Source organism: Stegostoma tigrinum, chromosome 7 (genome assembly GCF_030684315.1).
Source record: "Stegostoma tigrinum isolate sSteTig4 chromosome 7, sSteTig4.hap1, whole genome shotgun sequence".
Lineage (NCBI taxonomy): Eukaryota > Metazoa > Chordata > Chondrichthyes > Orectolobiformes > Stegostomatidae > Stegostoma > Stegostoma tigrinum.
In genome coordinates this window covers 98,181,921-98,419,793 of record NC_081360.1, presented here as the reverse complement: position 1 = coordinate 98,419,793, position 237,873 = coordinate 98,181,921, and the positions used below count along the sequence as shown (strand labels likewise).

General features: G+C 45.5%; 4 protein-coding genes across 10 annotated transcripts; 2 read left to right on the top strand and 2 right to left on the bottom strand.

The window, feature by feature from the left end:
- Positions 1-25,502: 25,502 nt before the first annotated feature.
- LOC125454253 (cytochrome P450 27C1) lies at positions 25,503-63,361 on the top strand. Of its 3 annotated transcripts, none has more exons than XR_009445995.1 (9): positions 25,503-25,888; positions 28,784-28,974; positions 36,287-36,486; positions 42,689-42,898; positions 46,230-46,393; positions 50,277-50,443; positions 53,108-53,186; positions 57,012-57,120; positions 61,005-61,115. XR_009445995.1 is itself a non-coding variant. In XM_048534839.2 (9 exons), exons 1-9 carry the CDS (start codon positions 25,607-25,609, stop codon positions 62,376-62,378), a joined length of 1,614 nt encoding a protein of 537 aa, XP_048390796.2. In that variant the 5' UTR covers positions 25,503-25,606; the 3' UTR covers positions 62,379-63,361. The 3 variants fall into 3 exon arrangements, 2 of the variants coding, with proteins under 2 accessions (XP_048390796.2, XP_048390798.2); XM_048534839.2 differs by lacking the exon at positions 57,012-57,120 and adding an exon at positions 62,262-63,361 and having other exon boundaries at positions 61,005-61,208; XM_048534841.2 differs by lacking the exons at positions 28,784-28,974; positions 57,012-57,120 and adding an exon at positions 62,262-63,361 and having other exon boundaries at positions 25,832-25,888; positions 61,005-61,208.
- A 7,304-nt stretch (positions 63,362-70,665) lies between these two features.
- LOC125454291 (sterol 26-hydroxylase, mitochondrial) lies at positions 70,666-127,945 on the bottom strand. Its single transcript, XM_059647548.1, has 9 exons — positions 127,067-127,945; positions 114,433-114,623; positions 109,556-109,755; positions 87,940-88,137; positions 85,714-85,877; positions 83,519-83,685; positions 76,486-76,567; positions 72,145-72,354; positions 70,666-71,394 (listed from the first exon to the last, which is right to left on the bottom strand). The coding sequence occupies exons 1-9, from the start codon at positions 127,271-127,273 to the stop codon at positions 71,266-71,268; spliced, it is 1,548 nt and encodes a 515-aa protein (XP_059503531.1). The 5' UTR covers positions 127,274-127,945; the 3' UTR covers positions 70,666-71,265.
- Positions 127,946-145,827: 17,882 nt separating this feature from the next.
- Positions 145,828-166,326, bottom strand: eaf2 (ELL associated factor 2). Its single transcript, XM_048533658.2, has 6 exons — positions 166,132-166,326; positions 163,070-163,164; positions 152,941-153,077; positions 151,948-152,105; positions 148,265-148,525; positions 145,828-146,639 (listed from the first exon to the last, which is right to left on the bottom strand). Exons 1-6 carry the CDS (start codon positions 166,232-166,234, stop codon positions 146,593-146,595), a joined length of 801 nt encoding a protein of 266 aa, XP_048389615.1. The 5' UTR covers positions 166,235-166,326; the 3' UTR covers positions 145,828-146,592.
- Positions 166,327-172,463: 6,137 nt separating this feature from the next.
- Positions 172,464-237,513, top strand: LOC125454377 (IQ calmodulin-binding motif-containing protein 1-like). 5 transcript variants are annotated; one of them, XM_059647546.1, is made up of 15 exons: positions 172,464-172,558; positions 172,740-172,891; positions 175,379-175,494; positions 183,146-183,308; positions 192,047-192,176; positions 196,209-196,302; positions 203,076-203,175; positions 205,117-205,289; positions 215,063-215,169; positions 219,399-219,508; positions 220,074-220,216; positions 221,522-221,670; positions 225,953-226,084; positions 230,661-230,817; positions 236,191-237,513. In XM_059647546.1, exons 2-15 carry the CDS (start codon positions 172,848-172,850, stop codon positions 236,391-236,393), a joined length of 1,821 nt encoding a protein of 606 aa, XP_059503529.1. In that variant the 5' UTR covers positions 172,464-172,558; positions 172,740-172,847; the 3' UTR covers positions 236,394-237,513. The 5 variants fall into 5 exon arrangements, with proteins under 5 accessions (XP_059503529.1, XP_048391022.1, XP_048391021.1 ...); XM_048535064.2 differs by adding an exon at positions 173,012-174,005 and having other exon boundaries at positions 172,471-172,891; XM_059647547.1 differs by having other exon boundaries at positions 172,471-174,005.
- The last annotated feature ends 360 nt before the right edge of the window (positions 237,514-237,873 follow it).

Here is a 237,873-nt window from a genome sequence, read left to right as displayed (position 1 = left end):
TGTGACTTCTGACCTTTCCACCCCAGTCCAATGCTGGCATCTCCACACCTCCTTATTATTTTGGGCCCGGGTTTCTTTCCTTGTTTTGATTTGATTTGATGTATTATTGTCACATGTACCGATGTACAGTTAGAAATTCTGTTTTGCCTGCAGTACAGGCAGATCATACTTTAGGGTAATAGAACAGAGTGAGGAATACAATGTTACGGCAGGAGAGAAGGTGCAGAGAGAGCGAGATCAACATTAAATTTGAAATTTGAGAAGCCCATTCAGAAGTCGAAGAACAGTTGGGAAGAAGCTGATTTTGAATCTATTCATACGTGTAAACAAACCTGTCCTTTTTTGTGGATTTCCTTGTATTTTGACAGTACAGTGTGTTCTCTCCATTTTCATATTCTATTAATACGTGACAGGTAGGTATCAATGAGTTACAGAACAAAATATATTCTAAACAGTTTTGTCACTGTTCACCTCAATGGAGTATGATGCCTAACAATTTGTGACGATGCTTACTTTACCCAAACCAATGCTAGGCTTTGCAGAAAGGTTGTATTGTGACATTAATCCTTCATACGTTGAGGTTCAAGTGAAAATGAACTTCTGTTATTGCATTTCAATTACACTGATTGGGAGAGTTGTTCAGAAGCTATGGGGGTGGCTGATACCACTTAACAAACACCTGTCACATTGCCTGTGAAAAGACAAGTAGGCACGGGGTCTAACTGCGATAACTAACAGTGTGCAAGGTTACTGTGGCAAGAAGAGTCTGTAACCTATTCACTCCTAACATCGAAGCTGCTTGTTGACATGGACAACATTCTTTGAGCCACAGGGTTGTAGGTTAGAGACCCACCCCAGCAAACCTGAGTGTAACATCAGATCAAGTCACTGAAGGAGTGCAGCACTGCTAGAGGTGCAGTCAATCACATGTGGGTGGCTGTGACTGTCCCTTTCACCACCTCGAGGAAGACTAGGTGAGGCTCCCCGGGATTCGCTCACAATGCCCAAATAAAGCCTGCAGATTAACTCGTCATGATGGCACTGCTATGTGGGAGCGAAATTGAGTGCCTTATTTTTTACAGTGTGTCAATGCCTACATGTCTAACGAGAACACAAGAACTAGGAGCAGGAGTGGGCATTTCAGCCTCTTGAACCTACTCCACCATTGAATACACTCATGGCTGATCTCATCTCAGCCTCAACTCCACTCTTCTGCTCGTTCCCCATTGCCCTTCAACCATTACTAATTAAAAATCTGTCTATCTCCTCCTTAAATTTATTCGGTGTCTCCAAGTCCACTGCACTGTGGGAATGAATTCCACAGATGCATGATCCTTTCAGAGAATTATTTCCTTGTCATCTCAAATTAATTTACCAGCCCTTATTCTAAAACAATGATCTCTCATCCTAGAAAGTCCCACAAGGGCTAAATCATCATCATTGGTGGTCAGCCACAAACAAGAATGACTCTCTTCCCCTCTCAGTGTGAGTCCATAGATAACTGTACAGACCAATGCGGCTTTTTCTCCCCGTTATTCATTCACGGGATGAGGATGTCACTGACCAGGCAGTATTTACTGCCCATCCCTAACTGCCCAGAGGGCAGGTAAGAGTCAACCACATTGCTGTGGGTCTGGAGTCACATGTAGGCCAGAAGAGGTAAGGAGACCACAGAAGGCAGTTTCCTTCTCTAAAGGGCATCAGTGAACCAGATGGGTTTTGCTGACAATTGACAATGGATTCATGGTCATCGTTAGACCCTTAATTATAGATATAATTCCACCATCTGCCATGGTGGGATTTGAACCCAGGTCCCCAGAATACTATCTGGGTCTCTGGATTTACAGTCCAGTGATAAAACCATGAGGCCATTGTCCCCCCGCAGACCCTGTTACACCTGGGGCAGAAGGTGGTTGTGGGAAGGGGTGGGTGGGGCAATGATGTCGCGGCGTGATCCTTTTGCTGTTTTCACCAGGATTCTGCTTTTTCCCAACGGTAAGCTTCGAGGTGCGCAGAGCCTTCCCAGATGCTCCTCCTCCACTTTCAACTGTGGTGGGGCCAGTGATTCCCAGGTGTCTGTGGGAATGCCGCGCTTCACCGATAAAACCTTGAGGGTATCGCTGAAGCGTTTCCTCTGCCCACTTGGGGTCCACCTGCCATTTCGAAGCTGGGAGTAGAACACCAGCTCAGGGAGTCTCATGTCGGTCATGCCCAGCCCATTGCAGCCAATCAAGTTTGGCCAATGTCTCAATACCGGTGAAGTCGGCCTGGCCGCGGATGCTGGTGTTGGTGTGTGATTTTTCCCAGCGCATTTGCAGCGTCTTGCACAGACAGCATTGGTGTTACTGCTCTCTGCTCCATTTTGATTTGCTTTATTGTTGTCTCGTGAACCTGAGTACAGTGAAAAGTGTTGTTCTGCGAGTAGTACAGACAGATCGTAACATATATGGGCATGCAAATCGTAGGAAGACTCGGAGGAAGGGCCACCTGGACCCGAAATGTTAACTCTGATTTTTTTCCTTCCCAGATGCTGCCAGACCTGCTGAGCTTTTCTAGCAACTTCTCTTTTTGTTCCTGACTTACAGCATCCGCAGCTCTTTCTGTTTTCATACCGATTACAGGGCGCTTAGACGGAGCGAGGTATACAAAGTGATATCTCCACTGGAGGTGCGCAAAAGCAAGATCAACGTTAGATTTGAAATTTGAGAGACCCATTCAGAAGCCCAATCACAGCAGTGAAGAAATCTGCTTGAATCTGTTGGGAGGTGTAATTGACTTCTGAATCTTCTGCCCTTAGGAAGAGTTTGGTGGAGAATCTAACTGGGGTGCTGTCGATTACTTACCCTCCAGTCCCATGATTTTATACAACCAAGTTTAATGTTTTTTTATATAAACTCAGCTCATACCCAGCCCAGTGAATGTCCAACAAAGGTAAACACCTGCTCAATATCTGCTTTGTCAGTGTCCTTTTAGCATCTTATAGACCTCAGTGAGATCTCTTTTGATTCTTCCAAGTGCTAGTGAGCATCTTTCTGTCTGTCCTTCTGTGGGGTTTTTTTGCTGTGACCAATGGCATAACTGAGGTCAGTTGCTAAACCATTCATTATGCCACAGATAGACTTCGGCACATCTCTTCCCATCTTTGTAGACTGCAGATGTTTGAAGTTGATCCATTTTCCGCTTCAGCCGTCTAACTCCGATCCCTCCGATCTCGCCTTGGACCTAGTGCTTGGATATTCAGGATTTGTCATCGCAGTAAACCCTGTAGAGACAATAGAAGCAAAGCACTTGGGCAGCACGATGCCTCAGTGGTTAACGCCGGTGCCTCACAGTGTCAGGGACCCGGGTTCAATTCCACCCTTGGGTGACAGTCTGTGTGGAGTTTGCACATCCTCCCTGTTTCTGTGTGGGTTTCCTCCGGGTGCTTTGGTTTCCTCCCACAGTCCAAAGATGTGCAGGTTAAGTGGATTGGCCATGCTAAATTGCCCGTAGTGTTCAGGGACGTGTAGATGAGGTGGGTTATAGGGATGTGGATCTGGGTGGGATGCTCTGAGGGTCGGTGTGGACTTGTGGGGCCGAAGGGCCTGTTTCCACATGGTAGGGGATCTACGATCTAGTCTGGATGCTGGAGATCTGAAATAAACACAAAATGCTGGAGAAATCTGGCAACTGGATAGAGAAACAGAGTTAACATTTCTAAGTCCGCTCTGGTTCTTCCTCAGTGTTCCTCCTCCAGTGGTTTCCAGATGACCTCAGAGATAATAAGAGCTGCTGATGCTGCAGTCAGAGGTAACAGTGTGGAGCTGGATGAACACAGCAGGCCAAGCAGCATCTTAGGAACACAAGTTGCTGTTGGCCTGCTGTGTTCATCCAGCTCCACACTTTGTTATCTCAGATTCTCCAGCATCTGCAGTTCCCATTATCTCTCCCGACCTGAAATGTCAGCTTTTCTGCTACACTGATGCTGCCTGGCCTGCTGTATTCCTCCATCTGCACACTGTGTTACCTCCGAATGACCTTGTTGCATTCATCTACCGAATCTTGCTGGGTATGAGAAGTTGGGCCCAGGTATCTAAACGGGTAGGATGTCCTACTCGACAATTGCTCAGCCATTCTGTAGGCTGTGAGTGCCCATTCTCACTGTAAACAGGTGTCTGTCAAATTGCTTAATTCCTTCATGTCTGTCCATTCGAGCCTTAAGATATTGAGATAATTCTGATATTTCATAACCCTGTGATATCCAGGCATTATTGATGTTTAGTCTCAAAAATAGAAACACAAGAAGTAGGAGCAGGAGTAGGCTATTCAGTCCTTCAAAATATTTAGAATGATCATGGCTGGTCATCCAACTCCATACCTCGGTCCTGCTTTCTTCCAATACCCTTTAGCCCTATGAACTACAGCAAACAGTTAAATACATAAAAAATTCAATAAAAGTAATAGAAATAAAAATTAAATAAACATTCTATTTAAATTTTATTAATCGGCACCTATGGGACCAGGAGGTTGACCAAATATTCCGGATAATCAAGAAGGCCACATTACCAATGTAAATTACACACTTTATTTACAGCATAAATCATTTAAATAATGATGCAACTTTGCCTCAAATAAAATTTACTGGCAGAGAGCCTTCTTGTTCGCACCCTCAACTGTTACTCCGACATCACAGTAGGTCACAACATTTGAGAAGAAATTGACTCAGAATTGAATATAAACTGTTGGTATTTCATGTGGCCATTCAATTGAAGAACAAGTATATTTACACTGAGTTAAAAAAATTAAAAACTACAATGATTAGAGAGGATAATACAGTGGACTATGCTGTATTTGAGGTATATAATTTTGCTGACATCAAGAGTGCTGACTTATAAGGTGCCAGTTAAAACTCTGTATTTAACTTTTTCTTGGAAACATTTAATGTTTTTGCCTCAGCTGCTTTCTGTGGCAGTGAATTCCACAGACTCCCCACTCTCTGGGTGAAGAATTCTCTCCTGATCTTGGCCCTAAATGGCCTACCCCACATCCTTAGACTGTGAACCGTGGGTGTGGAATGCGAACATGGTGGGCAGTCTAGCAGGCATTTGTAGGAAAGGCTTTTATTGCAAGCACACCCTGTCTGCCGTCCGTTTGTTAGAGATGACAAAGTTAATTTGATACCAATACAAAGATCAGGCTGCATCCAAGATATCTCATTTTGATGAGAGAGATTGAGATGGTGATTAAAGGCTTGTACTCGCTGTAAATCTTCAGCAACTGAAGACCTTTGCTGTTGCTGTTGACATCCCTATTGTTTCCAAAGACTTCATCCCACTCTCGGTGATCACCAACACTTGCGCTGAAGTCACAATAGATCACTGTCTAGTTTGGCTGCAATACATAGCAAGCAAGGATTGGTGGTCATCGTAGAATTCATGCTTGACTTCATCAGAGTGCACTCGTGGAGGATTATCAGATCAATCATGATCTCATTGAATAGCAAGGCCTACTTAGTGAGCCAAATGGCCTAGTTCTGCTCCTGAGTCTCATGGTCTGTGGTCACCTTTCGGTTGTACACACTTAACGACAGCCTGTTACATTAGGATTAATGTTAGCATTGATGTTAAGCTTAGGTTTAGGGTTGGGTTAGTGTTAGTGTTAGGTTTAGGGTCTGCGTTAGGGTTTGTTCAGGTTAAAGGTAGCATTTGGGTTGGAGTTAGTGTTAAGGTTTGAGTGGAGTTAAGGTTAGCGTTAGGGTTCGCGTTTGGGTTGGGGTTAGAATTGGGATTAGTTTATGGTTTAAACAGAGACCTAACGTCCAACAGTTTTGAAGGTGTGTCAAGTTCAGTACCGTCCAACAATCATTAACAGCTTCGGGGATGCAAGCCAGGTTACTTATGAGACAGTAGAGGACGCGAAATCCAACCCCTGCTTCACTCCATCCTGTTTTTAGAACATAGAACATAGAAAAGTACAGCACAGTACAGGCCCTTCGGCCCACGATGTTGTGCCGTGGAATAATCCTAATCCAAAATAAAATAACCTAACCTACATGTCCCTCAATTCACTGCTGTCCATGTGCATGTCCAGCAGTCGCTTAAATGTCACTAATGACTCCGCTTCCACGACTACCACTGGCAAACTATTCCATGCGCTCACAACTCTCTGGGTGAAGAACCTCCCTCTGACGTCTCCTCTATACCTTCCTCCTAACACCTTAAAACTATGACCCCTTGTGGCAGTCAATCCTGCCCTGGGGAAAAGTTTCCACAGCTACTCCAAACAAATGTGTGACCAGCACCAATTGCCCTTCAGTGAACCTTTGGCCGAGGTGGGTCTTGGGGTGGGATGGAAGGACAATGATTCAGGGGCACCTTTGCCAGCTTGATGCTAGTGAGGTGAGCAGCGTGAACATGGAAAGGAGTCACACAGGGTGCTGACAAGACCCACTTTTCGCCCCTCTGCAATGAAAGAACACTCAGTGGGCACAGGATCTGAGGCACTGCTGTCAGTGAATGTGTATCTGTTGCTATGTTGCTTACCCATCAGCATTGGACTGGTGACAAATGGATGATGGTACCAATGAAAACAGGTGATGAATGTGTCTTGCACGTGAATTGGATCAAACTGAGGCAGAGTTAGACATGGGCAGCCTTAATCTCTCATTCTCACCTCTCTCGGTCCAGGGGTAAGGTGATTCTGGGCCATTGGAAGGAGAACTGGATGGAGTATGTGACCAGGAGCCTGTCAAATTCTATGCCTTCCAGTCACAGCATGGACCAGCCTTCACGGTAGTCAGGCCTCAGATCAGGGTCATTGGCACAATCCACAAGATTCACTCCCTGCACACTGGGGGAGAAAATTTCTACATTAGAGACCCTTCAACTGCCCTCCCCAGATTTGGACGAATCGGAGTGAGGTTGTTGGGGTGGGGCTCACTGTAACATGTTCACAATTCATTGGAGCCACAGTGAATGACAGGATAGTTTTTCTCAGGTTTCGCCTCCACACTGAGACTGCTAAAAGCAATCCCAGACATCACCGCCACTGAAGCCAAGCTCCAGCACGTAAGAAAGCTCGCTGGATCTTAGCCAAAAGGCTGAGAATGACAGGAAGAACAGATACAAGATGAGCACAAAAGTACTAAAGTACCTGGGAAGGTGATTTGGTGGCATGCTTAGGTGATGCAGGCCACACTTTGTTGGAGGTGTGTGGTAATGCCCCTGGGCTTGTAATCTGGTTAGGCCCAGGCTAATACTGTAGGGACATTTGTTCAAATCCTACCAGGACAAGAGCTGAGAATGAGTGAGTAGCAGAAGAGCACATACCAAGAGCAGTGAAGTGAAAGAGGCTGAGTAAGAAAGATAACAGAATTAAATCAAAAAATGTTTTTATTTCAGAAAAACATTTGTGCTTGCTGACATTCAGGAGTATGCACAGCGGCAGTGAAATCTCTCATAAATATATCTAAATAAATAACTCAAAATGAAAAATATTTAAAGAGAGTACTTCAGGTAACACAGGAAGGTGATGGCCGAGTGATATTGCTGGACTGTTAATCCAGAGACGCAGATAACATTCTGGGGACTGGGGTTCGAATCCCGCCACAGCAGATGGTGGAATTTGAATTCAATAAATATCTGGAAGTAAGAGTCTAATGATGACGGTGAATCCATTGTCAATTGCTGGAAAAATCCCATCTGGTTCACTAATATTCTTCGGGGAAGGAAACTGCCATCCTTACCTGGTCTGACCTACATGTGACTCCAGACCCACAGTAATGTGGTTGACTCTTAACTGCCCTCTGGGCAACTAGGGATGGGCAATAAATGCTGCCTGACCTGCAATGCCCTCATCCCGTAGATGAAATAATGAATAAAAGGTGTGAATTCGATAAGGAGTTTTGTTATGTAGTTCTATTTCATTTTTTTTTAAATCACTTCAATGTGGTGCCTGAGTGTGAGTCTGTACAATTGGCAAACATCCTCAGATCATTGGGTACCAGTAGATGTATCATTAAAAATTGAGGGAAGAAAGCACACTGTAAACTCTGCAATAGAGCAGCCATAGAGAGGAGATATATCTATTTTTAGGTTTGAACCAGACAGGGTTGGCCATTAAAAGGAATGTGAACAGAACAAAAGAATGGAAATAGACTGAGCTACCTATGAAGAGGTAATGGGATCAGCAGGAGAACAATGAAAGTACAAGTTGCGAAAAGAGTAAGCCATTCCACCCTTCCAGTTTCCTCTGCTGTTCAACTAGATCAGGCCTGAACTAATTACTCCACATTCCTGCGTGCCCACAAAATCAATTAGACTGGCAATAATTTGTGAGACTGGGGTGGGATTTGACTAGGTGGGATCCGAGTCTGTGAGAGAGGGGTGGGAGTTGACTGAGTGGGATATTCAATTGTGAGAGTGGTGTGGACAAAGCTGGAGGAGGGCTAAGCCAGTTGAGCTGTGAAGTGAATAGAATGGAGTGAAAAGTTAAAATGTATCTTGTGATGCTAGAATGTTCGACGATTCAGGGTGTGTGCTGATTCACTGAATGTGCTTTATTCTCCTTAAATTATACTGCATATTTGGAACTAATTTTCCTACATTGAAAATCAGTCAGTTATCTGTGTATGTTCAGGTTAGCTTTCAGCGCTATAATGCTTTCAGAATAATAGCCTGCAATTCAGTTTAAACATCACTTTTTAAAAAGAAACAGAACAGTCATGAAGAAACACAAACACTGCTAATACATGATGACAGATTTGGGTAAACCCAAAAGGGAATGTTAAAATCCGAAAATTATAATCAAGACTCAAGTCACCTTCTACAAGCCCTATTTGCCCAGGACCCTAAAACTGTTGAATTGCTCACAGGATGTGCCAATTGCTACTTTCTAAAGGCTTTTAAAATTCAAACGTGACAGTGGAGCAGTCTAGCATCTGAGGAATGAGGTGCTGGATTATGATCCTTCTGCACATACAACAACCATAAAACCCAGGCTGATATTTCCAATATAGTCGTCAATACAGCCTCCCAGTCTAATGTATTGTGGTATTTACAAACGTACAAACAAGAAAGCCAGTCACCCCTGCTACCCCATTTAATTTCACGTGTATCCCAGAACTTTGTGGGAAGCTAGAAAAGATGTTACTGGGCCCCTTGATGACATAAATGCATCAATGACAGTCACAGGTGAGGGGCTGGAAGACTGGAGGTTGGCCAACGCGGTGCCGCTATTTAAGAAAGGCTGTAAGGAAAAGTCAGGGAACTATCGACCAGTGAGCCTGACATCGGTGGTGAGTAGGTTGGAGGAGAATCCAAAGGCCAGGATCTACGTGCATTTGGAAAGACAAGAACTGATTAGGGATAGTCAGCATGTGGGAAATTGTGTCTCACTAATTGGATTGAGTTTTTGAAGATGTGACAAAGAAGATTGATGAAGGCAGAGTGGTAGACGGCACGGACCTCCGCAAAGTGTTTGCCAGGGTTCCATATGGTGGACTCATTAGATGACATGGAATACAGGGAGAAGAAGCCATCTGGATACAAAATTGGCTCAAAGGTAGGAGACATGGTGGTGGTGGAGTGTTGCTTTTCAGACTTGAGGCCTGTGACCAGCGGTGTGCCACAAGGACAGTGCTGGGTCCACTGTTTTTCATTATTTCCTGAACACAGGAGGTATGGTTGGTAAGTTTGCAGATGACACCAAAATTGGAGGTATAGTGGATAGTGAAGGTTACCTCAGAGTACAGAGATCATATGGGCCAATGGGCCATGGGTCAAGGAGTGGCAGATGGGGTTTAATTTAGATTAATCTGCATTTTGGAAAGGCAGATCAGAGCAGGACTTACACACCTAACGTTAAGGACCTGGGGAGTGTTGCTGAACAAAGAGACCTTTGAGTGCAGGTTCATAGTTCCTTGAAAGTGGAGTCGCAGATAGACAGGATAGTGAAGTCTGCATTTGAAACATGTGTCTTCACTAGTCAGTGCATTGAGTATAGGAGTTGGGAAATCATATTACAACTGTGCAGGACATTGGCAGGGCCACTTTTAGAATACTGCATACAATTCTAGTCTCCCTTATCTAGGAAAGATGTTGTTAAACTTTAAAGTGTTCAGGAAAGATTTACAAGGATGTTGCCAGAGTTGGAGTGTTAGAGCTATAGGGAGAGGCTGAATAGGCTGGGGCTATTTTTCCTGGAGACTGGGAGACAGAGGGGTCACCTTATAGGAGTTTATAGAATCATGACAGGCATGGATAGAGTGAATAGCCAATGTCTTTTTCCCAGGATAGGGGAGTCCAAAAACTAGAGGGCGTAGGTTTAATGTGAGAGGGGAAAGATTTAAGAGGGATCTGAGGGGTAGATTTTTCACAGAGAGGGTGGTGTGTGTATGGGATGAGCTGCCAGGGTAAGTGGTGGAGGCTGGTACAGTTACAACATTTAAATGCATCTGGATGGGTATATGAATAGGAAGGGTTTAGACGGATATGGGCCAAACACTGGCAAAAGGGAGGAGATTTATTTAGGATATTTGATCAGCACAAACGAGTTGGACCGAAGGGTCTGTTTCTATGCTGTGCAACTCTATGGCTGATCTAATTTTTAACCTCAACTCTTCATTTCTGCATATCCCTGATATTCTTTTATCCTTTTGGCAGTGAGGAATCTATCTGGATGTAAGTTTGCTCGTTGAGCTGGAAGGTTCATTTTCAGACGTTTTGTCACCAGATTACTCAGACCTCTTGGCATCATGGTAGCCCACAAACCCACAACACACTAAAACAGCAGCTAATGAACTTAAAAGACCCTGTACAGACAACAAACAAAATGAACGTCATTTACAAAATACCTTGCAAGAACTGTGACAAACACTACATTGGACAAACAGGCAGAAAGCTAGCCACCAGGATACATGAACATCAACTAGCCACAAAACGACATGACCCACTATCACTCGTATCCTTACACACAGATGAGAGAGGACACCACTTTGATTGGGACAACACATCCATCCTAGGACAAGCCAAACAGAGACACGCACGAGAATTCCTAGAAGCATGGCATTCCAACCAGAACTCCATCAACAAACACATTGATTTGGAGCCAATCTACCATCCCCTGAGAAAAAGAACAGGAAATGACATCACCAACCCACGGAAACCTAACCAGATAAATAGAAAGCGGGACATAACACCAGAGCTTCGTCGGAGGTTCACTGATGATGTTACCTAGAATGGTGACGAAACGTCTGAAAACGAACCTTCCAGCTTAGCGAGCAAACTCACATCCAGAACCTCAACCTGAGCTACAAATCTTCTCAAAACTCGCTAATCTATCTGTCTCTGCCGTAAAAACATTTAAAGGTTCTGCATCCTCTGCCTTTGGAGGAAGGGAATTTCAATCCTCTCAGAAAAAGTGGTTCCTCACCTTTGTTCTAAATGGGTGAACCATATCTTTTAAACTGAAACCCTGAATTCTAAAGGAGAGTCACTGGCGCGGAAACGTTAACTCTGCTTTCTCCCCACTGATGCTGCCAGACTTGCTGGGTTTTGCAGGCAATTTCTGTTTGCGTTACCCCTAGCTTTATATTCTCCTACAAGAGGAATCTTTCCCTTCAAATTCCACCCAGTCAAGGCCCCTCATGTTTCAGTTAAATCGCCTCTGACTCTTCGAAGGTGCAGAGGATAGAAGCCTGGCCTGTCTACGCTTGCCTCATAAAGCAATCTGTTCATTCCGGGCATCAGTCTAGTAAACCTTCCCCGAGCTGCATCCAACACATTAACATCTTTCCATCAATACGATGACCAGAAGTCACACGACCCCAGGTTATAGTCCAACAGGTTTATTTGAAATCACAAGCTTTCGGAGCGATTTCACATCAGCCTGTTGGACCATAACAAGGTGTCGCAAGACCTCTTTGTCCACCCTAGTCCAACATCAGCACCTCCACATTACAATAACCGGTATTGTTCACAGTACTCCAGATGCAGTTCCTGTCGAGCTATATTTCCCACACGACTACATTGAAAAGCACTCAATTGACTGTCAAGTGTTTTGAGACAGTCTCAAATTCAGCATGGCACTATATAAATGCAGGTCCATCTTATTTACTCTCAGCTTCTGCTCCATCTTTATAACCCATAGCGCTTCACCACCCCCCACGACTCACAAAAGCTGTAGCTGTCCTCGCTTTAGAAGGGGCATGATGCCACCTGGTGTCTGCTGCTCAGAAATACAAGCGAGGCCGCAAAGCAAAATAATGTCGAAATTATACAAGCTAAATTTACAAAAAGCAACGGGCTTTGAGAAAGGGTCACCTGAGATTTACCAGCAATTTCTGTTTTTGTTTGTGATAAGTTGTATTTGTTTGGCACCTTTACTCAGCAAAATCTCCAAAGGCATTTCACAGGAGCAATTAGCAAGCAAAAACTCGACAGCGAGCTTGATGAAGAAGTATTACGTCGGGTCAGGAGGCTGAGTGAAGGAATTCTAGACCTACGGCACAGCCACCAAGGTGATGCAATTAAAAGCAGGAATGTTTACAAGACCAGATGCTGCTTGACCTGCTGTGTTCATCCATCTCTACACCTTGTTATCCATGTTCACAAGGCCCTTGTTGGAGGAACACAGAAATTCCAGACGTTGGGAAGGGCTGATGGAGCTTTTTAACAATAGTTGGGAATTATTAAACGTTTGTGACAAGTTTTGACTCTCCCCCGCTTTCTCCTCTCTTTACCGTCTAGGTAGATGTTTAATGAGCCTCAAATGTTCTCGCTGGTAGCTCACCCTCGAACCTGAGGGGCTGCAGGCAGAGTATCCATGGGAGGCATCACAAGTCGCCCCCCAGGTCCACAGAGGTGCATCTGGATAATGGGCTGCTCAGGCATCCCACTCTGTCCTGCACCCACACCTTGGCCGCACCCCGGGTCCCAGAAAATCCCTCCTCTTCCCTGGCACATGATACATCATTGTACGAGTAATTGAGAGCCCTACGCTAATGCTCTTGCAACAGTTCAAATCCCACCAAAGCTGATGCCTAATTAATCAGGAATTCAATTTAAAAAGTTCCTGGATTTTAAAAAATGTTGGTGATGATGTAACCGCTGTCAATTGTCGTTTAAAAAAAACGATCTGGATCAGTAATGCCCTTTATAGAAGGAAATCTACCCTCTGTACCCGGTCTACCCTACACGTGACTCCAGACCAACAGCAATGTGGGTGAATCTTAACCGCTGTCAGAGTCAATAATAATTAGAGTACTGAGTACTGGCCTATGTCCCATGACCCCTGACCCAGATTTTAAAAAACTGTCCTTAACCCTTCTCCTCACAAACTCCTCAGCGCCCATCCCAACCCCCAAGCTTATACAGAACAGATTTGGTTACCTTCCCTGTGTTGTATATAGAAACTGTGAGCAAGAGTAGGCCATTCGGCCCCTCAGCTTTCTCCACCATTCAATATGATCATGGCTGGTTGTCCAACACATAAGCCCATTCCCACTTCTTTTTTATTCAATCATCTACGGGATGAGGGGGTCACTGACTAGACAGCATTTATTGCCCATCCTAATTGCCCACAGGGTTGCTAAGAGTCAATATCATCGTTGTGGGTCTGGAGTCACATGTAGGCCAGACCAGGTAAGGATGGCAGTTTCCTTCCCTAAGGGACATTAGTGAACCAGATGGGATTTTCCAACAATCGATAATGAATTCACAGCCATCATTATACACCTAATTCCAGATTTTTATTGAATTCACATTCCACCATCTGCCCTGGTGGTATTTAAAGCCAGCTTCCCAGAACATTATCTGAGTCTCTGGGTTAACAGTCCAGCAATAATACCACTGCCTCCCCACACCCTTTGATCCCTTTAGCCCTAAGAACTATATCTAACTCCTTCTTGAATTTAAGTCCCAGTTTGAATTAAAACATCGCAGTACCAGTGGTTTTAATCACACATATTCTGTACATCAGCCAGCCTTTAGAATTGATCAGAAAAGCTGACGTTTCGGGCCTAGAAGGGTCTAGGCCCGAAACGTCAGGCTTCCCGCTTGGCCTGCTCTGTTCATCCAGCTCTACACCTTCTTATCTGGGATTCTCCAGGATCTGCAGTTCCTGCTATCTCTTTAGAATTGATCGCCTGGACTAGGCATCAGCCAGAAAGATGGGAGTGTGGCGCCACCAGCTGGCTGAGTGTGTCTGAACAGCTGATAGCCTCTTAATTAAAATGTTTACGTATTCTGTATATTGTACCATCGTATTGGGAGCCAGTCAGCTCAGTTGGCTGGATAGGGTGGTTTGCAATGCGGAGTCGATATGAAGAACATGAGGTGTGGTGTACCTCTGGCTAAATCACCATTAACTAATCATTGGGGTCATTGGGGTCATTTAAGAGACTGCTGGACATGTATATGGTCACAGAAATTTGAGGGTGCATCCATGAGGATCAATGGTCGGCACAACATTGTGGGCTGAAGGGCCTGTTCTGTGCTGTACTGTTCTATGTTCTATGTCTATGTTCTATTTCCCATGAGTGAGAGGGCCGGAACTGTGTTGGGGACTTTATCCCTAGGGGAGGGCTCTTGTGGCTCTCTAGTAGTGTCCCTACCTCAAGCCCAGGAGACTTGGGTTCACGTCCTTCCTGCTCCAACTGTCTCTCATAGCATGCATGAATAGGTTGATTAAAAATAATTAAAATGCAACTCTAGCATAGCAGAACATCAACTCCAGTCACCCCATCCCACAAGCATTAAATAGAACTTGTACCGAAATAGCCCAACTCACAGCACAATTACAGTGAAAATTGCTACCATCACCACACATTTCACTGTCTAATTTTTTTTAAAAAGCATGCATTAAGGTAGCGTCTTTACAAGGCACACTCTCAGGCAAAAATTTCACCTCAAGACACTCTTGGATTTTTTTTGATAAATGCATTCCTTCACCAAATGTCAGTGCCATGGCTGGCCCAGTATGTGTTTCCCCAGCCCTAAATGCACTTGGACTGACGCTCTGGGTCTGGAGTCAAATGTAGGTCAGGCTAGGTAAAAGACAGCAGATTTTCTTCTGGTGAACAATCACTGCAGAGGATACGCGGTGCAGTGCCGTGTGGTATGCTGCGGTATGGTAAGGTGTGGTGTGGTATGGGTCAGTACGGTGTGGTAAGGTGTGGAGTGGTATGGTTCAGTGCAGTGTGGTGTGGTAAGGTGTGGTGTGGTATGGTTCAGTACGGTGTGGTAAGGTGTGGTGTGGTATGGTTCAGTACGGTGTGGTAAGGTGTGGTGTGGTATGGTTCAGTGCAGTACGGTGTGGTATGGTGCGGTGTGGTAAGGTATGGTGTTGTATGCTGCAGTGTGGTATGGTGAGGTATGGTAAAGTGAGGTGTGGTATGGTGCGGTGTGGTAAGATGTGGTGTGGTATGGTTCAGTATGGTGCGGTGTAGTATTGTGCGGTGTGGTAAGGTGTGGTATGGTTCAGTGCGGTGCGGTGTGGTATGGTGCGGTGTGGTAAGATGTGTGGTATGGTTCAGTACGGTGCGGTGTGGTATGGTGCGGTGTGGTAAGATGTGTGGTATGGTTCAGTACGGTGCGGTGTGGTATGTTTCAGTACGGTGCGGTGTGGTATAGTGCGGTGTGGTAAGGCGAGGTGTGGTAAGGCAAGGTGTGGTATGGTGTGGTGTGGTAAGGTGAGGTGTGGTAAGGTGCAGTGTGGTAAGGTGTGGTGTGATACATTGCAGTACAGTGTAGTGTGGTACAGTACAGTCTGGTGCGGTGTGGTACAGTGCGGTGTGGTGCAGTGTGGTGCGGTACAGTGCGGTGTGGTGCAGTGTGGTGTGGTACAGTGCGGTGTGGTACAGTGCGGTGTGGTGCAGTGTGGTGTGGTACAGTGCGGTGTGGTACAGTGCGGTGTGGTACAGTGCGGTGTGGTGCAGTGTGGTGCGGTACAGTGCGGTGTGGTACAGTGTGGTGCGGTACAGTGCGGTGTGGTACAGTGCGGTGCGGTACGGTGCGGTGTGGTACAGTGCAGTGTGGTACAGTGCAGTGTGGTACAGTGCGGTGTGGTACAGTGCGGTGCGGTACAGTGCGGTGCGGTACAGTGCAGTGTGGTACAGTGCGGTGCAGTACAGTGCGGTGTGGTACAGTGTGGTGTAGTGTGTGTGGTACAGTGCAGTGTGGTATGGTGCGGTGTGGAACAGTGCGGCGTGGTACAGTGCGGTGTGGAACAGTGCGGCGTGGTACAGTGTGGTGTGGTACAGTGCGGTGTGGTACAGTGTGGTGTGGTACAGTGCGGTGTGGTACAGTGCTGTGTGGTACAGTGTGGTGTGGTACAGTGTGGTGTGGTACAGTGCGGTGTGGTACAGTGCTGTGTGGTACAGTGCGGTGTGGTACAGTGCGGTGTGGTACAGTGCTGTGTGGTACAGTGTGGTGTGGTACAGTGTGGTGTGGTACAGTGCGGTGTGGTACAGTGCTGTGTGGTACAGTGTGGTGTGGTACAGTGCGGTGTGGTACAGTGTGGTGTGGTACAGTGCGGTGTGGTACAGTGCTGTGTGGTACAGTGTGGTGCGGTACAGTGCGGTGTGGTACAGTGTGGTGTGGTACAGTGCGGTGTGGTACAGTGCTGTGTGGTACAGTGCGGTGCAGTACAGTGCGGTGTGGTACAGTGTGGTGTAGTGTGTGTGGTACAGTGCAGTGTGGTATGGTGCGGTGTGGAACAGTGCGGCGTGGTACAGTGCGGTGTGGAACAGTGCGGCGTGGTACAGTGTGGTGTGGTACAGTGTGGTGTGGTACAGTGCGGTGTGGTACAGTGCTGTGTGGTACAGTGTGGTGTGGTACAGTGTGGTGTGGTACAGTGCGGTGTGGTACAGTGCTGTGTGGTACAGTGTGGTGTGGTACAGTGCGGTGTGGTACAGTGCTGTGTGGTACAGTGTGGTGTGGTACAGTGTGGTGTGGTACAGTGCGGTGTGGTACAGTGCTGTGTGGTACAGTGCGGTGTGGTACAGTGCTGTGTGGTACAGTGCGGTGTGGTACAGTGCGGTGTGGTACAGTGCTGTGTGGTACAGTGTGGTGTGGTACAGTGTGGTGTGGTACAGTGCGGTGTGGTACAGTGCTGTGTGGTACAGTGCTGTGTGGTACAGTGCGGTGTGGTACGGTGCGGTGTGGTACGGTGCGGTGTGGTACAGTGCAGTGTGGTACGGTGCAGTGCAGAGTGTGTGTGTGTGTGTGTGTGTGTGTGTGTGTGTGTGTGTGTGTGTGTGTGTGTAGAGTGATGGTAACAACAGTAGAATAGTAACTTAGAGTTCCTAAAGTTTTGCAGAAATATATTCATAATCCAACCCCAGTCGATGGTGAAATTTGAATTCAGTAAAAAGAATTAAGTCTGATCATAACCGCAGTCAGTTAGTGTTTTGATGTCCTTCAGGGAAGGACATGTGCTGTCATCACTTGGTCTGTCCCATGGCCACATCCCATGAATTAATAAAGAAAGTGAAGTGGGTGAATGCTTTGACAATGAATGACGCTTTTGTGCTGACCATCAGGCTCTTACTGAGTCTGTTTAAATCTCACTTGAACCTGTATCATAGAATAGAATCACTATTGGGTGGAAGCAGGCCATTCAGTCCACACCAATCCTTTGCAGAGCCTCCCACCCAGACCCAGCCTCTATTTCCCACAGTTTATCCACCTCACTACACAAAACCCACAGAGAGAATGTACAAACTCCACACAGACTGTCACCCAGGGGGGAAACTGAACCCCAGTCCCTGGGGCTCTGAGGCGGCAGTGCTAACCACTGAGCCACTGCGCCATTCCCTCCTGGTATTTGGCTGGAAATCTGGATAACTGGTCTAGTGCTGTTATCACGATGAAACCATCTCTCCCAAACGGGGGTGGGGTGGGGGGGTTACAATAAACAAAGCTGAGGCAATTATGGTAATCTTACTGGCTCCCTCGCTTTCAGACGCACACAGTGCCAAGCTGCTCTTTTGTGGTAGACTTACATGGATAGTGCGGTGAGGGAGGGATTTCCAGAATTTTGACCCGCTGGCAGTGAAGAAATGACGACAGAATTCCACATCTGGCAGGCTGGTTAACACACGCCTGAGACCTTTCTTCTACGCAGGAGGTCCAGGGCTTGGGATCCAGGCAGCTGAAGGCAGGAGCGCCAATAGCAGGGAGCCTGGGGAAAGCCGGAGGCAGGCAAGGGGCTGGTCCTCGAAGGGTCTTGTTACAGGCACAGGGAGGGCCTGGGGAGGCAGCTTTCCTTAATTTCCCTTTCCTTTGCCCCCTGCTGTGTGCCGGTGCTGTTTTGGGATGGATGGGAGACAGGGGGTTGGGGGTGGCTGGGGAGGGTGAGCTGTGAGGTCGATCATGACCGCAAGCCTGTGGGCCAGGAAGCAATGCAAAGGACCCCCAACAGCACCCCCGTCTGTGACATTACAGTTAGCAGGCTGGCATGTTCCAGCAGAATGCCAGTTTAAACATGTGAGCTGGTATCCACAGAGATTCTGGAACTGTGCCAAAGATTGCTGTCTGGAGCCAGGAGACAGCTTGAGATTTCCATTCAGATGTTCTTGTCCTTGGCATCAACTGCAAACTTATTTATCATTCCCACCAACCCCCACCCCAAAGGCCTTGCTGAAAACAAAGGGGAAAATTTGTTCAGGTGTTGTATTCAGATCCAGATGTTTCACCCTGTGTTGCCCTGAATAAGTGTTAATGTCTGCTTCACTCTGTCTATGCCTCAATGTGAAACATATAAACTAATCAGAGGGTTAGATAGGGTGGATAGGGAGAGCCTTTTTCCTAGGATGGTGACGGCGAGCATGAGGGGGCAAAGCTTTAAATTGAGGGGTGAAAGATATAGGACAGATGTCAGAGGTAGTTTCTTTACTCAGAGAGTAGTAAGGGAATGGAACGCTTTGCCTGCAACGGTAGTATATTCGCCAACTTTAGGTACATTTAAGGCGACATTGGACAAGCATATGGACGTACATGGAATAGTGTAGGTTAGATGGGCTTCAGATCGGTATGACAGGTTGGCACATCGAGGGCCAAAGGGCCTGTACCGTGCTGTAATGTTCTATGTTCTATGTGATTTTCTCTCTGTATTTCTCCCTCACAACATATATCTGTGCAAAGCTGCAGCTTGATGAGTACAGCTTTGAGGCAGACTTTGCAATTCTGAGGCTAGCCCTCCAAAGCCCTATCCCTCTGTAACACCCTCCAGCCCTACAACCCTTCAATATTTCTGCGTTCCTGAAATTCCAGCCTCCGGTTCAATCCCAGTTTTAATTGCTTCACAATTGGCCGCAGTGCTTCCAGCTGCCTAGGGCCTGGAATTCCTTTGCGAAACCTCTCCATCTCCATCTCTCTCTTTCTCTCAGCTCCTTAAAAACCTATCAGCTCTGTCAAGATTTTGGTGAAGACTATAAGATATAAGAGAAGAATTAGGCTATTCAACCCATTGCATCTGCTCTGCCATTTGATCATGGCTGAAATGTTTCTCTAACCCATTCTCCTGCCTTTTCCTTCTAAACCTTGATTCCTTTACTGAACAAGAGCCAAACAATTTTTGTCTTAAATGCTATCAATGACTCAATTCCTCCTCATGTACATGAGGTCAGCTTTTGTTTGATAATGCTCCTGTGAACTGCTTTGGGCAATTTCCCTACTTTAAGGCACTATATGAAGTAAAAGACATAGGAGCAGAAGGAGGCTATTCAGCCCGTCGAATCTGTCATTCAATGGGATCACGGCTAATCTGATAATCCCCAACTTCACTTTCCTGCCTTATCCACATAGCCTATAGGTATGAGACTAGAAAAGCACAGCAGGTCAGAAAGCACCTGAGGAGCAGAAAAGTCAGCGTTTCAGGCCAAAGTCCTTCATTTTGGCCCAAAACATTGACATACCTGCTCCTCGGATGCTGTCTGGCCTGCTGTGCTTTTCCAGCCTCGCACCTGTAGACTCAGGCTTCCAGCATCTGCAGTTCTTATTGTCTCCATTATCCTCGTAGCCCTTGAGTCATTTGCTGATGATAAATCTGTGAGATCTGATGAAGGGTCACTGAACCTGAAACATTGACTCTGCTTTCTGCCCACAGGTCCTACTGGACCTATTGAGTTTCTCCTGCAATTTCTGCTTTTGGTTCAGTTTTCCAACATCCTCAGTTCTCTGTTTTAATGGTTAAAAAATATATTCACTTCAACCTTGTCTGCAAGCCATAATATTCCAAGGTCATGACGATGTAAAACACAAATGCAAGTTCTTTATGGCCTTCGTCTTCTATCTGTCCGTCCTTCCTTCCCTCTTGTCTTCTGTTGTGTAAGTCCATTGATATGCAAGGGTTAGTTAATGAGCCAAACTGAAGCTCTGCCCACTCTAATATATAACACAAGCACTGGATGTAACATCAGGAAAGTTTGAGTTAGTTGGACTCAGGCACAATCTCCTAATGGAAACACAGACATCTTATTACAAATTGTCATCACAGTTAATATCGAGCCGTAGAGTCATTCGGCACAGAAACAGACCCTTCTGTCCCACTCGCCCAATCCAATTAGGTTTTCCAAACTAAAACCAAACTAAGGACCCTCACCAACTTTGCCAGATGCACCACAGAAAGCATTCTATCTGGATGCAACATGGCGTGGTACGGCGACAGGACCACAGGAAACTACACAAAATTGTGAACACAGCCCAGACCATCACGCAAACCCATCTCCCATCCATTGACGCCATCTATATTTCTTGTTGCCATGGAAAGGCAGCCCACATCGTCTAAAACCCCTCCCACCCCAGTTATAATCTCTTCCAACCCCTTCCGTCAGGTAGAAGGTACAAAAGCTTAAACACCTTATGATCTGTAAATCCACGTGTATTATAATCTGCCTGTACTGCATGCAAAACAAAACTTTTCACTGCACTTCGGTACATGTGACAATAATAAATCAAATCAAATAAGACTAGTCCCATTTGCCTGCATTATGTCCGTGTCCCTCTAAACCGTTCCCATTCGTGCACCTGTCCAAATGTCCTTCAAATGTTGGAACTGGACCTGCATCTATCACTTCCTCTGGCAGCTCATTCCATATACACATCACTCTCTATATGATAAAGTTGCCCTATATGTCCCTTTTGAATCTTTCCCCTCTCACCTTAAACCTATGATGTCTAGTTTTGGACTCCCCCACCCTGGGGGAAGACCTTTGCTGCTCATCTTATTCATGCCTGTCAAGATTTTATAAACCTCAATAAGGTCACCCCTCAGCTTTCGGTGGTCTGGGAGGAAACGCCCCGGCCTGTCAACCTTATAACTCAAACCCTCCAGTCCTGGTAACATCTTTGCAAATCTTTTCTGACTTAATAATATCCTTCTGAGTTTCCACAGCCTGTCTACAGTTGCCAAGGTGTAAGAAAATGCATCTTTATCGCCGAACCACCAAGACAAGGTTGGCTGGATTAGGCATTCAAACTGGGGTAACGAGTGTAGAGCTGGATGAACACAGCAGGCCACAAGGCATCAGAGGAGCAGGAAAGCTGACGTTTCAGGTCTGGACCCTCCTTCAGACGCGTCTTCTTTTCTAAAGAAGGGTGCAGACACAAATCGTCAGCTTTCCTGCTCCACACCCTGTTATCTCAGATTCTCCAGCAACTATCTTTCGAACTGGCGCATCATTTTGAAAGATGAAGCTATAATTCGAAGAGATGTGTGGGAACATGTGAGAACTCTGTAAGGCTGGGCTCAATGGGGTCTGCAAGGAGAAAGGGATGCAACAGTTCAGGGAGGGGGCCATGATTACTGGGCTGAACCCAAGAAACCTGCACCAAGAGCTCTATCTGGGAGTGATGTAAGGCTCTTCAAGGGGCTTCACATTAATTGCGCCCTTCCTCAGTGCAAGCTGATGCCATCTGTAATCGTAGAAGCCTGCTTATGAAACGCACACAGCATTCAGCTACAGGGGCTAAAACTCCTGGTCACATTCATGCCATTACAGTTTGATCGTGGTCATCTCTGTGCGAAGCAAAAATTAAAGCCACTGTGGGCCACAACTCACAAATACTTTCCACCAGCTCATAGACGGCACAAGGGTGTGCAACTGTATTCCTCTCATCTTGAACTGCAGGTATTCGCCCAATGTTCTCACACTCAGCGCAGTATTTCTCGGCTGATGTGGAGGTGGAGGACCAGGTATCAGTAATCATGGAGCACTAACAAGCTCCTATAGCATGTGTGCTGCCAGAAAGGAAGTGATGCCTTTGTGCGAGGCCACAGTAATGACCTGGGGTCCAATCCTACTGTGCTGGATTTATTGCTTATTCTTCATTGCCCTGGAAGGTGGGAGAGAACTCCCTTACAAGATGGCAGCAGCAAAGAATGCACATCTGGGCACCTGTGCCCAGGGCTCCACCACTCCATCTGCTCTTCTTTTTGCTTTATTTTCTTCTCTCCTTCTTTTTATTCTTCCTTTCTCATGTTTTAGAGGAAGGCCGCAGAAAGAAACAGATAACTTCTTCAGGGACCAGGGAGTGGCAGCAGCTGATAAAACCAGAGCTGGGACCCAATGTACAGCGGTAAGGTAGCTGGTGGGATCGGAGCTGAATCCTGGTGAACAGCGGTAAGGTAGCTGGTGGGATCGGAGCTGGATCCTGGTGAACAGCGGTAAGGTAGCTGGTGGGATCGGAGCTGGATCCTGGTGAACAGCGGTAAGGTAGCTGGTGGGATCGGAGCTGGATCCTGGTGAACAGCGGTAAGGTAGCTGGTGGAATCGGAGCTGGATGATGGATCGATGGACAGCAAAGTATCTGGTGTGCCTGCATCAGGTCTTTGGCAGCAGCATCCAGACACGAATATATGTGTCCGGAAGTGACATTGTCTTGAACCATTTGATATGGGCTAGACCAAACTCCCTCTGGCCACATCAAGGAGATAGTCTGGACCCTAATTTCTATCTTATTGAAAGGCAAGTGTAAGACGCTCTGGTCCAGATGTGATTTGATTTGATTCAATTAAGCTTTAAATAAAACATATTTTATTCTTGCATCACAGTTAAAATACGAATAAAAATAGAAGAATTAGCATAACTTTAAACAGTATTGAAACACTTAACAAAATAGTATTTATTTTAATTACTTCACATCAACTGTTCCAATGTATCAGCATCCCATAAATGCTCCTTTGGCAAAGGCAAATTTAGCAATTGATCAGATTTCCCTAACTTGGTCTCTCCTCCAGCCCAGTAGAAGGGACACCAACAGAATGAATCTAGCAGCAGAGAGAGAGAACCGTTTGAAGCAGCTTTAATCCCAACTTCAGCAATTATAGGAAAGATGTGGATGCTTTGGAGAGGGTTCAGAGGAGGTTTACCAGGATGCTGCCTGGACTGGAGGGCTTATCTTATGAAGAGAGGTTGACTGAGCTCGGTCTCTTTTCATTGGAGAAATGGAGGAGGAAAGGGGACCTAATTGAGGTATACAAGATAATGAGAGGCATAGATAGAGTTGATAGCCAGAGACTATTTCCCAGGGCAGAAATGGCTAGCACGAGGGGTCATAGTTTTAAGCTGGTTGGTGGAAAGTATAGAGAGGATGTCAGAGGCGGGTTCTTTACGCAGAGAGTTGTGAGAGCATGGAATGCGTTGCCAGCAGCAATTGTGGAAGCAAGGTCATTGGGGTCATTTAAGAGACTGCTGGACATGCATATGGTCACAGAAATTTGAGGGTGCATACATGAGGATCAATGGTCGGCACAACATTGTGGGCTGAAGGGCCTGTTCTGTGCTGTACTGTTCTATGTTCTATGAAAGCAAAACTAAAACCGGGATCTGTGTGAGCCTGACTCCATCTACTCATGCTTCTTTTCTCTACTTTTTGAAAATCCCAAAGCTTTCTATGGAGCAGACACCTCAACACCAGGTTCATAACGCATCTTTTCAAGAGAAACAGGCCAGGTCCCTTTTAAAGACATATATCATCACACGTTGCAGTCTGTGGAGTGCACTGTTCTGTTCAGGAGAGTGTTCCAGGATTTTGACCCATGTGTTCCCATGTATCTGCTGCCCTTGTCCATCTAGTTGGTGAAGGTCATGGGTTGGAAGGTTCTGTCTGTGGAGCTTTGGAGTCTTCCAGCCAAAGAGTGTGCTATCTCCCTACGTACTTTCTCCAGCCCCCTCATTATTTTGGAAGCCACAGTAAAAATTCCTGAACATTCTCTGAAGAGACTAAGACATCGGAGATTGGGGGAGGGGTCATCTGTTATGAAGAAGGGTTGGATAAGGCTGGCCTTGTGTAGAATTAGAGATTAGTAGAATGCGAGGTGTTCTTACTGAAACATGGTGGTGAGATATGGATGGAAATTGGAAGCAGAACTGAGGAAGTTTTCCAATTTCAGACAGGATGAGGAAGCAGCACCGATGACATCATCGCTGTATCAGGAAGGTTTTGGGTGGGGATCCTAGGAGGACTGGAACAAGGATTGTTCCACATGCCCCACACAAAGGGACAGGCATAACCAAGATAACAAGGTGTAGAGCTGGATGAACACAGCAGGCCAAGCAGCATCAGAGGACCAGGAAGGCTGACGTTTTGGGCCTAGACCCTGCATCAGAAAAGGGGGAGGGGGAGAGGGTTCTCCTATTTATTTCAGAACCATCTCCCCTTCCGCCTTTTCTGATGTAGGCCCAAACCATCAGCTTTTGTGCCCCTAAGATGTTGCTTGGCCTGCTGTGTCCATCCAGCTCTACACTTTGGTGTCTCGGATTCTTCAGCATCTGCAGTTCCCATTATCTCAGGCGTAACCAAGACCCACCTTAGACCTGAAGGAAGTGGGAGGAGTTAAAGGAGAAATTGTTCAACGTGAGGCCAAGCTGTTCAGGTGCAGGAGGGTGGCAGCAGATGGGGATGGTTCAGGCGCCATCTCAAGGAAGAGGCAGAGCGCCTTCAGACTGTCCTGTCAAGGAACGGGGCCTGAAAACTGGAAACTGTGGAATCAACATTAATCAACGTAAATCACAAACATAAGTGGGAAGGGACTGAATATGGTGCTGGAGTCGAGATGGAATAAGTTGAGTGGTGTGGTCACAAGCTGGGACGCTGAGTCTGCCAGTGAATTTCTGTGGATTTTTGGGAAGAAGGTGGAAGCGGGCTGCGTGGAGGTAGGGATAATGGGGACTGCCGATGCTGGAGAATCCGGGATAACAAAGCGTGGAGCTGGATGAACACAGCAGGCCAAGCAGCATCTTGGGAGCAGACATATTTCCAGCGTCTGTAGTATGTTGTTTGTGACTTTCAAAACTGAAGCAGACGAGAAAAGGAGACAATGAGAGTTGTCACTTCAATCTCCGTGTGTTTCGGTGAAGTCAGGGAGGTTGGGGGTTGGTGCTGGATGCGTGTGTTTTTAAAGAGCTGGGAGGAGTTAGGATGATGAGGAACATTGTTTTTCTGAAACGTGAGTCTAACAGAGTTGGTGGGGGGTGGGTGCGGAATGAGAGAGTTCGGAAATCTGAGCAGTTGATGGTTAAGTTGAATGTGCAAGTCTGTGTCCAATCTCTCAGTGAGTGAGAGCAGGGCTGCTGGAGTGATATAGAGAGGGTCCACACACAGAGAGACAAAAATTCAAGGGGGAGATGTCTCATTTCGGTGTTTGGCTGAGTTTAAGCAGAGGGAAGGCAGGTCTCGCTGCTGTCCTGCAGGCTTCCACGTTCCCCCAGGCGGCAAAGCACACTGCAGCCAAACTCCAGGAGACCAAAGACGCCGGAGATGTTGGAATCCGCCTGAACAAATCCTCGCCGTCCGGGGCTAAACCCCAGGGAGTGAAAAGCTTGTCCGAAATGCCCGGACCCAGCACTTGGAGCAACTTGGTGCAGTTTTTCTTGCGAGACGGATTCAGCAGAATACATGATATACAAGTAAGAACGGAGCAAAATGCAAATGTGATTCAGAATTTTAAAAATGCAATATAAATTAAAGCAATTTAGCGAGTAAGGCTAATAAAGACAAATGCATTTGCATTAGTAGGCTGGATTGCATGTATTTCTATAAATTCTCCATTTAACTTGGTTTTGTTTGTTAAGGTAGGATTCAACCCGTAGGGATTTCGTTGCAAAGTTTCTTTAGGATGGAGAGTGTAACAAAGAAATGCTTGCAGAGGCGCCAATTCAACTGCTTCGAGCACTCCTGGGTGCTTTTTTCTGGTGAATTTTGTTGGGATTTCTCATCAGAGAAGTTGTCCTGACCAGGGGAGCAGGAGGGGGAAGTTTAAAAAAGTTTTGTCTTTGAAAGCCCTGTGAGATTTGCTGTACTTTGTCTCTACAGCTTGTTAGGTAGCATCCCACAGATGGTTGCCATTCGGCCCTCAACACTAGCTACTAGCATTGAGCCCCAGAGTAGCTCAGTCAGAAGCTTTTCAATTTATCTTCCGCTTCTTTGAAATTTTGTCCCACCTTATGTAGACAGAGACAGGTCATTTGCCTTGCCAGTAATCCACTTCGCTTTATTTTGAAAGGTACTGCCAAGGCTCAGAGCTCTGGAGTTCCCTCCAGAAACCGCTCCTACTTGTTTTGAGATACTCCTGAAAACCTCACCCACTTTGACCCAGCTTTGATCACACCTGGAATCCTCGCTGTTTGGATTGATGTTAATTTGTATTTGGGTAGAGGTATTAGAGTTGATCGGTATGTTCAAAATCAGGGGTTTGGACAGAGTGGAAAGGGAGAAGCTGTTCCCATTCGTGACAAGATCAAGAATACAAGGGCATGGACTTAAGGTGATTGGCAAATGAAGTAATGGAGGGATAAGGAAAAATGTTTTCATGTGAGTGGTTAGAATCTGGAAGTGCTGCTTTCCAGCGTCTTGGAAGCAGATTCAATTGAAGCCTTCCAAAGGGATCCAATGACCATTATTTGGAAAGGAGGAATGGGCAGGACATTGGTGGGAAGGTGAGAGAATGGCACTAACGATGTGGCTCATTCAGAGAGCATGGTTATGATGGGCTGAATGGACTCCATCTGCACTATAACAAAGATAATGGGAACTGCAGATGCTGGAGAGTCCAAGATAACAAAGTGTGGAGCTGGATGAACAGGCAGGCCAAGCAGCATCTCAGGAGCACCAAAGCTGACGCTTCAGGCCTGGACCCTTCATCAGAGCTCCATCAGCTCTGATGAAGGGTCTAGGCCCGAAACATCAGCTTTTGTGCTCCTCAGATGCTGCTTGGCCTGCTGTGTTCATCCAGCTCCACACTTTGTTATCTTACACTATAACAAACCTGTGATTCCTTGAGGACACGACTGTGAAGTGCCTTGAAATGTATTGGGCTGGAATGGGCAGGTGATGGCCTACTGATGTTTTCAGGAGACTTATTAATCAAGAAGCTCAACTAATGTTCTGGGAATGTGGGAATTCCACGCAAGATGGTAGAAATTGAATTTTGTAAAGAAACTGGAATGAAAGGACTAATGATGAACATGAATGTCAATTGTTGGGGGGGAAACCCATCTCAATTCAGTAATTCCCTTTCAGGGAATGAAGCCTTCTGTATCCTCCTGGTCTGGCCTATATGTGACTCCAGACTCTTAACTGCCGTTGTGGCAATTATGGATGGGGGAATAAATGCTGGCCTAACCAGAAATGTCTATGTCCTGGAAGTAAATGAAAAAATTTACCAAGTCAAAGGTGCTGAGTCAGCGCAAGTCACTGTTTGTTTCTGGACGAAGTCAGGATCACATGACACCAGGTTATAGTCGGATAGGTTTGTTTGAAATCACAAGCTTTCGGAGAACTGCTCCTTTGTCAGGGTGAAGTGTTGGACTGTAAACTGGTGTCGTTTGACTTCTGACATGGTCCACCCGAGTTCAACACTAGCGCCTCCACATTTTTGTTTCTGGGAGCAAGGAATGAAGTTAGCTAACCAGTTTTGTGCCAGCATTTAGCCTGGAACTTACATTGCAACTCTGTGTTGATTTTCTTGAGAGTCTCCCCTGGTGACAGTTTTGAGTAGAACCAGAATTTTTACATTAAAAATGAAACTGGCCCAAGGTGCAACTTACCTGGAAACCAAAGGTGCACTATATCCAACTAGTCAGCAACAAAGGAAATCCAGGCAGAATATAACAACAACTTGTATTGATGTGACATAGGAGAAACTTAATAAGAAGGCCTCATTTGACACAAAGTGACACAGAGATAGGACATAGAACAATACAGCGCAGAACAGGCCCTTCGGCCCTCGATGTTGTGCCGACCTGTGAACTAATCTAAGCCCCTCCCCCTACACTATCCCGTCGTCATCCATATGCTTCTCCAAGGACTGTTTAAATGCCTCTAATGTGGCTGAGTTAACTACGTTGACAGGCAGAGCATTCCACGCCCTTACCACTCTAGATATTTGAAGAGATGGCCAGAATCAATGAGGCAACTTTTAGGTCACTTCTTAAAGGAGTTGAGAGGTTTACAAAGGGAATTCCAAAACCTAGGACTGAAGTGGCTAAAAGCCAATAGTGGGACAATGAAACTTGGGTGCATGCAAGAGGGATAGAATAGGAGGAGCACCAAGAACTTGAATGACAGAGCTGGAGGAGGTCACAGAAAAACAGAGGGGTGAGACCACGAAGAGATTTGAAAATGAGAATGTTACAGTTCTGGTTTTAGATTTGAATAACCAACGTAGCTAAACAAGTTCATGGACGATATACTAATGGAACCTGGTGCAGAAATACAGCATGGAATCAGCTTGAGTTTACAGATTGGCACAGTTGTGTGTTTTTACTAACATTCCAATGAACAGATCCTGTCTTCAATTATAGCTCCAACACACAAAGCAATATGGCAAGATCTTCAAGTCGCACTTTGGACCTCAGTTTGTCGTCTCTATCGCTGACCGGAACATGGTGGCTCAGGTGTTGAGGGCAGAGAGCAGAGCCCCTCAAAGGGCTAATATGGAATCATGGCAGGAGTACAGACAGTTACGGGGAAGGGCAACAGGATTGATATCTGCGTAAGTAAAACCTGGTAGGTGCCAGCTGCTGGCTCGGTCCATGTAGAGTCACAAAGGATGATGGAGGATTGAGGGAGAATGCATTCAAGTTAAGCAGCTCGGGGAAGGACAGCACTGTGGTAATGCAGTGCTCAGGACTAACATCTTGCTTTTATCTGCAAGTTTCTCTCCTTGCTCCTTCTCAGACAGAGGTTCCATTATTGGACATTCATCAAAGGGCAAGTCTTTGTTTCAATGGGCTACTTGTCTGAGAGCTGGAAGCATGACTGAAGTCCCAGTGTTGACCAACGCCTGGATGCTTCCAGGACGAATCATTAGTTCAGAATGAAGCCTTTTACTTAGACACCTCGAATCCCTCACTGATCAAAAACCGTCACTCAACTTTGAATAAAGTTAATGACCGAAGTCTTCTAAGGTAAACAATTCCACAGGGTCATCACTCTCAGAGAAGAAATTCCTTCTCATTTCTGTCTTATTCTCAGATGATGCCCTTTGGTCCTAGACTCCCCCACAAGGAGAAACGGCCTCTCCACACCTACCCTGTCAAGTCCACCAAAAATCTTGAAGCAGAAACAGTAATTGCTAGAGAAGCTCAGCAGGTCAGCATCCACCGAGAGAAAACAGAGTTAATGTTTTGAGTCCAATTACCCTTATTCAGAACAAAATCTGAGAACATTGTATGTCTCGATCAGGTCACTTCTTATTCTTCTAAATTCCATGAATACAGGCCAATCTACACAGCCTCTCCTCATAAGATAGTCCTTCCATACCTGGAATCAGCCTAGTGAACCATCTCTGGACTGCCTCCATTACTCCAATTCCTTAGATGAGGGCCCCCAAACTATTCACAGTTGTGGTCTGAATAGTGCTTGTATAGTTTTAGGAAAACCTCCCTACTTTCTTACCCCATCCCATTTGAAATAAAAGCCAACACTCCACTAGCCTTGATAATAAAATGTGAGGCTGGATGAACACAGCAGGCCCAGCAGCATCTCAGGAGCACAAAAGCTGATGTTTCGGGCCTAGACCCTTCATCAGAGAGGGGGATAGGGTGAGGGTTCTGGAAAAAATAGGGAGTTACACACAACTGTGCCAATCTGTAAACTCTCCCTATTTCTTCCAGAACCGTCACCCCATCCCCCTCTCTGATGAAGGGTCTCGGCCCGAAACGTCAGCTTTTGTGCTCCTGAGATGCTGCTGGGCCTGCTGTGTTCATCCAGCCTCGCATCTTATTATCTTGGATTCTCCAGCATCTGCAGTTCCCATTATCACTCCACTAGCCTTCCCTGGCACCCACTAAACCTGGATGCTAGCTTCTTGTTATTCATGGACAAGGACTCCCAGATTTCTCTGCCCTGAAGCATTCTGCACTTGAAGTTAAACAGTCGTCTCTTTCTTGTCCCAGACCTTCCTCCATTACATCAATCAGCCCATTACAAATCTCAAAAAAAAATTTCAGCCACATGCAGCATTACCCATGAAAAGGAGGCCCATTTAACCCATTCAGTAAGATCCAGGTTGATCTGTGATTTAGAGATAGTAGGAACTGCAGATGCTGGAGAATCCGAGATAACAAGGTGTAGAGCTGGATGAACACAGCAGGCCAAGCAGCATCTTAGGAGCAGAATCTGTGATTTAACTTTTCTTCACTTGTTTCTTTTAAGGGATACTTTGCCTGTCCAAAATTACCCTTCAGCTGAGTGGCTTGCTGGTCTCTTTTAGAGTCAGCCATATTGCTGTGGGGCAGGCAATATCCTAGGGGTATTATTGCTGGGCTGTTAATCTAGTGACCCAGGTAACGCTCTGGCAGCCCAGGTTCAAGTCCCCCATGACAGATGGTTGGAATTTGAATTAAAAAACAACATCTGATTAAGTGTCTAATAATGTTTGGGGGCAAAATCCTATCTGGTTCTCTAATGCCCTTTAGGAAAGAGAATCTGCCATCCTTACCTGGTCTGGCCTATAACATAGAGCAGTACAGGCCCTTCAGCCCACAATGTTGTGCTGACCTATTATCCTATTAAGATCAATCTACCCAGCATACCCTACATTTTACTATCCTCCATGTGCCTCCCCAAGAGTTGCTTAAAAATCTATATTGTCTGACTCCACTACCACTGCGGGCAGCACATTCCACGCACCCACCACTCTCTATATGTGACTCCAGACTCATAGCAGTGTGCTTTGCTCTTAACTAGCCTCTAGGCAATTAGAGATGGGTGATAAATACTGCAATACCCCTATCCCATGAATGAATTTTTTTTTAAATGCCAGGCCAGGTAATATTGGAAGAATAATGCTTGTGAGATGAGTTTCTAATTCCACCAATGAGATTCAAATCGCCAAAGCTGCAGGGATGTAATTTGACCGCACATTCCTGGAGGGGTAAATCTGATTTACTAGTACAGTGACAGTACCATTATACTACCATCTCACTCACACAGAGATGTTTACACCATATCTCTGAACACACTTTGGTTAATCACAGAAAATAAATAACAAAACAGAAATTGCTAGAAAAGCTCAGCTGATCTGACAGCATCTGTGGAGAGAAAACATAGTTAACATTTCAGGTCCAGTGACCGTTCTTCTGAATGTTCTGCTCGAAGGAAGGGTCACTGGACTGAAAATGTTAACCAGAGCTTTTAGATGTAGGAGTCCACCTGATTTCAATCCCTATAATTGCAGCACCATATAAAGCATGCTCCAGCCGCAGCCTCAATGCACACCCTCCATCCATAAGCCACCATTCAGCCTGTGCAAGCTGCTCCTGTGGTGAAGATAGGGCACATTCACTTTCCTTGAGAATGCTGGGTGCAGGCAGCATGGGGAATGGGCCATCCTTTTTGGAACCTGGTTGATGTGAAATAAAGGTGGGGGTGGTCTGCACATTGCAGTGGAGCTAACATCACTGCACAGGGAAGGTGCTGATGTCAGCAGCAAATGCGTGGTTGCATCCTGAAAACTGTCAAAGCCTAATGATGTCACCAGCCCTAGATGTGCATGTACCTGTGGTTATTTCATTGTTCAGTGACAACTCCATCTTTTAAAGGCACACACATTTTCACCTTCCTTCGGTTCTGACGAAAGCCAGATAATGTTAACCCTGTTCCTCTGTCCACACATGCTACCTGACCTGTTGAGTCTCTCCAGGAGGCTGTACAGTTCTCAAGCGGAAAATGAAGAGCTGAGCTTCACTGGAGCACTGTAGCAAGCCTGAGACAGAGATGTTGGTCATGGAACAAAGCAGTGTATTGAAGTGACAGGCAACCAGAAGCTAGAAGCTCGGGGTGTTTTTTTTGCGGACAGAATTAAGGTGTTCTGTGAAGGCTTCTGGACTCAGTAAAGAGTTCAACAATATTAGGGCATGAGCTTTCCCATGTCCTTACCCCATACTCCAGGCCTTGTTATCACATCATCTGCTATTACACGCAGCCCATCATTAGTCACTAACAGTCCCCATTAATAGCTATTCACCTTCCTCGCCTGACCATTGTCCACTCCTTTGTCTAGTTGTTCTTCCTTCTCTTTGGGCTCAATCCCCACCCATCATTTATTTCCTTACAATATCTCCCACCCTATCTTCTGCCAACAAAAACACATTTTCCCTGACCTGCTGAGCTTTTCCAGCAATTTCTGTTTTCGTTTCTGATTTCCAGCATCCATGTTTCTTTTAGTTTTTATTCCCTGTTCCAGTCCTACTGTGGTTCGCACCCAGAGCTCTTTCTCCAGTACATCGATGATATCGTCAGTGCTGTTCCCTCTCTGGTTGGGAATTGAAAAAAATTCATTAATTTTGTTTCCACTTTCCAGCCAGCACTATCCTTCATCTGGTTCATCCCTGATTCTTCACTTCGCTTCCTCAACATCGGTTTGACGAATATCCACCACAAAGCCACCAACTTCCACAGTTACATCTTCACACCCTGCTTCCTGTAAGGACTCAGTTCCTTTCTCCCAGTTTCCCTGTCTCCGTCACATCTGTTCTTATGATACCTGTTTCAGTAAGGTGACCTCTGAATTGTCCGCTTTATTCCTTGACCAACAATTCCCCACCGCCATGGTTGAGAGTCCTTAACCATGTCTGACTCATCGACCACACTGACCCCCTCTTATCCCTCCCGCCACAGCGATAGGGTTCCCCCTTGCCCAGACCTACCATCCACATCCACAGGATCATTAGCCACCATTTCCACCGCCTCTGGCGGGATGCCACCACTAGACACATCTTCCACCCACCCCCCACTGTCAGCCTTCTGCAGGGATCATTCCCTTTGCAACACTGAGGTCCGCTCCTCCTTCACTCCCAACACCCCCCACAGCCCCGTAGAACCTTCCACTGCAATTGCAGAAGGTATAACGCCTACCCATTTACTTCCTCCTTCATCTGTATCCAAGGGCTCAAGCACACCTTCCAGGTGAAGCAACACTTCTGCTGCTGTCAATGTGGCCTCCTGTACATTGGGGGAAAAAAAGTGTAGAGTGGGTGACCGCAGAGGAGAACACCTATGTTCAGCCTGCAAAAAAGACCCTGTGCTTCTTATTGCCTTCTACTTTAACAAACCACCCTGTTCCCTGGCCAACATCTATGTCTTAGGCTTGCTGCAGTGAAGCTCAGTGCACGCTGGAACAGCAGCACCTTCACTTGGGAACCCAACAGCCTTCTGCATCAATATCACATGCAATAATTTTGGGATCTAAGTGCCTTCTCCAATGTACTTTACACACCCCTATACCTTGTTATTACATGGGTTGCTAACATAAACAACCCATTGTCTGTCACTAATGGTCCCTTTTAGCAGCTATTCATTCTCCCAGGCTGACCTTTACCCACTCCTTTGTCTGCCCAGCTGCTTTTCTATTGCCCTGGACTCCGCCTCCACCTATTATTTACTCCACTCCACAACCACATCTTCAATGTATATACCAATCTTTTTCTAGCCACAGTCAGCTCTGAAGAAGGGTCACTGGACCTGAAATGTTAACTCTGCTTTGTCTCCACAGATAATGAGATTTTCCAGCAGTATCTGATTTTGGTTCTGATTTTCAGCATTTGTAGTTCTTTGGTTTTCTGTTCTCAATCATGTCTAGAGAATGCACATATTATGATAAAAAGTTTCTGTGTATGTAGTAAACTAATTTTGAGAGATTGGGTTTTAAAATAGTGGCATAAGGTTTGGAAAGGTTTACCTTTCTGAATTTTTAGAACAAAATCTAGGTCAGACAGTCATTCTGGAACAATAATCCCATCCAGAATGTTACAGAGCAGGGACTCCATGGAATGTTGGTGGAAAATTGTTTTCTGATGTGGTTTATGGCATATGGATTTACAATGAGGGCCGCTGGCTTGATTATAGTTTGGAATAATCATGGGATCATTTTGGCTTAGAAACCTGAGAGATTAAAAGTTTTTGGACAGGTTGGGGAATCCTGACAGAGGTTAGAAATAAGACAGTTTTCATATGGAAATGCAAAATGTGTCAGTGCAGGATTCGAGGGCCGAAGGATCTGTTCCTGTGCTGCATCGTTCCTTGTTCTTTAAATATAGTTTAATTTCTAGAAGACAGGTACATAGAATGGTTTAGGGGAAACACAGTTACCTCAGTAGAAAAGATTAGTTTGTGCATCTTCCAAACCAGAAGTGTTTGGTTAGAAATTCACAGGTTGTAGTGAGCTGACCGACTCTTAAGCTCTCAGCTGTGAGAGTATTCATGTGAGAAGACTTCACAGTTTTGGGAAAGATCTGTGGGGAGTTGGTTACATTGAGGAATAATTGTTCAGGCTTGTATCGCTGTAAAATAACAGTGTTGGAGATTAGGTGAGACTATGTTTTGCTGTATGTTTTAAGATCTTTCAAACTTCATTTTATACACAGATAACTTTTGTATCATAAACTTTTGTTGTCTTGTTCAAAAACCACTGCAAGTGACCAGGCCAGCAACTAAAATAAAGAAAAATATCAATCAAGCCAGAAATAAAAACTGAAACATAGAACAATACAGCACAGAACAGGCCCTTCGGCCCTCGATGTTGCGCTGACCTGTGAACTAATCTAAGTCCCTCCCCGTACACTATCCCATCATCATCCATATGCTTATCCAAGGACTGTTTAAATGCCCCTAATGTGGCTGAGTTAACTACATTGGCAGGCAGGGCGTTCCACAACCTTACCACTCTCAGAGTAAAGAACCTGCCTCTGACATCTGTCTTAAATCTATCACCCCTCAATTTGCAGCTATGCCCCCTCATACAAGCCGACGTCATCATCCTCGGAAAAAGACTCCCTGTCCACCCTATCTAATCCTCTGATTATCTTGTATGTCTCTGTTAAAGCCCCTCTTAGCCTTCTTCTCTCCAATGAGAACAGACCCAAGTCCCTCAGCCTTTCCTGATAAGACCTTTGCTCCAGACCAGGGAACGTCCTGGTAAATCTCCTCTGCACCTTTTTGAATGCTTCCACATCCTTCCTGTAATGGGGTGACCAGAACTGCACGCAATATTCCAAGTGAGGCCGCACTAGTATTTTGTACAGTTGCAGCATGACATCACGGCTCTAGAACTCAATCCCTCTATTAATAAAACCTAACACACCAAAGAACTGTGGATGCTCGAAATCAGGATCAAAAACAAAAGTTGCTGGAAAAGCTCAGCAGGTCTGGCAGCACCCTTCTTCAATAAAACCGTATTTAGTTCTGGGATCTGACTGGTCCTGTAGTACCACCAGGTGGGATCATAGCAACGTCCACATCAATCAGCTCAGCATTTAGACTCTTAAACGACTTGCCAGGGTAGATGTGGAGAAGTTGTCTCCCCTTGCAGGAGAGTCTAGGACAGGAGAGCATTTTCTCAAAGTCGGCAATCACACATTTAAGGCAGTGTTGAGGACGCATTTCTTCTCTGAAGGTGAGTGAGTCTGTGGAATTCTTATCGCAGAGGGCTGTTGAGGGTGGGTCATTCAGTGTATTTGAGGCTGAGATAGAGAGATTTTTAGTCAGTAAGGAAAAGACAGGAAAATAGAGTTGAGGGTTATCAAGTCAATCATAGTTTCATTGAATGGCTCAACAGACTTGGTGGGCTGAATGGCGTCCTTCTGCTCTTACATCTTATGTTCCTATGATTATTAAGAGATGGAGTGAGATGCCATTGTTGGAATCGGAAAGGGAAGGGTTTGATAGGCCTCGCTGAGTCTGAGAAATCTACAGCACAAACAAGTCTCTTTGGCCGATCACATCCGCGTCACTCAGAAACAAACACCGAACAGTTGTAGTTCTAGTGTTAATTTCCTGCTGTTACATGCTGGTTATGGTTTCAGAGAAGGAGAGCAGTGGCTCAGGATGAGGAACGTGCTGAAACAGCGCATCATGAAGCCCAAGGACGTAGCCATGTTTTCAGAAGGAGTGACTGATGTAATCGCAGATTTGATCAAAAGGATGAAGCACATGAAGGCTCAGGAACGTGCCTCAGAGACTATAGCCGATGTGAACGACTTGTTCTTTAAGTTCGCAATGGAAAGTAAGAGCCTATTCCTTACGCCTTTGGAAAGAGTTGCCAGGTTTGGATGATATTATGCTTTAAGAGGTGTATTTTATCCTGTTTTTTTTGATGAGAGGTTTTAACACAGAGCTGTCTGTTGAAAGCCAATAAAGTGCGTTTTGCTTAGCGTCGTGTAATTTGACCAATCGAATTGTATCAGGAACGCAACACCTCACGCTTGCCTTTAAATTAAGAAAAAGTTAGGGTCTAGACTATCTTCTGAACATAATTTGAAGGGGTTTTGGTCTGGTCCATAACAGATCGAGAACAAAACATGGAAGATGCTGAAGATTTGAAACAACAACAAAGCGCTGGAGAATCTCAGCAGGTCTGGTAGCATCTGTGGAGAGAGAGAAACAGAGTTAATGTTTGAAGTCTGGAATGACTCTTCTTCAGACAGAAACATAGAGACTAAGAGCAGGTTTAGGCCATTCGGCCCTTCAGGCATGCTCTTCCATTCAGTATGATCATGTCTGATCCTCTATCTCAATGCTGCATTGCTCTTTTCGTCTCATACCCCTTGCTGCCTTTACGATATAAAAAAATGTATGTGTACCTTTCTTGAGTTTATTCAGTGACTTATCCTCCACAGCCTTTAGTGGCAGAGAATTCCACAGGACCACTACCTTCTGAGTGAAGATCAGGTCTACCCCATATCCTGAGGGGGTCTCCTGGTTCCAGACTCCCCAACCAGGAGAACCATCCTCCCTGCGTCTACTCTGTCCAGCTTCATTAGAATTTTACACATTTCAGACAGATCCTGTCTCGTAGTTCTAAACTGTAATGAATACCGGCCTAGCTGAACCCGTCTCTCCTCATAGGACTGTCCTGCAATCCCCGTTATCATCCTAATGAACTGCCTCTGCAACCCGTCTATCATAAATGTATCCTTTATTAAGTACGGAAACTAAAACCGCGCACAATACTCCGGATGTGATCTCACCAGGGCCCTTGTATAACAGCAATATGACATTGCTATTTCTGAACTCAAATCCTCTTGCAACGAAAGTCGATATGCCATTTGTCTTCCTAATTAATCACTGTTCATACCTGTTTGCTTTCGTTGATTGGCGTACAGAGAAGACCCAGATCCCTTTGTACATTCACACTTCCCAGAATATCTCCATTTAAATAACCCGCTTTTCTATTTTGTGCGTTAAGTGTATAACTCCATATTTAACCACATTGTACTGCATCTGCCATGAGTTTGAACATATATTCAACCTGTCTAACTCACCTTGTAGCCTCCTTGCATCCTCTTCACAACTCACAATATTGTATTGGAAATAGAAACCAAAAGAACTGCGGATGCTGTAAATCAGGAACAAAAACAAAGTTGCTGGAAAAGCTCATCAGGTCTGGCAGCATCTGTGGAGGAGAAAACAGAGTTAATGTTCCGGGTCCAGTGACCCTTCCTCAGAACACAACATTGTATTGGAAATATTACGTTTGCTTCTCTCATCCAGGCCATATATATAAATATCTGAATAGCTGGGGCCCAAGCACCTGTCTTTGTGATACCCCACTAGACACTGCCTGCCAGTGGGAGAAAAAAAATTATTCCTAATTTCTGTTTCCTGTCAGTCAAATGATTCTCTGTCCATGTTAATATATTACCCCCAACCTATGTATTTTAACTGATCAAAATCTTCTGAAAATCCAAAAGCACCACATCCACTAGTTCTCCCTTATCTGCTCTACCAATTACATCCTCAAAAATCTCCAGTAGACTTCGTAAGCATGAATTGTTTTCATAAACCTTCACTGGTTTTGCCCAGCCCCATTAGTGCTTTCCAAATATTCTGTTAATACATCATATATATTACCTACTATTGATGTTAGACGAACTGATCTGATTTTCTTTCCCTCACATTTTAGACAGTGTGGTTACATTTGTCACCCTCCAATCTGTAGGAATTGTTCCAGAGTGTATGGTGTTTGGAATTTGGCCACCAATGTATCTAATATTTCCAGGGCTACTTCCTTTACTACTTTGAGATCTGGATTACTAGTCCCTGGGGATTTGTCAGCCTTCAACCACATTAATTGTCCCCATCTCATTTTCTAACTAACACTGATTTCCTTCAATTCTGCCCTTTTTAGGTCCCTCACATTTCAGGGAGATTATTTGTGTCCTGTTTTGCGATGACAGGACCAAAATATGTTTTCAATTATTTACCATTTCTTTGTTCACCATTATATTTTTACCGGCTTCTGACTGTAAGGGACCTATCTTTGCGTTTAATAATCGTTTTCACTTCACATATTCATAGAAGCTTTTGTGATGAGTTTCTGTATCCCCTGCAATTTTACTTGCATACTCCTCTTGATCAGACTTTTGGCCTTGTTTGCTGAATATTAAAATACTCTCAATCCTCAGGCTTGTTGCTTTTACTGGCAATTTTATAAGACTGCTCCTGGGATCTAAAACTATCCCTAATTTATTTTGTAAGCCATGGTTGAACCACCTTTTCTCCTATATTTTTCTGCTAGATAGGATTAATTTTCTTTTTATAATTCATGCACATATCTCTGATATATGACCCACGGCCAGCTCATTTAGTAAGGTTCCCCAATCCATCCTTGCTAATTCATAGCTCGTAGTTCACTTTATTTAGGTTCAGAACCCTAGTTTCAGATTCAACACCTTTCCTAGAATTCTAACATATTATGGTCACTGTTCCCCACGGAACAAGATTCTTAATTAATTCTTTCCTCTTGTATGGTACCTTATGTAGCTAATCTGTTCTTTGCTTTGTTCCTTAATATATTGGTCGAAAACAAACAATCACATACACACTCCCGGAAATTGTTCCCCAAAGTTGTACCATTTTGTATTCTTGGATTTCTCATGTAATGCCTTCCGTTATGCCTCCACTACAATTTGGGATGCTAAGACAATCCCCAATAACATTTTCTGTCCCTCGGTGTTTTTTATCCTTACCCACACAGTTCTCTTTAATGATTTTTTCCGAGCCAATAAATTTCCTCTCAGTTGCACTATTTAATCCTTTACTAACGTTGCTACCCTACCCCCTCTTCTGTTTCCATCCATCCTTCCGAAATGTCAGTTCTGCACTGTCGCACAGCAGCCATGTCTCTGTAATCACAGCTAAATCATAACCGTTTATATCTGTTTACATCACTCAATAACCATCTTATTTGTGAATGCGCCACGCATTAAGACAGTTCTGAGGAAGGGTTACCAGACCCGAAACATTAACTCTGATTCTTTCCTTCACAGATTGCTGCCAGACCTGCAGAGCTTTTCCAGCAACTTCTGTTCTTGTTCCTGATTTGCAGCACCTGCGGTTCTTTCAGTTTTTTATTTAGTATTTAACTCACTGCCACATCTCTTCCAGACATGCCCACCTTGAAGACGTTCTCCTCCTCTCTCCAATGGGATTGCCATTCCCATTTCTCCTTGCCCACCGACATTAATTTCTCTGTTGCTCCTGGTGTTTGACCAGGTGTTTGCTACAACTCATTTCCACAGCCATATCACAAGTTCTGGGGAAGGGTCACCGGACCCAAAACATTAACTCTGTTTTTTGCCTTCACAGATGCTGCCAGATCTGCTGAGCTTTTCCAGAAATTTCTGTTTTTGTTCCAGACCCTTTAGACTTGTCTTTTTAACCTTGCTAGTAGGGAGGCAATGGCCTAGTGATGTTATCGCTGGACTGTTAATCCAGAAACCCAGGTAATGTTCTGGGGACTTGGGTTTGAATCCCACCATGGCAGATGGTGGAATTTGTATTCAGTAAATATCTGGGGTAAAGAATCTAATGACGACCATGAAAGACGGAGATTGAAGGGGGACTTGATTGAGGTCTACAAAATCATGAGGGGTATAGACAGGGTGGATAGCAAGAAGCTTTCTTCCCAGAGTGGGGGACTCAATTACTAGGGGTCATGAGTTCAAAGTGAGAGGAGGAAAGTTTAAGGGAGATGTGTGTGAAAAGTTCTTTACACAGAGGGTGGTGGGTGCCTGGAACGCGTTGCCAGCGGAGGTGGTAGACGCAGACACATTAGCGTCTTTTAAGATATATTTGGACAGGTACATGGATGGGCAGGGAGCAAATGGACACAGACCGTTAGAAAATAGATGACAGGTTAGACAGAGGATCTTGATCGGCGCAGGCTTGGAGGGCCGTAGGGCCTGTTCCTGTGCTGTAGGTTTTTTTGTTCTTTGAATCTTCAGGGAAACCCATCTGATTCACTAATGTCCCTTAGGGAAGGAAACTGCCATCCTTACCCGGTTTGGCCTACATGTGACTCCAGACCCACAACAATGTGGTCGACTCTTAACTACCCTCTGGGCCATTAGAGATGGGCTATAAATTGCACCCTCATCGTGTGAATGAATAAAGGAAAACAACAGTCATATTAGCTTTGTTCTACAGTATTGGTGCCACTTGTTTTTCGCTCTTGTTTCTCTGCGCTGCTTCTTACACTTTTGTCTGTTGTTCCTATCTGTATTGCTCCCCGCTCTGTCTCCCTGCTCAGGTTCCCCATCCTTCTACCATTCCCCCTTCCAGACAGCATTAGCAAACAGGTAAGAGTTAAGCTGATTATACATTCTGGATTAGATTGTAGCGAAGTCTGTCAGTGAAAGATCGGGGGAAAACAAATGTACTTTATTCTACATATTACAAGTGAATTCTTAGAAAGTTGCAGTGCAATAGCAGGCCATTTAGCCCATTGTGACTGTGCTAACTCCACGGAGGAGCTATTCCCACACGCTAGGGTCAATTCGAATTCCAATAGCTAATTCTGGACTCATCCAGGCATTTTCTTTACGGGGATAGTAGGAACTGCAGATGCTGGAGAATCAGAGATAACATAGTGTGGAGCTGGATGAACACAGCAGGCCCAGCAGCATCTCAGGAGCACAAAAGCTGACGTTTCAGGCCTAGGCCCTTCATCAGAAAAGGGGGATGGGGTGAGGGTTCTGGAATAAATAGGGAGAGAGGGGGAGGTGGACCGAAGATGGAGAGAAAAGAAGATAGGTGGAGAGGAGAGTATAGGTGGGGAGGTGGGGAGGGGATAGGTCAGTCCAGGGAAGACGGACAGGTCAAGGAGGTGGGATGAGGTTAGTAGGTAGGAAATGGAGGTGCGGCTTGGGGTGGGAGGAAGGGATGGGTGAGAGGAAGAACAGGTTAGGGAGGCAGAGACAGGTTGGACTGGTTTTGGGGTGCAGTGGGTGGAGGGGAAGAGCTGGGCTGGTTGTGTGGTGCAGTGGGGGGAGGGGACGCCACACCGGGTACAATGGATACAGTACACCACATTGGCAGATGTGCAGGTGAACCTCTGCTTAATATGGAAAGTCATCTTGGGGCCTGGGATAGGGGTGAGGGAGGAGGTGTGGGGGCAAGTGTAGCACTTCCTGCGGTTGCAGGGGAAGGTGTCGGGTGTGGTGGGTTTGGAGGGCAGTGTGGAGCGGACAAGGGAGTCACGGAGAGAGTGGTCTCTCCAGAGAGCAGACAAGGTGGGGATAGAAAAATGTCTTGGGTGGTGGGGTCAGACTGTAAATGGCGGAAGTGTCAGAAGATGATGCATTGTATTCGGAGGTTGATGGAGTGGTGTGTGAGAACGACGGGGATCCTCTTTGGGCGGTTTTGGCGGGGGCGGGGTGTGCGGGATGTGTTGCGGGAAATGCAGGCGACGTGCTCAAGGGCGTTCTCGACCACAGTGGGGGGAAAGTTGCAGTCCTTGAAGAACTTGGACATCTGGGATGTGCGGGAGTGGAATGCCTCATCGTGGGAGCAGATGCAGCGGAGGCGGAGGAATTGGGAATAGGGGATGGAAGGGCCACCCACCCTCCTGCAAAAATTCCATGTCAGCTTTCCTGCTCCTCTGCTGCCACTTGGCTTGCTGTGTTCATCCAGCTCTACACCTTATTTTCTTTCCAGGGTTTGATCTTATCGCGAGCTTCGGGTATATTCAGATCAAGGTCGCATTTACCCAGAAGTCAGAACAGAGATCTGATAGGATCCAATGAATGAAACAAGTCATGATTCTATCTTGATCTTGTAGATAGCTGAAGTGGAAGCTTTAATCTACAATAGACACTCCAGTCCAGGAATCTCTAGCGTGACTCTGCACAGAAGCAATTGCCTCTGTCTTGATACTGTCCGCACTTGCGAGGACTCAAGATTCTCGATCTCCTTTCCACCCTCAGGTGTTGCCACTATCCTTTTCGAAACTCGGCTTGGCTGCTTGGAAAACCAGGTCCACCAAGAAACCAGGGACTGTATGGAAGCTCTGGATCTCATGTTCCGCACCTTCAAGGCCACCATGTATGCAGGTGCCATTCCCAAGTGGCTCCGTCCTTTCATCCCCAAACCTTGGAATGAGTTCTGCCGGTCTTGGGATGGGCTTTTCCGATTCAGTAAGTATCATCACTCCACTCGCGATGACACTACCGTTTCATGATTTATCGCCCTGTTCCTTCGGGTGTGAAGGTGGACAATACCAAGAACTGATTTCACCCTTCGCTGGAAAGGAACAGACTTTGAGACTATTTATGGGCAACGTCAGGGCTGAGACAGACAGATTTTTTAATCAGTGAGGGAATCGAGGGCTATAGGGAAAAGGCAGGAAATTGGGGTTGAGGATTATCAAATCAGCCATGATTTCACTGAATGGCAGAACAGACTTGATAGGCAGAATGGTCTGCTTTTGCTCCTATGGCTTAGAGTCTTAACTTCACTGTTCACAACAGGAATGAGAACAGCAGTTGCCATTCAGTCCTTTCTGCTGTTACCTAACACCTGAAGAAGGAGTAATGCTTCGAAAACTGGTGTTTTCAAATAAACCTGTTGGACTATAACCTGGTTAATAAAATGTGAGGCTGGATGAACACAGCAGGCCAAGCAGCATCTCAGGAGCACAAAAGCTGACGTTTCGGGCCTAGACCCTTCATCAGAGCTTCTGCAGTTCCCATTATCACTGGGACTATAACCTGGTGTCGAGTAATTTCTGACCTTGTCCATCCCAGCCCAACACCGTCACCTCCACTCTGTAGCAAGTCTTCAATAATGTTCTGGTTTGGGGTGACAAGTGACAAGTACCATTTGCACCAAAATTACCAGGCAATAAACCTCTCCAACAATCTGACCATTGCCCCTTCATGTTCAATTGAATTGTCATTATTGGACCCTCCACTAGCAATATCCCAACTATTGACTGGAAATTAAACTGAACTCACTACATAAACACAGTGGCTACAGGAACAGTTTAGACGCTAGGAACACTGCAATGAGAAACTCACCTCCTGACTCCCCAAAGCCTGCCCATCATCTACGAGGCACAAGTCAGGAGTGTGATGGAACACTCCCCACTTCTGGGTGAATCTCCAACAGTACTCAAGAAACTTGACAACATCCCAGGACAAAGCAGCCCGCTTGATTCGTACCACATTGGCAAATATCCACTCCCTCTACCACTAATGCTCAGTTGTAGCAGTGTGTACCGCTTACAAGACACTGCTTTTCAGAGGGTTGGTGTGGATTCGATGGGCAGAATGGCCTGATAGCGGCTCACCAGCATAGTCTCCATGGAAATTAGGATTAGGAAGTAAATGCTGTGACCCAGCCAACAATGCCCACATCCCATGAATAATAATATATATTTTTTTATTTTTTAAGCTTGCTCTCAGGATCTCTGAATGTACTAGCAGCCATAAACAAGTTATCTTTATGCAACTGGTGAGCTGTTCGGTCACTTCTAAGACTGAATATTTTGATGTTGATGGTTATTTTGGCCAGGTCCACAAAGAAGTCCACTGAAGCTGCCCACATTCCCGCCCCCCCCCCCCCCCCCCCCCCCCCCCCCCCCCCCCCGCCAAAAAAAATGATCAGGGCTGACATGGAACCAAAAGAACAATTTTTCGAATAACCAAGCAGGGACAGCGGTCAACATGCACACGGTTCACGGATTAAAGCAATTGGGCTGGGAGTCTGAACCACAAGATCTCAGCTGGTTGCTTGCTCAGATATTGTACACCTCTGGAGTAGGTGGGACTTGAACTGGGGTCATCTGGCTCAGAGACAAGATCTCTACTATTGTACCACAAGAACCTTCACCATGCTGCCTATGCCCCTAGTAAAAGAGCGTCACCTATTCCCGATCAACTCTGGAGCCTGTGGTACAGTGGCAGTGACCCACAGGAGGTTTACTGGGCTGACTCTGGAATTGAGAGGGTTGCCTTATGAGGAGAGATTGACTAGACTGGGACTATACTCATTGGAATTTAGACGAATGGGGTTGGGGGGTGATCCAACAGAAACATATAAAATTATGAAGGGAATAGATAAGACAGAAGCAAGGGAGGGTGTTTCTGCCAGCAGGTGAAACTTGAACGGTGGAGCAGGCTGGAAAGCCTACTCCTGCTCCCAGTAATTGTGTTGTTACCGCAGGGCCTGGAGGCTCGGGCTTGATTCCCACCTGTTCCAGAGGCATGTTATGAATAAGTTGATTAGGAATATCTCAGCAATATTGTGGTTACGACTGGGACTTTCCTCACTTTAAAAAACTCTGTTTGAACCTTAAACTAACAAAGATCTGTGGCTCAAGTCGTGGCAGGAGTTGTCGGTTGGTTCGCCGAGCTGACTGGTTTTGGTGCAAACGTTCGTCCCCTCCTAGGTGACATCTTCAGCACTGTTTAGCCTCTGTTGAAGCACTGAGCTTTTCCAGCAATTTCTGTTCTGTTGAAGCGCTGTTGTTTTGATCCGTTCTGAATTTGCATGGTCCAGCCTGGCGCGGGTGGCTGTCTGTTTCCGATTTTGCACTGTAGTTGAATAACAATCGCACACAAACCAACAGCCACACTTCGCTAGTTACGCTCAAAGACAGAAGACCCCAGACACACAATGAGCAGGACAAACGCGATATACGCAATACCATGCAGAGACGCTACATGAACACCAACTCACAGCATAACAGCATGACCAACTGTCCCTCATTTCGGTTCGCTCCAGCAGAGAAGGACATCAGTTTAACTGGGACAAAGTAATAGTACTAGGACATAATGGACAAAGACAAGCACAAAAATTCTTGGAAGCCTGGTTTCCAACCACTGGTACGATAAACAAACATGTTGAAATGGACCCATCTACATACCACAATGGCACAAAACCAGAAACAAGACTGCCCACCATGACAAACCGGACCACAGAGTGGCACAGAACAACACTTCACTAGAGGCCATACAGCACTGACGGCGTCCCCTAGAAGGGAGACAGAACGTTTGCATGGAAACCAGTCAGCTCGGTGAAGACACACCTCCATTTCCTACCTACTAACCTCATCCCACCCCCTTGACCTGTCCATCCTCCCCTCCCTACTTCCCCACCTATACTCTCCTCTCCACCTATCTTGTCCTCTATCCATTTTCTATCTGCCTCCCCCTCTCTCCCTATTTATTCCAGTTCCCTCTCCCCATCCCCCTCTCTGATGAAGGGTCTAGGCCCGAAACGTCAGCTTCTGTGCTCCTAAGATGCTGCTTGGCCTGCTGTGTTCATCCAGCTCCACACTTTGTTATCTTGGATTCTCCAGCATCTGCAGTTCCCATTATCACTGAACAACTCGGACCAATCATTTTTAACTCTGCCAGTGTTGACTGAAAATTAATTGCTGTTAGTTTATTTTACTTGCTACGTTCCCTTCACTCACTTCCTCGTTTTTATTTCTCCGCTCCCACCCCACATATATATATCCAGGTCAGATGCATGTTGACCGGAAGATGGTTCAGATCAAGCAGCAGTTGGAGCAGGGGCAGGCTGTCCAGGGCGGGTTACTGACCTGCTTGTTGGCCAAAGAGGAGATGACCCTGGAGGAGATTTACGCAAATACATCGGAGATGCTGCTAGCAGGCGTTGATACGGTAAATCTAACACAGCAGTCGTCGTCACCTCTCTCTGAGGTTAGGGACCCTCAGGGAGAAACCAGACGTGTGACCCGCTCCCTCTCTCTCTAAATCTGGAGACACAAGTAGGATTCGTAAATCAAAGTCATTCCTTGACAAATTGTTTCTCTGATCTAGCCCCTGGTACAACGCCCCATTTTGAAGACTGCACATCAGTTGAGTGAATCATATTAAGGAATTAGTGATCAGTAAACAAGTATTATAGAACATAGAACATTACAGTACAGGCCCTTTGGCCTTCGATGTTGTGCCGACCTGTCATACCGATCTGAAGCCCATCTAACCTACACTATTCCATGTATGTCCATGTGCTTATCCAATGACGACTTAAATGTACCTAAAGTTGGCAAATCTACTACCGTTGCAGGCAAAGCGTTCCATTCCCTTACTACTCTCTGAGTAAAGAAACTACCTCTGACATCTGACCTATATCTTTCACCCCTCAATTTAAAGCTATGCCCCCTCGTGCTCGCTGTCACCATCCTCGGAAAAAGGCTCTTTTTATTTGTTCATGGATTATGGGTGTAGGGATTGCAACAAGGTAGACCTCATAGGATATGAGTTCCCTAATTGGTGCTGTTTTTCTGGTCCAATCAGGGAGTCCTGGCTGACAGATAAGAACAGGAGTGTCACAGGTTCTGTTCAATCTGAGAGCTGGATCAGTGCCAAGTACTATGTGTGTGTAAATAAAAAGTGACAGGATACCAGCCTCTGTGGAGTTATTTCGATGGATATCACTGGTTAGGCCAGCATTTATTGCCCAGAGGGCAGCTACGAGTCAAACACTTTGCTGCGGGTCTGAGGAAGGGCCATCAGACCCGAAACGTTAACTCTGATTTTTTGCTTTCACAGATGCTGCCAGACCTGCTGAGCTTTTCCAGCAACTTCTGTTTTTGTATATTGCTGTGGGCCTGGAGTCACATGTAGGTCAGACCGGGTAAGGATGGCAGTTTCCCTCCCATAAGGGCATTAGGGAACCAGATGGGTTTTCCCTGACAATCAACAATGGGTTCACAGTCATCATTAGACTCTTAACTTCTACATTTTCATTCTGGTTTAGAATAGTAATTTAACATCACTTGTATGCATGAATTCCCATTCCACCATTAGCCAACAGAAGACAGCGAGTGGTAGTAGAAGGAAAATATTCTGCCTGGAAGTCAGTGGTGAGTGGGGTTCCACAGGGCTCTGTCCTTGGGCCTCTACTGTTTGTAATTTTTATTAATGACTTGGACGAGGGAATTGAAGGATGGGTCAGCAAGTTTGCAGACGACACAAAGGTCGGAGGTGTCGTTGACAGTGTAGAGGGCTGTTGTAGGCTGCAGCGGGACATTGACAGGATGCAGAGATGGGCTGAGAGGTGGCAGATGGAGTTCAACCTGGATAAATGCGAGGTGATGCATTTTGGAAGGTCGAATTTGAAAGCTGAGTACAGGATTAAGGATAGGATTCTTGGCAGCGTGGAGGAACAGAGGGATCTTGGTGTGCAGATACATAGATCCCTTAAAATGGCCACCCAAGTGGACAGGGTTGTTAAGAAAGCATATGGTGTTTTGGCTTTCATTAACAGGGGGATTGAGTTTAAGAGTCGTGAGATCTTGTTGCAGCTCTATAAAACTTTGGTTAGACCGCACTTGGAATACTGCGTCCAGTTCTGGGCGCCCTATTATAGGAAAGATGTGGATGCTTTGGAGAGGGTTCAGAGGAGGTTTACCAGGATGCTGCCTGGACTGGAGGGCTTATCTTATGAAGAGAGGTTGACTGAGCTCGGTCTCTTTTCATTGGAGAAAAGGAGGAGGAGCGGTGACCTAATTGAGGTATACAAGATAATGAGAGGCATGGATAGAGTTGATAGCCAGAGACTATTTCCCAGGGCAGAAATGGCTAGCACGAGGGGTCATAGTTTTAAGCTGGTTGGTGGAAAGTATAGAGGGGATGTCAGAGGCAGGTTCTTTACGCAGAGAGTTGTGAGAGCATGGAATGCGTTGCCAGCAGCAGTTGTGGAAGCAAGGTCATTGGGGTCATTTAAGAGACTGCTGGACATGCATATGGTCACAGAAATTTGAGGGTGCATACATGAGGATCAATGGTCGGCACAACATTGTGGGCTGAAGGGCCTGTTCTGTGCTGTACTGTTCTATGTTCTATGTTCTATTAGCCATGGTAGGATTTGAAGCCTAATCTCCAGAGCATTACCTAGGTCTCTGAATTAGCAATCCAGCAACAGTACCACTCAGCCAAATAGGACTTCTCATACTCTGAATCATTTTATAACATACACATTAGGAGCTTGAATATCTTGCTGTTGCATTCAATAAGATCATGACTCGTCTGATTACTCCAAATTGCCACTTAACTCTAAAAATGTTTCACCGCCTTGTGTAAGAATAATTTGTTCTCCTCTATCTTAAAATATTCAAAGATGTCTACTTCCATTGCCCTATGAGAAAGATAGCTATGTAGACCCTCTGTGGCAGAGAATTTTGCTCATTTCTGTCTTAACTTCATTGAAACAGTTACCTCTAGTTCTAGATTCCACCCAAAGTGGAGACATCCTTTTCAATTCTGCCCTGTCAACCACAATGTTTTAGGTGAGGTCTCCTTGTGGATTGTGAGGTAAATGCTGAAATATGTGGGTTAAAAAGATGCCAATTGATCCCTGTCCTGCATAAGCAGCAGCTGTGTGCAGTGAGGAAATAAGTAAGATACAGTATAGTGCATCAGTAAACCCTGCAAATGGAGTTGGCATATAAACCTTAACTTCCACAATTTGGAGGGCAGATGAACATAGAAACATAGGAAATAGGTGTAGGAGTAGGCTATTCGGCCCTTCAAGCCTACACTACCATTCAATAAGATCATGACAGTTCATTGCAATTTCAGTGACCCATTCCCACTTTGTGTCCCTAACCCTTTAGCCAGGGCCATGTCTGGCTCCCTCTTGAATATATCTAATGAACTGGCCCCAACAGCTTCCTGTGGGAGAGAAATTCTTCCTCATTTCAGTCTCAAATGGCCTACCTCTTATTCTTAGACAGTGACCTGTAGTTTTGGACTTCCACAACTTCGGGAACATTGTTCCCACCTCCAGCCTGTCCAGTCCCATCAGGATTTTATACGTTTCTATGAGATCCCACCTCATTCTTCTAAATGCCAATGAGTACAAGCCTAGTTGGCCCATTGTGAAGTGAGGAGATGGATGTAAATGGAGAAGACTGAAGGCCTTAATCCAAGATAAGTTGGAACACCAGGAATACTATCTCTTAAATGCCACTCAGAAAAGGTAATGGACCATTGGGAAAGATGGTCAGACTTTTTGCGAATCCAGCTAAGCATGGAAGAGCATAAGAGCTGGGAGTAGGTCATTTTGGTCCCATATTCAACAAGGTCATGGCTGATCGGGCCAAGGAGTCACCTCCTAGCCCTCTACTCCTCGATGCTTTAAAAAAAATCGATGTACCGCCTCCTTAAATACATGCGATGATGTAGCAGTGGCATCTAACTGGGGAGAGATCACTCCAGGATATCCTGTGTGCCAGAGATGGCGAGATAGTTTGTGGGGGAGTCAGTAGATGTGTGTAATTCTCCAATAAAAGAGATAGTCTCCAATAAATTCACATGGAAGACGAACTAGAGTTCACTCTTCTGGTCTGCAGCCTTTCCTCAGAACCACTGAGTGTTTTTAGCATTTCCTTTTTTGTTTTGAATTTCAACATTCCGACAATGGCAGATTTTTCTTTCTTTGTCCACGAATTTTTTGATGGGTTTTCAGGACGGGGGTGAAGGGGCTGGAGGACTTGTTGCTTTGAAGTTAATCGGTCCTCTTGTTGTTAAAATTCAGACTTCCTTCACATTATCGTGGTGCATGTACCTTCTGGCCAGGTATCCTGCTGTTCAAGGGCTGGTGTATGAAGAGATTGTTCAGAACCTTGGATCCAATGTGACCCCAACAGCTCAGGATCTGTCCAAATTACCTCTGGTCCGAGGAGTCCTCAAGGAAACCTTAAGGTAAAGTGTTTATCTTCATCTAACTCTTCCCTGTTGGTTTTTAGATGAACTGCCACACCTGTGGCAGAAGTGAGTGGGTTACAGTACAATGCCCGTTAGTTATAATGAGAGATTGGGTAGACTAGTGATAATAGGAACTGTCAATGCTGGAGAATCTGAGATAACAAGGTGTAGAGCTGGATGAACACAGCAGACTCCAAAGATGCTGCTTGGCCTGCTGTGTTAACCAAGCTCTACACCTTCCTATCTTGGATAGACTAGTGTTATTTTCCCTGGTGCACAGGAGATTGAGAGGGGCCAAGATTGAGATGTATAAATGATGAGGGACATAGGGTAGAGAGGAAGGACTTTTCTACTTGGTTGAAGGATCAATGACTGGGGGCATAGACTTAAGGTAAGGGGCAGAAGGTTTAAAGGGGATGTGGGGAAAATTGTTTTCGCCCAGAAGGTGATAGGAATCTGGAACTCGCTGCCTGTAAGGGTAAAAACCCTCATAATGTTTAGGAAGTATTGTGATGTGCACTTGCAGGGATGTGGGCCAAGTGCTGGGAAATGGGATTTAAATAGTCAGGTGTTTGTTTTTTGACTGGCACAGACTCAGTGGGCTGAAGGGCCTTTAACTGTGCTGCAGACCTCTTCAATTCCACGACTGTATGATGCAGTAATGAAGTTGGGCCGTATTGCTGTCGCGGCCCTTTCTTCGCTGAGGGAGATTAAACTGAGACACAACAAGATTAGGAACGGGCATGCAAAGATCCCATTGGCTATCTTTGTAGGAAAGTGGCAATGTTTCCGAGTAAACGTGTAAGCATTCGCCCTCAATTACACCACAAATTGCAGATAACGTGGTTATTTATCTTACGGCCAGGCACAGCCTGTTGAGAGACTGAGGTTGACAAATACTTTGTTGTAAGTGAAGGTATTTTGTGCAGCATTGATGCAAGCAAACACTCACATCATCTGTATTGACATATTAAAACAAATAGACACATTCACTTGATAGACAATTGCTGAATCTTTTCCAAAGTAAAATTCTCATCTGTTCCAGATGTTTTTAATAAACCTGTTCAGCTATGTTATGACACATCAGGACTGGTGGGATTTGAATCCATGCCTCCTAGCTCCAAGGCGGGGACACTACTGCTGCACCACAAGAGCCCTTTTGTCTATTCCACTAGCAGTGGAAGGCTAGCATTACTTAACTAGCATTAAGCTGCACTGGTCACATCATGAATAGGGTTCTGAGCCCCATGGGTCAACTTTTAAGTTGACTCAGTGGGACAAATGGTGCAGCAGTATTGAGAGGGGCTGGGTAGCTGGTCAGCAATGCAGAGTGATGCGTGTCGCTCAATCCCGACAGCCACCTCACATTAGTTGAAGCTCTTCCCCCATCTGGGTTGTGGTGACCCTCAGGTTAAACCACCACCAGTCAAGTCTTTCCCAAATGAGAGATCAGCCCTGGAGGGGAGAGGTATGTCCAACAGAGATCTTCCCACTGCTTTGCTTACCTTAGTGCTGTAATCTAACCCTCTGTTGGCAGTACAGAGTCAGACAACACAGAAACAAGACCCTTTGTTCCAACTCATCCATGCTGACCATTATCCCAAACTAGACTAGTCTCACCTGCCTGTGCTTGGGTCATATGCCTCCAAGCATTTCTTATTTATGTACTTATCTGAATGTCTTTTAAATGTTGCAACTATATCTCATCTACCAATCTGGAAGTGCATTTCACCTACGAAACACCCTCTGTGTGAAAATATAGTCCCTTAGGGCCCTTTTAAATCTTTCTCCTCTCAACTTAAAAATATGCTCCTTGGTTTTGAACCCCACCCCCCTACCCTAGGGAAAAGACCTTTGCTATTCACCTTATCTGTGCCCCTCATGATTTTATAAACCTCAGCAAGGTCACCCCTCAGCGTCCTACACTCCAGTGAAAAAGTCCTAACCTACCCAGCCTCTAATTCTAACTCAAACACTCCAGTCCCAGCAACATCCTGGTTAATCTTTCCTGACTCTCTCTAATTTAATAATACTCTTCCTGTGGCAAGGCGATCAAAACTGAAGTGAGCTCTCGCATTATTTAACTGTTCTTGGAGTCTCTCAGGTAACTTGTGTTGCATTTGATCTTCTGGGAAAGCTGACAAAGATCCAGTCAATTCTGTGAATTTAATTTGATTTGTCATCATGCGAACCTAAGTACAGTAAGAAGCTGTGTTTACGAGCAGGTACAGGCAGACCAAAGTAAGCAAAGCCAGACAGAACACAGGGTGGAAAAAATCTTCGGCATACAGGTTACATCTCGCAGGGCATGCGCTAGGCAAAAAAGAACATTATGTGTCATTTTTACATGTTTAGAATTTAGGTTTAAAAGTGTAGAGCAGTTATAAGTAATGTTTGAATTAGATCTGCGAGGAGTCGTGCAGTGAATGTGCCATCTTGAATCCTTGAAGGATGAACTTATTGGGTGGGGTTGGCTGTTGAAACAAGAATTAAGGAGAGTGGGGTTACAAGGACAGCACCCACTGGAAACTGGCCAAGCGTGTGACAGCTTGTTCTGAGAAACTGATTGATGTTGAATAACTCAGTCGTGGGGGGTGGCAGGGAATGGAGGGAGGCTTTCCCTGTAAATTGAAAAGAATTCCCATTTGCTTTCCACCACAGGCTGTTCCCTGTCCTTCCCGGGAATGGTCGGGTCACCCAGGAGGACATGATTGTCGGTGGATACTTCATTCCAAGCGGGGTGAGCCAGACGTTTGTCCTTTGAATTATTACTCGTGCTGTGGAAATTAATAACTTTTTAAAATTAATCTCTGTTATGAAGAATGTGTTGTAAAACAGCTCTGCTTTTATTAAATCACCGTCTAAGAATCTCGGATTATAACATGAGGCCACTCAGTACATCATATCTGTGCTGGCACATTCAACGAGTGGTGTAAAAACCAAAAGAACTGCAGATGTTGTAAATCACAAACAAAAACAGAGATTGCTCAAAAAGCTCAACAGGTCTGGCAGCATCTGTGGAGTGAAAGCAGGGCTCATGTTTCAGGTCCAGTGATCCTTCCTCAGAACTGATGGTAGCTAGGGAAAGGTTAGGTTTTATGCAGAAGATAGGATGAAGAGAAGGGGTTGGGGGTGTATAAGGAGTAAATGATAGGTGGGCTGACAGTCCAAAGGGGAGAAGAACAGTTCGACAGATAAAGAGGTGAATGACAATCAGTATGGGAGAATGAATAAACATTGATGGAGACTGTCGGTGGCTGGCAATGGGTTATGTGTAATAGCAGACCATGTGACAACGAGGCCTGGTGTGTGGGGTAAGGACATGGGAGAAGATCCCTCAAGCCCTGAAATTGTTTAAATTGATGTTAAGTCCAGAAGGCCGTCAAGTTCCCAAGTGGAAAATGAGGTGCTGTTCTTCCAACTTACACTGAGCTTTGCTGGAGCACTGCAGCAAACCTGAGACGGAGATGTTGGTTACGGAACAGGGTGCTATGTTGAAGTGGCAGGCAGCTGGAAACTCGGGGTCTTTTCTGTGAGCAGAACGTGGATGTTCTGCGAAGCAGTCACCCAGCCTACACTTTGTTTCCCCAATGTAGAGGAGACCACATTGTGAGCAGTGAATGCTGTAGACTAGATTCTGGGAAATGCAGGTGAAGTGTTGCTTCACATGGAAGGCATGTTTTGGCCCTTGGATGCTGGGGAGGGGGAAGTAAATGGGCAGGTGTTACACCTTCACCATTTATAGGGGAAGGTCCCAAAGGATTGTGGGATGCGTTGTTGGGAGTGAAGGAAGAGTGAACCAGGATGTCCTGGAGGGAATAGCCCCTGCGAAATACTGACAAGGGAGGGAAGAGGAATATATGTCTGATGATGGCACCCCACTGGAGATGGAGGAAATGGCAGCTAATGATCCTTTGATTGTGGATGCTGGTGGGAAAGTAGATGAGGACAAGGGAGTCCGTATTGCTTTTGCAGGAGAGAAGGGGTGAGAGCAGAAGTGCGGGAGATGGGCCAGACCCCGTTGAGGGCCCTGTCGATAACGAAGCTGGGGAATCCTCAGTTGAGGAAGAAGGTGGACATGTTGGAGGCTCCCTTGTCGAAGTTAGCCTCATCAGAACAGAGATTATAGAGACAGAGGAAGTGGAAGAATGGAGAGTCTTCACAGGAAGTAGGGTGTGAGGATGTATAGTCCAGCTAATTGGGGGTATGGGTGACCAGCCTATCCCCAGAAATGGAAACAGAGGTGTCAAGGACGGGAAGGAAGGAGTTGGAGATGAACCAAGTGAAAATTGGAAGCAATATTGATAAACTTTTCCAGTTCCAGACAAGAGAGGGATTCAGCCCCAATGATATCATAGAATCCATACAGTGTGGAAGGAGGCCATACAGCCCATGCCAGCCCTCCACCCTGTCCCTGCCCCTGTAGCCCTGCATTTCCCATAGCCAATCCACTAGCCTGTGTGTCCCAGGACACTATGGGCAATTTAGTATGACCAATCACCTAACAGGTACATCTATGGACTGCGGAAGGAAACCTATTCAGACATGGGGAGAATGTGCAAACTCCACACAGATAGTCACCCGAGAGCTGGAATTGAACCCAGGTCCCTGGCACTGTGAGGCAGCAGTGCTAACCACTGAGCCACCGTGCTGCACCCCCTACCATTGATACACTGGAGAACACTTGATGATTTGTCAAACGTCAAGAATTGATTCATTATGTTGTCAGGCTGACAGAAGTTAGATCTGATAACTGCTGACCTGCGATTTACAAACAAAAAGTAGGAGTAGGCCATTCAGCCCCTTCAAACCAGCTCCACAGCTCACTAAGATCGAGGTCGATCTGTTTGTGGCTTGAATTACAGATTCCCATCCATGCCCCAATCGCAATCACTCTCAATTCCCCTCCCTATCGAGAATCCATCCATTGCAACTTCAAAAATATTCAGTGAACTCGCCCACCCCACCTCCTCATGAAGCAGACAGTTCCAAAGTCACACAGAGCCCTGAGAAAACACTTTCCTCAGTCTTGAAAAGACAGCCCGCTCGTTATAAAACCCCACCATCTCGCTCTCAACTGACACACAACAGAAATCATCCTTTCCACAGTCTTCTTGCCAAGGCTATTTTGGATCTTCTTCATTCAGTCAATTCACCACCCCCATTCTTCTAAACACCAGCAGAAACAAGCCCACTCTTCCCTCACAACATAACCCACTCATTGCGGGTCTTAATCGAGTGAACCTCCTCTCAGCCGCCTCCAACACCTTCCCTAACGAGGGAAACCAAAACTGCACATAGTTTTCGAGATGTCGTCTCAACAATGCTGGGTGTAACTCATAGAATCCCTACAGTGTGGAAACAGGCCCTTTGGCCCAGCAAGCCCACCCCACCCCTCAGAGCATCCCACCCAGACCCATCCCCCTCTACCCACTTAATCTACACACCCCTGGACATTACAGACAATTTAGCATGGCCAATCCACCCAACCTGCAGATTTTTGGACTGTGGGAGCACCCAGAAGAAACCCACGCAGACACGGGGAGAATGTGCAGACTCCACACAGACAGTCACCCGAGGGTGGATCCAAACCCGAGTCCCTGGTGCTGTGACGCAGCAGTGCTAACCGCTGAGCCACTGTGCCACCGTGAAGCATAACATCCTTACTTTTATGTTTAAATCCTTTTCTGATGAATCTATCGCATTCCGATGGCCTTCTTAATCGTTTGCTGTACCTGCGTACTTACTGTTTGTGATACATGCTCCAGAACACCTGGGCCCCCTCCGTACCTGAGAATTCTGCAGTCATTCCCTGTTTAAATAAAACTGTGTTTTATTCTTCCTGACAAAGTGAACAACTTTACATTTTCCTACAATACAGTCCATCTGCCAGATCTTTACCCACTGACTTAACCTGCCTCTATCAGTTTGCAAGAGATAGTAGGAACTGCAAATGCTGAGAATCTGAGATAAGGTGTGGAGCTGGATGAACACAGCAGGACAAGCAGCATCAGAGGAGCAGGAAGGCTGACGTTTCTGGCCTGGACCCTTCTTCAGAAATGATTTCTGAAGCAGGGTCTAGGCCCGAAAAATCAGCTTTCCTGCTCCTCTGATGCTGCTTAGCCTGCTGTGTTCATCCAGCTCTACATCTTGTTATCTCAGTTTGCATCCTTGTTATGTCACTTTCACTATGTACTTTCCTATCTTTGTGTTATCAGCAAATTTAGATGCTGTGCCTTCTGCCCCCTCATCTATGTCATTCGTTTAAATTGTACAAAATTGAGAGCCGAGCATAGACCCCTGTGAGACATGACTCATCATATCCTGACAATCCAACACCCACTTTGCACAACAATATAAAACAAAAAACTGAGGACACTGGAGATCTCACGCAGAAGTTGCTGAGGAACTCAGTAGGTGTGGCAACATCTTCGGGAAGAAATCAATCTCTGTCTGTTTTCTGCCAGCCAGCCAATCAGTTGTCCATGTCATCCCCTACTCTAGAAGCTGCTGTTTTTCGTAGTAATTTTTTGTGTAGAGCTTATTTTTTCTAATTCATTCACAGGATGAGGGCATCACTAGGCCAGCATTTATTGTCCATCCCTAATTGCCCAGAGGGCTGTTAAAAGTCAACCACATTGCTGTGGGTCTGGAGTCACATGTAGCCAGACCAGGTAAGGATGGCAGTTTCTTTCCCTAAAAGACATTAGTGAACCAGATGGGTTTTTCCAGCAATTGACAATGGATTCACCGTCATCATTAGATTCTTAATTCTAGATAGTTATCAAATTCAAATTGCACCATCTGCCATGGCAGGATTCAAACCTGGGTCCCCAGAATGTTGAGATAACAAGGTGTGGAGCTGGATGAACACAGCAGGCTAAGCAGCATCTCCTCTCCCCTCTCCCCAGAATGTTGTCTGACTGTCTAGATTAACAGCCCAGCAATAATATCACTAGGCCACTGCGTACTCTGGTCAAGTATCCTGTGGACATCCAAGCTTCCTCTTATCCAAAACACATATTATTAAGAGAACAGAGTACAATACGGCAAAGGAACAGACCCTTTGGCCCTACTTCAGAAGATTACAAAGAATTGATTAAACATAATTTCCATTTTGCAAAACCTTGCGGCATCTCCCTGATTATTTGAATTTCATTATGTGCTCAACTATTGATGTCCTTAATGATCAATTCTAACTTCTTCCTTCCAACAGATATCATGCTAATTGGCCTAGAATTTCCTGTTACCCCTTCCCAAATAGAGAGGTTATATTTGTAACGTTCTTATGGAACGTTGACAGAATCACATCAATGCTTTGACTGTCTCATCAGTCATCTCGATTAAGACTGTAGGGTGAAGTCCATCAGAAGCCGTAGAACAGAGAACAGTACAGCATAGGAATGGGCACTTCGACCCACAATGTTGTGCCGAACATGTTGCCAAATTAAACTAATACCTTTTGCCTGCCCCGGCCCATATCCCTCCATTTCTTGCTTATCCATGTGCTTGGAGTCAGACGAGATAGGGGAAGCACCAAATGAATATTTTTCGACGGTATTCACTGTAGAAAATGACAATGTTGTCGAGGAGAATACTGAGATACAGGCTACTAGACTAGGTGGGATTGAGGTTCACAAGGAAGAGGTATTAGAAATCCTACAGAGTTTGAAGATAGATAAGTCCCCTGGGCCGGATGGCATTTATCCTAGGATTCTCTGGGAAGCCAGGGAAGAGATTGCCGAGCCTTTGGCATTGATCTTTAACTCGTCATTGTCTACAGGAATAGTGCCAGATGACTGGAGGATAGCAAATGTGGATCCCCTGTTCAAGAAGGGGAGTAGAGACAACCCTGGTAATTATATACTAGTGAGCCTTACCTCAGTTGTTGGTAAAGTGTAGGAAAAGGTTATAAGAGATAGGATTTATAATCATCTAGAAAAGAATAAATTGATTAGGGATAGTCAGCACGGTTTTGTGAAGGGAAGGTCATGCCTCACAAACCTTATTGAGTTCTTTGAGAAGGTGACCAAACAGGTAGATGAGAGTAAACCTGTTGATGTGGTGTATATGGATTTCAGCAAGGCGTTTGATAAGGTTCCCCACAGTAGGCTACTGTATAAAATGCGGAGGAATGGGGATTGTGGGAGATATAGCAGTTTGGATCAGAAATTGGTTTGCTGAAAGAAGACAGAGGGTCGTGGTTGATGGGAAATGTTCATCCTGGAGACCAGTTACTGGTGTACCACAAGGGTCAGTGTTGGGTCCACTGCTGTTTGTCATTTTTATAAATGACCTGGATGAGGGCGTAGAAGGATGGGTTAGTAAATTTGCAGACGACACTAAGGTCGGTGGAGCGTTGGATAGTGACGAAGGATGCTGTAGGTTGCAGAGAGACATAGATAAGCTGCAGAGCTGGGCTGAGAGGTGGCAAATGGAGTTTAATGCAGACAAGTGTGAGGTGATGCGCTTTGGTAGGAGTAACCGGAAGGCAAAGTACAGGGCTAATGGTAAGATTCTTAGTAGTGTAGATGAGCAGAGAGATCTCGGTGTCCATGTCCAGATCTTTGTAAGTTTCCACCCGTGTTGACAGGGCTGTTAAGAAGGCATACAGTGTTTTAGCATTTATTAATAGAGGAATCAAGTTCCGGAACCAAGAGGTTATGCTGCAGCTGTACAAAACTCTGGTGCGGCCGCAATTGGAGTATTGCATACAGTTCTGGTCACCACATTATAAGAAGGATGTGGAAGCTTTGGAAAGGGTGCAGAGGAGATTTACTAGGATGTTGCCTGGTATGGAGGGAAGGTCTTACGAGGAAAGGCTGAGGGACTTGAGGCTGTTTTCATTTGAGAGAAGAAGGTTGAGAGGTGACTTAATTGAGACATATAAAATAATCAGAGGGTTAGATAGGGTGGATAGGGAGAGCCTTTTTCCTAGGATGGTGACGGCGAGCACGAGGGGGCATAGCTTTAAATTGAGGGGTGAAAGATATAGGACAGATGTCAGAGGTAGTTTCTTTACTCAGAGAGTAGTAAGGGAATGGAACGCTTTGCCTGCAACGGTAGTAGATTCGCCAACTTTAAGTACATTTAAGTCATCATTGGACAAGCATATGGACATACATGGAATAGTGTAGGTTAGATGGGCTTCAGATTGGTACGAAAGGTCGGCACAACATGGAGTGCCGAAGGGCCTGTCCTGTGCTGTAATGGTCTATGTTCTATGTTCTTATTTAAATGTCTCTTAAACACTCCTATTGTGTCTGCCTCCACCACCACCCCAGGCAACATGTTCCACACTCCTACCATCCTCTGTGTAAACGCTCCTACCACCCTCTGTGTAAACGCTCCTACCATTCTCTTTGCAAAGGCTCCTACCACTGTCTGCGTAAACAACTTGCCCCTCTCCCCTTAAGTGCATGCCCCCTAGTTTTGGACATTTCCAAGCCTGGGAAAAGGATTCTGACTGTCAACCCTCTCGATGCATCTCAGGTTTTATAGATTCCTATCAAGTGCCTTCTCAGCCTCCACTGCTCCAGAGAAAACAACCTGAGTTTTTCTAGCCTTTTCTAGCCTCGTAGCTCCTACCCTCTGATCCAGGCAACATCCTGGTAAACCTCTTCTGCACCCACTCCACAGTGTGGCCTAACCAAAGTCTTATAAAGCTGCAACATGACATCCAGACTCTTGTACTCAATTCCCCAACCAATAAAGGCAAGCATTGTCATACACCTTCTTTACCACCCTCTCCACTTGCAGGACCACTTTAAGGGAGCTATGGACTTGAAATCCCAAGCCAAGTGACCAGGTAACTGGTAGTTTCATCAGCTCACTCAGTATCATTTCCTGTATGATTGAAATGTCAGTAGATGCTTCTGTTTGTACAACTCCCTGATTTACAAGTATTACCCGTAATTTTTTATGCTCTTCAGTGTGGTCCAGAACGTAGTGAAATGGTTAGTTTTTGCTTACATGTCTGGCATGTTTTAACTTAAGAGGTTCATGAGGAATAAGTGAGTTGGGAAGACCCAGGTGAGTTAAATAATTGAGCTGTCAGTAGCGTGCCACTCTTCAATCCGACACAATTTGTCTCTGAAACTAATTCAGACTTGGATCAGACCAGGCAGCCATACCTGATGAAAGGCGAAAACAACCCTTATTCAAGAAATCACTTCCTCAATCTCAGGCCACATTCTTTCCTCAAGTTCTGAAGCAGGGAAGAAGGTAACCTCTGCAGAAAAGTAAGACTGTGTTCAAGTTCGATTTGTAAATAAAATCAAAAGATGTATGCCAGTTGTACGGCAGTTTGAACATTGTGTAACATGTTCATTTTGGAGGAAGGAATGTAATAACACACTCTTGTAGCTTTCTTTTAATATGTATACTAGAATAAACTGTTTGCAGCTTGTTATTGAACCTCCTTGTGCTACACATTGCTTAGTCTGTGTTGCAAAGAGTTCACAGGAGGATTGTCACTGAAGCTCATGCCCTGAGAGGGAAGCCAGCCTAAAAGTGGCTTCCTTGTTATTTTGTCATATTTCTCTTCCTTCCTCCCCAGACTCAGCTTGCCCTCTGCCACTACACCACTTCTCACGACAGTGATGTTTTCGAAAAGCCCAGTGAGTTTCAGCCGCACCGTTGGCTGCGGAACACGGACACAGATCGCGTGGATAACTTCGGAGCAATCCCGTTTGGTTATGGGGTGCGGAGCTGCGTGGGACGGAGGATTGCGGAGCTGGAGATACACCTAGCGCTTATACAGGCAGGTCTTGCTGTTCGTCAGGTGGGCATGCAAGGGGTTCAGGGGATTGGAGAACCCTTGGCTCTCAAAGCCAAGATCGAATTTGCTGTTTTTAAAGAGAGAGTGCAGTGATAGGTAAGGAGTTTTATGAAATTGGTAGCGGGCTCTGAATTGCAGTGTTGAGGCAAATAAAACGAACATTCATGAACAATAACAGTTATGGGCCATCATTAAACTGAAAACTAACACAATAATGAAATATTCAGAATTATAAACATTTCAAGGAACAAGCAGTTACAACATTTTACAAAATGCTATTCTGCTCAACTTACTAAAGAGAAATTAAAGGTTCACAGCACTTTATGTTTTATATTAATGTCCTTAGATCATATATTATTAAGTTGAGCTCATTAAGTTCTCAATTAAGCACACATTATTCGAATTTTATTAAATAGGGGAATAGGTTATCTCATACATGATTCGTATAACACCCCACCTCGACACTTCCTGTTTCTTTCCCCCTTTCTAGTCCCTGATGACTAGTTTAATTGTGAAAACTGGGCGGCATATGCAAGCTGGGCCGAAGGGCCTGTTTCTATGCTGTAGACTTCTATGACTTGCAGTGCTTTGCAAGATTCTCCGGCTCTGGCCTTATGTCAGCTCCTCAATTCTATTGCTTCTCCTTTGGAGGCTGTGTTTTCTATCTCGACCACTGGCCTGTCCCTCCCCTGAACTGATTAGATTCGACGAACACATTTTAAAACAAAAGGGGCCTCCCATTTAAGATGGAGATGAGAAGAACTGACCTCCAAACCGACCTTTCTCTCCCAACTGCCCTGCCTTTCCTCTGAACCAACCTGTCCCTTTTCCTGTTAAATCACTCATAAAACTTACACCTTGATCCAAGGTTTGGTCACCAATCCCCTGCACGACCTCATGCCGAACACCTCATGTCGTTGTTGGATGCGCTGCTTCTTGAGGGCGCTATGCAAGTGCAGGCTTGTTGTTGGTGGGAGACTATGATTTACCTGTGTTCCCCCTTGCACTGACTGTGTTAACCTCCAATCTCTCCAGCTCCTGCAAGCCTTTGAGGTCCAGCTGGCCCCCAACACTGGGACAGTTCCTGCCAAAACGCAAGGCCTGCTGGGCCCAGGGAAGCCCATCGACCTGAAGTTTGTGGACAGGAAGTAATGCGACTGGCAGGGGACATGGGAGGCACAAAGTGGGCACCTCAGGAACTGAAAGCATTTCTGCCAGCGACTTTCAAGGCATTTGGATAAACAGTGACAGGTGATGAAGAAACATGACAGAGGCTTTGACTCGACTCATGTTTAACTGCGCGCAGAAAGTAGATTGCTCAATGTCACGTTGATGGGAAAGGTCATCATCTGTTGGAAGTGCCTGGATGAGGAATGTTTATTTGGTAACCACTTGGGAAGGCTTTAGGATGACATATTGTCACTTCACAAACCCTAACACCACGCGCCACCGCCATTCATACCCCGCCCGACATTTTTTCCCCCCTCCAGCAATTTCTCAGTACCTCCACTGTCCGTCTGCATAGGGGCCATTTTCACTTGAAGACGAAATTGTGATGCTTGATTTCTCAGCAATCCAGGAATGCCACACCAAAGTGGTGGCCCCTTTAAGGCAGGCAACAGCCCAGCAACATTAAGGAGGCCATGCTTTGCAAGAAAGGGACCACGCCCAGCTAAGGAGTACTGGAACAGTGGGAGGGAGGGTTGACTTGCTGTTAGACCCCTGCTTTTTAAGACTGTGGTCGCCCCCACTACATGTGAGTTTACAGTCTGCAGCAATTGCAAACTCTGTAGGGTGGCCTCGAAAGGAGGCCCCTTCATTAAAATACATAGGAATGCCACCCCCACCATCTTATAACTCAGCAGGATGGAGCACACACACTTTTGGACTTCAGTCCTGTTGAAAGCCTATTTGATTCAGGAAATTTCAGTTCACACATGTTAAGTTGGAGGGAACTGTTCCAAATTTGGGAGTTCAAAAATTCCTAATGAGTCAGTGGTGGTTGGAGGGGGTGCAGGGTTGCTGAGTACATTTTCAAATCCGCGGATGTGGCTTAAAAATCATGTTTTTTGAAAATATAAACAAATGTACGTTAACAGTTTCCTTACAAACGTGGTGTGATTATTTAATCTCGAACAGGCTATTTGATTATTCATTAAACAGATCCTAGTAATCTCCACTACATTGTCTTTCCCATTTAATGTCCTTCCAATATTCGTTCCAATTTAAGGCTGATTAACATCACCATAAGGAAACAAAGCAGATTCCGTGTTTCTAGGTTTGCAAATTCTGTAGTTTTCCTCTTTGGAGAGTTGAACTCTGCACACAAATGCATGAATTAGGAACAGGATGGTCCATTAGCCCTGCTCTGCCAATCAATAAGCTCATAGAATAGGAGTTCCCTGATGGGGCTATTAACTTGGTCTAATCAGGGAACCCTGGCTGACAGATATAAACAAGCGGATCAGGGGTTCTGTTCACTCTCAGAGTCAGCTCTGATCTAGCTATGTCAGTGTTATGTACTATGCATGAGCAAATACAGGGTGACGTGGTGATAGGATACCGGCCTCCAGGAGGTTATTTCATTCTCCCCAGCTCTTGTTTGAATGCCCCCCCTTTGCACCATCATAGCCTTATCCACAAGGAGCTGCTCCCAGTCTACTATGGCCAGATCCTGCCTGATTTTAATAAAATCTGCCTTATCCCAAACCAAAAACATCTTTTGCAGGCCATCCCTGGCCAATTTGAACTGTACCATGTTGTGGCCGCTGTTGCCTAAATGTTCCCCCACCGCAACATCAAAGACAGGAGAGGCGATGGCCTAGTGGTATTATCACTAGACTGTTAACCCAGAGACACAGATAATGTTCTGGGGACCCAAGTTCGAATCCTGCCATGGCAGATGGTGGAATTTGAATTCAATGAATATCTGGAATTAAGAATCTAATGATGACTGAATCCATTGTCAACTGTCAGGGGGGTGAACCCATCTGGTTCGCTAATGTCCTTTAGGGAAGGAAACTGGTCTGGCCTACATGTGACTCCAGACCCACAGCAATGTGGTTGACTCTTAATCACCTTCTGGGCAATAAATGCTGCCAGTAATATCCTCATCCCATGAATGAATATGAAGGAAAAAAAAAACACTTGACCAGTTTATTGCCCCAGAAAATAAAGATCGTCTAACCTTGCCTTACTCTTCTCACACGCAACAAAGCTGGACTCACCATAACTTGCTTCCTTTACATGATGTGTCCCTGTTTAATTGATATTCTGTGCCCCTTCCCCCTGCCACGCTAGTTTAAACACCTCCCAACAGCACTAGCAAACTCACCTGCAAGGATGTTTGTCCCAATGTGTTTTGTAGCTTTCAAGGTGAAGTGAGAGTGACAGCCCTAGACATTGGGCCCACACTCAATCAAGAGTGGCATGAAGGAGCAGACCATCCCATTTGTAGATGCGCCACCTTCCCCAAAAACGTTCCCAGTGATCCAGGAATCTAAAACCCACCCTCTAGCACCACCTCTTGAGCCACACATTCATCTGTCCTATTTTCCTATTTGCAAACTCACTAGCATGTGGCCCCGGGAGTAATCTAGTGATAATGACTATTGAGATCCTGCTTTTTTATCCAATGTAAGATCTTGATCCTCACTTTGCAGTGTCATTGGTACCGGCATGACCTCTAACTCATCACTGCCCCCTCGCTGGCTGCCGTGCAGCACTTCAGTGACATCCCTGACCCTGGTACCAGGGAAGGGACACACCATCCTGTCGTCACGTCTTCGGCCGCAGAAATGCCTGTCCGTTTCCCTGACCAAAGAACCCTCAGTCACTGTTGCGTTTCTTTTCTGCTTCCTCCCCCACTGTACAGTCGTCAGCCGTGGTGCCAGAAGCCTGGTTCTGACTGCAGTCGTCTGAGGTACTAGCAGCCTCATCAGCTTCCAGAATGGAACACCGGTTCGTGTGTGGGAGCCCAGGGGACTCCTGCCTTACCTGCCTGTTCTTTCTGGACTATCTGGTGACCGTCCATTCCCTTCTTTCTCTTGTCCCTTGAGCTGTGGTGTGACCACCTCTCTTGATAGTGGGGGATTTAGTGATGGTAGCACCATGTCAACGGATGTTGAAGGGCAGTGGTTAGATGATCATCTGTTGGAGATAGTCATTGCCTGGCATTTGTGTGGCGCGAATGTTATTGGTCACTTGTCAGCCCAAGCCTGGATATTGACCAGATCTTGTTGCATTTGAACATGGACCGCTTCAGTGTCTGAGGAGTTACGAATGGTGCTGAGCATTGTGCAATAATTGGCAAACATTCCCACTTCAAACCAAGGATCTAACAACAGCTTCAGCATAATTCCCAGTGCAAAGCACTGCTTCCAATAGTTTGGCATAGACCCATGCGTTTGTCTGTGCAGGGTGGCCTAGTACACTCTACTTCTGGCATTTTGCCCTCCCCAGCCTGAGGCTTGCACCTTCTGTTTTGGGCCCTGTACCTAAGGAATGATGTGCAGCGTTGGTAGGGATCCAGAGGAGGCTCACATGAACCATCCCAGCAGGTTGAGGACTCGTCTGTATTTGATGGAGTTTAGAAGGGTGTGGAGGGATCTGATTGAAACTTACAGAATGTTGAGAGGCCTGAATAGAATTGATGTGAAGAAGATATTTCCATCAGTAGGAGAGACTAGGACCCAAATGCACAGCCTCAAAGTGAAGCGAAGACCCTCTCGAACCAAAATGAGGAGGAAGTTTTTCAGCCAGAGGGTGTTGACTCTGTGGAACTCATTGCCACAGAAGGCTATAGAGGCCAAATCTTTGAGCGTATTTAAAACAGAGAAAGGTTCTTGATTGTAATGATTGTAATGATTCTTGATTGTAATGGTTAGAACCAGGTGGATAGTGTTGACAATGAGATCCTTGAAGATAGTGGAATCAAGGGTTATGGGGATAAGGCAGGAACAGGATACTGATTGTGGATGATCAGCCATGATCATAATGAATGGTGGTGCTGGCTCGAAGGGCCGAATAGCCTACTCCTGCACCTTTTGTCTATTGTTAATCTGGGCCATTCAGGGAGCCCTGAGCACCAGAGATAAACAGGGGATTCAGAATCTCCTCAGAGACTGGCTCTGAGCTGTCAGGCTCTAGCCAGTGTACAGTGCACATGTAAATAAAAGGTGACTTGGTGATGGGGTTCCATCCTCTACGAATTAGTTCATAAGATGATTAAAGTTTATGAAGTGAAGGCAGGAAAATGGGGTTGAGAACCATGTCAGCTGTGATCAACTGACAGAGCAGTTGCAGCAGGCTGAGCAGCCTACTTCTGATCCAGTACTTGAGACACCAACTGCAGTGGTGGGATCTGAAACCACAGCCTTGGAGTATAAGCCTGGACTTCTGGATTAGTTAGCCAGCAACATTATCACAACTCCACCATTTTTCCCCTAGTCCTCTGGTGGAATATAGATTCAGTTCCAACCTCTCCATGCTTTGGGTTACTGCGTAACCAGACTAATGTGACCCTGAAGAGATGCCACCAGAATCCCTTCACTGCTTATTGCATCTGCCTTGTCCAGTGTGCGAGAGTGGCTACTGCTCTGTGACCCTGTCAGCTGGAAATATGTCAAGGCAAGCCCATGGTTCCGGAGAGTTTATAACTGCAGCATGTTGGGTGATACCATATCGAGTGGACCATGTGAATGGACTGAATGGCCTTCATCTGTTACGCTTCCCCCACTTTATTTCCTCGAAGGTGATGGTATGAAAGGAAGTTTGTGCATTCGTTTAGTCAGAATAACAATTGTTATCGCCAATAAAGTCGCAGCCTCCCAAAGGCAGCAGCACTGTTTGCCGTGGAGAAATTAAATTGCACAAACACAGACTGTGAAAAAAGAGAAGGCGCTCAGTCCTAGGCAACAAGCTCCATTCTAACATACCCAGCCCAATGTGCATATCCAACACCTACTTTGTTGCCAGGATAAGCCAGCCTCCAAGGAGATGCACATTGAGATGTACAGGACAGAAACAGACCCTTTGGTCCAATTTACCCATGTTGACCATATATCCTAAACTAATCTAGTCCCATTTGCCAGCATATAGTCCATATCCCTCTAAACTCTTCTTATTCATGTACCCATCCAGATGGCTTTTAAATGCTGTAATTGTAACAGCCTCCACCACTTCCTCTGGCAGCTCATTCCATACACACACCACCCTCTGTGTGAAAAAGTTGCCTCTTTGGTCCCTTTTATATCTTTCCCCTCTCACCTTAAACCTGTGCCCTCTAGTTTTGGATGCCCTACCCTGGGAAAAAGGCCTTGGTTATTAATCCTATCCCATGCTCCTCGTGATTTTATAAATTTCTATGAGGGCAGGTGCTGGCTTAGTGGTGTTATCGTTGGACTGTTAATCCAGAGTCCAGATAATGTTCTGGAGATCCAGGTTCAAAGTCCACCACGGCAGATGATGGAATTTAAATTCAATAAATATCTGGAATTAAGGATCTAACAATGACCGTGAATCAATTGTCGGGAAAAATCCATCTGGTTCACTAATGCCCTTTAGAGAAGGAAACTGCCATCCTTACCTGGCTTGGACTCTTTAACACTCCTCTGGGAAATTAGGGATGGGCAATAAATGCTGCCTGGCCAGTGATGCCCTCATCCCATGAATGAATAAAGGAAAAAGGAAACACGTTTACCCCTCAGCCTCAAGCTCTAGGGAAAAGAGCCCCAGTCTGTTCACCCTGTCCCTACAGATCAAACCCTCCAAACCTGGCAACATCCTTGTAAATTTTTTCTGAACCCTTTCAAGTTTCACAGCATCTTTCCTAAAGCAGAGAGACCAGAATTACACACAGCATTCTAAAAGCTGCCTAACCAATGTCCAAGATAACAAAGTGTGAAGCTGGATGAACACAGCAGGCCAAGCAGCATCTCAGGAGCACAAAATCTGACGTATCGGGCCTAGACCCTTCATCAGAGAGGGGGATGGGGTGAGGGTTCTGGAATAAATAGGGAGGCGGACCGAAGATGGATAGAGGAGAAGATAGGTGGAGAGGAGAGTACAGGTGGGGAGGTAGGAGGGGATAGGTCAGTCCGGGGAGGATGGACAGGTCAAGGAGGCAGGATGAGGTTGGTAGGTGGGAAATGGAGTTGCGGCTTGAGGTGGGAGGAGGGGATAGGTGAGAGGTGGAACAGCTTAGGGAGGCGGGGACGAGCTGGGCTGGTTTTGTGATGCGGTGGGGGGAGGGGATGAGCTGGGCTGATTTTGGGATGCAATGGGGGAGGGGGAGATTTTGAAGCTTGTGAATTAATATGGAAAGTCTTTTAAGCAGATGTTCACCTGCACATCTGCCAATGTAGTATACTGTAGCAGGGACTGCTTCGCAGAACACCTCCGCTCGGTTCGCAATAAATAACTGCACCTCCCAGTCACAAAGCATTTTAACTCCCCCTCCCATTCCTTAGACGACATGTCCATCATGGGCCTCCTGCAGTGCCACAGTGATGCCACCCGAAGGTTGCAGGAACAGCAACTCATATTCCACTTGGGGACCCTGCAGCCCAATGGTATCACAAGCTTCAAAATCTCCCCTCCCCCCACTGCATCCCAAAACCAGCCCAGCTCGTCCCCTCCCTCCACTGCATCACAAAACCAGCCCAGCTCGCCCCCGCCTCCCTAACCTGTTCCTCCTCTCACCTATCCCCTCCTCCCACCTCAAGCCGCACCTCCATTTCCCACCTACCAACCTCATCCTGCCTCCTTGACTTGTCCATCCTCCCCGGACTGACCTATCCCCTCCTACCTCCCCACCTATACTCTCCTCTCCACCTATCTTCTCCTCTATCCATCTTCAGTCCGCCTCCCCCTCTCTCCCTATTTATTTCAGAATCCTCTCCCCATCCCCCTCTCTGTTGAAGGGTCTCGGCCCGAAACGTCAGCTTTTGTGCTCCTGAGATGCTGCTTGGCCTGCTGTGTTCATCCAGCTTCACACTTTGTTATCTTGGATTCTCCAGCATCTGCAGTTCACATTATCTCTAACCAAAGTCCTGTACAGCTGGAACATGACCCTCTGGCTCCTGTCATCAATGCACTGTCCAATAAAGTCTGGTCCTTGGTTCCCCAGATACCCTAAATTAAATCCTAAATCCTCCCCCTCAAATATGTCAACTTCTATCTTGAATATATTCTGCAACTGACCTTCCATTTCTCTCAAGATTAGTGAATTCAAGGATGAGCAACCCTTTCGAGTGAAGAAATCACATCTCATACGAAACAGCAAGTGCTGGAGAAACTCAGCATGTCTGTGGAGAATAACAGTGTTAATGTTTCGCGTCCAATTTGACTCTCTTTTCGCAAACCTCTTCATCTCAGTTATAGAATCATACCAAAACAGATCCTTCAGTCCAACTCGTCCATGCTGACCAAGTTTCTCGTTTCGTTTGACACTTTATTTGAGACTATGTATCTTCCAAATCCCCTGGGAAGTGTAAGCTGCTTCTCAGGTGCCCACCCTGTCAATCACAAAGAAGTTTTCAATCCAATCTCCCTCGTTCTTGCATGTTCCATAAGGAATATGTGTCCAACCTACTCAATCACTCTTCAATGGACAAGCCTCTCTCTCTCTCTACCCGGCAACGAGCCCAGTCAACTTTTTGTTGCAATCTGTCGAGGGCAATCATGTCTTGCCGCAGAGCCCGAGAGTGGGAAATGACCATGGGGTAAGAAAACTGGGTGTTGATTGGCCAGTTGGCAACCAACCTCCATGGAGTCGGGGGTGGTCTTTAAAGAATATGTGAGTGGGAAAGAAAGTGGTGAAGGTGCATTATATCCTCTCGGAAATGGCCCCGATGGACAATGGGCACTGTTTGCCAACAGTTTAAGCACTTCAAAGGAGAAAAGGACAAATCCCACTCCTGCCTGATGGCCAATGCCAACTGTATAATGAGGCACAGTGGTTTAGTGGTTAACACTGTTACCTCTCAGCACCAAGGACCCGGGTTCAATCCCATCCTCAGGTGAATGTCTGTGTGGAGTTAGCATGTTGTCCCTGTGTCTGCTTGGGTTTCCTCCTGCAGGCTAGGTGGATTGGCCATGCTAAATTGCCCTGAGTGTTCAGAGAGGTGTGGGTCATAGGAGGATGGGTCTGGGTGGAATGCTGTGAGGGTCAATGTGGACTTATAGGGCCGAAGGGCCTGTTTCCACACTGTAGGGTTTCTATGATGGTAATATTGGGGTCACTTTAGCTTTTGACAAGTTCAGTTGACCTTGGTGAATTATTCACATAGAGTAGGCTAATTTGAGGGCCCACCCACCTTTAAGGGCGGAAGGGCCTGTTCCTGTCCTGTAAATTTTCTAATGTGGTAGCTTCGCGGTGGGAAGATGGTGGGCTAGGCAACATCATTATTATTAGAAATCAGAAATCACATGACACCAGTTTATAGTCCAACAGGTTTATTTGAAATCACAAGCGTTCAGAGAGCTGCCCTTGATTAGGTGATGTCTAGAGCCGAAAGGATCCCTGCCAGACTGAGAAAGGGGCAGTGTCGGTCTTCCATAAGTGAGTGCAAATAAACCTGGTGAGATGAGATAGGACGGCAATGAATAGCAAGGTGATTTTATAGCAAATGTGTCAGTTCTTTCAGCAAGACAGGATACTGCCTGCGCTTGATGTAACCGTTGCCAGTGGGGAGGGAGAGGGAATGTTATAAGTCCATCAAACCTTGAACTGCCTCAACCCATAAAAACTCTAATTGCTGAAGCAGAAACTACAGAGGTGAAAGAGAGGCACCTCCAGCTGCAACAAGTTTAGAAGTAAGTCTTAGATCAGAAAAGCAATATCAAAAATACACCTATCCAAATGGGCACTCTCACTGGGACAGGATTCTAAGAAAGTCATAAAGGGCAGGAATGAGCAGAGAAACCCCTTGTGGGAATTTATCACACCCCCTCTCCAAATGTGGCCAAGGCTGGGTCCTCAACGCTGGGGAAAGACAGTGGGCCCAGTGAAAGAGGGTACAGCATTTGAAGCAAGCTTTCAGGCACCTGGGCACTTTCTATCGATGAGCTGCAGATTGATGGGGCTTCCAGGACAAAGCAGAGTCCTCGTCTTCGCCATCACCACTTTCCCTGAGGGGTCTGGCCTGATTTCGAAGAGTTTGATTACCTGAAGAGGGGATGAGAAGAAGAGAAAAACAAAAAAAGTTAGCAAGACAAAGTGAAGTCAGGCACTGATGAAGCTTTATTGAAGAAAGGGAATGCTGCATCTTATGATCCACAGTGTGATACTTAGTGTATTAACCTGTTCCACTAATCTTTCCACAGTCTGAGGTGTAGTTCTTGAAAAATCTTCAAACCTCCGTCTGATGCAGTCGGTGTTGGTACGAGGGAGTGCTGCATTGTTGGAGCTGCCAACTTTTTGATGAGTTGTTAAACTCAGGCCAACCATGCCTCATCACCACCATCCTCTACGAGTCTGTATGTGTGTGTGTGTCTGTATGTCTGTGCATGTGTCTGTACGTCTGTGTGCATGAGACAGTGTCTGGATGTCTCTGCTTGAGTCGATAAATCTGTGTGTGTGTCTGTCTGTATGTGTGTCTGTATGTGTGTGTGTGTGTATGTCTGTGTGTGTCTGTCTCTGTGCGAGTCTATATGCCTGTCTGTATGTCTGAACAATTATATGGGCATGTGACTGCGTGTATCTGTGTGTGTGTTGTGGATCCCATCCTCTCTCCTGCACCAGAGGCTAATTCAGATTCTCTATCGACCGCAACAACTCTTTTAATCATCTTGAACACCTAAATACGAACACCCGCTAAGCTTCTCAAAACAAGGAAATGGAGTGTGCTACACAAGCAGCCCTTCTAACTGAAACCTAACGTCAGTGTGATAGATCTGCTTGCTCACTCCAACCTACCCGTGAGATCACACTGAACATCTCCAGCTCTGCCACCCTCTTGCCCAGGCAGGTACGGGTACCAAAACCAAAAGGGATAGAGGCAAAGGGATGGTGCTTCTTCATCTCCTCTCCCTTCTCACGAAGCCAACGGCTTGGCTGAAAACTCCTCGACTGACTGAACTCGCTGTCTTCCTGAGAAACGGCGTAGTGGCACAGGTGGAAGAGGGTCTGCAGTGGAGGGAGCAGCAGTTAGCGCATCTTACAGGCAGAGAGCCTCAAGACTCGAAGCCACACATCACCCTCAATCCGTCGCAATATTTACAATCATTACTTCAAATAATGTACCTACACAGTCCCAAAGCACTCTCGAAGTGTGCACTGCAGGAAGTATGGCAGCAAGATCCCACAATGGCAAAAGCCTGATAATAATACACTTTGAGGAGATGCCATTTGAGATGAGGACACAGCAGGAACACTCTCCTCCTCCTCTCCCAGGTGCCAGGTGCTCTTTTACCCCTGCCCAAGAGGGTGGATGGTGCCTTCTTTTGATGCCTTATCTAATAAATGTCATCTTAGACAATGTACCACTCCCTCGGTAACGCACTGAGACTGTCAACCCCATATTACACATAAAAACCTCTGGCATGGGACTTAACCCCAGCACCTTCACAAAATGCGAAGTGCTTCAGGATGTCTCAAGGGAGTGCAGCGAAGGTTTAACAGGCTGATTCCAGGGATGGCGGGGCTGACAAATGAGAAGAGATTGACAAGGTTGGGATTGTTTTCGCTAGAGTTCAGACAAATGAGGAGGGGGGATCTCATGGAGACTTACAAAATTCTAACAGGACTGGACAGGGTCAATGCAGGGAGGATGTTCATGATGGTGGGTGTGTGCAGAACCGGGGGTCACAGTATGAGAATTCGGGGTAGGCCATTTAGCACAGAGATGAGACATTTTTTTCACCTGAACAGTGATGAGCCCGTGGTATTCATTACAGCAGGAAGCAGCTGATACCAAAACATTGAATGTATTCAAGAGGCAGCTCGATATAGTCCTTGGGGCAAACAGGATCAAAGGTTTTAGGGACAAAGCAAGATCAGGCTATTGAGTTAGACAATCAGCCATGATCGTGAGGAATGGTGGAGCAGGCTCGAAGGGCTGAATGGCCTCCTCCTGCTCCTATCTTCGATGTTTCTATGTCCTGAGGTTGTGCTAAAGACCTTGCAGTGAATTCAGCAAAATGATTTTCTCAAAGGCTGTTTACAATTGCATCCCTGTTTGAGCAGATTACCTTTAACCATTCGATAATAAGTGGCTGTAACTATTAAGATATGTGTTCCTTTTCAATGGGTGATATCTCAGTGGATACCTCCACTTGGTGTGTTATAGCAAGTTCATACATCAGCTAATGACGTAGAAATATAATTAAATGGAAAAAAAGAAATGAAATGAAAACAAGACATGAAATGGTGAATAATTAATGCAACCTACACCAGTACATGACTTAAAAGATATTAGTTTAACTTATTCAATGTTGATAGCAAAAGATAAAGTTGTCATAGCTCTACCAGACCATAGAACTGCCCTTTCATTAGGGAGAGACTGTTGACGATGATTTACCTGAGGGTCACCACCAGCTCACATGAGGGGAGAGATTGAGAAGGAGAGTCATTCATGGTGTGTGAATTGGACCCACACTGTTCGTGTCATACTACTTTGCAAACCAACTATCCATCTAATTCAACCCCAAAATTAATGCTAGAGATTTGTTCATTCATTATAAATTAGGACATTGCACTTTATTATCATTTTTTACAATGCTTTAAACTTTGAGAACTGTAATCATTTTGCATACGGTGGAAGGATTGCTTTCTACTGATTTAATGAATGGGATCAGTGAGAAGAAAAGCCATTCACTCATCAGAGAACATCCAGAATGTTTCTTCAACATCAGGGGGTGTAAAGACATCAGTCAATGTAGAGACTGATCATCAATAGGGACTGTAATCTATCTCTGGACGCACAATTGGTTCCAAAATCAAGGAATGAGAGATATCAGTCAGCATGCACTTATCTCCCTGGGTGAGACACTCTGAGAGATTGCAATGTACAGATATCTCCCTGAGAGTCACAGCTTCTGTGATCAAGAGGGTCTATGAAACACAAGTCTTTGTATAGCCATCTCCCTGAAAGGGAGGGTTTGAGAGATTCCACTGCATAGATCGCTTTCTGAGGGAAGGATGGAGAGATGGAAATCTTTACGCAGTTTGGGGGAGGCAATGGCCTAGTGGTATTATCACTAGACTATTAATTCAGGAAACTCAACTAATATTCTGGGGACCTGGGTTTAAATCCATGGCAGATGGTGGGATTTGAATTCACTAACAAATCTGGCATAAAAGGTCTAATGATAATCATGAAACCACTGCTGATTGTCAGGGGTAAGAAAATACTCATCTGCTTCACTAATACCCTTTAGGGACGGAAGTTGCCATCCGTACTTGCTCTGGCCTACATGGGACTCCAAACCCACAGCAATGTGGGTGACTCTTAACTGCTTTGTAGGCAATAAATGCTGGCCGAACCAGCAACGTCCATGTGTGGTGAGCAAATTTTTAAAAAGATATCTCCCTGAAGGTGAGGATCTGAGAGATTAATCTTTGTATAGATATCTCTTTGAGATGAGAGTTTGCAATTCAGAAGTCTTCATACAGACATCTCCCTGAACAAGAGGATTGGAGAGATTATAATGTACTGTACTATCTTACTGTGGAAGCGATTGAGAGACACCAGTCTTTAGAACATAGAACATAGAACAGTACAGCACAGAACAGGCCCTTCAGCCCACAATGTTGTGCCGACCATTGATCCTCATGGATGCACCCTCAAATTTCTGTGACCATATGCATGTCCAGCAGTCTCTTAAATGACCCCAATGACCTTGCTTCCACAACTGCTGCTGGCAACGCATTCCATGCTCTCACAACTCTCTGCGTAAAGAACCTGCCTCTGACATCCCCTCTATACTTTCCACCAACCAGCTTAAAACTATGACCCCTCGTGCTAGCCATTTCTGCCCTGGGAAATAGTCTCTGGCTATCGACTCTATCTATGCCTCTCATTATCTTGTATACCTCAATTAGGTCCCCTCTCCTCCTCCTTTTCTCCAATGAAAAGAGACCGAGCTCAGTCAACCTCTCTTCATAAGATAAGCCCTCCAGTCCAGGCAGCATCCTGGTAAACCTCCTCTGAACCCTCTCCAAAGCATCCACATCTTTCCTATAATAGGGCGCCCAGAACTGGACGCAGTATTCCAAGTGCGGTCTAACCAAAGTTTTATAGAGCTGCAACAAGATCTCACGACTCTTAAACTCAATCCCCCTGTTAATGAAAGCCAAAACACCATATGCTTTCTTAACAACCCTGTCCACTTGGGTGGCCATTTTAAGGGATCTATGTATCTGCACACCAAGATCCCTCTGTTCCTCCACGCTGCCAAGAATCCTATCCTTAATCCTGTACTCAGCTTTCAAATTCGACCTTCCAAAATGCATCACCTCGCATTTATCCAGGTTGAACTCCATCTGCCACCTCTCAGCCCATCTCTGCATCCTGTCAATGTCCCGCTGCAGCCTACAACAGCCCTCTACACTGTCAACGACACCTCCGACCTTTGTGTCGTCTGCAAACTTGCTGACCCATCCTTCAATTCCCTCGTCCAAGTCATTAATAAAAATTACAAACAGTAGAGGCCCAAGGACAGAGCCCTGTGGAACCCCACTCACCACTGACTTCCAGGCAGAATATTTTCCTTCTACTACCACTCGCTGTCTTCTGTTGGCCAGCCAATTCTGTATCCAAGCAGCTAAGTTCCCCTGTATCCCATTCCTCCTGACCTTCTGAATGAGCCTTCCATGGGGAACCTTATCAAATGCCTTACTGAAGTCCATATACACCACATCCACAGCTTGACCTTCATCAACCTTACTAGTCACATCCTCAAAAAACTCGATAAGGTTTGTAAGGCATGACCTACCCCTCACAAAGCCAGGTATCTCGTTGAAAATGAGGATCTGAGAGATTAGTCTTTGTACGGATTTCCCCTTAAAGAGGGGCTGGGAGACAGCATTCTTTTTTGGCCCCTGCACAGGGGGATCTGCAACAGCTACCTCCCTGAGACAGGGATTAGGAGAGCTCAGTTACTGATTGCATACACACCCAGAACCACTCAATGCAGAAGTAATCCAGAACTCTCAGGTGTGGAGCTGAGAGAGTGTCTGGATACAAGGGAGATTGGGGGAGCTCTTAAGTAAATTGCACCGCAACAGCTTTTCATGACTTTTATAACCAATACTAACGTTTTTAGGGAAGTAATATCCTCCAGCCACCACTTCTTTGTCCACAGCAACCCGACTATTACCGGGTACAACAGGATACATCCTACATCACAAGAGAGGACCAGGGTAAATTATCAAGTCAGCAATAAATCACTTTTTATTTCAAAATGAAGGAAGTGGAAAACCAAGTGCTGATGAGAGAGGTATCTACAGGATAATCTTATAGAGATGCATAAAGGAATATGGAAAAAATTAACCCAGAATATCTATTTTAAATGAAATTTTGCAGAAGGACTAAAAGGCACAGCTTCAAACAAAGGAGAGTTTTGGAAAATTGTTCTGGAAAAGGCCCCTTGACTCCTTGGGTGATATTAATTCACAGTCCCATTATGCGTCTCTTGTGATTTTTACCTTCGTTAATTTCAACAGAGTGAATTTTACCACGCGTCAGAATTAATTTAACCTGGAATAGATTTGCTAAAATAAGTCAGCACTAACCTCTCCACCCCCGATGAGGTTTGAGATTAAACCCCAGGAGAGGGGGGGGTCTCAGAGCTAAGATAAATGCCTTGAGAAATTGTACCCCATTAAAAAGGCAGATTTGACGGGCCTTCCGATCATATGTTTTCTGCTTCAATGCAGCAGGTGGCAAACACACGTTGGTCAGTTTTCTGCCACTGCATTTTCTTGTGCAACATCTTCACCTCTTGATCACACCCTTCCCTGTTTTTAAGCACATAAGAACCAGGAATAGGCCATCTGGCTCCTCGAGCCTGCTCTGCCATTCAATAAGATCATGGTTGATCTTTTTGTGACCTCAGATCCAATTACCCACCCTCTCACCATAATCCTTAATTGCCTTATTGTTCAAAAAATTAACTACAACCCACAAAAACTTGTCTATTCACTGTGTTTAAACCAAAACAGAATTACTCTTTTCCTGGGCTTAACTCACGTTTCCCAAGGACTTTGCAAAGGCTTGATTCTTCCAGTCTTCCTACTTCTATCTAAAATCTGGAGAATTCTAGATATTAATCAACCCATTCAGAGATGTTATTAGAGATAATGGCAACTGCAGATGCTGGAGAATCCGAGATAACAAAGTGGAGAGCTGGATGAACACAGCAGGCCAAGCAGCATCAGAGGAGCAGGAAGGCTGATGTTTCGGGCCTAGACCCTTCTTCAGATTTTCTGAAGACAAGTCCAGACCCAAAACATCAGCCTTCCTGTTCCTCTGATGCTGCTTGGCTTGCTGTGTTCTTCCAGCTCCACACCTTGTTATCAGAGATGTTTTTACACACCTTTGGAGCAGGTGGGACTTGAACCTAGGTCTCCTGGGAAAGATAATGTGGAGTGCCGGTGTTGGCCTTGGGTGGACAAAGTCAGAAACCATAGGACACCAGATTATAGTGCTCAGAGATTATGGGAACTGCAGATGCTGGAGAATCCAAGATAACAAAGCTCTCTGATGAAGGGTCCAGGCCTGAAACATCAGCTTTTGTGCTCCTCAGATGCTGTGTTCATCCAGCTTCACACTTTTACCAGATTATACTCCAACAGGTTTATTTAAAATCACAAGTTCTCGGAAGTGACGCAATTGCAGGTCTCCGAAAGCTTGTGATCTCAAGTAAATCTGTTGGACTATAACCTGGTGTCGTGTGACTTCTGACTTTATCCTGGGAAAGAGGTAGGGACAACACCACTGTGCCACAGGAGCTCCCGTCTGGAGGATTTTAAAATCCCGAGATCATTATCACAAAGCTACATATTGAAAGGCATGAAGGAAATAACATTGTCTGCATTAAAGATACTAACAAATAGCAAGATAGTACTAACAATGACTCATTGTGAATGGTGAAGAGATAGATCAACAGAAGTGCAAAAAATTGTAGGCAACTGGATTTGAACGTTGGCAAAGCTGAAGGTATTCGCTGAATAAATACCTTATGAATGACAAAAGGTTTGAGAGCCATAGAAAGTGCTACAGGGGTGAGGAATAAAGGGGCAATTAAATTCCACAAATAGTTAATGAAAATGCCTAATACATCTTTGGCCTTTAAATCTGAAGAATTGGGATAGAAGTCACATTTTAGGTACACAAGGCCATGGTTAAACAAAACATGGAGTCATTATGGGTACCACAGATTAGGCAGGGCATATTGGCCTTAGAGGGATTGAGGTTTAAGATTTATCTGAATGATACCTGGGTTAAGATACACAGATCAATTGCACAAGCTTAGGTGTTTCCCCTCAAAAAGTGGAAGTTTAAAGAGTGGTTCAGTCAAAGTTTGCAAGAAATGAATGGGAAATGAACGATAAGATAGACACTGAGAAACTATTTCTGCTGGTCAAGGCGTCCAGGATGAAGGGGTTTAGTTAAAAAGTTAAAGGGGTGAAACCTTTCAGGGTGAAATCTGACACACAAGGATGAAAGGATTAGATCCTGGGGTGAGGATATTGTTTAATGATGAGGGTCTGAGTAGAATGGGCTTATTTTTCTTGGAAACCAGGAGAATGAAAGGAGATCACATTAAAAGTACAAAATTTTCATGTTCAAAGTCGTTTGGGCTAGAAAATTCTGAAGACTTATAACTCTCAATGAAGAGATTTCTGCTCAATTAAGTCCAAAATATCTAATCCTTCATCCTGATCCCCTGACCTTAGGCTCTCCTTGAACCTCACAGCATCCACTGCATCAGGCCCTCAAAGAATTGTAGATACTTTTCCAAATCACCCTGTGTAAAGATGTGATTACACACCTCTACAGCAAGTGAGACTTGAACCCGGGCCTCCTGGCTCAAGGCAGGGACACTAACGCTGCTTTTGCTAACGCTGTTGGGGAGAGTTTAAACTAACGTGGTAGGGGGATGGGAACCAAATAAAGTTAATGGCCAGTAAGGAGGCAGTAACTAAATCCTGGAAGGAACTAGATAATGAACTCAGTGCGACTAAGGGGAAGAGTAGGCAGAGAGCAGGTGATGAACACAAAGGGACAGGTGGTCTGAGGTGCATTTGTTTTAATGCGAGAAGTGTAGTCAGTAAGGCAGATGAACTTAGGGCTTGGATTAGTGCCTGGGGGTATGATGTTGCTATTAATGAGACTTGGTTGAGGGGAGGGCAAGATTGGCAACTAAATATCCCAGGATATAGATGCTTCAGGCAGGATAGAGAGGGAGGTGAAAGGGGTGGAGGAGTTGCATTACTGGTCAAACAGGATATCACAGCTGTGCTGAAGGAGGGCACTACTGAGGACTCGAGCTGTGAGGCAATATGGGCAGAGCTCAGAAATAGGAAGGGTGCGGTAACAGTGTTGGGGCTGTACTACAGGCCTCCCAACAGCGAGCATGAGATAGAGGCACAATAATGTAGACAGATTATGGAAAGGTGTAGGAGCAACAGGTTCGTGATGATGGGAGATTTTAATTTTCCCAACATTGACTGGGATTCACTTAGTGTTAGGGGTTTAGATGGAGCAGAATTTATAAGGAGCATCCAGGAGGGTTTTCTAGAGCAGTGTGTAAATAGTCCAACTCGGGAAGGGGCCATACTGTACCTGGTGTTGGGGAATGAGCCCGGCCAGGTAGTTGAAATTTCAGTAGGGGATTGCTTTGGGAATAGTGATCACAATTCCAAAAAGTTTTAGAATACTGTTGGACAAAGACGAGAGAGTCCTAAAGGAAGAGTGCTAAATTGGGAAAGGCCAATTATAGCAAAATTTGACAGGAGCTGGGGAATGTGGATTGGGAGCAGCTGTTTGAGGGTAAATCCACATTTGATATGTGGGAGGCTTTTAAAGAGAGGTTGATTAGAGTGCAGAACAGACATGTTCCTGTAAAAATGAGGGATAGAAAGGGCAAGATTAGGGAACTATGGATGGCAGGTGAAATTGTGGGACCAGCAAAGAGGAAAAAGGAAGCGTACATAAGGTCTAGGCGACTGAAAACAGACAAAGCTTTGTAAGAATATTGGGAAAGTAGGACCAATCTGAAACGCGGAATTAAGAGGACTTAAAGGGATCATGAAATAGCTTTAGCAAACAGAGTTAAGGAAAACCCCAAAGCCTTTTATTTATACATAAGGAGCAAGAGGGTAACTACAGAAAGGGTTGGCCCACTCTAGGACAAAGGAGGGAAGTTATGCGAGGAGTCAGAGAAAATGAGTGAGATTCTTAATGAGTACTTTGCATCGGTATTCACTGAGGAGAGGGACATGATGGATGTTGAGGTTAGGGATAGATATTTGATTATTCTGGGTCAAGTCAGCATAAGGAGGGGGGCAAGTGTTGGGTATTCTAAAAGATATGAGGGTGGACAAGTCCCCAGGACTGGATGGGATCTATCCCAAATTTCTGAGGGAAGAAAGAGAGGATATAGCTTGGGCCTTAACAGATATCTTTGCAGCATTCTTAAACATGGGTGAGGTCCCAGAGGACTGGAGACTTGTTGTCCCCTTGTTGAAGAAGGGTAGCAAGGATAATGCAGGTGAATATTGACCGGTGAGCCTGACATCAAAGAACAAAAAGAACAAAGAAAATTACAGCACAGGAACAGGCCCTTTGGCCCTCCAAGCCTGCGCCGATCGAGATCCTCTGTCTAACCTGTCATCTATTTTCTAAGGGTCTGTGTCCATTTGCTCCCTGCCCATCCAAGTACCTGTCCAAATATATCTTAAAAGACGCTAACGTGTCTGCGTCTACCACCTCCGCTGGCAACGCGTTCCAGGCACCCACCACCCTCTGCGTAAAGAACTTTCCACGCATATCTCCTCTAAACTTTCCTCCTCTCACTTTGAACTCATGATCCCCTAGTAATTGAGTCCCCGACTCTGGGAAAAAGCTTCTTGCTATCCAACCTGTCTATACCCCTCATGGTTTTGTAGACCTCAATCAGGTCCCCCCTCAATCTCCATCTTTCCAATGAAAATAATCCTAATCTACTCAACCACTCTTCATAGCTAGCACCCTCCATACCAGGCAACATCCTGGTGAACCTCCTCTGCACCCTCTCTAAAGCATCTACATCCTTTTGGTAATGTGGCGACCAGAACTGCACGTAGTACTCCAAATGTGGCCGAACCAAAGTCCTATACAACTGCAACATGACCTGCCAACTCTTGTACTCAATACCCCGCCCAATGAAGGAAAGCATGCCATATGCTTTCTTGACCACACTATCGACCTGCGTTGTCACCTTCAGGGAACAATGCACCTGAACACACAGATCTCTCTGTTCATCAATTTTCCCTAGGACTTTTCCATTTACTGTATAGTTTGCCCTTGAATTAGATCTTCCAAAATGCATCACCTCACATTTGCCCGGATTGAATTCCATCTGCCATTTATCTGCCCAACTCTCCAGTCTATCTATATTCTGCTGTAATCTCTGAAGGTCCCCTTCACTATCAGCTACTCCACCAATCTTAGTGTCATCTGCAAACTTGCTGATCAGACCAAAAAAAAATTGCAAGGATGTTGCCAGGGTTAGAGGGTTTGAGCCTCAACATTCTGTGGGTTTCCAGTTCCCTGAAACTCAACTGGACTCGCTACATCAACACAGTGGCTGCAAGAACAGGTCAGAGGGTGGGAATATCGCAGTAACTCGCTTCGTGATTCCCCAAAGCCTGTCCACCATCTACAAGGCACAAGTTAGGAATGGGATGGAATACTCCCCACTTGCCCGGATGGGTACAGCTCCAACAACACTCAAGAAGCTTGACACCATCCAGGACAAAGCAGCCTGCTTAATTGGTACCACATCCGCAAACATCTACTCCCGCCTACACCAATAAACATCAGTAGTTGAGTACTGTCTACAACATGCACTGCAGTGACTCACCAAGGGTGCTGAGATAATCCCTTCCAAACTCGGAACCACTTCCATCTAGAAAGGCAAGGACAGCAGATACAGGGGAACACCATCACCTGCAAGTTCCCTTCCTGTCCTAACTTATATCACCATTCCTTTAGTGTTGCTAGGTCAAAATCCTGGAATTCCCATCCTACTATCATTATGGGTCAACCTACAGCACATGGACTGCAGCGGTTCAAGAAGGCAGCTCACCACCACCCTTGAAGGGTAACTAGGGACGAGCAATAAATGATGGCCAGCCAGTGATGCCCACATCTCACAAGTGCATATTAACAAAATTCAAAGACAGCAGATGATGGGGATCTAAAATGTGAAGAAAAAGTGCTGGAGAAACTCAGCAGATCTGCAAGCATCTGTGGAGAGTGAAACACCTTAAAATTTGATGTCCTTCTTTGGAGCTCCAATCCAGATTAATGAAGTGAGATTCCCTGCAGTGTGGAAACAGGCCCTTCGGCCCAACAAGTCCACACCACCCCTTGAAGCATCCCACCCAGACCCATCCCCATATAACCCACACCCTCCTGAACACTACGGGCAACTTAGCATGGCCAGTCCACTTAACCTGCACATCTTTGGACTGTGGGAGGAAACCAGAGCACCCGGAGGAAACCCACGCAGAGACAGGGAGAACGTGCAAACTCCACACAGACACTTGCCCGAGGCGGGAATTGAACCCGGGTCCCTGGCGCTGTGAGGCTGCAGTGCTAACCACTGAGCCACCGTACCATGATCTTGTCAAATGGAAACTGAAAGAACAGTGGATGTGGAAATCAGAAACAAAAATGGAAGTTGCTGGAAAAGCTCAGCAGGTCTGGCAGCATCTGAGAAGGAAAAAATCAGAGTTAACGTTTCGGGTCCAGTGACTCTTCCTCAGAACAGAGGAGGAGGTTCTGAGCAAGGGTCACCAGACCTGCTGAGCTTTTCCAGCATTTTCTGTTTTTGTTTCGTTGAATGGCTGGCTCAAGGGGCCGAATGGCCTCGTCTTATTCCTGTGTTTTGCTATAAGATTAAAAAGGAAGCGATCCTGGTATATGAGGGATATGAGCCCCTCTCCACCACCTCCCAATTCCTCAATGTGAGAAAACATCTTTTCTGCTTCATATAAGCCAGGGATCCCAGGGTCACTAATGCCAGAGAAGCAGCAAGACGCAGCAAGAGAGAAGCTGAAAACAGAGGCAGGACCCTACCGAAGAGTCTCTTTGGCCACTGCCTTCAAGAATGGCATGTTGGCAAAATCTTTCGCTTCCGGGATTTGGTCTCCGGGGCAAACACTGGTCACTTCTTCATAGAGCTGCTGTTGAATGGAGGGATCCCGAGCCAGATTGTACAGGATCCAAGCAGTCGTGTTGGAGGTCTGCAAGACAGGAGTGGTTTGCTACATTGTAAACCAACAGAGCTTGAGAAGATATCCGGTGCCACAGATTACAGAGTTAAGGTAAAGCTTGCACTGTGTTAAAATGGAAAGGGAATTCTCTATGATCCCAGTAGGAGGAGCTGTGTGCCTATAGTTCAAAACACAAGCATGTTCTATCAGCTGAACACAACGCAAACAGAACTTGATACAGCACAGATGGAGGCCTTTTGGCCCACTGACTCTGTGCCAGCTGTCCCAATTCACTTAGTGCTTTTCTCTTGTTCCCCATTAACCTGCACATCCTTAATTTTCAGTTCACAATGTTTTATTTGCACATTTGCCACATTTGCCTGTACTGAGGTGTCAGTCATTACGATACACCAGTGGAAAATGAGATTATAATAGGAACAGGATCAGGCCATATATTTAATTTATTTAATAAGTTATTTAATAAAATCAGAATAAATCTTCCAGCATCTGTCCCCCCACCACCCCATTCTCTAAAATGCCATCGATCCAGTTTTGAATATCCTCGATTCAAGGTTTTTAGACCTGACAATGCCAAAGACTTAAAGCTCTCACAGTGAAGAGTTCTTCATCTGAATCCCATATGTCCAACCTCTTATCTTGATCCCCTAGTTCTAGAGCCCCACCCCCAAGTAAGGGGACAGCAGTGTCATACTACCTACCCTGTCATGCCCCCAGTAAATTGAAAACTTCCAATTAGATCCTTTCATACCTTTCTAAACTCCAGAGCATATTGGCCCATTCGCTCATCCCAGGAATCAGATGAATACAACTATTTGCACCCCCTCCAAAGCAAGCTCTATTTTCTTTGGATGTGGAGACCAAAAGTGTATGCCAGATGCAGTTTCATCATTAGCTAAATCATTGCAGGAAGTGATAATGGGAACTGCAGATGCTGGAGAATCCGAGACGACAAGGTGTAGAGCTGGATGAACACAGCAGGCCAAACAGCATCTCAGGAGCAGGACCCTTCTGATGAAGGGTCTAGGCCTGAAACGTCAGCTTTCCTGCTCCTAAGATGCTGCTTGGCCTGCTGTGTTCATCCAGTTCTACACCTTGTTATCTCTCATTGCAGGAAGACCTCTTTGCTCAATTCCAGCCCCTTTGCAATAAAGGCTGACTTAGCATTTGTCTTCCTGTCTACTTCCTGTCGTCATGCACTAACTTTCTGTGAATTTTAGAATGTCTGCAGTGCAGAAAGAGGCCATTCAACCCATTAAGTCTGCAGTGACTCTCCAGAGACCATCCTAACCAGGCCCAGCAACCACCGCACCCTGCCCCCACCACAACCCTGTATTTACCAAAGTCAACCCACCTATCCTGCACATCGCTGGGTCCTATGGGCAACTTAGCAAGGCCAATCAACCTAACCGGCACACCTTTGAAATGTGGAAGGAAACCAGAACAGCCAGAGGAAACCCATGCAAACACAGGAAGAATATGCAAACTCCACTCAGACACTCACCTAAGGCTGGAATCAAACTTGGGGCCCTGGCACCAGGAGGCAACATTGCTAACCGCTGAGCCACCGCGCTACCCATTTTGTACAATAGCATCACAAATCCCTGTAAACTACAACACCTATGAGTCTCTCTCCATTTGAAAAAGTAAGCTTCTTTCTACATCGCTGGAGGTCTCATAACAAATGCATACAATTCCATTAAGAAATACACAATTCCATTCCATAAGCATGCCCCTCAGTGCGATCGAGCTTATTACAAGCAGCTAAACACACTCATCATTAAATATCTCAGACATAGTAATAACTGCTGATGCTGGAATCAGAAATAACATAATGCTGGAGGAACACAGCAAGCCAGGCATCAGAGGAACAGGGAAGTTGCTGAAATTGCTAAAGGGTCCCAAACCGAAATGTCAACTTTCCTGCTCCTCTGATGCTAATTTTCTGAAGAAGTTTTCTGACCCAAAACATCAGCTTTCCTGCTTCTCTGATATTGTCTGGCCTGCTGTGTTCCTCATTATTAAATATCTTATTCTTACGGTGTCCACTGCAGCTAACAGGAGCTCACACAGGCTGCCATATATTTCGAGAGGAGTCATCTTGGTATTGGCTAGTAGATATGTGAGGTACTCTCCGTCTACTGGATAGCCCTTCTCAACGTGCTCCTGCATCTCGCTCATCTTCTTGTCGACAAGCTTCTCAGCTGAAAATTAAGAAAATAATGTTGACAATTAATGTGATAAGCAGAAGTACTTTGCACTCAGAGGCTTGGGCGGAGAAGAGGTTGTGTTCCAGAGTCTGGAGTGCACTGCCTAGAAGACTAGGAGACACAAAATAAAACCCTCATAGCTTTCTTGAAAACCAACCCTAACAGCTCGGCCACTTCAGAGGGCAGTCAAGAGTCAACCACATTGCTGTGGGTCTGGAGTCACATGCAGGTAGCAGATTTCTTTCCCTAATGGACATTAGCAATTCAGATAAGTTTTCACGATAGTCAATGAATGGCTTAGGGTCAACTATCTCTCAGTTCCAGACCGTATTAATGAAATCCAAATTCCACCAGCAGCTGTAATGGGATTTGAACTCATGAACCCCAGGTTTACTAGTCCAGTGACGTACCCAGCAGAACGTCATTTATAGACGCTCAAGCCAACCAGTACAAACAAATTAGGTGGAAGTTAACTCTGTATCTCCTGACGCTACCATACTAGAGCCCATACCACTGTTACAGTGCAGGGGCAGCAGTCCTAATGACTCTCCACATACCGTTTGGTTTGTTCCCTCTGGGGGAAATTGGCAATTCAGAAGGTGTAAAAGTGTCAATTTGCCAAGATTCCATTGTGTATAATTTCCGTGTGATCATATCAGCAGTGCCAACTTTGTGACAGGATGATTTCAGGATTATAAACCCTGGAGTTTAGAGCAATGAGGGGTGGGGGTCTTGTAGAAACCTATAAACTTCCAGTAGGGCTAGACAAAGTAAACACAAGAAGGATGTTCCTGATGACAGGGGAGCCCATGCCAACCAGATATGCTAAATTCATCTAGTCCCATTTGCCAGCATTTGGCCAATATCCTTCTCAACCCTTCCTATTCATGTGCCCATCCAGATGCCTTTTAAATGTTGTAGTTGGACCAGCCTCCACCACCTCCTCTGGCAGCTCATTCCATACACACACCACACTCTGTATGAAAAAAATACCACTTAGGCTCCTTTTCAATCTTTCCTCTCTCATGTTATCCCTCTGCCTCCTAATTTTGCACTCCCTTACCCTGGGAAAAAGATCCTGGTTATTCACTCTATTCATGCCGTCACGATTATACAAACCGCTATAAAGGTCACCCCTCAGCCTCTGGTGCTCCAGGGAAAACTGCCTCAGCCTATTCACCCTCTCCCTGTAGCTCAAAACCTCCAACCTGGCTACATCCTTGTAAATCTTTCTGAACCATTTCAAGTTTCTCTACATCCTTCCTGTAGCAGGGAGACTAGAGTTGCACACAGTATCCCAAAAGTGGCCGAACCAATGTCCTGTACAGCCAAAGCCTGACTTCAGTGCACTGACCAATAAAGGCAAGCATACCAAACAACTTCTTCATCATAAATAAAAACCAAAAGAACTGCGGATGCTGCAAATCAGGAACAGAAACAAAGTTGCTGGAGAAGTTCAGCAGATCTAGCAGCATCTGTCAAGAAAAACAGTTCTGAGGAAGGGTCACTGGACCGAAAATTTAACTGTATCTCCTTCACAGATGCTGTCAGACCTGCTGAGCTTTTCCAGTAACTTTGTTTTCGTACCTCCTTCACTATCCTGTCTACATGCAACTCCACTTTGAAGGAACTATGAACCTGTACCCCAAGGCCTCTTTGTTCAGCATCACTCCCCAGGACCCTACCATTAAGTACTTAAGTCCTGCACTGATTTGCCTAATCAAAATGCAGCATCTCACATTTATCTAAATTAAATTCCATTTGCCACTCCTCAGCACATTGGCCAGTCTGATCAAGATCCCATTGTACTCTGAGATAATCTTCTTCGTTGTGCACTACACGTCCAGTTTTAGTGTCATCTACAAACTTACTAACGTACCTCCTATGTTCACATCCAAATCATTTACATAACTGACAAAAAGCAGCAGACCCAGGACCAGACCTGCTGAGTTTCTCCAGCACTTCCTGCTTGTAGATCAGGATATATTTTTGTTCATTTTCACAGAATAGAGTAAAAATCTCACAAATGATGCGACTTCAAATAGCTTTGTCTTACTGATGTAAAAGATGTAGTCCCACGCTGCTACAAACTGTTTCCACAGCGATAAATAGGGCCACAAAGATTTCGGAAAGAAGATAACAATGGAAGAGAAGTGGAACATTTCAAACACGGCCTTGATGAATTTATCCGTTTCCTCGGGAACATGTTCTTCCAGGCACCCCATTCTCGTTTCAAACAGTATTGTGCAGATCGCTGGGAAAAGCAAACCAGAAAAAAAAACCATCACTTGATTGCTGTACAGCAAGAATATTTGATTTATTATTGTCACAAGTACCTCGGTACAGTGAGAAGTTTTGTTTTGTCTGACCATATGTGCATTAGGGCAACAGAACAGCGAGGAATGAAATGTGACTGCTGCCGAGAAGGTGCACAGAGTGAGATTAATATTTAAACTTGAGAGGTCCATTCAGAAGTTTAAATACTGCAAACAGTTTTGGTCTCCTTATCTAAGGAAAGTTACACTGCCATTGGAACATAGGAATAGAGTAGGCTGTTCAGCCTATTTAGCCTTCCCCACCCTACAGTATGTTTGTGGTTGATGGTTGACTTCAATGTGTTTTATTCACCCCATCCCTGTAATGCTGTATGCCACTGGCCATCAGAAATTTATCAATGTCTGCCATTCAGGCAGCAGCAGCGGGAGCGGTGAGAGCGAGGACCAGGAGGCTGCCGGGAGGGAAGTTTCCCATTTAAATACCTCCTGGAATCAGCGGCCTTCATTTTTGCAGCAGCAGCGGGAGCAGTGAGTCCGAGGACCAAGCGGCTTCCGGGACTTCTTTTCGGCAGTGAAGCTGAGTGGGAGCAGTCGAACTGCACTTTCGGAAGTGAGTGAACTGATATATTTGGGCAGTGGCTGAGGAAGTTGTGAATAGCATGTTCAGCAAATTGGTCGCACCGCAGATGAGGATTGCTGAGGGAGAAAGGGAATGGGTGACCAAAAGGCAGAGAACAAGCAGGAAGGCAGTGCAGGTGTTCTCTGTGGTCATCTCCCTCCAAAAGAGGTATTCCGTTTTGGATACTGTTGAGGGAGATGGTTCACCAGGAGAAGACAGCAGTAGCCAGGTTCATGGCACCGTGGCTGGCTCTGCTGTACAGAAGGGCAGGAAAAAGAGTGGAAGGGCTATAGTCATAGGGGATTCGATCGTAAGGCGAGTAGATAGTCGGTTCTGTGGTCAAAATTTAGACTCACAAATGGTATGTTGCCTCCCTGGTGCACGGGTCAGGGATGTCTCAGATCGACTGCAGGACATTCTGAAGGGGGAGGGTGAACAGCCAGCCGTCGCGGTGCAGATAGGCACCAATGAAATAGGTAAAAAATGGGGTGAGGTCCTACAAGCAGAATTTAGGGAGTTAGGAGCCAAGTTAAAAAAAGTAGGATCTCAAAAGCAGTAATCTCAGGATTGCTACCAGTGCCACGTGCTAGTCAGAGTAGAAATGAAAGAACAGGCAGGATAAATGAGTGGCTTAAGAGATGGTGCAAGAGGGAGGGGTTCAGATTTTTGGGACATTGGGACCAGTTCTGGGGAAAGGTGGGACCATTACAAATCAGCAGGTCTACACCTGAGCCGGACTGGAACCAATGTCCTAGGTGCTGCTTTTGCTAACACTGTTGGGGAGGGTTTAAACTAATGTGGCAGGAGGATGGGAGCCAAATGAGGAGGTTAGTGGACAGTAAGGAGGCAGTAACTAAAGCCTGTAAGGAGCTAGATAATGAATTCAGTGTATCTAAGGGAAAGAGTAGGCAGACAGTAGATGATGAACTCAAAGGGACAGGTGGTCTGAGGTGCATTTGTTTTAATGCGAGAAGTGCAGTAGATAAGGCAGATGAATTTAGAGCTGGGATAAGTACCAGCGAGTATGATGTTATCATTATTACTGAGACTTGGTTGAGGGAAGGGCAAGATTGGCAACAAAATATCCCAGGATATAGATGCTTCAGGTGGGGTAGAGAGGGAGGTAAAAGGGATGGAGGAGTTGCATTACTGGTCAAAGAGGATATCACAGCTGTGCTGAAGGAGGGCACGACTGGGGACTCGAGCAGTGAGGCAATATGGGCAGAACTCAGAAATAGGAAGGATGCAGTAACAATGCTGGGGCTGTACTACAGGCCGCCCAACAGCGAGTGTGAGATAGAGGCACAAATATGCAGACAGATGATGGAAAGATGTAACAGCAACAGAGCAGTGGTGATGGGAGATTTTAATTTTCCCAACAATGACTGGGATTCACTTAGTGTTAGGAGTTTAGATGGAGCAGAATTTGTAAGAAGCATCCAGGAGGGTTTTCTAGAGCAGTATGTAAATGGTCCAACTCGGGAAGGGGCCATATTGGACCTGGTGTTGGGGAATGAGCCCGGCCAGGTGGTTGAAGTTTCAGTAGGGGATTACTTTGGGAACAGGGATTACAATTCCATTTGTTTTAGAATACTGTTGGACAAAGACGAGAGTGGTCCTAAAGGAAGAGTGCTAAACTGGGGGAAGGCCAACTATAGCAAAATTCGGCAGGAGCTGGGGAATGTGGATTGGGACCAGCTGTTTGAGGGTAAATCCACATTTAATATGTGGGAGGCTTTTAAAGAGAGGTTGATAAGAGCACAGGACAGACATGTCCCTGTGAAAATGAAGGGTAGAAAGGGCAAGATTAAGGAACCATGGATGACAGGTGAAATTATGAGACGAGGAAAAAGGAAGCATACATAAGGTCTAGGCGACTGAAAACAGACGAAGCTTTGGAAGAATATCGGGAAAGTAGGATCAATCTGAAATGAGGAATTAAGAGAGCTAAAAGGGGTCATGAAATATCTTCAGCAAACAGTATTAAGGAAAATCCCAAAGCTTTTTATTGATAATATAACATTTATTACATAAGGTGCAAGAGGGTAACGAGAGAAAGGGTTGTCTCACTCAAGGACAAAGGAGGGAAGTTGTGTGTGGAGTCAGAGAAAATGAGTGAGATTCTTAATGAGTACTTAAGGGGCAGCACAGTGGCTTAGTGGTTAGCACTACAGCCTCACAGTGCCGGGGCCCCAGGTTTGATTCCAGCCTCGTGCGAATGTCTTGGCGGAGTTTGCACATTCTCCCCATGTCTGCGTGGGTTTCCTCTAGGTGCTCCAGTTTTCTCCCACTGTCCAATGATGGGCAGGTTAGGTGGATTGGCCGTGCTAAATTGCCTGTAGTATTCAGGGGTGTGTGGCTTATAGGGGGATGGATGTGAGTGGGATGCTCCAAGGGTCACTGTGGACTTGTTGGGCCGAAGGGCCTGTTTCCACACTGTAGGGATTCTATGATTCAATATTTGCATTGGTATTCACTGAGGAGAGGGATATGACGGATGTTGAGGTTAAGGATAGATGTTTGATTACTCTAGGTCAAGTCACCATAAGGAGGGGATGAGTGTTGGGTAACCTAAAAGGCATTAGGGTGGACAAGTACCCAGGTCTGGATGGGATCTATCCCAGGTTACTGTGGGAAGAAAGACAGGAAATAGCTGGGGCCTTAACAGATATTTTTGCAGCATCCTTGTGCACAGGTGAGGTCCCGGAGGACTGGAGAATTGCTAATGTTGTCCCCTTGTTTAAGAAGCAGGGATAATCCAGGTAATTATCAACTGGTGAGACTGACGTCTGTGGTGGGGAAGCTGCTGGAGAAGATACTGAGGGATAAGATCTATTTACATTTAGAAGAAAATGGACTTATTAGTGATAGGCAGCATAGTTTTGTGCAGGGAAGGTCATGTCTTACAAACTTAATAGAATTCTTTGAGGAAGCCATAAAGTTGACAGATGAGGGAAGGGCTGTGGATGTCATATACATAGACTTCAGTGAGGTGGTTGATAAGGTTCCCCATGGCAGGCTGATGGAGAAAGTGAAGTTGCATGGGGTCCAGGGTGTACTAGCTAGATGGATAGAGAACTGACTGGGCAACAGGAGACAGAGAGTTATAGTGGAAGGGAGTTTCTCAAAATGGTGAACTGTGACCAGTGGTGTGCCACAGGGATCCGTGTTGGGACCATTATTGTTTGTGATATATATAAATGATCTGGAGGAAGATACAGATGGTCTGATTAGCAAGTTTGCAGATGACACTAAGATTGGTGGAGTAGCAGATAGTGAAGGGGACTGTCGGAGAATGCAGCAGAATATAGATTGGAGAGTTGGGCAGAGAAATGGTACACAGAATTCAATCCAGGCAAATGTGAGGTGATGCATTTTGGAAGATCCAATTCAAGAGCGAACTATACGGTAAATGGAAAAGCCCTGCGGAAAATTGATACACGGAGATATCTGGGTGCTCAGGTCCATTGTACCCTGAAGGTGGCAATACAGGTCAATAGAGTGGTCAAGAAGGCATATGGCATGCTTTCATTCCTCAGACTGGGTATTGAATACAAGAGTTAGCAGGTCATGTTGCAGCTGTACAGGACTTTGGTTCAACCACATTTGGAATACTGCGTACAGTTCTGGTCACCACATTACCAAAAGGATGTGGATGCTTTGGAGAGGGTGCAGAGGAGGTTCACCAGGATGTTGCCTGGTATGGAGGGTGCTAGCTATGAAGAGTGGTTGAGTAGATTAGGATTATTTACATTAGAAAGACAGAGGTTGAAGGGGGCCCCTGGCTGAGGTCTACTAAATCATGAGCGGTATAGACAGGGTGGATAGCAAGAAGCTATGGAATTGTGGGAGATATAGCTGTTTGGATCGGAAATTGGTTTGCTGAAAGAAGACGGAGGGTGGTAGTTGATGGGAAATGTTCAATCTGGAGACCAGTTACTAGTGGTGTACCACAAGGGTCGGTGTTGGGTCCGCTGCTGTTTGTCATTTTTATAAATGACCTGGATGAGGGCGTAGAAGGATGGGTTAGTAAATTTGCAGACGACACTAAGGTCGGTGGAGTTGTGGATAGTGACGAAGGATGCTGTAGGTTGCAGAGAGACATAGATATGCTGCAGAGCTGGGCTGAGAAGTGGCAAATGGAGTTTAACGCAGACAAGTGTGAGGTGATGCACTTTGGTAGGAGTAACTGGAAGGCAAAGTACAGGGCTAATGGTAAGATTCTTAGTAGTGTAGATGAGCAGAGAGATCTCGGTGTCCATGTACACAGATCCTTGAAAGTTGCCACCCAGGTTGACAGGGCTGTTAAGAAGGCATACAGTGTTTTAGCTTTTATTAATAGAGGGATCGAGTTCCGGAATCAAGAGGTTATGGTGAAGATGTACAAAACTCTGTGCGGCCGCACTTGGAGTATTGCGTACAGTTCTGGTCACCGCATTATACGAAGGATGTGGAAGCTTTGGAAAGGGTGCAGAGGAGATTTACTAGGATGTTGCCTGGTATGGAGCGAAGGTCTTACAAGGAAAGGCTGAGGGACTTGAAGCTGTTTTCATTAGAGAGAAGAAGGTTGAGAGGTGACTTAATTGAGATATATAAAATAATCAGAGGGTTAGATAGGGTGGATAGGGAGAGCTGTTTTTCCTAGGATGGTGATGGCGAGCACGAAGGGGCATGGCTTTAAATTGAGGGGTGAAAGATATAGGACAGATGTCAAGAGGTAGTTTCTTTACTCAGAGAGTAGTAAGGGAATGGAACACTTTGCCTGCAACGGTAGTAGATTCGCCAACTTTAGGTACATTTAAGTCGTCATTGGGTAAGCATATGGACATACATGGAATAGTGTAGGTTAGATGGGCTTGAGATTGGTATGACAGGTCGGCACAACATTGAGGGCCGAAGGGCCTGTACTGTGCTGTAATGTTCTATGTTCTATTAAGCTTTTTCCCAGAGTGGAGGACTCAATTACTAGGGGTCACGATTTCAAAGTGAGAGGGGAAAAGTTTAAGGGAGATATGCATGGAAAGTATTTTATGCAGAGGGTGGTGGGTGCCTGGAACATGTTGCCAGTGGAGGTGGTAGAGGCGAGCACGATAGTGTCATTTAAGATGCATCTAGCCAAATACATGAATGGGCAGGGAGCAGAGGGATATAGATCTTTGGAAATTAGGTGACAGGTTTTGATAGAGGACCTGGATCGGTGCAGGCTTGGAGGGCAAAGGGTCTGTTCCTATGCTGTAATTTTCTTTGTTGTTTGTTCCTTTGTTCTTCAATATACTCAAAGACTGAGCCTCCACAGCCCACTGTGATCAATAATTCCTAAGGTTTGCAAGCCTCTGAGTTCAATTATTGGAAGCAAGTTGATCCCAGGCTTGGGGGGGATTTATTTTGTGATGAGGTGATCTTGCTGAAACAGGTAAGATTCCAATGGAGCTTGGTGGGGTAGCTGTTAACAGAATGATTGCTCTCATGAGGGAAACTAGAATCATGGGCTACAGTATCAAAGTAAGGGATCTCCTTTTGAAGACTCCTTTTTTAATTCACTCATGGGATGTGGGCATCACTGGCTAGACTGGCATTTATTACCTGCCTCTAGTTGCCCTTATGAAGGTAGTGATAAGCTGCCTTCCTGAATGGCAGTTCTTGTGCTGTAGGTAGAGCCACAATCTCATTAGGGAAGGAATCCCAGGATTTTGACCCAGCGACAAATGAAGGAACGGCGATATATTTCCAATATTTTCATGAGTGTCTTGGACGGAAACTTCCAAGTGATGGTGTTCCCATGTAACTGCTACCGTTGCCCTTTTAGGTGGAAGTGGTCATTGGTTTGGAGGGATCTTTGGTGAAATTCAGCAGTGCATCTTGTAGATAGTACACACTGCTGCTACTGAGCGTCGGCGGTGGAGGGAGTGGATGCTTGTGGATGGTGTCAAGTTTCTTGAATGTTGTTGGAACTTCACCCATGCAGACAAGTGGGGAGTATTCCATCACACTCCTGACTTTGGCCTTGAAGATGGTGGTCAGGCTTCAGGGAGTCAGGAGCTGAGTTACAAGGCAATTGTAGCCTCTGACCTATAGCCGCTGTGTTTATGTAGTGAGTACGCTTGCATTTCTGGTCAATAGTAAACCCCAGGAAGTTGATAGTAAGGGATTTAGTTACGGTAACATCATTAAATGTCAAGAAGCAGTGGTTAGATTGTGTCCGTTTGGAGATGGACATGGTCTGTGGTTTATGTGGTTGGGAATGTTACTGAGAAAATGCATTGCTTCTCTCAGAAGCTTGTTAAGTCTTTGGAATTTTCTGGCACAGAGCAGTGAGAGTGAAGTTTTATAAAGGAGTGAAGAGTTATGTGGGGAAGTGTAGTAGTCAAGGCCACAAACAGATCATGATCTTGTTGAACGGCAGGCTCAGTGGGGCCAAATGGTCTATTCCTAATCCTATTTCTCATGTGCAAACACATTACCATTTGTAAGATAATAAAATGTGAGGCTGGATGAACACAGCAGGCCAAGCAGCATCTCAGGAGCACAAAAGCTGACGTTTCGGGCCTAGACCCTTCATCAGAGAGGGGGATGGGGGGAGGGAACTGGAATAAATAGGGAGAGAGGGGGAGGCGGACCGAAGATGGAGAGTAAAGAAGATAGGTGGAGAAGGATCTCTGATACCATTTGTAAGAGCTTGCTGCATACCAATGTGTGCCATGTTTTCTACCTCACAACAGTGACTACACATCACTTTGGCATCTCCTGAAGATTGTCAGTGAAAAGTTTAAAAAACAATCACGACAATAGGGGGAACTGAACCCAGGTCACCTGCGTGTGGTCTAATCCCACTGTCTCTCTAATGCCAGACTAGTGATTTTTCATTTTAGTTCTGGGAGAATACTGGAAAACTGAATTGAGGAATGAATCACAAAAAAAATGGCAGCTGCCTTTAAGTCTGGAAGTTCGAATTACACTGTGTATTTGTAACCTGCAACTGTGGGCGACACGTTGCCAGGGAATTACATTCAGTTCCACCCTTGACTGACAGCTTATGTTTGTGTTGTTGTCTCCATGGGCTTCCGCTGGGTGCTCAGGTTTCCTCCTGCAGTCAAAAATATGAAGGGCTACAGGGATTTCGAAATGAAACATTAAACTTTGGTAATTTTGGACATGTACACAAATGGAAACCACATAAAAGCTATTTGTGAAAATATTATTCATCAAGTGAAGAGGGCATTCAATTGAGCTTATACCTTTACTGTGTTGGGCTGGCTTACCTTATATATGAACAAGGAGTAGGCCATTCAGCCCCTCGAATTATCGCAAGTAGACAATATAATTCAAGCTTCTGGATTTAAAAGCAGCAGCCAATTTTTTTTGTGATTCATTCCTCAATTCATTTTTCCAGTATTCTCCCTGAACTAAAATGAAAAATCACTAACACCACAGCAGGGAGATAGTGGCACAGTAGGGCTGCCCTGGGCTAGTACCCTTGTTATCCCAGGCTGATGACATGGGTTCAAATCCCACTATGGTATTTAAATTCATGTAATAAATCTTGGACCATAAAGGCAAGCTCATGATGAGAAATTAATGTTGCTACAAACCACTCTGATCCATCAGTTACTGTGTGATTTCAAGACCACAATAATGGTGTTGACTAACATGGCCAAAGGAAAACCGCTTAGTTCATGAGCAATTTGGGACGAATAGCAAACGCTGACCCTGCTAGCAATGACTGCAGCCTCTGAACAAATCAACTAAACACCTGTTAGGTTTCAACTAACTTTGCAATTTATTTGCAAAACTTTTATATTATAACCTATTAAAGTTTACTAAGGGATTTATAACCATGCCCTTCCTTTGATTCTGGGAGCAGAATTCATACCAAATCTAAATAAAACCGAAAGAACTGCGGATGCTGTAAATCAGGAACAAAAACAAAGTTGCTTGAAAAGCTCAGCAGATCTGGCAGCATCTGTGAAGGTAAAAACAGAGTTAATGTTTCAGTTCTGGTGACCCTCCGCAGAACAGTTCTGAGGAAGGGCCACCGGACCTGAAACATTAACTCTGTTTATTCCCTCACAGATGCTGCCAGACCTGCTGAGCTTTTCCAGCAACTTTGTTTTCGTACCAAATCTACTCCAACATTCAATGAGATCCTGCTTTTCCCCCTTAACTCTTGATTCCCTTACTTGATTAAAAAACTGTCTATCTCAGCCTTGAATATACTTCATGATCAAGCCTCAACAGCCTTCTGTGATAAAGAAATCCACAGGTTCACTTTCCTTCTCAGAGAAGAAATTCCTCCTCATCTGCATCTTAAATAGATGATCCCTTATTCTGAAATTGTGCCCCTCTGACTCTCCCACAAGGGGAATTAATCTTTCTGCATCTGCCCTGTCAAGCAGGACCAACCTACTCAACCTTTCATCATGAGACAGTCCCTCCATACCTGGCATCAGCCTACTGAATCTTCTCTGCACTGTCTCCAATGACAGTAAATCCCACCCCCAACCCCTTAAATAAGGAGGCAAAAACTGAGGTGATACTCTAGACCGGATCTCACCAATGCCTCGTACAGCTGTAGCAAGACTGCATAAAAACCAAAAGTACTGTGGATGCTGTCAATGAGAAACAGAAATAGAAATTAGCTGGAAAAGCTTAGCAGGTCTGGCAACATGTGTGGAGAGAAATCAGAGTTAACGTTTCAGATCCGGTGACTCTTCCTCAGAATTGAAGAGGTAACAAGTATGTGAGACCAGGGAAACCCAGTAGATGTTATCTATCTAGACTCCCAAAAGGCCTTTGATACGGTGCCTCACGGGAGGCTGCTGAGCAAGGTGAGGGCCCATGGTGTTCGAGGTGAGCTACTGGCTTGGATTGAGGATTGGCTGTCTGACAGAAGGCAGAGTGTTGGGATAAAAGGCTCTTTTTCAGAATGGCAACTGATGACGAGTGGTGTCCCGCAGGGTTCACTGTTGGGGCCGCAGCTGTTCACCTTATATATTAATGATCTAGATGAAGGGAATGGGGGCATTCTGGTGAAGTTTGCCGATGATACGAAGGTTGGTCAACAGGCACGTTGTACTGAGGAGGTGGGAAAGCTACAGAAAGATTTAGACAGTTTAGGAGAGTGGTCCAGGAAATGGCTGATGAAATTCAATGTGAGCAAATGTGAGGTTTTGCACTTTGGAAAAAAGAATACAGGCATGGACGATTTTCTAAACGGTGAAAAAATTTGTAAAGCAGAAGTACAAAGGGATCTGGGAGTGTTGGTCCAGGATTCCCTAAAAGTTAACTTGCAGGTAGAGTCCATGATTAAGAAAATGAATGTAATGTTGTGGTTTATCTCAAGAGGGTTGGAATATAAAAGCAGCGATGTGCTTCTGAGACTTTATAAAGCTCTAGTTAGGCCCCACTTAGAATACTGTGTCCAATTTTGGGCCCCACACCTCAGGAAGGACATACTAGCCCTGGAGCGTGTCCAGCGGAGATTCACACAGATGATCCCTGGAATAGTAGGTTTAACGTATGACAAACAGTTAAGGATCCTGGGATTGTACTCATTAGAGTTTAGAAGGTTGAGGGGAGATCTAATAGAAACTTGCTACATAATGTATGGCTTAGACAGGGTGGATGCTAGGAAGTTGTTTCCATTAGGCGGGGAGACTAGGACCCATGGGCACAGCCTTAAAATTAGAGGGGGTCAATTTAAAACTGAAATGAGACGACATTTCTTCAGCCAGAGAGTGGTGGGCTTGTGGAATTCATTGCCATGGAGTGCAGTGGAGGCTGAGACATTGGATGCCTTCAAGGCAGAGATCGACAAATTCTTGATTTCACAAGGAATCAAGGGCTACGGGGAGAGTGCAGGGAAGTGGAGTTGAAATGCCCATCAACCATGATTTAAATGGCGGAGTGGACTTGATGGGCCGAATGGCCTTACTTCCACTCCTATGTCTTATGGCCTTATGGAAATGTCAACTGTGATTTCTCTTCACAGATGTTGCCAGACCTGCTGGGCTTTTCCAGCTACTTCTACTTTTGCAGCAAGACTTCCTTATGTTTATAATCTAAATCCCGTGCAAAACTAAAACATTCCATTTGCCTTCCTAAGCACTCGCTACATCTGTATGCCAACTTTTAATGATTCATGGACAAGGGCATCCAGATCTCTCTTTATGATCACAGACTTTTACAGCAGAGAAGGAGCTTATTCAGCTTATTGTGTCTGTACCAGCTCCTGAAAAAGCTACCCAGCTAGTCCCATTCTCCAGCCCTATCTCTGTAGCCTCTAAATTCATCACTTCCAAATCTATATCCAGCTCTCTTTTGAAACCTCCAATGGAATTCAACTCCACCACTCTCCCAGGCAGTGCATAACAACTCTCTGAGTAAAGATGTCTCTCCTCATTTCACTCCTATCTCTCTTGTTGACAATCTTGATATTGTGATCTCTAGTTACTGACATGCCAACTAGTGGAAACCAGAATATCCTTCTTCACCTATATTGCAGACGCAGTCTAGACACTGTTCCTTTAGGAAGTGACCGGCTCAATTGGTATTGCTGCTATTGAGCCTCTCTTGATGACGGACACTGAAGTCCCCCACCCAGAGTATATTCTGTGTCCCTGAACACTCAACACTTCCTCCCACTGACATTCAACATGGAAGGGCAATGATTTATCAGTCAAGGAGGTTGCAGGATAATCAGCAGGATGTTTCCTTGCCCAAATCTGACACAATACAATGAGACCTCATGGGGTCCAGAGTCGATGTCAAAGATTTCATGTGTAACTCCCTCCCAACTGTATGCCATGGTGCTGCCACCTCTGCCAGTTTGGACAGGAAATACCCATGCATGGTGATGGTGGGGTGTGGGATTTGTGCAGTGTACAGTTCTGTCAGTATGACTATGTCTAGCTATTGGCATAAGTGAACGTCAGTAAGGAGGACTTTGCAACGTTGACAAGGCTGTGTTTGCTGTTGTAGTTCCGGTGTCTAAGTCAACTGGACTTTGCAGCAGTTGGAAATAACTGAGTGCCTTGCACTTCCAGGACTTAAGAATGAACCACACTTCCATGCATTAAGTGTTGCATCGTGAATTGTTATGACAACTTCAGCACACTATTAGTATCCAGTTATTAGCTGGATTGAAATTACACCAGCTGCCATGGTGAGATTTGTACAAGCGTCTTCACAACAACTTCCCGGTGTTCTAGATTATTAATTCAGTGACATCACCACTACACAGAGTCTTCTGTGTCGGAGCTAACACTGGACCAAGTCAAAAGAACCTTCAGTAACATCCTAAAGGAACTTGCTTTAAATTCAAATAATGAACACAAGCCTGCGAGAAGGGCTCCCTGTATGGACTGGACTTTGACAGGTTGAACTTTGTAAGGGCAATGCACTTTTCTGATAATAATTACCTTCCCTCTCTTTCAAAATCTGCAGCTCTAAAGAACAATGTCAGGGATATGTTAATCTCTTCCCATTCTGTATAACAGCTTCCTTCTCCTTTATTGTACTCTAATCTCCCCTTATTTCTGTAGCAGGAAATATGTGAAATGCTGACTTGATGTTGGGAGTATGAAATGTCCTTGTCTTGGAAAGAATGTAGAGAGACGAAATAAACTCAAGGATGACGCTCTGAAGGGATGCAGAAGCAGAGGGGCTTGGTGTAAATGAGTCTTTGTAGATCACAGGGCAAGCTGTGAAAGTAGTTGAAAAGGCACAAGGGCTACTGTGCTTTATCCTTCTCAACTGACTGCAAATAGAACTCTGTGTCCTATTCTGAGCAGTACAGTTTAAGAAGCGTGTGGAAGTATTGGAGAGGGCGTAGAAAGGATTTAACACCACGGTTCCAGGATGAGAGGGAGTGGTAGCACAGTAGTATTGATACCTTTAAAATTCTAGTGCGTAACCCATCGAGTCCAGGGGAATCAATGACTTTTAACCCCTAAGTTTGCCAGTACTTTTCTGCCAATGTTAGTTATTGTGTTTGCTTCATCTCTCTCTCCTCCCCCACCTTCAGCACCTTGTATACTTAATATCTTAGAAAAGCTGTAGAACTGGTGCTTAGCATTTATTCAGCTCTTCTCTCATTTCCGGGATCGTATTTAATTTTCCTAACCTCACTGCCTAAGATGCCTATACTCACTGACTTTTTTCTTCCTTTTTATACATTTAAACAAGTGCTTACGGTCTGTTTTTATACTATTTGTTAGTTTGTACTCAATTTATTTTCCCTGTTTTCTTTCGTTGGCTTTTAAAATGTCCCCAATTCTCTGATTTACCACTAATAACATATTGTATGTTTCGAGTCATACAGCTTACAGGAAGGAAACGGTCCATCCTGTCAAAGCCAACCAGATATCCTGAACTGATCCAGTCCCATTTGCCAGCATTTGGCCCATATCCCTCTAAACCCTTCCTATCCATGTACCCATACAGATGCCTTTTAAATGCTGTAATTGTACCAGCCTCCACCACTTCCTCTGGCAGCTCATTCCATACACACACCACCCTCTGTGTGAAAAAGTTACTCCTTAGGTCCCTTTTAAATCATTCCCCTCTCACCTCAAACTTGTACCCTCTAGTTTTGGACTCCCCCACTACGGGTAAAAGAACTTGTCTATTCACCCTATCTGTGACCCTCAAGATTTTAGAAACCACTGTAAGGTCACTCCTCAACCTCTGACGCTCCAGGGAGAACAGCCCCAGCCTATTCAGCTTCTCCCTATAGCTCAAACCCTCCAAACCTGGAGGGGAAGAGCTGGGCTGGTTGTGTGGTGCAGTGGGGGGAGGGGGCAAACTGGGCTGGTTTTGGGATGCGGTGGGGGAAGGGGAGATTTTGAAGCTGGTGAAATCCACATTGATACCATTGGGCTGCAGGGTTCCCAAGCGGAATATGAGTTGCTGTTCCTGCAAATTTCGGGTGGCATCATTATGGCACTGCAGGAGGCCCATGATAGACATGTCATCTAAACAATGGGAGGGGGAGTGGAAATGGTTTGCGACTGGGAGGTGCAGTTGTTTATTGTGAACCGAGCGGAGGTGTTCTGCAAAGCGGTCCCCAAGCCTCCGCTTGGTTTCCCCAATGTAGAGGAAGCCATGCCGGGTACAGTGGATGCAGTATACCACATTGGCAGATGTGCAGGTGAACCTCTGCTTAATGTGGAATGTCATCTTGGGGCCTGGGATAGGGGTGAGGGAGGAAGTGTAGCAAGGTGTGGGGGCAAGTGTAGCATTTCCTGCGGTTGCTGGGGAAGGTGCTGGGTGTGGTGGGGTTGGAGGGCAGTGTGGAGCGAACAAGGGAGTCACGGAGCGAGTGGTCTCTCCAGAAAGCAGACAGGGGTGGGGATGGAAAAATGTCTTGGGTGGTGGGGTCGGATTGTAGATGGCGGAAATGTCGGAGGATGATGCGTTGTATCCGGAGGTTGGTGGGGTGGTGTGTGAGAACGAGGGGGATCCTCTTCGACGGTTGTGGCGGGGGCGGGGTGTGAGAGATGTGTTGCGGGAAATGCGGGAGACGCGGTCAAGGGCGTTCTCGACCACTGTGGGAGGAAAGTTGCGGTCCTTGAAGAACGTGGACATCTGTGATGTGTGGGAGTGGAATGTCTCATTGTGGAAGCAGATGCGGCGGAGGCGGAGGAATTGGGAATAGGGGATGGAATTTTTGCAGGAGGGTGGGTGGGAGGAGGTGTATTCTAGGTAGCTGTGGGAGTCGGTGGGCTTGAAATGGACATCAGTTACAAGCTGGTTACAAGTTAGTGGCAGTTGTCTTTTCCCTAGGATGGGGCATTTCAAGACTAGTGGCCACAGTTTTAAGGTGAGAGGAGAGACATTTTAGAAAGGCATGAGGGCCAAATCTTTAACCCAGAGTGTGGTTCCTATGTGGAATGAACTTTCTGAGCAAGTGGTGGATACGGGTACAATTACAACATTTAAGAAGCATTTGGATGGATGTATGACTAGGAAAGGTCTGGAGGGATATGGGCCAGGAGCAGGCAGGTGGGGCTAGTTTAATTTGGGATCATGTTCAGCATGATCTGGTTGGGCCGAAAGGTCTGTTTCTGTGCTGTACTCCACTATGATTAATGTACTGCCTCTTTTATATGTCCTCATTACCTCCTAATTTATTCGCTGACCCACAGAGCAGTTACTATTAGGGGCTGATAGACATCTCCTACCAATAGCTACCCTCGTTATTTCTCATGCCCATCTATATGGATTATACATTAATCGGTCTAAGATCATTTCTTGTGATTGTAGTGATTCCATTTTGTACTAACAAAGCTACCCTTGTCCTTCCTGCCCATCCGTTCAGAAGATTAACAATCAACCTTTATCTTATTAAACAGCAGAGCAGGTTCAAGGATCAATGTTCACGCAACAGTTACGGCCTCAAGTTAACAGGCCAAAGGACCCATTCCTGTGCTGTACTGTTCTAGGTATATGTTCTCTCTCACCCAAGAGACAATGACCAACAATGCAGCACTCACTTAGTACTGCACTGGGAGTAGAAGCCTGGACTGTGTGCTCAAGATTCTGGGACTTTGGCAAGTGTACTATCAGCCACAGACATCAGCTTGAAACATTTATGTTAATTTTGTCTTGAAAGAAATTAGAGACAAGTTGGAACATGCACCCAGTGTTTCTGGTGCTGCTTCTCACAGATGCCACGTGAAACAGCTGGAAAATCTTCAGCAAAACCTACAACATGGTTTGCACATCACATTTTTGACATATACAACAGTTGCCCACTTATTCCTACAGCGACTACACTTCAAAAATACTTTGTCAGATAGTAACTACTACGATTCATATTTTTAGATTCTTTACTGTACAAAAACGTGCTTCCACAGGAGCATTTAAAGTCAAAACATGACACTGAACCAAATGATGAAATATTAGGTCAAGTGACCAAGGGCTTAGTCACAGTGATAGGTTTTAAGGAGTGTTTTAAAGGAGGAGTGTGAGCTAGAATAATAGAATTGTACAGTACAGGGAAGGGTCCAGGCCTGAAATGTCAGCTTTCCTGCTCCTCTGATGCTGCTTGGCCCACTGTGTTCATCCAGCTCCGCATCTTGCTATCTCAGGGTCTTCAGCCCATTGGGTCTACATCGACGAAACAACCATCCCAAATCTACACTAGAGAGGCAGAGAGGTATAGGAGCAATACTTCAGGCCTGAGGCCCACACAATTAAAGGCACAGTCACCAACAGTGCAGCAATCAAATTCAGGTACACACACACACGTCAGGGTTCAAAAGGAGTGCAGATAGCTCAAACAGGATCTGTCCAGGGGAGATTACAGAGGAATGAAGAGTTGTAACTCCTCAATACTGGCTCTAGGTGCAGTGACCAGGCATCCCCATGTTGTTGGGAACAGTCTCAATTTTGCGTTAAACTTTCCTGTGTCCCGACAATTAATCAAAATAACAAATGCATCACTTTTCCACATCAGCATGTCCTCTCGTCACTTCTTCTCACCTCCCCCTTACCACAGAAAAGCCAACCAAAAACAGCCCAGCCCACTTCGGGCTATGTCCCACTGACTGAAGTGGCATCCACTCACTGACCTACGAGACGGCTACAGGGCACACTCCTGTGTGTGCAGAGATGCTTCTGGTGGACATTCAGAGTAATTTCTTTCCCCAGATGTAGATCGGAGCTCCGTGGGGCAGCTTTTTACTGCCCTAGTTTTACCATTTTTTGGTGGCCCAACTAGCCAATCTTTCACAATGCTCCAATTGGTCAACAAACTTTACATGGAAGTGGGGGTCAAAAGTAGAAATTGTTGGAAAAACTTAGGAGGTCTGGCAACATCTGTGCAGAGAAATCAGAGCTAACACTTTGGGTTGAGTGGTCCCTCCTCAGAACTGGAAGGGGTCCTGAGGAACAGTCCCTCGACCCAAAACGTTAATTGATTTCTCTCCACAGATGTTGCCAGACCTGCTGAGCTTGTCCAGCAATTTCTACTTTTGTCTCTGATTTACAGCATCTGCAGTTATTTCAGGTTTTAATTTGGAGGAGGTACTGGTGATTGACGAGGGACAATTTCCAGGAGGTACTGAGGGTAAATTGGAAGAGTTATTTTTATAGGTGCGACTAAGTGTTAGTTTATAAGTGGGTTAAACTCTCATTCAAACTTTAATAACCTTTGCTAGAACTTTGCCAGATGATCTTTGAGCCTTTACTTTCCTCTATTTTGTTTTAAATTGATAATTGAAAGGTCAAGAATATCAAGTTGGTAAAATATCAGGAGAGAGATTTTGTGCAAATCATGGTTTGGGTTGAAACAGTCTGAGAGTTACAACCAGACAGTAAAAATAAAGTAAGGTTCACATTCATACCATGATTTTCAAGAGCACAAAATATACTGAGGAAATTTACACCGAATTAATTTCAAAATACTGTCCCCTTAGCTGTAAAATTGTGAATGCAGCATACAATTTATACACAGAAAGCTCCCGTGAGTAGCAACTGATGAATTTAAAGGCATTTATTTCAATGCAAGAGGCCTGACAGGTAAGAACATAGAACATAGAACAGTACAGGCCCTTCAGCCAAAGATGTTGTGCTGACCTATTACCCTACTCTAAGAACAATCTACCTTGCACACTCTACATTTTACCATCATCCATGTGCCTATCCAAGAGACATTTAAATGTCCCGAAAGTATCTGAGTCCTCTGCCACTACCGGCAGCGCATTCCACACACCCACCACTCTCTGTGTGAAGAGCCTACCTCTGACATCTCCCCTATCCCTTCCTCCAATCACCTAAAAATTATGCCCCCTTGTAATTGTCATTTCCGCCCTGGGAAAAAGTCTCTGGCTACGCACTCTATCTGTGCCTGTCATCATCTTGTACACCTCTATTAAGTCACCTCTCATCCTTCTTCGCTCCCTCAATCTTTCCTCATAAGACTTGCTCTCAAGTCCAGGCAGCATCCTGGTAAACCTACTCTGCACCCTCTCTAAAGCTTCCACATCTTTCCTATAATGAGGTGACCAGAACTGAACACAATATTCCAAGTGTGGTCTAACCAGGGTTTTATAGAGCTGCAGCATAACCTCGCAGCTCTTAAACTCAATTCCCCTGCTGATGAAAGCCAACACACCATACACCTTCTGAACAGTCCTGTCAACTTAGGTAGCAACTTTGAGGGATCTACGGACGTGGATCCCAAGATCCCTCTGTTCCTCCACAGTGCCAAGAAACCTACCATTAACCGTGCATTCTGCATTCAAATTTGACTTTCCAAAATGAATCACTTCACACTTTTCTGGGTTGAATTCCATCTGCCATTTCTTTGCCCAGCTCTGCATCCTGTCAATGTCCCACTGCAACCTACAACAGCCCTCCAGACTGTCCACAACTCCACCAACGTTCCTGTCATTGGCAAACTTACTAACCCACCCTTCCACTTCCTCATCCAAGTCATTTATAAAGATTACAAAGAGCAGAGGTCCCAGAGCAGATCCCTGCAGAAACCACTGGTCACCGAGCTCCATGCTAAATACTTTCCATCTACTACCACCCTCTGTCTTCTATTGGATAGCCAATTCTGTATCCAGACAGCCAAATTTCCCTGAAGCCCATGCCTCCTTAATTTCTGAATGAGCCTACTATGGGGAACCTTATCAACACCTTGCTAAAATCCATATACACCACATCCACTGCTCGACCTTCATCAATGTGTTTTGTCACATCCTCAAAGAATTCAATAAGGCTTGTGAGGCATGACCTGCCCCTCACAAAGCCATGCTATCTCTAAACAAACTGTGCTTTTCCAAATAATCATAAATATCGTCTCCCAGAATCCTCTCCAATAATTTGCCCATCACAGAAGTAAGACTGACTGCCTAGTCTGTAATTTCTAGGATTAGCCCTATTCCCTTTCTTGAAGAAGGGAATAACATTTACCACCCTCCAATCATCTGGCACCACTCCAGTGGACAGTGAGGACGCAAAATTCATCGCCAAAGGGGCAGCAATCTCTTCCCTTGCTTCCCATAGAAGCCTTGGGTATATCCCGTCTTGCCCAGGGGACTTATCTGTCCGCATGTTTTTCAAAATTTCTAGCACGTTCTCCTTTCTTACATCAACCTGTTTGAGCATATCAGCCTGTTTCATGCTGTCTTCACAAACAACAAAGTCTCTCTCGCTGCTGAATACTCAAGCAATTTATTCATTAAGGACCTCCCCTACCTCCTCCAACTACACGCACAAATTCCCTCCACCATCCCTGATTGGGATTGATCCCTACCCTCACTCTGGCCATCTCCTTATTCCTCACATAAGTGTAGAACGCCTTGGGGTTTTTCTTAATCCTACCTGCCAAGGCATTTTCATGCCCCCTAAGGAAGATGAACTCAGGACATGGGATGTCATAGCTATTACAGAAAAATTGCTGAAGGACGGCCAGGAGTGGCAGCTCTGAGTCCCGGGGTGCAGACACCAATAGGAAGGATAGAAGATGAGGAAAAGGGTGGAATGGCGTTTTTGTTTAGAGAAAACATCACAGCAGCACTTAGAGAGGATATTCCTGGAGGGTCAGCCAATGAGGCTACATGGCTGGAGCAGGGAAATAAGAAGGGGATGATCACTTTGCTTAAAATGATTCCATATTACAGAGCAAGAGGTGCTGTAAGTTTTAAAATACATAAAGGTAGATAAAGCCTTGTGACCTGATCAAGTGTATCCCAGGCCATCGTGGGAAGCAAGAAAATAAATTGTGAGGCCTCTAGTAGAGATATTTGCGTCAACAGCCACAGGTGAGGTGCCAGAAGACTGGAGGGTGGCTAATGTTGTGCCATTGCTTAAGAAAGGCTGCAAAGAAAAGTCAGGGAACTACAGACTGATGAGCCTGACATCAGTGGTGGGTAAGTTATTGGAGGGGATTCTGAGAGACGGCATCTACATGCAATTGGAAAGGCCAAGACTGATTAGGGATAGTCAGCATGGCTTAGTGCATGGGGAATCACATCTCACAAACTTGATAAAGCGTATTTTTGTAGAGGCAACCAAGAGGATAAGTGAAGGCAGAGTGATGTCTAGATCCTGTAATTTTGTCTGGATGACCTTCAGCAAGGCTTTTGACAAGGTTCCATAGGGTTGACTGGTTAGTAAGATTAGATCACATGGGATCCAGGGAGAGCTAGTCAACTGGATACAAACTGGCTTGAAAGTAGGAGACAGAGGGTGGAGTTCAGGCTGGAGGCCTGTGGCCAGTGCTGTTCTGCAAGGATCAGTGCTGGGTCCACCGTTGTTTATTATTTATATAAACAATTTGGATGAGAATTTAGGAGGTAGCATATTTGTGGATGATGCCTGCATTGGTATGTTGGAAGGTGAAGAAGGTTATCTAAGAATACAACTGGATCTTGATCAACCGAGCCAGTGGGCCAAGGAATAGCAGAATGAGTTTAATTTAGACAAACGTGGGCATCGTGTTTTGGTAAGATAAACTAGGGCAGGACATACACTGTTAATGTAGCACTGGGTAGCATTGTCAAACAGATAGATATAGAGGCGTGACTACACAGTTCCTTGAAACTGGCATCACAGGTAGAGAGGGTGGTGAATCAGGCATTTGGCATGCTTGTCTTCATCAGTTACAGCACTGAGCACAATGCTCATCGAACATTATGTTACAGCAGTACAAGACAATGGTGAGGCCACATTTGGAGTACTGTGTACAGTTCTGGCTGCCCTGCTGTGGGAAGGATATTATTAAAATGGAAAGGGTGCAAAACAAAATTACAAGGATGCTCGGCAGAAACCCTCATAACATTTAAGAATTATGCAGCCAAGTGCTGGAAAATAGTATCTGAATACTTAGGTTAACAAGGTGTAGAGCTGGATGAACACAGCAGGCCAAGCAGCATCAGAGGAGCAGGAAGGCTGATGTTTCGGGCTTAGACCCTGAGCTTGTTGTTTTTGACTGGCCCAGGCTTGTTGGGTCAACAGCCTTAACCCATTCTGTAGACTACAATGAATCAAGGCCAACTCTTTGACTGGATAGATCCCTGAAGCTTATATCACATGAGCATCTACCTCCTACTGTTCCAGTCAAATTTCTGATGTTTTTACGATGGGAATGTCACTGGTTTTTGTGCATTTAATGCCCATCCCTAATTGCCCTAGGGAAGGTGGTGAGGAACCGCCTTCTCAAAATGCTGTGGTCCATGTGTGTGAAGGGGATGTTACATACACCCTCTGTGTTGTTACAGACGAAAGATGACCAAAGTCTAGACCCAAGAAGGATAACGTGGTTAAGCAGGGAGACCTCTCCACAAAAAGACAACTGACAACTTACCAGAGATACTTGAGACTGAGAGAGAATAAGTTAGGAGAAACTGGTGGAAGCTTCAGTAACCAGAGAATGGAGATTTAAAGCAAAATAATGCTGAGGTTGAAAATATGAAATAAAACAGAGAAACTGAGTAGGCCCGGCAGCATCTTGGAGAGTGAAGCAAAGTCAAGGTTTTGAGTCTGAGATTACTTTTCTTCAGAACCCACATGACAGAGATGGATGTTTGTTTCCAGAAGAACCAAGCTGGAGAAAGCAGAGACATTTTTTGCCGCATGATGAGGTGTTAAGGCATAGAAGGTGGAAGGAGTTTCAGTTGGTCCTTCCAAAGAGAATGAAATTAATTCTCAAGGGGGAGTAAGTTGCATGATTGTGGGGAAAGATCAGGGGAGTGTGAATAAATGGGCAGTTCTTGCACAGACATAATGGACCAATTGGCTTCATTCTCTAGTTTTTAGGTCACTACCTTCAAATGCGAATTTGTACAGCTCGCCAGACACATCGTTCAACATCACCCCTTGGCCGTGGTTTTCTCTCACCCATTGAACCCTCTTCACAAAGTCAGTTACCACCTCATTGATGGCCGGAGAATAGGTAGACACTTCTTTTGGTTTCAGCATCTTGGGATTCAAAATACTCCGCATGTGATGCCATTTCTCTCCGTACCTGTAACAGCAAACACAAGATAATCAAGTCGATGGTTCCAAGTGTTTACTCCCACTGTCCCCTTGACATTCCAATACCCAGACAGACTGGAGAACCTGAGTTTATATCAAATATGCCGCACAGAAAAAGCCAATCAACCCACTGTATAATGAAGATCCTCCCTTATCAAGTCTGCCTCATTGCACAACACTAACTCCAGTATTCAGAGATAATCGGAACTGCAGATGCTGGAGAATCCGAGATAATAAGGTGTGGGGCTGGATCAACACAGCAGGCCAAGCAGCATCTTAGCTGCACAAAAGCTGACGTTTCGGGATCCCAGCATCTGCAGTTCCCATTATCTCTGAATACTGCATTTAGTGTTGTGCAATGAGGCAGACTTGATAAGGGAGGATCTTCATTATACAGTGGGTTGATTGGCTTTTTTTGTGCGGCATATTTGCCTGTTCCCTCGTGGGCTCCACCATCAGCTGCACCAAAAAGCCGTCTCGCCAACATTCCACAAACTCCTTTACCTGCTATCCACTACCAACATGATTTTCCCAGTCCGCCTGCATATTGAAATCCCCCATGATCACTGTAACTTTGCCTTTCTTACACATCTTTTCTATCTCCTGATGTATCTTGCGCCCCAGCTCCTGACTATTGTTTGGAAGCCTGTACACAATGCTAACTGTTTTTTTTCAACCTTTGTGGTTCCTCAATTCTACCCACACAGATTCTACACTATTTGGCTCTACTTCGTTTCTTCCTATTGATTTAATTTTATTTCTTACTAATAAGCAACCCCAACCCCTCTGCCCACCTGCCTATCTGTTCAATAGGATGTGTTTCCTCGGATATTCAGTTCCCAATCCTGATCACCTTGCAGCCACGTCTCAGTGATGGCTACCACGTCATACCTGCTGTGTTTTGATCTGCACCACAAGTTCATTTTACCTTATTCCTTATACTGTGTGCATTCAGATATAACACCTTCAGTCCTGTATTAACCCTCCCTCTTCTCATTGTCATTTTCCAGCAGCTTCTGTTTTTGAACAGTGCACTGAGTTGGATGATCAGTCATGAAGCAGGTTTTGTAGAAAAGGGTTTTTGAGAGAGTGGCCAGCAAGAAACCATTTCTGCGCAGCAGTGAGTCTGTAACAAGAGGTCACTGTTTCAAAAACAAATGGCTCAGAAGCAGGCAGGACATGAGGAGAATCTTAATTTTACAGGCAGAGTTATTGAGATCCAGAATGCACAGTCCCAAGGGCCAGTAGAAGCAGATTCAGTAGTAACTTTTGTAAAGGATTTGGATAAATCTGGGATATAAGGGAACTCTGCTCTGAGGGAGTGTCGTTGAACCCAGATCATTAAACCTGACCTGCTGAGCTTTTCCCAGCAACTTCTGTTTTTCTTTATGACTTAATTGGTGAGTTGGTGAGAAGGGGAAGATGTGTACTTCTCCAGGGTGAACTTGTCCAGTAACTGCCCTCCTTCTCGACTCTCCCATCGTCATCTCCACCGAGGGGACAACTGCACCTGAGGTAATTGTTATTCACGTTTAAGTTAAAGCCTCAAAAGAGCAGAGGTTTCACTGAGCCGCACAGGGCCAAGTTCCTCAGTAGGTTTGGCTGCATTCACAGAATGGTAGAAGGAATTCACATTTTGAAAGAGGCATCCAATTAGCATTCATCACCAGCTCTTTCTCAGAAGCCTGGGAATTCATTTCCATTATGTCTTATTACTCAATTTCTTCTTGAAATTGACTACGTTCCGAAGAAACAACTTTGCTGAAACAACTTTTCCACTGATTTCTTTGGATGTTTGCCAATTGAATTAAATCCTTAATAACAAGGTGCAGAGCTGAATGAACACAGCAGGCCAAGCAGCATCAGAGGAGCTTGAAAGCTGACGCTTCGGGCCTCGCCTCTTCTTTCTGAAGGGTCTAGGCCTGAAACGTCAGCCTTTCTGCTCCTCTAATGCTGCTTGGCCTGCTGTGTTCATTCAGCTCTGCACCTTGTTTTCTCAGATTCTCCAACATCTGCAGTTCCTACTATCTCTGAATTAAATCCTTGTTCTCAAAAACAAGAATCTAAAACGAACTCCATTAATTTGAATACATGAAGTAAATCTCTCCATGACCTTCTCCGCTCTAAGGAGGCCAATTCCAGTTTCTTCATTATTGCAACTCTTCATCCCTTCTACTATTCCACAATCCCTCTAAAGCTCTGACATCTGGCCGAAATTGTCATGCCCAGAATTAGACACAATAACCCAGCCGTGGCCTAAGTGGTTTTTGCAAAGGCTTGAAATGATGCACTAGCTTTCACATTCTGTGCCTCTAGTTACAGAGCTGTGGATCCAAAATGCCCTGATATCAACCTTGTGTCAATTTATTTTATCACCAAAGGCTTCAAAGAATGTGTCCCATTGTGTTTGCACTGGTTCTCTAAATGAACAATCACATTATGCCAAAATCCAAAAGAACTGCAGATGCTGGAAATCAGAAACTAAAACAGAAATGGCTGGAGACGCTCTGTTGATCTGGCCGTGTTGGTGGAGAGGAATCAGAGATAATATTTCAGGTCCAGTCACCCTTCTTCAGAACTCTCCCATGATGTTTCCCCTCCTAGTAAACACTCCTATTAAGTTAATGTCCAACCATTTCCTTGTCACACTCTGGTCTTAAAACTTTGTAGTTTTGCATTTTCTAATCTGAAACATTAGACCACTTATTTGAAAAGTCACTCAAATGGACAAATGCAACAATCAGACTTGTAATTGTCCTAGTGACCATGCACATTCACCCTTCTCAGAGAACCAGTTCACTCTTCAATGCTTCTATTAAACCTACCAGCTGCGCAATCCAGACCTTATCTAAATCTAGCCTTTGGTCACTCTCTCGTTCATGACTTCCCTTAAAAATTTTGATTGTTTAAGGTGCATTGCATTTCCTCAATCTGCCTATTAAAATGAATCTCTGTATTACATTTCGTTTCACCAGTCTACACCCATTTAAAGGTTGTCATTTGCTGTTCATTCATTTCGAAGTTCCCATCATCTGGAAATCTTAAATGATGCCTTGTATAACCCAAGTCCAGAGCCACATGTAAAATGGGGGTGATGGTGACGTAGTGGTGATATCTATCCCTGAACTAGGAATCTTGAGACCCCCCTTGATATTCTGGGAATGTGGGACCAAATCTCACCACAGCAATGAGAGGAATTTAAATTCAATAAATAAAAGAAAAATAAAATTTTAATGTAAAGCATGATAACCATCCCCAGCATTCTTTTTATTCATGGGATGAGGCTATCACTGACCAGGCCAGCATTTATTGTCCATCCCTAATTGCCCTGAGGGCAGTTCAGAGGCAACCACATTGCTGTGGGTTTGGACTCACTTATACGTCAGACCAGGTGAGGTGGCAGATTTATTTCCCTGAAGGTCATGAGTGAACGAGTTGAGTTTTTCCAATAATTGTTTCATGGTTATTAGTACACTCTTAGTTCTAATCCTTTTTTCCTCTATTGAATTCAAATTCCACCATCAGCCTTTGCGGGATTTGAACCTGGGTCCCCAGAACATGAGCTGAGCTTCTCGAATATTAGTCTAGTGATGATGCCACTAGACAATCACCTCCCCTTTTAAGCAATTGTCATAAAGGTCTAAGAATAGGAAATGTCCTCCTTATCGGACCTCCATGTGACTCCTTATCCCCAACCACGTGGCTGACACTAATGGCGTAACAAGCTATTCAGTATGAGGGATGGACCACAAATACTGGCCTTGCCAACAATGTTCACTTCCCTTGAAAGAGGAAACAGACGTCAAAAGAAAGGTTTTGAGAGAGTGCTCAGAGAGAGAATATTTTCTCTTGTGGGAAAAGCTTCATCAGAGGCCATCTGATGTAAAATAGTCTTTGAGATTTTGATTTGATTTGATGTATTATTGTCACATGTAGCAAGATACAGTGAAAAGCACTGGGTTATGTGCTAACCAGACAAAATCCTACATTACATTAATACATCATTGTAATAGGGAACTTGGAAGACAATTCTTCACTCAGAGTGCAAAAAGATGGAACTCGTTATCACAGAGTGGTTGAAGTGAATATTATTGACACATTTCAGGGGAAACTAACTAAGATTATTGGGGGGAAAGGAGAATAGAAGGTCACAATGATGGATCTAAATGGGGAAAGACAGGAGGAAGCTTGCCGAACATAGGATTCAGAGTAGGCCATTCAGCCCTTTGAACCTGCTCCAACATTCAATATCGCCATGGTTGCTCATCCAACTCAGTACCCTGCTCCCCCATTCTCCCCATACCCTTTGATCCCTGTAATCTAAAGAACAGTATCTACATCTTTCTTGAAAATCTTCAATACTTTGGCCTCAACAGTTTTCTGTGTCAGAGAATTGCACAGGAGCATAAACACCAGCACCAACTGGCTGGGTTAAATGGTCGCTTTTATATCCTTTGTACCAGGTCTCGTGAAGCTTTGGGTGTTGCCCTGTGTTAAAGGCAGCTATTATAATGTAGTTACAGGTAGCAGGCTGCCATTGCTACCTTCCAGCTCACGTCCCCGCAGCTTCAGCTCACTTGGGTCCTGACCCTCACTTCGGGAAGTCATTTATCACTAAACAACTGAGCCCTGGTAGTTTGTATTGCATGCTGCCCACAGTACTCACTCACAAAGCGGTCCATAAGCTTTCCCTCTCAACTCTCTGTACTCTCGCCAGTGCGGCATTTGGGACCGCACTGGGTATTTACCCTCCTGTCGCAAAACCTGCTCAATCAAATTGGCAGTGGCCACATTGATGACAGTGATGGGGCCGAACTTAGTCTTCCAGATGGGACCAAACATCTTCTTCTGCACAATCTGCAAAAGGAATGAGAGAAAAGAAAGTAAATCATTCTGAGATTTGTCAGGTTTTGGCAGTGTGGTCACCACGCGTCAGTGGAATGGAAACGTCATCATCGCAGAGTCTCACGTGTTTCAACGAAATGGCTGCTCATTTTTCTGAGATACAAAGGAGACAGCAGCTCTGACAATGTAGTTTTTGTCTCATTGAGGGTGGATCAGGACCAATGGGACGGAGAATCAGCAGTTAAAGTTACAGCCTTCACAATAATCATCTTTGAAAACTCCTGCGAAACTGTGTAATTCACTCCATAAACTTTTATATCTCTCTTTCTGTGTTTAAATTGACTCCTTAAAGCCCACCTCTTTGATCAAACTTTTGGTGACTTGCCCTACTAACTCTTTACAGAATTCAGAGTCAAATAAAGATGGCTACACAGCAACTTGCTGTTAAATACTGCCTAGTTCTGAGGAGTGTTATCAGACAGGTTTGGGCCCATAGCGATACTTCTCTCCCATGGGTCTGGCCATCCTAAAACACATTGGCCTTCTTTGCAAGTGGAATTGGGTTCAGAACTAAGGATCTCTTACTTCAATTATACAGGATGTTGGTGAGACCACAACTGGAGTATTTCATGCAGTTTTGACTTCCCTACCTCAGAAAGGTTGATTTATTCATGGATTTAGTGTTGTCACATGTACTGAGATACAATGAAAAGTGTTGTTTTGTGTGCTCTACAGGCAGATCGTACCATACAAAGTGCATCAGGGTGGAGAATAGATTGCAGAATGCACTGTTAATGCTGCAAAGAACATGCAGGGAGTGAGGTCAGAGTTAACATTTCAGAGGTTCGTTCAAAAGTCTGATAATAGCAGGGGAGATGCTCTTCTTAAATCTATTCATATGCATATTCAACCTTTTATATCTTCTGCTTGATGGAAGAGGGGGGAAGAAAGATGTACTTGATGCAGAGGGAGTGCTGTGGAATCACACTAAGCTGATGCTGAGGATATCAGGGCTGTCACAGGAGGAGGAATTGGTTCATCTCGGCCTGTATTCACTAGAGCTTAAAAAGCTGAGAGGGGAACTGTTTTATATCTGATGTATGAAATTCTAATGGGGCTGAACAGCCTCGATGCAGAGACAATGTTTCCTCTGACTCACGCGTCTAGTCTCCCACAGGTTATGGGGTAAACCATTCTGCGGCGAGATAAGGAAATACTGCTTCACCCTGTAGAATTCTTAACCACAGAAGATTGTGGAGGCCAAGTCACTAAGTATATGCAAGAAAGAGATAGAAAAACTTCTGAACTTCATCAGGGGCTTGGTGGAAAAGTGAGGAGTATGATGGAATGCTCCCCATTTGCCTGAATGAGTGCAGTTCCAACAACGCTCTAAATGCTTGACATCATTCAGAACAAAACAGCCTGTTTGATTGGCACGACATCCACAAACATCCACTCCCTCCACCACCAACGCTCAGTAGCAGCAGTGTGTACTATCCACAAGATGCACTGCAGAAATTCACCAAAGATCCTCAGACAGCACCTTCAAAACCCACGACCACTTCCATCTGGAAGGGCAGCTGATACATGGGAACACCATCACCCCCAAGATCCACTCCAAGCCACTCACCATCCTGACTTGGAAATATATCGCCGCGACTTCATTGTCACTGGGTCAAAATCCTGGAATTCCATCCCTAAGGGCATTGTGAGTCAACCTGAAACATATGGACTGCAGTAGGTCAAGACATCAGCTCATCACCACCTGCTCAAGGGCGACCAGGCACAGGCAATAAATGCTGGTCCAGTCAGTGATGCCCAAGGCAAATAAGGAGATTAGGGGGATTTCAATGACAACTTCCAAAAGATAAATTCTTAACAAGGAAACATTTCTGAAGCCATGTGAAAACAGTAAAAGATTAAATACTTCAAAAAGCCAATGCAGGTCAAATGGGCTGAATTCCCCCTTTATGTAATGTGAAACTCCATTGTTATATGATTTTGGAAATTTGGACACACGCGATGCCTGGTTTTATAGCCAGTCCAAGTCATATCAGAAGTCAACACAGAAAATGTTGAAAACACTCAGTGGGTCCAGCATCAGCTGTGGATTTTTGGGTGGCTCAATGGTTAGCATTGCTGCCTCACGGTACCCAGGACCCAGGTTTGATTCCACCCTCGGGTGGCTGTCCGCGCAGAGTTTGCACATTCTCCCTGTATCTGCGAGGATTTCCTCTGGGTGCTCTGGTTTCCTCTGATCCAAAGATGTGCAGTTTAGGTGGATTGGCCAGGCTAAATTGCCCATCATGTTCAGGGATGTGTAGATTAGGTGGTCTCTCGGGGGATGAGTCTGGGTGGGATGTTTTGAGGGTCAGTGTGGACTTGTTGGGCCGAAGAGCCTGCTTCCACACTGTAGGGATTCTATGAAACTGAGTTGATAGGTGGAATCGTCCCAGGCCCTGACTAAAATGGGCTCTGGAGAGAAATTTGGGAGAATTCAGTGCAATCACTAAGATTCACTGAATCTTACTGCATCTTTGTCTTCTTTTGGAGCGTACTTCTCAAATGCATTCACTCTTTTTATGATTGTTATCTAAATTATTATGTCAAATGTCTGATACAGGGCAATTTTTCCCCTCACAGGTGACAAGCTTATCTAGCGAGTTTTGAGAAGAATTGTAACTCAGGTTGAGGTTCTGGATGTGAGATTGCTCGCTGATGTGGAAGGTTCATTTTCAGACGTTTTGTCACCATTCTATGTAACATCATCAGCGAACCTCCGACGAAGCGCTGGTGTTATGTCCTGCTTTCTATTTATCTGGTTAGGTTTCCTTGGGTTGGTGATGTAATTTCCTGTGTTGGTGATGTTATTTCCTGTTCTTTTTCTCAGGGGATGGGAGATTGATTTGGAGCCAACGTGTGTGTTGATGGAGTTCCGGTTGGAACGCCATGCTTCTAGGAATTCTCATGCGTGTCTCTGTTTGGCTTGTCCTAGGATGGATGTGTTGTCCCAATCAAAGTGGTGTCCTTCCTTATCTGTATGTAAGGATACTAGTGACAGTGGGTCATGTCGTTTTGTGGCTAGTTGATGTTCATGTATTCTGGTGGCTAGCTTTCTGCCAGAATGAACTTAAAAGACCCTATACAGACAACAAATAAAACAAACGTCATCTACAAAATACCTTGCAAGAACTGTGACAAACACTACATTGGACAAACGTCCATGACACAAACAGGAAGTCTATCCTTGAGTGAATAGACCCGTCTGGCCGCGACCAGGTGTACCTCCGTTGTGCTCCGTCTGCAGGAGTGCTGAAGACGTCGAGCAGCTTGGCGTCCTTCACCGTGCCCATCAGGAATCTGGACGTGACGTCCAGTTGACTCCCCCCACCCGTTGTCCCCACGCCGGATCTTCCATCTGCATCAATGATGCAGTTGAAGTCTCTGCCTAGGATGACCTGCCTGGACGTAGCCGGCAGGGGTGGAAGCCGCTGCAGGACGGCCAACCGCTCACTCCGTACCGCTGGGGCGTACACGTTGATCAGCCTCAGGGGAGCGTTCCTGTAGGCGACGTCAGCCACTAGGAGGCGCCCCCCCCACCACCTCCTGAACTTGAGAGATGGTGAAGTCACGCCCCCGCAGCAGAATAGCCAGGCCCGAGGAGCAGTCATTACCCCCCGACCAGACCAAAGGCCCACAGGTCCAGGCGCCAGACCATTTCCCGTACCTGCCGAGGTGCGGTACCCTGCACTCCTGTGGAAACAGGAGGTCCGCCCTGATGGTGGTCAAGTAGGCCAACGTGGATACACATCTTGCGGTGGACTTGACACTGCGCACATTAATGCTCGCAACTCGTACCACCATTGTGGGCAGTGACCGCAGTACCCTCCCCAAGTCCAAGGTCCAGCCCCTCCATCTGTCCCTTCATGCCCATTGCCTGGGCTAACTGCTGGATGCTCTCCGGGCTCAGGAAACCGTCCGTGATGCCTTCCGGGTGGCATCCCCCCATCGGGGGTACGGAGGCAGGAGGGTCCGGCTCTGGGTCAGGCTGGGGACGTGCTGTTTCCTCCTTCCCGCCTGGAAGTTCCGGGGGGCCCTCCAGTGCCCCAGCGGCACGTGGGCACGTGACTGGGTGTCGGAGGGAGCCTCAGGACGCCTCCCATCACCTAGAAGCGTGGTGCTGCTTTCCTTCTCCCTGGAGATCTTTAACTTCTGCTTCGGGCGGGCCCTCTCTGGAACCCCCTCATCAGAGGAGCTCTTATAGCCCCCCTGTAGCTGCCTCTTCCCGCCTGATGGTTGCGGTTCCTGGGCCCGCCGACGCACCTTCCTCCTCGTATTCCGGACCATCGTCCACTCCCCTGGGTCGCCTGTCACCGCCTCCATCGACTCCGGGTTGTCGGGGGGGAGCGGAGCCTGCAGGGGCGCTTTGCTGGCCTTGTGCCCATCCTGCGGGGCTGCGCCCTCCTGCACAACCTGGCCTTCCTGCACATTAGTGGGGTCCTTGCTGGGCCCTGGTGCCTTCCTCTCCTCCGGGGGGGCTGGCCCCGCATTGCCCCTGCCGGTGACATGTGCGTAGGTGGTCCCCCGCTGCGGGCATGCCCTATAGAGGTGGCCCACTTCCCCGCAAAGGTTGCAGCTTTTCTCTTGTGGGCAATCCTTTGCTCCCTGCAGATGGTGGCTTTGCAGTCGGCCACCACGTGACCTGACCTACCACAGGCATGGCAGACTTTAGGTTGCCCTGCATAGGTCAGGTAGCCCTTGCTCCCGCCGATCGCGAAGCTGGACGGTTGGTGTACGACGTACCCGTCCGCGCCCATCCTCAGCGTCACCGTGACCTGCCTCTTACTGGTCCAGATGCCAAAGGGGTCCATGATGTCGGTTTGGTTCCCTTCCACCTTCACGTACCTTCCAAGGAAGGTCAGGACATCGACTGCTGGCACATGCGGGTTGTACATGTGTACAGTCACCATACGGCTCCTCTGCGCTGGCATCATGAACAGCGGGACAGCGGTCAATACAGAGAGGGGGCCCTCACCTCCTTTCTCCTTGAAAACCTCCAGGAAGCGCTCGCAAAGCTTGGCAGTCCTGAAGGTCACATCGTAAAAACCTCCTCCGGGGAAATCCTGCAGGCAGTAAATGTCCGCAGCAGCGAACCCACAACAGTCCAACAGGACCCTCTTCACGAAGAAGGTGCGGTCCACAGGTGCACCTTCATCCACCTTCTTCACGGAGACACGGATGGTGTTCCGGATCCCCTGACCTGGGGCACAAGCACTTGCCGCAGCCATCGTTGCAGGTTGGCTGCTCCACTGAACCAGCGTTAGGCCGAAGCCAGCATTAAGATCCACTGGTTGCCACACCGGGTACAGTGGATGCAGTATACCACATTGGCAGATGTGCAGGTGAACCTCTGCTTAATATGGAAAGTCATCTTGGGGCCTGGGATAGGGGTGAGGGAGCAGGTGTGGAGGCAAGTGTAGCATTTCCTGCGGTTGCAGGGGAAGGTGCCGGGTGTGGTGGGGTTGGAGGGCAGTGTGGAGCAAACAAGGGAGTCACGGAGAGAGTGGTCTCTCCGGAAAGCAGACAAGGGTGGGGATGGAAAAATGTCTTGGGTGGTGGGGTCGGATTGTAGATGGCGGAAGTGTCGGAGGATGATGCGTTGTATCCGGAGGTTGCAGGACATGTCCATCATGGGCCTCCTGCAGTTGCACAATGATGCCACCCGAAGGTTGCAGGAACAGCAACTCATATTCCGCTTGGGAACCCTGCAGCCCAATGGTATCAATGTGGACTTCACCAGCTTCAAAATCTCCCCTTCCCCCACCGCATCCCAAAACCAGCCCAGTTCATCCCCTCCTACCACTGCACCACACAACCAGCCCAGCTCGTCCCCTCCACCCACTGCATCCCAAAACCAGTCCAACCTGCCTCTGCCTCCCTAACCTGTTCTTCCTCTCCCCCATCCCTTCCTCCCACTCCAAGCCGCACCTCCATCTCCTACCTACTAACCTCATCCCGCCTCCTTGACCTGTCCATCTTCCCTGGACTGATCTATCCCCTCCCTACCTCCTCACCTATACTCTCCTCTCCACCTATCTTGTTTTCTCTCCATCTTCGGTCCGCCTCCCCCTCTCTCCCTATTTATTCCAGAACCCTCACCCCATCCCCCTCTCTGATGAAGGGTCTAGGCCCAAAAGGTCAGCTTTTGTGCTCCTGGGATGCCGCTTGGCCTGCTGTGTTCATCCAGCCTCACATTTTATTATCTTGGGTTATGAGGAATGGGTCTGAATGGGATGCTCCAAGGGTTGGTATGGATGTGTTGGGCCGTAGGGCCTGTTTCCAAACTGTAAGGATTTTGTGATTCTATGATTCTCCATAGTAAATACTGAGGCAAAATATTTGTTTAGTATCTCAGCCTGATCTCCTGCGGTTCCATCCTATAAGGGTGGGAGAGGGCAGAAACACTCATAACTGGTAAGAACAATTTAGGTGTGCATTGGCGATGCCAATTCCCAGACCACAACAGGTTATAGTCCGACAACTTGTTTATCAATTTAACAGGTCCACAGCAGATGCTTTATCCCTAGACCTGCACTCATCCCTGGAACACCTGGACAAGAAAGACACCTCCATCAGACTCCTGCCAATTGACTACAACTCCAAATGCACCATGATCCCCTCCAGACACATCTCCGAACTGTGTGTGACCTTGGTCTCAGCTCCTCCCTCTGCAACTGGATCCTCAGCTTTCTGACCCACAGGCTGCAATCAGTGAGGATAGGGAACTGCACCCCCTCGACAATAACACTCAACACTGGAGACCCCCAACGATGTGTCCTCAGCCCCCCACTGTACTCCCTGTGCACCTACAACTGTGTTGCCAAATTCCCAACGAATGCCATCTACAAGGTCACTGATGACCCCACCGTAGTGGGCTGGATATCTAACAAAGACGAGTCAAAAATACAGAGGGGAGATCGAGGGCTCGGTGATATGGTGCAATGAAAACACTTTGTCTCTCAATGTCAGCAAAACTAAAGAACTGACAATTGACTTCATAAAGAAAGGAGGAGAACACGCCCCCATCTACATCAGCGACTCTGAGATTGACAGGGTGGACAGCGTCGAGTTCCTCGGAGTGACAGTAATGATTTTGGACGGCCCATCCATGTGGGAAGGCACAACAAAACCTCTTCTTCCGCAGGCAGCTCAGGAAATTTGGCATATCCATAGGAACTCACACCAATTTCTACAGGTGCACCACTAAAAGCATACTGTCCGGGTGCACAGCAGCCTGGTACGGCAACTGCTCTGCCCAGGACCGTGAGAAACTACAGAAGGTGGTGTGCACAGCCCAGACCATCATGGAAGCCAACCTCCCATCAATGGGCTCCATTTACACAGCTCACTGCTGCAGAAATGCAGCCAAAACCATCACACCCTGGTAATGATCTCCTACAGCCTCTTCCATCAGGCAGAAGGTACAGAAGCCTAAACACATGCACCAGCAGGTTCAGAAACAGCTTATTCGCAGTTGTTGCTAGCCCTGCAGCGTGTCCAGCGGAGATTCACACGGATGATCCCTGGAATGGTAGGTTTAACGTATGATGAACGGCTAAGGATCCTGGGATTGTACTCATTAGAGTTTGGAAGGTTGAGGGGAGATCTAATAGAAACTTACAAGATAATTTATGGCTTAGAAGGGGTGAACGCTAGGAAGTTGTTTCTGTTAGGCGGGGAGACTAGGACACATGGGCACAGCCTTCAAATTAGAAGGGGTAAATTTAAAACTGAAATGAGGCAACACTTCTTCAGCCAGAGTGTGGTGGGCTTCATTGCCACGGAGTGCAGTGGAGGCCGGGACGTTAGATGCCTTCAAGGCAAAGATCGACAAATTCTTGATCTCACAAGGAATCAAGGGCTCCAGAGAGAGTGCAGGGAAGTGGAGCTGAAATACCCATCAGCCACGATTAAATGGTGAGTGGAGTCGATGGGCCAAATGGCCTTACTTCCACTCCTATGTCTAATGGTCTTATGGTCATCAGACTGCTGAGTGGACTCTCTAGCCTCAAATAACGCTGGCCTTGCTAACATTGATCTTTCCTCGTGCACCCCCTGTACAATGTAACCTGTATGTCTCTGTCTAAGTCTTATTGATCTGTACATCCTTTGAACAAAGAAGAACAAAGAAAATTAGAGCACAGGAACAGGCCATTCGGCCCTCCAAGCCTGAGCCAATCCAGGTCCTCTGTCTAAACCTGTCAGCTATTTTCTAAGGGTCTGTATCCCTTTGCTCCCTGCCCGTCCATGTACCTGTCCAGATACGCCTTAAAAGACACTATCATGCCTGCGTCTACCACCTCTGCTGGCAACGTGTTCCAGGCACCCACCACCCTCTGTGTAAAGAACTTTCCACTCATATCTCCTCTAAACTTTCCTCCTCTCACTTTGAACTAATGACTCTGTGTAATTTAATTCCCCACTCTGGGAGAAAAAGCTTCTTGCTATCCACCCTGTCTATACCCCTCATGATTTTGTAAACCTCAATCAGGTCCCCCCTCACTCTCCATCTTTCAAATGAAAATAATCCTAATCTACTCAACTTTTCTTCATAGCTAGCGCCCTCCATGCCAGGCAACATCCTGGTGAACCTCCTCTGCACCCTCTCCAAAGCATCCACATCCTTTTGGTAATGTGGTGACCAGAACTGTACGCAATACTCTAAATGTGGCCGAATCAAAGTCTTGCACAACTGCAGCATGACCTGCCAACTCTTGTACTCAATACCCCGTCCGATGAAGGAAAGCATGCCGTATGCCTTCTTGACCACTCTATCGACCTGCGTTGTCACCTTCAGGGAACAATGGACCTGAACACCTAGATCTCTCTGAGCATCAATTTTCTCTAGGACTTTTCCATTTACCGTATAGTTCACTCTTGAATCAGATCTTCCAAAATGCATCACCTCGCATTTGCCCAGATTGAATTCCATCTGCCATTTATCTGCGCAACTCTCCAATCTATCTATATTCTGCTGTAATCCCTGATAGTCCCCTTCACTATCTGCTACTCCACCAATCTCTGTGTCATCAGCAAACTTGCTAATCAGACCATCTATACCATCCTCCAAATCATTTATATTGTAATACTCATAGAATCCCTGCAGTATGGAAACAGGCTCTTCGACCCAACATGTCCACACCCTCCAACAGAACATCCCATCCAGAACCGTCCCCCTATAGCCCTCCTAATCTACACATCCCTGAACACTACGGGCAATTTAGCATGGCCAATCCACCTAGCCTGCACATCCTTGGACTGTGGGAGGAAACCCACGCAGAGACGGGGAGAAGTTTCACACAGACAGTCACGTAAGGGTGGCATTGAACCTAGATCCTTGGCGCTGTGAGGCTGCAGTGCTAACCACTGTGGCCCCGTAACACACCATGTGTGGTGAGATCATACAATTTTCATTATAAGCCTGTACTTTTGTACTTGAGTACATGTGATGATAAAATTTAAATCTGAATCTAGTTACTGTTTAACGACCAGGTCATATGGTTTAGGCACATCCCATCTGAACACTCTGTCTAAAACACCACTACTCTATTCCCAACGTCAACTGGACAGCCATTACTTGTCATTCTCCGATAGGGGGCCTCACAGACAGGCACGCAATTAGGCAGTTCCAAATATGAGCTTTCATTTAGGGCAAGCAAAAAGGAACACAAACAAAACAAGTTGGGGCTACAGTTTGCTCACACGATACAAACCAAACATTGACATGATGACCAACAACTAATTCAATAGTCCATGACTAGCTGCAGCACCCAGTTCTCATCTGTGGAACTGGTTGTCAGTTAGGCTCTGTCCATCTTGTAACACCAAAAAAAGCTGAGTAAAAGGAATGTTTCCTTCCCTCTGGTGCCCTCATCCATTTTCTTGGAAGACTATTCCCATTTCTCCAGTTCCTTAACACCCAACACATTACCTCATAGCTTGCTCCAATTGTATAAAGCACAGCATGCCAGGATGATGCAGTGTACTCTGTCCAGATTTAATGGTGCAAAGGCTGGTAGAAATGTTAGATTTACAAACACTGAGGGCATGGTGCAAAGCATGTCTGCAGATTAGCATTTGAAGCCTAAGCATGTTCACTCCACGTGCATTGCAAATGCATGGAGAAATAATTGAAAATGAAATCTGTTGGGAAGAGATTTAGAAGAGCAGCCTTGAGATTGGTGTTCAGAAGTATAATCGATTTTAGAACATAGAACATAGAACAGTACAGCACAGAACAGGCCCTTCAGCCCACAATGTTGTGCTGGCCATTGATCCTCATGTATGCACCCTCAAATTTCTGTGACCATATACATGTCCAGCAGTCTCTTAAATGACCCCAATGACCTTGCTTCCACAACTGCTGCTGGCAACGCATTCCATGCTCTCACAACTCTCTGCGTAAAGAACCTGCCTCTGACATCCCCTCTATACTTTCCACCGACCAGCTTAAAACTATGACCCCGCGTGCTAGCCATTTCTGCCCTGGGAAATAGTCTCTGGCTATCAACTCTATCTATGCCTCTCATTATCTTGTATACCTCAATTAGGTCCCCTCTCCTCCTCCTTTTCTCCAATGAAAAGAGACCGAGCTTAGTCAACCTCTCTTCATAAGATAAGCCCTCCAGTCCAGGCAGCATCCTGGTAAACCTCCTCTGAACCCTCTCCAAAGCATCCACATCTTTCCTATAATAGGGCGCCCAGAACTGGACGCAGTATTCCAAGTGCGGTCTAACCAAAGTTTTATAGAGCTGCAACAAGATCTCACGACTCTTAAACTCAATCCCCCTGTTAATGAAAGCCAAAACACCATATGCTTTCTTAACAACCCTGTCCACTTGGGTGGCCATTTTAAGGGATCTATGTATCTGCACACCAAGATCCCTCTGTTCCTCCACGCTGCCAAGAATCCTATCCTTAATCCTGTACTCAGCTTTCAAATTCGACCTTCCAAAATGCATCACCTCGCATTTATCCAGGTTGAACTCCATCTGCCACCTCTCAGCCCATCTCTGCATCCTGTCAATGTCCCGCTGCAGCCTACAACAGCCCTCTACACTGTCAACGACACCTCCGACCTTTGTGTCGTCTGCAAACTTGCTGACCCATCCTTCAATTCCCTCGTCCAAGTCATTAATAAAAATTACAAACAGTAGAGGCCCAAGGACAGAGCCCTGTGGAACTCCACTCACCACTGACTTCCAGGCAGAATATTTTCCTTCTACTACCACTCACTGTCTTCTGTTGGCCAGCCAATTCTGTATCCAAGCAGCTAAGTTCCCCTGTATCCCATTCCTCCTGACCTTCTGAATGAGCCTACCATGGGGAACCTTATCAAATGCCTTACTGAAGTCCATATACACCACATCCACAGCTCGACCCTCATCAACTTTTCTAGTCACATCCTCAAAAAACTCGATAAGGTTTGTAAGGCATGACCTACCCCTCACAAAGCCGTGTTGACATATATCGTATATGGTAAACAACAGTGGTCCCAGCACAGATCCCTGTGGAACACCACGGTCACAGGTCTCCAATTTGAGAAACCTCCTTCCACTACTACTCTCTGTCTCCTGTTGCTCAGCCAGTTTTTTTATCCATCTAGCTAGCATACCCTGGACCCCATGCAACTTCATTTTCTCCATCAGCCTGCCATGGGGAACCCTATCAAACGCCTCACTGAAGTCCCTGTACATGACATCTGCAGCCTTTCTCTCATCAATCAACTTTGGTCATGTCGTCAAAGAACTATATTAAGTTGGTAAGACATGACCTTCCCTCCACAAAACCATGCTGCCTATCACTGATAAGCCCATTTTCTTCCAAATGGGAATAGATCCTATTCCTCAGTATCTTTTCCAGCAGCTTCCCTTCCACTGACATCAGGCTCATTACTTCGATTATCCCTGCTTCTTAAACAAGGGGACAGCATCAGCCGGGACTTCACCCTGCTCAAGAATCCTGCAAAGATCCGTGTTAAGGCCCCAGCTATTCCCCCTCTCGCTTCCCTCCGATCTGCCTGTATGGCTGGTAAACAAAGTTTTGCAATGTAATACGGTACACACGACAGATAAATCAATCAATCGATCAATAACGGGTTCATTTAAAACCATAAACTTTCAGAACGCCGCTCCTTCATTAGGTGAGGTCCCTCTGAAAACTTGTGATTTCAGATAAGCCTGTCGCATTTCGGTGTCCGCCCCAGTCCAACACCAGCGCCTCCACATCATAACTCCCACACAGTCCGAGGCTATTGTGACAGTGACCCCACCGTTCCCCCTCGCCCGAGGGGTAGAGACCCTCCGGTTCAACCCTGGAACCGGTGCTCCCCAACACCACCGCAACCTTCCCCCCACTGAATGTGGCAGAGAGCCCCGGGTGGCGAGCCCCCTCACCTGAAACTCGTGGGCTTTCTGGTGGTATCCTTTGATGAAATGCCAGTAGAAGGTGGACAGCAGGCCACTCCCAGGGAGATCCTCTATGGTTTTCAAACCCTCTCGCTCCTCTACCGACGCCCTCGCGGTGGATTTGTAGCCGAAAGCGCGAATTGCGGGCGGGGGCAGCCGCTTGGCGGTGAGGAGCCGGTACAGCGGCGCGGACATAGTGCCACAGCTCGCTCTGTCTCTCTGTGTGCGTGTGTCTCTTCTTGCTGCTGCTGTTCGACCTTTGCTGGAATTCAAAAAAAAAAGCCGGGCTGGGATATTAGCTCCGAGCTGGGCACTCTGCCAGGCTCTCAACTTTTAGAGATAGTGAGAACTGCACAAGTTGCAGAATCTGAGATCACAAGGTGTGGAGCTGGAGGAACACGGCAGGCCAAGAGCATCAGAGGGAGCAGGGTTTAGACCCTTTTCCAGAGAGAAACAAAACAACCTGAAACGTCAGCTTTTCCTGTTTCCCTGTTGCTGCCTAGCCTGCAGCTCCACACCGTGTTGTCCCTCGAACTCTCTCACTCGCGTTTGTGCGCAGAAATTAACCCTCACTTTCGGTGTGGTTGGTCCCATTAGGGATATAAAAACGGGCAAACTTGCGCTGCCGGTGCAGTGTGAGCCGACAGCAACGGGCGAGAATCGGTGCTTTGCAGCGGAATGCGATATCCGCTTGCGAGCGAATTAAATCGGGAATATGATGCGTGATAACAAAGTGTGGAGCTGGATGAACACAGCAGGCCAAGCAGCATCTCAGGAGCACAAAAGCTGACATTTCAGGCCTAAGCCCTTCCTCAGAGAGGGGGATGGGGAGAAGGTTTTGGAATAAATAGGGAGAGAGGGGGAGGCGGACCGAAGATGGAGAGAAAAGAAGATAGGTGGAGAGGAGAGTATAGGTGGGGAGGTAGGGAGGGGATAGGTCAGTCCAGGGAAGACGGACAAGTCAAGGAGGTGGGATGAGGTTAGTAGGTAGATGGGGGTGCGGCTTGGGGTGGGAGGAAGGGATGGGTGAGAGGAAGAACAGGTTAGGGAGGCAGGGACAGGTTGGACTGGTTTTGGGATGCAGTGGGTGGAGGGGAAGGGCTGGGCTGGTTGTGTGGTGCAGTGGGGGGAGGGGACGAACTGGGCTGGTTTTGGGATGCGGTAGGGGAAGGGGAGATTTTGAAACTGGTGAAGTCCACATTGATACTTCACGGCCGACGCCGACGGAACCCCGCCCACGGCCGACGCCGACGGAACCCCGCCCACGGCCGACGGAACCCCGCCCACGGCCGACGACCTCATCGCCCCGCCCACCACCTCCACAGCCTGCAACCCCAGAGGAGACAGCCACACTGAGCCCTGCCGCATCTTCACCATCCCCCCAGACCTCCCACTGACTGAGGACGAACGGTCAGTCCTGAGCAAGGGGCTCACCTTTGTCCCCCTACAACCACACATCAACGAATACCAGTCACGGTCGGACATAGATAATAAAATGTGAGGCTGGATGAACACAGCAGGCCCAGCAGCATCTCAGGAGCACAAAAGCTGACGTTTCGGGCCTAGACGCTTCATCAGAGATGCTGCTTGGCCTGCTGTGTTCATCCAGCCCCACATTTTATTATCTTGGAATCTCCAGCATCTGCAGTTCCCATTATCTCTGATACGGTCGGACATAGAGCAGTTTTTCTGCCGTCTTCGCCTCCATGCCTACTTCTTCAACCGGGAACCCAACCCTCCTTCCACTGACCCCTTCACCCGCTTCCAACACAAGTCCTCCTCCTGGACACCACCCCCAGGCCTCCTACCCTCCCTCGACCTCTTCATCTCCAACTGCCGTCGAGACATCAACCGCCTCAACCTCTCCACCCCTCTCACCCACTCCAACCTCTCCCCCGCAGAACGGGCAGCCCTCCGCTCCCTCCGCTCCAACCCCAACCTCACCATCAAACCCGCAGACAAGGGTGGCGCAGTGGTAGTATGGCGCACTGACCTCTACATCGCCGAGGCCAGACGCCAACTCTCCGACACCACCTCCTACCGCCTCCTCGATCATGACCCCACACCCGAGCACCAAACCATCATCTCCAACACCATTCACGACCTCATCACCTCAGGGGACCTCCCACCCACAGCCTCCAACCTCATTGTTCCCCAACCCCGCACGGCCCGTTTCTATCTCCTTCCCAAAATCCACAAACCTGCCTGCCCTGGTCGACCCATCGTCTCAGCCTGCTCCTGCCCCACCGAACTCATCTCCACCTATCTGGACTCCATTTTCTCCCCTTTGGTCCAGGAACTCCCCACCTACGTCCGTGACACCACCCACGCCCTTCACCTCCTCCAGGACTTCCAATTCCCTGGCCCCCAACACCTCATATTCACCATGGACGTCCAGTCCCTGTACACCTGCATTCCGCATGGAGATGGCCTCAAGGCCCTCCGCTTCTTCCTGTCCCGCAGGCCCGACCAGTCCCCCTCCACCGACACTCTCATCCGCCTAGCTGAACTCGTCCTCACACTCAACAACTCTTTTGACTCCTCCCACTTACTACAGACTAAGGGGGTGGCCATGGGCACCTGCATGGGCCCCAGCTATGCCTGCCTCTTTGTAGGTTACGTGGAACAGTCCCTCTTCCGCACCTACACAGGCCCCAAACCCCACCTCTTCCTCCGGTACATTGATGACTGTATCGGCGCCGCCTCTTGCTCCCCAGAGGAGCTCGAACAGTTCATCCACTTCACCAACACCTTCCACCCCAACCTTCAGTTCACCTGGGCCATCTCCAGCACATCCCTCACATTCCTGGACCTCTCAGTCTCCATCTCAGGCAACCAGCTTGTAACTGATGTCCATTTCAAGCCCACCGACTCCCACAGCTACCTAGAATACACCTCCTCCCACCCACCCTCCTGCAAAAATTCCATCCCCTATTCCCAATTCCTCCGCCTCCGCCGCATCTGATCCCACGACAAGACATTCCACTCCCGCACATCCCAGATGTCCAAGTTCTTTAAGGACCGCAACTTTCCCCCCACGGTGATCGAGAACGCCCTTGACCGTGTCTCCCGCATTTCCCGCGACACATCCCTCACACCCCGCCCCCGCCACAACCGCCCCAAGAGGATCCCCCTCGTTCTCACACACCACCCTACCAACCTCCGGATACAACGCATCATCCTCCGACACTTCCGCCATTTACAATCCGACCCCACCACCCAAGACATTTTTCCATCCCCTCCCCTGTCTGCTTTCCGGAGAGACCACTCTCTCCGTGACTCCCTTGTTCGCTCCACACTGCCCTCCAACCCCACCACACCCGGCACCTTCCCCTGCAACCGCAGGAAATGCTACACTTGTCCCCACACCTCCTCCCTCACCCCCATCCCAGGCCCCAAGATGACATTCCACATCAAGCAGAGGTTCACCTGCACATCTGCCAATGTGGTATACTGCATCCACTGTACCCGGTGCGGCTTCCTCTACATTGGGGAAACCAAGCGGAGGCTTGGGGACCGCTTTGCAGAACACCTCCGCTCAGTTCGCAAAAAACAACTGCACCTCCCAGTCGCAAACCATTTCCACTCCCCCTCCCATTCTCTTGATGACATGTCCATCATGGGCCTCCTGCACTGCCACAATGATGCCACCCGAAGGTTGCAGGAACAGCAACTCATATTCCGCCTGGGAACCCTGCAGCCATATGGCATCAATGTGGACTTCACCAGTTTCAAAATCTCCCCTTCCCCTACTGCATCCCTCAACCAGCCCAGTTCGTCCCCTCCCCCCACTGCACCACACAACCAGCCCAGCTCTTCCCCCCAACCCACTGCATCCCAAAACCAGTCCAACCTGTCTCTGCCTCCCTAACCGGTTCTTCCTCTCACCCATCCCTTCCTCCCACCCCAAGCCGCACCCCCCGCTACCTACTAACCTCATCCCACCTCCTTGACCTGTCCGTCTTCCCTGGACTGACCTATCCCCTCCCTACCTCCCCACCTACACTCTCTCCACCTATCTTCTTTACTCTCCATCTTCGGTCCACCTCCCCCTCTCTCCCTATTTATTCCAGTTCCCTCCCCCCATCCCCATCTCTGATGAAGGGTCTAGGCCCGAAACGTCAGCTTTTGTGCTCCTGAGATGCTGCTTGGCCTGCTGTGTTCGTCCAGCCTCACATTTTATTATCTTGGAATCTCCAGCATCTGCAGTTCCCATTATCCCTCCACATTGATACCATTAGGCTGCAGGGTTCCCAGGCGGAATATGAGTTGCTGTTCCTGCAACCTTCGGGTGGCATCATTGTGGCACTGCAGGAGGCCCATGATGGACATGTCATCAAGAGAATGGGAGGGGGAGTGGAAATGGTTGTGACTGGGAGGTGCAGTTGTTTGTTGCGAACTGAGCGGAGGTGTTCTGCAAAGCGGTCTCCAAGCCTCCGCTTGGTTTCCCCAATGTAAAGGAAGCCACACCGGGTACAGTGGATGCAGTATACCACATTGGCAGATGTGCAGGTGAACCTCTGCTTAATGTGGAATGTCATCTTGGGGCCTGGGATAGGGGTGAGGGAGGAGGTGTGGGGGCAAGTGTAGCATTTCCTGCGGTTGCAGGGGAAGGTGCCGGGTGTGGTGGGGTTGGAGGGCAGTGTGGAGCGAACAAGGGAGTCACGGAGAGAGTGGTCTCTCCGGAAGGCAGACAGGGGTGGGGATGGAAAAATGTCTTGGGTGGTGGAGTCGGATTGTAGATGGCGGAAGTGTCGGAGGATGATGCGTTGTATCCGGAGGTTGGTGGGGTGGTGTGTGAGAACGAGGGGGATCCACTTTGGGCGGTTGTGGCGGGGGCGGGGTGTGAGGGATGTGTTGCGGGAAATGCGGGAGACGCGGTCAAGGGCGTTCTCGATCACTGTAGGGGGAAAGTTGCGGTCCTTGAAAAACTTGGACATCTGGGATGTGCGGGAGTGGAATGTCTTGTCGTGGGAGCAGATGCGGCGGAGGCAGAGGAATTGGGAGGATGCAGTTGGGGAAGGGGAGATTTTGAAGCTTGTGAAGTCCACATTGATACCATTGGGCTGCAGGGTTCCCAAGCGGAATATGAGTTGCTGTTCCTGCAACGTTCGGGTGGCATCATTGTGGCATTGTCGACCTTTGCCGGAATTCAAAAAAAAGCCGGGCTGGGAAATTAGCTCCGAGCTGGGCACTCTGCCAGGCTCTCAACTTTTAGAGATAGTGAGAACTGCAGAATCTGAGATAACAAGGTGTGGAGCTGGAGGAACACAGCAGGCCATCTCGTCTGAGGAATGGGAGGGGGAGTTAAAATGATTCGCGACTGGGATGTGCAGTTGTTTATTGCGAACTGAGCGAAGGTGTTCTGCAAAGCAGTCCCCAAGCCTCCGCTTGGTTTCCCCAATGTAGAGGAAGCCACACCGTGTACATTGGATACAGTATACTACATTGGCAGATGTGCAGGTGAACTTGGACAGCACATTCTCGATCAGGTCAGATGGGCACATTGCATTGAGTGACCTTCCCAAAAGTTTGTAGGCCAAGCAGCATCAGAGGAGCAGGGAGGCTGACATTTCGGGCCTAGACCCTTCTTCAGGGGGAAAAAAATGTCAGCTTTCCTGCTCCCCTGATGGCCTATTCATCCAGCTCCACACCTTGTTATCTCAGATTCTCCAGGATCTGCAGTTCCTACTATCTCTGAGAAAGCTGCAGACAGATTGATGCAGGAAAAGGCAAGTCCACACAGAAAGCACTCACTTTGGGAAAAATAATATAAGTTGCTGGAAAATCTCAGCAGATCAGGCAGCATCTGTGAAGAAAAAAATTACAGTTAACGTCATTTTTACAGCATCTGCAGTTCTTTCAGGTTTAGGCTCCTTTGTAACTCTATTGTAACAGTGCCTTCAGATATTAGTCATGGCTCATATCAACTCTGCCTCCCAGTCCGCCTCCATCCCTTATAATGCACCTACTGGCTCAACAAGTCCAGACATACACATCTTGCACATCTTCCCTGTAATGAGGCAACCAGAACTGGACACAATACTTCAGGTGTGGCCGAATCAGGCTTTTGTACAGCTGGAGCATAACTTCACGGCTCTTGAACTCAATCACTCTCTAAGGTTTTGGAGTAGATTTGTAGCTCGCATTGTGGGTTTTGAGCTTGTTGAGGTTGGTTGGCTGGCCAAGCTGGTTTCTTGTTCCGCAGACGTTTCATTACCGTTTTGGGTAACATCCTCAGTGCAGCCTCTGATGAAGCGTTGGTGTTTTTTCCTGCCTGGTTTTTAAACTCTTGGGGTCCGTTGAGATGGATTACCTCACTTTTAGGTTTCCTTCGAAGTGAAATGTATACAGGGTCAAGTTCAATATGTTTATTAATAGCCTGTTTTGTGGAGTGCCATGCTTCTAGGAATTCCTGTGCCTGTCTCTGCCGAGCCTGTCCCAGGATTTTGGTGTTGTCCCAGTCGAAGTGGTGGTTCTCCTTGTCCATGTGGATTGAGATGGGTAAATATTCGTCGTGCCTTTCTGTAGTTTCCTTCCTGTTTGTCCGATGTAGTGTTTCTCTCAGTCTCTGCAGGGGATCTTGTAGGTGATATTGGTCCTGTCCATGACGGGGAGTGGGTCCTTCGTTCAGGTGAGCAGTTGATGTATGGTTGACCTGGGCTTGTGTGCCACTCTGATGCCCAGCAGTCGTAGGAGTCTTGTGGTGAGTTCTGACGTGTTCCTGATGTAGGGTAGTGTGTTGAGTGTGTCAGGGTGTGTAGCCTCTTTCTGATGCTGTTCCCGTAGGCATCTTCTGACTCAGTTCTTTGGATATCCATTCTCCTTGATTCCTGGTGTAGTTCTGTGTTGCTGCCATGTGTTGTTGTCCTTTTAAAATGCAGCTTCGTTTGTGTGTACTGGGATGGTTACTGTTAAAGCTCAGTACCTGGTGTGTGTGTGTGGCTTTTCAGTGTACTTTCGCTTGCAGTTCCCCATTTGTCTTGCGCTCCACCATGATGTCCAGGAATGGGAGCCATTTACTCTTCTCCTCCTCTCTGGTGAATTTTATTCTGGTGAGGGTGTGGTTTATAAGTTTGTGTGTATCCTCTCATTTGGTGTGTTTAATGTTGACAACTGTGTCTTATACATAGTGTGCCCACAGTTTAGGTTGGATTTGCGGAAGGTGGGTCCTTTCTAGTCTTTGCATCACTGCTTCTGCTATGAGCCTGGAGATACGTGATCCCATGGGTGTCCCATTGATTTGTTCATATGTTTGGCTGTTGAAAGTGAAGTGGGTGGCCAGGCATAGGTCCAGTAGCTTAAGTATATTGTCTTTGGAGATGGTTTCACTGTGGTCGTGCTCTTGTTCAAGTAGTGTTGTCCATAAGACCATAAAACATAGGAGTGGAAGTAAGGCCATTTGGCCCATCAAGTCCACTCTGCCATTTAAATCATGGCTGATGGGCATTTCAACTCCACTTCCCTGCACTCTCCCCATAGCCCTTGATTCCTTTTGAGATCAAGAATTTGTCGATCTCTGCCTTGAAGGCATCCGACGTCCCGGCCTCCACTGCACTCCGTGGCAATGAATTCCACAAGCCCACCACTCTCTGGCTGAAGAAATGTCGTCTCTTTTCAGTTGTCATTGTTTCCCTTGCTAGTCTAATGTTTATTGATGTGAACAGGGCAGTGACTTCAAATGATATCATGGTCTCTTCGTCCACTATCTTTTTGTCTTTGATGTAGTTGAGGAATTCTTGGGCTGAGTGGATAGAGTGGGGTGATTTGTTGACTAGGTGTCTGAGTCTCCTTTGTAGTTCTTTGGCTAATCTGTGCAATGGAGTAAGGGAGACTGTGGGTCTGAGGGGGACTTCCGGCTTGTGTACTGTAGGGAGGCCATAGAATTGGGGTGTGTTCGTTCATTCAGGTTTCATGCTTAAGAATTCCACTTTGTTGACCTGTCCTGTTTGTTTAAGTCTTTGTAGCGTGTAGAGGATTTTGTTGCCTAGTTGTGGTGTCGGGTCAGTCTGTACTGGCCGGTATTTGTTCTCACTGGAGAGTTGTGCTTGTGCTTTGGAGATGTAGTCCCTTTTATTCATTATCACTGTAAAGCACCCTTTGTCTGTAGGTAGTCTCGTGATGTTCTTGTCCTTCTTTAATCTGTCCAGGGCCTGTCTTTCCCGTGTGTTGAGGGTGCTGAGTTCCCTCTTTCTGGTTAGTGTCAGGACTGCTATCTGTCTGATAGTTTGTTGTGTTTCTTCATTGATATTGTTGGCCTTGTGTGGCTAGTCCCCCTACAACCACACATCAACGAATACCAGTCACGTCTGGCCATCGAGCAGTTTTTCCGTTGCCTTCGCCTCCACGCTTACTTCTTTAACCAGGAGCCTAACCCTCCCTCCACTGACCCCTTCACCCGCCTCCAACACAAGTCCTCCTCCTGGATACCACCCCCAGGCCTCCTACCCTCCCTTGACCTCTTCATCTCCAACTGCCGTCGGAACATCAACCGCCTCAACCTCTCCACCTCCCTCACCCACTCCAACCTCTCCCCTGCAGAACGGGCAGCCCCCCACTCCCTCTGCTCCAACCCCAACCTCACCATCAAACCCGCAGATAAGGGAGGCGCAGTGGTAGTATGGCGCACTGACCTCTACATCGCTGAGGCCAGACGCCAACTCTCCGACACCACCTCCTACTGCCCCCTGGATCATGACCCCACACCCGAGCACCAAACCATCATCTCCAACACCATTCATGGCCTCATCACCTCAGGGGACCTCCCACCCACAGCCTCCAACCTCATTGCACCTCAACCCCGCACAGCCCGTTTCTATCTCCTTCCCAAAATCCACAAGCCTGCCTGCCCTGGTCAACCCATTGTCTCAGCCTGTTCCTGCCCCACCGAACTCATCTCCACCTATCTGGACTCCATTTTCTCCCCTTTGGTCCAGGAACTCCCTACCTACATCCGTGACACCACCCACGCCCTCCACCTCCTCCAGGACTTCCAATTCCCTGGCCCCCAACACCTCATTTTCACCATGGATGTCCAGTCCCTATACACCTGTATTGCTCATGCAGATGGCCTCAAGGCCCTCCGCTTCTTCCTGTCCCGCAGGCCCGACCAGTCCCCCTCCACTGACACCCTCATCCGCTGAGCCAAACTCGTCCTCAACCTCAACAACTTCCCTTTCGATTCCTCCCACTTCCTACAGACAAAGGGGGTGGCCATGGGTACCCGCATGGGCCCCAGCTATGCCTGCCTCTTTGTAGGTTATGTGGAACAGTCCCTCTTCCGCACCTACACAGGCCCCAAACCCCACCTCTTCTTCCGTTACATTGATGACTGCATCGGCGCCGCCTCTTGCTCCCCAGAGGAGCTCGAACAGTTCATCCACTTCACCAACACCTTCCACCCCAACCTCAAATTCACCTGGGCCATCTCCCACACATCCTTTTCTGCTCCTGAGATGCTGCTTTATTAACTAGGAATTCTGTTTTGTTGGCGTCCCTGTTGTTGTACTTCAGTCCCTGGGTGAGAGCGGCTTTTTCCGTGTCAGTCAGTTTCCTGTCGGAGAGGTTTCTTATCCAGGTCTCTGTTCTGTCATTGTTGTTTTTGAGTTTCCCTCTATTAATGAAAGCTAACACACCATACGCCTTCTTAACAACTCTATCCACCTGGGTGGTAGCTTTCAGGGAACTCTGAACATGAGCCCCAAGATCCCTCTGCCCCTCCACACTGCCAAGAATCTTTCCGTTAACCCTATATTCTGCTTTCAGGTTTGTCCTTCCAAAATGAATCACCTCATACTTTTCAGGGTTAAACTCCATCTGCCACTTCGCAGCCCAGCTCTGCATTCTGTCAATGTCCCTTTGTAACATAGAACAGCCCTCCGCACCATCCAAAACTTGACACACTTTTGTATCATCCACAAACTTACTGATCCACCCTTCTACTCCTTCATCCAAATCATTTACAAGTATCACAAATAGAAGAGAACCCAGAACAGATCCTTGTGGTACACCACTCGTAACTGAGCACCATGTTAAATATTTTCTGTCCACTACCACCCTTTGTCTTCTAAGGGTCAGCCGATTCTGAATCCAATCTGCTACATTTCCCCCTTTCCCGTGCCTCCTTATCTTCTGCGCAAGTCTACCATGGGGGATGTTTATCAATCGCCTTACTTAAATCCATGTATACCACATCCACTGCTCAACCTTCATCCACGTGTTTGGTCACCTCTTCAAAGATTTGGGTGGATTGGCTGTGGGAAATTGCCCTTGGTATCCAGAGAAATGTAGGTCAAGTGGATTAGCCACAGGATTACAGGTAGGGGGAGCTTGGGTGGGATGCTCTTTGGTGGGTCTTGATGGGCTGAATGGCCTGCTTCCACGCTGTAGGGATTCAATGATTCGAAGGATACCTGTGCCAGGCTTCTACATATTGACTACAACACCGCCTTCAACACTACAATCCGAAACAATGTGATCTTCAAACTCTTGAGCCCTAGGTCTTGCCTCTGCTCTGGATCTTTGACTTACTGACCCACCTAACCACAGTCAGTGAAGTTGGGCAACAGCACCGGCTCTACGCCAACCCGCAATGCTCGTGCCCCACAAGCCTATGTACTCAGCCCCTTACTGTATGCTCATGACTGTGTGGCCAAGTTTTGTCCAAACTCCATCTACAAGTTCACTGTTGTAGGCCAGATATCATAAAATGATGAGACAGAATACAGCATTGAGATAGAGCGCTTTGTGGTTTGGTGTAAACTAGCAATTTCCCCTTCAATGTCAGCAAAATAAAAGAGCTAATTGACAGAAAGCAAGAACTGCCAACGCTGGAGTCAGAGTCAACACAGTGTGGAGCTGGAGGCACATGGCAGGTCAGACAGCTTCAGAGGAGCAGGAACGTCAACGTTTCGGGTCATCAGCATTCTGGTGAAGTGTGCCAACCTGAACTGTTGACTTTCCTGTTCCTCTGATGCTATCAGACCTGCTGTGTTCCAACAAGGCTGATTGTCGACTGTGGGAAGCAAGGAGGAGGACAGGCCCCTGCCTACATCAATGGAGCTGAGGTGGAGAGGGTTGAGAGTGCCACGTTCCTAGGAGTGATGATCACCAACAATCTGTCCTGGTCCACCCATATTGTGACGGTCAAGAAATGCAAAATGACGCCTCTTCTTCCTCAGGAGGTGAAGGAAATTCAGCGTGTCCATAAACTCGCTCACCAACTTGTATGGATGCACCAAAGAAAGCATTCTATCTGGATGCATCACAACTTGGTCTGGCAACTGCTGTGCTCAGGACCGTAAGAAACTACAGAGTTGTGAACACAGCCCAATCCATCACACAAACCAACCTTCCTCCCATTGACTCCACCAGCACTTCTTGCTGCTTTGGGAAGGCAGCCAGCATCATCAAAGACCCATCCCGCCCAGGTTATAATCTCTTCCAACCTTTTCTGTCCAGCAAAATATAACAAAATCTTAAACACACGTAGCAACCGGTTTAAGAACAGCTTCTTCCCTGCTGTTATTAGACTTCCAAATGGACCTCTCAAATTTCAAATCTAATGCTGATTTTGCATTTTGTGCACCTTCTTTGCTGCAGTAACTTTGTATTCCTCACTCTGTTCAATCACCCATAGTATGATCTGCCTGTACTGCACGCAAAACAAAATTTTTCACTCTACTTCGGTACATATGACAATAATAAATCAAATCCAATCAAATCTATTACAAAGCACACTGGTAACAAGTAGCTGATTGGTCTGTGGAATGGTGACCAGTTGCTGGTGATAAAGGCTTTTGGTGAGCCAATAGCTCTATGACTTGCTCCCGGGGAACTGCGCAGCTTGTGGATGTGAAAAAGATAGCCCAAAGAGTTCAGATGTCTGCGAGATGAGGTGGTGTCCTTGTTTTTATAAGGCACCTGGAGTTTCAGTCAGTGGATTTATACGTCAACAGTTTGTCATTGTTTTTCGGTAGCTAGAATCTGTTTACGTTCAAACTACTGCAGTTTCACTAGGGTTAGTACAAATGATTTGCACTGAACTATCACTTAATTCATTCATAGGACATAGGTATTGCTGGCTGAGTCAGCATTTATTGCCCATCCTTAAATACCCTTGAGGTGTTGATGATGAACCATCATGCCTGGTATGCTAGAGATAATGGGAACTGCAGATGCTGGAGATTCCAAGATAATAAAATGTGAGGCTGGATGAACACAGCAGGCCAAGCAGCATCTCAGGAGCACAAAAGCTGACGTTTCGGGCCTAGACCCTTCATCAGAGAGGGGGATGGGGGGAGGGAACTGGAATAAATAGGGAGAGAGGGGGAGGCGGACCGAAGATGGAGAGTAAAGAAGATAGGTGGAGAGGGTGTAGGTGGGGAGGTAGGGAGGGGATAGGTCAGTCCAGGGAAGACGGACAGGTCAAGGAGGTGGGATGAGGTTAGTAGGTAGCTGGGGGTGCGGCTTGGGGTGGGAGGAAGGGATGGGTGAGAGGAAGAACCGGTTAGGGAGGCAGAGACAGGTTGGACTGGTTTTGGGATGCAGTGGGTTGGGGGGAAGAGCTGGGCTGGTTGTGTGGTGCAGTGGGGGGAGGGGATGAACTGGGCTGGTTTAGGGATGCAGTGGGGGAAGGGGAGATTTTGAAACTGGTGAAGTCCACATTGATACCCAGCCAGCCCAGCTCTTATTATTATTATTATGCCTGGTATGCTGTTGTCCTTCACATGGAAGTCTACCAACACTGCTGTTGGGAAGAGTTTCAGAATTTTGACTCAGTATCAATGAAAGAATGACATTGCAATTCAAAGTCAAAACAGTATGTGGTTTGGAGGCAACTTGCAAATGTGATTTTCCCACATTTCTGCTGCCCTTATCCTTCCAGGTAGTAAAAGCTATTGGCTTGGAAGGTGCTGTCGAAGGAGTCTTGGTGAGTTCTGGTATGCCAGAGGGGCTGCACACTGCTGACACGTGGTGAAGGGAATGGGTGTTGAAATTAGTGAATAAGTGCCACTCACGGGGCTGTCTTGTCCTGGATGGTGTCCCGATTTGTTAACTATGGATAGAAGGCATGTTCTGCCATTGGCCCTTAGATTCTTTGCTTGCTCATTTTATGGATTCTGGAGAAAAATGTGTAAGCCTGTATTCCACTTTGCAGCCCCCACTGTAAAGTATTGAAATTTAACGAAACTGAATCATTTACAGAATTAGCATACTGTTTAAATTGTGGTCAGTGTGGTTTAATTATAACTTTGAAGCTACATAAAGCTTTTAATGGGATGTTTTAAATCAGAGATGAGCAGTGCCTGTCAAAACAGACTGAAGTAAACCTGAGTGCAGTGTAGTTTCATATTCTGAGTTTGGATAAATTTTGTTATTCACAGGATGTTGTTTTGTTAGTGATCCCAAGATCCAGTCATTGACTTTTCAAAAGAAATTCTGTGGCACGGATTTTCCAGTTCTGATAGCGATGTATGGATAAACAGTAACAAGAGATCAAGTAGCGAATGTAATTTGGGCAAAGCCATACTCCCTGTTTATATCATGAACTAAAAATCATAGAATCCCTATAATGCGGAAAGAGTCCCATTGAACCCACACCAACCCTCCAAAGAGCATCCAACCCAGACCCATCCCCAACCCTCTCCCTGTAATTTAGCTTGGCTGATTGAATTAACCTGCACATCTTTGGACTGTGTGAGGAAACTGGAGGACATCTCTATGACTCTCTGGCTCTATGGCTCTAAATGGGACTAGTTTAGTTTGGAAACATGATTAGCATAGACTACCCGAGATAACAAGGTGTGGAAATGGACCAACGTAGCAGGCCAAGCAGCATCTTAGGAGCAGTAAAGCTGACGTTTCGGGCCTAGACCCCTCATCCCGAAACGTCAGCTTTCCTACTCCTAAGATGTTGCTTGGCCTGCTGTGTTCATCCAGCTCCACACCTTATTATCTCGGATTCTCCAGCATCTGCAGTTCCTATTATCTCTCTCAGCATGGACTAATTGGACCGAAGGGTCTGTTTCCACGCTGTATGACTCTATGACGCTATTTGTAATAAATAATAATTTTTGTTAAGTATAGAAACCTGGACAATGCCTTCTGACGACCTGGATCTGAAAAGCCAAGTAAAATGGTGGGTTTTGCATGCTTTAAGGACACTGTGCATTCTGTATACTGTGGACAGGAAAGTTCACAATCTGTAAAAAGTACTTAGAGTTGGAAACTATAGAAACAGACCCTTTGGCCCTATTCATCCATGCCAACCAGAAATCCCAAACTAATCGAGTCTCATTTGCCAGCACTTACCCATATCCTTCCAAACCCTTCCTATCCATGCACCATCCAGATACCCTTTAAATCTTGTAATAGTACCAGCCTCTACCACTTCCTCTAGCGGCTCATTCCATACACACACCACCCACTGCATGAAAAAGCTGCTCCCTAGCTCATTTCTAAATCTTTCCCCCTTCACCTTAAACTGGATGAGCACTTGAACAGCCACAACATTCAAGCTATGGGCCAAGTGTTGAAAAATGGCATTAGTGTAGAATTAAGTGTAATGTTGACATTACAGACTGGATAGGCCAAAGTCCCTCTTCTGTACTGCATGATTCTGTGATTTAATAAAATTGTTAACTTATCTGATTACTTCAGGGATCTTGTACTATCACTGTGAGGTACAACCAAGTCTGGCAATTCATCCAGGATTGATTTTGAGAAGAATATTTGGAGGTGTTCTTAGTAAATAATACAGATGAAAGAAAACCCCAGGTTTCATAATGCCTATAAGACACAACATTGCAAATGACAAATCCTGATTTGATTGAATTGATGGTAAACTTAGAAAATAGAAGCAGGAATAGGCCATTCGGCCCTTCAAGCCAGCTTGACAAACAAAACGATCATGGATCATTATCCAACTCAGTCCCCAATCCCATTTTCTCCCCAAACCCTTTGATCCCTTTAGTCCTAAGAGCTATATTTAACTTTTTCCTGAAAACATTCAACATTTTGACTTCTACCACTTTCTGTGGCAGAGAATTCCACATGCTCAACACTGTGTGAAGCAATTTTTCTTCTTCGCTGTCCCAAATGGCTGAGCTTAGTCAGTGACACCTGTCAGCCAACTGCAGAAATAACGATCTCTAAATTAACTGCATCACCATCAAAATCAGCACTACTAGAATGATCCAACCTAATAGCCACAACATTTCACCATCTGTTCTTCAGAGTCCAAAAGTCTGAGTCCTAAACCAGTTCAACTGTTACCTTTTTGCACATATCTTTGATCTGTGTCACCGGACCCAAAATGTTAACTGTTTCCTCCTTCACAGCTGCTGCCAGACCTGCTGAGCTTTTCCAGCAACTTTGTTTTTGTTCCTGATAGCTTTGATCTGTGTGTACATTTTGTGGTTTATTATCTTTCACTTAGGTTTCATAGCTAATCATGTCACCCCTTCTTTAACTTGGGAAGGGCTAGTTAATTTGGCTCCTCTTAAAATATAAGTACATTTGGACTGGGACAAGGCATCCACAAAGGGAGGGATCTTTTCTTAAATTAACCTTGTCTTAACCAACCAGTTGAATTAGGAAGGGGAGCCAGTTCTCCCCAGCGACATATTTGAGAGCATCCCACCTTCAATTGTAGATAATTTGTGATTAACCCAACAAACTGGAGGCATGTGTCTGAGATATTACTCACAGACAAAATAAGTGGAAGTGAGACAAGGAATTTGTTGCTTTGAAATGAATTTTTAAAACTGCAAAATACTTTGGTGAGTTTCTGCCTCAAAATTATAAAATGTCTATTTTTGATGCCTATGTGTTTCTTAGTGAATTAGGGGAAGAGACTTTCGAGGTTTCAGAAGTTCTACCTCTCCAACAGCTAAAAGAGTTAGTATGTCTCTTTCAATGCAGAAAACCTGAGAGATGGTGGCCAACAGATTATCGAGGACCACTCAGTAGAAATGATGATGAAATGATAGAATGTAGGGTCATTGAATCTAGGGTCCTGACAGAAATAATACTGAAGATTCTCTGTATAACTCAAACCTTCCTGTATTAGTAGTATCCATGTAAGTCTTTTGTTGGTCCCTCTCCAGGTTAAAAACATTTTCCTATAGCAGGACAACCAAAACTGTACCCTCTACTCCAAAGTGTCCTCACTGCTGTCTTATACAGCCACAATATGACATCCCAACTCATATTCAATGCTCTTGCCAATGAAGGCAAGTGTGCCAAACACCGTCTTCACCGCCCTGTCTACCTGAGATGCCATTTTTAAGGAACTATGTCCCTGAATCCTTAGGTCTGTCGGTGCGATAACACTCACCAGGGCTCCACTATTAACAGTATACGTCCCGCCCTGGTTTGTCTTACCAAAATGCAACACTTTGCATTTATCCAAATTAAACTCTACATGTCACTCCTCAGCCCATTGGCCCAGCTTATCAAGATCCCTCTTAGATAACATTCTTCACTGTCCACTATACCACCAATTTTGGTGTCATCCACAAACTTACTAACCATGGCTCCTATATTCTCATTCAAATCTTTTGTACAAACAACAAACAAAAGTGAACACAGCACAAATCTGCAGCAAAAGCCTAGTCAACAGGCCTCCAGTTAAAACAACAACCCTTTACCACCAGCGTCCGTCTCCTACTGTCAGGCCAATTTTGTATCCAATTGGCTAGATCTCCCTGAATCTTATGTGATCTAACCTTACTAAACAGTCTAGCATGTCAAAGGCCTTACTAAAGTCCATCTAGACAACATCTACCACTCTGCCCTTCATCAATCTTGTCACTTCTACTGGACTCATCACATCACATTAACACAGCGGCTACAAGAACAGGCCTGAAGCTATGAATACTGCGGCAAGTAACTCTCATCTCCTGACTCCTCAAAGCCTGTCCACCATCTACAAGGCCAGTCAGGTGTGTGATGGAATACTCCCCAGTTGCAGAAATTCACCAAAGATCCTCAAAACACCTTCCAAACCCACTACCACTTCCATCTAGAAGAACAAGGGCAGCAGCCATATGGGAACGCTGCCACCTCCAAATTCCCCTCCAAGCCACTCAGTATCCTGACTTGGAAATATATCGCCATTCCTTCACTGTTGCTGGGTCAGAATTTTGGAATTCCCTCCCTAATAGCATTGTGGGTCAACCCACAGTAGGAAGACTGCAGCTGCTCAAGATGACAGCTCACCAACACCTTCAAGGGTAACTATGGATGGGCAAGAAATGCTAGCCAGCTAGCGACGCCCAGATCATACAAAATGGATAGAAAAAAAACTGCCCATCCAACAACAATAATGGGACCTTGCTGTTGGGCAATGTCTTTTTGCGAGTTCTTATAAAACGGTGCTATATAAATGCAAACTATTTACTGTAAAATAGCAGGCAAGATGCTTACCACACTATGTCGAGGTATCATTCTAACGCTCGCTTTCCACGGAACACTGTTGTCTCACGGTCAGTCTTTTTCGTTGCATCAGAGTTCTGAGCAGACGGTATCTGCTCAGTAAATTAGGTCAGATTTTGATCAGAAAACCTTCAGATAAAGGCTACTCAGTCCATCATTCTGATACGTTTCTCAAGCCATTCTCCTCCCTTCTTCCTGTAACCCTTGATCCCTTTGCTAACTGAAAACCTATCTGTCTGAAAGACACTCAATGACTTGACCTCCATAGCCCTCTGCAGCAATGAATTCCACAGAATCACCACCCTTTGGCTGAAGAAGTTCTGCCTCATCTCAGTTCTAAAGGGTCATCCCTTCACTCTGACATTGTGCCCTTGTTGCATGGGGTCGAGAAACACATCAGCCAGTTTTGAATGGTGGAGCAGACTGATGGGTCAAATGGCATGATTCTTCTCCTATATCTTATGGTCTGGAGCTTGGGCAGAGTAAGATCTGGAACTAAATTAGATAGAATTATTGAAATGCAATGACAGATCATGTAAATTGAAGAAAATTGACTATGTGAAATGCTTTAACATTTGAGATACTGTCCACCAAAAGATTGAAGGATTGAGCAAATTTGGAATTTGTGAGGAATAAGATGGAAATGTCTTTCAAAAGCAAAAAGAAACGTCTGGTAATACTGAGTGGGCCAGGGAGCACTTGTGGAAAAAGCAACACAGAGTTAACATTTCAGTTTGGTGACACACCTTCATCAAAGTGGAGGTTTTCCTTTACGGCTGATCACAAGATAAGCTCCGCTTTATGGCAACATCATTGTCACAGGAAGCAGTTGAGATTAAAATCATTCAGTATTTTAAGTAGTTAGATAAAATTCTTGGGGCTAAAGGGTTCAAAAAGGTACAGGAGATAAAGCACGTACGAAGTGCTGAGTTGGATAATCAGCCATAATCATGCTGATTGTCTGAGCAGGCTTGAAGGATCAAAATGGCCCCCTCTAGCTCCTTTTTTGTAAACATTTCTACTCCTTAGAAAATGCCTCAAGTGTTTGTGGTTGCTAAGAAACTCATTTGATAATTTTGCACATCTGGCAGTGACATTTCAAACACAGCAAAGACTTGAAATTCATCCAACTTACCCACCCATGCGCCACATCCCACACCCCCACCATTTACTTGCCCCCTCCACAGGCCAAAATTAAATGCCACAAAGTCTTAAACAGTGAGGAATTACATTTCCAAGATTCAATTTCCTGACAATTGGAAGTGTATCTCAAGTTCACAGAAGACTGGACTGAAAGTAACGCTCACTTTATTAAATATTTTACAAAATACATTTTTAATATAAATGTATCACGCTTAAGTCACACTGTTGAGAAAAGAAAAAAAAAAATAACTTTACTGATATCACTTGGATCAAGGAAGTACCAAAAGTGATTCTGTAATCAAATTTCCATGGTTATTTCCATTTTAAATAAACTGCTCACAGTGAAAACAGCCAAAGTTTTTTCTCTTAAAAAGTGCTTTCCATTAGAGGAAAATATCAACATTTATACACACATCTGTGTGTACATACACAGCCATTTCCAGAAGTCTGTGAAAATGCAAAACGAAATGTTTGAAAACCTTAAGTCCTGCTTACAGCATAATGTAATTGCAATAATTACAAGTTCCTTCCTTTTCAGATAGTGCAGAGTATCAGTATCTGATTTAAGAGTCTCAGAATTGATTTAGTTAAGACATCAAGTATTGCACAATACATCATTAAGGCAGAAAACAAGAAACAGGTTCAAAAAGACAACACAGCTAGCTGCATTCCAACTTACAACAACTCATTCGTTCACTGTCACTTTATACTGATTACTTCGAAGTTTTTGCAGTAGCTGTTTGTTACTACAAAAGTTTATTAAGTATAATTTATCTGAATGTATACACGCACACGTTCACTCAAAAACAACACCGCTATACAATGGCAATTTTCTTCCTGTTCCTCCTCCTTTTTGGCACAGGTATCTGTTTTAAAAAAAAATTTGTGGTATTATCACGCTCTGTCTCTTCGGTCACACAACGAAGGATTCTTTACTCATCGCTGTCACTTCCAGAGTCACTTAGCTGCAGATCACTGCCTGAAAATGTAATAAGAAATAAAAAATGCTTTATTCAACCCAGTTCAAGAAATTGCTGTATTTAAAAATTTGAGAAATCCACAAATTTTGTTAAATATTATGAGAAAATCTCACTCTTTCACATGCATATACTCGCACACAAAACCCTGTAGCAGCTACCTGAGCTGACAAAAAAAAGGTAGTGAAAGCAGTCATCTCTGCAAACCATGTTCTAAATCCTGTCACTGAAAGACAATGCTGCTAACCCTGACAATGGGGTAGGTCTCTCTCCCAACGTTGCCAACAGCTGCTAACACCTGCCGAACGTGTGGTCAAAGATGCTGCTCTGGGATTGAGTTCAACCACACAAGGGGTCACAAAACCCATGATCAGTGACATAGAATTTCCTAGGTGGCCAATCACATTCATTAGTGAGTGATTGCTGACAATGTCGACATGTCATCGTTACCCGTAAGGCCATTTGGAAACTTACTTGTGGATCTAATTGAGTTATATTCGCCAATGATCAGATTTAGAAATTGACTTCAAATAGTGGCCTGGCTCACTGTCTATCGGAGACAACCATTCACCACCTGACAAGAGGGGGGAAAGACAGTATTGTTTGCAGCAATGTGGATGTTAATCTACAAGCTGCATCTACTCTGACCACTTTAGCATCAACTGTAAAATGAAACAGAACAAAATTGGGGAGCTCGGGGAATTTTGCTAAATTACTTTAAGGGAATGATTGGATGAGGATGAAATCATGATGGAATTAAATGGATGAGGTAGAGCTAATCATTAACAGTAGATTACACATGACTTGTGAAGATGACAGTTTTGAGGAGTTAAATTGCCTTCTGTTTCACATGGTCCCAGTACCATAACCTGGAGTATAAATCTTGTGGTGCAGTAACAGTGTCCTACGTATGGTCCAGAAGGCCTTGATTCAAGACTCGTCTGCTCCAGATGTGTATCAATAACACATCTGGGCAAATCGATTAAAATATCAATAAATCACCAATAATGTTACACTCTTTTGCAAAACAGAAAGTGTGCTCCAATATTGTATTGCCCTGATATATTTCCCCTAGATGAGCTTCATTGGACTTTAGAAAAATGAGAGGTGACCTTATCGAAACATAAAAGATTCAAGGGGACTGGGCCAGAAGATGTAGAAACGTTTGTTCCTTCCCCACTGCTGACTGTGGGAGGATGTAAGATCAGAGAGCATAGTCTCAGTGTGAAATGTCGCCCATTTAAGACAGTGGTGAGGAGGAATCTCTTCTCAGAGAGCTGTGAAACGGTGGAATTCTTTATCACAGAAGGCTGCAGATGCAGGATTATTAAGTATATTCAACTTTGAATCCTGTAATGATTTGAATATGCTTAATTCAAAAGGCTCTGAGGCAAAGGCAGGAAAGTGGAACTGTGGTCGGTCAGATCAGCCACGATCTCACTGAATGGCAGAGAAGGCACAATGGGTTGAATGGCTCCCACACCTCATGATCTCTCTTGCGCCCTTTAACTTCACTCAACCTATCTTTGACTATATGAGATGGTTTGGATTTCATTCAACACCTACAGGTTATCAAAACCAGAAAATATTAGAATTTCATCTAAACGGTTAAAAAAAATCTACTTACGCAACGTATTGATAGATTCTGCAGGTCTGCTGCTGACGACATCTGCTGTTGATGTGTGATGCTGAGGTAGTGAAGGTGATATTAACGGCATTGAAACTGGATGAGAGGAAGATACTGATGGGAGGGGAGCAGGCTTGTGTGCCTCATCCTCAGAATCACTGGAGCTATCACTACTTGAAGAGGAGGATGAAGAGCCCTTGGATTCAGATGAACTATCCGAGCTACTCAGCTGGTCCATAGTGCCAACCTCTGCCATCAACTCTTTAACCAAGCATAAAATATTTTTATTTGAATGCAGAATCAACAGTAATGCAAACGTATTTCTAAATAAGTTACTTATCATGTTCTCCAGGGCAACTAGTGACGTGCAATTAATGCTGCCCCAGCCAGCAACATCTACATCCCATGAATGAATAAAACTTAGCTATCATGCCTCCATGGTAGATGAACATTAGACTGTGACACTACCCTTGGTGAGCAGCTGACGCCGACTCAGTTTCCAGGCATAAGCAAGAATGGACATTCAAGCAAAATGTGGTAGAGCTGGAGGCATCCATTAAAATACACAAACTAGCAAGAGTCAGAGAAGGGCTCTGGGAAGGCAAAAGCTTAGTGGTATCTCATGTCACATGTAGACCAGACCAGGTACGAATGGCAGATTTCCTTCCCTAAAGGACGTCAGTGAACCAGTTGGGTTTTTCTGCCAATCGACAACAGTTTCATGGTTAGCACTAGATTCTTTATTACAGATTTCAATTGATTTTGGATAGGCCAATAAAGGCAGGACTTATACACTTAATGGTAAGGGTCCTGGGGAGTGTTACTGAACTAAGAGACCTTGGAGTGCAGGTTCATAATTCCTTGAAAGTGGAATCACAGGCAGACAGGATAGTGAAGGCAGCATTTGGTGTGCTTGCCTTTACTGGTCAATGCATTGAATATAGGAATTGGGGATCTTTTGTGGCTGTACAGGACATGGTTAGGTTAATTTTGGAATACCGCATTCAGTTCTGATCTCCCAGCTACAGGAAGGATGTTGACAAACTTGAAAGTGTTCAGAAAAGACTACAAGGATGTTTCCAGGAATTAAAGGTTTGAGCTATGGGGGAGGCCGAATAGACCAGGGCCACTTCCCTTAGAGGTGAGGGGTAACGTTATAGAGTTTATAAAATCACAAGGGGCATAGAAAGGGTGAATACAAGAGCTTCTCGCCATGGTAGTAGAGCCCAAAACTAGAGAATTTAGGTTTAGGTTGAGAGGGGAAGATTTAAATGGATCTGATGGCCAACTTTTTCACACAAAGGGTGGTGAATGTATGGAATGAGCTGCCAGAGGTGGAGGAGGAAGCAGGTACAATTATAACATTTAAAAAGCACCTGGATGGGTATACGAATAGGAAGGGTTTAGAGGGATATGGGCCAAATGCCGGCAAACAAGGCTAGATTAACCTAGGATATCTGGTCGGCATTTAGTCCAAAGCGTCTGCTGCCATACTGTATAGCTCTCTGACTCTATGAATTCAAATTCCACCATATGCTGTGGCAGGATTTGAACCCAGGTTGCCAGAATGTTACATAGGTCTCTGAATTTAACAGTCCAGCAATATTACCACTAGGACATCATCTCCCCCATCAAATATATTCAAAGCTGAGATGAACAGGTTTTTAATTAGCAAAGGAATCAAGCATTATGAAGAAAAAGCAGAAAAGTCAAGTTGAGGATTATCCGATCAGTCATGCAGAAGGCAATGTAATCAAGTGATCCAATCCCCAGAAATCAAAAAGTAGTCAGTGAGAAAATCTCCAGATGACCTATTGAAACTAGGCATTGTGGATGTCTACAGCACAATGGGCTGCAGCGGTTCAAGGTGGCAGTTCAGCACCATCTTCTCAAGGGCAACTACGAATAGGTAATAAATGCTGGCCCAGTCAGTGATGCCTACAACTTAAGAGTGAGTGCTTGGTTAAAAAAAAAATGCATATCTTGAATGCCACTTGCAGGTTTGCTTCCAGGGCAGACCATCCTGACTTAGAATATCTGGATGTTTCACTTGACTGATGCCCAACACGTGGAAGTTATCTTGAGGAACAGCAAGAACTGTTTCCATTAGCTTTTAGAACAAGGTGATCTTATTGAAACAGGCACACTTCTGAGGGGATTTGAAAGGGTGAAATTTCAGAAGGCGGCTTCAGTTTTAAAAAAAGGTCTCCCATGTAAAAGGAGGAGAATTTTTCCTTTCAGTAGGTCCTGAGACTTTGGAACTCCCCACCATACAACAGTGGAGATAGAGTTATAGTTTCCTAAACAATAAGGGAGTCAATTGTTGTCAGGGACAGGCGTGAGTATGGAATTGAGACCACAATAAGAGGAGCAAATGGTCTTATCAAATGACTGAGCCTGCTCTTGTTCCTATTTCTTACATTCATATGGTTAAACAAAGAGCATACTATTCATAAACTCAGAGGGTGGTGAATTTTTGAACTTCTCTGTCCTGGAGGGTTCAGGAGTATTAATCATTGAGTATATTCAAAACAAGGATCTTTAATTTCTAGAAACCAACAGCTACGTGGTTAGTGTGGGAAAATGGCACAGAGTTAGAAGATCAACCATGATCTTTATGGATGGAGGGACAGGTTCAAGGGGCCAAATAGCCTACTACTCCCATGCTTAAAAAGTGAAAACCTTCTGGAGAAAAAAAATTAAACACTTTTTGCTCACATCCATAAACCTACAATTTCACAATTCAATAACAACTTTCCCCAGATGATATGCAATCACAGCCTCTCTCTCCCAGGAGACAATTTTCAACTAATTAGAAAAATGATTCAAACCCCAGCTGGAATGTGAAGTACATTAAGAGCATCTTACTCCCATCTGGACTCTGTTTAATTAATGGTTAATTAAAGACACAGCATGATGTTGATTTAATCCATAAACAATCAAACCTCGTTGTTTGGCGTGCTTAATGTCATTCAAGCAAAAAGTCATGGCAATTTCTCCTGATACAAAGAAAAAACAAACTGAAAACGACTCTCATTTGCATAACGCCTTTCACAGTCTCAACGTCTGAAAAAAAACTTTATTGCCGATTTAGTATTTGCTAAGAATTGAATTGTCATGTAACCAGTGCAATTTGTACAAACTCTTCAAAAATGTGTCTGCATTCAACACTCCTTTGGCATCATTTTTCTTTACTGCTGGGATTGGCAATCTCATTAAGTCGAAATTCATTTTCAGACTGTTTATTGCAGGAAATCCCGGAACTTTCCCTCTCTCAGGCTTGTAGTCTCTCCCTGTGCTGTACCAATGCTACAGATTTGCACCCAGAAGGTGCTGCTGCTGTCTGGCTGTGGGCCACAGCCCTAACGTCAACCAAGCACCCCAACCAAGCAGGGGGTCTCTGAAGGGGCTGAGCCCAGCAAGAAGCTGTAGTACCCCAAAAGACACCATCAATAGTCTCCATGCGGCAAGCAGCTGGCACAAACCATTAAATAACTTCCATCCTCTGCATGTTTATGAATTGGAATCTTCAGGAAAGAGAGAGGGAAGACAAGACCAGATGAAAACCTGCAGAGATTAAACGCAGTAGGACTGAAATTGAAACAGATAGCTCTTTCAAAGAGGAGCCAAAAGACAAGCACAGCAAAAGGAGAGAAGACAGACATTAAATTGCTACCACATACCTCGTTCAATATCATCCATTTGAGAAGTTGGTGACATTTTTTCCTTTGGAGGAGAATTCTTTGCTGTAAGGGAGGCCTTGGCATTGAGGCGCATTTGTTGCCCCAGACGATTGGTCTGTTGATCAAGGCGAGATTGGATTTTGCTACTTCCTTCCGCCCTGAATGGAATCAGAGTTTTTTTACAGCACAGAAACTACTCACCAGGCCCATGAAATACGCAGCCATGCCCCACGTTGGCCTCATTATGAGCCACACAGTTTAAATCTACTTTCTAATCATATTAATCTACATCTTTTAACATTTCTATTCAAAACCCACCTGTGACCACTGTGCAAAATTCTCACACAATGCAGAATTAGGGAAAATCTGCACAATAGTTGCAAGCCACCCCCAGCAGAATGGCACAGAACAAGGTGGTGGCCATTTGGTCCATCACTACTGTGCTGGCTCTTCAACAGGGTTATAAATTAGGTCCACTTTCTGACTCTTTCCCCATAGCCACATCAATCTTGTTCCCTTTCCAAGTTGATATGCTATTTCCTACTTGAAGTTACAATTGAACCTGTTTCAGCACCCCTTCAAGTAATGAAATCCAGATCACAAAAGTATCTCCTCTCATCTTGGCGACATAATAGTTCTAAATTTTAGGGACAATGCATAGCTTTATTAAACAATTTCCCTTCACTTGCTCCAACAAAATGTATCACTATTTTGCTAACTGCCATTAAATCCCTCCTTGATTCTCCCTAATGAGAACCATCTCAGCATTCTGGTTTCATTTAAATAAACCACTGCGCCCTTCACCCTCAAAAAGAACTGGAATTAAGAACACACATCCTAACTTTGTGGTCAATCTGGTCCATAGATTGACCACAAAATTAAAGGTGTATTCTTAAATCAGATCCACAGATTGACAAAAATACCTGCCAGAGTGAGAAAGGACACAGTGACCTTTTCGTGGTACATCAACAAACTTAGCATGGTACAACCCACCTGGTTTTCTTCACAGTGATGTTGCTGGTAAGTTTCTCCAGTCGATATTCCCCAGTGTCGTGATTCACAATGAGAACACACTCCTTCAGGTAAGGTCTCTTTGAGCCTTTAAACACCGAGATGGGTGATGTTGAGCCCTGTTTAAACAAAGTCAATCATTTCAGTTTGAAAAGATCATTAAAGTAAAAATCAGTTGCACAGTGACCAGCACTAAATAATGATGCAATCAGCATTACTGCTAATTTGGGTTAATGAATGCCAGCAACTTCTGCTGAACTGGAAATCAATGCAATAGCCAGCAATGAATCTTGCGGAGACTCTCAGAATGGCTGTAGGCAGGCAGCTAAGAGGGAACATTAGCTGTGATCTGAACTGAACTCCTAAGACGTGAAGCAGGAGTAGATTTAATACTAACTTATTATAAAGATAATAACAAAAAGACAATATTGTTTTATTTTTCTACATTATGGACTGCAATGGGAAGAGGATTGCTTTATAAACCAAGGATTGCTGCACTCATTGTGAAGCAGGTTACCCCACATTTAATTGCAAGTGCTGTTTGCGCTGCTATTTGCTCTAGTGGAGCAAAACCTGTCCAGCCTGTCTCTGCCTCCCTAACCCGTTCTTCCTCTCACCCATCCCTTCCTCCCACCCCAAGTTGCACCTCCATCTCCTACCTACCAACCTCATCCCACCTCCTTGACCTGTCCGTCTTCCCTGGACTGACCTATCCCCTCCCTACCTCCCCACCTATACTCTCCTCTCCACCTATCTTCTTTTCTCTCCATCTTCGGTCCACCTCCCCCTCTCTCCCTATTTATTCCAGAACCCTCACCCCATCACCCTCTCTGAGGAAGGGTCTAGGCCCGAAACGTCAGCTTTTGTGCTCCTGAGATGCTGCTGGGCCTGCTGTGTTCATCCAGCCCCACATTTCATTATCCTGGCATTAAATAGTTGATTGGTTTACCATTCCACAGGCTATTGCTAATGACAAAGACCTGCCTGCCAGCAGCTGTGTGTTTGACTCCTGCTGAATAGATTGCAGGTATGAAAGATTAGACGGAAGCTATCAGATCTCCAGGAGGCCCTTCTCTCTGCAGTAAACACCTTAAGAAAGCCAGCTTATTTCCCTCAGTTGCTCTCAACCGAATAGGTCTCAAGTACCCGAAGAACAAAGAACAAGGAGGACAAGTTGTAACAAGCCAAAGGGATTATTTCAGTGAATGTGATTGTCAGGGAGCACTGGACAGCTTTCCTAGTCTTTCCTTCTGTTCATGACATCCATTTTCCTTGTGCCTGTCTTGTGTCTGTCTATATACGTGCAGGGGAAACTTTACAAAGGGAAACATAAGGGAGTTTTCACTAACTAGTTGAAATCTGTATTAACATTTCATAGTTGTTTCTCCACAGGTAGAATGCACTTACTTGTAATAAATAGCAATTCATGTTTCTGGAATACAATGCCCAAAAGTCAGGTAACTTGCATACATAGTTTTATGTACTTTCAGAAACTCTTTCACTTTTGTAATGACTCCAGAAATGCAGCACTCAATTTCCAATACCCCAGTGAGGTGTAACAAAAGGAAAATTTTGCATGGCCATGAGGATAAAGTAGGGAACTGAGACTAATTGGGTAATTCTTCCAAAATCCAATATAATATTCAATTTGCCAAGTTTATTTACATGTGTCTGCTTTTATTATGCTCATGGATCGAACACATAGAAATGCAAGAAAATGTAGAAAAAGCTGGAAGGCAGGGCTGAAGCATAGATTGGAAAATTTAAAGAAAATAAATTAAATCTTTGTATATCCGAGATATAAAACATAACCTTGTCCAACATTAGACCACAGGCCTTCCCTTGACGCTCTGCTGCTCTATGATTGTACAAAGTCACAAAGAGAGACAGGAATAGATACGGAGGAACTATTTCTCATGCCAGAACGTGAGTACACAGATGCAAGATACTTGGCAAAAGAATCAAGGGGACAAAGGAGGGGAAAAAAATTACAATGCAAATTATGATCTGGAATGCATGCCTCGAAAAGAACGGTGGAGTCGAAAGTCAAAAAGTTTCAACATTTCAAAAGGGCACTGCATCTACTAGAAACAGGTAAAATTTACAAGGCTGCAGGGAGAGAGCAAGGGGCAAAGGCTGTTTTGATAGAATTATTGAACAGTTCTAGAGGCATACAGCACAGAAATTCACCCATGCTGACCAGACATCCCAATCTGACCATTCCCAATTACCAGCATTTGGCCCAGAGCCCTCTAAACCCTTCCTATTCATTTACCCATCCAGATCCCCTTGAAATGTTGTAATTGTACCAGTCTCCATCACTTGCTCTGTCAGCTCATTCCATACACGCACCACCCTGTGTGAAGAAGACACCCCTGAAATTGATAGCATCCTTTGGTTCTCCATGACTTATGAAGCGAATGGAAATGGGTGAATGATTGACACACCATGTTATTAACTTGAAGATGAAGGCAAAAGACAACAGTTCAGTTTCAAACAAAAACAAATTGCTGGAAAATCTCAGCAGATCTGTGGAGTGAAATTAGAGTTAAGGTTTCAGGTCTGGTGACCCTGACGGTAGCCAGGAAAAGGGTTTTTTTTAAAGCAGAAGATAGGGAAGGGGAGGGGTAAGGAGTAAACAAGAGGTGCAGACTGAGCCCAAAAAGAGAAAAGAACAGTTGGACAGAGACAGGAGTGGATAATGGTCAGCCCAGAATAATGAATAGCTGCTAATAGGGACTACCTACAGGCTGATGATGGGTAGTGTGTAATTGTAGACTATGTGATAACAAGGCCTGGGGTATGGGAGATAATGGGGGCTGCAGATGGTGGAGAATCCGAGATAACAAAATGTGAGGCTGGATGAACACAGCAGGCCAAGCAGCATCTCAGGAGCACGAAAGCTGACGTTTTGGACCTAAAAGGGTCTAGGCCCGAAACGTCAGCTTTTGTGCCCGAGATGCTGCTTGGCCTGCTGTGTTCATCCAGCTTCACACTTTGTTATCCTGGGGTATGGGGTTGGGTTAAGGACATGGGAGAAAGGACCTCAAGCCATAAAACTGCTGAACTTGATATTGAGTTCAGAAGGTGGTAGAGTACCCAAGCGGAAAATGAGACACTTCTTCCAGTTTGCGCTGAGCTTCGCTGGAGCACTGCTAGAAGACTGAGACAGAGATATTGGCCAGGGAACAAGGTGGTGTGTTGAAGTGGCAGGCAACTAGAAGTTCAGGGTCTTTTGTGCAGACAGAACATAGGTGTTCTGCAAAGCAGCCACCCAGTCTACCCATCGTTTTCCCATTGCAGAGGAGGCCACATTGTGAGCAGCAAATGCAGTAGACTAGATTGAGTGAAGTGCAGGTGAGATGCTGCTTCATTTGGAAGGTGTGTTTGGGGCCTTGGTTACTGAAGGGGGGAGGTAAACAGGTAGGATTACACCTTCTGCGGTTGTAGGGGAAGGTGTTGGGGGGGGGGGGGGGGTGGTGGGGAGTGGTTTGGGAGAGTAGGAATGGACCAGGGTATCCTGCAGGAAACGGTCCTTGCAAAAGGCAGACAAGGGAGGGAAGGGGAATGTGTCTGGTGGAAGAATCCTGCTGGCGATGCCAGACATGGTGGCTAATGATCCTCTGGATGCAGTTGAGGATACGAGGGACACTATCGCTGTTTTGGGAGGGGAGAGAGGGCTGAAGTGCTGGGCATCCACGGTTGAGGAAGAAGGTGGACGTTTCGGAATTATCGGAACAGATGTGACAGAGAAACTGGGTGAATGGACTAGAATCTGTACAGGAATTAGGGTGGATGTATATAGTCAAGGTAACTGCAGGAGTCAGTCGGTTTGTAGCGGATGTTGGTAGCCAGCCGATCCCCAGAAATGGGAAGGGAGAAGTCAGGAGTGGACCAGGTGACGGAGAGAGCAGCATGGAAATTGGAAGTGAAATTGATAAACTTTTCCAATTCTGTTGTCAGGGAAGCAACACCAGTGATATAATTGATACACTGGAGAAAGAGTTGTTGCGGAGTTGGGTGGCGGAATAGGACTGGAACAAAGAATGTTCCAAGTACACAAAGAGACAGGCATAAATGGGTCTCATGTGGGTACCCACAGCCACACCTTAGATGTGAAGAAAGCAAGAGGAGTTAAAAGCGCAGTCACCCAGAACATAGAACAGTGCAGCACAGCACAGGCCCTTTGGCCCATGATGTTGTGCCAAACTTTTACCCTAAACCTAAGTTCTACCTAACCTCCACCCTTACCGTATACTATCATCCATGTGCCTATCTAATAGCCGCTTAAATGCCCCTAATGAGGCTGACTCCACTACCCTCTCCGACAATGCAATCCACGACCCAACCACTCTCTGAATATAGAGCCTACCTCTGACATCTCCCCTATATCTACCTCCACTCACTTTAGAATTATGCGCCCTCATAATAGCTGCCTCCACCCTAGGAAAAAAGTCTCTGGCTGCCCACTCTATCGATACCTCTGATCATTTTGTACAGCTCTAGCAAGTCACCTCTTATCCTTTGCCGTTCTAAAGAGAAAAGCCCTAGCGCTCTCAACCATTCCTTGTAAGACTTTTCCTCCATTCCAGGCAACATGCTGGTAAATCTCCTCTGCACCTTTTCCAATGCTTCCACATCTTTCCTGTAAATGAGGACAAGCGGAGGACAGGCGGAGGAGGCTGGTGGTAGGTGTTTGATCCATGGAAAAGCAGGGAGGGCTGAAATCATCCTAATGGCAAAAGGACATGTAAAGGGACTGCTTATCCATGCTAGAGAGGCAGGTGGAGAACACAAACTGGAAATTCTGAAATTGATGTAAAGCACCAGAAAAACTGCAGGTATAGTTGTCTCACACACTAAAAGAATCTCCCCCATTTTCAACCCAACCTAGAAACCAAGGCAAAGGGTCAAGATGCAAGGTTCAGATGAACACCAAAACTAGAAAAAAGACAGGGAAGGTAAATGCATATCTTCATGCTAAATCTCAATTTGGATTTTAAAAGCCTGTGGGTTATCAGAACAAGGCAACAGCAAGTACAAAAAAAAATCAGTAATTTTGTTGTTTTGATATAGATGCCATTACAGCATTTTAAATTTTTATGGGTGCGGGTGTTGCTGCAAAAGCCAGCATTTACTGTCCACCCATAATTGCCCTCAAGGTGGTTATGAGATACCTCCTTGATCCTCTGCAGTCCATGTGGTGTAGGAATACCATGTGCAATAGATTCTGGAGGGTGTTCCGGGACAAGACCAGGAGCACCAAAGGAATAGTGATGTAGTTTCAAACCAAGATTGTCAATGGCTTGGAAAGGAACTCACAGGTGATCATATTCCCATGCATCTGCTGCATTTGGCTTTCATGGTAGTAGAGTCAGTCATACAGCACAGAAACAGACGCTTCAGTCCAATGAGTCCATACCCAACATAATCCCAACTAAACTACTCCCACTTGCCTGCTCCTGGCCCATATCCCTCCAAACCTTTCTTTTCCATGCACTTATCTAAGTGTCTTTTAAACGCGATGTGGAGGTGCCAATGTTGGACTAGGTGGACAAAGTCATAAAGCACACGACACCATATTATAGTCCAACAGGTTTATTTGAAATCACAAGCTTTCGGAACTCTGCTCCTTTGTCAGGGGAAGTGGAGGGAAATGCACAGGCACAGAATTTATAAATTTACTCCCATACTCAAAGGACTGAGCAATGAAGGCAAGTGTACTAAACTCCCTTTTTAACCATCCTGCCTATGAGTTATCTAGTTGGCTAGATAAGCGCGTCAAAAAAGAAAAGAAAGATAACAAGGCATGGAGCTGGATGAACACAGCAGGCCAAGCAGCATCTTGGGAGCACAGAAGCTGATGTTTCAGGCCTAGACCTTCATCAGAAAAGGGGAGGGGAGGGGGTTCTGAAATAAATAGGGAGACAGAGGGAGGCGGACAGAAGATGGATAAAGGAGAAGATAGGTGGAGTGGAGACAGACAGGTCAAAGAGGCGGGGATGGAGCCAGTAAAGGTGAGTGTAGGTGGGGAGGCAGGGAGGGGATAGGTCAGTCCAAGGAGGACGGACTGGTCAAGGGAGTGGGATGAGGTTAGTAGGTAGGAAAGGGAGGTGCGGCTTGAAGTGGGGATGGGGGGGAGATAGGTGAGAGGAAGAACAGGTTAGGGAGGTGGGGAAGAGCTGAGCTGGTTTTGAGATAGATAGGGTGGGAGGGGAGATTTTGAAGCTTGTGAAATCCACATTGATACCATTGGGCTGCAGGGTTCCCAAGTAGAATATGAGCTGCTGTTCCTGAAATCTTCGGGTGGCATCGACATGGCATCTGAGGAATGGGAGGGGGAGTTGCAATAGCTTACAACTGGGAGGTGCCGTTGTTTAATGCGAACCGAGCGTGGGTGTTCTGCAAAGCAGTCCCTATGCCTCTGCTTGGTTTCCCCGAAGTAGAGCAGGCCACAACGGGTACTGGCACTGCTTCGTGCTCCCACGAGGAGCTCAAACAGTTCATCCACTTCACCAACACCTTGCACCCCATCCTCAAGTTCACCTGAACCATCTCCAACACTGCACTCACCTTCCCGGACCTCACTATCTCCATCTCAGGCAACCACCTAGAAGCCGATATCCATTTCAAGCCCACCGAATCCCACAGCTACCCAGAATACACCTCCTCCCACCCACCTTCCTGCAAAAATTCCATCCCCTTTTTCCAATTCCTTCGCCTCCTTCATATAAATGAAGTTGACTGTTTTGTCTGGGCGACCGGAGAGTATGGCATCACACCGGACAGTATGGCATCACACTCCTAACATGTGCCTCTGACTTGTTTTTATAAGAACTATGACTACATGACTCATCCAGTTCAGCTTCCAATAAACAGTAATGTTGATAAGTCAAGGATTCAATGATGATCCTCCTACTGAATGTCAAAGGGAGATGATTAGATTCTTTTTGGCAATACTCATTGCGCAGCCCTGGTGCAGCACAAATGTTGTTTGGTACTTATCAACCCAAGCCTGAATGTTGTCCGAATTTTACTGTGGTTATGGGCTGTTTTCTGATTGTGTAATATTCAGCACCATTTGCGACTCAGTGATCTTTTGCATTTCTGACATTATGGAGGGAAGGTCATTGACGAAGCACTAAAAAATATGGTTGGACATGGAAATTCCCGCATGGAACTCCTGCAGAGATGGTTTCGGAGTTGGGATGAATGACCACCAATAACATCAAGCATAGTGATTTGGTAGCACAGAAAAAAATATATTTGCAAAATCAAAGTTTTTCATCTTGCACTTATCAAAACAGTTTAAATTTATTGTAAAGGGCTACAACAATTAGACCGTAGAAGCAGAGGATGGTATCAGGTTGGGAAAGCAGACTTTGTCAAAGCCATTACCATGGGCAACACACCAGTTTAAATACAGCTGACAGTTAACTGCCAAGCTTTGTTAAAATTTAAATTTAAACCAGGCAGATTGATATGATCCCTTAGGTCAAGGTCTTGGCTATGCATGCTATCCGTGCCCCTCATGATTTTATAAACTTCTACCAGGTCACCCCTCAGCCTTCGATGCTCCAAGGAAAATAGCCCCAGCTTATTCAGCCTCTCCCTGTAGCTGAAACCCTCTAAGCCTGGCAACATGCTTGTAAATCTTTTCCAATATCTTTTCAAGTTTCCCAACATCTTTCCTACAGAAGGGAGACTAGAATTGAACACAGTACTCCAAAAGTGGGCTAACCAATGTCCTAAACAGCCACAACACCATCTCCCAACTTCTTTAAAAATTCATTCACGGGATGAGGGCATCGTGTTTTTTTTAAATATAAAGCAATTGAAAGTCAACCGCATTGCTGTGTGTCTGGAGTCGCACATAGGCCAGACCAGGTAAGGACATTCGCAAACCAGATAGGTTTTTCTGACAATCAGCAACTCATTCAAGGTTATCACTAGATCCCTAATTCCAGATATTTTTATTGAATTCAAATTTCACCATCTGCCATGGTAGGATTCGAACCCAGAACTCTGGATTAATTGTCCAGCGTTAATACCACTGGGCTTCCCTTAACAACACTGTGTCCCTCTCATTCTCAATACATTGACCAAAAACAAGCATACCAAACATCTGCTGCTTCACGACCCTGTCTCTACCCGTGACTCCACTTTCAAGGAACTATGAACCCGCAGTCCAAGGTCTCTGTTCTGCAACACTCCTTATATTAGGAGAAACTAGATAAGCATGTCAAAAAGGAACTGAAAGATATCTGGATACAATTGGATGAAGATAGATGGGAGGGCGCTTGATTAGAGCAGAACTAGCTACCTCCAAACTGCAGTTATACTCTCAATTAAGGCAATTCACAACCCACTTAAAATATGAATTTTCCAAAAAAAATCGAAATATTTGTGTAAACAGAAACACGCGAGGACACATCACAGTAACATCAAACATCATTTGACACAAAACCATTGAAGGACCAATTAGGCCAGATAGTCAGAAAGTCAATTAAACAAATAGATTTTAAGGGTGCCTTAAATAGAGAGGAAAAAAGGAGAAAATCAATGTCTGTCATTTGCCTGGTTTCAGATGGGCCAATCTAGCTTCCAATTCATCTGCTCTAATACCGGATTTGAGCTGAATGTCTCATTGCTTGCTATTATTTCCCCAGCCTTTAAGGAGGCTGTAAAGAAAAAAGAACTTGAAATTGGTTTCATCAGTTTCTATCAAAGTTTAGCCAACAGTTATCTCAGAACATCTATGCAAATTAGTACAGAAAAAAGCCAAATCATTGCAAACTGCTCTCAAGCAGCTTGCCACGAGGCAAGACACAGCAGCCTGGTTTAAAAAAAATACCCTCAACTATTAGATGATAGGGTTATTAAACAGCTCAATGCCCGTTTGTACAATTCCCAATTTTAAAAATCTTTAATTCTCTAAAACACACTCTCTGCTAATGCGCAAGCTCGTCAAGTTCAGTTGTCATAAACCACTGGGCTGATTACAGTCACAGTCATACAGCACAGAAACAGACCTTTCTTTCCAACCAGTCAACCATAATCCTGACTAAACCAGTCCCACCTGCCAGCACTTGGCCCACATCCCTCCGAACATTTCTTATTTGGGTACTTATCAAAATGTCTTTTAAATGACCTAACTATACCTGCATCCACCACTTCCTCTGGAAGCTCGCTTCAGACACAAAACATAAAGGAAACTGCCCTTCGTTTCACACATTATACAAAGTTTTAATGAAAAGAGGTTTATAAGTATGGCTATTTCTTTCACTTTGTAGTTTTTTTGATTATAAAGGCGTGCATACGTGGGTATCCTTTGAAGCGTCCAATATACTGGAGGTCAGTCAATGGGGATAGACAAGAGGCTAAATTTGAGGAGCACAGAGGTTTCAAAGGGATGTAAGAAGGGCAGAAGGCCATGCTATGGTGGTAATGTCAGTTGAATTGTAATACAAAGGCTGAGGCTAATGCTATGTGAACATGACACATAGTGAAATTTGAACTCAATAAAGAAGTTGGGATAAAGCTTGCCAATTTGCAACCCTGCACATAAGAACTAGGAGTAGAAGGCAATTCACCCCCTCTAGCCTACTCTACCATTTAATACAGTCATAGCTGATCTCAAGTCCACTTTCCTGCCAACTCCCCATAACCCTTCAACACATTATGAATAAAAAAATTGGTGTATCTCCTCCTTAAATTTATTTAGTATCCCAGCACCCACTGCAGTGAGGTAGTGAATTCAACAGATCCACGACACTTTGAGGAAAAATAATTTCTCCTCAACTGTTTTAAATCTGACACGCTTTGGATTAAAACTGCAACCTCTCGTTCTAGGTTGTCCCACAATGTAACCACTGTCAGTTGTCACTAAAACTCATTCGGTTCACTAACATCCTCTAGGGAAGAAAATTACCCGGTCTGACCTACATGCAACTCCAGACCAAAGCAACATGCTTGACTCTTAACTACCCTCTGGACAATAATTGCTGGTCCAGCCAACTAGCCAATGACTAAAAAAAAACTCTCTACTCTCAGTTTTAGCACACCTTGTTGGCACATGAACATGCAAAATGTCAGCAGTTTAAATTCATACCTCAATATTTGGAAAGGTGATTGTGATTTGTTCCCCTTTACCAACTTCAAGATCTCCTTCACGTGCAGTGTCAATGGATGCTGGTTTGAAATCATCTGGAATGAAAAAGCAGACATCACTTCACAATGACTAAGGATTCTAGCAGACTACGTATTCTTTTGTCTAAAGAGTTACAGACTACTTAGCATAGCACAAAGCCATGCAGACTGGGATACCAAAGCTCAACATTAGCTCATGTAGAGAAAAACTGAGCAAGTGTAACGTTTACAAGATGAGCTTCAATAACTCACCGTCACTCCTTTTGGCAACAACATTCAAACACAGACTCTACCATCTTGAAGAAAGAGCAGATGTGTGGAAAAAAAAATCTCCATTTGCAAGTTCCCAACCCAAGCCTCATATCATCCTGACTTGGAAATACATTGCTGTTCCTTCAGTATCACAATCCTGGAACTTACTCCTGAAGAAAGCTTTAGCCATACCCACACTGCAAAGAATTCAAAAGGAGGGGTCTTACCACCATTTTCTCAAAGACTAAGAAATAGGCAGCTCCACCACAGACAAACTAAAGGTTGGAAGAGATGGAAGAACATGTAGGGCAACTGCACTTCTAAGGGAAATCTATCTTTGAGGGAAGGAAGATGTTTATGGGACATTGGCCAGCAAGGCAATGGTGCAGTGGTATTATGACTAGACTATTAATCTAGAGACTCAAGTAACGGTCTGGAGACCTGGATTACAAATCTATATAGATCCATCATGCAAGGAATACTATCTTATCGTATCACAGCATGGTATGCCAACTCCACTTCCTAATACTGAAAGAAACTGCAGAGTTGTGAACGCTGTCCAATCTACCATGCAAACCAGCCTCCCATCTATTGACTTCTTCTTGTTACAGAGGAGATGAATAAATGAAACGAACTCCCAGTCACTCTACAATCAACAAGTAACAATTTATTCATCTAACAAATTAACAGACTTACTAACAAACCGAACAATTCCTCCCTAGCTACTATTCCCAAATAAAACAAATTCCAAAGATATGCTGTTCCAATAAATAGAAGAAGTCCTACTTACGTAAACCAAATGATAAAAAATGTAAAGCTTAGACTCTCTAAACTACAGTCAGGCTGTGTCTTCTGGAACATTCGTGCCTTTTTGTCAAATCTTTGTGTCAGAAATATTAGCTAGCTGAGTGTGCCGTGTTAGCTTTTAGATGGCGCTTAAATCAGAGGGCTTAAAGATTTCTGTGAGAGCCAGAGTTTTACTCTTCTGATGACAGTTCACTCATCCTGATTTTCAAAAACCCTCTTATACACCTTTGAGGACCTGTCAATTTTCTTATAATCAGATAGATATGGCTAAAACTAGTTAACACTGCTTTTAAATTCTCAACTGCCTCTGAGCCTTGTTCTGTCCACTGAAATTGTGTGTTCTTCAACAAATCCATCAGCAGTGCCACCACACTACTAAAGTTTGGTATAAACCTCCGGCAGAATCTGCTCGGTCCTAAAAATCTTAGTACTTCCTTTTTTGAGAATGATCTTAGAAATTCCTCAACAGCCTTTATCTTCACGTTCCTTGGTGCCATCATTCCATGTCCAATGTTGTGTCCTAAGAATGTCATTTCTGCCTTCACAAATTCAGCTTTTGCTACATTTATGACTAGTTTTGCCTTCCGCAGTCCTTCAAAAAGCTCTGCCAAATGTACTGTGATCTTTGCACAAATGGAAAAAGATCACTAAGTCTCCATATATTCAGCTCAAGTCTGTTCATAAATCTTTGAAAGGTGGCTGATGCATTCTTCGTTCCAAAGGGCATTACTGTAAATTGATATAGTTATTTGAGGTTACAAATATAGTAACTTCCTTTGGTCTCTCCAACAAAAGTACTTGCCAGTAACCATGAAGTCCAACATTGTGATGAGTGCGGCTGGTCCAACATTTTCCACACGGTCCTCTAGCCTTGAATTTGGGCAGAAGTCCGATTTAGTTGGGGCGTTGACCTTCCGATAAACTATGCAGAATCACTGAGGACAATCAGGTTTGGGAACCAACATAATCAGCAAACTCCACTCACTTTGACTCAGCTCGATGATGTCTTCTTGGAGCATCACTTCTACTTGCTTCTGTACCTGTGCTACTTTGAGAGGATTAAGCCTGTTTTATTATAACAGCATTTATGTCCACCTCGTGTACTATAGTACTAGTCCTCCCCATTCTATTTCTACATTTGACATCATACTGCTGCAACAAGTCTTTCAATTCAGTTAAAAACTGAAAGAACTGCAGATGCTGTAAATCAGGAACAGAAACAATGTTGCTGGAAAAGCTCAGCAGGTCTGGCAACATCTGAGAAGGAAAAATAGTGGAACATTTTGGGTTCAATGACCCTTCCGCAGAATTCCTGAGGAACCTTCTGAAGGGTCACTGGACCCAAAGCATTAACTCTGTTCTTTCCTTCACAGATGCTGCCAGACCAGCTGAGCTTTTCCAGCAACATTGTTTTTGTTCCTCTCAATTCAGGTCTCTGTTCCAGAGACAGACAGGTTACTATGCTACCCCATTCTTTATAGGCTTGTTTATTATTCAATTTATTGTGAGGCACATCAAAACCCAAATCACCTGGATAGTAGGAACTGCCGAAGCTGGAGAATCTGAGATAACACGGTGTGAAGCTGGATGAACACATTAGGCCAAGCAGACCCGAAACGTTAGCTTTCCTGCTCTTCTGATGCTGCTTGGCCTGCTGTGTTCATCCAGCTTCACACCTTGTTATCCCAAATCACCTGGATTTGAGTCCTCACTCCAAATGGCAGCAACTAGTACCGGTTTCTCTGGTTCCCTTTCTCTATCATAGTAAGGTTTCAGCCCCTGCGCGCACACACACCTCACCTCACCGCACCTCCCCTTTACACACACACACACACACACACACACACACACACACACACACACACACACACACACACACACACACACACACACACACACACACACAGTGATGGGGGGGGGGGGCAGGCCTTTACCCCAACGCCGCCGCCAAACATCCCCACTCACATCGGATGGTGTGAAAGCCGCACTTGGGCTGCCTGTCAAAGCTACCACCCAGCTTCAAAACGTGCTCCTTGTTGTCAAAATGAGAGAGGGCTCCCGCATTCATCCTAAAAAAATAAATAAATGCATAAAACCGCCCCACACTCTCCCTCCCCCGGCTCAAAGCCCCTTCACCAAACTCCGCGGCCTGGGGGGGGAGGGGGCAGACACGCAAGCCCCGCCTCCTAACTTGCAGCTAATTGGTCAGCGGTTACGATTGACATCGGGCGCTGTGGGACGTTCCGGTCTCTGATTGGTTAATCTCATTGTCTATCAGGTCACCTTTGTCATGTGGTCTTGCCATTTTTAGTCGCGGCCCTGACGTTTTTAAGCTCGCGTCATGAAGGAGGGGTTTGCGACAAACACGTGATGCAGTCGGGTCTTCCCCTCGCCAATCCCCTCCCATTGATTCAGATTTCCTGCCTGTAACGTGAAGGAGGCTACTCAGCCCATCGAATCTGTACTGCCAAAACAAACATTACTACCCACACAAGGCCCAGACTTTCAGTGTTAGGACACTTCAAGTGCCCATCCAAGTACCTTTTACAGGTTAATAAAATGTGAGGCTGGATGAACACAGCAGGCCAAGCAGCATCTCAGGAGCACAAAAGCTGACGTTTCGGGCCTAGATGAAGGGTCTAGGCCCGAAACGTCAGCTTTTGTGCTCCTGAGATGCTGCTTGGCCTGCTGTGTTCATCCAGCCTCACATTTTATTATCTTGGAATCTCCAGCATCTGCAGTTCCCATTATCTCTGATACCTTTTACAGGTTATGTGTTCCACTCCCAAATATTCCAGAAGGGAGTGCATTCTGGCATCTGGGTGAAAGTTTTCATACTCAAATCCCCTCTAAATCTACTGACTTTCCTTTAAAAGTGTTTCCCTTGTTCAACTAAGAAGAACAGCTGCTTTCTATTTACCTTGTCCATACATCTCAATTTGGATTCACAGCATTGTACCGCCAACGTATCCCACTCCGTATGCTCCACAGGAAACTACCTAAACCTATCCTGCCTCACTTCATAGCTGTAAAACTCAACACCAGGCAACATCCTGGTGGATCTCTTCACCTCCTCAAGTGCAACTACATCTATCCTCTGGTATCATTCACAAGTACAGGACAATTTATACCAAACAAAGTACCACTTTTAAATACACCTGCTGTTGTCATTCAGGGGAAAAATTGCACAACAGGATCCCACAAGCAGCAAAGTGATAATGTCTGGACAATCTGGTTTTCTGTTGGGGCTAAATAAAGGACAGCAGTGCACCTGCTGGGAAAATGTTCTGAAGAAGAATCATTGTACTTGATGGATGCTGCCAGACCTGCTGAGTTTCTGAAGCATTTTCTGCCTCCATCACAGACTTTAAGCATTTTGCTTTTAGTTAAGCTATGTCCTATGATTTGTTCTTTATTTAAAACAAACAAAGAAAATGCATCTGTGGAGAGAGAAACAGAATTAACATTTTGAGTTCAATGACTCTTCTTTGGAGCTGATATTGAATATAATTCACTGGCTCTTCTTTGAAATAATGTCGTGGTTTTTTTTCTCGGTTGAGCAAGATTGGGCATCACATTATGTCCAAATTATGGCAACCACAGTGCCACAGATGGAGGCCGCTCAGCCCTTATCCAAGCTGGCTCTCTGCACTGCTAGCGAGTTTTGAGAAGATTTGTAGCTCAGGTTGAGGTTCTGGATGTGAGTTTGCTCGCAGAACTGGAAGGTTAGTTTTCAGACGTTTCACCTAGAATGGTGACGAAACGTCTGAAAACTAACCTTCCAGCTCAGCGAGCAAACTCACATCCAGAATCTCTGCACTACTGTTGAGTTAGTGCCACTCTTATCCCCACCATCTTGTTTTTTGTTTCTGTAGTGTGTTTATTTTAACTGCTTGAGATGTCATTTCATTTCCCTATTCAAAACCACAATTTTCGTAAATCTTCTTTGTTAAACCCTGTCTTATGACCGTTTAGTATTCCCTCAGCACTACTTTAGCAGTATCACCCTTGATTAAATCTGAAAATCCCTAGACTGGAGTGTAAAACAGCAGTCTGTCTGATTCAGAAATAGAAGTACGACACACTGTCAACCCTTTCCCATTCTCAATTATTCCTAATGTGTTCTTTGGAGTTATTATGTTAACATTGGTCACATGAATACCGAGACTGCATTTCTACTGAGAAGGTGCAGAAGATTTATCACAGGGTAACTAAATACATTACAATTCTTTCAGGAACATTTGTATAGTCAGGGCTCAAGCAGATTAACTTTTCGACTAATTAAAGTACCGTAGTTATTCGAACTTCAATATAAAATTATCACATGACATTAAGTCCATCTGATGCTGTCACTTATAACGTTTGCCTGACCTTAGATACATTAACTATCTCAACAGTTTCAGCACTACCTAAATTTCAAGCTGCAGCATGCATGAGTCCTTGCCATGAGAAAAGTATTGCCTCATTCTGAGGGTCTACTGCAAAAACACAGATTACACATTTTATAAAGTTGTTTGAAATGAAGTATTGTAGTTTATATAGCTGGGATCAGGGTGGGGGAGGGGCATTACTCCAAATGGGAAATTAAAAATTGTGAATTGGATGAATAGCTGAGGAGGTCTAACAAGATCAAGGGATTGAACAGCTCTATGATACGAAGACAGGCTAAATAGTCTCCTCCAGTGCAATCTCAGTCAATGATTCCACAAACTTTAATAATTCTGTGGGAAATTAATCAACAATCACTTCAAACAGCTGATCTTTCCAATAATCACCCTTGGACCATAATATCTCATTGGGATTGCCAATTCTTGGAGAGCAAGTTGACACAACAAGGGATTTTCTGAAGAAAAGTCCAGACCCGAAACAGCAGCTTTCCTGTTCCTCTGATGCTGCCGAGCCTGCTGTGTTCACCCCACTCCACACCTTGTTACAGAGATAGTAGGAACTGCAGATGCTGGAGAATCTGAGTTAACAAGGTGTAGAACTGGATGAACACAACAGGCCAAGCAGCATCAGAGGAGCAGGAAAACTGATGTTTCGGGTCTAGATCCTTCATCAGAAATGGGGGAGCAGAAGGGGGGTTCTGAAATAAATAGGGAGAGAGGGGGAGGCGGATAGAAGATGGATAGAGAAGATAGGTGGAGAAGAGATACACCGGTCAAAGAGGCAGGAATGGAGCCGGTAAAGGTGAGTGTAGGTGGGGAGGTATTTAGATTTAGATTCCCCACAGTGTGGAAACAGGCCCTTCGGCCCAACAAGTCCGCACCGCCCCTTGAAACATCCCACCCAGACCCCTGTAACCCACACACCCCTGAACACCATGAGCAAATTAGCATGGCCAATCCACCTACCCTGCACATCTTTGGACTGTGGGAGGAAACTGGAGCACCTGGAGGAAACCTAGGTAGGGAGGAGATTGGTCAGAGCAGGGAAGACAGACAGGTCAAGGGGGCGGGTTGAGGCTAGTAGCTAGGAGATGGGGGTGTGGCCTGAGGTGAGAGGAAGGACAGGTTAGGGAGAGGGGGACAAGGTGGGCTGGTTTTGGGATGCGGTAGGGGAGGTGAGATTTTGAAGATTGTGAAGTCCACATTGATACCATTGGGCTGCAGGGTTCCCAAGTGGAATATGAGGTGCTGCTCCTGCAACCTTTGGGTGGTATCGTTGTGGCACTGCAGGAGGCCCAGGATGGACATGTTGTCTGAGAAATGGGAGGGAGAATTGACATGGTTCGTGACTGGGGGGGTGCAGTTGTTTAGTGCAAACTGAGCATAGGTGTTGTACAAAGCAGTCCCCAAGCCTCCACTTGGTTTCTCCGTTGGAAACCGATATCCATTTCAAGCCCACTGACTCCCACAGCTACCTAGAATACAACTCCTCCCACCCACCTTCCTGCAAAAATGACATCCCCTATTCCCAGTTCCTTCGCCTCCGCCGCATCTGCTCCCAGGATGAGGCATTCCACTCCCGAACATCTCAGATGGCCTCATTTTTCAAGAACCGCAACTTCACCCCCTCAACCATGTCTTCTGCATTTCCCGCAACACATCCCTCACACCCCCTCCCCGTAATAACAACCAAAACAGAAATCCCTCATCCTCACGTACCACCCCACGAACCTCCGGATCCAATGTATCATCCTCTGACTCTTCCATCATCTGCAATCCAACCCCACCACCAAAGACATTTTTCCCTCCTCACCCTTGTCTGCTTTCTGGAGGGACCACTCTCTCCAGGACTCCTTTGTCTGCTCCACACTCCCCTCCAGCCCCACCACATCCGACACTTTTCCATGCAACCGCAGCGAGTGCTACACCTGCCCCTACACCCGCATCCCTGGCCCAAGAAGACATTCCCCATCAAGCAGACGTTGACCTGCACATCTGCTAATGTGCTATACCGTATCCCCTGTACCTGTTGTGGCTACCTCTATATCGGAAAAACCAAGCGGAGGCTTGGGGACCACTTTGCAGATCATCTACGCTCAGTTCGCAATAAACAATTGCACCTCCCAGTTGTGAACCATTTCAATTCCCCCTTGCATTCCTCAGATGATACGTCCATCCTGGGCCTCCTGCAGTGCCATAACGATGCCACCCAAAGGTTGCAGAAACAGCAACTCATATTCAGCTTGGGAAACCTGCAGCCCAATGGTATCAATGTGGACTTCACAAGCTTCAAAATCTCCCCTTCCCCCACTGCATCCCAAAACGAGTCCAACCCGTCTCTGCCTCCCTAACCTGTTCTTCCTCTCACCCATCTCTTCCTCCCACCTCAAGCCGCACCTCCATTTCCTACCTACCTCCTCATCCCGCCTTCTTGACCTGTGTCTCCTCTCCATCTATCTTCTCCTTAATCCATCTTCTATCCGCCTCCCCCACTCCCTATTTATTTCAACACTGTCCACCTCCCCCTTTTCTGATGAAGGGTCTAGGCCCGAAACGTCAGCTTTTGTGCTCCTGAGATGCTGCTTGGCCTGCTGTGTTCATCCAGCTTCACACTTTGTTATCTTTAATTAATAGGGGCATTGTGTACAAGATGTGTGCCATGTTAACAGAAATCAAGTGACACATTATTCTTGTGCTCCTGAGATGCTGCTTGGCCTGCTGTGTTCATCCAGCTCCAGCTCCACTCCCGCACATCCCAGATGTCCAAGTTCTTTAAGGACATTCCACTCCCGCACATCCCAGATGTCCAAGTTCTTTAAGGACCGCAACTTTCCCCCCACGGTGATCGTGAACGCCCTTGACCGCGTCTCCCGTATTTCCCGCAACACATCCCTCACACCCCGCCCCCACCACAACCGCCCCAAGAGGATCCCCCTCGTTCTCACACACCACCCTACCAACCTCCGGATACAACGCATCATCCTCCGACACTTCCACCATTTACAATCCGACCCCACCACCCAAGACATTTTTCCATCCCCTCCCCTGTCTGCTTTCCGGAGAGATCACTCTCTCCGTGACTCCCTTGTTCGCTCCACACTGCCCTCCAACCCCACCACACCCGGCACCTTCCCCTGCAACCGCAGGAAATGCTACACTTGTCCCCACACCTCCTCCCTCACCCCTATCCCAGGCCCCAAGATGACATTCCACATTAAGCAGAGGTTCACCTGCACATCTGCCAATGTGGTATACTGCATCCACTGTACCCGGTGCGGCTTCCTCTACATTGGGGAAACCAAGCGGAGGCTTGGGGACCGCTTTGCAGAACACCTCCGCTCAGTTCGCAACAAACAACTGCACCTCCCAGTCGCAAACCATTTCCACTCCCCCTCCCATTCTCTTGATGACATGTCCATCATGGGCCTCCTGCACTGCCACAATGATGCCACCCGAAGGTTGCAGGAACAGCAACTCATATTCCGCCTGGGAACCCTGCAGCCCAATGGTATCAATGTGGACTTCACCAGTTTCAAAATCTCCCCTTCCCCCACTGCATCCCTAAGCCAGCCCAGTTCATCCCCTCCCCCCACTGCACCACACAACCAGCCCAGCTCTTCCCCCCCCACCCACTGCATCCCAAAACCAGTCCAACCTGTCTCTGCCTCCCTAACCGGTTCTTCCTCTCACCCATCCCTTCCTCCCACCCCAAGCCGCACCCCCATCTACCTACTAACCTCATCCCACCTCCTTGACCTGTCTGTCTTCCCCAGACTGACCTATCCCCTCCCTACCTCCCCACCTATACTCTCTCCACCTATCTTCTTTACTCTCCATCTTCGGTCCGCCTCCCCCTCTCTCCCTATTTATTCCAGTTCCCTCTCCCCATCCCCATCTCTGATGAAGGGTCTAGGCCCGAAACGTCAGCTTTTGTGCTCCTGAGATGCTGCTTGGCCTGCTGTGTTCATCCAGCCTCACATTTTATTATCTTCAAATTCTCCAGGGTCTGCAGTTCCCATTATCTCTGATACAAAATGATTTAAGACTACACTCCGCCGATTCGTCAGGAGCTCAGCTTTTGTTTCGAGAGGAGAGAGAGACACCGGCGTAATTTATCCTCCTTTAGCCCGCATTAAAGATAATATAATTTATGCTCTGCTTCTTTTCTTACACTTTTGGTTGTAGGTGCAGGAGAGGATGGTAAATGGTGTATCGAATGTACTGATGTGAAGCCGTGGTTTCTGGCGTTGCCTTGGAAACCGGGCGCAGGGAGGCTGTGGCCTGGAGAGGACGATGGACGGAGGGGATGAGCCGGTGGTCTGCGGCCTGGACTCTAGGTAGGAATCGAAGGGGGTTTCCTGAGGTTCTTCATCGCCGGAATGTTTTCCCCGAGAGCGGCCCTCCACCCCCGCAGTCTCAGATACTGACAGAAAACAATTCCCCTACTTTTTCCAAAGATTGAACACTTGCACTGATGGTGGACGCAGATTCAAGCCTCGGCTTTCAGATGACGGGAACCGGATAAGCTCCTGCTTGTGGAAGAAACCGGTTTGCGAGGCCAAGAAAATTGTGTGACTGGCCTGGCCAGCTTGTTCTATCTAAAGAGGTAGCATAGGTTTGATGGGCCGATTGGCCTTCCGCGCCATACTACATGAGAATTCGGTTTATTGACACGCCAACTCAAGTACAGGAGTACCGTGAAAAGTGTACAAATTCGACGTTCCTGGTGCCATCCTCGGCACAAAAGAACTTAAACATAAAATCTCACGTACAATGTAGGAAAATAAAGCAATAAATTACGAGTTCAACTTTACTATTCTTAGTATAAATTATATAAAAAGGGAATATTGTTTAAATTTCACGTTGTAATCTTTGTGTAACCATGGGCTGCAGTCATTCCACACGGGGCAGTCTCCACAAGGATACACATTTTCCCCCTGCACTGAGCTCACACACCCTACAGGGACGTGCTGACCCCCATACTGGGCTGAATTCCTCAATGCTAACCTGGGCTCGCCTGCCAGTTTACCAGTGAATGACATCTGTTCTGTAATTTTACGTTGCATATCCTCAGGATGCTTTGCCTTGAGTTGGAAGGTCTTATCTCCCATTCATGGCTTGATAGCACAAGCTGGAAAGGAGGGCTGGTATTGCTATGACCATTGTATGTACCAGGGAGCCAGTTACTTTCTCTTTCACAATATGCTTATTACAGTAATGTCCTGTGTTCGACAAACAACAATGCGACTGCAGATTATTTGAATGTTAAGTATTGGCCAAAACATTGGGAATAATTCCTCTACTCCTCTTTGATATGGTATTGTGAGACCTTTTACAACCAAGTGAGTGGACAAGTGATGCCTGAATTGAATGACTCATTCGGAATGCCTGTGAAGGTGCAGAACCTCCTCACTCCTGCATGGAACACTCAGCCTAGATGTTGTGCTCAAGGTTTGTAAGGAAAGCTTGAGCCTGTGACCTTCTGTTTCCGCTTTGATTGTCGGCATCATATCCTGCCTATTTTTTTTGTTATGAACAATCTCAACAATGAGATAAAAGTCAGTAAATTTTTTTGTCATGTTGATTGAGGAATTATTGTTAGCTAAGTTACTGGGAGAATCGCCCCTGCTTGTCTTTAAAGTAGTGTTTTAGGACATTTTCCTGAACAGGCGCATGATGTGTCACTGTAATATCTCAGCCAAAAATGGCCCCTTGTCATCGTGCTGTGGTTACTTACTACTGTTGACAATGTTTTATATGAATAAAGGGGATATAAGGAGTAACCTTTTTAATGCAGATGGTGGTCCATGTATGGATTGAGCTGCCAGAAGAAATGGTGGTGACTGGTAGAAATACAATTAAGAGACATCTGCATGGATACATGAACAGGAAGTGTGTAGAGTTATATGGCCCAAATGCTGGCAAATGGGATTATGTTAATTTAGAATGTGTGTCTGGAATGCACAAGTCAGAATGAAGTGTAGGTTTCCATGCTGTGAACTCTGTGACTCTGACTCATAGATTCCACCTTGAACTCAGTACTTTTTGATTCGGAGAAGATAATTTACATACTGAGCTAAAGGTAACAGCTAAAAGGGTTCCACCAAATTATCTGTGGCATAGCTGGCAGGACACATATAGAGTCATTTGCATACTCAAGACATTGAAAAAAGAGGAGCTCTGATTGGATGGTGCCTTTTGAGACTGGTGAACATTGCAAGGATTCATAGCCACAGACGTCCTGCAAAATATGAATTACCTGGGAAGTTGCTTTTTGCTTTAGATGGATCAATCAGTGATGCTTTCACATAAGTGGAGTGCTTGGAGAATGTTTAGTGGCATTCAATATCATACTGGATGTCAATTTAAAATGCATGATAGGTTCCTCTGACCCTGCAAATTCTTGCGGGCTCTTTATAGCTAACTTCATGAGCCAATAGCTGTCTCTGCTTCCACTAGCCTTATGAGGTATATAATCCTGGTCATCGTCACTTAATGTTTTTACATTTTAAAAAATCACTATTCATGCCCTCCTCCATCTCTTATCCAAAATATCAAATCTATGACCTTTACCAGAATATATTGCCTAAATTGACCACAGTCAATTCCAGGTGTTCTTCATGGAGTGTGTGAAATGTGTTTTTTGGTGAGAGTTCCACCTGGAGCCATCTTTCCTTGTAGTTCATGTGATGTGTAATGAACTTTTCAGTTCTTTGCAGACAGAATTGTTCTTTTAAATTGTGAGAATATTGCTATGCTGTGAACACTTGTATTGCATTTTGCATTGAACAAGGTATTTCTCCTATTTTGTATTAAATGAGCAGGCCTGTAGCCACGGATCATTTGGGTGAAGAAGTGAATTCCCAGATTTTTAACTTGGCAGCTGAAGTTGCAGAAAGCTCAAATGATAAGATTCCTATCCTCCTGCTAAAACTGAAAGGTAAGGAATTGTGTTAGATATGACAAAATTGGATACCCTCGACTTTCTTATGTAATTTACCCTTCAATTGCACTGTCCAAGAAGTGCTGCCACTAACCAGAGTAAGGTATAGATCAGAATCTTTCCATGCAGTATGTTATTCAAGTAAGGTAGCTTTCATTGACATGTGAATGCTAGTAGTAGATCCAGTCTTATCTATAATAAAAACCGAAAGAACTGCAGATGCTGTAAATCAGGAACAAAAACAGCAGGTCTGGCAGCAACTGAAGGAAAAAAACAGAGTTAATGTTTCTGGTCTGGTGACCCTTCCTCAAAACCCTTCTGTGGGCAATCTTACCTATGTTGTGAGATAGTGACAGACTCCAGGAGGACATATGCTGGTATAAAGCCTTGCATCCTTGGTAAATGACCAATGCTAAAGGAACAAAAATTTCTGATTACAAGAGGCCAGAGTTGAAAGAACAAAAATGAGAACTTTAAAAACTTCAAAACATCTAATTGGCTCCTGTTTTGCAGTTTTTAAAGTTCTCATTTTTGTTCTTTCAATTCTGACCTCTTGTAATCCTAAATTTTCACTTTACCATTGGTCATTATGCATGCTGAGGCACCAAGCTCTGAAACCCCCTTCACAAACTACCCCACTTTTTACCTCGTCCTCCTTTAAGACACTCCTTTTAATTTTACCTCTTCGATCAGAACCTTGTTGTCACACCTCCAACTGTCTGTTCAAGCTTCTCAAAGTGAATTTATTAAAAAATTCGACATCTGTAACATCTTAGTACATTGACACTGCTGTGTGAATGCAAGTTATTGATATATGTATGAAATGCAACTTAACACATTTACATACTGGATGTGAGTTTGCTCGCTGAGCTGGAAGATTCGTTTTCAGATGTTTCGTCACTTTTTTTATTTGAAAAAATATACTTTATTCATAAGATGTACAAAAAATAAAACATATTTATACACCTACCCAGTCATGCAAGCCGCTCCAGGTTACCCAGGGGGTACATACACCAACTAAAGGAAAAAAAAACAAAGAAGAAAAAAAACAAAGCAAATAAAATACCCCGGCAGTCGTCACCCCGCACAGTCCCAGTTGGCCCCCTGACCAGTTGGGAAGGCGCCAGCTGGGCCCAGTTACCAGATAGGGCCCTTTTTTCTATTCTGGACAAGGGGTTTCATACCGTGGTCTTTCCCCACCGCGCCTTGGTGGCGGCTGCCCCAAGCTTTAGTGCGTCCCTCAGCATGTAGTCCTGGACCTTGGAGTGCGCCAGTCTGCAACATTCAGTCGGGGTCCGTTCTTTCAGCTGGCAGACCAGCAAGTTGCGGCAGACCAAAGAGCGTCTTTCAGCGCATTGATGGTCCTCCAGGCGCAGTTGATGTCAGTCTCGGTGTGCGCCCCGGGAAACAGCCCATAGAGCACGGAGTCCCGCGTCACGGAGCTGCTCGGGACGAACCTCGACAAATACCACTGCATCCCTCTCCAGACCTCCTGCGCATAGGCACACTCCAGAAGGAGGTGATCGACAGTCTCGTCGCCCCCGCAGCCACCTCGAGGGCAGCGTGCGAAGGCGCAGAGATTCCGGGCATGCATAAAGGATCTCACTGGCAGAGCCCCTCTCACCGCCAACCAAGCAATGTCCTTGTGCTTGTTTGAAAGTTCTGGCGATGAGGCATTCTGCCAAACGACTTTGGCAGTCTGCGTGGGGAACCACACGACGGGATCCACCCTCTCCTTTTCCCGAAGGGTCTCGAGGATACTACGTGCTGACCACTGCCTGACGGCCTTGTGGTCAAAGGTGTTTCCTTTCAAAAATTTCTCCACAAAGGACAGGTGGTACGGAACGGTCCAACTACTTGGAGCGTTCTGCGACAAGGAGGCCAGGCCCATCCTTCGCAACACCGGGGACAAGTAGAACCTCAGTAAGTAGTGACACTTGGTGTTTGCAAACTGAGGATCTACGCCCAGCTTGATGCAGCCGCACACAAAGGTAGCCGTCAGGGTGAGGGTGGCATTCGGTATGCCCTTTCCCCCATTTTCCAGGTCTTTGTACATGGTGTCCCTGTGGACCCAGTCCATCCTCGACCCCCAAATGAAGTGGAAGATGGTCTGGGTGACCGCAGGGAATAGGCCAGGCCTGTGCCACATACAACAGTACTGAAAGCCCCCCGCACCTGACAACCAGGTTCTTACCCGCGATGGAGAGGGACTGGAGCGTCCACCTGCCCAGCTTCTGCTTCAGTTTGGTGATACGCTCCTCCCAAGTTTTAGTGCACGCCCCAGCTCCACCAAACCAAACACCCAGCACCTTCAGGTAGTCTGTCCTGAGCGGTCGTCCCAGTCCCCGAAGAACATGACCTCGTTCTTACCCCTGTTGACTTTGGCACCCGAGGCCAGTTCAAACTGGCCGCAGATGTCCAACAGCCTACTCGTTGACCGACGATCAGTGCAGAAGACGGCGACATTGTCCATGTACAGGGAGGTCTTGACCTGAAGGCCTCCGCTGCCTGGGATAGTCACGCCCTTCAGTCTCACGTCCTTCCTGATGGATGCGGCGAAGGGCTGCACACAGCACACGACCAAGGCGGGAGAGAGCGGGCAGCCCTGCCTGACTCCAGATCTGACGGGAAAACTGTCCGATTCCCACCCGTTGATTCCCACCCGTTGATCGAGACTGCACCAACGATGTTGGTGTAGAGCAGCCGGATCCAATTGCGGATGCCCTCCCCAAACCCCAATTTGGAGAGGACGTCCCTCATGTAAGCATGAGAGACCCTGTCGAAGGCCTTCTCCTGGTCCAGGCTGACGAGGCAGGTGTCCACCCGCCTGTCCTGTACGTAGGCGATCGTATCCCTGATGAGCGCGAGGCTCTCAGCGATCTTCCTGCCCGGCACAGCACAGGTTTGGTCAGGGTGAATCACCGACTCCAGGACAGACCTGACCCGGTTGGCTATGACCTTGGCCAGGATTTTGTAGTCCACGTTCAACAGTGAAATGGGACGCCAATTCTTAATTTCTTCCCTCTCCCCCTTCCTCTTGTAATTGAGGGTGATGATGCCCTTCCTCATGGACTTGCACATTTCCCCTGCCCGAAGCGCACTATCGTACACCTCCAGCAGGTCCTGGCCGACCAGGTCCCACAGAGCGGAATACAGCTTGACCAGTAAGCCGTCGCTCCCGGGAGTCCTATTCCTCTCCAAGGACTTGAGGGCTCTGGTCAGCTCGTCCAGGGATATCGGCCGGTCCAGCCACTCCCTCGTGCCGTCGTCTAAGACCTCCGTGATAGACGACAGGAACGACTCGGAGGCCGTGCTGTCCGTGGGCTTCGTGTCGTACAGTTCGGCATAGAAGGATCTGCTGATCCTCAAAATGTCGGGCCGAGACGACGTCACCGAGCCGTCGTCCTCCTTCAGCCGGCTAAGCACAGAGCTCTCTTTGTGCACCTTCTGAAAGAAGAAGCGCGAGCACATCTCATCCTGCTCCACGGAGCGGACCCTGGACCGGAAGATTATCCTGGAGGCCTCCGCGGCGAAGAGCGAGGCTTGCTGGCCCCTCACCTCGCGGAGGTCCTCCGTGACATCGACCCCCACCAACTGCAGAAGGAGCAGGTTCTGCACCCTTTTCTGGAGTTGTGACAGCTTTCCCCACCTCTCTCTCGCCTTCCGAACACCCTTGAGGACAAAGAACCTCTTGATGTTCTCCTTCACCGTCTCCCACCAGTCGCCCGGAGACTCAAAGAGGGGTTTCACGGTTCTCCAACCGGCGTACTCCCTCTTAAGCTCCTCGACGTTCTCTGGGGTCAACAGAGTCGTGTTGAGCTTCCACGTCCCCTTGCCGGCCAGCTGGTCGTCCTGTAAGTGACAGTCAGCTAGCAGGAGGCAGTAGTCAGAGAAGAACACCGGCTCGATGCCGGTGGACCTGACCGAGAACGCCCGTGACACAAACAGGAAGTCTATCCTTGAGCGAATAGACCCGTCTGGCCGCGACCAGGTGTACCTCCGCTGCGCTCCGTCCGCAGGAGTGCTGAAGATGTCGAGCAGCTTGGCGTCCTTCACCGTGCCCATCAGGAATCTGGACGTGACGTCCAGTTGACTCCCCCCACCCGCTGTCCCCACGCCGGATCTTCCATCTGCATTGATGATGCAGTTGAAGTCTCTGCCTAGGATGACCGGCCTGGACGTAGCCAGCAGGGGTGGAAGCTGCTGCAGGACGGCCAACCGCTCATTCCGTACCGCTGGGGCGGACACGTTGATCAGCCTCGGGGGAGTGTTCCTGTAGGTGACATCAGCCACTAGGAGGTGTCCACCCACCACCTCCTGAACTTGAGAGACGGTGAAGTCACACCCCCGCAGCAGAATAGCCAGGACCGAGGAGCAACAGTCGTTACCCCCCGACCAGATCAAAGGCCCACAGGTCCAGGCACCGGACCATTTCCCGTACCAGCTGAGGTGCGGTATCCTGCGCTCCTGCAGAAACAGGCGGTCCGCCCTGATGGTGGTCAGGTAGGCCAACGTGGATACACATCTCGCGGTTGACTTAACACTGCGCACATTAATGCTCGCAACTCGTACCCCATTGTGGGCAGTGACCGCAGTGACTTTCCCAAGTCCAAGGTCCAGCCCCTCCATCTGTCCCTTCATGCCCATTGCCCGGGCTTACTGCTGGACGCTCTCCTGGCTGAGGAAACCGTCCGTGCTGCCTTCCGGGTGGCATCCCCCCGTCGGGGGTACGGAGGCAGGAGAGTCTGGCTCTGGGTCAGGCTGGGGACGCGCTGTTTCCTCCTTCCTGCCTGGAAGTTCCGGGGGGCCCTGCAGGGCCCCAGCGGCGCGTGGCTGGGTGTCGGAGGGAGCCTCAGGATGCCTCCCGTCACCTGGAAGCGGGGTGCTGCTTTCCTTCTCCCTTGAGATCTTTAACTTCTGCTTTGGGCGGGCCCCCTCCAAATCTCCCTCGTCAGAGGAGTTCTTCTAGCCCCCCTGTAGCTGCCTCTTCCCGCCTGATGGTGGCGGTTCCTGGGCCCGCCAACGCACCTTCCTCCTCGCTTGCCGGACCGTCGTCCACTCCCCTGGGTCGCCTGTCGCTGCCTCCATCAACTCCGGGTTGTCGGGGGCGGGGAGTGGAGCCTGGAGGGGTGCTTTGCTGGCCTCGGGCCCATCCTGCGGGGCTGCGCCCTCCTGCACGACCTGGCCGTCCTGCACATTAGTGGGGTCCCTGCAGGGCCCTGGTGCCTTCCTCTCCTCCGGGGGGTTGGGGGGGGAGGGGGCTGGCCCCGCATTGCCCCTGCCGGCGACCTGGGCGTAGGGGGTCCCCCGCCGCGGGAATGCCCTATAGAGGTGGCCCGCTCCCCCTCAACGGTTGCAGCTTTTTTCTTGTGGGCATTCCTTTGCAAGGTGTCCCTCCTCCCTGCAGTTCCTGCAGATGGTGGCTTTGCAGTCGGCTGCCACGTGACCTGACCTACCACAGGCATGGCAGACTTTAGGTTGCCCTGCATAGGTCAGGTAGCCCTTGCTCCCGCCGATCGCGAAGCTGGACGGTGGGTGTACAATGTTCCCATCCGCGCCGATCCTCAGCGTCACCTTGACCTGCCTCTTACTGGTCCAGATGCCAAAGGGGTCCATGATGTCGGTTAGGTCCCCTTCAACCTTCACGTACCTTCCAAGGAAGGTCAGGACATCGACTGCTGGCACATGCGGGTTGTACATGTGTACAGTCACCATACGGCTCCTCTGCGCTGGCATCACAAACAGCGGGACAGCGGTCAATACACAGAGGGGGCCCTCACCTCCTTTCTCCTTGAAAACCTCCAGGAAGCGTTCGGAAAGCTTGGCAGTCCTGAAGGTTACGTCGTTAAAAACCTCCTCCGGGGAAATCCTGCAGGCAGTAAATGTCCGCAGCAGCGAACCCACAACAGTCCAACAGGACCCTCTTCACGAAGAAGATGCGGTCCACAGGTGCACCTTCATCCACCTTCTTCACGGAGACACAGATGGTGTTCCGGACCCCCTGACCTGGGGCATGAGCACTTGCCGCAGCCATCGTTGCAGGTTGGCTGCTCCCCTGAACCAGCGTTAGGCCGAAGCCAACATTAAGATCCACCGGTTGCAAGGGTGCACAGCCAATCCGACGTCTTCCTTCCACCTCCAACACAGCGCTCTCCTCCTCTCGGTCCACAGAAGAGTGGGTCTTTATTTTGTTCCAGATGTAAGCTGAGCTGGAAGGTTTGTTCCCAGATGTTTCGTCACCATTTTAGGTAATAACATCAGTGAGCCTCCGACGAAGCGCTGGTGTTATGTCCCGCTTTCTATTTATCTGGTTAGGTTTCCTTGGGTTGGTGATGTCAGACAAAACAGGCCCAGAAACCATAACCACTCTCCCCTACATCAAAGACATTTCGGAAATGACTGCCAGACTACTCGGACCCCTTGGCATCAGGGTAGCCCACAAACCCACCAACACACTAAAACAGCAGCTAATGAACTTAAAAGACCCTGTACAGACAACAAATAAAACGAATGTCATCTACAAAATACCTTGCAAGAACTGTGACAAACACTACATTGGACAAACTGGCAGAAAGCTAGTCACCAGGATACATGAACATCAACTAGCCACAAAACGACATGACCCACTATCACTAGTATCCTTACATACAGATGAGGAAGGACACCACTTTGATTGGGACAACACATCCATCCTTGGACAAGCCAAACAGAGACACGCACGAGAATTCCTAGAAGCATGGCATTCCAACCGGAACTCCATCAACAAACACATTGATTTGGAGCCAATCTACCATCCCCTGAGAAAAAGAACAGGAAATGACATCACCAACCCACGGAAACCTAACCAGATAAATAGAAAGCGGGACATAACACCAGCGCTTCGTCGGAGGTTCACTGATGATGTTACCTAGAATGGTGACGAAACGTCTGAAAACGAACCTTCCAGCTCAGCGAGCAAACTCACATCCAGAACCTCAACCTGAGCTACAAATCTTCTCAAAACTCGCTAACATTTACATACGTGTTATATGAAGTCATTGTGCGCCTAACTATACATTTATTTATCTTATGACACAGTTGCAATTTCCAGTGTGCATGAGGTGCATCCCTTGAATATTTTATTCATTCATGTACCTTTGGATTTTGATACTGGTGGGAATGTGCATCCAGATTACTTTGTTTGGCTCTTAGCTAGAGTGTGATTCACATCAGAAATGTTGCAGCAGTTTTGGACTTGGATTCTAGGCATCATAAGTACCTGCAGGGGTGATGAGAAAACCGTTGTTTTGTGTGCCCATCATGATCTGTACATGGCATGCACTGGTGGGTAACGTATTTTATTTTTAATTGGATGGCAACTGCTGATAATGTCAAGAGGAGGGGAGCTGAGTAAAAATGCATTTAGTGATTTCAAGGTGTTACAATGAAAGCTACGTTGGTGCTTAATGAAACGGGCATTTTTCTTTTCATACTACTCTGAATCTTGCAGTCATGAGTGGTTAAGATTTTGTCTTTAAATCTCCTCAATTGTGAATGGTATTCAGGACCAAACTGTGATGTTTCCATATTCTCTAGGCTGTCTTGAAATTTTGTATTTTGTGTGAAATTAACTCATCCCCCTTTTATAGTCTTCCTTTTTTTTTTACAGAAATCCTGAAGGAACCACCTGTAGAAAGCAAAGAGCAACAGAAACTAAAAGAGGATATTTATTATTATGACCTGATTCAATATTGTATATTGGTGCTTAAACAAGACTACCACAACATTCCAGGAAGCTGGTCCACGGCAGTAGATCTGGCTGAGATAGTCAGGTAAAGTAGATCAGGAATCCTCAATTAATGTTCCATTCCACATTGCTTCTGCAGAAAAAGGTAATTCTTTTCCTAAAGATTTCCACGCGAAGGATTTGCGTATGATTTCCCATTTAAATGTTCAAACCGATATGTTTTTGTTTTAAATGCCCTGAAACACGGGAATGTTCAAATGCAAAGGAGTTAAACCTTAACCCTCGCCAAAGACAGAAGACAATGATTTATTGTATTCACTAATTACTGAATACCTCACACCCATTATGTTGGTCATTCATGTATGCTTGGCAGTATGTGTGTTTTATTCTGTCATGGGATGTGGACGTCACTGCCTGGTCCAGCGTTTACCACCCAACTCTAACTGCTGAAGAGAAGCTGGTGTGAGCTGTCCACTTGAACTTGCTATAGTCGTTGGGGTACTGGTGAATCAAAAGTGCTACTAGGAAGGGAGTTCCCAGATTTTAACTCAGCAACACTGAATGTACAGTGATATAGTTGGATGGTGTGAAGCTTCTGAGGTGCTTGCACGTGTGGTATTCCATCATGGATTCTGTTCTGTTGGTGAACACAAGAATAGAAAGATGCACTGGCAACCTGGGTTTTAATCAGAAGTCTATTTGGCATACCTTTAATCGAAGAAATCAGATTTCAATGCCAATAAAAATTATTTTCCTTCAGTCAAGCAAACTAGCTATCAAATGTGGTGTAGGTTCATTATTTTGTTTGTCTAAAGTATAATACGTTGGTTTATGACGTGAATCTCCACCATTCCTTCATTTTACTGTCCAGAGTATATTTTAGCTTATAAGTATTGCATAATGCAAATTAGCAGAGTTCGTTTTACATGCAGGTGCTCCTGAAACAACACAGTTCATATTCAGAGTTCTGATCATGGAAATAAGAGACTTGCCACATCCAGTCAGTCCCAGTACCCTGGAGCAAGATAGAATAGTGTGACATTTGTTATTTTATGGCCACTTAATGTGTTAGGGATATTAAAAGTTTATAATTGGCTTAAACCACTCAATTGACTAGAACACTATCAATTTGAGAATAAATGCGAATGGAATATAGTTATTTGTCTATTTGAATACAGTTATTTTTCAAGCAAGCCTGTAGGTGAGGCAAGAAAAAAACAAAGCGGAAGGACTATTTTGGGGTCAAAAGCGGGATTTTGTGAATGACAAAGGAACAACAGTATAAGGCAAAAGAGGGTGATAATGGAACAAGTAAAGAAAGGCAAGATAGCTCTAGAGGGGTTGAATTTGAGATTAGCAGAATCATTACGAACACCAGAAAAAATGGAACCAGAGCTTTCATCTGAAATGAATGAAATAGATATTGAATTTGAAAGTGTTTAATTGAAAAATGAGGTGCTGGCACTCAAGCTTCATAGGATCAATTTAGATGGCTGGAGCAGGCAAGTAATTAAAATGGCAAGTGATTCAGAGCTTAGGATCACACAATTTATACAATAGTATTCAGCAAAGGAATCACTATTTACTTCCTCCCAATCTGGTGGAACACTTGTAGTCTTCCTTTAATGTTACTTCATTCAGTGATTGTGAAGAACACCTTAGAGTGCAGGTTTATAGTTTCTTGAAATTGGAGTCACAGGTGGGTAGGATAGTGAAGAAGGCATTTGGTACGCTTGCCTTTCTTGGTCAGTGCATTGAGTAAAGGATTGAGAGGTCATGTTGTGGCTGTACAGGACGTTAGTTCAGCCACTTTTGGGATATTGCCTGTCATGCTGTCTCCCTCCTATAGAAAAGATATTGTGAAACTTGAAAGGGTTCAGAAAACATGGATGAGGATGTTGCTAGGGTTAGAGGGTTTGAACTGTAGACAGAGGCTGAATAGTTTGGAGCTATTTTCCGTGGAGTGTCTGAGGCTGAGGGGTGACCTTACAGAAGTTTATACAACCATGAGGGGCATGAAAAGGATAAATCAGCAAGGTCTTTTCCCTGAGGTGGGGGAAATGAAAACTAGAAGGCATAAGTTTAAGGTGAGAGGGCAAAGATATGAAAGGAACCGAAGGAGCAACATTTTCATGCAGACGGTGATGCGTGTATGGAATAAGATGCCGGAGAATCTGGTGTAGGCTGGTACAGTAATAATATTTAAAAGACATCTGGATGGGTGTAAGAATAGGAGGGGTTTAGAACATAGAACATAAAACTTAGAACAGTGCAGCACAGTACGGGCCCTTTGGCCCACAGTATTGTGCCGACCTATTATCCTACTAAGATCAAACTACCCTGCATACCCTACATTTTACTGTCCTCCATGTGTCTACCAAAAGTTGCTTAAAAGCCTCTAAAATATCTGACTCCAGTACCACTGCCAGCAGCGCATTCCACACACACACCACTCTGTGTAAAGAATCTACCCCATACCTTCCTCCAATCACCTTAAAATTATGCCCCTCATGATAGTCATTTCTGCCCTGGGAAAATGTTTCTGACTATCCACTCTATCTATGTCTCTCATCGTCTTGTACACCTGTATCAAGTCACCTCTCATTCTTCTTCACTCCAATGAAAAAAGCCCTAGCTCCCTCAACCTTTCCTCGTAAGACCTGCCCTCCAATCCAGGCAGCATCCTGGTAAATCTGCTCTGCACCCTCTCTTCCACATCTTTCCTCTAATGAGGTGACCAGAACTGAACACAATATTCCAAGATAACAAAGCGTGGAGCTGGATAAACACAGCAAGCCGAGCACAAAACCACCTCCCACCCACCTCCCTGCAAAAATTCCATCCCCTATTCCCGATTCCTTCGCCTCTGCCGCATCTGCTCCCAGGACGAGGCATTCCAATATCAGATGTCCTCGTTCTTCAAGGTCTGCAACATCCCCCCCCCGCCGCAGTGGCCGAGAACGCCCTTGACCATATCTCCTGCATTTCCCGCAACTCGTCCCTCACACCCCATCCCCGCAATAACTACCAAAAGAGAACCCCCTCATCCTCACATACCACCCCACCAACCTCTGGATACAACGCATCATCCTCCAACACTTCCGCCATCTACAATCCGACCCCACCACCAAAGCCATTTTTCCATCTCCACCCTTTTCTGCTTTCCGGAGAGACCACTGTCTCCAGGACTCCCTTGTCCGCTCCACACTCCCCACCAACCCCACCACACCGGATAATTTCCCCTGCAACCGCAGGAAGTGCTACGCTTGCCTTCACATCTCCTCCCCCACCCACATCCCAGGCCCCAAGAAGACTTTCCACATCCAGCAGATGTTCACCTGCACATCTGCCAAAGTGGTATACTGCATCTGCTGTACCCCTTGTGGCCCCCTCTACAAGGGGGAAATGAAGTGGAGGCTTGGGGACCATTTTGCACAACGCCTACGCTCAGTTCGCAAAAAACAAATGCACCTTCCAGTCGCGAACCGTTTCAACTTCCCCTCACATTCCTTCAACGACATGTCCATTCTGGGCTTCCTGCAGTACCACAATGATGCCACCTGAAGGTTGCATGAACAGCATCTCATATTCTGCTTGGGAACCCTGCAGCCCAATGGTATCAATGTGGATTTCACAAGCTTCAAAATCTCCCCTCCACCCACTGCATCCCAAAACCAGCCCTGCTCGTCCCCACCTCCCTAACCTGTTCTTCCTCTCGCCTATCCCCCCCTCCCACCTCAAGCCGCACCTCCTTTTCCCACCGACTAACCTCATTCCGCCCCCTTGACCTGTCCATCCTCCCTGGACTGACCTATCCCCTCCCTACCTCCCCACCTATACTCACCTCTACAGACACCATCCCTGCTCCTTTAACTTGTCTGTCTCCTCTCCACCTATCTTCTCCTCTATCTATCTTTGATTCGCCTCCACCCTCTCCCTATTTATTTCAGAACCCTCTTCCCATCCCCCTTTTCTGAAGAAGGGTCTAGGCCCAAAACGTCAGCTTTTGTGCTCCTCTGATGCTGCTCGGCCTGCTGTGTTCATCCAACTCCTCACTTTGTTATTTCGGATACTCCAGCATCTGCAGTTCCCATTATCTCTGATGCAGTATTCCATGTGTGGTCTATCCAGGATGTTATAGAGCTGCAGCATAACCTCACAGCTCTAACCTCAGTACCCCTGCTGATGAAAGCCAACACACCATATGCTTTCTTTACAATCCTATCAACTTGGGTACCAACTTTGAGGGATCTACGGATGTGGACTCCGAGATCCCTCTGTTCCTCCACACTGCCAAAAATCGTGCCATTAACCCTGTATTCTGCTTTCAAATTCGACTTTCCAAAATGAATCACTTCACACATTTCTAGGTTGAATTCCATCTGCCACTTCTTTGCCCAGCTCTGCATCCTGTCAATGTCCCATTGCAACCTACAACAGCCCTCCATACTGTCCACAACTCCACCAACCTCCCCGTCATCGGCAAACTTACTAACCCACCCTTCCACATCCTCATACAAGTCATATGTAAAGTTCACGAAGAGTAGAAGTCCCAGAGCAGATCCCTGCGGAACACCACTGGCCACCGAGCTCCAGGCTGAATACTTTCCATCTATTACCACCCTCTGTCTTCTATTGGACAACCAGTTTTGTATCCAGACTGCCAAATTTCCCTGAATCCCATGCCTCCTTACTTTCTGAATGAGCCTACCCGGGGGAAATTTATCAAATGCCTTGCTAAAATCCATATACACTGCACCCACTACTCGACCTTCATTAGTGTGTTTTGTTACATCCTCAAAGAATTCAATAAAGCTTGTGAGGCATAACCTGCCTCTCACAAAGCTATGCTGATTATTTCTAGTCAAAGTGTGCTTTTCCAAATAATCATAAATATGATCTCTCAGAATCCTCTCCAATAATTTGCCCACCACAGAAGTAAGATTGACTGGTCTGTAATTCCCAGGATTATCCGTATTTCCTTTCTTGAACAAGGGAATTACATTTGCTACCCTCCTGGTTTAGACGGATATCGGCCAAATGCTGGCAAATGCGACCAGAATTATATAGGATATCTGTTTAGCATGGACACATTGGACCGAAGGGTCTGTTTCCATGCTGTATATCTCTTATCAGTTTATAACTCGAATTTGTATTCTCATAATTTATAATATTACTTGAAACCCTCTAATAAATTCACCAGTAACTTTCTAGATTTGAGTCGTGCTGTTAACGCTTACCCAACAATTATGAACCATGTGAAAGTAGAACATGAAACTACAGCGCAGTACAGGCCCTTCGGCCCTTGATGTTGCACTGACCTGTGAAACCAAACTGAAGCCAATCTAACCTACACTGTTCCATTATCATCCATATGTTTATCCGATGACCATTTAAATGCCCTTAAAGTTGGCGAGTCTACTACTCTTGCAGGCAGGGCATTCCACGGTCTTACTACTCTCTGAGTAAAGAACCTACCTCTGACATCTGTCCTATATCTATCACCCCTCAATTTAAAGCTATGTCCCCTCATGCTCGCCATCTCCATCCAAGGGAAAAGGTTCTCACTGTCCACCCTATCTAATCCTCTGATCATCTTGTATGTCTCTATTAGGTCAACTCTTGACCTTCTCTTTAACAAAAACAGCCTCAAGTCCCTCAGCCTTCCCTAATAAGACCTTTCCTCCATACCAGGCAACATGCTGGTCAATCTCCTCTGCCTCCTTCCACATCCTTCCTATAATGCAGTGACCAGAACTATACGCAATATTCCTAGTGCATTCTTAACAACCCTGTCAACCTGGTGGCAACTTTCAGGGATCTACGTCCATGGACACCGAGATCTCTCTGCTCATCCAAACTGCCAAAAATCTTACCATTAGCCCAGTACTCTGTATTCCTGTTACTCCTTCCTAAGTGAATCATCTCACACTTTTCCGCTTTAAACTTCATTTGCCACCTCTCAGCCCATCTCTGCAGCTTAACTATGTCCCTCATTACCTGCAACATCTTTCCCTGCTATCCACAACTCCACTGACTTTAGTGTCATCTGCAAATTTACTAACACATCCTTCTCCACCCTCATCCAGGCCATTTATAAAAATGACAAACAGCAGTGGCCCCAAAACAGATCCTTGCGGTACACCACTAGTAACTGCACTCCAGGGTGAACATTTCCCATCAACCACCACCCTCTGTCTTCTTGCAACTAGCCAATTTTTGATCCAAACCGCTATATCACCCTCAATCCCATGACTCTGTATTTTATGCAATACCCTACCATGGGGAACCTTATCAAACGCTTTACTGAAATCCATATACACCCCATCATCCGCTTTACCCTCATCCACCTATTTAGTCACCTTCTCAAAGAACTCAGTAAGGTTTGTGAGGCACGACCTACCCTTCAGAAAACCATGTTGACTATCCCTAATCAAATTATTCCTTTCTAGATGATTATAAATCCTAATCTTATAATCCTTTCCAACACTTTACCCACAACCGAAATAAGGCTCTCTGGTCTTTAATTACCAGGATTGTCCCTCCTCCCCTCCTTGAACAAGGGGACAACATTTGCTATCCTCCAGCCTTCTGGCACTGTTCCCGAAGATAATGACGACATAAAGCCAAAAGCTCTGCAATCTCCTGTCTTGCGTCCCAGAGAATCCTAGATACATCCCATCCAGCCCAGGGGACTTAACTATTTTCACGCCTTTCAGAATTGCTAATACCTCCCCCTTGTAAACCTCAATCCCATCTAGTCTAATGGCCTGTATCTCAGTATTCTCCTCGACAACATTTCAATTGTGCCCAACCCCTGCAGTTTCCTTCTCCATCCTATGCATCCTAAGTCTTGTCTAATCGCCTCATAATTGCCTTTCCCCCAGTTATAACTCTTGGCCTGCAGTATATACCTATCCCTTTCCATTGCTAAAGTAAACATAACTGAACTGTGGCCACTATCACGAAGTGCACACCTACCTCCAAATCTAACTCCTGGCCTGGTTCATTACCCAGAACCAAATCCAAAGTGGCCTCACCTCTTGTTCTCCTATCTACATGCTGTGTCAGGAAACCCTCCTGCACACATTGGACAAAAAACTGACCCCTCTAACGTATTCAACCTGTAGCATTTCCAGTCAATATTTGGAAAGTTGGTGTCCCCTCTAACAACTACCCTGTTACTTTCGCTCCTATCCAGAATCATCTTGGCAATCCTTTCCTCTACATTTCTGGAACTTCTCGGAGGCCTATAGAAAACACCCTACAGGGTGACTTCTCATTTCCTGTTCCAAACCTCAGCTTATACCACTTCAGTAGACGAGTCCTCATCAAATGTCCTTTCTGCCACCGTAATACTGTCCTTAACTAATAATGCCAAACCTCCCTCTCTTTTACCCCTTCCCCGATCTTACTGAAACATCTAAACCCTGGAACCTGCAACAACCATTCCTGCCCTTGTTCTATCCTTGTCTCTGAGATGGCCACAACATCAAAGTCCCAGGTACCAACCCATACTGCAAGTTTACCCACCTTATTCCGGATGCTGGTGTTGAAGTAGACACACTTCAAACCATCTTCCTGCCTGCAGGTACGCTCCTGCGACCTTGAAACCTTATTTATGACTTCACCACTCTCAACCTCCTGGACACTAGAGCTACAATTCAGGTTCCCATCCCCCTGCTGAATTAGTTTTAAACCCTCCTGAACAGCAATGGCAAATTCCTTTCCCCACCCCCCCGCCCCAGGATATTGGTGCACCTCTGGTTCAGGTGTGGACTATCCCTTTTGTAGAGGTCCCACTTACCCCAGAATGAGCTCCAATTATCCAGGTATCTGAATCCCTCCCTCCTGCATCATCACTGCAGCCACGTGTTCAACTGCTCTCGCTCGCTCCCTATTCCTCGCCTCGCTAGCACGTGGCACGGGTAACAAACCCGAGATAACAACTCTGTTCTAGCTCTAAGCTTCCACCCTAGCTCCCCAATTTTCTGCCTCACATCCCCATCCCTTTCCCTACCTATGTCGTTGGTGCCTATGTGGACCACAACTTGGGGCTGCTGCCCCTCCCCCTTAAGGACCCTGAAAACATGATCCGAGACATCACGGACTCTGGCACCTGGAAGGCAACACATCAACTGTGAGTCTCTCTCGTTCCCAAAGAATCTCCTATCTGTCCCCGTAACTATGGAGCCCCCCGTGACTAATGCTCTCCTCCTTTCCCCACTTCCCTTCAACAGGGACAGACTCTGTGCCAGAGACATGTACCCCATGGCTTACCCCTAGTCAGTCATTCCCTCAACATTTTCCAAAACGGTATACTTGTCATTGAGGGGAATGGCCACAGGGGATCCCTGCACTGTCTGCCTGTCCCCTGACTGTAACCCATCTACCTTTTTATTTCCTGTACCTGAGGTGTGACTACCTCCCTGTAACTCCTCTCAATTACCCCCTCAGCCTCCCGAATGCTCCAAAGTTCATCCAGCTCCAGCTCCAGTTCCTTAAGGTGGTTTCCAAGGATCTGGAGTTGGATGCACTTCCGCAGACGAAGTCAGTGGAGTCACGAGTAGTGACCTGCGCCCTTTGTTTCTGAGAATATGTTATTACCCATGCAAGAAAACTTGAATCATTTTGACGATAGAATGCAGCTTTACTATCATCATTAGCTGTCAAACTGGTCAACTTGTTTGGTTACCAGAGCTAAAGAATTTTACTTGACACAAATGTCTTGATGGATATCCTGCGTTTGCTCGATGAATGTATTGCAGGATGAAATATTTTCAGTTTATAAAATTAATGGTAAATTGAATTGATTACTTTCAGTACTGTCTGTGTGGGTCTGAATCCAAAGGAAGATGTTGAAGAGTTTTATGGAAAGGTTTTGCCATCAGCTGCAGACAATCTGATGCTGCTGGCACGCCGCCTGCAAGTTCGATTCCTCCAAGCTGTTGAGGTAATTTTATGCTCATAGTTTCAGTCTGTCTAGCTGTGAGCCATATTTGCATGAATTCTATTTATAAGACTATCTCATTAGTCTGCAAGCTGAAGATTTCACTTCTGTTACCAGTTTATAAGATGTGGAGCACATAGATTGGCCCTATATTTACATGTCTTCCGCCTCTCTCTCTTCTTAAACAGGGGTGTTACATTAACTATTTTCCAGTCCTTCAGGACCTTCCCTAACTCCAGTGATACCTGAAATATTACAGACAAAGCCGCCACAATCTCCACAGCTATCTCCTTCAAAACCCTGGGATGTAATCCATCTGGTCTGGTGATTTTCCACCTTCAGACCTTTCAACTTCCCCAGCACCTTCTCCTTAAAGTATGGCCACTGCACACACCTCTGTCCCCCGACTCTCTTGAAGTCTGGTTTGTTACTGAAATCTTTCTCTGATGTAAAGTACCCATTCACTTCCTCTGCCATTTCCTTGTTCCCCATTACTTCTTTTACGGCCTCATTTTCCAGTGGTCCAATGTCCACTTTTGGCGATCTCTTTCTATTTTAGGTAACGTAAAAAAAAACTCTTGCAGTCTTCTTTTATAATACTAGCTGGCTTACCCTCATATTTAATCTCTCTCACTATCTCTCTTTCTCTTCCCACCCCATTGCTTTCTTAGTTACCTTCTACTGGTTTTTAAAGCCTTCCCTATCCTCTGACTTTCCACTAATCTTGACCACATTGTATGTTTTTCCTTTTGCTTTTATGTTGTTCTTGGCTTCCCTTGTCAGTGACGGTTGCTTCATCATCTTCCCTGGAATGAACATAGAACGTAGAACACTACAGCACAGTACAGGCCCTTTGGCCCTCGATGTTGCACCAACCTGTGAAACCAAACTGAAGCCCATCTAACCTACACTGTTCCATTATCATCCATATGTTTATCCAATTACCATTTAAATGCCCTTAAATTTGGTGAGTCTACCACTGTTGCAGGCAGGGCATTCCACACCCTTACTACTCTCTGAGTAAAGAATCTATCTCTGACATCTGTCCAATATCTATCATCCCTCAATTTAAAGCTGTGTCCCCTCATGCTAGCCATCTACATCTGAGGAAAAAGGGTCTCACTGTCCACCCTATCTAATCCTCTGATCATCTTTTATGTCTCTGAGATCGCCTCTTAACCTTCTTCTCTCTAACAAAAACAGCCTCAAATCCCTCAGCCTTTCCTCATTAGACCTTCCCTCCATGCCAGGCAACATCCTGGTAAATCTCCTCTGCACACTTTCCAATGCTTCCACATCCTTCCTATCATGCGGCTACCAGAACTGTATTCAATACTCCAAGTGCAGCCGCACCAGAGTTTTGTACAGCTGTAATATGAACTCATGGCTCCAAAACTCAATCCTGCTACCAATAAAACCTAACACACCGTACGCCTTCTTAACAAAACTATCAACCTGGGTGGCAACTTTCAGGGATCTGTGTACATGGACACCGAGATCTCTCTGCTCATCCACACTGCCAAGAATCTTACCATTAGCCCAGTACTCTGTATTCCTTACTCCTTCCAAAGTGAATCACCTCACACTTTTCTGCATTAAGCTCCATTTGCTACCTCTCAGCCCATCTCTGCAGCTTATCTATGTCCCTCTGTAACCTGCAACATCCTTCTACACTATCCACACACTACCGACTTGGGTGTGATCTGTAAATTTACTAACCCATCCTTCTCCGCCCTCATCCAGGTCATTTATATAAATGACACACAGCAGTGGCTCCAAAACAGATCCTTATGGTACACCACTAGTAACTGAACTCCAGGATGAACGTTTCCCATCAACCACTAACTACCCTCTGTCTTCTTGCAACTAGCCAATTTTTAATCCAAGCCGCTAAATCACCCTCAATTCCACGACTCTGTATTTTATGCAAAAGCCTACCATGGGGAACCTTATCAAACGCTTTACTGAAATCCATATACACCACATCTACTGCTTTACCATCATCCACCTGTTTGGTCACCTTCTCGAAGAACTCAATAAGGTTTGTGAGGCACGACCTACCCTTCACAAAACCATGTTGACTATCCCTAATCAAATTACTCCTTTCTAGATGGTTATAAATCCTATCTCTTATAATCCTTTCCAACACTTTACCCACAACTAAAGTAAGCTCACTGGTCTTTAATTACCTTCTCCTCCCCTTCTTGAACAAGGGGACAACATTTGCTATCCTCCAGTCTGCTGACACTATTCCCGAAGATAATGAAGACACAAAGTCCAAAGCCAAAGGCTGTGCAATTTCCTCTCTAGCTTCCCAGGGAATCCTAGGATACATCCCATCCGGCCCAGGGGACTTATCTATTTTCACGCCTTCCAGAATTGCTAACACCTCCTCCTTGTGAACCTCAATCCCATCTAGTCTAATAGCCTGTATCTCAGTATTCTCCTTGACAACATTGTCTTTTTCCTGTGTGAATACAGACGAAAAATATTCATTTAGCGCCTCCCCTATCTCTTTGGACTCCACGCACAACTTGCCACTCCTGCCCTTGACTGGCCCTAAACTTACTCTCATCATTCTTTTGTTCCTTGATCCTACCTGCCCAAGACTTATGTGCCCTCCTGGCTCTTCTTTGCTCTTTCTTTTGGACCTTGAGTTTCTGCTGTGCCTCCCAGATTGCTTACAGAAACTCTTGTGATTGCTGACTTCCTTTCCAGTCAATTCTGACCAGCTCCTCGTTCATGTCTTTGTAATTACCTCAATTGCAATACCGTTACGTCTGATTCCGGCTTCTCCCTCTCAAACTGCAAGGTGAATTCAATCATATTATGGTCACTGTCGCCAAGAGATTCTTCACTTTAAACTCCCTCATCCATTCTGCCTTATAACACATCATTTCTTCAGGAGCTGTAATCCCTGTAATTGGCAACTCATCACCTCAGCACCTCACTGCTTGACCAATGCAAAAAAGTTGCAGCGACTTGCATTGAGATAGTCCTCACTGGATGTAGTTCTGCTATAAATCTCACCAAGTCCACTTCACTCAGATCCCTATACGAACGACTCTATTCAATATGTGAAGCTGTTTAGAAAAGAAATGCCTGTTCACAGTTTTTTGTAATAAAGTGTGTTCCTGCAGTGCTATAAATGTGTCAGTCAGACCAACCTTCAATGTAACGTTAAAGCTTTAAATACTTAACACCTGTTCACCTTGTGCAAATTACATTGAGACTTGGCAAAAAAAATCACAGAATAATTTACATGAACCTCATGGAAATGTCAATCAAGCAAAGTCAACAGTTCTCTGCTCTTGTGCGAACAGATACAGCTGAAATCCTATTACACATATTTAGTAATTTGTTAGAGAATGGTGTACTAACAAGAACTAGTGAATCGTTAAAGTTGTACCCATACAATTCTAGGCACCATCATGTAAAAGCAATTTTGAGGCACTGATAAAGTTGCAAATAAAGAATGATATCATATCTGAATTTTTATACCCTTGAGGAAACAATACGTGTTTTTGGAAAGGAGCATGCCAAGCAATGACTTAATAAAAATAATTTAAATTATGAAAGATTTTGATTGAATAGACATGTTGAGAATATTTCCACATCTGGAGAAGAGTCAAATTGGAGGCAATCAACAGATAATCAGCAAGAAATCATATATGGAATTCAGAAGCAACTTCTTTATCTGCAGAGCATTGAGAATGTGAAGCTCACTACCACAGAACAATTAAAGCAAATAATGTAATTACTTCTTAAGGCAAATTAGTTAAGCACATGTGGGAGAAGTGAAGTGAGGATTATGCTGATTGAATTAGATATGGAAGGTTGGACGAGAATTCAAGTATAGCAAATATGCCATGAATGACCTGTTTCAATGCAGTCTGCTCTTTATCTTATTATTGGTGATGCGTAACTAAAACATATGATCAGAAACAACTTCATTGATATAACGTTGAAAGAAAGTGCATTTGAATACATCTTTCCCTGCTTGAAAATGTTTTTAAAAATTGTTCTTAATTCAAGAATGACGTCAAGCAAGATTTTCTGCGCTGTTTCCTCAATGTGACTAACTCCCTTTGCTGGCTTCTTAGTGACCACATTGAGCTGATTCAACATGGTAAGTCTGAGCTGGTGCTTTAGTTTTACCTGCCTAAGGAAATTGTTACTAACAGATAGAATTTGCATTTGTACTGTACTCTTAATATCGAAAAATGTCCCAACGATATCACAGAGCCAGAACTGGACAGAAATAGATGAAGAGTCAGTGAAAATAATATTTAATAGATTACAAATAAATCAATATTCTGAGGAAATAATGAAGAGAATTGATGAGGGGTACTGTAATTCCTGTGTGGCACTCCAAAAGCTATGGAGTCTAACAACATTCTGGCAATAATACTGAAGATTTGTGCTCCAGAACTTGCCACTCCCGTGGCCAAGTTATTCCAGTAACAACACCAGTACCTACTTGACAATGTGGAAAATTGCCCAACCATGTCCTGTACTCAAAAAAACAGGATAAATCCAACCCGGCCAATTACCACCGCACGCACGCATGCACACACACGCACAAACCGCCCCCCCCCCCCCCCCCCATCAGTTTACTCTCGATCTTGAATAAAGTGATGGAAGCTGTCTGTAACAGTGCTATCAAGCAGCACCGGCTCAGAAATAACCTCATTACAGCTTTGTTTCAAACAAAAGAGCTGAATTCCTGAGGTGGGGTGAGAGTGACAGCCCTTGATATCAAGGCTGCATTCAACTGAGTGGGGCATCAAGGAGCCCTAGCAAAACAATCAATGCAGGGGGCAAACTCTCCAGTGGTTGGAGTCATACCTGGCAAATAGGAAGATGGTCGTGCTTGTTAGAAGTCTATCTTCTCAACTCCAGGAGTTGAATTCCTCAGGGTAGTGTCTTAGGCCCAATCATCTTCAGCTGCTTAATCAATGACCTTCCCTCCATCATAAGGTCAGAAGTGGGGATTTTCATCAATGATTGATTACACGATGTTCAGCACCTTTTGTGACTCCTCCAATACTGAAGTAGTCCATGTTCAAATGCAACAAGATGTGGACAATATCGAGGCTTGGACTGTAAGTGACAAGTGACATTCGTGCCACACAAATGCCAGGCTATGACCATTATCAATAAGAGACAATCTAATCACCTCCTTGACATTCAATGGTGTTACCATCACCGAATCCCCCACTATCAACATCCTGGATGTTACCATTGACCAGAAACTCAAGTGAACTCACCACATAAACACTGTGGCTACAAGAGCAGGCCAGAAGCTAGGGATACTGTGGCAAATAACTCATCTCCTGACTCCTCAAAGCCTGTCCACCGTCTACAAGGCATATGTCAGGAGTGTGATAGAATACTCTCCACTTGTTTGGATGAGTGCAGCCCCAACAACATTCAAGAAGCTTGACACCATCTAGGACAAAGCAGCCCGCTTGATTGGCACTACATCCACAAGCATCCACTCCCTCCTCCCCCGATGCTTAGCACACACTACTGCTACTATCTACAAGATTCTCTGCAGAAATTCACCAAAGATCCTCAGATAGTACCTTTGAAACCCACAACCACTTCCACCTAGAAGGACAAGGGCATCAGACACATGGGAACACCACCACCTCCAAGTCACCCACCATCCTGACTCGGAAACATATCGCCGTTCCTTCGTTGCCACTGGGTCAAAATCCTGGAATTTCCTCTCTAATAACATTGTGGGTCAACTCACAGCAGGAGGACTGCAACAGTTCAAGAAGGCAGCTCACCACCACCTTCTCAAGGTCAACTAGGGAGGGGTAAGGAATGCTCTCCAGCCAGTGACACACACATCCCATGAGTGAATAGAGAAAGAAACACTCGACTAAAGATGATAAGACAGAGGGAAATGAGACAAGTTGGATTCAAAATTGGTTCAGTAACTGGAAGCAAAGCGTAGTAGTCGAGAGATGTTTTGTGAATGGACTGAGAGTTGGGTCCCTTGCTGATTGTGGTAAATATTAATGATTTAGACTTAAATGTGGGTGACGTGATCGGGAAATTTAGAGACGAAGCAAAATATTTGGCCAAGCAGGTGATAGTGAAAAGGATGATTGTCAACTGCAGGATGATATTGTTTTGATTGGAAAGTTGGAAAGTGGCAAACAAAATTCAATGCAGAGATTGAAGGTTATTCATTTGGAGAGGGCAAACAAAGCAATGGATTACATGATACGCTAATGATACTGAGAGGGGTAGAAGAATTGAAAGGCCTTTGAATGCATGTCCTCAGGTCTCTGAAGATATCAGCACAGATAGGTAAAGTGATAAAGAAGGCATATGGGATGCTTTTCCTCATTGAATGCAGGAATATACAGAAACTATTTAAGATGCTGTTTAGGACACACCAGGCGTTTTGTGTATAGATCTGGTCACCACATTGCAGGATGAATATAATTACTCTAGACAGAGTACAGAGGGAATTTACAATATTGTTGTTAGAGCTTGAGAGCTGCAACAATGAGGAAAAATTAAATAGGCTGAGGTTGTTTTCCTTAGATCTGAAGAGGCTGACTGATGCCTTAATTGATGTATACAAAATAATGAGCGGGTTAAGGAGTCATACAGCACGGAAACAAGCCCTTTGGTCCAACCAGACCATGCTCGCCATAATCTCAAACTGAACTAGTGCCACCTGCCTGCCTCAGCCTATATCCCTCCGAACCTTTCTTATTCACAAACCCAAATGTCTTTGAAACTTTGTTTCTGTACCCACATCCACCAATTCCTCGGAAGTTCATTCCACACACAAGCCACTCTCTGTGTAAAAACAATTGCTGCTCGTGTCCTTTTCTAAAAATCTTTCTCCTCCCACCTTAAAAATATGCCCCCAGTCTTGAAATCCCTACCATAGGGAAAGGACACCTGCTATTCACCTTATCTATAACCCTCATGATTTTATAAGTTCACCCCTCAAACTTCTACGCTCCAGTGAAAAAGCCCTGAAGGAAAGATGTTCTTAACCTACTGACAAGTGACGCAAATTTCAAAGAACTATAAACCTGAACCCTGGGTCTCTCTCTACAATACTACCCAAGGCCCTATTTTTAGTTGTTATAAATCCTACACTTCTTTGTTTTACGAAAATGCAATACCTCATACTTATCCCTAAAATAAACTCCAACTGCCATCCCTCAGCACATTGACCCAATCGATCAAGATCTCTTTATAATCTTAGATAACCTTCTTTACTGCCCATTATACCACCAATTTTGGTGCCTGCCGCAAACTTATAAACCGTAACTTCTATATTCTCATCTAAATTTTTTATATAAATGGCAAAGGGCAGACCTCATCTAGCAGAAAAGTCAAATACCAAGGGCTACCATTTAAGATGCTCAATAGAAGGATTAGAGAGGACATAAAGAAAAGCTTTCTGGGTGGTTTTCTTGTTGAAGCAGAAACGCTCAATTCCTTTAAAAGGAACCTGGATCTGCACCTGAAATGCTGCTACCTGCAAGGCCAGGTGCTGGAAAGTGGGACTAGAATGGGCACAAAGCTTATTTAACCACATTGTCAGGTGGACTGAATGACCTCATTCTGTGCTGTATCTTTTCTAGGACATTTTCTGTCGCTCTATGATGTCACTTGAGATAACGTCAGATGTAAATAGACAAAGGGACAGTGAAAATGATATTGGCACGGGTGACAGATGAACTTAGTTTTAGAGTCGTGTAGAATCATGATGTAGAGGTGCTGATGTTGGACTGGGGTGGACAAGGTCAAAAATCACACGACACCAGGTTATAGTCCAACAGGTTTTGGACCCTTGCTCCTTCTTCGGGAGTTAGTCAGAGAGATAGTATCAGACACAGAATTTATAAGTAAAAGATCAAAGGGTCATACCACTGATGAGGGAGTATTAAACAAACCTAAGATGCTGTTAAATCTTGAATCTTTGAACCATAGAATGGTATAGTACAGAAGTAGCCCATTTGGGTTTGTGCTGACCCTTTGAAAGAGTAATTTACCTCGTGTCGTTCCCCTCCCTTCATCTTGTAGACCTGGACATTTCTCCTCTTTCTAAAAGCCATGATCGAATTTGCTTCTACCACACTATCAGAATGGGGTTCATAACTGCATAACTTTACTTTTGTGGTACATATTAACAATTTAGGCTTAACTGTAAGAATAAGGTTTTGAAGTTTGCAGAAGTTGGCTGTTTGCTTAAAAGTAAGGAAGGGGAAGCACTAGCTTAATGGTGTTGTTGATGGGCTAGTGACTCTGAAACCTAAGTTAATGCTCTGGCGGAATGCTGATGAATCCCACCACAGCAGTTAGTGAAATTTGAAATCAAAAATAATAAATCCGGAATTTAAAACCCATCTAATAGTGATTATGAAGCCATTGCCAATTTTCATAAAAACACTGGCACCTCTACATCATGATTCATCTGGTTCACAAATGTCCTTTAGGGTTTACATGGTGCTGCAAATGCTATGGGCCTTGACAATATTCTGGAATAGCACTGAAGTCTTTGCTCCAGAACGAACTGCATCCCTAGCCAACTGTTTCAGTATAATTATGACGCTGCCATCTGTGCAAAATCTGTCGCAGTGTACAAAGTTTGTCCAGCTATGTCCTGTGACAAAAAGAGCAAATCTGATCCAGCCAGTTACTGCCTGTCAGTCTACTTTAATATTCAGTAAAGTGAAGGAAGTGATCATCAACAATACTGGTTTTGCCATGGCCACTCAACTCGTGACCACATTGCAGCCATAGTTGAAACACAGGCAAAAGAGTAGAATTCTGGAGGCTAAATGAAAATGATTGCCCTTTTTACATCCCGGCTGCATTTGACATGGTGTGTCATCGAGGACACTGAACAAAACTAGAATCAATGGAAACTGGGAAAGAATGCTTTTTGCTGGTTGGAGACACATCTCGCAAAAAGCGTGTGATTTTTGGATGCCAGTCATCCTAGTTCCAGTACATGATTGTTTTACAGGATAGAGTCCCAGACTCAATCATCTTCTGCTGCTTCACCATCCTTCTTTCCATCAAAACTTCAGAAGTGGGGAAGTTTGCTGATGATGGAACAGTGTTCACCATTCACAACTCTGCAGACACTGAAGCACACTGCGTCCAAATACAGCAAGATCTGGACAACATTCAAGCTTGGGCTAATGAGTAGTAAATAACATCTGTACCACAAAAGTACCTAGCAATGATTATCTCCAATAAGAGAATCCAGACATCGCCCCTTGACATTCAATGTCATTGAATCCCCATTATCAACATCCTGGGGTTTACCAATGACCTGAAACTGAACTGGACCAGCTATATAACTGATGTGGTTCTAAGGGCAGCCCAGACACTAGAGATCTTGTGGCGAATGACCTCTTGACTCCCCAAAGCTAATCAACCACTCACAAGCCACAAATCAGGAATATATTGAAATTCTGCCCGTATGCCTGAATGAGTTCGGCTCCAACATTTGAAAAACTCAAAACCATCAGGACAAATCAGCCTGCTTGGTCGGCACCCTGTCTAACACCTTCAACATACAGTCCCTCCACTACCACAGTAGCAGCAGAGTGGGTCATTTACAGAATATGCTACAACAGCTCACCAGGCTCGTACAATTATGTTAAAAGAAGAAATATTCATTGCATTTCAATACGCACTTGAGGTATGCCAAGAGCTGGAAATTAGAGTGAATAATCTCAGTTTTTATAGTTAGGAGGGATACATTGGACCAATGGCCATTTTTTGTTCTATGAATCTTTCTATTTTTTTTCTCTAAATGCGCAGATATAATCACTTTCTAGAAGAACAACTTCATATTTTTCTCCAGATGGTTCTCAATATGTTATCAGTTTGTACACAAGTGTGAAACCTCCACATTTTCTCAAATCAGTCATTCTGACACTTGAATTAGTTTGCCAAATTGGCAACTAATGCATAAGAAAAATATTGAAAATGCTGGAAATCTGAAATAAAGACAGAAACTAATGAAAATACTCAGGTTGAGCAGCAGCTTTCGTGAGAGCAGTAGATGGACCTGAAATGTTAGCTCTGTTGCTCTCTCCACAAATGGTACCTGACCTGCTGAGTATTGAATGGTATTTTTGTTTATGCTTATGCCAAATTAGTTGATTACCAGATTTGAACTGTAGCATTCTTGTTTTCAGCAGATTTGTTGAGATGCGGAAGGTTATGATTCAATTGTTCCTGAGACCAATACACTTTGCTTTACCTGACTTACAAACATCTGTGCCAAAGCTACTGTGATTTGCATGAGTGGACATTTGAGATTGAAATGCGGTATGCAAAAAGACAGCGGTGGGGGGTTTCCCAAACAATTCTCATACGTTTAAAAGCCCAGGTCTCGACCTGAAATGTCAACTTTCCGGCTCCTCTGATGCTGCTTGGCCTGCTGTGTTCATCCAGCTGTATACCGTGTTATCTCAGATTTTCCAGCATCAGCAGTTCCTACTATCTCTGCAACCTCTCTAAGTGACTTACTTTCCTGCCTTGCTCACATAATCCTCAATTCCCTCACCAATTAAACATTTGTCTATTTAAGTCTTAAATATACTCAATGACACAACATCGACAGCCCTCTATAGTTAAGATTTTCACAGAAGAAATTCCTCCTCAGAGCACATGTTGGCCTGGGCACGAGGAAGATCCTCAGCTTCTTGAAAAAGTGCTTTGGCTGATCTTACTTATGCTTGAGCAAGCAGTTGGGGTTTTATGTTTTAAAGACACTTTAAAAGGTTGTAAGATATTTGAAAAGTTGCCAGCTGTTAAAATTTGGACTGCAATGCAATAATTGCAGGTTTGCCATTGTGGCGTGCTTTGCTAACTGCCTATCCCTTTTCAATGCAGTGCTTCAGTCTGATCGTCTCCTTCAGTTGTTACTCACTGACGATGTGGAAACTGGAGCCGTTATGGTGTCTATCCTGCTTGGTATTCTGCAGGTGAATCGGTGAGATAGTCGATTCTGTTGTATAAGATTCAAAAGCTCTATAACCAACTGATACATACCCCATCTCGGGCAACCAGCTTGTAACTGATGTCCATTTCAAGCCCACCGACTCCCACAGCTACCTAGAATACACCTCATCCCACCCACCCTCCTGCAAAAATTCCATCCCCTATTCCCAATTCCTCCGCCTCCGCCGCATCTGCTCCCAGGATGAGACATTCTATTCCCGCACATCCCAGATGTCCAAGTTCTTCAAGGACCGCAACCTTCCCCCCACAGGGGTCGAGAACGCCCTTGACTGCGTCTCCCGCATTTCCCGCAACACATCCCTCACACCCCGCCCTCGCCACAACCGCCCAAAGAGGATCCCCCTCATTCTCACACACCACCCCACCAACCTCCGGATACAACGCATCATCCTCCAAAACTTCCGCCATCTACAATCCGACCCCACCACCCAAGACATTTGTCCATCCCCACCCTTGTCTGCTTTCCGGAGAGACCACTCTCTCTGTGACTCCCTTGTTCGCTCCACGCTGCCCTCCAACCCCACCACACCCGGCACCTTCCTCTGCAACTGCAGGAAGTGCTACACTTGCCCCCACACTTCCTCCCTCACCCCTATCCCAGGCCCCAAGATGACTTTCCACATTAAGCAGAGGTTCACCTGCACATCTGCCAATGTGGTCTACTGTATCCGTTGTACCCGGTGTGGCTTCCTCTGCATTGGGGAAACCAAGCGGAGGCTTGGGGACCGCTTTGCAGAACACCTCCGCTCGGTTCGCAATAAACAACTGCACCTCCCAGTCGCAAACCGTCTCAACTCCCCCTCCCATTCTTTAGACGACATGTCCATCATGGGCCTCCTGCAGTGTCACAATGATGCCACCCGAAGGTTGCAGGAACAGCAACTCATATTCCACTTGGGAACCCTGCAGCCCAGTGGTATCAATGTGGACTTCACCAGTTTCAAAATCTCCCCTCCCCCCACTGCATCACACAACCAGCCCAGCTCTTCCCCTTCCCCCACTGCATCCCAAAACCAGCCAAGCCTGTCTCTGCCTCCCCAACCTGTTCTTCCTCTCACCCATCCCTTCCTCCCACCCCAAGCCGCACCTCCATTTCCTACCTACTTACCTCATCCCACCTCCTTGACCTGTCCATCTTCCCTGGACTGACCTATCCCCTCCCTACCTCCCCACCTGTACTCTCCTCTCCACCTATCTTGTTTTCTCTCCATATTCGGTCCGCCTCCCCCTCTCTCCCTATTTATTGCAGAACCCTCACCCCATCCCCCTCTCTGATGAAGGTTGTAGGCCCGAAATATCAGCTTTTGTGCTCCTGAGATGCTGCTGGGCCTGCTGTGTTCATCCAGCTCCACACTTTATTATCTTGGATTCTCCAGCATCTGCAGTTCCCATTATCTCTGATACACACATTCATCTGTTTTGCCATGTGCACCGATTCAGAATCAGCTATATTGTGTTTAGTACAATGCTGCTGTAACCTTGTTTTATACTTGCAATTTTATAGTTTTGATTCCTTCACCATTATCTGAAGTGCCTACACTAATAACTTCTCTTAAGCAGAGACTCAGCTTACATCGGCTGAAATCTTTGCTTCAGTAACTGCAGTTAATTCTGAAGAAGGGTCACTGGACCCAAAACATTAACTCAGATTTGTCTCCATGGATGCTGCCAGACCTGCTTAAATTATTTTCCCCAACAATTTCTGTTTTTGTTTCTGATTTCCAGCAGTTCGCCCAGTTTTTGTTTTACAGTAACTGCACCCCTGTTCAAGTACTGGAGCCAATGCAAGAGAGATATACATTCCACCTTTTGAATAATGTTAGATTTATTGCGAAGTGTAGGAAAAACCAATGAGCACTCATCCATTCTGCCCAATATTTAGTATAATCTTATATATCATTCTCCCTTTCAGGACAGTATTGTTCTCTATGGAAGAGAAAAATGTCCGCATAATCCTGGATGAATTAATTTACAAGCTTTTTGCAACCACCAATCCAGTTATAGGAAACACATCGATCAAACTCATGCTGTTGATAGCAGAGACCCATCCTCCCACCTTGAAGATACTTTGCAACGATTACAAAGGTGTGTAAAGTACTAATTATATATAGAAATACTCTGATTAGGCAAATCATTTAAGATGAACTGTCAAATTGCTAAATTGATAACTGCAATGCATAGTGTGGTACAGAGTCAAACAGACCAAGTATCTCCCAGATTCAAATTTCTAGTCTGTGATTAGAATTGATCACTCTTGCGTGTCCTGCACAACCCTCTGCATGGCTTCAAATCACTTGACATTTTCTTGTTATTCTGTAATCACCAGTTCCCTCGCTACTGGATCTGAAATCCTTCTCTGCTGCGTCAAGATTAATTTTTCTGATATGAAAACAGAACATACTGGAATTGCTAACCATGCTCAGCAGCATTTGTGAAACGGATGTTCAAAATCAGCAAATTTCCTAATTGCTAAGCTTGGCCACTCATGATCCACCCTGTGATTTGTTTAATTGCAAAGCATCTTTGGCCAGTCCAAGAACTGAGCTATATAAATGTAAGTTTTTCTCATCTTCCCAACTGTTCAGTGCAGGAAGTATAGCAGGAACATTTAAATAAAGTCTGATTGCCTCACCAAAGGAATATTAATTCCATGTAAAAAAGTAGCTGGAATTAAAATCCGGCCCAATCCTGGAGTAAAAGCCATTCTTGTTTGCAACTGGAAAGAGAAAAGAAAGAGTTTGACATTTCATTGTAGATAATAAGACTAAATGTGTAATTCCTGAATTCACTGTGTGTATTTCAGGTATTCAGCTCTTGCATTTTTGTAGCTCAAGCTTTGATAAGACTGCCTTAAAATCAGAGTGCTGAAAGACCCAACAGATCTGGCAGCATCTGTGGAGAAAGAAGGAGTGTTAATATTTTGAGTTAAATATGATTCTTCCACAGAACATGCTCAGAATTTTCTTTAGGCGGTTTTGAAGAAGTCATGTTCAACCCAAAATGTTAATTCTTTTTTCTGCGGTCACAGGTACACAGGATAGTTTGGAGGTATTTGGCACATTGAATATGGAAGTTAGCACATCATGTTGCAACTGTGCAGGCCATTGGTCGAGCCACTTTTAAACTACTGTATACAATTCAGGTTACCCTTCTAAAGGAAGCATGTTATTAAACATGAGATGGAGCGGAAAAGATTTACAAGGATGGTGCCGGGACTGGAGGGTTTAGATTATAGGGAGAGGCTAAGTAGGCAGGACCACTTTTCCATGCAGTGTTGGAAGCTGACAGCTGACCTTAGAGATTTATAAAATCATGAGGGACATCGATAGGGTTAATAGCCAAGTATTTTTTTTCTGGGGTGGAGCGTCCAAAACTAGGGAGCATAGTTTCAGGTGAGACAAAGATTTAAAAAGGACCTGAAGGGTAACTTTTACATGCAGAGAGTGGTGTGTGTATGGAATGAGCTGCCAGAGGAAGTGGTAGAGGCAGGTACAGTCACAATATTTAAAAGACATCTGGATTGGTCATGAACAGATATGAATATGAAGGGTTTAAAGGTTATGGGCCTAATGCTGGCAAATGGGACTGAGATGTCTGGTCAGTGTGGCGGAGTCGGACCGAAGGGGCTGTTTCCATGCTGCATAACTCTGTGACTCACCACAAATGCTGCCTGATCTGAGTATCCTAGTGCTCTCCGTATTCAGATTGTCATCATCTCCAGTATTTTCTTCAGTTATATTGCTGTTTTTAACCTTGCAGTGTTCCTAAACAAAACTGTCTCCCAACAAAATGGAGAAAATTGTTTTCCTACAACCAGTGACTGCATTTAAAAGAAGTACTTATTGCACCAGGTAACTTCTGGTGCATTACTTGGTACCTCTTTTGTTAGTTATATTGTCTATATTGATATCCTAAAGCATGAGAAGACAGTTGGTTTGCAATCCGTTTCTCTATCTTCTTAAAGCTTAATACACATTTATTGAAACATTGCACTAATGTCATTGAACACACTGTGGTCACTTAACTCACTGCAGATTTACAATGGAGAAACAGTCTTTAAGTAGAATTTTATCAGAAAACATTTTGCTTCTAGACGTGTCACCGTGACTTTGCAGGCTCACGTGACTGGATTCAAAAAGCTTTTTTGACATAGAACATGTAACATAGAACAGTACAGCACAGTACAGGCTCTTCAGTCCACAATGTTGTGCTGACCTGCGATCCTACTCTAAGATCAAATTACCCTACGTTATACTATCATCTATGTGCCTATCCAAGAGTCGCTTGAATGTCCCTAATGTATCTGACTCCATTACTGCTGCCAACAGCACATTCCACGTACATACGAATCTCTGTGTAAAGAACCTCTGACATCTCCCCTCTGCCTTCCTCCAATCACCTCAGAATTATTCCCCCTAGTAATAGTCGTTTCCGCCCTGGGAAAAATCCATGGTTATCCACTCTATCTATGCCTGTCATCACCTTGTACACTTCTATCAAATTACCTCTCATCCTTCTTTGCTCCAATGAGAAAAGCCCTAGCTCCCTCAACCTTTCCTCATAAGACCTGCCTCCATTCCAGGCAGCATCCTGGTAAATCTCCTCTGCACCCTCTCTAAAACTTCCACAGCCTTCCTATAATGCGGCGAGCAGAACTGAACACAACATTCTAAGCGTGATCTAACCAGGATTTTATACAGCTACAGCATAACCTTGCAGTTCTTAAACTCAATTCCCCTGCCAATGAAAGCCAACACACCATACACCTTCTCAACAACCTATCAACCTGAGTAGCAACTTTGAGGGATCTATGGGCATGGATCCCAAGATCCCTCTGTTCCTCCACACTGCCAAGAATCCTGCCATTAACTCTGTATTCTGCATTCAAATTCGACTTTCCAAAATGAATTACTTCACACTTTTCTGAGATGAATTCCATCTGCCACTTCTTTGCCCAGTTCTGCATCCTGTCAATGTCCCGTTGCAACCGACAACAGCCCTCCACACAATTCACAACTCCACCAACCTTCCTGTCATTGGCAAACTTACTACTCCACCCTTTCACTTCCTCATCCAAGTCATTTATAAAGATCACAAAGAGTAGAGGCCCTAGACCAGATCCCTGCAGAATACCACTGGTCGCCGAGCTCCAAGTTGAGTACTTTCCATCAACTATAACCCTTTGTCCTCTATCGGATAGCCAATTGTGTATCCGGACAGCCAAATTTCCCTGAATCCCATGCCTCCTTATTTTATGAATGAGCCTACCATGGGGAACCTTATCAAACTAAAAAAGTCAAATTCAAACTTGCTAAAATCCATTTACACCACATCCATTGCTTGACTTTAGAACATAGAACATAGAACATAGAACAGTACAGCACAGAACAGGCCCTTCAGCCCACAATGTTGTGCCGACCATTGATCCTCATGTATGCACCCTCAAATTTCTGTGACCATATACATGTCCAGCAGTCTCTTAAATGACCCCAATGACCTTGCTTCCACAACTGCTGCCGGCAACGCATTCCATGCTCTCACAACTCTCTGCGTAAAGAACCTGCCTCTGACATCCCCTCTATACTTTCCACCAACCAGCTTAAAACTATGACCCCTCGTGCTAGCCATTTCTGCCCTGGGAAATAGTCTCTGGCTATCAACTCTATCTATGCCTCTCATTATCTTGTATACCTCAATTAGGTCCCCTCTCCTCCTCCTTTTCTCCAATGAAAAGAGACCGAGCTCAGTCAACCTCTCTTCATAAGATAAGCCCTCCAGTCCAGGCAGCATCCTGGTAAACCTCCTCTGAACCCTCTCCAAAGCATCCACATCTTTCCTATAATAGGGCGCCCAGAACTGGACGCAGTATTCCAAGTGCGGTCTAACCAAAGTTTTATAGAGCTGCAACAAGATCTCACGACTCTTAAACTCAATCCCCCTGTTAATGAAAGCCAAAACACCATATGCTTTCTTAACAACCCTGTCCACTTGGGTGGCCATTTTAAGGGATCTATGTATCTGCACACCAAGATCTCTCTGTTCCTCCACGCTGCCAAGAATCCTATCCTTAATCCTGTACTCAGCTTTCAAATTCGACCTTCCAAAATGCATCACCTCGCATTTATCCAGGTTGAACTCCATCTGCCACCTCTCAGCCCATCTCTGCATCCTGTCAATGTCCCGCTGCAGCCTACAACAGCCCTCTACACTGTCAACGACACCTCCGACCTTTGTGTCGTCTGCAAACTTGCTGACCCATCCTTCAATTCCCTCGTCCAAGTCATTAATAAAAATTACAAACAGTAGAGGCCCAAGGACAGAGCCCTGTGGAACTCCACTCACCACTGACTTCCAGGCAGAATATTTTCCTTCTACTACCACTCGCTGTCTTCTGTTGGCCAGCCAATTCTGTATCCAAGCAGCTAAGTTCCCCTGTGTCCCATTCCTCCTGACCTTCTGAATGAGCCTACCATGGGGAACCTTATCAAATGCCTTACTGAAGTCCATATACACCACATCCACAGCTCGACCCTCATCAACCTTTCTAGTCACATCCTCAAAAAACTCGATAAGGTTTGTAAGGCATGACCTACCCCTCACAAAGCCATGTTGACTGTATTTGATCAAGCCATGCTCTTCCAGATGGTCATAAATCTTATCCCTCAGAATCCTTTCTAACACCTTGCAGACGACAGACGTGAGACTTACCGGTCTATAATTGCCGGGGATTTCCCTATTTCCTTTCTTGAAGAGAGGAATTACATTTGCCTCTCTCCAGTCCTCAGGTACGACTCCAGTGGAGAGCGAGGATGCAAAGATCTTCGCAAGTGGCGAAGCAATTGCATTTCTCGCTTCCCAAAGCAGCCGAGGACAAATCTGATCCGGGCCTGGCGACTTGTCAATCTTAATGTTTGACAAAATTTTCAGCACATCAGCTTCATCTATCTCTATCCATTCCAGCATGCACACCTGCTCTTCAAAGGTTTCATTCACTACAAAGTTGGTTTCTTTCGTAAAGACAGAAGCAAAAAACTCATTTAGGGCTTCCCCTACCTCCTCAGGCTCCACACACAAGTTCCCTATGCTATCCCTGATCGGCCCTACTCTTTCTTTGACCATTCTCTTATTCCTCACGTAAGTGTAAAATGCCTTTGTGTTTTCCCGGATTCCTTCTGCCAAGCCTTTCTCGTGCCCCCTCCTGGCTCTCCTCAGACCATTTTTGAGCTCCTTCCTTGCCTGCGTGTAATCCTCTCTAGCTGAACTTGACCCTAGCTTCCTCCACCTTATGTAAGCTACCTTCTTCCTTTTCACTAGAAGCTCCACCGCTCTCGTCATCCAAGGTTCCTTAATCTTACCCCTTCTTACCTGTCTCAGAGGGACATATTTACTCATCACTCCCAACAACTGTTCCTTAAACCGTCTCCACATGTCTATAGTTCCCTTACCATGGAACAACTGCTCCCAGTCCATGCTTCCTAACTCATGTCTAATCGCATCATAGTTTCCTCTTCCCCAATTAAATATCCTCCCATTCTGCCTAATCCTCTCCTTCTCCATAGCTATGTGTTTTGTCACATCCTCAAAGAATTCAACAAGGCTTGTGAGGCATGTCTTGCCCCTCAAAGCCATGCTGACTATTTCTATTGAAACTGTGCTTTCCCAAATAAGCATAAATATCGTCTCTCAGAATCCTCTCCAATAATTTGCCCATCACAGAAGTAAGACTGACTGCCTAGACTGTAATTTCTAGGATTAGCCCTATTCCCTTTCTTGAAGAAGGGAATAACATTTACCACCCTCCAATCATCTGGCACCACTCCAGTGGACAGTGAGGACACAAAATTCATCGCCAAAGGGGCAGCAATCTCTTCCCTTGCTTCCTGTAGAAGCCTTGGGTATATCCCGTCTTGCCCAGGGGACTTATCTATCCGCATGTTTTTCAAAATATCTAGCACGTTCTCCTTTCTTACATCAACCTGTTTGAGCATATCAGCCTGTTTCATGCTGTCTTCACAAACAACAAAGTCTCTCTCGCTGCTGAATACTCAAGCAATTTATTCATTAAGGACCTCCCCTACCTCCTCCAACTACACGCACAAATTCCCTCCACCATACCTGATTAGGATTGATCCCTACCCTCACTCTGGCCATCTCCTTATTCCTAACATAAGTATCGAACGCCTTGGGTTTTTTCCTTAATCCTACTCACCAAGGCTTCTTCATACCCCCTTCTACCTCTCTTAAGCCCAGTCTTCAGTTCCTTCCTGGCTACCATGTAGCTCTCTAGAGCCCTGTCAGATCCTTGCTTCCTCATCCTTAAGTAAGGTTCCTTCTTCCTCTTGACAGATTTCCAAAAACTGTTTGGTCAGAAATCTGTTCACATTCAGTAACCTGGAGCTGGATTTTAGGAAGGAAGGTGGGGCAGATGGCATTTTTCTTTTTATTCACTCGGTGGGATGTGGGTGTCACTATCTAGATCAGTATTTATTGACTTCCTAGGTGCACCTGACAAGGTGCTGGTGAGCTGCTGCCTTGAATCACTGCAGCCCATTTGTTGCAAGTAGGCTCACAATGTCTTTATGAAGGGAATTCCAAGATTTTGACCTAGTGCTAGTGACAAGCAATATATTTCAAGGTTGAGATGGTGTGGCTGGGAGAGGAACCTGCAGGTTTCAATGCATCTGCTGGCCTTGTCCTTCCAGCTAGAAGTGGTCATGGGTTTGGAAGGTATTCTGCAAGGATCTTTGGTGAAGCTCTTGTAGCTATTACACGCTGCTGTTACTGAACTCCAGTGGTGGGGGGAGTGGATGCTTGCAGATGTGGTGTCAATTAAACAGGCTGCTTTGTCCTGGGTGGTTGTTGGAGCTGCATTCATCAAGGCAAGTGGAGAGTATTACATCACACTCCTGCCTTGTACCATATAGATGGTGATAGAGATAGTAGGAACTACAGGTGCTGCAGATTCTGAGATAACAAGGGGTGGAACTGGATGAACACAGCAGGCCAGGCAGCATCATAGGAGCAGCAAAGCTGATGTTTCGGGCTTAGACCCTTCTTCAGAAAACCCGAAATGCCAGCTTTTCTGCTCCTACGATGCTGCTTGGCCTGCCGTGTTTATCCGGCTCTACACCTTGTTATCTCTTATAGATGGTGAACAGGTTGAGGGAAGTCACTAGTTACCCACTGCAGAAGATCTTGAAGTTGGTAAAGGGGAAACAAATCACAATCGACTTTCCAAGTTTTGAGGTATGAATGTAAAATGATCCTGTGGCTGATGTCTTTCATGTTCATATGCCAGCAAGGTGCACTAGAAATGAATTAGTTGAGTTGAGCTTTCTTTAATCCATTCATGGCTTGCGAACGTCATTACCGAGAACAGCCTTTATTATCCAGAAGGTTGTTAGGAGTCCTTTAATGCCCTTTAAAGTAGTTAAATTTTTCTACATTTATGTTCTATTCACCTTGCAATAAATTTGAATGTTCCATTTGCTTTCTGGGTCGCTTGCTGCACCTGCATATTAACATTTTGTGATTTAAGTAGAATTATACACCTGGATCGAGGTGTACCACCAAGCTCTCAATCTCTATTCGTTTAAGTAATACGGTGCTTTTGTTTCACCTGCTGAAATGGATAATTTCACATTTTCCAATAACATATATCCAATTTCCACCCATATAAGTAATCTATCTATTCTCTCTTTACAGTCTCATTGTATCCTCATACTCTGCTTTCTCCCTTATTATTGTTATAGCCATTTTTTCTTTTTTATATTCTGCCCAATCTTTTGACCTGCTGTCAATATTAATGAAGTTGTATGTGTTTTCTTTCAATTTTACGCTTTCCTTAATTAAGGACAGATGGAGTGTGCTTCCCTCAGAGTCTTTATTTATCACTGGAATGTACTTTTGCCGATGTCATGAAATATTTCCTTAAATGGCTGCTGCTGCATCTCTACTTACTTATCCCCTAATCTAATTTCCCAGTTCACCTTGTCCAGCTGGCCTACTGCCTTCAATTAAGTTCAAAGTACTAGACACTGATTGCCTGCATACAAGGGCCATCGATCCCAACAGCTGGAAATACAAGTTTACCAATCCATGAAACATTTGCTCATTGTCAGGAAAAAACTTGTCTGGTTAACTAATGCCCTTTTAGGGAAAGAAATCTTCCATCCCTACCTGGTTTGGCCTATATGTCACTCCACACCTACAGCAATGTGGTTGACTCTTAACTGCCTTCTGGGCAATTGGGGATGGGTGCATCACATGAATGAATATAAAGAAATGTTATTGTCGGTAAAGAACATCAGTGACACAGATTAGTATTAGAATTAATTGGAATCCTCATTAATCTAACAAATCAAATTTCGGAAACATCCATTTGTAGGAAAGACTAAAACCTGAGGTCACAGCTTCAGGGTGAAGGGACGATCCTTTCGAAGTGAGATGAGGAGAAATTTCTTCAGCCAGAAGGTGGCTAATCTGTGTAAGTCCCTGCTTGAAGAAGTTTGTAGAGGTCAAGTCCTTTAAGACAAAGATAGATAGGTTCTTGATTGGTAAGGGGATCAAGGGTTATGGGGAGAAGGCAGGAGAATGGGGTTGAGAAACTAAGCAGCCATGACCAAATGGCAGAGCAGACTCAGTGTCTTAATGGCCTAATTCTGCTTCTTTACGTTATGGTCTTTTGGTTTAGGGTGGGATTTCTAAATAGTAGAGCCTGAACAGCTGGCCTTCCACTAAAGAAGTGGATGCTGAACACCAGTGGGGAAAAATAGGAAGGCATTGCTTGCAAGATATACATCCAAATTGCCAACCAACAACAGCTGGAGAATGGACAGAAATAAATGAATAATACATGTGTAACGTAATACAGTTTGTACATTAGTGTGGAGTTACCTGAAATACTGCTGACTTAACAATTTACTGTGATAACAAGATGTACAGCTGGATGAACACAGCAGGCCAAGCAGCATCCGAGGACCAGGAAAGCTGACATTTTGGGCCTAGAATTTTCTTCAGAAACAATTTATTGTGTGTTGTATCCCGGTTTTGAAGTGACTTGCATTGTTGACTTGATTTGTGACAAGGAACAGCCTAGTGAGTTTTGCGAAGATTTGTAGCTCAGGTTGAGGTTCCTTGGTGTGAGTTTGCTCGCTGAGCTGGAAGGTTAGTTTTCAGACGTTTCGTCACCATTCTAGTTAACATCATCAGTGACCCTCCGATGAAGCGCTGGTGTTATGTCCCGCTTTCTATTTATAAATATATTTATAAATAGAAAGCGGGACATAACACCAGCGCTTCATCGGAGGGTCACTGATGATGTTACCTAGAATTGTGACGAAACATCTGAAAACTAACCTTGCTGCTCAGCGAGCAAACTCACACCAAGGAACACCCTGTTTAATAGTACCATGGCAATACCTTTACTACAAAGGATACAGTAGTTTAAAAAGACAGTCATATCAACAACTTCTCAAGCAGCAATTAAGGATGAGCAATATAAATGACCTTGCTCATGACGCCCATATCTGAGAAATCAATTGTAAAATAAAGATTGATCATGAATACTTTTTTCAGGGTCCAATTGCTCTTTGTTAGTCTCAACTTGGATTCAGTGATATTCCACAGTCACTTATGCTGTCATATTTAGACCTCACATGACCTTGTCTTAATGGTAAAGCTGTGTATTGTGGAACAATGACTTCAATGGAACCAAAAATTGGAAAGAATTTGAATGTGCATGGGTAATTTAGCAAATAATTTGTAACTTTTAACATGTTTTGTGCTCCTAGCAATAATTCTTATGAAAGTAGCTGTCTAAAGTTTCAGAAATGATCTTTCAGTGGTATCTTTCCCAGGTTTACGTCCTCTCTTGAAACAATGGACAGGAAGAGGCTTTGACAAGGAGTTAAATCATCTTTTGGAACTCCTTTATGCTGGGTCCACACAAGGAGTAAGCCAACAGGCATGTATTATTACCTAAAACAAAAATATAAAATGCTACAGAAAAGTTAATATTCATGTCCAGTAACTAGTTTGAACTGACAAGGGCTGGAAAATGATTTTTATATTCTTGACAGAGAGAGAGGAGGAGCAAGTGAAATAGACAGAAGGATGGCCAGAACAATAGACAAAGGGAGTGCTAATATGGTAATAAAGGATGCAAAGTAGGTGTTAATGGGAGGTATAAATAATCAAAAATGGGTTGGCTTTTAGGAACATAGGAATTAGGAGCGGGAGTAGGCCATTCAGCCGTTTGAGCCCGGTCTGCCATTTAATATGATCACAGCTGATCTTATCTTTGTCTCAACTTCACTCTGCTGTCTGCTTCCCATAGTCTTCGTCCAACTTTTCATCAGAAACCTATCTATTTTTTCTTGAATCTGTTGATTGATTCTGCCTCCACTGCAGTGAGTTCCACAGATTCACAACCCTCTGAGAGAAGCAGTTTCTCTTTATCTCAGTTTTGAACCTACCTCCTCTCATTGTATATCTGTGCCCTTTTGTTTGAGACTGTCCCACAAGGGAAACACCAGTTCAGCGTCCACCTTGACAACCCCCTTTACCATTTTATATACCTCAATCAGATTCCCCCTTATTTTTCTGTATTCCAGTGAGTACAAGCTCAAGCTATTTAGCTGCACCTCGTGCAACAGCCCTTTCATTCCTAGAATCACCCTCGTGAGCCTCTTCTGAACTGCCTTCAGTGCCACCACATCCTTCCTCAAGTAAGGAGACCAAAACTAGACCGAATAGTCCAGGTGTAGACTCACCAATGCCTTATACATATGCAACAACACTGCTTTACTTCTGTAATCCAGTCCTTTTGCGATAAATGCCAGGATTCTATTTGTCTTTTTTATTATATCCTGCACTGCATCCCACTTTCTGCAATTCATTCACTTACTGGGGAGGCAGTGGCCTAGTGGTATTGTCACTGGACTGTTAACCCAGAGGTCCAGATAACGTTCTGGGGATCCAAGTTCGAATCCTACCATAGCAGTTGGAGGAATTTGAGTTCAATAAATGTCTGGAATTAAGAGACTAATAATGACCATGAATCCAGTGTCAATTATCAAGAAAAAACCATCTGGTTCACTAATATCCTTTAGGAAAGGAAACTACCATCCTTACCTGGTCTGGCCTACATGTGACTCCAGACCCACAGCAATGTGGTTGACTCTCAACTGACCTGTGGGCTATTAGGGATGGGCAATAAATTGTGCCTGACTAGTGACAACCTTATCCCGTGAATGAATGTTTCCAGATTCATCTGCACAGCTATGCTTTGAATCTGCTCCCTGTTTACATAGCAGTTTACCGTTTTATTTTTCCAGCTAAAATGGACAACCTTGCATTTATCCGCATTAAATTCTGTCTCGGATTCTGGCCCATTCTCTCAGCCTATCAATATCCGTCTGTGAACTGTCTCCTCATCATGGCCTGCTTTCCCACCTATTTCAGTATCATCTGTGAGCTTTACTATGTTAAACCCTGCCCATGCTTGCAGATAATTTATATATTGCTTAGCAGAGACCAAACCCCTACAAGCAAGACTCAGTGGGCTGCGCTGTATGAGGCTTGATGGGCTTTAACGTGTGTCTGTTCAAAATTTAGCAGTGTTCATGCTGTCACATTCTTGAACTCAGTGTTGAGTCCTGAAGACTGTAAAGTGCAGTGAGGTGCTATTCTTCCAGATTGTTAGAATGCTGCAGCAGACCTAGGATGGAATCATTAACAGAGAAGCCAGATCTGTCTCTCCAAAGATGCTGTCAGATCTCCTGACTTCCCCCAACATTTTCTTTTCTTAGTTCAGATCTCTATCATCTGCAGTATTTTGTCTTTGTACATGTATTACCTACCTAGTGGTATAGAGTTGTTGATTCTGTTGGCATAAAAATATCTTTTAATCAAATGGTTTTGTCAGTACTGATTTTCAAAGTGGTAATATGTAGTATTGTAGCCTCTTTGATGAAGGGTCTAGGCCTGAAACATCAGCAATTGTGCTCCTGAGATGTTGCTTGGCCTGCTGTGTTCATACAGCTTCACACTTTATTATATGTAGTATTGATATCATTTAGTAATTTAGTAATAGTAGTTTAAAAGTGAGTTTCAAATGCATGAAAAAGAAATGTAACACCGTAATGTCCCACTATTTACACAGCTGCCCTCTATCTGTTTGCACTGTGCATATTGCACAACATTTCACCAACTGTGAACTTAATATTTGCTTATCTATAGTTTTAAAGAAAATAAAGTCAGGAAAGCCTTTCTTCCTGGCACAGTCCACCAGGTTTGTCTCTTTTATTCGCAGTTTGCAATGTTTTTTGAAAATGCATCTTTCACAAACAGCAGGACTTGCCTGTATCCAACTTTCTTGATAATACAAAGTTACATTGAAAGGTAAACCGTGGAGAATACAACAATGACTATAACACGGAGAAAAGTGAAGTTATTCAGTTGGAAAAATAGAAGAGTGAAATAGTTTTCAAATGATGAAAGACTGGGAAATGTTGACATTTGGAGGGACTTTGGCACAGCCGTACACAAGTTGTAGAGAGTTAGTGTACACAAAATTAAAATTTTGCAATACAGGAGACCATTCAACCCATTGTGTCTGTACTGGCTCCCGGAAGAGTTACCCAGCTGGGCCTCCTCTCCAGCCCTGTCTCCGCAGCCCTCTACATCACTTTAAAATGTATATCCAGCAATGAAACCCACCTCCACCATGCTCCCAGGCAGTGCATTCTGAATCCTAACAACTCTGAGTGAAGATGTTTCTCCTCATTTCCTACCTCTCCTGCTGTCAGTCTTGCAATTGTGACCCTTAGTTATTGACATAGTGTGGAACTAGTGGAAACAGAATATCCTTCTTTATCCTGTCAAGATTGTTCATAATTTTGAACACCTCAATAAGGTCTCCTTAATCTTCTCTCCTCCAAAGAGAACAAACCCAATCTCTCTAATCATTTTTTGTATCCAAAATCCTTAATTCCTGGCATCATTCTAGTATATCTCCTTTGAGCTCTCTCCAGGGCTTTAACACCCTTTCTTGAATTAGGTGCCAAGACCTGAATGCAGTACTCCAAATATGCAGCAAGGAATTGGGAAACGAAATGGTATGTTATCCTTTTGTTGCAAAATGAAAAGAGTAATTGAATAACAATGTCGTATTACAATTACACAAAGCCTTGGTGAGACCTGCGATAGGGTTGAGGACTGTGTCTAGTTCTAGAAGAAATAAAGTAGACTCAGCATACATTCTTGGGCATTTAGAAGACTGAGAAGCTGAGCTAACTGAAACAGATAAAATTGTAAAAGTGCTTGACAAATTAAGCTCTGAAAGGATGTTTCCCCTCCTGCGGTTTTTGGAACAAGTGAGCCCAGTCTCAGAATGAGGTGTGGAGCTGGATGAACACTGCAGGCCAAGAAGCATCAGAGGATCAGGAAAGCTGAAGTTTAGGCCCTAGGCCCAAAATGTCAGCTTTCCTGCCCCTCTGCTGCTTGGCCTGCTGTGTTCATCCAGCTCAACACCTTGTTATCTTAGATTCTCCAGCATCGGCAGCTCCTACTATCCCAGTCTCAGAATAACGGGTTATGACCAAAATGAGAGAGAATGTCATTGCAGAGAAGGGTGTGAATTATTGTAGTTTCCTGTTTTGAAACTTTTGGATATTCAGCCATTGAGCACATTCAAGAAGAGGTCACATTTAGATAATTTTGGGTTCATAAGAAGTCAGGAATATAGGATAAGGAGAATGTTGAGCCGATGAAGAAATAAGCCTTGATCCTACTGTATGGAGGATGCAAAGCAAGCCATGTAGTTCACTCCTCCTATTACATATATTTTAATGTCTTCAAAACCTAACCATCTGTAAGGCTGTACTGGAAAGAGCTGAGAGGTAGGACTCAATGGATAGCTCTTTCAAAAGCTACAACAGGCTGAATATAAGATTCCATGTTCTATTTATCCTGTGGAGAAGGAGTAATAAAATTATGAAACAATTTACTGAGCAAAATAATGAAAACAAGAATTTATCTGAACCGATGTGCTTGGATGCTGGATTTGATCAGGTGAAATTCTGGATTAATGGATTGAGTTTGGTGATTTTCTCTACTTTTTCCTTTGGTAATATTGTTTGCTATTTTAAGTTTAGATACTTTAACCTGAAAATCAAACATTGACCTTTTCAGAAGTTCCACAGATCTGCATGCTTGATCCAAGCAGCATGGAGAGCATATCAGATTAGAAAACGGGTGAAGAGTCTTCCAAAAGTGGTGACAACTTTACAAAGGAGTTTCAGGTATCCTTCTGTACTTTATTTGTAAATTGATATACTATCTATAAATCATCTGAACGTGTGGCCTAGAAGAGGATTAATTTGTCCGAGCTTTGACAGTTGTTCCTTCAAGCTGTCCATTCCCTGGTCTTTGGCATGTCCTCCTTCAATCTGTCTGCTTCTCCTTTGTGATGCTCTAAAACCTACTCCTATGACCAAGAAGTTCTTTTTGTGTGCAGTGTTTTATCTTATAACCCTCCTATGGATGTTCCTTGGGGCATTCAAATTTATATTTTCTTCATATTTTCATGGTTTGTGAGTATTGCTGGCAAAGCCAGCATTTTATTGCCTGTTCCTGATTTTGCCCAGCTTGGCTCCTGAAATTGGTAATATTTTCTTGCTAAGTAAGGGTATTGTGGAAGAATGGTGGGCAAATCAAACTGAGGTAATAGAACAGCTTCAGGAACTGAGTAACCTGTTCCTGTACCTCTGCCCCTTGCATCTGTATTTTATGACGTAGTAAGTGACTGTAGGGAATTCTGCCCGTGTTTGATGAGAATTGATTGTAATCACATGTAATGGTACTAAGGGCAAAACGTGAGCGGGAAATTCAACAACTGGAGAAAAGAAGAGAGGAGGAGGAGCTTAAACATCTGCTTCAGCTAAGACGACATCGAGCTCTCCGAGAGTTTCAGCAGCGCCAACTGAGCTTACTGGAATTAGTTCCTGCAAGTAAGTGACTTCTCCAACATGGGATCTTTTTCCAAATTCTACTGTGGACCTTATAAATAACAATATAAACTTGAGAATTGGGAGCTGGAGCTGATCATTCAGTCCCTCTAGCCTGCTCCGCTTTTTGATAAGATCACGGCTGACCTGATAGTGGCCTAAACATCACATATTCAACCAGCCCCAATAACCTTTGACTCTCAGTCAAGAACATGTCAACCACTGCCTGAACAGTGTTCAATGACCTGCTTCCATTGCTGTCTAGGAAGGAGGGTTTCAAAGACTCAGGTGCCTTTGAGAGAAACAAAAAACTTCTCATCTCTGTCTTAAAGGGGAGACCCTTTTTATTATGCTGTCTCTCCCTCAAGGGGAAGCATCCTTTCAGCAGCCACCCAACAAGTCCTCTCAGGATCTTATGTGATTCAGGGAGGAATCCTATTATTTTTCTAAATGCCAGTGGATCTAGGCCCTGCCTGACCAACAACTCCTCATGAGATAGAAACCCCTCCCTCCCACCCCATTGCTAAGCAGGTCAGGCAGCATCTGCAATTAGAAAGTAGAGTTCATGTTTAGGTCCAGAGAAGAGTTTTCTCAGCAGTTTCTGATTGCTAATGCTGGAAATCAGAAAGAGTTCTGATTTTGGTTTTCTTATAATGAGGTAACAGCTGTGCCTTTGATTGTGGGATGAGAACTGTGAGACTGAGCAAGTCAGTGATTTCTCTCCACAAAGACAAACTGTCTTAGTTTCTATCTCATCAGCCTATTTAACATATTGTGCCATGTGGTGAATTCTCCAACACTTTGTAACTGCCAGCAACTGTTAAAATCAATTGCAGTTCCCACTTATGTCAACCACCTAGAATACATTCCATACCCAACTACTATAGAGGAAGAAGAAAACAGATTGGTTTGCCTTAAGTGAAAAAAACTTGAATGTAACAAGAACCATTACAGCAAACATGCATAACAGCAGTAGCATCTGAATTAAGCCCTCAGGATTATTCGTGAACCTGGATATTGAGTAAATTGCACTCCCCATCATTGTGCGGTGTGTGACACTGTTCATTTAAAATATTTAGTGCGTTTGAATTAACCCACGGTGTTATCCAAAGCTGCAGTGACATTAGATTTATTCTGCATCATGTTGCTATTGTTTATGGTTCCAAAGCGTCTCAACTTGACCATTTGTATGTACGTTTTGGAGATCCATAATAAAACGGTTTAGGATGCCTTGCACCGTTGTCCTTTTTACTGCCCAATTCTTTTTAATCCCCTGAAGCCCAGTGTAATATTTGACACCCTCTGCAGGTGAAGTGAACAAGTATCTTCAGGAAGAGAGAGAACGGTCAGCACTGATTATTCAGAAGGTCTGGCGTGGACACAGTCTCAGAAAGGACTTTGACAAACGGAAACAGGCCCTTAAGGAATTCAAAGCAGCTGTTGTTATCCAGAGAGCTGTGAGTGCTTTTGTGATATGTTGAAATGTCAAACATGAAGCAGGGAAAAAGTAGAGATTCATTTTGGAGTAAGACTTCAGCATGAGTGGCTGTGTACCATTTTGCCTCCTGTATCTGCACTGGAGATACCATGAAATCAGAGTAACCTTAATCTGAAATGTTTAAAATGTTGGATAATTGAGGGATACAATACCACTTTTTTTTTAAGTTTGCTAAGCTTTCTCACGGGATGTGGGTGACAGTGGCAAGCAACATTTTGCTGCCCTTGAATGAGGTCATTTGCCCAGGCCATTTCAGAAGGCAGTTAAGATTCAACAGCATTGCTGTCAGTCTGGAATTGGCAAATTTCATTTCCTAAAAGGACTATCTGATATTTCATGGTTATCACTGGTATCACTCAGTGTTAGTGAACTTGTGAACTGATGGAATTTAAATTCTTCCACATTCACCAGCAGTAACAGTGCACTTCATTCCACTCAACCTCCCTGTCTCTCAGTCCAGGAGAAAACAGCCATTGCAGGATGGAAGGAGCTAAGATGTATGGCCCTGATCCTGACTCTGACTCCCCCAAGCTGTCATGAGACTGTGCCCGAATCCCTGGACTGATACTAGACAGTGCCTTGCTTACTGTGCTGGGACCTCATGGTTGAAGACTGTCTCCCTTGATGCGACTGAGCTTTATTCCTCTCCAACTTCAATGCTGATTAGAAGTACATGCAGTATGTTTGTGCATCAGCTTCTGCAGTTTCGTGACATGCAGAACGGTATCCACCTCCTCAACCAGTGACTTCCCATGACCATGATAAGCTACACGCCTTTGTGTCTGCTAAAAGACAAGACAGGGTGAGGCAGAGATGCTGTGAGCATCCAAGTTGGCGTAAGTTGAGTGAGCTGTAGTCCTGAGTTGCAACTTGGTCCAGTCTGTCATCTGGGTGCTTGCAATGCAGAAGAAAGCTGTAGGTGGATCTGAAATTTGCCCTGGTGGTGCAGTGAGCCAGGTATTTCAAATTCCAGTGCCCAAAATGAGGCGTGCTTTTGGCTGATGCCTATGGAACATGCCCTGAGATTTGGTGCCCGGTATCTGAGATGGAGATCCAGTGGACCAAGCGGTGAGTTGGTGTTCCCAGGCACCCACTCTCACTCAGGTATTCTCTGTGTTTATGTTCTGTCTGGCACATGGAAACTGCATATTGATGAGGTGAGATTCTCCATTACTAAGCAATAATTCGCATTGTTAGTTATCTAACTGTTTCTTAGTAAGAATCTCACCTTGGTACCCGGAATTCTGTTGGGAAATTAGATTCGTTATTCCTGACATGAAGCCAGGACATTCTGGACTTCTCATGCATTTGTCTCAGATTTCTTGCCTTAGCCTACATAGTTCATGGCTTTACAAGATTGCACCCAAAATGACTATTCAAATCAGTGGATTTATGTGCTTGTTTACAAAGTGTGAAGCTGGATGAACACAGCAGGCCAGGCAGCATCTTAGGAGCACAAAAGCTGACGTTTTGGGCCTAGACCCTTCATCAGAGAGGGGCTGGGGAGAGGGTTCTGAAATAAATAGGGAGAGAGGGGGAGGCAGATCGAAGATGGATAGAGGAGAAGATAGGTGGAGAGGAGAGTGTAGGTGGGGAAGTAGGGAGGGGATAGGTCAGTCCGGGGAGGACAGACAGGTCAAGGAGGCGGGATGAGGTTAGTAGGTGGGAAATGGAGGTGCGGCTTGAGGTGGGAGGAGGAGTTAGGTGAGAGGAAACACAGGTTAGGGAGGGGGGGAATGAGCTAAGCTGGTTGTGTGGTGCAGTGGGGGGAGGGGACGAGCTGGGCTGGTTTTGGGATGCAGTGGGGGAAGGGGAGATTTTGAAGCTTGTGAAGTCCACATTGATACCATTTGGCTGCAGGGTTCCCAGGCGGAATATGAGTTGCTGCTGCTGCAACCTTCGGGTGGCATCATTGTGGCACTGCAGGAGGCCCAGGATAGACATGTCGTCTAAGGAAAGGGACGGGCAATTAAAATGTTTCACGACTGGGAGGTACAGTTGTTTATTGCAAACCGAGTGGAGGTGTTCTGCAAAGCGATCCCGAAGCCTCTGCTTGGTTTCCCCAATGAAGAGGAATCCACAATGGGTACAGAGGATGCAGTATACCACATTGGCAGATGTGCAGGTGAAAATCTGCTTGATATGGAAAGTCATCTTGGGGCCTGGGATGGGGGTGAGGGAAGAGGTGTGGGGACAAGTGTAGCACTTCCTGCGGTTGCAGGGGAAAGTGCCGGGTGTGGTGGGGTTGGAAGGGAGTGTGGAGCGGTCAAGGGAGTCGCGGAGAGGTGGTCTCTCCGGAAGGCAGATAGGGGTGGGGATGGAAAAATGTCTTGGGTGGTGGAGTCAGATTGTAAGACCATAAAACCATAAGACATAGGAGTGGAAGTAAGGCCATTCGGCCCATCAAGCCCACTTCGCCACTTAAATCATGGCTGATGGGCATTTCAACTTCACTTCCCTGCACTCTCCCCATAGCCCTTGATTCCTTGTGAGATCAAGAATTTATCGATCTCTGCCCTGAAGGCATCTAACGTCCCAGCCTCCACTGCACTCCGTGGCAATGAATTCCGCAAGCCCACCACTCTCTGACTGAAAAAATGTCGTCCCATTCCCATTTTAAATTTACCCCCTCTAATTCTAAGGCTGTGCCCACGGGTCCTAGTCTCCCCACCTAACAGAAATAACTTCCCGGCATCCACCCCTTCTAAGAATTGTAGATGTTGGAAGTGTCGGAGGATGATGCGTTGTACACGGAGGTTGGTGGGGTGCTATGTGAGGACTAGAGGGATTCTCTGTGGGCGGTTATTGCGGGGGCAGGGTGTGAGGGATGTGTTGTGGGAAATGCGGGAGACACAGTCAAGGGCGTTCTCAACCACTGCGGGGGGGCTGTTGTGGTCGTTGAAGAACGCGGACATCTGGGATGTGAGGGAGTGGAATGCCTCATCCTGGGAGCAGATGCTGCGGATGCAAAGGAATTGGGAATAGGGGATGGAATTTTTGCCATCTACAATCCGACCCCACCACCCAAGACATTTTTCCATCCCCACCCTTGTCTGTTTCCGGAGAGACCACTCTCTCCAGGACTCCTTGTCCACTCCACACTCCCCTCCAACCCCACCACACCCAGCACCTTCCCCTGCAACCGCAGGAAGTGCTACACTTACCCCCACACCTCCTCCCTCACCCCCATCCCAGGTCTCAAGATGACTTTCCATATCAAGCAGATGTTCACCTGCACATCTGCCAATGTGGCATACTGCATCCACTGTAACCGTTGTGGCTTCCTCTACATTGGGGAAACCAAGCGGAGGCTTGGGGACCACTTTGCAGAACACCTCCGCTCGGTTCGCAATAAACAACTGCACCTCTCAGTCGCGAACCATTTTATCTCCCCCTCCTATTCCTTAGTCAACATGTCCATCCTGGGTCTCCTGCAGTGCCACAATGATGCCACCCGAAGGTTGCAGGAACAGCAACTCATATTCTGCTTGGGAACCCTGCAGCCCAGTGGTATCAATGTGGACTTCACAAGCTTCAAAATCTCCCCTTCCCCCACTGCATCCCAAAACCGGCCTAGCTTGTCCCCACCTCCCTAACCTGTGTTTCCTCTCACCTGTCCCCTCCTCCCACCTCAAGCCGCACCTCCATTTCCCACCTAGTAACCTCATCCCACCTCCTTGACCTGTCCGTCCTCCCCGGACTGTCCTATCCTCTCCCTACCTCCCCATCTATACTCTCCTCTCCACCTATCTTCTCGTCTATCCATCTTCGATCCGCCTCCCCCTCTCTCCCTATTTATTTCAGAACCCTCTCCCCATCCCCCTCTGTCTGATGAAGTGTCTAGGCTCGAAACATCAGCTTTTGTGCTCCCAAGATGCTGCCTGGCCTGCTGTGTTCATCCAGCTTCACACTTTGTTATCTTGGATTCTCCAGCATCTGCAGTTCCCAATATCTCTGATCACGATTTATGTGCATGTGTTGATAAAAGTCTACCACATAGCATATATTTGGCATTTTACAAACAACTGTGGAGGTGTCATTCATAAGTGAGAATCCTACTTTGTGATAGTGAAGGAATTCTCTGTGAGAATTGTACAGAATTCCTAATTCAAATACCAAATTCCTTGTCTGGGAATATAAGGATTATCTTGAATTGCCATTGATTGAGAAAGGGACATTAGTTTTATGATTGTAGTAGTCGAATTTCAGAAGAGCTTTATGATTGGTTTTTCTGACTGCAGGTCTTGAAATTCTTAAAAAAGCGTCAAAACCTGAGAATGCGCATCATGCTCTGGCAGGGATCAACAGGTCTCACCGACACACGGAGACTCGAACTGCGTGCTAAAGTGGATGCATATGCCAAACTTCATCCAGTGAGTGTGTTGAACCAGACCCTTCTAAAACAAAATGAGTTCTTTCATGGGATGGAGGAGTCACGAGCAAATCCAGAAGGGGTTGCAATGGCCTAGTGATATTATTGCTAGATTATTACTCCAGAAACTCAGCGAATGTTGTGGGGACTGGGGTTCGAATCCTGCCATGGCAGATGGTGGGATTTGAATTCAGTAATTTGAAAAAAAGGAATTAATAATGTAATGATGTCCCTGAAGCTGTTGTTGATTGTTGGAAAAACACCTCTGGTTCACTGATGTCCTTCAGGGCAGGAAATCTGCCATCCTTACCTGTCTGGTCTACATGTGACTCCAGATCCCAGCAATGTGTTTGATTCTCATTTGCCCTCTGAAATGGCCTAGCAAGCCCTTCAGTTGTACTAATGGCTACAAAGCCTCAGAGAAATAAAACCAAATGGATCACCTGGGATGGACTGAGGCACAGGAAAAGACCATGGCAGAAACAGCCCTGTCGATCCTGCAGTGTCTTCCATACTATCATCTGGTGGCTAGTGCCAACAGTGGGAGAGCTGTCTCACAAATACTCAATGCAGACCCAGCAGTACTGGTGGCACTGTGGTATACAGTCAGGAAGGAGTTGCCTTGGGGTCTTCAGTGCTGACTCCATACCCCATGACTTTGGGTTAAATATAGGCAAGGAATCCGACTGATTACCATGTACTGTCGTCCATCGGCTGATGGATCTGTACTCTTCCATGTTGTACAACGCTTGGAGGAAGCACTGAGGATAGCAAAGATACAAAATGTACTCTGGGTGTGGGATTTCAGTGTCCGACACCAAGTGTGGCTTGGCAGCAGTGCTACTGTTCAAGCTTTTGGGCCCTAAAGGACAAAGCTGCTAGTCCACAACAAGAGGGGGAAAACATATTTGACCTTGTCCTTACCAATGACCAGAAACTCACCTAGACTTGCCACATAAACACAGTAACTACAAGACCAGGTCAGAAGCTAGGAATCCTGCAGCAAGTGATTCACCTGCCAACTCCCCAAAGTCTGTCCATCGTCTACAAGGCACAGGACAGGAGTTTGATGGAATACTAAGATAATAAAATGTGAGGCTGGATGAACACAGCAGGCCAAGCAGCATCTCAGGAGCACAAAAGCTGACGTTTCGGGCCTAGACCCTTCATCAGAGAGGGGGATGGGGAGAGGGAACTGGAATAAATAGGGAGAGAGGGGGAGGCGGACCGAAGATGGAGAGTAAAGAAGATAGGTGGAGAGAGTATAGGTTGGGAGGTAGGGAGGGGATAGGTCAGTCCAGGGAAGACGGACAGGTCAAGGAGGTGGGATGAGGTTAGTAGGTAGATGGGGGTGCGGCTTGGGGTGGGAGGAAGGGATGGGTGAGAGGAAGAACCGGTTAGGGAGGCAGAGACAGGTTGGACTGGTTTTGGGATGCAGTGGGTGGGGGGGAAGAGCTGGACTGGTTGTGTGGTGCAGTGGGGGGAGGGGACGAACTGGGCTGGTTTAGGGATGCAGTAGGGGAAGGGGAGATTTTGAAACTGGTGAAGTCCACATTGATACCATTGGGCTGCAGGGTTCCCAAGCGGAATATGAGTTGCTGTTCCTGCAACCTTCGGGTGGCATCATTGTGGCAGTGCAGGAGGCCCATGATGGACATGTCATCTAGAGAATGGGAGGGGGAGTGGAAATGGTTTGCGACTGGGAGGTGCAGTTGTTTGTTGCGAACTGAGCGGAGGTGTTCTGCAAAGCGGTCCCCAAGCCTCCACTTGGTTTCCCCAATGTAGAGGAAGCCACACCGGGTACAGTGGATGCAGTATACCACATTGGCAGATGTGCAGGTGAACCTCTGCTTAATGTTGAAAGTCATCTTGGGGCCTGGGATAGGGGTGAGGGAGGAGGTGTGGGGGCAAGTGTAGCATTTCCTGCGGTTGCAGGGGAAGGTGCTGGGTGTGGTGGGGTTGGAGGGCAGTGTGGAGCGAACAAGGGAGTCACGGAAGAGTGGATACTCCCCACTTAGCTGGATGGGGGCAGCTCCACCAACACTCAATCCAGAAAAATGACACTATCCAGAAAAAAGCAGCCTTGATTGGCAACGCACCCATAAATATCTAGTCTGGCCACCACTGATGCTTAGTACCAGTAGTGTGTACTATCTACAATATGTATTGTTGAAATTCACCCAACATCCTCTGACAGCACCTTCCAAGTTCATGACCACTTCCACCAAAAGGACAAGGGCAGCAGATACATGGGAACATCACCGTCGACAAGTTTCGCCTCCAAGCCACTCACCATCCAGACTTAGAAATATATTGCCATTCCTTCATTGTCACCCACCTACTTTATACAATGATAATGGGAACTGCAGATGCTGGAGAATCCAAGATAATAAAATGTGAGGCTGGATGAACACAGCAGGCCCAGCAGCATCTCAGGAGCACAAAAGCTGACGTTTCGGGCCTAGACCCTTCATCAGAGAGGGGGATGGGGTGAGGGTTCTGGAATAAATAGGGAGAGGGGGGAGGCGGACCGAAGATGGAGAGAAAAGAAGATAGGTGGAGAGGAGAGTATAGGTGGGAGGTAGGGAGGGGATAGGTCAGTCCAGGGAAGACGGACAGGTCAAGGAGGTGGGATGAGGTTAGTAGGTAGGAGATGGAGGTGCGGCTTGGGGTGGGAGGAATCTTCGGGTGGCATCATTGTGGGCTGCACCTCCATCTCCTACCTACTAACCTCATCCCACCTACCTGTCCGTCTTCCCTGGACTGACCTATCCCCTCCCTACCTCCCCACCTATACTCTCCTCTCCACCTATCTTCTTTTCTCTCCATCTTCGTTCCGCCTCCCCCTCTCTCCCTATTTATTCCAGAACCCTCACCCCATCCCCCTCTCTGATGAAGGGTCTAGGCCCAAAACGTCAGCTTTTGTGCTCCTGAGATGCTGCTGGGCCTGCTGTGTTCATCCAGCCTCACATTTTATTACCTTATACAATGCCCTATTTGTTCCTGAGGGACTGCCAAAGAAGAAGCAACAAGGAGGTGTTGCATCATTTGAATAAGTTACTCACTCGTGTTCAGTTGGAGTATTGTGTGCAGTTCAGGATGCCACGCTGTCAGAGAGAAGTAGGTCGTTGAAGAGTGTGCAGGAGAGATTTCCAAGAGTTATTCCAGGAATGATAAACTTCAGTTATGAGGATAAATTGCAGCAGTTTAGACTGCACTCCTTGGAGAGTGGAAAGCTGAAAGGTGATTTAATAGAAGTTTTCAAAATACTTTAAGGGAACTAGATAGCATAGATAGTAAAAACTCTTGCCTGTCATAAAAGGATTAAGAGTGACAGGGCAACGTTGTAAAGTGATTTGCATGAGAAGCAAATGTTTGTGAGAAAGCGATTCTGCATACAATAAGTGATTTAGGTGTGGAATGAACTGCCTGGAAGTGTGGAGAGGGATTCAGTTCAGGCATTCAAGAGGGTATTAGATGATTATTTAAATAAAAACAACATTCGGACATTTAGAGAATGGCACTAAGTCATGATGCTCATTTGGAGAGCCGGTGCAGAAACGATACACTGAATAAATAAGCAGTGCATATTCACACTTCAATATCTTCCCACAGATCATGGTAAACCAGAAAACGTTATGAAATTTGTAAATGAATTCTATAGTCCTGGAAAGATCATGGAACATCTAACACAAAACCCCAAAGTCACAGAAACGTCCAAATACAGAGATGAGGCTTTTCTGATTTTGGACAGATTTCCAACCTCATCTATTGCTTATCTGAAGAACACTTTGTGCTCTCTATTTATTTGCTTTGCTGCATATGCCCAAATCCAGTGTGTCCAGTTAGACTAGTAACCCTATAGTAGTAACTCCCTTCATGGAGCACTAAAATTCTACAGTGGAGATAGCCTTGTGAGAAGTTGAAGTAATTGAATAACTGACACACAGTGCAGGCTGCCAGTGCCTTTGTAAAGCCACAAATATCAGACTTTGCAATGTGTTTGAAAAAAAGTGGTATGCAAAAGCCTTGGAAACTTGCTGAAGATGCAGGTACTCTGTTTCAAATTAGTTAATCCCAAATGGCCTGAGTTTAGATGATTCCAAAGCTAGCTTAATTTTAGTGACTGAGATCATATATCTCTATTGGAAATGAAAACTTCAGGTTCGTAGAAATCTGAAAGCTTCATGCTTGTCAGTGTGGATTGTAGTACAGTATCAGGTGTTTATTTGTAAATGATCTGTTCATTTTCTTATAAATTTTTATTGTAATGTGTAATAATTACATTTCCAACCTATCTGTAATGAAATCATCCCTTTGTGAGTTGTGTATCTTTAGGCACAGGCTTTGTGTTGACTAATGATTGGATTCATATATATTCTCTGAGGTTCAACATCATTGTTTGCTCCTGTCATTGCATCCCAGATCCTCTAAAATCTGGAAGCCCCATCACAGTCCCATCCCCAGGTTAATGTGATCCAAAGATCATAACAAAAGCAGCCTCCACTATGCATATTTGACTCTAAGATATGGCAGCCAGTAATGAATGTAGCATTTTAACCCATTATTCCCCTCAGGTTCCTCAAGTGTCCGAGGAGACAACAAAAGAGCGACATTCCCAGGCTCAGGAGATGTTGGGCCAGTACCTCATGAAGAGAAACTTGGAGCGGAAGTCGGAGCAGCGGCAGGAGGCACTGCTTGCCCAAATCAGCACAGACATTGAGCTACTGATGAGTAAGTCAACTTGTTGACTGCTTATTAAACCTTTAAGCAGGAAGGCATAGAAGCTAAGGATGTCATTGCCATCCTTTCACAATGCACACATTGTACACTATAAAGACTGCATCTCCTTATTTTTATGTATTTTAAAAATGTGTAATCAAACAAGACCTAACAATTTTGAAACCCTGGCATTTACAAAGATGCTGCATGTTTTGAAAGCAAGAAATTTGATACCTTGTGTGAATCCTGTTTCTATAGCTGTGGGATTCAGCAATGTGTAGGCAAACTAGAGTTGGGAAATTGAAACAAAAAAAGGCTGGAGAAACTCAGCAGGTATACTAGTATCTGTTGAGAAAAGAATAGCTATCATTTTGAGTCCAATGGCCCTTCATCAGAATTAAAAACAGCTAGGAAGTGGTGTTATTTATGCTCATAAATGGGGAAGATGGGGGAAAGGAGTGAATCAAAAAGATGGAGACTCAAGAGAGAGGAGAAGCAAACAAAAGGATTGCTGATGACAAGCCAGGGGAGAGACAAATGTTGAATGGGTTCTGAGGAAGGGTCACATGACCCATTATTAACTCTGATTCCTCCCCACACTTGCCGCCAAACCTGCTGCACTTTCCAGCCACTTTTGTTTTTGTTTTTGATTTACAGCATCCACAGTTCTTTCGCTGAATAGGTACAACTGGGAAATGTGAATAATTGAGAGTGGAAAACCCATACAGAACAGGACCTGTGTGTGCAGGTGTGGGTAACAAATATGGAGCAGTGTTCACGTGCTTGACTTATTAAACTCAATGTTGAATCCGGAGGTCTGTAAAGTACCTCAGCGGAATGTGAGCTGTTGTTCATCCAGCTTGTGTTGATCTTCACTGGAGCAGACTTGAGACAGAAATGTTGGCCAGGGAACATAATGGTGTATTGAAGTGGCAGGTAATTGGAAGCTCGGAATCATAGTTATGACAGAACAAAACGGTCACCCGGTCTGCTTTTCTTCTCTTCAGTATTGGGCAATCACATTTGGAGTACTAGATTGAATGAAGTGCAGGTAAGTCATTGCTCCACCTGGGAGGTGTGTCAGGGGCCTTGGGTAGTGAGGAGAGAGTAAGTAAATGGATAAGTGTTACACCTTCAACAGTATCCATGGGAACGTAATATTGGGGTGTGGGGACGTGTCAGAAGTAGAAGGGAAATTGTCCAGGAGATAAAAGTCCCTGTGAAATGCTGATCAGGGAGGGGAGGGGCATTTGTGCCTGGCGCTGTCATCCTGTTTGAGGTGGCAGAAATGGCAGCTATGATCCTTTGAACATGGAGACTGGTGAGGTGGAAAGTGAAGGCCATGGGAGACCAATCATTGCTTTGTTCAAGGGAAGGGGTTGAAGGCAGAAGTCTGGGAAATGGGTGGGAAATCACGAAGAGCCCTATCAACCATGGTAATGGGATTGAGGAAAAATGCAAATATGTCTGAGGTAATCCGATTTCCGCCCCCCCCCGCCCCAAATGAAAGGTGGTATTGTAAGAAGAGATACGACAGAGACAGTGAAATTGGAAGAATAGAATAGAGTCTTTAGAGAAAGCAGGGTGTGAGGATATATAGTCAAGGTAAATGTGGGAGTCATTGGATTTGTAATGGATATTGGTGGCTAACCTATCCCCAGAAATGTCAAGGAAGGGAAAGGAGGAGTCCGAGATGGACCAGAGGAAGTGAGAGAGGATTTTTTCCCAGTCCAGATAAGAGAGGGAAGCAGCACCAATGATTGCATCAGTATACATGAGAAAGAATTGTGGGAGGGACAAGAGTAGAACTGGAACAAGGAGTGTTCCACATGTCCCACAAAGAGATAGCTATAACTGCAGGTACCTATAGCCAGAACGTTGACCTCAAGAGAAGTTAAAAGAGAAGTTGTTCAAAGTGAGGCAGTGGAGGGTATTGGTGGATGCGGTTCAGATCTTCTTCCAAGGAAGAAGTGGAGAGGCCTCAGACCATCCTGATGTGTGGAGGGATTGAATGTCCACGATGAAGAGGAGGTGGCTGGTGCGTTTGCAAATTGGAAAATTTGAAAGCAATGTAAATCGTCAAAAGGACAGTGGATGTAAGTGGGAATGGACTGGACAAAGAAAGGAAAAATATTGAGTCAAGGTAGGACAAAACAAGCTCCATAAAGGCAGGAAAAGGCTGAAACAACAGATTTTCCCAGGCAGTCCTGCTTGTGGATTTTGTCAAGCAGGGAGAAACAGGATGTACTGGGTTGGAGACGATGAGGTGAGATGTTGTGGGGGAGAGATTGCCAGCTGTGAAAACAAAAGCTGATGTTCAGTGTCCAGTGGGAGAAAGAAGATACCTGAGTGCCGGAACTCACCTTCCACAATGTAGAGGTCAGTGTGCCAGGCAATAGCACCCTTGTCAGCAGGTTTAGAGTCGGGGTTGGATCTGAGAGCACAGGATGCAGTCATTTCAAAGGGTGATAGATTAGAATGGGTGAGGGGAGAAAAGAAATTAAGGCAACTGATGTCATGTTATGAATGGACAGGTCGAGCGCAGGTGAGAGACCAGAGGGAAGGGTCCCAGGTGGAGGGAGAGTGTTGGAGGCAGGTGAAGAGGTCTGTAGGAGGGGGGAGATTCCCATCCCATGGACTCGGAGGTGATGGCGAAAGAAGAAAAATTCAAAGTCATGTCATGCTGGAAATTTGTAGAGGTGGGAGCATAAATGATAAAACTAAGTCCTTTGCTGAGTACAGATTGTTTAGCTACAGAGAACAGAAGGTCAGAAGGTATGGTATATACCCAACAAGAGGTGTGATTAGGAGAAGGGATCGAGTCAGAGGGACGAATGGACGGAAGAAGGTTCCAGAAGGTCAAAAGAATCTGGTTTGTTCACAAGTGAAGCTGATTGGATTGTGGACAGGGTACCAATTATCAATGACTTTGGTCCTCTACAAGGTAATTAGTTATCAGTTAGCTGAACAGGTTAGGCTGTGAGCCAGACACAGGGGAAACTACTCAGGGCAGAAAGGAAACTGGCAGATCTGCAGGAGCCAAAATATTCTCTCTCTTGTGCTCACTCTCTCTCGCTCTCGCACCCTGTCTCGCTGTCATGCTCTCTCTTTCACGTTCTCAGTTCTCTGCAGTAATACCCTTTAAACCTGAGAAAACCAGCTTACCTTCTTTCAACCGATGCTTCCCATTGCAATTTTGAATCGGATAAATCAGAGACTTTTCATAAGTGAAACAGCCATCCTGTGCCTATTGCATTCAAAAATAGGAATACAGAGGAGAAACGTATGGGTGAACCATCCCAACAGATGAAAAATGTCCACCGAACTGTTTTCTCGGAATTGCTAACACCCATGTGTTGTTTTCTCCTGTTTATGGCTGCCTGTGTTCAGAGATAATGAGCACTGCAGATGCTGGAGAATCCAAGACAACAAAGTGGGGGCTGGATGAACACAGCAGGCCAAGCAGCATCTTAGGAGCATAAAAGTTGACGTTTCAGGCCTAGACCTGTCTGTGTGTAGGGAGAACTTTCAAAGGGTTTAGACTTTATTTAATTTACTTTAATTGTTTACTTGGACCTAGATTCTGATGACCTGTAATAAACAGTGATTTATTGTGAAATACATTCTAACAGTACTAAATAGGATAGATGTAAGAAGGGTGTTCTGTGGTCAGGGAGTCCAGAACCAGGGGTGACAGATTGAGGATGAAGGACAGAGGTGGGAAATTTCTTCAACCAGAGAGTGGTGAGCCTGTGGAATTCTCTGCAACAGAAAACTGTTGAGGCCAAAACATGGAAGACTTTCAAGAAAGGTGTAGATATAGTTCTTAAGACTAAAGGGATCAAAAGACCCAGCGAGAAAGTGTGAACAGAGTACTGAGTTGGATGATCAGCCATGATCATATAGTATCGTGGAGCAGGCTCAAAGGGCTGAATGATCTACTGCTGCTCCTACATTCTATGCTTCTACAAATACCTGGTCCATACTTTCTGTCAATCTGAGTCTGAAGACCCTAACCCTATCGCTTTGGGATTTTGCATATTTCTTTCAAAAGCTTAACTTTTGTGATGATTTTAGGAATAGTGGAACTTGACTTCCTGCATGTTACCTCAGTGACACGTGGAACATCCTTTTTTAACAATTTATTCATGAGATGGCTAGCAGTGATTGCCCGATCCTAATTATCCAGAGGGCAGTTTAGCATCACCAAATGGAGTCACGTATACGTCAGATGAGGTAAGGACAGCAGGTTTCCTTCCCTAAAGGGGAAAGTGCTTGTGGTATTATCATTGATATTAATCCAGGGTCCGAAGTAATGTTCCAGTCAGGCAGATGATGGAATCCAAATCAAATTTTAAAAATCTGGAATTAGGGGTCTAATGATGACCATGAAATCATTACTGATTGTTGGAAAAATGCATTTGGATCCTTAATGTCCTTTAGAGAAGGAAATCTGCCATGCTTATCTGATCTGGCCTGCAGGTGCCTCCACACCCACAGCAATGTGGTTGTCTTTTGACTGCTCTGTGGGTAATTGGGATGGGCAGCCAAAAAATGCTGGCCTAGCCAGCAATGCAAACATACCATTAATGAATGAATGAAAGAAATGGACATTAGTGAACCAGAGTGGTTTTTACAACAATCAATAGTGGTTGATAAGGCTAGCTTTTCATTCAAGATTTGTAATGAATTCAAATTTCAGCATCTGCCATGGTGGAATTCGAACCCATGTCTCTAGAACATTAGCCCGGTGTTCTGGATTAGTAGTCCAATGACATTACTCCTTTGCTTCTGCTATCGATCAATAAATGGACTTTCAAGAGATTACAGGTCAGTTCTCCTGAGAGACCTCTCAAATCAGAGATTAAAAGAACATGTGGAAGAGAAGAATGTATTTGCAGTGCTAGTTATTTGAATAACTCACTGAGCTTAACAGTCAAGCACTGTATGATTCAATGAATAGGTCTTTATCTAGCTGGAGGAGACCTGTCAAAAGGCACACATCCAAGTGAATAAGCTTGAATGACAGTGAAGTCCAAAGTTTGAGCCTCCGGCCCTGTGACTGGGGCTCAAACATCCTCCCATCCAGAGCTCCCGGTAGTTGAAACTTTTTATTTAAAGTGCATAAGCCAACCATCAGATTACATTAATATCAAAGATAATATTTAAGGGATTTCCTGTATTTGACTGAGACAACGTTCAACCAAAATCTAAGGCCTTTTCTTGGCCTTGCATTGATGTGTCTGCAATGTGTATACGGCATCTTCTGTTCTGATGTTCTAATATTCACGTATGTTACCAATTCAAGTCATTACCTTACGGAGTCACTGGCTATTCTTGTTTTTTTTTATTACTGGCTTCTTCTTTCTGTCATTTTGTACGTAGATGCTCCAGGTTTGAAGGAGGCCACAGAGATGGATGTGGAGGTGTTCAGTAGCAGGTCCGGACCTATTACAGCCAAGGCAAGGCAGTCCCACAACACCATGCTACAGCACACATGGGGGCCCTGGTGGAAGAAGCTGGGTGATGAGTTTCAGGATCCTGAAATGATCTACACTGAGGACATGGATATTGATCTGATGTTGTGACGTAGGTACCTTAAAAACACTGGCTGGGTGCCGCCACATATTGGCTGAACATAGGCCTGAATGGCAAGTGGGTAGCCCATGACTCCATGGTGTGTGTAGCTGATAAGTATGGTCCTCACTGGTAGGACATGTTCTAAACATGAGCACTTGTGTGCTTGCTCTGGGTACTTTTGTCAGGAGCTACAAGAAGAAAAGGTAGGATTTGTATGGTGCTTTTTTTAAAAGCCGCTGATGCAGTGTAGGAAAAGCAGCAGCTGATTTGCACAAGGCAAGATTCCAAATTCAGTGATGTTAATCTGTTTCAGTTGCATTTTTTGAGTGGTGAATGTTATTGAGGAGAACTCTATTGCTCTTCTTCCCCTGGACAAGCAGATAGGCACACAGTTCATCGAGAAGTTGGCTTTGTGGCAGTGCAACAACGCCCCAGAAAAAGCTGCATCACAGATGTTAATCTGAGATAGTAGGCACTGCCGATGCTGGAGTCTGAGATAACAAGGTGCGGAGCTAGATGAACACAGCAGGTCAGGCAGCATTAGAGGAGCAGGAAAGCTGGCATTTCGGGTCTGGACCCTTCTTCAAAAATGGGGGAGGGGAAGGGGGCTCTGAAATAAATTAGAGAAAGGGGGAGGAAATGATTGAAGGTGAATAGTGAAGCAGATAGGTAGAGAGAAGACGGACAGGTCAAGGAGGTGGGAATGAAGCAAGTAAAGGTGAGTGTAGTTAGGGAGTGTTAATCTGTTGTGTTGGTGTCACGTGAGGGGTAAATGTGGATCCCTAGCATTGGGAGGCTGTAGAGTGAACAGCAAGGCCAGAAAAATTTGGAATTCTCAGCCCAGAAATAGGCGTCTGATGACAAGCACATAAGACAACACACAGCACAGAAAAAGCCAAATGCAAGATATTGCTTCGATAAAATACAGGCAGAAGATCTAAACAAGTAAAGACAAAACTTGGACCCTTAGGAAAATGTTTCAGACAAAGAAAATGATGAATATCTGAAGTGAATTTCCAGACCAGATAGTGGATGCAAAGACCTTGGATGTTTTAAGAAACAATTGAGCGTGTTATAAGTGGAGGTATATTTTCTCTGAATGGGTAGAATACAATGGGATGAATGACCTCCTACATCAATATGATAGAACATAGAACATAGAACATAGAACAGTACAGCACAGAACAGGCCCTTCAGCCCACAATGTTGTGCCGACCATTGATCCTCATGGATGCACCCTCAAATTTCTGTGACCATATGCATGTCCAGCAGTCTCTTAAATGACCCCAATGACCTTGCTTCCACAACTGCTGCTGGCAACGCATTCCATGCTCTCACAACTCTCTGCGTAAAGAACCTGCCTCTGACATCCCCTCTATACTTTCCACCAACCAGCTTAAAACTATGACCCCTCGTGCTAGCCATTTCTGCCCTGGGAAATAGTCTCTGGCTATCGACTCTATCTATGCCTCTCATTATCTTGTATAC

Coding starts and splice junctions, on each gene's coding strand:
- LOC125454253 (XM_048534839.2), top strand. CDS start 25,607: ATGTCTCATTTCGGTGTTTGGCTGAGTTTAAGCAGAGGGAAGGCAGGT. Junction 28,975..36,286: donor GCAACAGGATTGATATCTGC/GTAAGTAAAACC, acceptor TTATGGTTTCAG/AGAAGGAGAGCAGTGGCTCA. Junction 46,394..50,276: donor TGCTAGCAGGCGTTGATACG/GTAAATCTAACA, acceptor GTTAAAATTCAG/ACTTCCTTCACATTATCGTG.
- LOC125454291 (XM_059647548.1), bottom strand. CDS start 127,273: ATGTCCGCGCCGCTGTACCGGCTCCTCACCGCCAAGCGGCTGCCCCCG. Junction 88,138..109,555: donor GTACAAATTCGCATTTGAAG/GTAGTGACCTAA, acceptor TGCTTTTCCCAG/CGATCTGCACAATACTGTTT. Junction 71,395..72,144: donor TGTTCAGTGTGATCTCACGG/GTAGGTTGGAGT, acceptor TCCCCTCTTCAG/GTAATCAAACTCTTCGAAAT.
- LOC125454377 (XM_059647546.1), top strand. CDS start 172,848: ATGGACGGAGGGGATGAGCCGGTGGTCTGCGGCCTGGACTCTAG. Junction 192,177..196,208: donor GATTCCTCCAAGCTGTTGAG/GTAATTTTATGC, acceptor TCTTAATTCAAG/AATGACGTCAAGCAAGATTT. Junction 215,170..219,398: donor CACAAGGAGTAAGCCAACAG/GCATGTATTATT, acceptor TGACCTTTTCAG/AAGTTCCACAGATCTGCATG.
- eaf2 (XM_048533658.2), bottom strand. CDS start 166,234: ATGAATGCGGGAGCCCTCTCTCATTTTGACAACAAGGAGCACGTTTTG. Junction 163,165..166,131: donor CGGCTTTCACACCATCCGAT/GTGAGTGGGGAT, acceptor TTTTCATTCCAG/ATGATTTCAAACCAGCATCC. Junction 153,078..163,069: donor TCACCTTTCCAAATATTGAG/GTATGAATTTAA, acceptor TTGTTTAAACAG/GGCTCAACATCACCCATCTC.